The sequence below is a fragment of the Poecile atricapillus genome, chromosome Z, assembly GCF_030490865.1.
Source record: "Poecile atricapillus isolate bPoeAtr1 chromosome Z, bPoeAtr1.hap1, whole genome shotgun sequence".
Taxonomy (NCBI): Eukaryota; Metazoa; Chordata; class Aves; order Passeriformes; family Paridae; genus Poecile; species Poecile atricapillus.
In genome coordinates, this window is record NC_081289.1 from 12,981 (window position 1) to 288,379 (window position 275,399).

The 275,399-nt window shown below is 55.2% G+C and overlaps 16 protein-coding genes and 2 long non-coding RNA genes across 28 annotated transcripts in view; 6 read left to right on the forward strand and 12 right to left on the reverse strand.

The window, feature by feature from the left end:
* LOC131573391 (extracellular matrix organizing protein FRAS1-like) overlaps nt 1-5,134 on the reverse strand; it is an 11,801-nt gene extending 6,667 nt beyond the window's left edge. For 3 of the 4 annotated variants that reach the window (XM_058827318.1, XM_058827320.1, XM_058827319.1), the window contains exons 1-7: nt 3,652-3,994; nt 3,253-3,363; nt 1,314-1,464; nt 906-1,013; nt 580-739; nt 134-250; nt 1-40 (exon numbers count right to left, since the gene is read on the reverse strand). The exon at nt 1-40 is cut by the window's left edge and continues 626 nt beyond it. In XM_058827318.1, coding sequence (XP_058683301.1) covers nt 1-40; nt 134-250; nt 580-739; nt 906-1,013; nt 1,314-1,356 — 468 coding nt within the window. In that variant the 5' untranslated portion in view covers nt 1,357-1,464; nt 3,253-3,363; nt 3,652-3,994. The other variant, XM_058827317.1, reaches the window with a different exon arrangement.
* A 7,648-nt stretch (nt 5,135-12,782) lies between these two features.
* Nucleotides 12,783-18,929, reverse strand: LOC131572793 (uncharacterized). Its single transcript, XR_009276051.1, has 3 exons — nt 18,633-18,929; nt 12,904-15,369; nt 12,783-12,825 (listed from the first exon to the last, which is right to left on the reverse strand). It is a non-coding gene; the product is annotated as an uncharacterized LOC131572793 (long non-coding RNA).
* Nucleotides 18,930-24,937: 6,008 nt separating this feature from the next.
* LOC131592644 (protein Mis18-alpha-like) lies at nt 24,938-36,563 on the reverse strand. The gene is made up of 6 exons (XM_058864280.1): nt 36,508-36,563; nt 29,651-30,024; nt 29,495-29,561; nt 28,726-28,848; nt 26,765-26,858; nt 24,938-26,040 (listed from the first exon to the last, which is right to left on the reverse strand). Exons 1-6 carry the CDS (start codon nt 36,561-36,563, stop codon nt 25,960-25,962), a joined length of 795 nt encoding a protein of 264 aa, XP_058720263.1. The 3' UTR covers nt 24,938-25,959.
* Nucleotides 36,564-37,407: 844 nt separating this feature from the next.
* LOC131573732 (guanylyl cyclase-activating protein 1-like) lies at nt 37,408-50,799 on the reverse strand. The gene is made up of 5 exons (XM_058827955.1): nt 49,951-50,799; nt 47,540-47,743; nt 41,155-41,304; nt 39,332-39,422; nt 37,408-38,354 (listed from the first exon to the last, which is right to left on the reverse strand). Exons 2-5 carry the CDS (start codon nt 47,735-47,737, stop codon nt 38,227-38,229), a joined length of 567 nt encoding a protein of 188 aa, XP_058683938.1. The 5' UTR covers nt 47,738-47,743; nt 49,951-50,799; the 3' UTR covers nt 37,408-38,226.
* On the forward strand, nt 42,134-45,812 carry LOC131573731 (acrosin-like). Its single transcript, XM_058827954.1, has 5 exons — nt 42,134-42,827; nt 43,094-43,336; nt 43,526-43,785; nt 44,222-44,367; nt 44,958-45,812. Exons 1-5 carry the CDS (start codon nt 42,757-42,759, stop codon nt 45,390-45,392), a joined length of 1,155 nt encoding a protein of 384 aa, XP_058683937.1. The 5' UTR covers nt 42,134-42,756; the 3' UTR covers nt 45,393-45,812.
* Nucleotides 50,800-51,330: 531 nt separating the features above from the next.
* LOC131593019 (golgin subfamily B member 1-like) lies at nt 51,331-92,624 on the forward strand. Of its 3 annotated transcripts, XM_058865163.1 has the most exons (24): nt 51,331-51,447; nt 54,608-54,740; nt 57,080-57,176; nt 57,792-57,944; nt 59,728-59,880; nt 63,522-63,680; nt 64,626-64,748; nt 65,179-65,292; nt 66,987-67,398; nt 68,052-68,143; nt 68,450-68,546; nt 71,725-71,798; nt 73,448-73,535; nt 74,302-74,369; nt 75,290-80,148; nt 80,947-82,894; nt 84,335-84,513; nt 85,418-85,583; nt 86,686-86,817; nt 87,772-87,930; nt 88,066-88,163; nt 88,826-88,960; nt 90,488-90,593; nt 90,962-92,624. In XM_058865163.1, exons 3-24 carry the CDS (start codon nt 57,087-57,089, stop codon nt 91,094-91,096), a joined length of 9,540 nt encoding a protein of 3,179 aa, XP_058721146.1. In that variant the 5' UTR covers nt 51,331-51,447; nt 54,608-54,740; nt 57,080-57,086; the 3' UTR covers nt 91,097-92,624. The 3 variants fall into 3 exon arrangements, with proteins under 3 accessions (XP_058721146.1, XP_058721148.1, XP_058721147.1); XM_058865165.1 differs by lacking the exon at nt 59,728-59,880; XM_058865164.1 differs by lacking the exon at nt 57,080-57,176.
* LOC131593020 (uncharacterized) lies at nt 73,431-75,345 on the reverse strand. Its single transcript, XR_009280747.1, has 3 exons — nt 75,273-75,345; nt 73,947-74,078; nt 73,431-73,529 (listed from the first exon to the last, which is right to left on the reverse strand). It is a non-coding gene; the product is annotated as an uncharacterized LOC131593020 (long non-coding RNA).
* Nucleotides 92,625-94,439: 1,815 nt separating the features above from the next.
* On the forward strand, nt 94,440-111,512 carry LOC131573312 (hematopoietic lineage cell-specific protein-like). The gene is made up of 16 exons (XM_058827133.1): nt 94,440-94,557; nt 96,759-96,842; nt 97,989-98,062; nt 98,834-98,963; nt 100,143-100,253; nt 100,609-100,663; nt 101,980-102,090; nt 102,611-102,721; nt 103,333-103,388; nt 105,453-105,522; nt 105,770-105,861; nt 106,465-106,566; nt 107,023-107,332; nt 108,072-108,143; nt 108,908-109,766; nt 110,039-111,512. The coding sequence occupies exons 2-15, from the start codon at nt 96,759-96,761 to the stop codon at nt 109,042-109,044; spliced, it is 1,515 nt and encodes a 504-aa protein (XP_058683116.1). The 5' UTR covers nt 94,440-94,557; the 3' UTR covers nt 109,045-109,766; nt 110,039-111,512.
* A 2,217-nt stretch (nt 111,513-113,729) lies between these two features.
* Nucleotides 113,730-115,769, reverse strand: LOC131573311 (olfactory receptor 5V1-like). Its single transcript, XM_058827131.1, has one exon. The coding sequence runs from the start codon at nt 114,850-114,852 to the stop codon at nt 113,905-113,907; it is 948 nt and encodes a 315-aa protein (XP_058683114.1). The 5' UTR covers nt 114,853-115,769; the 3' UTR covers nt 113,730-113,904.
* A 10,780-nt stretch (nt 115,770-126,549) lies between these two features.
* On the reverse strand, nt 126,550-129,191 carry LOC131573578 (nucleoside diphosphate kinase 6-like). The gene is made up of 6 exons (XM_058827657.1): nt 129,043-129,191; nt 128,836-128,938; nt 128,704-128,743; nt 128,229-128,389; nt 127,848-128,024; nt 126,550-126,771 (listed from the first exon to the last, which is right to left on the reverse strand). The coding sequence occupies exons 1-5, from the start codon at nt 129,118-129,120 to the stop codon at nt 127,858-127,860; spliced, it is 549 nt and encodes a 182-aa protein (XP_058683640.1). The 5' UTR covers nt 129,121-129,191; the 3' UTR covers nt 126,550-126,771; nt 127,848-127,857.
* An 80-nt stretch (nt 129,192-129,271) lies between these two features.
* On the forward strand, nt 129,272-134,244 carry LOC131572895 (rab-like protein 2A). The gene is made up of 8 exons (XM_058826322.1): nt 129,272-129,462; nt 129,600-129,629; nt 129,742-129,821; nt 131,061-131,140; nt 131,865-131,976; nt 132,578-132,675; nt 132,912-132,995; nt 133,280-134,244. The coding sequence occupies exons 1-8, from the start codon at nt 129,323-129,325 to the stop codon at nt 133,358-133,360; spliced, it is 705 nt and encodes a 234-aa protein (XP_058682305.1). The 5' UTR covers nt 129,272-129,322; the 3' UTR covers nt 133,361-134,244.
* Nucleotides 134,245-134,585: 341 nt separating this feature from the next.
* LOC131572894 (acrosin-like) lies at nt 134,586-137,863 on the reverse strand. Its single transcript, XM_058826321.1, has 5 exons — nt 136,834-137,863; nt 136,453-136,695; nt 136,004-136,263; nt 135,422-135,567; nt 134,586-135,133 (listed from the first exon to the last, which is right to left on the reverse strand). Exons 1-5 carry the CDS (start codon nt 136,902-136,904, stop codon nt 134,699-134,701), a joined length of 1,155 nt encoding a protein of 384 aa, XP_058682304.1. The 5' UTR covers nt 136,905-137,863; the 3' UTR covers nt 134,586-134,698.
* Nucleotides 137,864-139,769: 1,906 nt separating this feature from the next.
* Nucleotides 139,770-141,351, reverse strand: LOC131572896 (V-type proton ATPase subunit F-like). Its single transcript, XM_058826323.1, has 2 exons — nt 141,162-141,351; nt 139,770-140,839 (listed from the first exon to the last, which is right to left on the reverse strand). The coding sequence occupies exons 1-2, from the start codon at nt 141,317-141,319 to the stop codon at nt 140,638-140,640; spliced, it is 360 nt and encodes a 119-aa protein (XP_058682306.1). The 5' UTR covers nt 141,320-141,351; the 3' UTR covers nt 139,770-140,637.
* Nucleotides 141,352-142,201: 850 nt separating this feature from the next.
* Nucleotides 142,202-172,595, reverse strand: LOC131592933 (filamin-C-like). 2 transcript variants are annotated; one of them, XM_058864874.1, is made up of 47 exons: nt 171,384-172,595; nt 169,381-169,629; nt 168,957-169,054; nt 168,428-168,578; nt 167,750-167,868; nt 167,550-167,627; nt 166,854-167,016; nt 166,079-166,279; nt 165,532-165,669; nt 165,041-165,167; nt 164,535-164,671; nt 163,773-163,966; nt 163,517-163,630; nt 162,810-162,953; nt 162,105-162,228; nt 161,557-161,717; nt 161,331-161,421; nt 161,050-161,219; nt 160,250-160,367; nt 159,418-159,680; nt 158,451-159,048; nt 157,618-157,791; nt 156,969-157,131; nt 156,113-156,273; nt 155,248-155,415; nt 154,654-154,777; nt 154,403-154,559; nt 153,838-154,027; nt 153,338-153,361; nt 152,992-153,239; nt 152,165-152,252; nt 151,936-152,076; nt 151,584-151,712; nt 151,282-151,455; nt 150,559-150,720; nt 150,039-150,242; nt 149,204-149,356; nt 148,981-149,103; nt 147,840-148,100; nt 146,090-146,359; nt 145,539-145,676; nt 145,136-145,251; nt 144,496-144,625; nt 143,971-144,147; nt 143,513-143,731; nt 142,782-142,991; nt 142,202-142,447 (listed from the first exon to the last, which is right to left on the reverse strand). In XM_058864874.1, the coding sequence occupies exons 1-47, from the start codon at nt 171,718-171,720 to the stop codon at nt 142,260-142,262; spliced, it is 8,067 nt and encodes a 2,688-aa protein (XP_058720857.1). In that variant the 5' UTR covers nt 171,721-172,595; the 3' UTR covers nt 142,202-142,259. The 2 variants fall into 2 exon arrangements, with proteins under 2 accessions (XP_058720857.1, XP_058720859.1); XM_058864876.1 differs by lacking the exon at nt 153,338-153,361.
* A 5,702-nt stretch (nt 172,596-178,297) lies between these two features.
* Nucleotides 178,298-181,182, forward strand: LOC131593021 (ultraviolet-sensitive opsin). The gene is made up of 5 exons (XM_058865166.1): nt 178,298-178,741; nt 179,324-179,492; nt 179,684-179,849; nt 180,203-180,442; nt 180,936-181,182. The coding sequence occupies exons 1-5, from the start codon at nt 178,399-178,401 to the stop codon at nt 181,056-181,058; spliced, it is 1,041 nt and encodes a 346-aa protein (XP_058721149.1). The 5' UTR covers nt 178,298-178,398; the 3' UTR covers nt 181,059-181,182.
* A 1,362-nt stretch (nt 181,183-182,544) lies between these two features.
* LOC131573365 (calumenin) lies at nt 182,545-200,865 on the reverse strand. The gene is made up of 7 exons (XM_058827264.1): nt 200,749-200,865; nt 194,056-194,286; nt 188,929-189,122; nt 185,527-185,693; nt 185,365-185,425; nt 184,884-185,083; nt 182,545-183,915 (listed from the first exon to the last, which is right to left on the reverse strand). The coding sequence occupies exons 2-7, from the start codon at nt 194,274-194,276 to the stop codon at nt 183,811-183,813; spliced, it is 948 nt and encodes a 315-aa protein (XP_058683247.1). The 5' UTR covers nt 194,277-194,286; nt 200,749-200,865; the 3' UTR covers nt 182,545-183,810.
* Nucleotides 200,866-214,229: 13,364 nt separating this feature from the next.
* On the forward strand, nt 214,230-219,862 carry LOC131572774 (interferon regulatory factor 5-like). Of its 3 annotated transcripts, none has more exons than XM_058826106.1 (10): nt 214,230-214,441; nt 215,452-215,625; nt 216,192-216,378; nt 216,650-216,702; nt 216,793-216,820; nt 216,898-217,176; nt 217,707-218,096; nt 218,406-218,524; nt 218,593-218,997; nt 219,200-219,862. In XM_058826106.1, exons 2-9 carry the CDS (start codon nt 215,455-215,457, stop codon nt 218,824-218,826), a joined length of 1,461 nt encoding a protein of 486 aa, XP_058682089.1. In that variant the 5' UTR covers nt 214,230-214,441; nt 215,452-215,454; the 3' UTR covers nt 218,827-218,997; nt 219,200-219,862. The 3 variants fall into 3 exon arrangements, with proteins under 3 accessions (XP_058682089.1, XP_058682087.1, XP_058682088.1); XM_058826104.1 differs by having other exon boundaries at nt 214,230-214,398; XM_058826105.1 differs by having other exon boundaries at nt 214,230-214,398; nt 218,593-218,838; nt 219,228-219,862.
* Nucleotides 219,813-250,014, reverse strand: LOC131572773 (transportin-3). 3 transcript variants are annotated; one of them, XM_058826102.1, is made up of 24 exons: nt 249,751-250,014; nt 242,346-242,546; nt 241,371-241,444; nt 240,064-240,220; nt 238,123-238,266; nt 235,803-235,978; nt 235,274-235,412; nt 233,373-233,519; nt 230,955-231,062; nt 230,534-230,625; nt 229,235-229,374; nt 228,791-228,829; nt 228,227-228,379; nt 226,133-226,224; nt 225,592-225,668; nt 225,330-225,390; nt 224,500-224,640; nt 223,634-223,750; nt 222,940-223,034; nt 222,679-222,835; nt 221,828-221,995; nt 221,399-221,511; nt 220,433-220,523; nt 219,813-220,355 (listed from the first exon to the last, which is right to left on the reverse strand). In XM_058826102.1, exons 1-23 carry the CDS (start codon nt 249,874-249,876, stop codon nt 220,463-220,465), a joined length of 2,778 nt encoding a protein of 925 aa, XP_058682085.1. In that variant the 5' UTR covers nt 249,877-250,014; the 3' UTR covers nt 219,813-220,355; nt 220,433-220,462. The 3 variants fall into 3 exon arrangements, with proteins under 3 accessions (XP_058682085.1, XP_058682086.1, XP_058682084.1); XM_058826103.1 differs by lacking the exon at nt 228,791-228,829 and adding an exon at nt 229,108-229,146; XM_058826101.1 differs by lacking the exon at nt 228,791-228,829 and having other exon boundaries at nt 228,227-228,418; nt 249,751-249,954.
* Nucleotides 250,015-275,399: the final 25,385 nt, after the last annotated feature.

A 275,399-nucleotide genomic window follows, 5' to 3' on the forward strand; every position in this document is an offset into this window, starting at 1 on the left:
TGGGCGGCTTGTCTGCTGGAAGGTGATCAGGATCAAAAACCTGCAATTGGGACAAGGAAGGAAACAAAGGGGAGATGAGGTCTGGACAGGTGTGCACCCCAAAGGGGCCGAGCCTGCCCTCCTGCCCTCTTACCGCTCGGGAGCGTGAGCCGTGCAGGGCAGGGGCTTGGCTCCAGGCTCTGCCCACGGCTGCGTGGGCTGCACCGTGCAGGGGATCAGGAACATGGTGTATTCTCCAGAGTAATCCTTCCTGGGAACAGACAGGAGACCCTGCAGCCACCAAGCAGAGCTCAAAGCTCTTCACCCAGGGCAGCACCTCTCCCTTGCCCCAGCAATGTCATCCGGCAGTCCCCGAGGGCCAAGTGTGACTCTGGGATCAGTCTATCCACAGGCTTCACCGCTGGAAAAATTCCTTTCCAAGAGGCTGAGCTGATTTTTCTCTCAGTACAGCAGTGCTCCAGCTCTAACCAAGCTCCTGAGCATTCCGTGCTATTGCTGGCGTGGCTGCTGGAGGGGTGCCAGGGAGAACGTGGTGCTGTGGGGGAAGCTGCTGGAGGGGACTGCACCCCCAGCCCTCACCTGTTGTAGGAGCTGGTTGCTCTCCAGAGCTGGTAGGGAGAATCAAAAGTCTGAGCACTCCACAGCAGCTGCAGGTCAAATTCGATGCCTCCCAGGTGCTCTGGAGTTCTCAAAGAGGACCTGACATCTGGCAGGCTGTGGTGCTCCGTGACAAACAGCGCTGGGGGAGGACAAGGAGGTGACGGGAGGCAGAGCGCGGAGAGGCCCCACCTCGCAGGGCCAGAGGGGCTCCCGGCAGGGACAGGGACTCGTTCCGCTGCCTGTGCCGTCAGAGCAGAGCTCTGTGTGACCCTGCTCTGTGTCCCTGCCAGGATCACTGCCCTCACCTCTGAACTTGGCCTGCGTCCTGAACTCGCTGACCAGCCGTCCGTCCTCGCGGATGTAGATGGGGATTATCTGCAGGCGGGCCGAGAGCACGCTGTCCGTCTGGATCCCTGCAAGGACAGCGCCACTGGGAGCCCACACAGCACCTTCGCTCTCCTCTGCTGGGCTCTGCCAGCCCCAGAAGCGTTTGGGACACCTCCACAAGGCAGGGTTCAGTTGGGATCACCCTCCAGTGAGCCAGCTGCACGCTCCCTCTGCCAGCCATCGGCTGCCTAAGCCCCCCGCAAGCACAGAGGAAGGCAATATTCCGAGTTCCCCGCTCCCTCAGGACTCTGGGGGCACTGCAGGAACTAAGGGGAAAACATGAAGGAAGCACTTCTTCCATAGCCCTTGGAGTGCCTCAGGCTCACCTGTCCTCCAGAGAACGGTGTCGTAGAAGAAGGAGAACTCCATCTCGGTGCGGTGCTCCAGGGAAGCCCAGCCCCTCGGTGCCGTCACACAGATGTAGGACACGGAGAGAGGGACGTGGACTGTCAGGAAGGACTGGGCAGAGTCCCTTACCTGGCAATAAAACCCCAAAAAGGGGGTTATGCACCTTCCAGTGAAGTCAGAGGTGACTCTGGACGTTCTTTACGTGCAGGCACCTCAGACAAACCTGCATTGTAATCCAGGGGCAGCGCTAAGGCTCCCTGGGACCACCGGACAAAGGAACTCTGGGCACAATTTCACCTCAAAACCCCCCTGATTTCCAAGGCTGTGAATTAAAAATGAGCAATTCTGCTTGCTCAGGCCTCCCAGAGCTCTCCATTTATTATCTGCAGAGTGCAGCTGTACTTTGTACGCCCTGGAGAATTCGGGGAGATGTTCCAGCCTGGCTGGGGCCAGGCTCCACATGCTCCACTGGGCAGTTTCTCCGGCCAAGCGGCTCCTCTGGGTTTGTGCAAACAATTGGAGCTAGAAAAGGAAACTTCATGAACAAGTTCCAGGCTGGCAGGAATTAAGAGAGATAATGCTGGTCCAAGCAATGTGGGCTGGGAATTTAATGGAAGAGGTTGGGGGAGACTGAGTGGTCTGCAGATGGATAATGCAGCCAGGAGAGGACAGTGAGATACCCCAAACAGGGAAAGCCATTCGTTTCTAGAGGAACATTTTTGGCTTTTGGTCTCTTAATTACGGAATGAGCTAAAATATCCTATGTTGTGGAGCATGGACTGAGCTGCCTCTGCTCTGTCCTCTGCTCATTTCTATTGGCCGAGAACACAGCCAAAATTATAAAAGAGAGCCCAGCTGAGAACGTTTTGTATTTCCAGTATGGCCCTACATTAAAAAAACCCGGTATTTTCCTGGCACTCTGAAGATTTAGAGAATAAAATAAATGGAAAACGAATGAAACGTCCACGTGGACGCCGAGGCTGGTGGCGGACACAGCTCTCCCCTCTCTTTACCCATATAATAAACTGCACATACCTGAACAGCTTGACCCTGGAGAATTCTCCCACCGCGAGCGAGCGTTTTACACAGCAATATCTAAGCAATGATTTCTAAACATTTATCCAAGCTTAAACAGCTTATTCCTAATTATCACCACCTTTATAACCAGCACTCGACTGCCCCTGCAATACACAGGCACAGGGAGGACACTGCAGTTATTGACACAACAGAACAAGTAACACACCAAATGAAACACCCAGCGCTACACCTCACTTCTGGAAACAAAACCTGGGCGCACACTTTAGTGTGCAAAACCCCTGTAAGAATAAAACCTGCTTTAAATATCTTAGGCATCGAGCCACACACACGCCTATGAAATTCAGCGCAGCAGTGACAAAAAAGGGAATTATTTCCTTAACCTGCGAATAATCACCTCTAAGATTCTGTGATGCAGTTGCCACTGCACACAGCCACAAGCGGCCTTTTTATGAACAGGCAAAAGAACAAAGGCAATCCCAATTTCTCCCTTCTTGTCTGCAAAGAAACAGAGAAGGGAGAGATGCTTCTCAGAGGAGCATGGTAAAAAGACACGTGGTGTAGAATATGGAACAGCTGATGGTTCAGCATCTCTTCCACTGCAAGATCTAGGGGATAGCTGATGATACCCTGGAGGCAGGAGTAGGAATATAAAGGAGCTCAAGGCTATCTGCTCTTAGGTTTTAGCACTGTGACCTTTACCTTAACTTACATTTAAGTGTTTCTTACAGTGTAAATCCCTTTTGTTTTGATTTTAACAGAGTACAAGAATTCAGTGAAGTAACAGTGGCATACAGCCTTTAATTTCCCCTGGTCTTCTCACCCAGCAATGAGGTCTCACAACAACAATACAACAATAAATAGTTATAGAAGGTAACTCACTGTGCTGAAGAGTTCTTCAGAAGGATGGGAGCCACAATTGAGGCAGATCCTTGGACAGACAAGCCAGAGGTGTTTAGGCCTTGTGTTTCCTTGTTACCCCAGAACCAGCCCCTAAAAGGGAACACAAAGTTCACACGCTTGTATTTGAAATGAACACCATATAAAGAACAAAACATCCTAAAAAAGCTACATATCATACAAATAATCCAGCTAGCTTCTTTATGCTGCTTTTCTGTGGAGCAACAACTTTACAGAAGTAGATCTTGCTCTATCAATACAATGTTTTATTATTGATGGGCTTGTTAAAATCAGAGTGAACTCCAAGCACCCAGATATTCACAGCAGGCAAACATCTCTCTGAATACAACTGAAAAGGCCAGAAGGGCTGCTCCATGTTACCTGTAATAGCCATGTTTGTCTCTGGAGTACATCAGGTGATCAATGCATGGCCTTTCATCTATTTTTTTTTCCCCCCTGTGTTCCTCCTTTCCATCCTTCTGCGTAGCCTTGTAGCAGATAAATCTGTTCAATAAAGGGCCCACCTGACTCTGAGCAGAAGGCAAAGCAGAGGATTTGTCAGCATGAAAACCCACACTGCAAAGATGAACGGGCATCAGTGGCAGTTAAAAATCTGCTAGAAATGCTAATATACTAATATACACTACCCTCTTCCCTGATTTCCATATAAAAAAGGAAAGGAAGTTGTGTGTGAGCCAGAAAAGCTAAAAGGCTCGGGCAATGTGCTCACCTGCCATCCCACACAGCTGGGTGTGACTTAATGCACCAAACACCAGGGAATCGTTGCCAGCTGGGCGATGGACACCACGAAGCACACAGGTTTTCAGTGCTGGCAGCAGCTGCAACGGGAGGATTGCCTCTGAGAAACTTACCAAAACAATGAAAATAATAAAAAAAAAAAAATTAACATCTATTTCCACAACATGTGTTTAAATTTATATACTATATTCATTTATATATAACACACAATATATAAAGTATCAAAATATATTATTTTAACATGTATACATATATTATTATATATTAAATATATTATATACATTTTAATTATATATATATTTATTATATATATAATACATCTATTAAATAAATATAATGTAGATATATAGATTAAACATAAACCTGTTTGTATATATTTGCATTACTTCTATTTCTTTACTTTTCTGGTTGCACATATCTCTATATCTTGATATATTTAATATACATTTCTATGTTTTTATTTTTGTAGTATTTATTTAAAAGCCCCAAAGCAAACCTAATAAAAACCAAACAGTCCCTTTATCTTAAACGGTATTTAAAAATCTTTTAATATATATTTTTTATCAGATTTATATACCTTGTTGATATACATAACACATAACATATCCTAAAATATATCATATTACCATCTATACGCACAGAAATCATATTATAGATTATAAATCAATATATATTTCTATTACTTATTTTTACTTATTTTTATGCCTACATATATATATATATATATATATTTCTCTATACCTTTACATATTCATTCTTGAAATATTTTATTTATTTTTTTCTTATTTATTTAAAAACCCTGCCTCTAACTAAATAAAAACCAAGCAGCCCGTTTATCTTCAATATTTTTTAATATCTATTTTGATCATCATTATACTTCCAGGTATATACTCGGTGGATAAACTCCCCCCGACCCGCCCGCACCTCTCACCGTTCCGGCACACAGAGCATCCCCTCCTCGGGCCGCTCTGGACCCAGCGCCGGGGAGCGACCGTTGGGAGCCGAAGCCATCGGGGGGTTCCTCCATTTCCCCGGGCCGGGGGGAGAGCACGGAGCGAGAGGAGCGGCGGGAAGGTACGGGTCGCCGCGAGGGCCAAACCCAAAAACGCGGCCGCGGCAAGGACCCCGTCAGAGAGAGGCGTCCTCACCGCTGCCTGTCGGAGCCCGGCTGGCTCGCGTCCGGCCCCGGTGCCGCTGAGCGTACAGCCCGTGTCGGCACGGCCGGAAAAGCCGCGGAAAATTGCGCCGGAGCGGCGTCGGCGTCGGGGTGTTTGTCAGGCAGTCGAGTAGACACCCACCGCCCGGGGTCCTTGCATTTTCCCGCCTTTTCGGCCGCCATGCTTGGAAGGTCAAAGCCAGCCGCGACTCAGCTGCCATCTTGTGAGGGGCGTGACGTCACTTCCGCCCTTCCTCGCCGCCATCTTTGTTGTGGCTGAAGCCACTTCCGGCCGAGCGGCCATCTTTGTTGTGGCACGATCGAGGCCCCCGCTGCTCTCAGCGCGTCTGTCTACCTTACTTGCCTGAACGAAAAACCCGACGAAGCCGGCCGACTCCGAGCACTCCGGCTGATTTTCCGCCGCCTTTCCCGGGGCGAGGACGGTGGCGGCGGGGCTCAGCGGCTCCGGAGCTGGGCGGCGGCTGCGCCTGCGGCGGCAGGCATTGGAGTCGACGCCTCTGCCGGGGTCCTACCGGCCGGCCGCAAACTTCAGTGTGGCAATCAGCCCGACCCGGCTCCTGCGGGGGGGGGGTCCCGGCTCGACACGGCACGCCTCGGTTCGGTTCGGCTCGGCTCGGCTCGGCTCGGTTCGGCTCGGTTCGGCTCCGCTCGACTCGGCTCGGTTCCGCTCGGCTCGGTTCGGCTCCGCTCGGCTCGGCCCCGCCCGCGCCGGGGCACAGCTGCAGTACCGCTCTGTGGCCACAAGGTGGCAGCACTGCCGCAGAGCTCAGCCCGGGGCTGGGCGGGGGTCGCCCCCGCACGTGCAAAGAAGCCCGGCAAGAAAGAACGTGTGCAACCCCCTTCCAAAAACCCTTCTCCAAGGAACGCCCCAAAAAAACCCCCATCGGAACTCAGCAAGCCCTGCCTCTAACCAAATAAAAAGCAAAAAGGCCCTTCATTTAAATATTTTTAATATCTATTTCTGTCATATTGAACTTCTTTATTTATACAAATAGATATAATACATAACAGATATTAAAATATATTCTATTAGCATAATAGATAATAGATATTAAAATTTATTATATAAACATCTATCCATATAGTTTTCATACTGAATATTAATCTACTTGTCTAGATTAAATTACTTGTATTTATTTCTTTTTTATGGCTATATATATTAATATATATATATGTACCACCCTATATTCATTTTTGGAGGATAGATGTGCATACTTTCCTTTCTATATTATTTATTCAAAAGCCCTGCTTGTAACAAAATAAAAAATAAAAAGACCCTTGATTTAAATAATTTTAATATCTATTTCTATCATATTGATCTTCTATATTTATACACATAGATATAATACATAACAGATATTAAAACATATTATATTAGCATCTATCCATATAGTTTGCATACTGAATATTAATATACTTGTCTAGATTTGGATTACATGTATTTATTTCTTTTTTATGGCTATATTTATATATGTATATGTATATATATACATATATATATATCTCCCTCTATTTATTTCTTTAGTATAGATGTGTATATTTTCATTTCTATATTATTCATTTAAGTGCCATGCCTCTAGCCAAATAATAAACAAAAAGTCCCTTGATTTAAATATTTTTAATATCTATTTCTATCATACTGATTTCTTTATTTATACATATAGATACAATGCATAACATGTATTAAAATACATTACCATCTATCCGTATATTTTTCATATTGAATATTAACCTGCTTTCCTAGATTTAGATAACTTGTATTTATTTCTTTCTTATGGCTATGTATATATCTATATCTATCTATCTATCTATCTATCTATCTATCTATCTATCTCCCTATATACATTTCTTTATTATAGATGTGTATATTTTCATTTCTATATTATTCATTTAAATGCCATGCCTCTAACCAAATAATAAACAAAAAGTCCCTTCCTTAAAATATTTTTAATATTTATTTCTATCATACTGATCTTCTATATTTATAGGCATAGATATGTTGCATAACAGATATTAAAATTTATTATATTAGCATCTATCCATATAGTTTTCATACTGAATATTAATCTACTTGTCTAGATATGGATTTCTTGTATTTATTTCTTTTTTATCTCTCTCTCTCTCTCTCTATATATATATATCTACCTAGCTCCCCTATATTTATTTTTACAGGTATATATTTCTCTTTCTGATGTTCTGCTTTTTGAAATTTGCATTGCTTTCTCTTTGAAACTCTACCCATTCATTCAGCTGACAGGTCAGAATGACAAAAATATAAAGCCCTGGTGAACCCCGAGTGCAGAACGCGCTCGTCACTATGGAACTTAGGCACAGAAATTTGTCTCGGTGCATTTTAGTACCTCATGGATGCACAGATGTGTTTTATACACTCACTTTTTACAGGGAAGTAAGAGGTGGAAAAACAAAAGCCACTTTCTTAACCCTAAGCCGTTCCTGACATAACAAAACCCTAAAGACGGCGTGCACAGAGAGGGGGTTTCTTTCCAAGGGAATTTAGAGAGATCCATTCCTGTTCCTTGCCAATGCCTACCGTAAAAAGCAGAACAGCTCCACAGGTTTTTGGATTCTGCATCCAGCCCTCCCAGGGAATTTCCTGGCAGCTCGGGGTCCCCTCTGGGCAAGGGTACCCGGCACGAGCCCTCCCCATTCCCCGCTCACCTTGCTCCTCCAGCGCAGCGCCTGCCTCCCTCTGCCGGGGACCTCGGCGTGCCCCAAGGGACACGGGAGCCCCCCAGTGCCCACCCCGTCCCCCTCAGCCTTTGCTCCTCACCCCCAAAGAAGGCACAGAACAACTCCAACTGCCCTGGACAGCAGCACCCTGCTTTATTGGAAGCCCTCCTAGGACTAGACCCCCTCCCAAAAAGGAGCTCTGCTGCAACAAGAAAAGGGGGGCAGGTGCCAGAAATACCTTCCTGGAATTTTGACCCCTGACCTTTTGACCCCAGACCCATGACCTCCTGACCCCCTGACCCCGACCTTTGACCCCGACCTTTGACATGTGACCTCATGACCTTTGAGCCCTGACCTTAGACCTTTGAAACCCCGACCTTTTACATTTGAACCCTGACCTTTGACCTTGAACCCCTGTGACCTTTGACTCTGTGAGCGTTGACCCCAAGACCTTTGACCCCATGACCTTCAACCTTTGACCTGTGACATATGTCCTCGTGACCTTTGACCTCGTGACCAGTGACCCTTTGACCTTTGACACTTGACCCCATGACCTTTGACTCTGTGACCTTTGACATTTGACCCAGTGACCTTTGACCCCATGACCTTTGACCTCGTGACCGGTGACCCTGTGACCTTCGATCCCATGGCTTTTGGCCTTTGACCTCTGTGACCTTTGACCCCTGACCTTTGATCCATGACCCCCCTGACCTTTGACCCGCTGCCCTTATTCATAACCCTGACCCCTGAAATGGTGGTGGTTGTGTTCTTCTGGTTCAGATATGGTGGTGTGAATTCATTTTTAGTTAACTATGGTGGTGCATGTGTATGTCTGGTTTGACATGGGGGTCTGCAGATGCATTTTGGGTTGAATATGGTGATGTGCATTTATTTGTGGTTAAAAATGGTTGTGCTCATGCATTTCTGGTCAAACGTGGCGCTGTGCATTTGTGTGGTTTTCGGATGCTGTGCCACGCGTGTTTTGGCGGGCGCGTGTGGTGTGGCTTTTTCGGATGGTTGTGTGGGTTGGTTAGTGGATGGTAGAAAAGTTTTGAATGGGGTTTTTTAAGACAGTAAATTTAAGTGGTTTTTTGTTTGGTTTAATTGGTTTGGGAAAAGATTTTTTTGGAGGAAAATTGAAAAAAAATGTTTATTTAATGAGTAAAGTATTTATAAGTATAAACAAATGAATAATAATAAATAATAAAATTTGTTGTTGTTTGAAGAGATGGTCAATTTAGAGAGTTCTTGTTGGGAAGTGTAGTTTTGATTGTTTAGTTACATATTAGTTTTTTTGGTGTTGGAAAGCGTTGAGGCCCAGACCCCTGAGGGCTGGATGTGTGAGTTTTTGGTGTTCGGGTTTTTAGTTTAGAGTACATTTGAATAGATTTAAGAGAAAGGAAAAATATATATAGTTTGGAGAATTTTTTTGGTTTAGTTTGTTGAAACTTAATTCAAAATAAGGGAGACTTTTGTTTTGTTGTAGATAATATCGTTTGGAGAAGGATGTGGGGGAATGAGTGTTGTTTTTGAAAATAACTTGTGTGGGGTGTTCTGTTTCTTCTGGAAATTAGTTATATATACACAGATAAGAGTAGTGATATTTAGTAAAAAGTGATGTTTATATGTATTTTTTATTTAATGATTAGATTTTTTTGAGGTATATATTTTTTGAGATATATATTGTGTTATTTTTTTGTTTTATTTATTATGTGTCATTTGGTTTTTGAGTAAAGACAATTTTATGGAATTTTTTCAATTTAAAGTGGAATTGATTTTAATTGCTTTTTCAAATACATTTTGATATTTGTTACTGGGATTTTGGTTTTGTTAATGATATGTCAGGGTTTAGATTGGGTAGGGTTAGTTTGCTTGGTGGAGGTTGGGGTGTTAATGAATTAGGTGGCTTTTGCTAGATGTTTTTTAATATTTGAAAGATTTTTTATTTAATGTTTTTAAGATGGTTTTTAATATTTTATTGTATTTTTTTATTTGTACTTGGTACACGGTAGGGGATACGGTATATTTACTGAATATAATGTTTTTTAGTTTAGGTGTTGATAAGGTTGTTTTTGAAATGAGTTTTATGGTTTGCTTTAATTTTTTAGGGGTATTATGTTGTTAAAGGACTTGTTTTTTAAGGTTTAGGATGATGTTTTGAGTAGCAGTGTGAGGTATAGGGTAGGTTTTTATTTATTTAGTGATTTTTTTTATTATTGTGAGTATGTAGTGTTTATTTTGGTGTGTTTGGGGTACAGTAATGTAGTTAATTTGTTAGGTTTTTTATATTTCTATTTAGATTATTGTGATAGGGAGTTTGATTGAAGTATATGTTTTAAACTTATCGATAATGTGAGAAATATTGTTTATGGCTAAATTTATTTTTTGGTTTTGTGTTTATTTGGAGGTGGTATTTTTATTTTGATGATTCGAGGTATTATGAGATTATTGAGTTAGGAACAATTTTGTTTTGTATGGTTAATTGCAGGTTTCTTTTGATCTTTTTATTTTTGTAGTTGCATGTACCTGTTTATTGCTTTGGCGGTTTTTATTAGTTGTATTTTTGGGGATATGAATATTTATATGATGGATTTTTACAGGGAGTTTGTTTTTGTAGTGATTTCTTATTTTTTAGTAGTTTAATCTTTTTTATTGTTAATGAGGTCTTCCATTATTCTTATAGAGCATTGATTATTATTTATGCATTAGAAGGTAGCAATTTGGTTAGGTTTTTTTTAGTAATGTTTAGGGCTCATTCAATGGTTTTGAGTTTAGTAAGTTGTTAAGTTTTTTTAAGTAGATTTGGTTGTGTTAAGTTGTATATATTTTTTTGTGTTTTGTTTTACTTTTAAGATGTGGTATGAATTATTAGTAAAAAGAGTGTAGTGGGTTTTTTTGCTGCTCTTCTTATAAACTAGGTATAATTACTAATACACTTTTAAAACCTGTTACTGGGATTGGGACGTAGGGGAGGACAAAGAAACTAAAAACTAAAGCTACTTGGTACAAGCGTCAGTACTTTCAAAAAGGTTTTATCAATCATTATTACTGAGCTTAGCATAACAGCTATTTTAATCTTTGCCCTTTTACTGTGAAAGTTATGTATTAGGGACAATATTGGAGTTATTTTTGGATAAGAAAATAAACTTTGGAACAAGAAAGGCATTAAAACTTGAAAAAAAGCTCCGAGACTAGAACTACATGATGGGCTCAACCCTGAGAGACATGAACTTAAGGAACACCATTACAAAGTCCTTTATCCCAACACACAGAAGTGCCAATATAACGTAATCAGTACAGGTTTTCCTTACTCTTTTGAACCGGACATTGGGCAGCAAATAATTAAATGCTTAGAAAGCTGAGACAAAAGTCAAAGTGCTGCAGGATAAGTTCACAGCTCCAGACATCTTGTGTCAATCTAGGAACACCCTCTAGACTCCAACTACACCCTACATGACAAATTTCAAATTACAGGGGCCTGGGACTCGGCCTTTTACACCTACACCCAGGCTGGGCAGCAGGACAGAGCAGCTCCGGGACAACTACACCCAGACACCCGTGACACACAAGACAACAGACGAGGGGACACAACGGGGAGACAAAACTCTGGGCCACAAGAACGGCCACAAGGACCGAGAGAACGCGGAATGAGATGAGCCGGGTGAGAATGAAGGCGAGCTGATGAAGCTCGCAGAACCCGGGAGGAAGAAGATGCTGATGGAATGACAAACTCCGGCAACTGCCAAGACGGATGCCCGAGAATCTGAGGGCCACAGCCCCCTACCAAACTTTGCGTTTCTTCAAGACCTAAGCCGCAGCAATGGATCCTCGCGGCGCACGGCTGTTGACACAGCACGGAACAAGACCTCTAAAAGACATCCGATCGGATGCTTTTAAAAGAGAGACGCGATTCCAAGGCCTCTGAGAGCTCCTGAGGCAAAGCTTCGATGGCATCGGGCTGAGGAGCCCAGAGATCAGAGATGCGAGGAGTGATGCCGGGGTTTCTGGCAAGCCCCCAGAAGAGATAAGGCGAGGCACGTACAACACGAGAGGCACAAAAGACACAGAAGGCACGATGGACAAGTGATACAACACGCCCTGGGGCTGCTCTGTCCTGCACACCTCAGCACTGTGAACAAATGTGAGGCTCTCCCTTCACGTGGCCTAAGGGACCACAGCCTGGACCTCCCCGTCCCCAAAGCTGACTCCATAATCCCAGGTCACGAGTCCCGACCCGGCACCCCGATTTCAGCCCCTCTGCAATTTGCAGCCTCCGACTCAGCTCTCGGATGCCCAGCGGGGAGGGTCCACATGGAGCACCAAGGAAGGCCGCCTCGCCATCTGGGAAGTTCCTGCCATCGCCAGGCTGCCGTCTCTCGGTCAGCTACAATAAATAAAACACAAAATCAGAGGCTGATCTCTGCAGGGCATCAGCCTAAACCCGACAATTCCGCTACTCACGGTCTCCTGTGAACGGCCACGTCCTGAGGCCGCGCGCTTCGGCCACGCCGGGAGCCGGACGCCGTCGTCACAGGGCGCGCCTGAGTTAAGAGAAGACAAAGTGATGCGGCATTGCTGAAACTTGAACAGGCCCTCGCTCCTCCTCCCGACATCCCCAACTCACGGCAACCCCTCGGCCCGTTCCTGAAGGCCACAAACACGACCCTTTATGTGGAAATGGCCAAGGCTTCATCAGACGGTCCCGTAACGCTTCCGTAGTGCTCACGGGAGAGGTGAAGCAGGCGGGCCGGCCGGTTGGCGAGGGGATCTCAGCAAAATGTGACTGGACCACCTAAAGCACGCAAACAAGAAGGGACGCTTGGCATTGCACCAGAAACTGAGAGCCCAGCAATTACAACAGCTTCCCTCCACTAATCAATGCTCACCTTGCCCACTTCACCTTGACTGCTGCTAGCTGGCTCTACTTCCTAAAAATAAAGACAAAGAGGAGACCTGTCACACAGTGACCGGTTCCAGTTGTCCTGCAAAGACAAACATTGACTTACCTTCTCACGGGAACCCCCTTACCCTGGATGGGGCGCTCTGCCACCGATTTCATCCGTCTGCATCTGAAAGAAAGCTGAGACAAAAGTCAAAGTGCTGCAGGGTAACTTCACAGTTCCAGACATCCTGTGTCAATCTAGGAACACCCGCTAGACTCCAACTACACCCTACATGACAAATTTCAAATTACAGGGGCCTGAGACTTGGCCTTTTACACCTACACCCAGGCTGGGCAGCAGGACAGAGCAGCTCCAGGACAACTACACCCAGACACCCGTGACACACAAGACAACAGACGAGGGGACACAATGGGGAGACAAAACTCTGGGCCACAAGAATGGCCGCAAGGACCGAGAGAACGTGGAACGAGATGAGCCGGGTGAGAATGAAGGCGAGCTGATGAAGCTCGCAGAACCCGGGAGGAAGAAGATGCTGATGGAATGACGAACTCCAGCAACTGCCAAGACGGATGCCCGAGAATTTTAGGGCCACAGTCCTCTACCTATCTTTGTGTTTCTTCAAGACCTAAGCCGCAGCAATGGATCCTCGCGGCGCACGGCTGTTGACACAGCTCGGAACAAGACCTCTAAAAGACATCCGATCGGATGCTTTTAAAAGAGAGACGCGATTCCAAGGCCTCTGAGAGCTCCTGAGGCAAAGCTTCGATGGCATCGGGCTGAGGAGCCCAGAGATCAGAGATGCTACGAGTGACACCGGGGTTTCTGGTAAGCCCCCAGAAGAGATAAGGCGAGGCACGTACAACACGAGAGGCACAAAAGACACAGAAGGCACGATGGACAAGTGATACAACACGCCCTGGGGCTGCTCCGTCCTGCACACCTCAGCACTGTGAACAAATGTCAGGCTCTCCCTTCACGTGGCCTAAGGGGCCACAGCCTGGACCTCCCCGTCCCCAAAGCTGACTCCATAATCCCAGGTCACAAGTCCCGACCCGGCACCCCGATTTCAGCCCCTCTGCAATTCGCAGCCTCCGACTCAGCTCTCGGATGCCCGGCGGGGAGGATCCACACGAGGACGCCCTGGAAGGCCGTTGCGCTATCCGGGAAGTTCCTGCCATCGCCAGGATGTCGTCTCCTGGTCAGCTACAATCTAGAAGACCAAATATCAATGCAGGATCTTAGCGGCATATCTGTGAAAACCCAGCACTTACCTTCTCTAGAGAATGCCCAGGTTCATGGGCTGCACACTTCACCCCACAGGGAGGCAGAGGCTTGCTTCACAGCAGTATTGGCTGACACAGCCAAATTACCACCACCTCAAGGAGGGGAGGAAGACTCTCCAGTCAGTGAGGGACAGGGAGCCCAGGGTACCCCAAGGATGGAAACCCCAGCTTATATGACAGCAGTAGGCCCTAGCACCCACTATCTCTTCCTGGCTGGCCCTAGCACCAGGGGTACTGCCTGCAGCTCTCGGGGGTTCTGGCACTCTGCTGCTTTAGGGTTCCTGCCTGCAGCTGCCTCAGGGAAACGGGAGCGCTGTTAGGGCTGCTGTTTAGGGTTTGAATAGTCCTGTACTCTACCTTATATCCCAACCTGTACCCCTTTTATTTTCACTGTTTGTCTCCAGCCCTCGACCTCTGAAGCCCTCCCTCAACCTCTCTGTGTCACTGCCAAGCTCCCCCGCTGAACCCTACAAACTTAGTTAGAACCCTACGCTTGCAACCGGGGATGCTCCTTATCCATAGGCCCCAAGAGATGTCCATTAGCCCGGACCAGGCAATCCACAGTTGCTCCCTACCCTACCTAAGTTTGGCCCTGAGACAGGGCAGAGGCTGACAGAGCCGAACTCTTTGCGGAGGCCAGGCACGAAGCCCTGCCAACCGCCGCCTCGAGGAGGGGTGGGAGCAATCCCCGGCTGCGGAGGGACCGAGAGCCCAGGGTGGGGCGGGGCGGGAAACCCCCTGTTTCCCCAACCCTACGGATCGTCCCCCCACTATCTCCTGGCTGGCCCTAGCACCAGGGAACTGCCTGCAGCTCTCGAGGGTTCTGGAACTCTCCTGCTTTAGGGTTCCTGCCTGCAGCTGTCTCAGGGAAATGGTGGCACTGTTAGGGCTGCTGTTTAGGGTTTGGGGTGGGGTACACCTGAACTCCACCTTACCTATACCCCTTCTTTTCACTGTTTCCTCAGCCTTTTTTTTTTTGGAATTCTTGTGACAGATTGAGGGCACCGGGGAGGGACTGCCAAGGTGAAATCAAAAGGGAAAAGGAGAAAGATCACCCCTGCAAATCCACAGTGGCTCAGCTGTTCAGGTGCTGCTTCCTGGCAAAAAGCTTTGTCCCTCACCATCTCCTTTAAGCGGTGCTCCGGGTCCAAGTGCATCCAGGTGCTCCCCCAGACCCTATGAGATGCTCTCACCATCACTCCATCAGATGCCACTGGGAGCCCACCAGAAACTCCTCTCCTCCGGCAGATCCCTGCCAACGTTGATTTGCCACTCGTATTTGACCCTGTAATAACAGCAAAATTGTTGCCCTCCGTCAGGTACGTGTTGTTAGACACAGGTTTTTCCATAGCCATCTTTTCAAGAACGGGGTGCCATCCCTGCTTGATTGCTAAATTATCAATAAATTCTGGAAAACCTAAATGAGAAAAAGAATCTAAAAGACTGAGGAGTTAATATGGGAACCTTTACATCATTAAAGTAGTATGTTTTGAAATAAAGTGAATTCTTTCAGTCCAACTGCAAAAATCCAATTCCTAAAAATAAAATAACCAAAAACCAAACAGCATCAAATTCCCACCAATATCATCAATAAAATCACAGAACCTCCACCAGCCAAGGGAAAAAAATCTTAACCTAGACAAAAATCCAAACCGCCTCAAAAAGTTTCAACACTGAAACAGAACTCATCCTAACACTTCAACTAACAATACTAAAATAAATTTTCAAAACAAATATTCCCTCTATGCACACCACCAATACCACATAAAACAAATAAAGTACTCTCATCACAGCACCCCCAAATCAAAAACCTAAATTGCCCTAAAATCTTTAAAACAATCACAAATTAACCCCAAAATAAAAACTTTAATCTAACAAAAAAAAGAAAACAACCCAAAACAGGTAACACCAACAAAACAAACACCATACAACCAACTACCAGCAAAAACAGATTCTATGCTCTTTCACTAACAGTTCTTATCACATCAGCAAAGTTAAACGTAAATAAAAAACAACCCTATTGAACTCCACAAAACAAATCACATCAACTATTAAAAAAAAATTAAACCAATGCACTGAACTCAAAACCATTCAATTAACCCTAAACATTAGTAAAAAAAACCCCAAAGCTCTACATTTATAGTAATACATAAATACTCACCAATACTCTATAAAAAAATTTAATAGCTAATTGAAAACATAAAAAACCAAACTACTAAAAAATTAAAAAGCATCACCCCCAAAAATACACCTATAAATATCCACCATATAAATGCCTGTGTCCCCAGAAATGAAACTAAGAAACACAACCGAAAGAAATCCAAACTTATCATCAACACCTAAACTAAAAAGCACAACGTTAAATAAATAGAACATATACATTATTATACACCAACTACAAACAAAATAAAATTATACCATCAACTACTAAAAATCACCTTAAAACCACTCAATAAAAAACTTTCAAAAATTGAAAACTGCATCTAACAAAAGCCACCTAATTAACACCCAAAACTCAGCTAACCAAACAAACCCTACCCAATCTGAACCCCTACATACAATAAACAAAACCCACTAATCGATATCAAAATCTATTTTAATTGATTCTATCTAAAATATAAACAAACCCATTCATAAAAATCATCTTTATTCAAAAACCAAATTTCACTTAGTATACAACACAAAAAAATCAAACAACACACTGTGTACCACCAAAAAAGTCTAATGTTGAATAAAAACCACATATAAATGCCTCTACTTACTAAACATTACTACCACTATTTATATTTACCTGTATCTGTATAAAAGCATCTCTAAAATTAAAAAACATTAATTTGACCATTAAGCCAAAGATACACAATTTTTAAAAAAATGTTCTAAAATTACATTATATTCTATCCCCATCATCTGCTTTATACCCAAACATAAACTCTATAACTTTAAAACTAAAAAAGAAAAAATTCTTTGAACATACAATCTATATACAGTACTAATACAGCCTCACCCAAATTCTCTCTCAACTCTATTGTTTAACACAACAAAAAATCAATTTTTTACTTTTTTAAAATAACTTCTCATTGATTAGTGAATACCAAATAATTGCCAGAACCATAACAACTTCTTCTAAAACTATTCAACTTTACTCCGATCCAAAAACCCAGGCTACCACCAAAACACCCCACGGCTCAAAAAGATCCACGCCACAGCCCAACTCCAAAAACATCCAAACCGCACGTGCAGAAAAACCCTTCTAAATCTCCTGCTCTTTTCTCCACAACAAAAGAAAAAAATATCTATCGTTATTCATCCTTTTTTTCCTCTTACCTATGCCCTACTTATTAAAATAAACTTTTTTTTTCACTTTTCCTCAAAAAAAATTTCCTTTAAAATCAATTAAAAAACTGAGTGAAACCTCCCCTCTATTAAGAAACACATTCACTTTAAAACATTTGCTCCCCATTGGTCTCAAACCTTTCCAAGGTTTGGATCCCGTTCCAGTGCACCAGAACCAAATCAACCTGCTCTGGCTCTGGAAACATCAGCGACACCAAACCCAGAGCACGAAGCACCTCGCCGCTCCTACCCCGCTGTCCCTCGGCCCTGCTCTCTCGCGTCCTACGCTGCAGAGCGCTGGGAGCCAGGTTCAGCCCCGAGAATTGTCACATCCATTTCCTCGGACATTCCAGCTTCCACGGGGATATTGCGGGGACCCCCTGCATTCCATCCCCTAGTACAGCAGCAAGACAAAGTTCTCCCCCAGCCCGCGTCTCCAGAAAATCGTGTACAAGCCTTAAACAAGCTCCGAGGTTTGAGAAATACGGTCTGCCCAACAAGCCCAACTCTGCATCCAGGGGAAATGAACATCACAAACAGATTCATGCACACCAGATGCACGGGACGCTGTCAGCTTGGACCTGCAATTAACTCGGCAATGGAAAAACCAGAGCTCGAAGCCCTCACGTGAGGGTGCAAAAGGTATTGGACGCAGTTTCTAGAAGGCGCCACATCGTTATTTAAAGGCGCGGCTCGGCTAAAGAGCAATACCGACAAAGCCCCGAGACAAAAAGGCCGGAAGGTCGGGCTTTTCCCCCTCCCCGCCTCCCAGCGGCTTTGCCCAGGGCACTCTGCAGCTGACGAGCCACAGGTGTCCCCCAGCGGCCCTCGCCGGGACTCGCTCCCGGGCTGGCGCCGCTCCAGGTGCGGGGGGGACCGGGGGAGCCACGCGAGCCCCGGCAGCGGCGGCACTCGGCACCCGGGGGCGGCCCCGCGCTCCCGGCCCCCGGACGGAGCGCGGCTCCCGGCAGGAAAGCGGCTCCTCCGGCGGGCGGGGGCGGCCCCGGCCCCGGGAGAGCCCGGCCCGAAGGGACCCCCGCGGTGCCCAAGCCCCGCGCCCGGAGCGGGCGGGATGGACACAGCTCCGCGCCGCGGCTCCCGCCTGCCGGCCCGGCAGAGCTCGCCTCGCCTCCGCACGGCTCTGTCACTCCCCGGCAAGAGGAAATGAAAAAGGAAAAGGAGAAAAGTCCCCCCTGCGAACCCACGCTGGCTCACCTGCTCAGATGCTGCTTCCAGACACAAAGCTTTGTCCCTCGGCACCTCCTTGAAGCAATGCTCCGTGTCCAGTTGCCGCAGCGACGGAAAGCCCGGAGCACCGCGACTTCTCCAGAGGCAGCCCTGAAAAGGACTGGGCCGAAGCGCGTGTGAGCAGCTTCAGACGGTCTCGAGTGATTTCAGCTCAGCGGTGGCGGGCAGGCGACACGGGAAGCACGGACGAGAAAGCTGGTCCAGCGTTTCGCTAAGTACAAACCTTTATTCAGGCAGAGCTTTGCTGAAGGGTGCCAGCAACAGCTAAACTACCGAAAAGGGGAAAACCCGGGATATTTACAGGAGAGGAGAGGGGCGGGGGGAAGCCCGAGATACCTGTATCGGGGTGGGACAGCAGGGGGGAACACCAATGGGGCACTGCAGTTTAACATATCTAACGCAAAGATCCCTGGCAGCGATACATTGTGTCTCTCTTACAGAGAAGTATCTTGTCTCTAGGGGAGAGCCGGGATCTCGGGCTCGCCAGGCTCCTCCGCACCCACAGCCAAGTGCATCCAGCTGCTCTCCCAGACCCTACAAGATGCTCCCGGTATCGTTCCATGAGACACCCCCGGGGAGCCCACCATAAACCCCTCTTCTCCAACTGCTCCGTGCCCAAGCGAACTGAGGGAAACCCTCCCCCTAAAACAGCCCCGGGCAGGACCCACCCGCTCCTCATCAACCTCACACCTGGGGCTGCTCTGAGCCCTCATCATCCTCAGTTCAGTTTGTGCTGTTCCCATCCTACGGGTGAGGGCAGGGGCAGAAGGAACTCGTTGCTCATTCCCTGGATAGCTCATTGTCTGCACCTGACACACGGGGGCACCAGGCTTTCCTTGCTATGGATGAGGACACCTCTCCTCCTCCAGGTGCCCAAGGCTGAAAATGGAATTCCACCTCCACAATTCCATGTGTTTGAGTTTCGTAATTCCCAATGTAATTCCCCATGGATCATAAGACATCACCTCTAATTTTTCCTCTAGAATCACTGCTGATGTGCCTTTCTGTGGAAGTGTTTGACACATCGATGCAGAGTTCAGGGGCTCGTTTATGGCTTATCCTGACGAGCACAAAGGAAATCCAAACACCCAGAATTACAGGGAAGTATGGATAAAGTTTATAAATACTCCTCTTCCCTGCAACTTCCTGGCAACCTCCCACTGACCTTTTACTCTTAACCTCTGAATTTTGACCTTTGACTCTTGACTTCTGCTCTCTGAAGTCTGATTCCCTGATAATTGACCTTGGACCACACAACTTTGGAAAATGAACCCATAACATTGGACCTTGGACCCTTTACTCTTGATCTTTGAACCCTGACCATTCACATGTGACCCTTGAAGTTTGAATCCCTGACTTTTCACTTTAACCACTGACCCCTGAGCTTTTGCCCTTGACCTCAGCCCTTTGACCCTGCCCCAACATCAATATCACTGACCTCCAGTGATTTCAGCATATGAATGCTACCATAGTTATCTCACCCAGCAGTGTCAATCCCACTATCAGTCTCTATCCCAGCCCCACAGTGATTATAGCTCCAGTCCTAGTGACCCCTTCCCTGGCCCAGTGATTTCAGCTCTTGGCCCTTTTTTAAAATAAAGCTTTTTTAAAGTGAAAGCTTTATTTCACAGACAGCTCTTTTCTTCCAGCTCCAGATGTGTGTTTCTCCAAGTCTGCTGGCTGAAAACTCTCCAGGTTCAAGGAGCAGGATCTTCCTCTTGGCTCCAGCTCTGCAACATTTCAGCTCCGGCCCTAGGGCCTCTAAGCCCACCCCACAGTCAATATCCCTGCCCCAGTGATTTCAGCTCTTGACTGACCCACAAGCTTTATTTCACGGCCAGCTCTCTTCTTCCAGCTCCACAACCGCTTCCTTTTCCCCTGCTCCGCTAGGTGAAGCTGCTCCAGGTTGAGACAAAAGGGTCTTTGTTTTGGTTCCAGCTCTGAGGTTTCACCTCCAGGCCAAGCAATGCCACTCCAACCCCATGCCAACCCCAAAGCAATCTTTACTGTATTTGCAGCCCATCCCATTGTGTACCATTCTATGGTTGCTTCCCACATCTACAGTCACTATCCCCTCAGAACAGCGTTTGCAGCTGCAGCACTGCAGTCCCCACCCCGGCCCCAGTGATTTCAGCTTCAGTCCCACAAGCTTTATTTGACTGCCGGCTCTTGTGCTGCGCTTCTGCCTCCACATCTTCCCAGCAGTGACACATCATGCTGCTTTGTGGTGCTCCAGGCAGGATCTCTGTTTTAGCTCTAGCCCTCTGTGGTTTGAGCTTAGCTCTTGAACCCACATTCCAGCCCAACCTGACCATCCTTACTGCAGGAACAGCTCTGCAAGGCCCTATCCCAGCCCTTACATTGATTTCAGCTCCTGCCACGCAGTTCACATCCCAGCTCCATATTCCTTATCCCAGCCCCACAACAGTTTTACCCTAAATCCTACCATATTTGTGTGCTCCAGCTCTGCTTCCTCAGTTCCAGCTCCTCAGCTTCCCACTGCCGGTGGCTAAAAGCTGCTCCTGCTTCTCACTGCAGCCCAGGGCTGTTGATAAGGCCACAAATCAGTTATCACCATCACATCAATGTCTCTAGGAGTTGTCCTACCCATCCCAATGGGAGCCCAACTTTGGGGCCACTTGAGGCCTCAAGCCCAACAGGTACCTTCCCCCTCCCCCTGCGTCTCAGCCCAGCACTTGCCCAAAGGCCCCCTCACCTCCCCCAGGCAGCACCAGGGGCTGGGAATAGCCATTGGGCCCCTGCTCCCCCATCCCAAAAGGTGCCCTTGGGCTGGTTCTCGGGCCCTGGAGCCCTCCCAGCCCCCAGCCCCTCAGCCTCTGCTTGGTACCAGCGGGCAGGGGCTGCTAAGCCCCCAGGCACCTCCTGCAGGCCCTGAGCTGCAGCTCCATCCCCTTCCCCCATGGCATTTATCCAGCTCCAGCCTCAGTATTTCCATTGCCCCACATTGGTTTAGGCCTGACTCCAGTGCCAAGATCTTTATTCCACACCCTGGGGCTTTATGTCTCCACTGGCCCCACAAGTGGTGTTTCAGCCCCAGCCCCACAATCTTTACTGAATTTACATCAGCTATCCAGCAAAAAAGCCCCTAAAGTAATCAATAAATAATATTTAATAATTATTTATTAATAATATTTAATTAATAGATTAATAAATCTAAACATAAAAATATATCTTATTAAAAGTAATGATCATTATTAATAATAATTTTATTACTTTAATAAAACGAGCAAATCAAAGTAATGTAATAAAGAAAATCGTTATTATTTTAAATAAAAGCAAAATACAATAATAAAAACGCAAAAAACCCAGCTTTGTTCCTGATATTTTAAACATTATCTTCAATCCAGAAACTACGAAACAGCTCCTATCCGTCTCGCAGAAGCAGCTGCCCCTGTGCCACTCCAGACCCCGCACCCGCCTCCGGCCGCCCAAACAGCCCAGGGCGTGGCAGAAAGAACTGGCCACGACCGGCCCCGCCGCCCCAGGACACCGCCGGCCCCCAGATGCTGGCCCTGGCAGACGCGGGCGTCGCGCCCGAGCTCACCGGCGCTCCCCGGATCGGCAGCTGTGGGGGTCCCGTCCTGGCGCTCCCCGGATCGGCAGCCGCAGCTCCCGCTGCCGCTCGCAGCCTCACCGCCCAACTAACGCCCGCACCCCTCCAGCACACGCTGTTTGTGCCCCAGGGCCGGCCAGCACAGCCGATCACAGCCCGAGGCAGCGCCGGGCCCGCCGATCCCAGCCCGCTCGTTCCCGCCGCACTCGCCTCCGCGACCCCCCGCTGTCCCCTCAGGCCCTGCTCCCCCGATCCCATCTGCTCCCCGCCTTCTCCCCTGGGAGAACCAATGTCCGGGACCTGAACGGGGAGCCCCCGCCCACCCTTCCCGGGACCCAACAGCACCTGCCGGGGCTGCGGCAGCACCGCTCCGCCGGATCCCAAAGCGACAGCGGCCGCAGCGGCGCCTCAGCAGAACGGGGGAGCGGGGCCGGGCTGAGGGGCCGGGCCGCGACTGAGCGGGCAGAGCTTGGCGGGACCGCGCCCGGATTCAAAGGGCGGCTGTGATTGGCCAGAGCGGAGCAAGGCGGGCCGGGATTGGCGGAAGCTTTGAGGCTGCAGCCCATGGGAGCGCGAGGCGCTCGGGTGGGCGGAGCCAGGGGCGCTCGCAGGGTCCACTGCTGTCATTGCACGGCACGGCACGGCACTGCACTGCGGCACTGCACGGCACTGCACGGCACGGCACGGCACGGCACTGCACAGCACTGCGGCACTGCACGGCACTGCGGCACTGCACTGCACTGCACGGCACGGCACGGCACGTCACTGCACAGCACTGCGGCACTGCACGGCAGCCGCTCCTTTTAGCGCCGTGCCCCCGCTCGAGCCCGGCCGTGTCACTTTACACCCTTAACTCTCTTTCCCCCCTCCCTGCTATTTACAGACACCGCCCCGCTCACTCCCTCCCCACGCGGAACTCCCGTAGCTCCCGCTGCCGCCCCCCCCCCGTCACCCAGCGGAGCGGGGCAGGGCCCCGGTCGGGGCACAGCGGCAGTACCGCTCTGTGCCCACAGGGCGGCAGCACTGCCGCAGAGCTCAGCATAGCAGAACTGAATCAAAGGAAGCTCACACGAGACGGGAAAGAGGAAAGAAAAAAACATCTGCGGAGCTCAAAAGCAGAAACTCTGTATCCGTGTGCACTAATGTCCATCATTTTTTACATTTCCATTTTTTCTTTACATTTGATTTCATTGTTGTTCCAGCGTAGGCAGAAAATTCTTTATGAGAAAACTCAGAACTCAAGGATACAGGATCTGAGGGGAGAGAAGAGATTCTGGTATAAATTCAAAACGCATTGGGAAAAATAAATCTATGGAACAGCTCATTTCCTCTCCCAGACTGGCTTCTGTGTGATTGTCTGTGACTGCAGCTGCTCCGATGAGGTTTTCAACCTGCGGGGTTATAATGACCTGCCAGGTGCTAAGCACGACAGAAAAGAAAGGGAAAACTCTCTGTATCAGGCAGTGGAGCCTCCCAGTAGTGTCACAAAGGTCTAGCAGGGATGGATGGAATTTGAGGGGTCCCAGCACAGCCCCTCTGTGTTGTTCCTCTGGAGCCGACACTTCCCAGCATCCCCGACCAGGCTTTGGGAGTCCCAGCTCAGGCCCCCTGGCACATCCCACTGCTTCTTCAAGTCTCCTTTAAGCAGGATTATTTTTTTGGGGGGGGTACGAGCACCCAAAGCCAGCAGAAGTGGCCTCAACCACTTTTGGTGGGATCTCTTCTTCACCAAACTCCCACTGTGAAAACCCAGCCTAAGGCTCAGCTCCCCATCCCCTCAATCTCTCCAAGGAACTGGGCTTGGATTTGCCAGTAGAGCTGGGCAGAAATGCTGTTGTCCTTATTGGCTATCCCAACTGCAGTGATTGCTGAAGAAACAATTGAAAGAAATTAAAGGAATGAGGAGAAATTAAATAAGAGCTGCCAGCTCCAACCAAGGGATGCTCAAACCCTTTATCAATGATTTGCTTTAATTAACCAACTCCAACAAAGTCATTAACTCCATATTGATATAGTAGGATTCTTTTTAATTGAGTTATAGATAAATATTGCAGAATGTAAAAACCTTTCTAAACCCAGAAACTCTTTTAAGAGATATACAGGGCACAACTGCAGAGAGAATCTGGGGATTCAAGGCTAAAATCCCAAAGTTTGCAGTCTTTAGCATCTTCCACTATTTCATCAGTGACTGTAAACACTGAGGCTTCAGCCTCAGGAAGACACAGTCAGATATCTTGGTCTCACCTCAGCCTTTCAGCAGGTACAGTCTTCAGGAAGAGAGAAGAAAATGGGTCGGAACGGACAGCCTACTTCCAGAAAATCAGCATAATTCATAAATCATTAAGCAGAGCTGTAAGAACTTCCCCAAAGGTTCGTTTCCCTGTGGGCTGAGGGCTCCAAGTTGAAGCACAGGCTGGACCTGCCATGGACAGACTACAGAAACCCCAGAAGTAAAAGCTACTCAGCCAATTCCATAAAACATTCCAAAATCAGGCTCCCGGGATGCAACCATCTCTTCTCTCACCTTCAGACATCCAGAATGAGGTCTATTGCTCTTAAGCAGCATTCAAAAACTTGTTAGAGCAGAAACTGCCCCACAAATGACACAGCAGTAATGGAAGCTCCTCTGGCAGGTCTGTCAATAACAAAATGTTTCAGTTACCTGTACAGAAAAGGAGGTAAGACCCATCACAACAGGCTGAACTGGAGCACTACTTCAAAACAGGGCAGTGAAGGTGGAGGGCAGAAGCTTTTCCAAGAGAAGCAGTGCCTACCAATGAGGTAGAATGAGGAAATTAATTCAGAGTTTTTGGAGAAAACTTTTTAAAGCTCACAGTAGTAAAGCCAAGTAGTGTTGGGTAACAAAGGAAAAAAAAAAAAACAAAACCAAAACCTGAACCACTTTTGGAGATTATTCTTGCTTTATACCACAACTGCTTGCTTTTATTGAAAAACACTAGGTGGAACACTCATACTGTATGAGAAACACTGACAATTAGTCAAATGCCCAGAAAACCAAACACAACTGAAATACCAGCATTAACACAACAGAACTCCTGAATTAATTGCTCAAATATATAGCAAGCCTTGCTTAAAGGAGTGTCGCCATCAGCCTGATTTAGTTTCCTCCCTTTGGAGCTGTAAAACAACTGACCTTCAACACCGGTGCAAAAAAAAGCCTTTTCTTACATATTTTAGCCCTGAACTTGCAACAAGCACCCACCAAACTAACAATTCACCACATACAGTTATTGAGTCATTCCTGTCTTTGAGCACAAATCAAGCTAAAGCTATGGAGACAAGAAAAAGAAAAGTGACTTCATGCTGTTCTTTTGGAAATTACAGAATCACAGGGAGGTTTTTGATTTGCTTAGGAAAATGCATACCCAGTTTAGTAGATACTGAATAGCAGGGAAGGCAGGAGATAAATGCTTTGGTTTCAGAGACAAAAATTTAAACAAACCTTTCTATTAAACCACAAGTCTACAGGACTGGTCAGAAGACTTTATTAAGAAGAAAACCCCTGGTGTATCATCTTCAGGGACAGAAGAGGATCTCCTTGGCTGGGACACAGCCTCGGTCAGCACTGCTCCCCCCAGGACAGGCCACCCACGGCTTTCAGCTCTCTCACAGCCTTTGAAATGTTCCCACAGATCCCAGAGGATTACAGAGCCAAGTTTCACGTTCGTCTTTCTCCCACAGTTCAAGATGTATTTCCTCTCAGACCTGCCTGTGCAGAGTAGCCACACGGGACTCAATCGTGGTCAGTCTTGTCTCCAGAGCATTCAGTATCATATCTACCTGCAAAAGAACCAGGGAAAGGCACTTGGTTACACACAGAATTTGACAACACAAAGAGCATGTGTGGACGTCAGAAAGGGCTCAAATCTGATCTCACATCACCAATTCTTTTCATATGATTCTTTCCCTGCTACTTTCATTCTGTGAAAGCTTACCCAGCTCTAACATTCACTGTCCACACAGTAACTTTTGCCAGACTTGGTAAGCATCAAAGTCACACACTCAGCGTTTGCTGGACAACCTTCAGCTTCCACAGTCAACTTCCTTACCCTATTTTGTCCCAACTCTTCCAACCTGCAGTCACTAGATTTTAGAAGAGCAAAACATCAACCTGATTTATGATGTAGTATTTCAAGACAAAATTGCAGCAAAAGCATTTAGTCCATTTCCATAAAAGGCAGAAGAAACATGACTAAAAGTGAACTGAAGATGTGGAGAAGTGAATCAGAACAAGCTAGAAACAATATATCAAATTACTGAGGCATAAATAGGAACCTAATGTTGTGGCTGATAAACAGAAAATGCTAATTACCATGAAAATTGAAGGAAAAGTTACTGAAAATCTTGTGTAACACAAGACACCAGTGACATGAAGCAGTCCAGGACATGTTACAATGCACTGAATTGCTATGGGCGAAATAAGCTGTTCTGCAGAAACTGTTGAAGCATATTAAGGTTTTACAGAGGTAATTTAAACAAAGAATGCTATAAGGTTAAATCTCACCTTTTGCAGCACCTCTTGCAAGACAGCTCGACTTTCAAGAGTAAGCGGTTCCTCGTGAAGATCAGCTTGCTTCTCTGGGCTTCCTAAAATATAGCTGAGATGCCACAGTTCAGATCATGCACTTCCCACAAAAATCCAAACATGGCACTCCTCCAGAACCCTGAGAGACAGCCATGGATTCTGGGGCTACAGGATACAGTGAAAAATTGCACAGACACCGAGAACACTGCAGTGCTGGCTGGGAGAAGCAGCATTACTCTCCAAGCAAGTGCTATAGGCTGCAACCAGGTTAGTGCTTTAGAGAATTTTACTACCATGGAAAAAACGAAGTATCATAGCTGTGGAATGAAGAAAAAACCCCCAAAACCACTGTCTAGAGTGTTGGAGTCTGGAATCCAGAGTGTGTGTCCTTGTTTCTGATACTTAGTTATAAGATCCAGAAAAACACCAAATTTCATATAATATGAAATTCATGAGCATGTTTTCATGGTGATACATGAAAACAAATGTTAAAGTTAGATGGAAAAAGCTAAAGGTGTGTGTAGATTAGAGAGTTTTCTTAAATCACTGGGTGGAAAAGTTAGTTTAGAGAACAGGAGACGAGATGGAGGATTTACGGTGCTGTCTCTTGTCCCTTCTTCTTTCTTCTTCATGTTCTTCTCATAGAGGTTTTTGGGTAGTAGTAAGTGATTGGATAGAGAATGCCACAGTGCAGCACAGAGGTGATGGGTCATTGGGTCATTAAGAAAAATAATATACATGTCTATTGTTAATTGGGTAAAAATAGGTATAAAGATAAAAGAACTGCGTATTTCGGGGCCATTTTGTGCATCAGACACGAAGTGTGCCACAAGGCTTTGTTTGTACCATCAGAAGAAAGAAATGTACCAGATTTCAAAGATTAACCTTGTGCAGCCAGCCTGGAGAGACCTGTCAAGTTTTGTGATTACCTTTTAATAAACACGAGAAATAAGATTCTAACGAGCTCGAGAATTTTCTTCAAATCACAAGAACTGAGATAAGCAGGGCTCCCCACGAGGGAGGATCCCAAAAGAATTCAGTCCAAAGGAGGCTGAGAAATCTGGGAAGACGGAAAAATACAGAAGTGATACAGCAGAAACAGAGAAACAGAAAAAAGAGTTTTTAAAGAAAAGTTACACAGAGTGCAAAGGTGAACATTCACAGCAATACAGCAAAATGAATGGGAACTTCAAAAAAAGACAGAAGACATTAAAAAAAAAGAGACATTAAAACTAGCCCAGATGAACAATCACTGTCTATTAGAACAATGCTTGCATAAAAGAACTCTGGCATGGGGCCTTAATTCAGGATATAGTTACTGAAGAATACTTTAAGACCACTTTAAAGTGCTATAAGCCAACTAAACCCAAGCACGCTTTCATTTTCTAGGCAGATTTAAAGACAGCTGAGTGAGAGTCTCAAGCACAGACTCAGTTCTCAGATTTGCCTTCGCCCACCTTAGCAGGGACAGAGCAGATGTGGCCAGTACAGGTCAGAGCCACGCCAAGTTCTGCCCGAGCCCCTCTGGCCACACTTCCTGCTGGTAATGCTGACTCCTAACTAACTAACTGCTAACTCCAAGTTCCAGGCCTACTTGGAACTTGGTTTCTCTGCTCTTCCGATCAAATGAGAAGGAATCCTCCTGTGCCCTGGACCCGGTGATATTTTCTTGGCTGGAATGCAATTTCTCATACAAAAGGCAGACCTGTTTGTTTTGTTTTGCTTTGCCTTTTTTTCCTAGGATTTGCCTTACACAGGTGATTTTCCTCACAAGTGAACACTATGATAACAACAGCAGCAATACAGAAAACCACTCTGGGACAGAGCAGCAGAAAAAAACTACCTCTAGACTTTGAGAGATATAACAGGAGCAGCCTGAGTGCGATGCCTGGCACATGAAGTGAAGCTGGCAGGCTGATCCATAAACATTCTGCATTTACCTTTCAATAGAGTCGACACTGAAACAAAACAAATCTCTTTTGTAGTCGAGATGCCTTGGGGTGCACCTGTAGATGCTGCCAAGCGTCCTCGAGCAGCCAGAGCAGAACAAGGTTTCTACCACGCTGTAAGTAAGAAATATCATTTCTTCAGAAGAAAATAAAAGGAAGCACCTCTCTCCATCCATTTTCTAAAAATAATCATGCATTACAATTTTTTAAAGCATTCATTCTTGCTTTGTGCAGTGTAAATTACAAGCATTCATCTTTCCGCCTGAGTTTGCAACAACCCCTCAGGCTGACTGACCTCAGCAAGACCATGAGAATCACTAAATTGTGGAAGGGACCTTAAAGCTCATCCCATTCCACCCCCTGCCATAGGCGGGAACACCTCCCACTGTCCCAGGGTCCTCCAAACCCTGTTCAACCCGGCCTTGGACACTGCCAGGGATCCAGGGGCAGCCAGAGCTTCTCTGGGCAACCTGTGCCAGGACCTCTGCACCCTCACAGGGAAGGATTTCTTCCTGATATTTCATCTAAACCCGCCTTCCTTCATCCTAAGGCCATTCCCCTTGTCTGTCACGACACGTCCTTGTGAGAAATCCCTCTCCCTTAGGCTATAAGCCGCTTGCACATTCCACCCCAAAGAAGAGTTCCAGGGGCTCTCGGGGGCACACGAGCACTCCGGGCCCTTTACCGGCCTTGTCCTCAGCGCCTTTCCCGGGAACCCCCGACTCCCCCGGGACTGTGCCCAGCCAGCACCGGCGCTCACCATCCGCACTCGCCGGGGAGTTTGGAGACCTTCCGCTCCGGGTCCACGGCGACGCTGCCGGCCGCACCTGCAGCGGGAGGGAGGGAGGGAGGGAAGGAGGGAGGGATGGCGGCAGTGACCGCGGGGACGCGCCGGGGTGGCAGGGCTGGCACTCACTGCGCAGCAGGATGCAGCCGCTCTCCTCGTCATTGACCACCCAGCTCGAGGTGTCGCCCACGGGCCGCCTGCAGCCGGAGCACATGAACACCATGGGCATGGGGGCCGCGCCCGCCCGCCGCTCTCGCTGCTGCTGCTCGGGCCGGCCGCCGCCCGGCTCCAGCAGCGACAGCGAGTTCTCCAGCTCCGGGCACAGCTCCATCGTGTCCCGCCTGCCTGACGAGGGACCGGCAGCGGCCCCCGACACCACCTTCGAATCGCCCGCCGAGGAAGCGGCAGTGACGACGGGACCGCCCCGGAACTGCTCCTGGGGCCCGCCCGCCCCGTCGAGGGCCGGCCCCGGAGGCGCCGCCGCGTGTCGAGGGCGTTTCGAGCTCGTAAGGTCGTGGAATCAATGCAAAGGGTGTGGTTATTCCAGTACATCCTTTTCATATGAAGCGTTTTATCAAGTCACGCCTAATTCAGAGAGCCTCCTGAGGCAGCAGGGACCCACAAGGATCATCCAGTGCAGCCCCTGGCCCTGCCCAGGCCCCTCAACAACCCCAGCCCTGCATCCCTGGAGCGCTGTCCAAAGGCTCACGGAGCTCCGGCAGCCTCGGGGCTGGGCCCATTCCCTGGGGAGCCTGGGCAGTGCCAGCACCCTGTGGGGAAGAGCCTTTCCCTGATCTCCGACATGAACACCCCCTGGCAGAGCTCCAGCCCTTCCCTGGGTGCTGTCCCTGTCCAGGGAACAGGGACCGGAGCTGCCTCTCGGGAGGAGCTGCAGCCCCCGTGAGCTCTTCCCTCAGTCTCCTCCAGGCTGATCAGGCCAAATGCCCTCAGCCACTCCTGGTGCGGCCCCTCCACACCCCGGCCCTTTCCATTCAGATCCATTCAGAAATGTTTTTCAGCCCAGCTGCGCTCAGGAGCTCCCGGGAACAGTGCGTTGCTCTGAGAGAAGGGTTTGTGACCCAGCTGGCACTTTGTCTACGCTGTCCCTGGGTTATGGGACACCCATCTCACTTGAAAGCACGCTGAGGAGTAACATGAGTGTCCGTCAATGTTATAAATTGTCGTGACGAAATAGAAGGGACGATTTATATAATAATTAATGAAAGCCAATTTTTATTAATTCAGCAAGCAGTAAAGCAACCAAAAACCCAGCTGGGGGCAAGCCGGAGGACACTTCCTATTAAGTGTCCCGCACACGGCGTGCGCCTTCGCTGAGGAGGTTCCCTTTTTTATACAGTCCCTGCATCTGGTCTTCCTAAGTGAAGATCGTTGCCTGCCTCGCTGATTATACATACATTCCCACTCCTTATGTTGCAGAGAATTTGTGTTTCATTCAAATAACTTTTCTTTAAAATAAACCCAAGCCTTAATAGTCTATTTCTTTTTAGTAAAGAAACAGCTGTTTTCTTTTGCCATATGAATCCTGAATATTTTGATTTGCTTCCATACATATTTTGATTGTTCTATACTGTTATTCTTTTTCACTGTGTCCTTGACAGATTGAATGTGACTGTTTAAATTGCATTTTGTGTATATACTTGTTCATCATCCTTTATTCGATTTTAACAATCTAAAATGCTGCTGGAAATTATTCTAGTTCTCATTTGTCCTAATTGCTGAACACAGCAATTGTGATGGGAGCTCCTGGAGACTATCTTGTGTGTTACAGCCTTATGGGAATGTGTGATGAATGGAGGTTTGCCCTTTTACAATACTTTCATTACTTTCTTTATTTTCCTCACTGTTGTTGATTCTTTACAAATGCTTAGCAGACCAAAAATGCCAAGTTTTAAAGCATTTAATTAGTGTTTGAGGCATGGGTACACGGAATAGGAAATCAAGGACCTGTTTGGGTGTATTTAAGCATGCATTTTCTTATAACCATCTCAAACCCCTTCAGTCCTTCTCGTATTTGCATATATGGAATAATAATTTTGTAATAGTGTCTCGACCATCTTTTCATTATCCGGGTCTGTAGAAAACTATGACTAATGGTTCTTATTCCTCTTACCATTCCTTAAAATGTTTCTGTACGTGTTGGGAAAAAAAATCTCTAAAGAACAGTCGTTCCCATTCTGCAAACTATCATTAATCACAGAATCATGGAATGGTTTGGGAAATCCTACTGAAGCAAAGCCACAAGAACTATCTGACTCCTTCTATTCCTTTGCACCATGCTCACAATGACTTGTGCAGTTTTTAGGGAGCAAATAGACACTGGGTGGACTGAATCCCACTGCACTGGTAAAGAGACTTTTCCTTCTGAAGAAGGGCTGCTCAGTATGTCTTTCCACACAGTGAAACCCCATATTTGTGTTCAGTCCTATAACATTTTCCAGGATGACATGCACATCATTCATGCACATCAAAACGGATGAAGAACTCTAAATATTACACTTAAATAAAGAGTACACACATATATGTTAAACCTTTAAAGAAATGTGGCTTTGTATAATAAAATAAAACACCAGTAAAAGTATTTAAACAACATAGTTTCCTTTTTTTATGTACTTTGTTCACAGAAACAACTATTAACGGCATATGACATCTGAGTTTATGAAGACCTTGACCTAGTATGTGTCAGTCGCTGCTCAGGGGAGAATGGTAGATTTTCATGATTACCCTAACCCTGCACCACCCAAAGAATCTTCTTCCCACTCCTGCATATTCTTGAATTTCCCAAATGAGGGACCTTCCTCTGTGTGAGTTTTCCCTCCCACTGTGACTCCAGTAACTGCAGAATGCAGTCACTTCCTCAGTGACTGCCTGGTTTTGTGAGAAGTGCTTTCTCCAACAGCCCCAGAGCATGAATTACAATTAAGGTCCAGTTGCATTCTTCCACCAGTACTCCCTCTCTCGTAGTGTACTGCTGTTATAATTTTAAAAAACAGACATTTTATCCTATTCTTTGTGGTCAGTTGCACCAGGATTTTAAAAAAATCAAGACATAAATATACCAAATTCAAATCTCCCGGGCTATAGAGCCATTGGCTGAGATCTCTCTCTCTGCCCAGCTTCCTTGCCAGTGGTGTACTTGCTTCTTATCTTGAATGGGGCTGGCCGAATCGGATTTGTGTTATGGTCAGGTTTACTTTGTCCAAATGTCAATCAATGTGAAACCACCACACCAGTCCAGGCCAGCTGTACTGTGACAATGCTGTGACAATCTCCCACGGCTGGGGGCTGGCAGAGCTCAGCACCTGCAGCCCCATGAACTGTGTCTGGAGCTGAGCCCTGGCACAGGTCACAGCCGGTGACTGCAGTGGGTGCTGAAGTGATGTGGCATTCCTGACCCATGATCTGCTGCAGGTTGTAATGCCTGACTCAGAAAACAGTACTCTGGGTAGGGATAGCAGTAAGACAAGGAGCTCCTTGTTTAAATTTGGCGTTGCTCCAGCTTTGGGGAAAAAAAAAAAAAAAAAAAAAAAAAAAAGCCATGCAAAGCAAAGTCAGAATCCCTCTCAATACATAGGATAAAATGGATGTCTCAGTTTGGAATACAGGTGTCTGCTAGGGAGGGCAGGAGCCTCCTTTGGAATGAAAAACATAAACCCCCTCCCTCCGAATGATTATAATTTTGAAATCAAGAGGCTCTCAGGTAAAAATATGGGGGTAGGAATAACAGTTCTTTACTAGTATGTATAACAAGGCAAACAATAATAACTACAGCATTAAAAACAAAACAGAACCAGGGACCCCGTGGCAGCTTTCTCGGCTGAGACGGGAAGGGATGGAGGAGAGGCTTTGCTACACAAACCCCCTCGGGCAGTGCCGGTGCTCCTGCAGGGCTCTGAGGAACACTCAGCTGGAACAGCAGGGATGAGCTGAGATCCCGGGATGGTGGAACAGCAGGGATGAGCTGAGATCCCGGGCTGGTGGAACAGCAGGGATGAGCTGAGATCCCGGGATGGTGGAACAGCAGGGATGAGCTGAGATCCCGGGATGGTGATTGAGGTGGAACAGCAGGGATGAGCTGAGATCCTGGGATGGTGATTGAGGTGGAACAGCAGGGATGAGCTGAGATCCTGGGATGGTGATTGAGGTGGAACAGCAGGGATGAGCTGAGATCCTGGGCTGGGGGCTGAGGTGGAACAGCAGGGATGAGCTGAGATCCTGGGATGGTGATTGAGGTGGAACAGCAGGAATGAGCTGAGATCCCGGGATGGTGATTGAGGTGGAACAGCAGGGATGAGCTGAGATCCTGGGATGGTGATTGAGGTGGAACAGCAGGGATGAGCTGAGATCCCGGGATGGTGATTGAGGTGGAACAGCAGGGATGAGCTGAGATCCTGGGCTGGTGGAACAGCAGGAATGAGCTGAGATCCTGGGATGGTGATTGAGGTGGAACAGCAGGAATGAGCTGAGATCCCGGGATGGTGGAACAGCAGGGATGAGCTGAGATCCCGGGATGGTGGAACAGCAGGAATGGGCTGGGATCCCGGGATGGTGGATGAGGTGGATCAGCAGGGATGAGCAGAGATCCCGGGATGGTGATTGAGGTGGAACAGCAGGGATGAGCTGAGATCCTGGGCTGGTGGATGAGGTGGAACAGCAGGGATGAGCAGAGATCCTGGGCTGGTGGCTGAGGTGGAACAGCAGGGATGAGCTGAGATCCTGGGCTGGTGGATGAGGTGGAGCAGCAGGGATGAGCTGAGATCCTGGGATGGTGATTGAGGTGGAACAGCAGGGATGAGCTGAGATCCTGGGCTGGTGGATGAGGTGGAGCAGCAGCTCCGCGGCGGTGCCTGGCACTGCCATGTCCCGGCAGAACAGGGGGAGAAGGGGGCCCACAGACGAAAAAGAAGCAAAAGAAGCAGCTCCGTCTGGGTTATGGCGAATTTCCTTTTTCAAGCCCCAACAGCTCCAAGAGAGTGTCTCGCTCTCTAGCTGAAGAAAGCAGCCAGCCCCCAGCTGCCCCTGCTCTCCCCTCCCCTGCCCCCCTGGGCCCAGCTGAACTCTTCGTGTTTCTCAAGTACCAGCAGTCAGGTTTCCCTTCAACTAATGGGCAAAAATTCCATAGGTGTGAAGGAACAAAAGGAAGGACACCCAACTTCCAACACCAGGCTCTGCTGAAATCCTTGCAGGGCAGCAATTTGATGGTACTTTGAAGCTGATTAACTGCATAGCAGCTGTGAGAGAGGAGATGTCTTGTTGCCAAGCCATCAACTGTGGCAAAATTGCTTTTCTTGGATGAACGTGGTTCATTATAGCTTAATTGTAATATTAATGCACACCTCCATCCCAACGTTATCTGCCTCCAAGGTACAACCACCTCTCACTGGGCATGAACTCTATATTTTTTTTACTGTATCTTTAGAGGTGAAATGAGAGAATTTTACACCAATCAGTAGCAAATATATGCATGACTAGTGTCACTCAAGCTTCACCTAAATGTAAAGAAATAGTAAAAAAGTAAGCCAAGAATGGAGAAAAAGTTAGGGAAGGCTCCATCATAACTGCTGGGAGCATTCAATGGGCTGAATCTATCTTCTGTCCCTTAGGAAGGCCTGTTGGGTTAGAAATGCACTCTGCCTGTTGGATAGTTCTGTTGGCGACCTCAGCTTGTCGGTATATTGCTTTGAATAAGTTTTTGCAGTCAAAAATACACAGATTGGCACCGACAGATACCATCATCAACAATCCCTGAAACTTAACCTGTCACAATTTTATATTTATAAAGAATATAATTCCATAATCTGTTCCATAAAATTCCAAAGAGTGACTCCTTCACGGATGCTAGCAGTTGCCAGCAGCAGGTCACACACTCATATAGGAAGTCCCACTGAAGAGTCATAAAGTGGGAAGACCTGCTGAGAGGTCTCCCTTGTGCTGTTGGCCTATTCCCTGAAAATCAGTCAAACTTTCCTCCAATCCAGGACTGCTCAACAAAGGGTCCCTGTAACAGGATGCTGACAGACTCGTCAGGCACAAGGGTCTCAGCTTTCCTGGGGCACTGTCAGACAAATTAAATACTAAGGGTCATGGAAATCTTCCCTTTTCACCTGACAGTTCTCCAACCACCAGGTTGTGTTTCCTTGCAGAAGCTCTAAGACTGCAGATGTGCACATGCCAGTAGGGCCTGGAGCATGAGCCTGCCTAGAAAACTGTTGGTGGCTACTCTAAACATGATCACTCACTCTCTCACAGTCAAATGACAGTACTTAGTAAATCTCCTTACTAAATCTTCCCTTCAGTGAAAGCCCAGATAGTGTATTCAGAATAATACTGTGCTGGGTGGACCCTGGCTGGATGGCAGGTGCCCACCAAAGCCTCTTTATCAATCGCTTCCCTCCTCAGCTGGATAAAATACAAAAAGGCTCATGAGCTGAGATAAGGACAGGGAGACATCACTGACTGATTACCATCACAGGGAAAAAAGAGAGAAATAAATTGAATTTATTACCAATGTCAGAGTAGGATAATGAAAAGTAAAACAAATCTTTAAAACACCTTTCCCACATCCCTTTCTCCTTCCCAGTATTTACTTTATTTCCCATTCTCTCCCTCCTCCCCACCAGCAGTGCAAGAAGATAAGAATGGAGGTTATGGTCAGTTCATGCCACTGCTTCCCCCTCAGGAAGAGGAGTCCTTGTGCTGCTGCAGCATGAGATCCCTCCTACAGGAGACAGTTCTCCATTAATTTCTCCAGCATGGGTCCTTCTAATGGGCTGTGGTTCTTCATGAGCTGTTCCAGTGTGAGGTGCCTTCTCTGGGGTCAGTCCTTCAGGAACTGCTCTAAAGTGGGTCCCCTGTGAGGTCACAAGTCTTACCAGGAACCTACTCTTCTCTCCTCAGGCCCACAGGTCCTTCCAGGACCTGCTCCAACACGGGGCTCTTCCACAGGCTGTGGGTGGATTTCTGCTTACCTCCTGCAGAGCTCCGTGTGCTCCAGGAGGACAGCCTGCTTCACTATGGGCTGCATCATAGGCTGCAGGAAAATCTCAGCTCCAGTACCTGAAACACCTCCTCCCCGTCCTTCTTAGCTGACTTTGGAGTCTTCAGAGCTATTTCTCTCACATATTCTCAGTCTTAACTTCTCGGGCTGAAATTGCTTCTGACTTTTCCTTCTTAAATGTGTTATCCCAGACATGTTACTAGCAAGGCTGGAGGTATTAGGCTTGGCCAGTGTCATCCTGGAGCCAGATGGCATTGTCTCTGCCAGACATGGGGGAAGCTTCCAGCAGCTTCTCAAAGAAGCCACTCCTGTAGCCTCCCTACTACCAAAACCTTGCCATGCAAACCAGTACATATTTGGACATCACAGAAGTCTAAATATAAGCAAGAATAAGTCCAGTCTAAAGTTTTGTTACAGGTCTGCAAGTTCTTATTCCTGAACAGGAAAAACTTGCCAACTATGGCATAGGCACTCCATCGAACATTTCCTGCATTCTTCTTTCCTTCTGCATCTCTTCCCAGATTCAAAGAAGCTTCTGATCATGACCTTATCTAATGAACAGTGAACAAGACACATTTTGCTGAGCTTCTATCCATGCTGCATTACTCTTCCCATCATGTCCAAAATCAGAGTCATTTCCTGATCTAGAGTATTAGCTTCACTCCAGCATTTACATGAACAGCACAATTCACAATTCACCTTGGTGAGCTGCTTCTTTCAACTAGATTGTCTTCTCAATAACAAGAATAAAGGATGTGTGAAGCAAAAATATTAGGGTCATCTTCAAATACTTCATTTCTCATACAGTCACAGAATGGATTGTGTAGAAAGGGACCTCAGAGACCACCTTGTTCCAGCCCCATGCCATGGGGTTAGATCAGGTTACTCCAAGCCTTGCTCAACATGGCCTTGAACATTCCCAGTGACTCAGTTGTATGAGAGGAGAATAAGTAGGACCATGAGTATATAAAAGATTTGATCTCTCAATTATTCTTCTACTTTGGGAAAATGAGTAGCATATTTTCTCTGGTTACAGAAGCTGCTCCAAACCATTGACCTGTTTGCTAGAGCTCTTTGATGACAGAAGGCTCAAATAGCTGCAGCAGATTTGTCACTATCAGACTGGTTTTTCTTTCAGTTCTTGTGATCTTATGACTAAAGCTGCTTCTTCAGAGACTACCAAATCCAAGCACATCTGGTATGGACAACCTGGCTGGTGTTTATGAACCAATACCATGACAAGAACAGTTCAAGTTACATTCTGTTGATAGTTCTCTACACTAATAACAACTTGAAACTCTTCTTTTGTACATCAGAATATTTCCTCCACACTCCACCACCCAGTTCTGCTAGTGCTCTTCCAAACTTGGCATTACTTTTCATCCGTTTCAAAGTGATAATCTGGGACACAGAATAAAAAGGAAATTTGTGCCCTGAAATTTGGCCTTTAAATTTTAGAAAGACAAGTCAAATACTGCCACCCAGATTGTTTTTTCTGAACCTGCCCTGCATTTATGTGGCTAAGCTTCAGTATTTGTACAGGAGCATGCACTCAGATACACAGCAGTGTCTTTCTGTTCCTACTTCCATATTCATGTTTATGGAAATTTTGTTTTGAAAAATGCTGTCTCTCCTTCCATGTGTTTCTACACCCTTCTGTCTGTTGGCACAGCCTTTTCTCCAGCTTGATTTATACACTATGCCGACGGTTGTTTATCATGGCCACAATGTGTGACAGGTCCAAACTCTTCATCATAACCTCCATGAACTCCTCATCTTTCCTTGCTCCCTCCACAAATTCATCCAGAGAAAGTTCACCTGTGTCAGACACAAATAAAAGGCATCACAATCCACATCTGACAGGAAAAGGAGTACAATAATCTAGCTTTAGAGACCACTTACTATATAGGCACTTTTCTAAGGCACTCTTCTAAAGACCTCAGAGAGTCTTCTTAAGCTTTTATGAAACATCCCCAGTATCTAGACAACACCTGCTTCCTTTTTTTTCCCCCATACAAGGGAAGAGGTAAATAAGAAAGAACAATAGAAGTGGGTAGCTAAGGAGTAGGGTCATAGCATCCTTTTTTTTCTCAACCTGTCGTAGTATTAACGTGCCCTATGCTTGCTGATTTTCAAGGATAAAGAAACTGACAGAAGGAGGCTGTGACAAGCAGAAACAATTTTTTCTGTCCTAGGCCAAAGAGCCCTTGTTGAGGGAAGCAGATCAGCAGAGTTATTCTGGAATAACAAAAGAGCCTGTCAGAAAGTAATAAGCACCTGAAGTAGCAAGGAAAGAGATACGTCTCGGGGACACACAGGTACCACAGTGACACTTGACTAACTTTTAATTGAGCACTTCATATTCTTGCTGTATTGCCTGCAGCAGATCCAGTGGAGAAACTCTTAACTTCAACATTAAATTCCAGTTCTTCCTTTCCATGCTAAAGTACTTAGGAGCAGCTGGGGCCATTTCTTAATATTTCCCACTTCTAACTGGCATGAGCTATACAATAACATACAGAAAGGAAAACAAAACACCATTCCAAAACCCCACTACCAAACTCTTGTGAACAGAACAAAGCTAAGACTCAGTAGAGGGAAAAAAATCCTGATTATTTATCATGCCAGGAGAAAAATCCTTTTTGGTCCATGGAGAGCGCATTACTGTCTGAGAATGCAAATAGAAAGAAAATATGAAGTGAAGAGGCCTAAAGTTCTACCAAGAAGGGAAAAATTGGATGTTACTCTGTAGAAAAGAGGCTGCCTGAGCTGGATGACAAAGGCAGGAACCTTACCATCGCCGTTCACATCAATCCTATCGAAGACTCGATTGGTGAACTCTTCTGCACTAGTTTCATGGTCAGCACCATTAATAGCACGAATAGCCTAAAATAAAAGAGCAAGAGTAAGAAACTGCCTGACAACTCCCAGACTGATTCTACATGTCAGCATAGATTCATAGTAAGACACTCGTGCCTGGTACCTTCCCCATACAAATGAACCAGCATCATAGGAAAACAAAGCATAAATCATCAGGCCTTGGGGATGGCACTGAAGAGTGTAAAGGGAGCATAGCTCTGGATCACAGAATGAGCAGAAAAATCCAGAGGATTTTCCTAGTTTTTCTTAGGTACAGTTTAGGTGCTGCAGAAATGGCAGAATCAGAATCCACCTAATTGATCCACTTTGGCTCACTCTGTGACCTTATGGTACACCAGGCCTCAGAAACACTGTCAAACACCCTCTGCACTTGACATTATGAAATTCCTTTGTTATATGTTGTGGTAATTTATTTCTATTCTTACTTTCACGATTTCTATTTATATATGGCTTCCTGTGTGTCTGGCTTCTCCCTAAAGCTCACTGGAAATTAATTTTCGTCTTTAAGCCTTATCCACTTCTCTTTGCTACAATCCTTATTCATAACTACATAGCTCAGGCTTCTCTTTTCTTTCAATGCTAATATTTCCTTTGTTTAAAGATGTCCATGAAATATGTGATTTCAGAGCCTTTATACTGATTCTAAGTATAGTTATATACTGATATATACTGATATATATTGAGATATACTGATATATACATATATATATCAGTATACTGATTCTAAGTACTATTCATTTTCTAGTTTTTACCCTTTGATATTTGGTAATTTTCTTCATTCTTTTTCAAATGCCATTTTACTGAAACTAATGCCATGTCAGCAATTTCCCAAGGTTACCAAAAAAGACAGTGAACTACACCCACAAAATACAAAGGGCAATACATTTCTTGACACCAGTTGTTGCCCACAGGACTTGTTTCTCAAGGGCTCTGTCTTAACTGTTGTTATCTGTTGCTTCACTGTAATGTCTGAATATTTCTATTTCAAGTTACTATTAGGAGGCTGTATGTTACTACAGGTATTGATTTTGGTCAGGTCTCTTTGATACCCAGCTCTAAAATTCTTATCCATATGAGAATGCATTAATAACATCTTATTAGTGCTTTATCAAATCAATTTTATGACATTTCGTATTCAAAAATGTAATTTATTTAGGGTCATTGAATCTTTCCAGCATCTTGGAGGAAATATTTTGCAGCTCCTGCAAAATAATCTCAATTTGCAGCGTAATTAATTCTGAGAAATTTATAGTGATCTTCATGCTCATAATTCTGACCCCACCCACAATAGTTATTTGCATACAATCCTTTCCATTCTCAGTCATTCTTCTTCAGGCTATTTGCCAGAGTCAGAAATGTTTTATGATGTTGATATTTAGGAGCTGATTCTAAAAAATAAACTGTGAGTAGCTCTCCAACTTCTCATGAGGAAAAGGACATATTAAAGACACATTGCAGAGATAGCAACTGACAGTCACAGGGTCTGAAACCTTGGAAAGTGCAATTTATGTCACAGTTAGCGAAAACAATTTTATGGTTATCTACGCTGTAACATAAGCTGTGGTGATATTCTGTCAAGTCTGCTTATTGCATTATATGGTGATGGGGAATTCTGCTCAGCGAAGGAAGGATGTTAAAGGTCTCATCCATGATCATCCATGTGGGAAACAGCAAAGGTCTTCCTTGTGTGATTTGTCTTTAAGGAAAGAGGCAAGAACACAGACCCCTGGAGATTCACCTTAATGATGTTGAGCAGTTCATGTCGATCAATGCAGCCATTGCCATCTACATCATAGAGCTTGAAATACCACCGCAATTTCTGCTCCATCTTCCCTCGGAGAACGAGGCTGAGGGCAGCCACATATTCCATGAAATCAATATATCCATCCTGTCACAAAAAAAAACAAAATTATGACAGGAATAAACTAAGGGATTGCATGCTCTTAAGTTGTTTCATCTTACTGGTCTTTAGATTCACAGCTGAATGAGAAAGGCCAACAGATGGCACAGAGACTTGGACTTAGGCAAAATCTTTAGTGCAGAGACATGTTATTTCTCTATCCACTAAATACCCAAGTTCCTAAAGTTATGATCTATTACATAGCGGCTCCTTTATGCACACCATCTGTAGTGAGGTAACCTGGCACTCCTCGTTGTCAGCATGAACAAAACCCCCTCTGTGCACCAAAGCTCACTGCCTTTGGCCTACTGGGAGAGAATATTGAGCCCAGCCCATGGGCTGCAGGTTTCCTGTACTAGTCTGCTCTGCCTTTGTGGGAAACTGCTGTTCCAGTAAGCCATAGATCTCTTCTCCATTCTGTGGAAAATAAAGTGACTGGGGATGTTTTGTGAAATACACAGAGCATGATTTAACCACTGGAAAAATGTTCAGTATTTAAGTTTTTAATATTTCATTTCTTGACTCTACAAACAAAGTAAAAAAATCTCTTGTTTCTTTTGCAAGAAAAATGCCAGTTAGTAAAGGTTCTTTAGCCCTAAATTTAAAGCTGACTAAAATTTTGAAGCGGTTAAAAACAAACTGCAAATAAAACACATATCTAGGTCAAAGTTTCTGGATAACCACAACAAATACCAGAGAAAAAAACCGAAACTTTCATTTCTTGAAGTATTTAATCAAAGTCAGATGCCTTTCTGAAATGGATGTAAATAAACATATGTAAAAGGTGAATGTAGGTGAACTAGCAGAGCAGTGCTGTTTTACAGTAAGGATCACCACATTTAAAATGTTCACTCAGGGTGGGAAGAAGGGCATGACAGGCTGAGAGAGCTACGGCTGCTCAGCCTGGAGAACAGCTGGTTCCAGGGAGACTTTGATGCCCTTTCCAGTACTTAAAGGAGCCTTAGAAGAAGGCTGGAGGGGTACTTTGGACAAGGGCATGGAATGATAGGACAAGAAAAATGGCCCTAAGCTGAAGGCGGGCAGATTTAGATTAGGTGTTGGGAAGGAATTTCTGACTGTGAGGGTGGGCAGGCCCTGGCACAGGTTGCCCTGAGAAGCTGTGTCTGCCCCTGGATCCCTGGCAGTGTCCAAGGCCAGGCTGGACGGAGCTTGGAGCAGCCTGGGACAGTGGAAGGTGGCCCTGCCCATGACGGGGACGGCACTGGGTGGTCATTAAAAGTCCCTTCCACCCAGACCATTCCATGTCTCTATGACTGTGCTGCCCCTCCCTGCCATGCCCAGCACACAGAACCAGCCCCTCTGTGACAGCGGCTCTGGGCCGGGGGCACTGTGAGCACCACAAAGGCTGTGGGTGCTGTGGCGGTGGCTGCACTGGAGGTGACACCTCGGTTCTGGCTGCTGCCACCTGCACTGGCACCAATGGCTTTTCTGTGGCTTCTCATCCTGCTGGCCCTGGCCTGGCCCGTGGGAGGCACCTGGGACACCTGCAGGTCGGTGGCCCCACTTAGGGGGCTCCCTTTAGGGGCCCCACATGTTCCCCACACCCACACCACAGTGTTCCAGCCTCACTCCCTGGCCAGTGCCCAGGTACTGGCACAACCTGTGTGCAGGGCTGCCACAGAACAGAAGGACAGATGTGCCCCTCAGGCATCCCAGATCTTTCTGCCACTCAGAACTGGGCTGGAAGGGATGACAGGGGACTTTCAGCCTGAGTAGAGCAGCCACTGAGCAGAACAGTGATGGCTTTGTGTTACAGAAGGACCTGTGGTCTCCGGCCCATGGCTTCTGACCACAGCTCTGCAGTTCTCGACTATGGCTCCGTGGCTTCTGCTGCTGGCACGTCCCATGTCATGGGTGGCACCAGTGTCCAGCCAGGGGCCTGGCCTGGCATTGTCAGCATCCAGGCCACCTGGGAGAACGGCACGTGGCACATGTGCACCGGTGTCCTCCTCAGCTCCCAGTGGGTCCTCACGGTCGCGCACTGCTTCGCCAGGGGCGGGTAAGAAACAGCAGGGACAGAGATGTCCCCAGAGCACAGCCAGGTGCCCAGGTGACAGCACCACGTGCCACTTTCATCCCGGCTCTTTCCTCTCTGCTTCCCTGCCCGCCTTGGGAAGCAGAAGGCAGGGAAATGCTGGGCCACTGCAGCCCGTGGCTCTGCTCCCTGTCACCCCTGTCCCCTCTCTAGGGACATCTCCACGTGGGAGGTGGTGTTGGGGGCCATAGATCTGACTCAGCTGGGCCCTGAGGCTGAGGTGAGACACATCCAGAGGCTCCTGGTACACCGGCACTACGTGCCTGCCACGGCGAGGAATGACATCGCCCTGCTGGAGCTGGAGCAGCCCGTGGAGTGCAGCGACTACATCCAGCTGGGCTGCGTGCCCGACGCCTCGCTCAGGGTCTCGGAGCTGAAATCCTGCTACATCGCCGGCTGGAACTTTGCCAGAGGTGAGTTCCCATGCAGGATGTGCGCCCTGAGGGAGAGCTGGGCATGCCAGGGACACAGGCTGGGCACCCTGGGGACGTGGAGTGGCCACAGACAGAGTCCAGCTGCGGGATGGCAGCAGGGCCGGGGCTCGGAGCAGCCCGGGCTGGGGGAGGGGGTCCATGCCTGGGGGGGCGGGGGGGATGCGGCGTGGTCATGGAACTGGATGAACTTTAAGGTCCTTTCCCACCCAAACAATTCCATGACTGTGAAGCTTCTGGAGAGATGGGTCTGGCCCCTTCCCCAGAGCCAACAGCTGGACACAGCTGGACGAGTCACTTGGAGGCAAAGGCAGTCCCAGGGAAGGGGCTGAGCCAGACCAAGGGAAGCAGTTCACCCCAGGCAGGGGAGGGGATGGGCACCGACCTGCTGGGGGCTCATTCCCTTCTGTGCCCACAGCTCAGGGAACAGGCATGGTGCTGCAGGAGTCCAAGGTCCACCTGATGGACACGGAGCTCTGCAACAGCAGCCGCTGGTATGCGGGGACCATCCACCCCCGCAACCTGTGTGCTGGGTACCCGCAGGGCAGCATCGACACCTGCCAGGTAGGAGTGTGTGATGAGTCCCTCAGCCCCCAGCAGAACAAGAACCCCTCATCCCCCAAACACAGCCCAGCACAAGCTGGGCCTGGCCTGGCACTCTGCCACCCTTGGGTCTCTACCACTGCCTGGGCTGCCCTTCCTTTCCCCATCTGTGCATCCCTGCCCTATATCCTGGGGCTGCCCTTCTCTTCTTCACCTGTTGGTCCCCTTGTCCCCAAAGCCCAGTCCTGTGCACAAAGCCCCTTCAGTGCCCCCAGAAAACCCAAAGTACGGATGTGACCCTGGAACATCTGTCCCCCGCACATCTGGGACCCACCTGCAGAGATGGGAGAGCCCCCGAGCTGCTCCCAGCCCAGGGCCTGGAGGCTCTGGACCCTGAGCTGAACCTTCCCAGGCTGGGAATGCAGAGCTGGCAGGGGCTGGGAGAGAGGAGCCAGCCCTGGGGATGCGAGAGAGGAGAAAACCTTGGGATGGGAGAGAGGAGCAAACCCTGGGGATGGGAGAGAGGAGCAAACCCTGGGGATGGGAGGGAGGAGGCAGCCCTGGGGATGGCAGCAGCCCACCACAGCCTCTGATCTTCTCTCCTGGCACAGGGGGACAGCGGGGGTCCCCTCGTCTGCAAGGACAACAGAGCCGACTACTTCTGGCTTGTGGGAGTGAGCAGCTGGGGAAAAGGCTGTGACAGAGCCAGGCACCCCGGGGTCTACACCTCCACTCAGCACTTCTACAACTGGATCCTGCTCCAGACGGGCCTGAGCCCAGCAGAAAGAGCCGGTCCAGCACCGGAGCCAGTTGTCACCTTGGCCCCTGAGCAGAGTCTGGAACCAGAGGAACCAGAAGAACCAGAGGAACCAGAGGAACCAGAGGAACCAGAGGAACACATCCGCTTGACCCCCGAGTACAGCCAGCGACCAGTGGTGACATCCTCGGGCACGTCACTGCCCGTGCTGTTCCCACACCAGATCCTGGTGCAATTCTGGAATCTGCTGCAGGAGTTCCTGCAGTTTCTGAAGGACAAAGAAGCTTGAGCAGCAACAGGATGAGCAGGACCCAGGGCTACAGTGGACCACAGCATTTCCTGCCAGGCCAAAGGTAGCCTTGGGCCAGAGGCTTCTCTGTCCTGCCCGTGCTGCTCCGCTGCGGCCACACCGATGCTGATGTGACTGAAGGGTTGAAGTAAAGTTTCTGCATTCATCATTAACCGTGTTTTCAGCCCTGCTCAGTGCACCCACAAGCTCAGAGAGTCCCTGCTCTGTCTGTCCGTCTGCTGTGCTGTTCACATTCATTCTTCAGCCCAGAGAGGGCTCCATGGAAATCTCAGTGCCCCTTCCAGTGCCTGAAGCAGGTTATAATAATGGGGGGAGTGGCTTTTTGCATGGGCAGGTTGCAACAGGACAAGGAGGAATGGTTTCAATCTAGAGGAGGGGAGATTTGGATGAGGTGTTGAGAAGGAGTTTTTACTCGGGGTGATGAGGCCCTGGCCCCTGAAATGTCCAAGGCCAGGTTGGATGGAGCTTGGAGCAACCTGACATAGTGGAAGGTGTCCCTGCCCATGGGAGGTAGTGGAATGAGATGGCCCTTAAGGTCCCTTCCAACCCAAACCATTCTATAATTCTACAATTGCAATTTATAAAATAAGAATATTGAAAATTTATCCTATTTGTCATCATCAAAGTTCTCAAAATCTGAAGGTCCAGAAGGCAGACAATCCCATCCATCATGTCTGTATTACGACAGGGTGGATTTTCCTCTGTTCCTTGTTCCTTGCCCTTGTTCATAAAAAGCGATTAAGTGAATAACTGTTAACAGACTAAGATTAACTGATGTAGATCCATTGCCACTAGTTGCCACACTCTTACTTCGTTCCTCTTGAGATCACTGTCACTTTTTTTAGATGATAGCTTTTAATCTTTTCTGACCAAGTTTGAATTTGTGAATCTTCTTGTAACATTGTTTACTGGATAACATAGGGCTCACAGGAAAAATCTGGAATGTACAACATCCTTGAATAAATTTTAAAGTCCTTAAACATCCCAAGAAGGGAGAAAGGTGAAGTGAAAGAAAGACTTGTGCAAAAGCTGTTAAGGTTTTGCTTTCACTTATGAAACTGCTTCTCATGACTCTTACTCTCCTAGTCACAGAGGACTTTGGGATGAGAGAAGATGTTCTTTGAGGTCTGCAGTCATTTCCAGTCATCTACCACAAGACCTCAGCTACCCTAAGGGGTCCTGCCTGCTCCTCTCTTTAAGAATTTTGTTATATTCCTAAGCATTCCTTAGCTCCTTATACTGTCTCACATGTCCAAAATAACATTCTTTGTTGGTCCCTAAGCTTTCATTCTTCAAGACTAACTCTGTGATTTCCTGCCTGGTTCTCATGGCTCTGTGACTGGATCCTCCTTGACTCCATTCCAGAGCCTTGGAGCAGAGAGTATATCTGAATTTTCCCAGGATGCTATAAACCCAGTTTTCTTTGTCATTAAGAATACAGGCTTTCAATCATAGGCTGAAATACATATGGATAAAAAGCAGGCAAGAGTGAGGGTCGTTGCATGCTTAAAGGAATTATGGGGGCTCCTGTTTTCTACCAGCAGTCACTCGTCACAATGAGGAACAATAGCCACCCCCTCACTCAAGCTTCAAGCTGCACCTTCCAGCACTGAGGAGAGCCACAGACATTGTCTGCCCATGTAGTGTTAATTTCAGCTGCCAAATACCTGGAAATTACTCCTCTGTGAATACTATAATGATTTCTATTGTGTCTGATTCCTGTGGTCTTCACAATTTCATACAGCTATGTTTTTGAATAATAAGAACATGTAAGAAGAATAGTGAAATTAGCATTTTGCTAGTTAAACAAGGCCATGTCAAATAATAGGCAGTAAGGAATTTTCAAAATTCAAAGATGAACTTGCATGAGGTAGTTAGATAATCAGGAGTACTGTTTATGTCATCTACGTTATTACCTGTACACATTAATTTGCTCCTTACATTTAGATACTTTACATCATCATCCCTTGGCATCTTTCCACACCAATGTTTGCAAGAGAAAAATGTTTCCAAGAGAATATTTATGTTCTTTATGTTTGCAAGAGAAAGACAAAGACCCTGAAAGTGCAGGAGTTGGATCACTTCTAAGCAGCACGAGACAGTTAATTCCTTGCCGGAGAACTCACCTTGTTCATATCAAACGTGCGGAACATCTGCTCAATGTACTTATTGGCCTCTGGATCCAGCCCTCGAAGCCCAAAGAACTGCTTAAATTCATGCTCTGTCAGCTGTCCAGAAGGACACTCTGTCATGAATTTCTTGTACCAGTGGTGGATCTCGACAGCCTGTAGATCATCCACAGTGGAGCTGCTGTTGTTTCCCATATGTACCTGTGGTCAGAAGGATGATGATACAGGAATGATCCTCTTTCTCCTGTGGCTCTCAGAGCACTGCCTGTTCGCTCCTGTCCATGCTCGACACTAATGTCACTTACGTGAGGGATCTGACTTTCCACAAACCAATTATAAATGTTAATCTTCTTGGAGGCTGATCCACAAACCAGAAACCTTCAATGATATAAACAGTCTTCTTAGAATGGAAAGGAGATGCAAGATAATCTAGCAAATCGCTTCTATTTTAGAAGCTAAAGCAGAAAGGGTGAGAAGGTTAATCAGACACTGGCACTGGGAGCTATACTGGTTTGGTAGACTACTCTATTTTTAACCTTGATATAATTATACATGAAGATAAGAGGAAATGCCCACAAGATGTGGGCTGTGAGGTTAAGTAAAGATCTGATCCTCTAAGTGGATTTGAGAGTCTGTTTTCTCAAATAGACATGTTGAGTAACAGAGTGTGTAGGGCCAGTAACTGTTACAGAAGTGGCCCAGTACAAGAGTGAGGTTATGTGGGAAAAAGCTCACCTCCATGCACACAAAGGAACACAGAGGAACAAGGCTGAGGGGGGGGGACGGACACAAATGTTCCCCTAGTTTGGCAAATCCAAGAACCACCATCGAAGTGCAGTCAACCCATGAAAGGCTCAACTGTACAGAGGGGAAGGGGCAAAGAGAGACAAGCACAGGCTGGGGAACACAAATCACCCAGTAAGAGAAATAAAGGCCCGCTCCCAGCTCTTTCTAAATACGTCTCAGGGGAGCTATCAGTCGCATGGGCCTAGAGGTGGCACCCATGATGAGTCAGTGGGAGAGGTTGTGGAGCACCCTACAAACTGAGTACTGACTAGGGGCACAGAAAACGCTGGGAGGTCCAGGGCAAGAGCATCTGGGGACAAGACTCACAACAGGATGTTTAGGGGAGGAACAGAAGGTGTGGAAAAGGATGGGTCTAGGTAGTTTGGGAATGAACAAACATAAGAAAATGGAGGCAAGGGAAATAGAAGGGGCTGGTTGCATGTAGAATGGTGCTAATCAGTATGAATGTCTATCTGTGTCTTCTGCCTGGTAATCACAGTCTTTCTGGTTTTCTAACACTTCTACCTCTCTTTTTTTTGTCCAGCTCCACAGTGCTGTGCTCTGGGCATATGTATGCATGCGGATTTATGTGCCCACAATGGGATCGAGTGAGACCATGTCAGTCTATGATCACTAGTAAATATCAAGCTAGACTAGCCAGCAAATAGGCCAAGTAGTTTGTGAAACAGGTGTGTGTATGTCTGTATTAGTGAGACCACTGGAGTAGTTGACTATTAGACTGAAGGTGGAGGGTTGAGGGTCTGTGTTTCTCTGTGCAGGAGACAGCTGCATCCTGGGCACCTCATCACATGTACTGGAGTGTACACAGTGTACACGTCTGTTTGTAGGTTGTTGTGTACAATGGAATCTGTACCAGTGGTGGGGTTGTGCACCTCAGAGGGTCTGGCATGTCCAAGGCATCGAGAGGCAGCTGCTGGGTAGGCTGAATGCCTAAGCGCACACACTGTGTGCTTCCCACTGATGGACCTTCACAGAATCACAGAATGGTTTTGGCTGCAAGAGTCCTTAAAGATCATCTACTTACACCTCTCTCTGTGGGCAGAAACACCTTCCCCTAAAGCAGGTAACTAGAGTCTAGGCTCCTTTGCCGGCTATGCTCCCTTTGATGGAGCCCAGGCTACAATCAGCTGTGAGTGCACATTGCTGGCCCATACTCAGTTTTTCATTCCCCAAGACCCCCAAGTCCTTCTCCACAGGACTGCTCTGGATTCACTTGTCACCCAGCCTGTACCCATGCTGGGGATTGCACTTGGCCTTGTTGAACTTCATGAGGTTGGCAAGGGCCGTTCTCTCTAGCCTGTCCAGATCCTTCTGGATGCCCTATCCCTTCCATATAGAGTATCAGTCACACCACTTTACATCCACATTTAAAGCCAAAACTTATTTTTAGTATAATAGAAATTTTAACAGTCTGACTTGAGAGTCATAATAACAACAGAATACATCTACATCTACACCCTACATCTAACAACAGAGAAGCAAAAAAAACCAATGTATTCAAGTACTTATATACAAGAAAAAAGCTGCACTAGTAGCAATAATACAATTAAAGCTGCAACACATGCACTTTGTTTCTGTGCTTTCTCTGGTGTTACACTGACCTGCCTGCTGCTCTTCTGGATATTAAGATCTGTGGTTCACTCAGATGTTTGCAGAGGAGGAGGGGAGAGTCATGGGAAGTTGTCAGCATCTGAGTCCTTCACTGGGAGGAATGTGATATTCTTGTGCATAGTTTCCTCATCCTCTTTTTTAATATTTTTTCCTTTCTTCTCTTTCCTTTCACTTAGTCACATAGGTATGTGTTAAGAGTTGTAAATATCTCATTCTACCAAGAATAACTGTTTGCTATTACTACCAATACAAGCCCATGGCTGTACCATGCAAAGATAGATAAGTAAAATAAATTAACCACAGATACCTGGAGAAATTGCTCTCACATCTAAAGTGAACAAAGGGAAGAGAACAAAGTGAACAAAGCTGCAGACAGGGTATGAAAAATGCAGAGCACACTTGGCAAGCCTTGGTTCTGAGGCCCTGTGAACAGGGACAGAGCCTGTGGCCACACTGGGGCAGCGCTCCTGGTGCCACCAGAAATAGGAATACAGCGCATCTGAGTGCACAGTGAGGGTGGCCAGGAGGCAAGGAAACTGTGCTGCTCAGGCTTCCTGAAATCCTCCCCTACATCTGGCTGGGGGCAATCTCTGGAATCAGACCGAGAAGTGAATGGATGAAAGGTTCTGAAAAGGAAAACGAAAAACTGGACAGGGGCTGGCAGTGTGCACATCCCCAGCAGCATGGGCAGCAGCTGAGGGGGAGAACTCTGTCCCTCTGTCCCACTCGGGTGACACCCCACTTGCAGAGCTTTCTCCAGTCCTGGGGCCCTCAGAACAAGACAGATTTGGAGCTGCTGAGGCAGTCCAGAGGAGGCCACAGAGCTGCTCCAAGGGCTGGAGAGCTGAGGGTGTTCAGCATGGAGGAGAAGGCGGCTCTGGAGAGACCTTACTGCAGCCTATCCGGATCCGGCAGCTCTCAAGGCCGGCTGGAACGGGGCTCCGAGCAACCCGTACCTATGGCAGGGGGGCGGGACTGGATCATCCTTAAAGGGCCGCTCGGACCAAGCCACTGGCCGCCACTTCGGGCGCTGCCCGGCCGTGAGAAAGCGGGACCCCCGGCCCCGCCGCCGCCCCCCGGCCCCGGCGCCGCCGCCCCCCGGCCCCGCCTCCCGCCGCCCACTCTCCAGTCCGAGCCTCCGCTTCACCAGCAGCGCCGCCCTGGCCCGAAACGCCGCAGCTGATTGGTCGCTGCGTTGTTATTGGGCGGGAGCCCAACACGTCCTCGGGATTGGTCACTTTGTGCCATGTTGCAGGACAACCATGGCGCCGAGGCAGCTGCTCCGTCGCGATTGCCTGGTCCTCACGTCTATCTTTCAGCCACCGCAGCTGATTGGTTCTTCTTCGCCGGGGGGCGGGCCTCGGCCGGAGGCGGAAGTGGCGGCGGCGCGTTCCGGTGCTGAGGTGGCGCGGTGGGAGCGGTTCGGCGGGGGTTCCTCGGCGGGTCAGAGTCGCCCCTCGGTATTGACCCCCCGCGCCGTGCTGCAGGTCAGTGCCTCCCCTGTCGTCGGTACTGTCAGCCCGCCCTGTGCGGACCGCGGACTCTGCCGCCCGGCTCTCGGTGGCGATCGCCGGCCGGGCTCCTTCCGTGGCCATGCGGGGCCGGATCGGGTTCGCAGCTCCCTGGGGCCCGGGCCGTAAGTGGCAGTGGGCCGGGGTGGGCCCACTTCTCGCTCCAGGCTCTGCGGCCCGACCTAGGTCCCCCCCGGGTACCGGGAGCGCAGCCGGGCCGGGGGAGTTCCGCGCTCTGCGGGGCTGCCGGGGCCGTGCGGTCCGGGAAACCTGCGGGGCTGCCGGGGCCGTGCGGTCCGGGAAACCTGCGGGGCTGCCGGGGCCGTGCGGTCCGGGAAACCTGCGGGGCTGCCGGGGCCGTGCGGTCCGGGAAACCTGCGGGGCTGCCGGGGCCGTGCGGTCCGGGAAACCTGCGGGGCTGCCGGGGCCGTGCGGTCCGGGAAACCTGCGGGGCTGCCGGGGCCCGGCGGCGCTGCCCGCCATCCCCGGGGCAGCAGGAGCCGCCGCTCCCGGAACCCAGCACGGTGCTCCCGCGCTCCCCGTCCCTCCTGGTTTCTCTTGGAACCCCTCTGCGCAGCGTTAGAAGTTTGGCCCAGGGCTTGTGTACAGCAGCAGTGCTTTTAATGCATGTTTGATTTTTAACGAAGGGAAATGCAAGGAATTAACTTAATTTATGTATACTAAACTTATAGTAGAATAAATTAGGGGAAAAACATTGTCAAGTCTTTCTTTGCTATGGCTGATACCTAGGGATAGAAATGCCCTGCTTGCTGCGGACTGTGCAGACTAGCAATGGACTTAGACTGTTTGGGTCAGGGATGTGTATTTCAGAGGAAAGTGGCCTCCTCTTTCAGATCGCTGCTGGTAATTCCAGTGTTCAAAGTAAAGTCTCCCCAGCGAAAGTTGATTAGTTACAGGAATGCTGAGCAAAGGTACGGGATGTAGAGGATCCTGGCTTACATCCTAAGCACTGCAAGGGTCCTTGCGTTCTGCTCTTCGTTACAGAGTGGGAATCCATATGCCAGTGTGAGCCTGGGAGAGCACCAGTCTTGTCTCTGAGAGCACTGTTTGCTTTATTGGGGTGAGGCAGTGGAACACAGCTGTCCTTTTGTGTTTGTGGGGAAACTGGTTGGCGTTGTATAACACCAGGATATTATTCCTGTCTCAAGTCCTTAAGGCTAATGCACAGGACAGCCACCGCCCTCTGTGCAGGCTGTTAGCTTTGGGGCAGAATTTATAGCCATGTTATGCTTGTTCCTGGATTTGTTCTCAGGGAGGGTTCAAAGAAAGCAGAGCCAGGCTCTTTACAGTGGTGTCTGGTGAAACGATGAGAGGTTGTGAGCAGGAACTGTGAGACACAGCCGATTACCTTGATCATCAGGCAATACCTCCTCACTCTGTGGCTTACTGAGCACTGGCACAGGTTGTCCAGAGAGGTTGTGAAGCCTCTGTCCTTGGAGATATTCAGATATGCCTGCACAACTTCTGTTTGAGCAGGGAGCTTAGACCAGATGGCCTCCTAACTTTAGCCAGTCTGTGGTTCTTTGGTAAGATTCTCCTTGAGCCTTTTATTTGTTGTTCTTCGCCAAATTTTGTCCAACTGTTTTCCACCTCTTGTTCTGGAGAGCCCAGAACTGGACTCATTATTCCAGATGTGGCCTCACCAGTGCCCAATGGAGAGCAAGGATCACCTTCCTCCTGACAACACTGCTAATGCAGCCCAGGATTGCTGCTGCTGGCCTTTGCCATAAGGGTGCATTGATGACTTAGGTCAGTTGTCCACTGCAATCCCCAGCCTCTCTCTGCAGTGCTGTGTTCCAGGGATGTGTTCTGAAGGATGCTATCCAGGGCAGAGGCCCACCTGGGCCTGTGTTTTCCCTGCTTCCTCTACAAAGAGAGCAAACCTGTTGCTGTTTATGGGATTGCAGAATCGTTTTTTGTTCCCCATTCACATCCCTTGCCATATTTGGCTGACCTGAGAATATATATTAAAAATTAATTCAAAAACATGAATCTCTAAGACTTGAGTTCAGGTTACTAAAGTCCACATCCGTGCAAATAGCTGCAGACAGTTTCTCTATTTGCATTTTTAAGGAGGCTGACTGTGAGCCAAACCCAACAAGGCTTATTAGCTTGAGTGCAGTGTCAGATTAATGTGGCCAATCTGGACAAAGGCCAAGGAAGATTTTCTCAATCCAGGTATGTATGCGTGAAATTGTAATGCCTGTAGCAATGCAGATGTGTGCTGAAGCCCATGCAGATGCCTGGATTCTGCTTCTTTTTTGTACTTCTAATACCGTTTTTAATAATTAATCTGTTGGTTCTCTCAGTCCCAGCCACATATTTTGCGTTTGTGACTTTGAGAAGCTGTAGTCTAATGCTCAGTTGGAAGATCAGATCCATCCTCTTCAAGTATTGGAGACAGTTAGAAAGAGGCATTCTTGTGCTTGGATGCCTGTTTTCTAAAATGCACCAATGCAAGACAGCAGGTTTGGTTCCTCATTGGGGCATTATGGGAGTGATGGTTTACAAAACTATAAATACTTTATTATTCTTATAATGGATTCCAGACATTCCAGGTCTCTAAATGAGCATCTCATATTACCACCTTGGTAGGCAGTTGATGTTATCTGAAGAAATCTCCCTAGCAGGAACTGTAAAGCTGTATTATTCTGGAATTCCATGCCTCAGTCTCGCCCAGGGCCAGCTGAGAAGTGAGCAAAGCACTCAGAGTGAAACACTTGTTTCACTGACTTTTGTGTTGTTGCAGAACATGAACAATCCTGGCATTCTGACTGTGCTTCTGGAGGAGTTGCATACCCTTGAGCTCTTTGCAGGAGCCTGTCTGAGGCTTGGCCTCTTGCTGTATGCCTTTTTGGTACACTACCTGCTGCTTGGGTATTTGATTCCATTGGCTGAATCAAATTGGCCATGCAGTGTGAGAAACCAAGGCATGTCTGCAAATCCATGTTCCCAAACAGAGCAGACTTGTCACTTCTCATGCTTATTGCAAATGACTGTCTAGCAGTCCTGGAGTGTATTATGTAGGATGAAGGATGGGCTTATTTCTTTATTGTTGGATAATTTATTTCCTCCTCCTTTTTTTGTTCTTTTTCACTTCTCTCTCCATCAAAAGTCTTATTTCATGCAATCCGTCAGTACTCAAGAGATTAAAAGGAATGGCAAGAAAGACCTGTGTGCGACTGCTCTAGCTTGGAAACCTTACAACTGAATCGTCAGACCCATGAGCTCCTTGGAGCACAAAGCAGGTCAGTATTCACATGTTCTTTTCTGTTATTGATGCTTTAATGTGCATTGTCATGTTTTCTACTTCTGCAAAATCAGGTGACTGCTACAGAAAAGTAATGCATTGCTCCTGTCCGCTGTCAATATTTTCACACATTTAAGTGGCAATCTACAACCAAAGATTTGCTTAATAAGACAAAAGAGGTCAGGTGTGGACCTGATTTCTCTGAGCCTGAGAGAATTACAGCCTGTCAGTGGCTGATCTGTTCCCAAGGGAAAAGTCTCTTGAGAGCTCTCTCGCTCAAGATCTATCTCTGTAAACAATTTCACTTTCTCAAAACAGTTCTGTACAATTGTAGATAGTGTGTTTTTCTCTTTTCCCGCCAATGGGACAAGAGGTGTTGTTCCCTTTACTGATCATGTTAAACCTGTAGCGTAAGACCCTACAAAAGCTGAAAAGTTTGGGGAATAAAGGCCTTTTCCTAGCAACTCGTTCTGGTGTGTGCTGTGAATAAATCCACGCTCCTACATCGTGTCCAACAGTGACAGTCAGGAATGAGTGGATCTGTGTAGCCAGCTTCAGGAGCCTGCTTCTAGTGAGGCAGAGACATCATATTAAAAGATTGCATTGGATGGAGATAATTTTAATGATGTAAACTTGATCTTACAACTAACGTGAGTTTGCCTAGTTTCAGCTTGCAATACTGCAGCTTCCTTTTTGCACTTGTAGGCATGGATAGTTGTGTGGCCTTTCTGTTCAGAGATGTCAAATGTCACATGTTCTTTTTATAGAACACTAGAATGATGATTCTGTGATTCTTAAGGGGCTTTGGGAGTTCAGTTGGTCAAATTCTTCGCTCTTAGCATGTCTAAATGAAAAATCAGATCAGTTTACTATGAGCCTAATACAGTACTTTACCATCTTTACCATCATTCTTTGTGCATTTTTTTCTCTGATTGAAATTGCTTATGCTTCAACTTGTGTCCTCTGCCTCTTGTGCATTTGATGTGGACCTTGTAAGAGGTGTGTGACTCCAGCTACATTATGTGTGGTTGTAGGGAGGACAGCAGTTGCATCCCACTCCTCACCTGCTGTTCTCAGGGCTGAGCAAGCCCAGCATTCTTACACTCTCCATATGCCTTGTAAACGCAAACCCCAGTCATCCTGGGGGCTCTCTGCTATACTTGATTCACTATTTTGAAAGTGGGCACTCTACTTCAAATGTAGCCTTGTAGGTGTGAATTGAGAGGGATAACTGCTTTCCTCAACCTGCTACCTGCAGTCCTACCAATACAGCTCAGTGTACACCTGACTTTTGCTGTGAGCGCACTGGTGACTTGTGCCAAGCTTGGCCACCAGCACTTGGAGCTTGTCTTCTGCCACACAGTTGTACAGCCAGTTGCTCCTCAGCCTGTACCACTCATGCTTTTCCCATTCTAGGCATAGGCTTCTACCTTTCCTGAACTTCATGGTGTTTCTATCCGTCTGTTTCTCCAGCCTGCTTTTATCCTCCTGGTTGGCATCTCTGTACTTTGGCTTATCAAAGGCTCATTTGAATTTGGTGAATTTAGTGAGGTAGAGTGCATCCCATCGTCTCAGTTAATAATGGAGAATTTAATTTTCTGCTCTCCCCAAAATTACAAGTTATATGTTGCTAGCTGGTACTGCTCCATGTTTTTAGGTTCTTCATTTCCACTTACTGGATTAGTTTGGCTCCTGCATTTCAAGGAAAGGAAAGAAGGTATGCTGAGCAGCAGCCAGGGAATATAGGTCCTCTCCAGACTACTGCTCTATGTTGAGGTCCTGTCCTGGATGTGACATACAGAGGTGTCATGATCTCTTCAATGTGACACGCTTGTATCTGTTTAGCAATCATCAAGGCTCAGTCCATTATTTCCACTACTTATTAACAGAAATATGATTTTATGTTACAGGCTATGTTTGGCCTGTAGAGAAATTACTTCATTTACCAATCACCCTTCTTTTCAGTAAACTGAACAGATCATGGTTCTGTTATGTCATTGTTAGTGACGTTACAAGAATGAACTATGAGGATGACTTAGCATCTGCTATAAAAATGTATTTTTCAATCATACATGTAGAGCAGTGAAGGAATCTTCGTGTGTCTTGACACCAGTATGTCCTCTGCCTTAATGTTCAGAGGGTCTGGCTGCTCTTGTTAACGTGACCATTTCTTTTTTCCTGAGGTTTTACTTTGGCTTTTCTCTCTTGGCAAAGGAGACAAATTCCCTACAAGCCTGGTCACCAGCTCCTGTAACATTAGAGATCAGCATAAGGGAGCTTACTCTTCATAGCAGTTTTGACTCTGGAACTTTATTCTGACTCTTGGTTTTGTTTTAGGCTCAAGATGCTGAGCCGTTTGTCAGATTTAGCAACTGCTGTTTTACAAGAGCGGTCTGGGGAGGATGGAGATGCAGTTACTGAACCATCTATTGCTGTAAGTACAGTGTTATCTAAAGACTTTCAGATCTTATTGACAATTAGTTTGGGGAGCATGTTTTATTAGACTGCAGTGACATCTGTCTCCTGCTTCATCCTTGCTGAGCACTAGACTGAGTTGTCATTCTACTCTGCTTTTCTTCAACTCCTCACCTCTTAAGTCAGCATTTCTTTTGCATAGACCATAATCTCCTCAGTTTTCACATCTGAAGGTGATCCTAGGAAAAAAAACTAGAATTAGGGTGAAGAAAGACTTTTAAGAGTACTAGTGATTGTGTGTAGCAGAAGGGGAAGCTCTGCATGGTTAGGTGACAGTGGGAGGCTTCACCTCTCTGCTGCCCTTCAGTATTGAGACAGTGGATAGTGTGTGACAGTGCCTCTCATTTCAGAATTGTTCATGTGGTGTTCAGCGAGTTACTCTTTGTGTGTTGGCTTACAAGTTCTCTGAGCTTTCCTCATGGTTCATCTAACTGTATATTTCTACAGGCTCCATGAAGTGCCTGCAGGCAGCAGAGTGCAACATTGAGGACTGGAGCTGAAGATGTCATGTGGATGCTCTGCTGCAGTCTGTTTATATTTTTTTTCCTTCAGAACACTCATTTTGTTGTTTCAGGTAGAAGCTGTGCAGTCAGAAGCAGAAAGCATGGAGGAGGCACCTGAAGAGCTGTTGGAGCGCCTAGCTCAAACAGAAAAGCTAGTTGTTCAGCTGAAGGATTTGATTCGAGAAAAGGATGCCCTGCTCCAGGAAAAAGAAACTGTACTCAAGGTACCATTTCTTTCCCTGGGGATCAAGAATAAAATGCTGCTTCAGTTTGCAGTGCAAACCAGTCTCTGGTTTTTTTTGAACGTGAGATACCTGCATGATGAATGGCATCAGTTCCAGAGAATTATTGGAATTTGAAGAATGGACCCTAGCCCAAGAGATGTAGGCTGTCTTCTGTTAGTTTGATTGGGTTAATTTAGCCTAGAGTAGATAATCCAAGTTGCACAGCATTTTGTCTCAGAGCTCTTTGAGGCCCATGCAGATTCCCTGTGGCTCTAATAAGTACTAATACCTGGTGTGAAGTTGTTCTTTCCCCGCTTCAGAGTGTTTGACACCAAGTGTCCTCGGCTTGGACAGGAGCACTCTGTGCTGGGTTAGGAACTGGCTGGATGGCCGGGCCCAGAGAGTGGTGATGAACAGTGCTGCATCCAGCTGGCAGCCACTCACCAGTGGTGTCCCTCAGCGGTCTGTACTGGGGCCAGTCCTGTTCAATATTTTTATTGATGTCATGGGTGAGGGTATTGAGTCCTTCATTAGTAAATTTGCTGATGACACTAAGCTGGGAGTGTGTGCTGGTCTGTTGAAAGGTAGGAGGGCTCTGCAGAGAGACCTGGAACGTTTAGATGAATGGGCAAAGCCCAGTGGGATGAAATTTAGTCAGTCCAAGTGCCGAGTCCCGCATTTTGGTCACAATAACCCCTTGCAACACTGCAGGCTGGGGACGGTGTGGCTGGACAGTGCCCAGCCAGAAAGGGACCTGGGGGTGCTGGTCGACAGCAGCTGAACATGAGCCAGCAGTGTGCCCTGGTGGCCAAGAAGGCCAATGGCATCCTGGCCTGTATCAAGAACAGTGCGGCCAGCAGGAGCAGGGAGGTCATTCTCCCCCTGTACTCAGCACTGGTGAGGCCACATCTGGAGTTGTGTGTCCAGTTCTGGGCCCCTCAGTTCAGGAAGGATGTTGAGACTCTTGAGCGTGTCCAGAGGAGAGCAACGAGGCTGGTGAGGGGCTTAGAACACAAGCCTTATGAAGAATGGCTGAGGGAGCTGGGGTTGTTCAGCCTGGAGAAAAGGAGACTCAGAGATGACCTTATCACTCTCAGTGGGGGTCTGTCTCATTCACCAGACAGCAACTGATAGAACGAGAGGACGCACTCTCAAGTTGCACCAAGGGAAATGTAGGTTGGATGTTAGGAAAAGGTTCTTCACGGAAAGAGTGATAAAATACTGGAATGATCTGCCTGGGGAGGTGGTGGAGTCACCATCCCTGAATGTGTTTGAAAAAAAAAAGACTGGATATGGCACTCAGTGCCATATTTTAGTTGAGGTATTAGGGCATCAGTTGGACTCGATCCTGAAGGTCTCTTCCAACCTAGTGATTCTGTGAGTAGCCTGTGCTGCACTCATCCACTAGTCCAGTGGTTTTATGACACATTCCCAACATGTTGCCTACCCTGAGGTATGGTGGGAGTGCAGTTACTTGCGATAGTTCTGAGGTACTGCATATAGCAGAGGAAGTCAAACTGAGTTTGTATTCACTGCTGGGTGAAGTCCCTGAGTGCTCTGTCCCTTGAAAGGAAGTGCTGGGGTAGAAGCTACAATTTTAGCATGTGTAGTGTTTCAGAACAAATTTGGTTTGCAGATGTGTTTTAAATAGTGCGGTTACTGGGGAGGCAGGGGTAAACAGACCATGGAAGACTGGCAAGCTGTGTAGCTTTTTCAGAGTGGTGCTTCTTGGGTAACAGCACTGGAATCTGAGGTGCAGTCAGTTTGTGTCCTTCTCTTACAGAAGGAGCGAGAGGCTGCGGATGCGAAGCTGATGAAACTTAAACTTCAAGCCAAAGCCAAGCTGGCTTCTCTGAACAAACGCATCGAGGAGCTGACAGAAAAAGGATCACCACAGCCTGTACAGGCCTTAGCAGAAGAGCTGGAGTATCCCAAGGTTGGGCAAACAGGGCTGTTTAAAAGATGTAGCTTGTACTGATAACCTGATACTGCCTGATGTTTCAGGTCACAGTGACCTAGCAGGGCCTATTTGTCTTATTGGCAGAATATTCATACTTCTGGCAAGCATGTCTATGCCTGTGCTGTAGCAAGCCTGTCTGTCCAGCCTCCTTGTACTGCAGATGCCCTTGGAGTGCTCAACTTGATCTCCTCAAGGGCATGGGCTAGTTTCCTTTTGCAAAACTTCAGTAATCCATTGTAGCCAAACTCTTTCCTGCAGAAACTGTGTGTCTACCTGAGCTATGAGTTTCAAAATGTTACCTGTCATGTCAGTACAGTAAAGGTTGGCTGGAGTACAAGAACAAAGAGCTAAGGTCATTGAAACTGGAAGGCAGTAACTTAAATATAAAAAAATAAATACCTATTTTTTCCAGTCATGTAGCTTCCTGAGCCATCATAACGTTTTAGGGTTGAGAAACCATAATTGTGTAATGCTAGGTAAAAACTGAGGGAAAGTGTCCTCCACGAAGACATTAAAGAAGCTGTTAGCTACTAACTGGAGGCTCAGATTGGAGCTGGTAATTTTTAAAAACTTGACTATGTGATCAGCAGAACAATGTTTTCTTTAAAAAGTTGGCATTATTATGGAAAAGAAATGGAATGGAAGTCCAGAATGGTTTCCAGACATCAGATGATGTTCATTAAACCAGAGAACATAAAGGTTATTTCAGACATTGAAAAAAATATTAAAATATTATAGGAAACAATAAAAGGTGCTTGTGAGAGCTGTCAGATGAGAGGTGACTAATAATGATGTGAAGATCAGTTCTATGACTTGTGTTAACTATTTTTGATTGAGCATCATAAAATCATAGAAATGTGCTTCTGTAATTCCCAATGCCAACCTGAGAATCTTCCTCAGTGCAAAGCACCATCTGGTTTCATACATGAAGAATTGGATGATCTCAAGGACTGACATAAAAGAAGAATAAAGCAAAATTTAACCAGTGCACGATCAAGCATTTCTGGTGTCATGACACTGCATACTGCAAGGTCATGACAGCATTCCCTGTCTGCAGAGGCAATGGAGACCATGGAGGCTGTTTGTGTTACTTGACATTGCTGTCCTGGTGCTGAGGCTCTTTTTTAGCTTATCTATATGCAGCATGTGTGTGTAACATCTGTGTGCTGTTGCATGACTTTGTGTAGACTTGCTGTTGAGGACTGGTGAGTGTCCTTGCTTCAAAATTCAAATTTATCAATTGAAGAAGGCAAAATGAGAGAAAGCTGGTCATCAGTTGATTGGTGCAGTATGGATTTTAAAAAGAGGCCTTATCTTTTTTACATACCATTTTAGCTGTTCTACTGAGAGGGGCAAGGCCTTGTGAGGAGTGTTGTCATGTTCTGCTCACTTGGAATCAGGAAAGATAAACTCTGAGAGCAGCCAGAGACTTTCTGTTCTCCCATCATGTTAGCAGCTGCTAACTTGGGAGTCACTCAAACAGCTTGGTTATTTAATCAACCAAAGTCATTTCTTTCTACAGTTGTATGAGGAAGGTGAGCGTCAAGAAAGTGGGCAAGCTGTTAAAGGATAATGCAGGTGAATGGATGAAAGTAAATTAGCCATTAAGAAAAATGGCCGCCTAATTAGAGGAATGCGGGCTTGAGACAGTCTCTGGTGGACATGGTATGGACCACAGCTGTATTTGGTTTGGGTTAGAACACAGTTTGAGTGAAATTATGGTAGGGCAGTTACCTGCAATATTATGTATTTGACCCAAAAAACACTAACTTTTTCTTGCAAGGTTAGACCTACTGAGAAGATACAGAGTCCTTTATTTACACTTATTTCCCCAAGTAGATGCTGTCTTGAGTAATGGGGGTATTTCCTAGACAGTTACCCAGCCATTTGAAGGTGAAAATTCTAGGCTAGAGTTGCGTGTTGTGCTGAAGTATTGAATATTAGCAAAGGGCTGGGTTTTTTTCTTCTCTATGATGTGGGCCCTGTGGGAAGGCTATATTTTAAATATCTAATTAGTACTATTATTTCCTGGGCTTTTAGCAGAGTGCCTTATTTTGAGAGTAGTGGAAGTACCAGCTTAGCTCTTTCTATCAAAGTTATTTGTGTACAGAGCAATTGAGGCCTCTCTCAAACTTTTGAAGTGGGTGAAGATAAATTATGTTCAGATATAAGAGCTTATTCATTTTGGAAAAACATAATATTTAAAAGCTTGAGCTCTTTGTGGCTGTGCTGCTGTCCTTAATTGTGGCACTCCGTGTAATGGTCAGTGTAAGAGGCTTTTCCAAATCAGACTGTAAATATCAATCCTGAAAGCTAATTACAAGTAAGCAAACTAATCCACCCGTCTTCCCCTCTAGCAACTCCTCTGCCCCAGTCTTATAAGTTATGTATATCCCTGGCTTCTTAGAGCTTCCTGCATTTCTGTTCTTTATTTTTCTGTCCTGTTCTATTTCTAAATTTAAGTGCAGTTGAAGCTTCCTTGTCTGTCTGTTCTGCCTCCTGCCAATGACCTTCTCTGTAGGTGAAACATCTTTTGAGGAACAGTAGCCTCTTATTCTTATTACACTGATTTATACGTACTTTTAAAAGCCTTCCTAGTATTTTCAGAATGAGTTTATAGATATAAATACTCTGTAGAATTCCTGTGTTATCGATGGTATTTGACCCAATACCTGCCACAAATGAAATGGAAGAGATGTGTTTTATATATGTTCAGTACAAAATAGCCAGCACTGAGTGCTTGCAGTGTCTGGAAGTGCTGAGATGAGAATGTAGAGCAGGTTTTGTCTGCTGAGGGGTGGGTGGTGAGGGACCTGTCCTTGCCCAGGAGCGAAGCACAGCTGTGAGTTCAGGGGCCTGCCCTCACCCAGCTGGGGAGACAGAGACAGGAGTGCAGATACAGCGTGCTGGGTTGTCTGACTGGACACAGCCTAAGCATGTTTTATGTGAAATATTGTTTATGTTTCTTGGTCATTAACAGAGGATGTAAGTGCTTCAGAGTGGAGTAGAACTGATCATTATTTGCCTGTTCCCTTTGTTTGTATCTAATAAGTTCATTGCTATTAATCCTGTAGTCTAAAGAGATTTCCATGGGTGTTTTCTGTCATCTGGAATGTCTACCTGTTTGTCACATAGAGAATATCCTTCCATAGCTAATTTAAAAATGTTTTTATTTCTGTTATTAGGAGAAGTTTGTGATGTTAAAAAACCTCATAGTAGTCATATAATAAGTAATGTATTTAAAATGTATAATATATAATATAATACTTATAAAATGTATTTAAAAATCTAATTTGCCTTAGTTTATATAGTGAACAGTCATGACTGTTAGCCCTTCCAAGTGCTTTGGCGCTTCCCAATTAAAGGCAGATTGTGTATATCTACACAGAAATAGGGAAAATAATTACTTAACATAGGATAACTTCATTTAAAGTAACAAAAGAAATGTAAAGTTAAGAAATGAAGCAATGTAGTAAAAATAAGCATCTAATTAGGAGTCAACAGTGAAGTAGCATTTTAGTGTATTTTTTAAAATTAATTAATTATTTTTTTAAACCAGTAATACAGATAAATTTACTTTCTTTTATTTCTCTTCTTCCCATTTTTTCCTCTTGCAGTGTCAGAAAAACGAAAATAGAAGTGAAGGGCACAGAGAGGAAGTGGAAGTATTGAAAGAGCAGCTCAGGGAGCGAGAGGAGACTGTTCAGGACCTGAAGAAACAGCTGGCTGTAGCCAAAGTGAATCTGAAAGATGCTGAAATCAAGTATGCAACACAGGTACAGAATTTTTTTTTCTCTGTTCATCAGTCTGTGTTTCCCACCTCACAGCTTAGACTAAGTATGATAGAATAGAACAATGCTTACACAGCTGGTCTTCAATTCCCTTACCTCAATTTTTTCAGTTTTGTTCCTCTTCAAATCACCTAGGTCCATAAATTTCACTGCCTTTGGCTCTTCCTCTAAACATTACGTTAGTCTTTCACAGTCCCCAGATTATCTTCTCCTGACCCCCATTCTTGCCCCCAGGCCAGAACCACCCTTGGTGCAAAAGGTGCCCTGCAGGTAAGGGATGGGATTCACCCTTGGACAATGGGACCAATGGCTCTCTGAGGAGGGGGGAATCAGTCCCTGGAAGGGCCTGGGTAGGGTGTCCCTTCCTCTGAGTAAGAATTTGGGTTCTTCCCTGTCTGCCCCTGCTGTTCTGTGATGGGCTTTGCTGGGGCAGAGTGTTCTCTCAGCTGCCAGGCCTGCCATTGCCCCTCTGTGTTCTGCTGTGGGTGTGCAGGACAGCTGCTTATCACACAATGTAACAGCTTTAATTTTACATTGTAGTCATTTGTGGAAGGTTTTTTTAATACTCTAAATTGCAGATTTAGCTTTTGAACTGTGAGTTGGGCTGCAATCCTATACATTAAAAGCCCAGAAGTTTTATAAACTGTTAATTATATAGTGATCATATATTTTATTATTCTGCATATTTGTATATTAAATTCTATGCTTTTTTGCTTTCTGGGACCTGAAATATTATCAGTTGTTATACACATATTAGTAGGATAAAGACACCAGGTAAAAATACCATTTGACCAAGATGATGTATAGGATTGTCAAGCTGAAAACTCCATCACAAGCACAATATGCTGGTGCATGTTGAAAGCAAGCCTGTGTGTCTGCCAGGTTCATAACCTTGTTGGCTTGTTTTTATTTTGTGGCTTATGTTTTCAGCTGAGTTCCCTGCAGGAAGTGATTCAGGAGAAGGAAGCTCTCCTGGAGGAGCATGTGCACCAGCATCAAGCTGAATTGCTCAAGATGGTGGTCCAGTCAGATATGGAAGTAGAGATGCAACAGGTATATTTGAGATAATAATCGTATCATGGGAGGAGGAAGGAAAAGGACTTTTACCAGAAGACACCCTGAAAGAACAGTTCTTGTTAAAGTAACTCAGAAGGGATAAGAAGAAAGATGCTTTGGTTGTTTGGAGTTTTTTGGAATGCTAGTTGGGACTTTGATTCCTAGCTTCAGTCTGCTGGTTTGCTATCAGTCAAAGAGAAAGAACAGTTGAAAAAAAGTGTTATATTATTGTGCTCCAGTTCCCTATTCATGAAGCAAAGTAAGTTCCTCCTACTGCACCAGGGCTCCAGAATAGGTGTCAACAAAAATGAATTAATTCAGGCTATCAAAGTAGCTGTGTTACAAAAATGGGGTGTATCGATGAAACCTGGGAATCTAAACTTATATTGGTCTCCCCAATGCTGGAATAGCCTTGTCTCTCTCACAGAACCTGCACACACTACAGAGAAAGCTTGAGGAGCAGGAAGCAGCTCTCTTAGGACGAACTCAGGTGGTGGAACTGCTGCAGCAGGAGTTACACGCTGCTGAAAAACAAAACCAGGTACCTGGTCTGCCTTTTATTGCTTCACTCTGTGTGTGTGTGTGTTTGTGTGTGGGGGGTGAATGGGGCCTTTGTCAGTAACTCAGAAGTTACCAGAGTAGTTTTTTTTGGCACCACTTTTCCATCATAAAATCAGCTGGGCCCACCCTCCCTGGTTCAGGTGTTAGACCTGCAGGTCTGTGTGCACTGCTTACAGCAGGTACAGCCAGACAGTGGGGTGCTGCAGCTGCCAGCTCTAGTGATCCAGGTTCTGGGCAGGTGGAGAGGGTCTGAATCTATCCATACCCATACTGCTGACTGTACCTGGAAAGCCAAATATACAAACCTTTGCCAAAAGCAGAAATGCCTAACACAGTGCTGCTGAAGCCTCAGTGTTTGTGAACTGCAGGGTCCAGGCCAGTCAGAGTAGAAGCACCTATTCTTTGGTATGTTATGCTGAGAACTTGCTTCTATGGTGACACAACTTGTGGAGTGGGATTGGCTCTCGCTTCATCAGTTTGGAAGGTGAAGAGGATGAGATCAAGTCCGTGCATATGTGACTATATAGATATGTGCTTCTTGAGACTTGAGGATTAAGAACACAACCTCTTAAAAGGTTGGTTTGCATATAGAGGATGAGTGTAATTTTTGTTTTTCCAGTATCTGAACTTCTGAAAATTTTCCATCCCTTTAAAAGAGATTTACACTGAATCAGTCTCGTATTTGTAGGTCACATGATCTCCAGCCAGTCTAATGCTGAACCTCACTTTGATAATTTTTACACACTTGTGCCCCACATATTTTCTTTTGTTCTGTGTCCCAGCCAGGCATAATGATGGGTGCTCTTACTACTGTGAAGAGGTAAAGAACCTCAGTGGGCTGACTTGTGCTCACTAGTGCTACTCACTGCATTGCCCAGCAGGGTGTGTCATGGAATGGTGGCATGGATATCTACATGACACGGTTGTTGGGCTCCCTTGGCTTCTCCTCAGTGTCTTTAACTTCCCTCATACGTTCGGTGGTCTGAAGGAGACCTGGTACAGGTACAAACTTGAGGCCATGTGGCAAAAGCCTACCCATAAAATAAAAGGAGCTCCTCATCAGATTCCTTCTGAAATTAGCTATGCAGACCATCCACAGTTCCAGGAGGAAGAAGTTTGACAACAGGAGTTTGGGCAAGTGTAAGGTCTGTTTCTGTCTCTTGGTCACCTTAAATCTCTGGTCAGTGTTGACCAGAGCCTTCTGAGATCTTTCTTAAAGCAGTGGGTACTGTGTGGAGCCCTCTGTTATCTCCAGATTCATATTTCAGCATTCTTCTTTCACATACACACTTTATATTTTTTTAATTCTGCTCTGCAATTGTTGAGTTCTCCCTCATTTGTTGTAACTCTTCCTCCCCTTTTTGAGAAGTTTACTTTCTTCTAAAAGAGTATTCCTGGCCACTCTTCTATTGCTTCTTTACTCTAAATTCCCCTTCTCTAAATCAAGACTTACCTTTTCTTTACCACAACAGCTAGCATTGCTTTCTTGCAATTTCCAAGTAGTGGGGCGGTTTCTTTCTAACAAATTTAAATTTCTGACGTGTGTTTCCTCCTTTCTGCTACTCAGGTATTTTTAGAGGATTTAATGTAAACCTTAAAATATAATTCAGTAATTTGTTTTGTCAGGGTTTTTAACTATTTGAGAGAGAAATGAATTTCTTTATCATTTTACAGACACTCATAGATCAGTGCCAGAAGATGGAAGTGGAACTAAGCTCCGTGAGGGATGCACTAGATGCGGAGAGACGAGGGTCTCGGGATCTCAGGGAGAAGATGGAGCTGGAACTAGCTGAGAGGAAGCTGTCTTCCCATCGCTTGCAGGAGGAGGTGCAGTGTCTCTCACAACAGCTGGAGGAGGCAAGAAGAGCACAAACCGAACTAGAGGTGAAGTATAAAGACCTGGAACAGGAACACAGGCTGGAGGTGGAAGAGAAAAACCGGCTGCTCAGTTGTCTTACGGTGGCTGAACAAGAGCTGCGGTGTGGCCATGCTGTCCTTGGAGCTGAGAAGGACCAGCTGAAACAGGACAGTGGCCAGCTCTTGGTGCCATCTGTGGTACATGGAGCTGCAGCACATGGACCCCTGGGTGAGCAAGCATGGCAGCTAGCTGGAGCAGGTTCTCAGGAGCCTGAGTATCACTGGGCTGCCTTCTTTTTGGCTTTGTTTTTTATAACAGCTCATAAGAATGGCTTGATGTAACAATTCCTAATTGCACAGGGACATAGGAGTGGTGGTGCTATCTCAAGCTAAGGGGGTCTAGTTTGATCCCACCATGCTGTTTTTGACAGCTGCAAGAGGAGCAGAAGTGTGGGACAGCATTATATGGTGCTTTGCTTGTGTACTGTCCCAGCCTCTTGTCTTTTGGGATTTAGGGATTTCTTGAGCTGGATGTATTTTTTTAGTTGGTTAGCTGGATTTTCTTCAGTCAGCTTATGTAAGTCCTTTTTAGATGTGCTATGTTCTTCACAGTCTGAATTTCTACTGAAATTATAAGTAAAACAACCAAGAAAAGCAAGAGGTGCCATTTTCCCCATAGACCTGTGTTAGAAATAATGATATTGATCTTGCCTCAAGCTCTTATTTCAAATTGATTTTCTTCCAGCTTCTTTATGGCCCAAAGCTGAAGCAGTGACTAAGAGATAAGATTTGGGAAACTATAGTGCATGAGTGCAAAATGGACTTAGTTTGGCAAAAAAGACAAGAACAGACCTTAACTCCCCTTTTTTTCCCCTCTGTCAGTTGAACTTCTGCAGAAATGTGAAGAATTTGTTTGCTGTCAGGATGAGCTGAAATCCCAGCCACAAGTGCAACTCTCTGAACTGGAGCAGCAGGTTTGGTATTTTCAAATTATTCTCATTAGTTTTTCTGGTATATTGAGGAACTGAAGCCAAATGAAATGTCTGAAATTCCTTTTTTTTATCATGGATTGCTTGAGAAAGGCTTTTATTCGTTCTCTCAGCTGATGGGCAGGCATTTTATGACTACAGAAACCTGGAAAGAAGTAGAAGTCAATTTGAGTAACTTAAAAGTTGTCAATTGATTTTTTTTTTTAAAAGTTAACCAAGTGATCAAAGACTAATTTGTATTTATAAATGGTATTAAAATTTATTTTTCTCCTCTCCATCCTGTTTAAACAGAATGAATCAGCTTCACAGGAAAAAATAGTAGATCAGGAAGACCAGAATGAGACTTCATTCCTACCCACAGAAAACTTGGAAAGACAGAAGGCAGAAGGTTGTATGATTACCTTTCCTATTTTAATATTCTTGATATACTTAAGAATCATTCTAGAAATAGTTTCTACAAAATAAGATATAGCTGAAGGGGTAGCTTTCCCCAGTACAAAATGCTGACAATCTGCAGGTGGTACTTTGGGGGGCAGGGGAGTATTTTTGATAACTTTTGCTGAAACAGTAAGGCATATGCCACATGTAAAAAACCCCAGACAATTACATTGGTTTTGAGTGTCTGGTCATGTAGACTGGTAGCAGCTCTGTCAGAATTATGCTATAAAACAATGGATTCCCTCACGTGTTTACTTTAGGGTCTGGTGCACTATGACAGTAGTCTGTCTTGATTTCTGAGAAACAGATTAGTTTTGCTTCCTGTCATTCAAAGATAGAACCTCTTTGTAAAAATCCTGGTGAGGGAATAATCATCAATAAACTAGGTTCCTACTGTCCTAGAACATCATCTTTCTGGTTTTTGTTCCAAGATCTCAGAGATGCAGGTCTTTAATGAACTTCAAGACATTGTTTAGAGTCACAGCATGGTTTGGGATGGAAGGAACTCATAAAGACCAGCTGGTCCCTCCCCCCTGCCATGAGCAGTGACATCCTTCAGCAGGTCAGGTTGCTGAGAGCCCCATCCAACTTGACCTTGAACACGTCCAGTATAGGGCAACTGATGGCTCTGGGCAATCCAGAGAGAAGCAGCCCTCTTGAAACTGCAATAAAGCCTTGAAGAAGCCTTTCTTTTCCAGGCTGAACAACCACAAGTCTCTCAGCCTCTCTTCATGGGAGATTTGTTCCAGTCCTCTGATCATTTTTGTGGTTTCTTCTGGACTCACTCCAGCAGATCCACATCTGTCTTGTACACAGGAACCCCAGAACAGGACAAAGTGCTCTAAGTGAGGTTTCACAAAAGCAGAGAAGTCTTGGAGAATTGTCTCCCTCAGCCTGCTGCCCACACCTCTTTTGGTGCAGCCCTGGATATGATTGGCTTTCTGGGCTGCAGGCACACGTTGTTGCCAGCTCCTGTCCAATTTTTAGATCACCAGAATCCCAAAGTCTTCCTCTGTAGCCTGTTTTCAATCCGTTCACCCCGCAGTCTGTGCTGGTACTGGGGATTGCACCAGCCCAGGTGTAGGGCCTTGCACTTGGCCTTATTAAGCCTTGCTCTGCAGAAGGGCTGAATGGCTGCATTCCTCAAGCTGGTCCAGGTCCCTCTGGATGGCATCACATCGCCCCAGCAAAATCAGCTGTGCAGCCAGGTGTCCTCCACAGGTGTGCCATGGGTGCAACCACCCAGCTGTCTCTGCTGGCAGCTAGGACACTACATAGTACCAGTCCCAGGAAGGATTTCTGCAGGACCTGGTTCCCACTTGGATGCTGAGCCATTGACTGCAATTCTTTGCACACTGCTGTGCAGCCAGTCCCTTGCCTCACCTGACAGCCCACCTGTCAAACCCATGTCTTGGCAATTTAGTAGCAAGGGTGTTGAGGAGACCTTATCAAAAGCCTGACAGAAATCCAGCTTTCAGCCTGGTTCCGTGCCCCAAGCTACAATTGAGTACATCCAAAATGCACCTGGAAAACTTTAATCAGCTTTCTTAAAAAGCAGCTCCTCCTTCTACTGAAAGGAATTCCACCTGAAAAATGCAGTGACTCCGAGCTTCGCTGTCATGTTATGTAAAACATCTTTCCCGATGCATGTTTAGCTGCATGTTAACTTCAAAACAAGCTTTTGTTGTTGTAATTCTGTTTCCAGTGGGTGTGTTGAACACTTGATTACTCACTTTTTTTTGGATCTTAAACCCTGGGAGATGTAATTTCTTTTTAAAAACTACCAAAATATTAAATGAAACATAAAAAAATGGTTTACATCTGCTATATAGTTTCTAAATACTTTGTTACTCCTTTTTGTACCATGAATTTGTCAGTCTTAATTAAAGTGGGATGCCTAAAACTGCCCACTGTAATCCATTCCTAACTTGGATAGAATGAATTAAGGATTTTTAGACAGTTAGGTTATATTTTGCAATTTCTGATGCTTTTCAAGCAGACCTCAACAAATTCCTTCAAATTCCAAGCTATTTGAAATATAAAGTCTCTTGAAATCCTTGTATAGTCTTCACTTCCATGGGTTTAACAGTGCATTAGACCAAAACCTCTGTAACTCTCTTTAGATCTGTATGGATTCCTTGAACTTGTCTTGAGGCAGCTCTTTGAGTGACTGAAGGTCTCTCCTCCTGCTGCGTGAGGGAACGTTGTATGAGGCTTTCCATAGTTCAGTTGGTGGAAAGACTACAGTATAGTGTGACTCAATATAGGAGAGCCATTATCACAGAAAACACAAAATGCCTTCCAGTTGTTAGAATTCACAAAACATTAATTTGAGCTTCCTCAACTTCCACAATACTTAGCAAGGATAGTTTTGTATAATCGTACATAGAAAGTGTTTCAAGGAGTACAGAAGAAAACTTTGTACTGTATGTTGATGGTATGTGTGTCCTCTCTGCATGCTCAGAAGTGAAAAGTACGGAATTCATACCCCTAAGAGAACTGTTTAACTTGGTCCTGAGTTTTATTTTATATATTTATTTATATTTATTTTATTATTTATGTATATGAACCTATTTTTCGTACCATCATTACTAGTTAACATGTTCACAAAATGGGGCCTGCTTTTTAATGCTTCTAAGTTGGTGTTTCTGGGGAAGACACAGTATTTGTTGCTTTACTGGCTCCTGCACTAAAAAGCTGAGGTATCACCTAATACATTAATTACAACTGAGATGAATTACAGAATGTATTTTTCTTGTACATTTATAACAATTTCTCATTTTATTTTTTCCAAATGAAGTTTGAAACAATTTGCTACAATAGTTCTTTTTTTCCTCTCCTTTATAAAAATGTTTCTTAACACTTGAATCTCTATTACCTTCTTTCAGTATGTTTGCATGACAAGAATTGTGCTTTTCTAAAAGCTGCTTAAAACAGCATGTTGGTTGTGTGGTTGCCTGTAAAGAAACCCAACCCACATTGTCCCATGACAGTGTTATGTATCTCCACTACATAAATTCTATTAACAGCCATGTGTCCTTTCTCGAAAGCTCTTGGAAGGATATCCTGTTGCTGTCTAAAGCAAAGTCTTAAGTTTCAAAAAAATTTTTTGTGTTTGAATGTTTCAGAAATGCCACATTTACGACTTGTTCTCCAGGAGTCTCAGCAAGAGGCTGTGTTGGTCACAGAAGATGCAGAACAGGTAATGATTAAGCAGCTGAAATAAGCTAAAACTAAAATAGGTCAAGGACTGGCCTTAGAACAGCTAAGCTGTCATCGTCTTTTTATCAATCCTCTTTTGAGGGTTATTATTAACTGGATTAATGGTGAAAGACAGAAATAGCTTCCAAATACAGCTTGCACTGTGTTTGTAACAAACTGTTTCCCTTTGCCGGCTGTGTGGATTTCTTGTGTCCTTCATCCACCCAATCCACATTTGTGCTATTTTCTGCCTGTTGTGAGTTAGATTTTCAGCAGAACTATGGGCTAATCTGAGACAGGTCTCTGGAAATAAAATTCCAAAGGCTCAGCTGTCATTATAGAAAAGATGCCTTTCAAACCAGCCCTGTCCATTCCCATGGCCCTGATGGGCACCTGGCTGACTGGGGGAGCTGTGTGCACCTTGAGAGGGATACAGGTGGGCACTGTCCTTGTGCTACTCCACTGTGTCCAGCTGCAGGTACAAGTGCAGTCAGGTTCTTGTTGAGAAGAATGCAGGATGAGGAAGCTGCTGCTTGGCTTTATGCTCAGCATGGTGAGGGAGATGACAGCCTCTGTGTATCTGTCCCGAGAGTTTGCTGTGGAACTGACTGTTAGCTTAGAGCAGGGTCTGGCTTTTTGCAGACTGCCCTACTGGCCCATCCTGTCCAAAGGGGGACAGTTAATGCTGTGTTTTATCTAATACATTCCTCTCTATTAGAGGGCTTGTATATCACTGTGAAGTATTAAGGTAAAAGTTGATAATTGGAACTGGAGAAACATTTTGAGTCATTCATCCTGCTTGACTCAGACCCTTACCTTCCAACCACCCGCGGTCGAGCTGTGAGCTGGTAGATCAGTGGGAACACACACACACCTGCATGCATAGTCTTTTCAAGGGCAGATACAAGCATTTGGACTATTTGCTACTGCCCCTTTATAGACAGTGGAATAAACAGGTTCTTTAGCACATGACTCACGTGGAACAAGGTGAGTGTTGAAAATGGGTCAATGAAAACAACCCTGGAATTGTCCATTTCAGTATCTTCATTATAAAAAGAGTCCAGCTAAATAGCTTACATCTGAGTTTTTACACTTGCACAGCTACCATTTCTGCACCTGGCCCATGGCTTTAGGCCAAGTAATGTAGTTACCCAAACCCAGGTTAAGGCATCTAGCAGTTCAAAGGTTCTTGTGGTGTTATTGGTTTGTTTGTGTGATAGTGCCTAGCATAACTTTATTGAGAAAACTCCAGATTTTTTTATCTGCTGGAGCAGTGAGGCATAGACTGACAGACACGTGACTTCTCAGCTTCCCTGCTTGGGTGGTCAGTGAAAGGTTATTATACTGTAGTTAATCCCTTTGAAATAGTGAAGATGGAAGAGAAATCATCTCAACATGGGGAGGAAGTTATTTGAATCCTTGCATTCATTGATGTGTTAATCTGCTGAGATAAGTCTTAGTCTATTGCTTAACATCAAAACCAATCTCTTTTTCATTACTTATTTATTTTCATTAGGCTTAAGAGTTGTGTCCAAACTTGGGACTGATAGGTTTTACTTAGAGCTTGGCAGAGCAGTAGACTGCTGAGAGAGCTGTCTTCTCATACCAGGATCCTGGCTCAAAGCTCAGTGTTGTTTCTTCAACCCACAGAATAAGAATATTGGTGCTGAGGCAAAATTGCAAGACTTGTGGACTGTGGAAGCTCCAGCCTCTTCTGTAGACTGCTTTTCTTCTGCAGGTGAGGACACAGAATAAGGCATGTGAGAAGAAAATTGTGGAAATTTGACAAGTTTCAGGGACAAATCTTAAGATGATTTAGAAGGAGGAACTCTGAGGTCAGAATATAAAGATGATAATCTGCAGAATGCAGGAAAGATTTACATAAGGTAGAGGAGAACATTCTAATGTGGGATGGGTAGGATACACTAGAAAAGAAGAAAAAAATGGTTGCTAAGGTTAGAAAGAGAGAAGGGGTTTGAAGGAGTGTGTTTGTAGATGCAAAGACTAATGTGTAAGGCACAGAAGAGAACTGAGATAAAATGAAGATCTGTATGTTTCTCTGCAAGCCACTAAATTTGTGTCTGGAATTAGTTCTCCCCTACATCCCACATGAAAAAAAAAAACCAAAACAGTCAAACCAATCTATTACCTGGTTCTCTTGTCTCTTTGCTCTTCATCCTTCTGCAGGGGTCAGAAGTTCTGTGTGCAGGTGGTGCCAGCATGCAGCAAACACAGGGAGTTGCACAGAGCCATATTGCAGCTTCAGGGTCTGAATTTCTGGCTGGGGTTAAACCACAGCAGAATTGTCTGTGCACTGTATAGTCTCAAACTCTGGGTTGTTTTCTTCTGTGCTTAGTTTGCTGCCTTTTTTTTTGTTGTTTTTTTTTTTATCTTTCCTCACCTTCTACAGAAGCTCCAGTCCTATTTATTGTCCCTTCACTTACCTACTGACTTTACCTGCAGGTTGTTACACTGATGGTGACAAGTGTACTTTTTCTTACTAGGTATGTCAGGAGAGCTGGTGAATTCTGAAATGCAGAAGCCTTTTGGTGATACTTTCGTGCTCTCTGAGGTACAAATGTAGTCTAAAATCCTTTTGGTCTCAGTATTGTATGCATTTGCATCTATGAAAACTTTAATTTTGTTTAGAAGCCCCCAAGACTTTATTTAACCTCCTGTGACTTAAAGTGGCTGTTTCATTATGACAGCAGTCTTTTTAAGAGCAGCTCTCCTATAATGATTCCTCATAAATTGTTTCTGCCCTCCAAACTGATGAACAGCTTTTACAGTGCAGCGTGTTGGCTTACTGGTGGGCTGTTGATCCAAGCTTACTGGGGAGGATTTGTGACTGCTTTTCTTTTGTAATCTCTTTTGGGGGATGGGAAGAAACCTTATGATAGTTATTTTGAAAAAGCTGAGTACTTTGTTCCAGGTACTTTGTCTAGTACTTTCACTTTGGACACAGATTGGAATATGGGCTTCTATCCTGCTTCTTTGTCATGTTAAATGGACAGATAGAATAGGGGACTAAACCTCCTTATTCAAAGACTATGAATAGGAAGCCACGGAAATGTGCCTGGTTAAGTACGCTAGAGGGCTTGTGAGAATGACAAGAGAATTTAAACAGTTCAGAGTCGTACTATCTTGTAATCATGAGAGAAGGGGGAAAAAAGGGAATAGGAAGTTGCCTGTATGGTCTGATCCTAAAGTCAGAATCTTTCATGCTGTAACTTCAGAAACTGAAATTAGCAGAAGTGATCTGGGAAGTCACAGAATCACTGAATAGCTGGGCTTGGAAGGGACTTCTGGACATCCCCTAGTCCACCCCCCACTGCCAAGACAGAGCTCCCCTATTATTAGCAAGGCTTCTGTTTATTGCAGAAGCCAGCTTGAGAAAGCTACGACAACTACAAAATGTGAAAAGCAGATACTTCCAAAAGTGGCCCTTTCACAAGATTCAAAGGAAAAATGATACCTGCTATTTTCTTTCAGGCAAGAACAGATGGCTTTACCAATGGAAGCAAGCAGTTCACTGAGGACAGTTACCCACCTGGAAATCTAGAAGATATTGCTGCAGAGAAACAGAAAGAGCTGTCAGTTTTGCTGCTGGAACTGAAAGAAGCCCAAGAAGAAATAACTTTTCTGAAAAGCCAGCTCAAGGGCCCCAGTGGCCAAACTTCTACAGTCAGCCAAACAGAAGCTAACCAGCTGGAAGAGAATTCACAGGTACAGTGTGGAATCAGTCTCCAAGAAGAGCCTCTGGGAAGCCCTGGCACCTCTCAATCTCAAGAACTGATTAAGTTACAAAACCAAATCACAGAATTGCAAATAATTCTGCAGAAATCAGAAGAATCCTTTAGGAAAGAACTAGGAGAAAAATGTGCAGAAATAAATAGGCTAAACCACTTGGTTGAGGAATACAGAAAAAAAAGAGAGGATCCCAACAGTACATTTTGTGTTTTGACTGAAGAACAAGATCAGCTCTTGTGTCAGGTGAAAGAATTTTCTACCATAACAGAACTGAAGGAGCAAGTGAAGCAACTGGAGGAAGAACTAGCTCTTTCAGAAAAACAGAGACTGTCAGACAGTCAAAACAGTCTTCTAAGAGAGCAAATCCAGAGCCTTAAAAATGAATTTAAATCCAAGGATATAAAAATTGAAGCTTTGCAAAGGGACTTGGATAAAGCACAGCTTCAGCTTTCTGACCAGGACATGCAACTAAAGGATCTGAGAAGCCAGGTTGAGACAAAGGAATGTGAAGTACTTGGTCTAGGACAGCTTTTGAGGAAGAGTACAGCAGAGATGGAAGAGCTTTCCCACAAGTTAGCCTTAAAGGGACACGAGGCAGGAAGCCTCGAACAGCTTGTTGCTGAGCACACCAGGTCTATAGAGAGCCTGCAACAAGCCTTGCTGGAAAAGGACCAACAGATGGCAGAGATCAGTGTCAGCATGTCTGAGAAAATAGTCCTGCTGAATGAAGAGAAATTTTCTCTAGGAAATGAGCTGAAGAGTCTTAAGGAGCAGACAAGTCTGTTATTAAAAGCCCAGGAAGAAAAAGAACAGAACATTGGAGCAAAAGATACATGTCTGAAATGTGAGGCATCCGAACAGCAGAATGAGACGGAAGCAGTGAGTAAAGAAAATGAGGAATTAGTAAATCAAGTTGAACTTCTGAGAAAAGAAAATGAGCAAGTAAAGCGGAAGCTGCAAGCAGCCCTTGTGAACAGGAAGGAGCTTCTGAAGAAGGTAACCAGATTGGAGAATGAATTAGAACAGCTGAGTAGAGAACAAAAGTCAGAAGCCTCAGTGGGTCAGGCAGCTGCAGGGGAAGAAAACGTGAGAAGCATGATCACCAAAGAAATGAGTCTTGAGAACCAGCCCAACGAGGACTATCTAATTCAGCTGCTTTCCGAAAAGGAATCTGAGTTGCAGAGCATCCGTAAAGATAAAGAAACCACTGAAGCACGACTGCAGGCAGTGATTGAGGAAATGAGGCAAAGCTTGCAATGTAAGGCAAACACTGTTTCAATTAAAGATGAAATCATGGAGCATCAGACAATTCCTGACAAAGTAGCTGAAACCAATGAAAGCCCAGATGATGATGAAGAAAATGAAGAACATAGTTCAGCAGGTACAAATCTGGAAGAAAAACAAAAGTCTGCTCTTAAAGAAAGGATTTCAGTTCTTGAACAAGAAAAAGAGCAACTTCAAAAAAAACTTCAAGAAGCTCTGGTATCTCGCAAAGACTCTATAAAAAAGGCTCAGGAAAAAGACAGGCATCACAGAGAACAACTGAAACAGCAGAAAGATGATTACAACATCCTGCAAGAACAATTTGATCAGCAAAGCAAAGAGAAGGACAGCATCCAGGCTCAGCTCAGGCAACTCCAAGAACAGAAAGGATCAGCAGAGAGTGTTTTTGGGAGTCAAGGTAGGTTGGATTCTTCATGTATGGAAGCAGAAGATACCACAAATAACAAGCTTGTACAAATTTCAGCTGTTTCTGAGGAAGGGTTGAAAAAACACCTTGACAAATTACAGACAGAGAAAGAGAAATTGGATTGTAATGTCAGCCATATGCAAAGGGAACTTGCTCACAAATCAGAATTAATCATTGGTTTGCAACAGCACATAGCACAGTTGTCTGTAGAGATAGAAGAGCTAAAGAGAACCTCTGACCAAGCTGAAGCTAAGGGAGCAAGTCTTCAGACAGAATTGGAGGAGAGTCAAGGAAAAATTTCTGGAGTGGACAGTCTGGAAGACTTGAAAATCCTTGTGCATCAAAAGGATGAAGAAATTGAATATCTTAACCAGCAGTTAAAGGAGAAAAGTGAAGCTCTCAATAATGTGCAGGCACAGTTGCTGGAAAAAGAGGACTCGGTCAAAAGACTGCGTAGTCAGTTGGAAGCTCAGGCTCAGGTGCATGAGGAACAAAGCAAGCGGCTACAAACAGAGATGCTTGAAATTCAGGAGAAGCAAGAGAACAGTGCAGAAGCAGCTAAACAGAAGAATCAAATGCAGAGAAAGTTGCAAGCTGCACTTATCTCTAGAAAAGAGGCACTAAAGGAGAGCAAATCTCTAAAAGAAGAGCTGGCTAATGCTAAAACTACTATTGACAATCTTTCCGTCAAACTGACAAATATGGAAAGCCAAATATGTGGCCATGTTAAAGAAACAGATACCTTAACAGAAAACTTAGCGTGCCTCACTGGAGAGCGAGAAAAACTTACTGCAGAAATTGATCAACTACTTAGAGAAAATCAGAGTCTTGATGGATGCAATAAAAACCTTACACTTACTTTGGACAGAGTTGTTCTAGAGAAGGAGAAGCTGGAGAATGAGGTGGAATCATTGAAGAGCTTTCAAGCCACTGAGAGTTCTGAGTGGCAGGAAAAGTACAAGGAACTTCAGGGAGAATATGAAACTCTGCTGCAGTCATATGAGAATGTGAGTAATGAGGCTGAGCGAATTCAGCGTGTGTTGGAAACTGTTAGGCAGGAAAAGCAGGAGGTTTGCATTCAGCTAAAAAGGGCTGAAGCAAAAAAAGAGGAAACAGATAAGCAGCTACAGGAAGCTGGACGGGAAATTGATGAAATGAAGGAGAAAATGAGGAAATTTGCAAAATCAAAGCAACAAAAGATCCTGGAACTAGAAGAGGAGAATGAGAAGCTTAGAACAGAGATGCATTTTACAGATGAAGAGCTACACAGGACTGGAGAGAGCTTTACAAACACTAGCCTGAAAGAAGATCTGGAATGCTCTAGGAGGGAGTGCCAGTCTCTTTCTACTGAGCTTGAGACAGTAATGGCTGAAAAGGAGTCTCTTAATCAAGAGATCGTGGACTTGAAGTGCCTTTTGCAGTTAACAGAATCTAAGCTGAAGGAAAGCAGAGAACTTGTAGACAAGTATGTCGCTCAGCAGACAATGGGGGGAGAAACGAATGAGGCAGCTGCCACACCATCAGCAATGGAAAGGTGTGAAAATCAAGTGGATGTAACTGTTAGAGCAGAGCCTCCTGCTGCAGAACTGGAACAAGAGGCATTTGAAAGCGATAGACCTTGTGAGGATCCTGGGATCTACAGACAGCAAATAGCTGAGCTCACCAAACGAATCACAGAGCTAGAAGATAATAGAAGGGCTTCAGAGCAGCAGCTGGGTGACATCCGCAGGTGCGTCGAGACTTTAGCAGGTGAAAAAAGGATTTTGGAGCACCAAATGGAAGAGAAAGACCATGAAGTGAATGATCTGCAGGCTACAGTAGCAAAGATGGAGCAAATGGTCCAAAAAGCCAAAGATGACCTGGTCAGAATGACAGCACTGAAGGATGCTCTAGAGGCTGAAAAGGATGACTTGGAAGAAAGGCTCATGAATCAGCTGGCAGAACTTAATGGAAGCATTGGAAACTATCAGCAAGATGCAACAGACTTCCAAATCAAAAACGATCAACTGAAACATGAGCTTCAGAGTTTGCAGAGAATGATGCATGAACTAGAGGAGGAGAAAAGTCAGATGGCAAAGGAGAAAAGGCAAGCAAGTTCAGAAAAGCAAAAGGAGTTTGTAGAAAAGCTAAAATACAATTGGAGAGGAGAAAGCAGCACACATATAAAGGAGCTTCAAGAACTGCTGAAACAGAAACAGCAGGAGATTAAGCAGCTGCAGAAGGACTGTATTAAAAGCCAGGAAAAGAACAGTAGTTTAGAAAGAACTGTTAAAGCTCTGGAATTTCTGCAGAGTGAGACTCAGAAAGAGGTAGAAGCAGCCAAAGAAACTTCAGCTAAGGCAGTTGAAGACACCAAGAAAGCCCAGGCAGAGCTTGCTCTCTGCAGAGTCGTGTTGGATGACACTCAGAGTGAGGCAGCAAGGGTTCTAGCTGAGAGTATCAAAGTCAAAGAAGAGTTGCAAGCAAACAAAGAGAAAATTAAAATTCAAATGAAGAAAAAGGATGAGGACTTTGAGAGAAGACTGGAACAGGAAAAAGACAAGCACTCAAAGGAGATCAAAAACATGGAAGAAAAGCTGGCAACATTGCAGAGGGAGAAAGACCATATTGAAACAACAGTTGGTGATCTGCAAGACTCCTTGAAGACAAAGGATCAAGAAGCCAAGCAACTGGAAGGCAGTCTAAACAAAACACTAGCCCAGCTTGCAGCCTTCACCAGGAGCATGTCTTCCCTTCAGGACGATAGGGATAGAGTGATAGATGAATCAAAAACATGGGAGAAGAAATTCACTGAAACTATTCAAAAGAAGGAAGAAGAAATACGTTCAAAAGAGGAAGCTTGTGCTGCACTAAAGGACCAGATGAAACACTTGACTATGCGTGTGGAAGAGCTCCAGACTCATATATCCAGGTAAATAAGCTGTGGCAGGGCAGGTTTATCAGGAAAAGGTTACTCTGTTATCTGCACAAGGATACAGGTGATCACTCTAGAATAGTGCTTCTTCATGTCATTGGGATACCTGTGTTAAATCTGTTCTCTGTGACAAGCACTCACCATCTGATTACTGTCCAGAGTCTTTCAAGTTTCAGATTAATTAAAGTTTCTTTTGCATGGAATTTTTTGCACTGAGAGGTCAGGAGAGCATTGGGATACAGAGTTCCATCCCCAAAAAAATTTTATGGGGAAGATGGAGCTATGGAAACCTATCAAAATGCGTATACATCTGTGTGTTTCCAAGATTCAAAACTAAACCATTCTTACATGAGTAAAATTGTTTTATCAAGTTTCTATGCTGTATCTTTGCATGCTGAAGCATGAAATGGACATCAAAGGTATCAGAACAGCAATTTCATTGTGGGGTGGCAAGGGGCTGTTTTTATTGTTAGCTACAATGGATGAGAGAAGTAATGTAATGACAAGGAGATGATAACATTTGGTGTTTAAGTGCCTTAATTTCTTTCAGTGTTGACATGAACAACTTTAAAAGAATATATTCCCCTGGAACCACCCCTTTCAGGCACACCTTGTACAGTCAGAACTTTAAAACATATCTTGAATTTTAAATTGAGAGATATTTCCAACTTGCTTTCTTTAAGTAAAATAAACTCTGTGGCTTTTCTAAATTAATATAAGAACAGTGTTAGTGGGGGTTCAGATACTGAGATACTTTTGTGGATATTTGATCAACTTTATCTTTTCTGTTTTCAGGCTGGAATGCAACAAGAAGGACTGGGAGGCTGACTGCAGGAAGGAGATTCAGCATCATCAAAAGACATGTGAAATGTTGCAGGAGGAAAAAAGAAAGCTTTTGACTCAGCTTGAGGGGTCTCAGGAACTGTACAGCAAGTCTCAGAATGAACAGCAGGAACTGGAGTCAGTGATCAGCAGCCTGAGAGACCAGCTTGCTGACTTACAGAATTCCTTCACCAAATGTGAGCTGGCCAGGGAAGAGCTGGGGACTGTGGTCAAGCAACAAGAGACCAGTATCCAGAACTTTAAACTCAACTGTCAACAGCTTGAAGCTGATCTGCAGGCTTCCAAGGATCTGACAAATAAGCTGCATGAAGAAACCAGTGCCAAAGATCAAAAGATCATGAGTTTGCTGTCTGCCAAAGAAGATGCAGTGATGTCTGCTCTAGCTGAATTACAGCAGCAGCATTCTGAAGAGATAAAAGAGTTGGAGTGTAGGCTAAGTAAGGAGGAAGAAGATAGAAAAGCCTTGGAAAATGAGAAGAACAAATTTCTTGACAAACTCAATCATCTCACTGAAAAGATGAAGATAAACACAGAAGAAAGTAAGCAGCAGAAGGCACAACTGGACTCCTTCACCAAGTCCATGTCATCTCTGCAGGACGACCGAGACCGCATACTGAGGGACTACAAGCAGCTTGAGGAACACCATCTTGTTATAATCTTGGAAAAAGACCAGCTAATTCAAGAGGCTGCTGCTGAAAACAACAAGCTCAAGGAAGAAATGAGAAGTTTCCATAGCCAGATGGATGACCTTAACTCTGATAATGCCAAGCTGAATGCAGAGTTGGTGCGGTACAGAGAAGACCTTAACCAAGTGATTTCAATAAAAGACTCCCAACAGAAGCAACTTTTCAAAGTACAGCTTCAGCGGATCCAAACTCTGGAAAATGAGAAGGCAACCATAGAAACACTGCTGAAAGAGTCTGAGCGTACTCAGGACGATCTCAGGAAGGGCATGGAAGCCTTAAGAGAGGATAAAGCCACTATGTCTCAAGAGATTGAAACTCTTATGTCCTCTCTGTCCCAGGTGCAGAGTGAGATGGCAGCATTACATGAAGGGAGTCCCATTGTGGAGTGTCGAGCAGAACTGAAGACTCGAGAGGAAGAGATACAAAAACTGAGTCGTGAGCTTTCCCTCTCCCAGCAAAGAATAATGGAACTTGAGGGGGAGCTAGAATGTGTTCAAAGGGATGCAGTCAAGAGAGTGGGAGAGGCTGAGGACAGGCTTCGGAAGGAATTGAAGCACCTGCATCATGATGCAGGGATAATGAGGAATGAAACCGAGACAGCCGAAGAGAGAGTAGCAGAGTTGGCACGGGACTTGATGGAAATGGAACAGAAATTGCTTGCAGTCACAGATGAAAACAAAGATCTCAGAGCTCAAATTCAGTCTTTTGGGAGGTCCATGAGCTCTCTTCAGGGTAGCCGAGACCAGGCCAATGAAGAGCTTCATGTTTTGAAACAGAAATATTCTGCAGACTTACAGGAACAAAAGAGTCTAGTGCAGAATCTTCAGAAACAGATGGCTCAGCTACAAGAGGAGAAATGTTCCACTGCCAGGGACCGAGATACAGTGAGGTCTGAGCTGGCAGAACTGCAGAAAGCTGTTAATGAAAGAGGTCTCTTGGCCCAGATTGAGAAACTTAATCAGCAGCTCAGAGCTAAAGATGATGAGCTTCTCCGCTTGTCTTTGGAATTGGAAGGCTCTTCCAACCAAGTCAAATCTTTCTCCAAGGCTATGGCAAGCCTGCAGAATGACCGAGACCGTCTGCTGAATGAATTGGACAAAACACGTAAGATTGAAGAAGTGAAACAAGCAGAAGGGAACGCTTCCATCTCTTCTTCAGAAGTGCAGAGTCTGAAGAAGGCACTGGCCTCCTTGCAGAGTGACAGAGACAGAGTAGTAAGTCCATATTCTCTCTTCCTTGTCTTACTTAAAGCACCACAGAAGGTTTGGATCTTCAAGTCTTAAAATTCAGCACACTTAGATCTGGTAATTGCAGTGTGACACATAGATCATTGTCTTCACAAAATCACAGAACAGTTGAGATTCAAAGGATCTTCTGGAGATCTTCTAGAGATCCTCTAGTTGAACCCCCCTGTACAAACAATGCTTGTTGGGATAGGTTGCTCTGTACAATGTCCTGTTGGATTTTGAATATCTCCATTGGTAAATATTCCACAGCTTCTCTGGCCAACCTGTTTTTTTTCATGTATCTGGAAGTGATTTCTAGAATTAGTTGCTCCCTCACTTTCCCGGGGATGGAGATGAGGCTGACCAGACTGCAGGTTCACAGTTCTTCTTTCTTGCCCTTCTTGTAGGTAGGGATGACATTTGCTTTCTTCTAGTCTTCAGGAACCTCTTGGGTCACCATGACCTTTCAAAGGTAACGGAGTTGCCTCCTAATGACCTTAGCATTTGTGGGCATGCTCCAGCAGACCCCGTGGATCTGGTATGGGCCATCTATATTATTTTCTCTGGCACGGAGGCTGTGATTTCATTGTTAACTTCCTGGGGTGGTTTCTCTGTCAGCTTTGTTTAAAATATGAAATCATGGAAATAAGGTCCCTGGTAACTTGCTGAGTTCACATCTGTGTCAGTTCATTTGATTTACCGTGGATTTCTAAAAGAGACTAAAACAAAGGCTTGAGTTTCTTCCTCCTCTTGGCAGCTAGAGTTCAAGGCAGGTACAAGATATTGCAGATTCCTTTTGACATCCTGGCCTGCACACTGAATGTGTCTGTTTGTATAGTCTCTGGCACAGTCCAGCCCAGCCAGGTCAGGAGTTCTCATTGCTGGCCAGAAGACAGACTTTGACAGTTATGTCTCACTGCCACTCATTAAGCACTGTCCCGTGTCCAGAGTCAGCTGTGTCTTCAAAAACAATTGCAGTGATGCATGGATAGCAACAACTTATTTCTAATTACAGCCTGACTGGAATTGGAGAGCCAAAAATATTTTACTTAGCAGTTTCCTGGTTTACAGTAAATACCAACTTCAGGACTTATGCTTAACCAGCTTCTTCTGTGTCACTTAGTTTTCCTCTGAATAAGATAATTAATATTGTGGCCTGGAGTCTTTTTGTTAATGTATGTCACATCCTCATGGGAGGGCTCAAAACTCACTGCCCTCATTAACAATAGAATCGTCTGAGGGAGTGTTTTTCTGAGCAGTTTTTAGTACACTGCTGTATTTGATGATTCAGTTTCTAGTTCCTCTGTCATCTGAGTGTGACCTTTTTTCCCTCCAGAAAGCACAATGAGAAGTGTTCTCAAACAGTTCTAAGTAATAAACCTGATGCTTGATCAGCTGTCACACACTGATGCTTCTCTTTAATTCCAGGTAAGAGAGCTGGAGAATCTGCAGCAGCAATACATCCTGGTTGGGGTGGAAGCTGCTGAGAATTCTCGCTTAAAAGCGCAACTCCAGCAGTGGGAGCAAGAGGTGGACAAACAGGTCCGTCTGCAAGAACAACTGAAGCAAGAAGGAGCTGTGTACCAGCAGGAGCTCCAGCAGCTCAGGTGAACTGTCTGTCTGCTCCCTGCCTTGGCGAGGTTGCAAATGTTTGTTTCTCTCCAAGAGCAGTTGGGGGCAGAGGTGGAGGGAATGCTGAGAACCTCAGCCTGGACTGTGCCAGGTGACACTGAGGCACTCCTCCTGATCAGGAGAGGGCACATATTTCTCTTGTCCAGCTTCTGCCTCAGAATTACAGATCAGCAGCTTGGAGGTCAATGCCTGTGTGGAATAGATCAATGACCTTTTAGTTTTTATTTCCTTCATCCAGTGATGGTCAGTGTCATCTGTTGGAGAGGAAACTGAGGCTTTGTATTGGAGCCTATGTGTATGTTCACAGTACTCTCCATTCCAGGCTGCTGCTGAATACCCTTTATTATCCCACTGATATTATAGTTCAGAACGTACTAATTTTGTATGATGTCTAATCCTTTATTTCACTTGCTTTATGTCTTCCAGGTTTTTTTTAAACTCTGTAATTCAAGTCTAGTAAAATTGTCTTCTCCAACTGTACTAAAAGTAGTCAGAAAAATATTCTGTGTTCTGAAAGTGGGGGGGTGAGCATGCAGAGAAATTATTATGGGGACAAGTGGCATTTCCAGTGACTTCCTTGACAAAACTCTGTACAGTGAGATCAAAACAATGTCCAGGAATACAAGAAGTGTGAAAAAGTCACCCTAGGACAGCATGGAAAAATCCAAAGGGTTCAACAAAATACAGAGAACTTCCTTAAACCTCTTTTTAAGGTTCCTGTACTTAAGTGGGTGGTTTTGACTTGGCTTGCTTATAAAACTTCATGTCTAGCATGAGGTGATGATTGAATCATCCTTAGCTCATTCTTAGCTGGATACCTGGACATCATAAGTGATACTAGTAACTTCCTTGTAATTTCCCTTGTTTTATGCTGGGCAGACAGGAGAAGACCACCTGGGAAAAGCAGAGCAGTAGCATGAAGGAGCAGTACCTGATGGCCATAGCAGAGAAGGATAAGCAGCTGAGCCATTTACAAAGGATCACACAGGAAATCAGGCTGCCATTCAGCAAGTCTCAAACCGTAGAGGAACAGCACCAAAGCAAGGTGGGTGGAAAGATAAAGATTCTTGACTGGAAATGTGAAGATTGAAACTCAGCCAGAAGAGCGTGTGTTGCCTGTATCCAGCTCCTACAGACTGCAGTGTTGGATATGCTTGTGAGGCCTCTCAAGATAATGCCAACAGTCTAACTTGCATCACTGGAAGTTGTAGAAATTGTGGCATACCCTTAAGTGTTCTTCCTTAAGTTCCTGATTTCCAATGTTTCAAGAAAAAGGGTAAAAGAGAGAGGGCTTCCTAAGCACCTTTGGAGCAGCATGGAACTTCTCAGGTGTGTCTTCTGGCTGTTTTAGAATTGACCTCTTGCACTGTCTTTGAAGCTAAGATTTTCTGTCTTAGTTCTCATTTTAATGTCGCATCTTCATTTTTAAGTTTTCTATTGAATTTTTCTTACTGCTTTTACTGTAACAGGGCTCTACAATTCTGGTTCAAGCCCAGAGAGGCTGAGGCTTGAACACTGCACCTTCTCTCTTATTCCCCCTGTATATAGTCCTAAAAGTGGAGTGGAATATGTTCAGTATTTTGCTTATCTAGGAAAGGCTGCATGCACAGTGTGGTGCATCAGAGCCAAGGGAGAACTCTCCCACCCATATCTGCAATGTTCCAGTGGTTTATGTCAGTGGAGGGGGTATCAAATCTCCCTCATCCCTGTGATAAATCTGTGCATATATGCAAAGAAAAAGCTTGAACAATGTTTGTGTGATGCTTTCCAGGAGGATTCTTCAGTGCTGGCCTTTTGGTCTTTGTTGATTAGAGCAGTGTGGACGTTGCTTTAGGTTTTTGTTTGTTTTTTCTTTTCTCATTCATGTGCCTTTTTTACTTCTTCCTGTGTTGTAAACAGCTTTAAGACAACTTTTGAGCAGGACCCATCATATGTGCAAGTTTGGTTATTTTTCCTAACTGTCTGTATTTTCAGATGGCTTTTGGGATATCTCTGTTTATTCCCCATTTGCTTTTTTGCCTGAGCAGATCAAGTTCCAGGTCTAGGAATAATGTTGGATTTGACCTTGGAATACTGAAAAGAGCTGACAAACATAAGAGTGAGTTGTCACATGTGCAGTGTATTTTTCATTGCTCTTTCCTTGGCAGATTTCTCCAGAAGTCCTGAAAGGGGACCTTTCAAGTCTAGAAACAGAGATGAAACACCTCCAGGCCCAGCTAAGTGACAGTCTGAAAGAACTGCACCAGAAGGAGCTCAGAATTCAGCAGTTAAACAGCAAGGTACTGATCCATGTCTTATACTTCCTTGCAGTCAGGGACGAGGAATGTGGGGAGGGTTAGGCTGGAATAGGGCTCAGGAAGCAGGAATTAATCTGTCCTTGCGGGCATTCAATGAAGTAGCACAAAATCTGAAATACATCTCTCAAAAAAGGAGTGTTAGAATCCCCCTGATGGAATCAGTGCTGCTGAACAGGGCTTGCACAGCACCAGAGCCCATCCTCCATGTCCCACACTGCTCTCCCTCCGTGAGCAGCTGGGGTCAGAGCATTGGAGGGAGAAGCCATGAGTGGGACAGCTGCTCTCTTGGACCAGAAGGATCTCCAGGTCCCATGCAGATCCCATCCAGCAGGTTCAGTGCTGAATCAGCAGCTTTTCTGCCACTGCAGTTTAGTGCCCTTTCTCCCAGGTGACCAAAGGGAGAAAGGGGGAGGGAAGAGGGCAGGGGAGGAAAGAAAGAGGTGAGAGAAGGGAAGGAGGGGGGAGGGAAGATAGATGGAGGGGACAGTGGGGGAAAGAAGTTGGATGGGGAGAGATGAAGACCAGACAAAGGGACCAGAGAGTGAGAGCATATGAAGAAAGTTGTTTACAGGTTCCATGTCTATTGCTGAGAGCACTTTCTAACCTGCTTTCCCGGGAGTTTATTGATCTTCAGAAGGAGAGTTGTGTTCAAGGAGAAAGTGAGAATATAAAATCATAATTAACGGATGATATTTCTGAAAGGTTTAGGTCAATATCAGCCCTTTAAAAATCTTGTTCTGGACATGTAGTATTCTGTACATCTCTTTGATGTTTTGAGACTTTTGTTCCAGAAGTCTTTGCCACAAGCTATTCTTGGAGAGTGTCACTGGTCTTTGGACCTTAGTGATTTTCAAGAGAATTCTTATCCTCAGACAGAGAACAATTTTGCTTTCACAAAACCAATTTCTTTGCTTGCCAGTTGTGTTCTTTTCTCAGTTATCTCAGGTCTTTGAGGAGAAAAATGCCCTCTCCCTCCAGCTCCGTGGGAGCAGTCGGAGCATCTGCGAGAGCCATCAGCACTACAGTGAGGTCCTGAACCGCTGCCTGGCGCTCGAGAGGCAGCTCCAGGAGCTGCAGGCTGCAGATAAGAGTGTGGTAAGGGGCTTTGGGCCTGGTGCACAGCAGGGAAAAGCTCATTTCAAGTGGCTCTGCAAACTGTCCAGCATTGTAGCGGCTCTGAGTTCTCTTCAGTGGAAGTGCAGTCTGCAATGCATTCCTGTGTTCTTTCAGGAGCTGTATGCGACAGATGCTGCTCCAGGTGCACCCCAAGAAAAGAATGAACTGCAGAGAGGCACTTACACACCTGAACTGCAGGAGCTGCAGCTGAGGTAAAGAAAATCTGAGAAAACAGGGGCGAGGATGTTGGTCCTGATGAAGGCCTCGAGGGTGGTGATGAGCCTGTTGCTTTTACTCTATACCAGTGTGTTGGGAAAACTCAGTCCCACTAGGATCTTGTGGTCTTGGAGGAATGTTTGTATGCACTTAGTAGCTGTCATTAATTATCTCTTTGGATTACGGAGTCAAAAACACACAAGGACAACGTGCAGCAGCAATGCCAGCCAGACCAGCATCTTGGATCTGGTGGGCTGCATCCTCAGTAGCTGCTGAAAGGTCTGGTCCAATGGTCCTGGTCTCAAGGTTGTAGCCTGAGAGTGTGTCTGGAATTGAGATGTAGCACAGGATTCCTTGTAACCTTCCGAAACTAAGATCTAGCACATGATTCCTCAAACCCTTTCAAAATAATTTTCAGATGGTAGAGCCATGGTGACAGAGCCGAGGAACTCCTTCTTGATGTGAAACAGAAGCTTCAAGAGATTTATCTTCTCTCATGTTCTCCAAATAGTTTAAACATAGTAAAGATGACTAAGCCTCCTGTGTGAGTTGGGAGGTAATTTGTGTCTGTTCACACACTACATCAGTGAATACAATAGAAACACAATAGTCCATGAATGAGGCTTTTTTTAGCATATACTTTGTTATTTTCTGACAGGTTGTCTGAAACAGAACATTTACATAGCAGCACAAAGCAGGATATGAAGTATTTGGAGGACCAGCTGGAGGAGGAACGGGACCGTCGTCTTGCTGCAGAGGAGGAGCTTTTTGCAGCACAGGATCAGATCAGGAGGTGAGGCAGCCTGAGCAAACAAACACTGTCACCATAGAAGTGTGGTGGTTCTAGCTCTGTTTCTCATTTGCACTTCATCACATCCTTCTGTCAAATGGCACTGGGGGCACAGAGACAGCTGCCGTGTCTGTCACAAAATCACAGAAAGGTTGATGTTGGAAGGGGCTTCCAAAGACCATCTGGCCTAACCCTGTGCTCAGCCTAGACCCAGTTGCCCAGGACCATGTTCAGATGGCTGTTGATTATCTCCAAGGAGAAAGACTCCACAACCTCTCTGGGCAGCTGGCATGGTGCTCAGTCACTCTTATTGTAAAAAAAGTGTTTCCTGGAGTTCAGGAAATGCAGTTCCTTCAATTGTAGGCAGATAGAATGAGACAAATTATTAGACATGAAGAGAAGTTCTGTCTAGAAATTAGATGCCAACTTTCTCAATTTGTTAAATGAACTACTGGAAAATATAATTTGGACACTGAGAATTGGGTGCAAGCCAAAGAGGATCTTCCAGGGGATTTGTCTCCTCAGTCAGCACCGGTCTGTCATACATGAAACAGTTTTGACTTGAAGAATGTCACTCATTTTTAATGTATTGCCAATTAACATAAACTTTTCATTAATTTGGTTATTGAGAAGCAATTAAATACTTAAATGAAATACTTGCATCCACCTTTCCCAGGCTTACCTTCAGCCTAGACCTCTCTCCTGTCGTGTCCCCAGTATCCAGCACTGGGGTCTGCACTGCACAGGAGTTTGCGTCTCGCAGGGCACTGCACAGAGCAAAGGCAGCTGACCTGGACTAGATGTTGGGGCTGGGATTAGTCTGCAGTGAGCAGCAGGTTCCAAATGCTTGATTCTCTTCATTGACTATGGAGGGGGTTTTAGCATGTGACCTGATTATAGGCACTGGTGCTGTGCATTTCCTGGTGGTTAAAAAACTGGAGTTATGGACTAGTGAAGTCTTTTACATGAAAACAGTGCCTTTCTTCTGACACACTTGCTGATTCAGCCAAAAAATAATGGTCTGTTTAGAAGAATTCTGGATGAAGTTCCCTGGTAATTGCTACACAATTTGGACAACTGTAGCTCCTTCTGGCATTAAAGTCTATAAAAGCCTCCTGCAGCTGATCTCACTAATGAATGGGAGCCCCAGGATGTGACTGCAGCCTCTGTCACTAAAAAATAGGAAGAACCAGCCCTATTGCAGCCAGAGCTGACTTCCAAACTAATTTAACAGAATTTGAAACATACAGGTGTATCATCTGCCCTGGCTTCTTTTAAGTCACACTACAAAATTTCACTTGAAAGGAGTAAGAACTCCTGCTAGTTGGGTCACCCTGTTCTTTTCTCAGTGTGAGCTCAGGAGGCATGACACCTATACAAATGGAACCAGCTCTTGGCAAGTGAAGCCAGGGTTTGCTTGCAGGGGCTGATTCCTTATTTGAGAAGTACCATCTTTCCTAAGCTTAATTACAGTGTTGATTTGGGCATCATAATAAGAAACTGATTTTAATTTCACATTTGTTGTGGCAGGTTGCAGTCGAGTGAGTGGACATCTTCCTTAAGTGCCAGCATTGATATGACTCCAGGTTATGAGCAGTCCTTGCTGATTGACTCCATGGATAATAATTCCAGCAGAGTAAGAATTTAACATTCACAGCAGTCAATTATGTGAGCCTCACTTGATTTGAGAAACTGTGAACCTACAGCAGTTAAATTCCTCTGTAGACACACATAAATTGGTTGGGGACTGTGTAGTTTTTCTGCTTTTGCCATGCTGAAAATAAAATTGGATGGGGCTGGTTCCTGGACAACCTGCAGAGAGCAAGGGAAGGAGAATATTTCATAAGGATTGCCCTAGTGTTAGGATCTGCCAGTGGAATGGTTTGGGGAAGGTTTATGCTCGTTAGCTTAAACAAATTTATCTCCATAGTCTGGAGAGCTGTGGATGAAGGCAGCTGGGGACAGCCATGCCTTGTGGTGACTGCTCTCTCTTTACTCTTTCAGACTCGGAGTACTCTTGGACTGCGACGCCTGTTACGCTCTCTCTTCCGCTCCCGGACCCACTTGCCTCTGCTGGTGGCCATGTATCTGCTTGCTCTCCATGTCCTGCTCTTCCTGTGCTTTACAGGCCACCTGTGACCAGGAGTGACAGCCTTTTCTTGAGCCTCAGCCCTGTGCATGCCAAGGGCCTGCATGCCCTCATAGAAGGGCAGCACTTGTCCCAGCTGCAGCCTTTCCCAAGCCAACCCTGAAGCAGCAGCTGTGCCCAGCACCTGGGTGCTGCTGTCAGGGTCAGTGCTGGTGCTGGGGAGCTGCTCCCAGGAAATCTGCCCTTCCCTCAGCACTTCTACTTGAGTGGTTCATTTTCTGAGCCAGGGTTGTGCTGCAAGCCTCAGGGACAGCATCTGTTCCTGTACCTGGAAGGAGTACCGCTCATTTTAGATAGTACTGTGCTGCAGTAGGAATAAGAAAAATACTCTTGAGTTGCTGCAGTACTTCAGCTCTTCTAAAACTGCACAATCTTCCCCCTCTTAGGCTGAATCCATGAATGGGGTTGGGGAAACACTGTAGCTGGATGTAAAATAATTGTCTTCCCTTTCTTCCACCCCTTAGATTTGCTCCACGGCTTAGAGCTGTCTGAAATACATATCCTAAAGAAGTTACGGGCACTTTAAGGAATGTGAATCTTAAAATCATGTTTCCTGCTCAGTTACATCTCCTGTTGAAGAAGGGCCAAACTTAGTATATCTGGCCTTGGTGAGCATTCCATTTAAAATCAATCATATGTCTGCCCTGACAAGCCTGTAAAATAAGGCCAGTAATTTAGTTATTTAAAATGAATAGGAAACATGAAGCTTTTTAGCTCTTAAGTTAAAAACCCTCCTATTTATAGCATTTGTGCACCTTTCATGATGGAAGGTGCTGCCTTACCTCTAGAAATTATAGCAGCCCTGCTTCTTCCTTCTCATCCACTAAACACTCATCATGAGACTGAACCTGCACAGGCTGTGTTGAAGAGGTCCATAATGTGCTGTGTGGGCCCAAAGCAAAGGCAGAAACTCCAGAAATAAACTCTCTCCCCTATGCTGAGGAAGGAGCCAGAGTTCTGAAACCTTCTGGTGTAGAATGCTGGTGCTGGTGTTTGGCCATATTTGGACCCAAATCAAATTATGCAAATGGACTGGATCTTTTAGGATATATGGAAATACGGATATATTTCCATCTGTTTTCTAAAAACCTCCTGAATTTGAGACAGCCCTCTTCCAAAAGGAGAATGTTGAATGCAAAGGAAGTTCCAGTTGTGTTCGCTGTCAGATCCCGAGTGGTCATTTCATCCAGAGTACTGGCCAGGAGAATCATATCTGCCTCTTAGTAGAGCATTAACAGTCACATTTTTCCCATGGGAAAGAGGTAAAGCTTGTAAACTAAGCTGCTCTATCCAGTGCAGAAAGCCTGGTTGAAGATGGATTCATTTCACTGGTAGCTAAAGCAGCTGGATCTCTGGCAGGTCCAGAGCACTAGCACTACATATCCTCTACTGCACTGTCCACGATGAGCAGTGGGAACTTCCTCTAACTATGTCAAATTCAGTGACCAAATAGTTTGTCTATAGCTTTCTGGGGTATGAGCTCCTGTGTGTATAATAAAGTTTATTTTTCAGATGGAATTTGTGTGATTTTCATGTAAGTGTCCAAGTGAAGAATGTAGTGCTGCTGCATCACCACACCTTGTGTGGGACACGGTGGGACTGCAGGTCTCTTGTGTGTGCTGCCTCGTGTGATGGTGGCAGAAGCTCTGTTTCTTTATACAATGTGAATGCCTAGGTGATGACCTTTTTTCCCTGTCTCACCTCTTGCTCAGCCTTTTTCAGCTGACAAAATAAGGAAATAGCACTTGAATAGGCAATGTCCCATGGTAGGGGTGTGTGGAACTAATGATTTTAAGGTCCCTTCCAACCCAAACTATTGCATGCATTGTGAAAGCAATTCCCGTAAAACAGTATACACTAGGGTTTACTTTTCCACATTTGCCTGAACACTGCACCCTGTTAAGAGTTGTGCAATTCCAGGAGAGATACAGAAGTTGGCAACAGTGAGCTGGAACGTGCTGATAATTCCCATGGGACAGATAAACTGTCCCCTTCCAACTTTCTGCAGCCTAAATCAGGTACCCTTGTTCACAGTCACTACTACAGTCCCCCATCACCACTGGAACAAAAGCCAGAATTGGGGTGTTGTAAGGTTGTAGGTGATGTTTCCACTGTGTTTAAAAGGAGCAAGGATTATAAGCAAAGCATGTTTCCCTAAAGCCTGTGCATTTTTTCCTGAACTGAAGAAAGACATGATTCTAAAGCCTCAGATACCTTTAAATGCTTTACACCTGCAGATAGAACATTTATAGCTTAGATTAAATAGAGGAATAAAACCTCAAAAGGAACTCCTGCTCTGACTGAACAGCTTTGTGGTTTGACATGATGAAAGACGGGGCCTTTTAGCTGGTGTTTCCTGTCGCAAACATTTCAACGTTTTGTTTCTTCTCCAGTGGCCCTGCCCTGCCTTGATTTTTGATGTGTCTTCAATAGAGCCTGAGAAGGAGGTCAGCCAATGAAGTTGTGCTCTGTCATCCCTGGCACACTCGTGCCAATTCAGCACCACCACTGAGGCTGGGCCAGGGTCTGGTTTTGTGCCAGGAGGAAGGCAACATCAGGGGTAGGGAGGAGTGGGTGCAAGTTACTGCATGGAGCTCTAAGGGGAACCCTCCTGATCCTCTCAGCTCCCCTTACAGGACAGGTGTGAGGATCTGGGAATGGCAGACAAAGCACACGAGGAGGTGCAAGGAGCCTGTGCAGGTGGCCTCACCGAGGGCAGCTCAACCCACCTCTCATGATGAGAGCTGCAGTGAGGCCAGTGCAGAGGAGAAACGAGAGAAAGGTGCAGTCACAGGTGAGTTGTGCCTGAGCACAATGAAAGGACCCCTGTGCTGGACTCTTCAGGAGTGCTCACTGCCTCCCAGGACCCTGAGAGAGGCATGTCACAGACCACTGGTGTAAGTTCAGTGCAGCCTTTGGACTGTGCCTACTCTGGTTCTTTCTTGTGGGTACTGCTGCTGTTGCAACAAGAAGTCCAAGCTTGATCAAAGGAGTTTTCAGCGCCCTGGGCAGAATGGGAAAAGGTTCAGGAGCACAGTTAGTGTTCTCCTCAATTCTCCAAGTAATGGGGAGAGATACTGAAAGTAAAAGACATTCTCAAGACCTGGCTCCAGGATTTGTGCCTCCACCAGAACCTTGTTTTTAATACCCATGTAAGAGTCTTCTTTAAAACACAAGGTGTGCTGGGAGCTGATGGAATCCAGTGTGCTGGTGGGGAAGCTCTGGGTCTGCTCTGTGTTGGTGTCTCAGAGGCAGCCTGCAGGGGAACTGCAGCACTAGGGCCAGTTCAACTCATGACTTGAGCAGAGCTGGGGGCTGGGATGCAGGAAGTGAAAAGGGCTGAAGTTAAAACAGGAACTCGGAGCAGACACTGGCCCAAAGCTGTTGCTGGAAGCAGGTGCCTGAGCAAAAAGCAGCGAGTTTGCCAGCAGGAACTGGTGAGCCTTTAAAGGTAAGAAAACTTGAGGGGCTTTTGGGAGTGGAAAGTGAGAAATGACTACAAAAAAGAGTAGTGTTTAGTGGGCAGAGAACTCCTTCCTGACCAAACATGTTTAGGTGGACAGTGCTTGGCATTGGCTTCTCAGGCTGTTGTCCTTTCATCACTGTGGTTCTTATGTTTGAGGGTCTAAAGAACCACATTTCCAAATCTACCAACACAACTGTGCTGTGTGTTAGCCCTGTATTTGTGCTGCAGTGGATGTTTTCCACAGGAAAATGGGACAAAAAAAGGGCTGAGATGCTACCCTGGCTGATATTTCTCTTATAGACAGTGTCCAGAGCCTCAAGATGCGATCACAGCCTGTGCTTTGTCACGGTTCCCATTATGCATGGTGGGTAGCTTTGGAGAATGGGTGGTCAGGAACCATTTACAGCAGCGTTTAAAACCTTAAACCATCTTATTTGAGCTCACATCAGCTGTCCTGATGACGAGCAGTCCTGTGATAGCTGGTTATTACTGCTGGTTTATGCTTTACAAAAATGAGCAACAAACTTAAAATCTTTGGCATGAGAGATGCCAATAAAGGAGGGAGGGAAAAAGGAGAAAGGTGGTGTTAGATGGGGCTGTGCTGTCTACATGAGCCTTTCTGCTTCCCCTGCTTCTAATTCCAATTAGCTGCATTCAGTTTGGCACTGGATTGCTGCCAGTGGGGAATGTCAGACCAGCTATGGTCCTGAGGCACCTGGAGAAGGCCTAAAACCAGGTCTTTGCTGTATATCGGCCTTAGCCCTTGACCTTCTCTCTTAGCTGACTAGCTTGGCCTCTGTTTAACAAAAGAAATAATAATCTCTGCTGTGCTCATTTGGTTGCTGTTCTCACCACTCCCTGGTCTTACAGTGCTGGTTCTCCAGAAAGAACAACCTGAAACTCAGCTGGAAAGGACAGCTTAAAACTGAGCAGTGCACTGCACTAAACCATAAGGTTATTCACTTAAGCACTTATTCCCACTTTTGATGTGGAACAGTTCATTACTTAGCATAAACAGAGAACTACTTTATTACTCAGCATAAACATTTTGCTTTCAAAGACAGCAACTGCCCCAGGTGCTCGGGGCTGTCTGAGGCTTCCATAGAGCCATGGGAGTGAGGGGCAGCACAGGGTAAAAGCTGCTGTTAACTGAAGATCCAGCACACAAGAGGTCTCTTTCTTCCTGTTGATTGGTCACAGTTTGGTGTGATGGAGAACAGGGCTCAGCTCAGTCTTTCCTGCACATTCTCTTCCATCTTTCTCTATGCTGCACAAAAAATCTGCTTTGGGTGACACAGAGAACTTGCGGTTCCTCAACACTGCAGGCAGTAAAAGGGGCAGGATAGGAAGGGATGGGGCTCTGGGTGATTGCTCTGGGGTGTAGGGGCAACCAACTTATCTTTTCTCTCTCTCTCTCATTTTGTAAAAACTCAGTTTTTTGGGGGGGAAGGGGAAAGGGAGCTTTTTCATCACAGTTTTTTCATGGTCACCTTGAAAATGAAACACAGGGGGTTTAGATTTCGCATTACTTTTAATTTCCTCTTCCTGGGCCTGTCACTTCCTCCAGGCCTGCGGAAGCGGTTCCACCACAGTCTCAGCCAGTTTAGCCCTACAGTGCTTTTAGCCCCATTTCCCATTTTCTCCACGTGACACACATGAACACCACGCAGCACCAGCCCTGTCACACCACTGTCCAGCCTTGCTCTAACCCTTCTCTAGGCTATTGGGCAGGGATTAAAAGGTTTTAAAGCAGACAAGAGGCTTGAGGAGTCCACCTGAGTTCCAGCAGCAGTGTCACGGTGCTGGAGCACGCCATGGTATTGTGTGTGACCGTGCTAATAGGGGGAGTAATGCAGGCAAAGCCTCCCACAGCACAGAAAATTAATATGTGTTGGAAAAGCAGAATCTGGTAATTGGATGCAGCGTTCATTTACATTATCATAAGGTGTGTGTTCCTGCTGCAGTCAGGGTGCATGAAGGCTGCGGTTTACACCTACACTCTCTGTGTGTGTTTTGCTGGAAGAAGTGCTAGGGCTCAGGAGCAGCTATTTTGGAGTGCCCTGTGCTTTTTGAGGGACAGATGTGTGAGGACAGGCGGCCTGTAAGGGCCCCTCACAGCCCAAGTTCTGCTGTGACTGAGCCGTGTGTGGCCACCCCGGGTGCGACACCGTGTCCTTGTTGTGCAGATGTGGAAAGCAGCTGTGGGACACGACGTGTCAGTGAAAGTGGAGGCTCAGGGAGACGACTGGGACACAGACCCTGATTTCGTGGTGAGTGTCTGGTGTAGCAACTTTTGTACTGGTGGTGTGAAGAGCTCCTGGCCCTGGGCACTTGCTCAGGGCTCGGTACAGCTGCAGCACCACTGGCAGGGCAGGATCAACCAAGTGCCATCAGCTCCTCACAGGTACTGGCAGGTCACCTGTCTGAGCACCTGATGCATCCAGGTTTAGTCTCCAGAACTTCCTACATCATTGCACACCTCATGTCTGACCACAAGTAATGAAGGAGTACAGAATATGCAGGGTTTCTTAAACCTGCTCCCTGGTAACTTCCCTTGTCTTCTCCACAACGTGTGTTACCAGACACAGCAAACACATTTTCTCTGTCCCACATGGTTTGTAACTGTACAGAATCCAGGATTTCCCTTGTTCATCTTTTTTCCAGATGAAAAATCCTACTCTGTTAACAGTCAACTTGTGCAGGTTGACTGATCAAGGTTGTCACAGATGAAGCTCTGTGCCTCTTACACTCTTGTTTTCTACCTAGTTTGAGTGAACTGGTGAGAGAGCAGACGGGTTTGGCCTGGGGAACCCCCTGCATTCATACAGGGTCATGATCATCATTTTCCATTTGGTTCTGTTACTTTCCTAACAAACCTCTCCAGTTGGACATGAGTCCTTTGTTTTCGAGGTTCAGTCTTGCCTAAGTATTTCCACTAAGAAATTCTAGTTCAGGGCAAAAATCAAATTCCTTTATCACAGTTTCAAGTTATTAATGTTTCAGGAAAAATCTACACTGTCCAATTTTTTTTGCTTACTTAATTTCTTCTATTTGTGAAAGCATTCAAACTGAGCATGAACAGAAAAAGACTTTGTAGTGATTTTTTCATTCTATTTCATATATACATATTTGCAGCTTTCTTGTATATTAGAAAATATTTTATTGATGCTTCATTTTACCGAATATATGTTCAGACCTTCCAAAAAGCAACTAGACAAGGCTGTGACAGCCAGGCCTGAGGTCACTGCGGTTTCTGGAGTATTTTCCTGAGCAGTGAACTCCGCACATTTCGGGTGTCACCTCGGCTCTGCGGAGCGGGTCGGAGCCCCCGGCCCGGCCCTGCCCGGCGGGGATGGGGTCGGACGGAGCGCACCGAGCCCGTGCGGGCCGGGGCTGAGCCGCGCTTGGTCCCGCAGAACGACATCAGCGAGCGGGAGCAGCGCTGGGGAGCCAAATCCATCCAGGGCTCCGGCCGCGCCGAGCACATCGAGTGAGTGCGGGACCGGGAGCGGGACCGGGGGCGTGGGGGAGCGGGACCGGGACCGGGGGGCGTGGGGGAGCGGGACCGGGGGGCGTGGGGGAGCGGGACCGGGGACAGAACGAGCCCAGCCGTGGTGGGGACCGGCCCTGCTGGGGAGAGCGGGGCGGCTCCGCGGGCACAGCCGGGCCGGCTTGCGGCGGGCCGGGAGCGCTCCCCGGAGCCCCGCTCTGCGGCTCCCTGCACGGGGAACCTGCAGGAACCTGTGCGAACACCTGCACATGGAACTTGTGTGAACACCTGCACAGGGAACCCGCAGGAACCTGTGCGAACACCTGCACAGGGAACCTGCAGGAACCTGTGTGAACACCTGCACGGGGAACCCGCAGGAACCTGTGTGAACACCTGCACAGGGAACCCGCAGGAAACTGTGTGAACACCTGCACAGGGCGCTGCCCCGGTGCAAAGGCTGCCCGCTCCTTCCCTGCCTCGGGACAGCCCGCTCGGCTCTCGGAAAAAGGAAGGTGTGGGCTCCCGAGGAGGTCGGGGTGTAGCCCTGAACAGGGCTGCAGGAGAGGGGCTGGATGTCCCCCTGAGCCCAGACCCCGGGGTGCCCTCTCACAGCTCTGCGTGTGTGGCTGGCACCCAGGGGAGCCCTGCGCAGGCAGCTGGTCCTTCGTGTGTGTCCTGCTGGGTTTTGGATGGTGCAGGGGCAAGGGATGCTCCAGAGAGCTGCATGGCTCTGCAAAATCCCACACTCACCTGCCCTGTTTCTGTGGCCAGCATCCATCAGCTGAGGAACAAGGTATCAGAGGAACATGAGGTCATCAAGAAGAAGGAGCTGGAAACCGGCCCCAAGGCATCCTATGGCTACGGGGGCAAATTTGGAACAGAGCGAGACCGGATGGATAAGGTAACAGCTGTGAAAGGCTTCCTTGAGCCTCAGTGGAAAAGTGCTTTTCTCATAAAGGGAAGAGGCATCCCTGTTTTCTGGCCTGACCCTGAAGGGAGAGAATGGAGAGTTTGCATGGCTGCACAGATTCACACATGTTCAGCTAACCCATAATCTGTCTCCAGGGTCTGTTTGATTTCATTTTTGTAACTTGTCTTTAGAACTTATTTGCAATGCTCCCTTTAGCTGTGAAGGATGTTCTGTGGCTGCTCAAGCCTGCTGCATAACAGTTAAATCTGGTGCTTCCCTACTTGGAGAACTAATCTATAGTAATTCCCTCCTCTCCTCATATTTCTGCATTACAGACCTCATATCTCCCCAAAATATGGCCCTATACATCAGATCTGGTCTATGTTTTGTGGTAATCATTACCACACTTCTTCCTGCACCTTTCAGCTTTTAATGCTTCTTTCTCAGAAGTGAGATTATTAGATTGCAGTAGAGTTCCATAGGTGTGGTCACTGTGGGATTGAACAATGCCAGGATGGCAGGGTGAGAAAGACTGTCCTCAAAAATTCCCTTCTCTCCCTGCCAGAGCCGTTGTAGTCAGGAACTGCACACGGTCCTCAGGGGAAGGGGCAGAAGCTGAACACTTGCAGCATCCTCGTGGAACTGGACAAAGGCCAGTTGCTCAACAAAAGCACCCTCACTGTGGTCCAGCAGAGTGTGAGCACAGCTCTTCCATTTTGGCATAGGGTGTCTGTGGTTCCTGGCCACAGCACCTCCAGCAGGGAGAGCAGGATCCTGGCCTGGCCTGTGGCCAGGTTTGCTGGCCCTGGCTGTCAGATCAGAACAGGGAATGGGTGCCAGACCTCTTCCTGCAGTTCTCGGCTGTCTGTGTGTGCCTATCTGCACTTTTCTCTTGTCTCCCTTGTGATTATCCACCGGGCAACTCCACCAGCACTCGGGAGCAGCTGGCTTTTGGCATCCTACACTTTGCTTAATGAGCTGGCAGTGGGCATTGTTTGTGAGATGACAGCCCTTGAGAGCAGAGCTGCTGCTGGCAAAGGCCACGTGGAGAGCACGGGTCAGCTTGGACCTGTTACCCTGTGGCTGCGAGCGTGTCAGCAGCATGTGGAAGCAGCTGTGGTGTCTCTGCCTGTCCCCCATGGATGCTCATGTCACTGTCTCTTCTCTCAGTGTGCAGTAGGACACGAATACATTGCTGATGTCAAGAAGCACTCCTCCCAGACAGATGCAGCCCAGGGCTTTGGTGGCAAGTTTGGAGTCCAGCGGGACCGAGCCGACAAGGTGTGTTGGACAGTACTGAAATACGTACCTGTGGCCTGTGCTGCCCCTGGAGCACTGCTGCATGCCACTCTGTGGCTGTTTTCACAGCTTGGAGCATGCAGGGTGTGCCCTGTGCCGTGGTGATGCTGAAGCACAGCTCACCTGTACAGTGACACAGTGGAGGGAGCTGCTGTGCATTGCTGTGCTGGGCCTGATCCAGGCACAACACTGTTTGTTTGTCCAGGGGCTGTGGTGTTTGCCCCTGCATGCTGCAGCACAGGACAGGGAGCCAGTAATAGCCTGGCCCCAGGGGAAGGGAGGCTGAGATCCATCTTGGCCTTCAGGATGATTGACAGTCCTCCCCTTCTTGTTCCAGTCTGCACTGGGCTTTGAATACAAGGGCGAGGTGGAGAAACACTCGTCCCAGAAAGGCAAGTCCATGGGCATATGTGGCCCCTTGAGCCTTTGCCCAGCTTCTCCTCTGCTGCCAGCATCCCATGACAGTCTCCTGTCCCTTGTTTCAGATTCCCGTTTCCAGTCCATCACCCTTGTGGCCCCATTCACTGCTGTCCTGTCACTGTACATCCTGCTTGTCTCTGTGCTTTGCTTTGGTGGAAACCCTGTCCTGGCTGAGCAGAGGAGACACCCCACCCTGAGATGGATGGCTGGTTCTCCCTCTCCTCTCAAAGCCCTTCGTAGAACCGCTCCAGAGGAAGCCTGAGCACTGTCGCACTTGAGAAGTGGTTGCTGGAAAATCAGCCCTGTAAGGAAAGGCACAGCAATGGATATGAAAGCAAAACCCTACAAAGCATCCAATTTTCATCACATATTTCTCTAGATCACAGCCTCCGTGGATTGGTAAAGATGAAGTTGTCAAAGAAGCCTCAACTTAGTCCCATGAAATGCAGACCTGTGAGAACAGCATTAGGGAAAGGGAGAGGTGACTCCGGTTTACTCCTGAAGGGCAGAGTTTAGAGACTGAGCAGGCAGGTGTCTGAAAAGAGGAGTCTGTACAGCCAGGAATCAGGATGGAGGCTGAAATATCTCAGGAATCAGCCACTAATAACCAGGCTGTCCTTAGAAAACAGCTGAACATGGTTGAAGTCATCAATGGATCACTGGTTTCAGTTTGGAAAAAGCAGAGGCAGAAGGTGCTGTGCTCTCACACAATGGCCAGTGTGCCAGGGAGAAGAGTGGGAGCAAGTCTGCAGAAAGGGGGGTTCAGCCTCGGTGGCAATCCCCAGGCTCAGGTGCACCTTTGTGGAAGCTGAGATTCCACTACAGCAAATGTCAGCCCTTCTGCCATTCCCGAGGCTCAGTGTCTTACTCACAGCCCTTTTCTGAGGCTGGCAGAACACAGGCTGAAATCCTGGCTCTGGAGGTGGGTGAGGGACTGATGCACTGGCTGTCAGTGCCCAAGTCCTGCTTTGCTTTGCCTTCGTGGGTGACAGAGCTCCCAGTGTCCTTGGCATGTCAGTTTTCTTCCTTTCTTCCTGGCCTGCTGTGTCTCCTGGTGCCCTGACCCGCATTTGCCTTGTGACCCCATTCCTCTGGGCTCTCATCTGTGGTGCTCCCTGCCATCCACTCTGTCCCCTCCAACCCTTCACTTTCTATGGTGAATAAATCCATAATTTCCTAATCTCTGCTGCTGTCCCTTTTCCCTGGTGGCACTTTTCAGTGCTGCTCCCTATCTTGTCCTCACCAGCCCCATGCTGGGGGCAGCATTTGACTCCATATACCTCTTCAGATTACTCCAAGGGCTTTGGTGGCCGTTACGGAGTGGAAAGGGATAAGGTGGACAAAGCAGCTCTGGGATTTGACTACAAGAGCCAGGCAGAGAAGCACGAGTCTCAGAAAGGTGAGCCATGGCAACTGGGTGAGGTGGGGGAATCTGAGGGGGCTGGGGGAGGCAGCTGAGGTGGGAGCAGACAGTGGGGACTGTGCCTGCTGGGACGAAGGGGCTCTGTGCAGGACATTTGCAATCTGCTGCAAGAATGGTAGAAGAGCTACAGGGAGCGGTTGGGAACGGGCCAGGTGAGGAAAGCCATTGCATAGTGCATGACTGCTGAAAAGAGTTCAGGCTAAAGGAAGAGAAGCAGAAGAGTTCTGTGGACACAGGGATCTCTTGGACAGCATGTCAAAGGAAGGGTGAAGGGGAAGCCCAGGCAGGTGCTAATAGCAGGTGACATCTCTCAGGGATGAGGGAGGGCTGTTGCTGCAGCACCAGTGGGGAAATCTGGCCTTGATCTATGCCTTCCTCTAAGTCCCGGGCATGGAAAACCTGTGAGAACAGCCTGAACTCACACTGCTGCCACTCATCTCCTTCTCTCCCTTGTGTATTCTCTTCCATGCCCCAATCTGGATCCCCGTGGCTGAAGACTATTCCGTGGGCTTTGGTGGGAAGTTTGGGGTCCAGAGGGACCGTCAAGACAAGAACGCCCTCGGCTGGGACCATCAGGAAGAAGTGCAACCCCACGCATCCCAGAGAGGTTGGGAAATGTTGCCAGAGGTGGTAGCAGTTTCCTTGGAGCACACACAGACACAGACACAAGTCTGGAGCTTGTGGTTCATAGTAAGAGATCCAGCACGTGGCAGAGCAGCTGAGACAAGAGTGAACCCCAAAGCACAGGGGCAGAGTAGGTGGGACCTTGGGTTAGTGGGGGACACAGAATGTGAGTCCCTCAATTCGGACTCCCACACTCTGCAGTGCTTTCTCTGTGAGGGATGTTCCTGACCAGAAGCTCATTGTGAGGGTGAGCACAGAGGAATGAGGCAGAGCAGATCCCAGGACTGCCTTGTGTGCAGCGTTTGACCTCACTGAGCAGGGCCACGCTCCACTCAGCTGGGGTGACCGCCCTCTCCCTGGTGCCTTGGGCTCGGGTTTGGCATCTACAGCTCTGCACCCTCCACCCTCAGCTGAAAGGAGGGAGGGATTGGTCCTAAAAGCTACTGTCCAGAGCTCTTAGCTTTATCTGTATCTCATCACATATGGAACTAACTAGAGATGGCACGTGCAAAGTCATTTCATTGGTCACAGCATACTGAAGTCAGAGGTGCATGAAAAATACAAAATACTACAAAATAGCATTTTTCCATACAGACTATGCCAAGGGGTTTGGAGGCCGTTATGGTGTCCAGAAGGATAGAGTGGATAAGGTAAGACTGCTGCAGCCAGCAATTGCTTGCTCCTAACCACTGCTTTTTGCCCAGCTGAAAGAGAAGAGGTTCCCCCAGTGGAGGTGCACAGCTCCCAGTGAGATCCCCGTGCACAGCTGTGGCAAGAAGAAACTGGCTGAGAGTGAAATACCAGAGGGTGCAGAGGGATGCAGCCTGGGGAGACTAATGCAGGGAATTCCTCGTGGCACTCTCTGTCGCTCCTCACTTCTCTGCTGTTTGTGACCCTCTGCAGGTTTTTCACTCCTATCAAGGAGTGAGTGCCTCACGGTCTGTTCAGGTGCTAAATCTTCCTGCACACCTTGATAAACTCCAGCAGGGATGGGATTGGCATAGATCAATCTGCTGTGCATGAGAAGAGCTCACCAAGTTGCTGGTTCAGGTTTTCTGTTTGGGCTGACCCCAGACAAAGCCTCCTCTGCAGCCCCATCCCAGAGTGAGGCTCAATTCTGTGCTTGGCAGACTGCCCTGAAGGCTTGGTCCCCACAGGGGGTCCTGCCAGTGGCTGGTGATCTGCGTGGATGTGGATAGCCTAAAAGATGCAAATCTTGGGGCATTTGGAAGAGGCAGTGCCCTCCCTGAAAGCTCCTTCCCCTGCTGGGGGCACGGTGCTGTGCCTGGTACAGCACCAACATTGCTGTCCTTGGGAGCCTGAGGAGGCAGGGGAGGATACAAACACAGCCAAACACCCTGCATGGTCCTGTCTGTGCTGTCTGTCTACACTGGGCCAGCAACAGAGAGGGAATATTGTCCTGCCCTCAGGAGAGATCTGTGCTATCTGTGAATTTAACAGCAGCAAATGGAGGGGCACTGACAAAAGGCAAATCTTGTATGTGGTCAGAAACAATATGCAAAAGCAGATGAGGACTTGGTAAAAGGGCTGTGGGTCCTTTGGGAAGACGGATGCAGAAAGGAGATAAGCAGTTCTTGTTGGACTCAAAGTGAACATGAATATGTGCATTTTGAGAGTACTGAAGCATAAACAGACATGTTAAAAATAAGGATTTTTTTGGCAGGTAACTAAGTTTCAGATTGCCTGGTCCTCAGGAGTGGAGAAATGCTGAATTCGCGGCACCAGAGCAGAGTATAACAAACCCTCAGGCAGCCTGATCTCCCCTGTGGTAGAGTTCTGGACACTGAGTATCAGACTGAGGCTCACACAAAATACAAATGCTGTCATGTACACAGCAGGTCCAGGCCTCTGCTGTGACCTGTGGACAGCTGGTTCTGAGCCTGCAGGCTGGTTTGCCTGCTCAGCTGTGTTTTCTGTGGGAAGAGCAGAGCTGCTGTCGGGGCTCCCTGGCTGCAGTGGGTCACCAGCCTATTGTGACACCTGCAGGCAGCACCTGGTGTGAAGTGTCAGGCTGAAAAGTGGCTCCTACCCGCTTGTTTCTTTTTGCATGAGGTAGTTTTCTCATGAGAGCAGATAAATCCTTAAGCCTTCTCTATCTCACTTTGGTTTTCCTGCCCCCTCCCCACCGATGCTATTCCCAGTTCAGCCTCTTTCCATAGCTCCTGAAGCCAGGGATGCCAGCAGTGTTGACACACAGGTGCTGGTTTCCAGCCTGTGCCAGTGCACACACAGCAGGAGAGGCAGCTCTGCACCCAGCAGGGAAGTGTTTTCAGGCCTCATGCCATGGGAGTGCAGGGATGGACACATTCCCTGGGCCTGGGGAAGAGGCAGAGGCCAGGGATCCTGCCAGGCGTTCTGCAGCTCCTTGCCATGGTACAGGGAGTGCCCCCAGCCCTGCTGTCCTGTGCCACTGCTCAGCCTCCCCCGCTGGGCTCCACAGCTCCTTTCCAGCTCTCAGTGCCACCTCTTGGGCAGGGACACCTGTGTCCTTGGCTGGGGGACAGCAGGCACATCCCTAGGACAGGGAGGTGTTACAAGTGGGGACTGCAGCCAGCAGGGTCCCCTGGGCCAGAGCAGGTGTACAGGTGAGGACAAACACACCTGGGAACAAAGCTTGCCATCACCAGTAGCCAAAGCCAGCACTGGCAGGCATTGCCCAACAAGTTGAGCAATTCTTTCACTTCCTCTTGCAGAGTGCTGCTGGCTTTGATGAGATGGCAGCTCCCACCTCCTCCTATGAGAAAACAAGACCCCTGGAGGCAGGTGAGACCCGAGTGCCAGCCCTGGGCTTAGGAAGCCGTGGGCCTCACAGTCCCTCCATGGCAGGATGCTGGCAGGTGTGTGCTGGGCTGGGCTGGGCTGGGCTGGACATTTAACCTGGGCTGGAGGGCAGGAGAAGGTGGCTGAACTACAAGTTTCTCTGGAAGAGGCAGAGGTCTGGGTTTCTCCTGGATGTTTGGGGTGGTGGAAAGAAGATGTAGGGCTGAGTCAATCAGCTCTCTCCTCACAGGAGCTTCCAGTGGCACCAGCAGCCTGCGGTCACGGTTTGAACACATGGCCAAGTCAGCAGAGGAAGAGAGCAGAAGGCAGGCCCGGCAGCAGGTGAGCCAGGGCTGTCTTGCTGTGTCCTCCAAGACTCATGATGACACAGACTTCCTCAGAGCTTTTCAGATCCATATCCTTCTATGTAGTCTCTTGAGGGTAACCTCCTGCCTAAATTGCTTCCCTGCATCTGCCAAGAATGGCCACCAAGCCTCACAGTTGTCACTGGACTTTCCTTTCCAGCACACCAAACACTCATATAAGGGCATACCTGCACCCAACCATGGTGCCTGTACTCTGACCCCAGCTTCTTTTGCCTCTGGTGCTTGGCACACAATGTGGTTACTGCTCCCCAGCACTGCTATCCCAGCAGTCTGTATGTGGGATGCATCCCAGCAAACTGGAGATGGCAGCCAGGCCCTGTGCTTACCTGCCTCACCGTTTGGTACTGTTCCTGCACTCAGAGGACAGAGGGGTGTCCCAGTGAAGCTGTCCCCCCACCACAATGGTCCTCTTTGGGACTGCTCCACTGTTGTCACCAGCCTGTGAGTGCCCAGGCCCAGAGCAGGTTTGTAGGTGAAGGAAAATGTTCTGAATTGCTCTGTTGGGAATGTGAACAGCCGTTGTTCAAAGGGACTGAGTGGTCTGATGGCTTTTCTTTAGCAGGAAATCCCTCCAAGAGAGAAGGAGCACACTGGGGCAGCCCCTCCAGCCGTGCCAGCCAGGAGCACTGCTGGGGACCAGCCCGTGCCACCAGGAGAACAGGTGCCAAGGCAGCCTGGGAGAGCTGGGGAGGGGATTGCACCTGAGAGGGGCTGTGCTTTATGTGCCAGAAGATGTGGAGCACAGCCACAGGGTGGGAGAAGCTTTGGAAGGGTAAGGGGAGCACTGGGATGGGGATGGGACATGGCTGCACAGCACCTGACCCCATGGGACGAGCTCTGGGTGTGGGTCAGTGTGGTGGGCTACAGTGGGCTGTAGTGAAGTATGAACAGAGTTCAAACACGTGAATCCTGAGGGTCTCCAGAGCAATCCCAGCTGCTGGCTCAGGAAGGCTGGAATAGCTCAGCTGTTTCCCTGGTGTGCAGGGAATGATGCTCCATTTGTGCCCTGGCAACAGGAAAGGGGCTGCCTTGTGTCACGTCCTAGGAGTCAGGGAAGAACTGCCTGCAGTGAGTGCTGTGCAGGTGACTTTCCTGTCACTTTCCCACCTCATAGCAGGAGGCCAAAAGGGAGGATGAAGAAGTACCACCCTCTTTGCCACCAAGGCCAGCAGATCTGGATGCAGACCAGTGCAAGGTCCCCAGCCAGGGTCAGCCCACCTACAGTATAAGTCTGGATGTTGATGGAGGCTATGAGGAGCTGCCAGAATCCTCTGACTACTGTGACATTACCAGTGGAGGTGCTGACTATGAGGAGCTGCCAGCCCCGCTGGGAAAGCTGGATGCTGCCTATGACTTTGGAGGAGATGGAGGTGAAGACTATGAGGTGATCCTTCCTCAGGAGCCCAGACAGAGCCAGCCCCACCTGGGTGAGTACTGATGGAAAAGTCCATGTCTTGGGGAGCTTGTACCTGTCCACTGACCTCACTGGATGTGTGGGACAAAGCCCAGAGGAATTTTTATCCTGAAGTCCACTGTGGTCAGGATAGCAGCTTCTGATGATCAAGACTTGGTTGTGTCCCACTCCCCTGCCCAGCTCTAAAGGGCAGATGAGCTGCATGGGATGCTGGACCGGACAGCAGGAATCTGCTGGGTCGGGGTCTGGGCAGGAGGCTGCCACAGGCCCAGGAGAAGCTGGATGTGGACCGATGCTCTTGCTGCAGTTTCCTGACAAGTGGCTACCAGTGCTGCAATGGGGCCTGGGGGTGCCTCTGGTTCTGCCCATTCTTCACATGGCTGGTGTTCCTGAGACCTGGTCTGGTGGAGTCTCCTGGTGTGAGGAGTGCAGGCAGCCTTTGTCCGAGCACAGCAGCAAACTGCATGGGCCACTGTCAGTGCTTCCATCACAGCTTTGCTGGATGGTACTGGAGATGTCAGGTGAAGAGGTTGGAGTTATTCCCAGCCTTTTTCTTGGGAGAGGAGGGTGAAAGATCAGGACCCAACTGTCTCCTTGAAGAAAGTGAGGGAAGTCACACCTTGCTTTGGGCTGTGGTGCGCCTCTCCTTGCTGACAGGGTTTGGATGTGCTTCCCCAGAGCTGGAGGGTGGCACTGACCAGCACTGTGTGTCTGCTTCAGCCTGTCTCATCTGTCTCTCTGGTGTTCTGCAGGGAGCATGGACAGTGCTTACGAGGGGCAGAGCCCCGGGCTCTGTGCAGTGGCTCTCTACGATTACCAAGGAGGTGGGTCTGCCCTCGGGGCTCGGGGGAAGGCGCTGTGCCCTGGCAGGGCTGTGCAAGGGGGGCACGGGGGTTCACCACATCAGCACTGGGGAAAAGACTGGGACTTGGTGGTTTAAATTTCTGCCACTGGGAAGTAGAATGAGACCTGACTTGGGAACTGTCATCGTGTAGGAATGATATTCTCCAATTTAGTACTCCCAGTAAAAAAAAACTGCATCACTTCTCCTTTCCAATTGGAGGCACAAAAAGGCAAAGATCACAGGCTGAGATAACAACAATGTACTGGAAACAGCAATAAGAAAGGAAACAGTAACAGCAACAATGTTAATAACCAAAGGTATAAGAAAATAAATTATTCACACAGAAAAACACCCAGCAATAGGCAATATTTTCTCAACCAGAAGAAACCCGTCTTCCTTGGAATGGAGTGTCCCTTTCCCCCACCCCTGGCAATGGCATGAGGTGGTATAGAATAACCTCCATATCTTGATCGTGGCCCCTCCCAGCTGCTGCAAAAAATTAGCCTTGTCCTGGCCCAAAGCAGGATAGGAACAGAGAAACTTCATCTTCCATCTGTGAGGTCTTGTTCCTTCTCTGCTTTATCTGTGCTGTTGGGTGGGGTTTGGGTGAGGTAAACTCTTGGGGGTTATCAGAGCACTTGTTCTGTCTTCTGCCTGGGGGAAGGTGGGAGGAAGAATGCAAACCAGCTCTCTCTGGGGTTCTCTTTGCAGAGAGTGACTGTCTTTTCTTGACAATTTTTGCAGATGGAGATGATGAGATTTCTTTTGATCCTGATGACACAATCACACACATTGAGATGGTGGATGAAGGCTGGTGGCAGGGACAGTGCCATGGCAGAGTCGGCCTCTTCCCAGCAAATTATGTGAAGCTTCTGCAATGAAGTGCAAGCTGCTTCCTTACAAACTTTTGCCTCTATTGTGATTTGACACTGGCCAAATGCCAGGCACCCACAAAAGTCACTCACTCACCCTCCCCTGCCACAGCTGGGCAGAGGAGGGAAAAATTTAATGAAGGCTTTGTGAACTAAGGGCCAGGAGAAAACACTCCAAGGCCAAAACAGGCTTGACTTAGAGGTACAAAATGAATTTATTCCTAACAGAGTCAGAGGAGGATAATGAGAAATAAAATAAGCCATTTTTTCCCCCTAACCCCTCTCCCCTTCCCACCAACAGTGCAGGGAGACAGGGCATGGGGGGTTTTGGTCAGTTTATCACTAAAATTTTCTTCCACTGCTGTGGGAGAGGAGTCCTTCCTCTGTGAGACCATGGGGTCCCTCCCATGGGAGACAGTTCTCCATGAACTTCTCTGATGCTGCTCTCATGAGCAGCAGTCCTTCCAAAACTGCCGTGGCACAGGTCTCTCTTCCACAGGGTGCAGTCCTCCAAGGACAAGCGGCTCCAGCCTGGAAGCAGGGTCCTCTCTCTCCACTGGCTCTTCCACAAGCATCCACCTGCTCCAGCGTGGGCACCTCTGCCATGGGCTGTGGGTGGATCTGCATCCCTGTGGATCCCCAGGGGCTGTGGGTGGATCTCTGCATTCCCCATGGATCCCCATGGGCTGTGGGTGGATCTCTGCATCCCTGTGGATCCCCACAGGCTGTGGGTGGATCTCTGCATCCCCCTGGATCCCCACAGGCTGTGGGTGGATCTCTGCATCCCTGTGGATCCCCACAGGCTGTGGGTGGATCTCTGCATCCCTGTGGATCCCCAGGGGCTGTGGGTGGATCTCTGCATCCCTGTGGATCCCCAGGGGCTGTGGGTGGATCTCTGCATCCCTGTGGATCCCCAGGGGCTGTGGGTGGATCTCTGCATCCCTGTGGATCCCCAGGGGCTGTGGGTGGATCTGGATCCCCTGTGGATCCCCATGGGCTGCAGGGGCACAGCTGCTTCACCATGGTCATCACCATGGCCTGCAGACAAATCTCAGCTTGGGCACCTGGAGCACCTCCTGCCCCTCCTTCCCCACTGGCCTTGGTGTCTCCGTGTTGTTTCCCTCACGTTTTCACCTCCTCCTCTTCTCTAGCTGGAATTAAAATTGCTCCTCACTTTGTTTTGACTTCGGTGTGTAATCTGATATCAGAGGTGTTACCATCACCTCTAACTGGCCCAGCCTTGGCCAGCAGCACGTTCCATCTTCAGAGCCATCAGGGATTGGTTCTGCTGGACATGGTGGAAGCTTCCAGCAGCTTCTCACAGGTGCCACCTCTGGGGCCCACCTTGCTACCATATCCAGGCTGTGCAAAAGCAACACATTCCATCTCTTGCCTCTGTGAATAATGCATTTAAGAAGAAAATCAAAACAAAGTGGGCACAGTTTTGGTTTTTTCCTAGTCAGGGAAGAGGTGGAGGTGAGAACATGTGAGGGAAACAACACAGAGACGCCAAGGTCAGTGGAGAAGGAGGGGCGGGAAGTGCTCAGCGCCGGAGCCAAGATTCCTCTGCAGGCCATGGTGAAGACCATGGTGTGAAGTGTTTTCTCAGTCCTTATCTCAACTCATGAACCCTTCATTTAATTTTTTTTCCCTCCTCTGCCCAGCTGTGGCAGGGGAGGGTTGGTGAGTGACTTCTGTGGGTGCTTGGCATTTGGCCAGTGTCAAATCATGGCAGCCTCTCTCTGCTTCAGCCTTTCCCATGTTATCAGCTTCATTTGGCTCAGCTTGGTGTATCTACACAGCAAGGAACAAACTGCCAATGCCAGGGGGAATGTTTTGTCTTATGCCCAAGAAGATTTTGATTCCCCTCCACTTCCAGGTGGGAAAGGTGGGGTGGTTTAAGAGCATATGAGTGCAATATAAGGTCTCTTCTATCTGCCCCACCTGTCAGCCAGCAGGTCTGCAGGATTGTGTCCTGTTCCCAGTGGGGCAATTCCCAGAGCAGAAATACCAAATCTAGTCCAGGCAAAGCAGAAGGGGCATGAGCCCTGGGACTTTGGGCAGTTGCTGTGGCCCTGGATCTCATCCTAGTCAGGGGGCAGGGAAAAGAGCACTTGGAAAGCCAAGTTGTGTTTATTCCAAGGAAGGGTTTCCATTTTTAGGAAACATTTTTATGTTTGCAACATGGACCAGAAAAACATGAACATGGTCTGTGTGCCCCTTTTGGGCACAGGTGTGTCTGTCCCTTGGGGCTGTGCCCTCCCTCACAGCTTCTGCTCTGGCCTGGCTCAAATTGTGTCCCGATGGTTCTGTGACAGCTCCTATCCCCTGTGCCTGCTGGAGACTCCTGAAAAAGCCCCCTGACTTTTCATCACAGATGTGGGGAAAAGGCTGGGCAAGTGGGAGGAAAGACAGGAGGAAACATTTTATTGCTAATGTTTAAAACAGTTTTCAGAAATGCAAAGTAAAGCACTCCCTCAAACCACTACCTCTTAGTAATTAGAATTATTCCTCTGTGGGATGCAGGTACCATCACAGCAGGAATAAACTGCTCAGGGATATCTACTCAGGGATAGCTGAGTAGAACAGCACCTGAGGGGCTGTGGGAACACATGAGGGGCTGTGGAAGCACCTGAGGGGCTGTGGGAGCACCTGGGGGGCTGTGGGAACACTTGGGGGGCTGTGGGAACACCTGAGGGGCTGTGGGAACACTTGGGGGGCTGTGGGAACACTTGGGGGGCTGTGGGAGCACCTGAGGGGCTGTGGGAACACCTGAGGGGCTGTGGGAACACTTGAGGGGCTGTGGGAACACTTGGGGGGCTGTGGGAACACCTGAGGGGCTGTGGGAGCACCTGAGGGGCTGTGGGAACACTTGGGGGGCTGTGGGAGCACCTGAGGGGCTGTGGGAACACTTGAGGGGCTGTGGGAACACTTGGGGGGCTGTGGGAACACTTGGGGGGCTGTGGGAAGACTTGGGGGGCTGTGGGAACACCTGAGGGGCTGTGGGAGCACCTGAGGGGCTGTGGGAACACTTGGGGGGCTGTGGGAACACTTGGGGGGCTGTGGGAACACCTGAGGGGCTGTGGGAACACATGAGGGGTTGTGGGAGCACCTGAGGGGCTGTGGGAACACCTGAGGGGCTGTGGGAACACCTGAGGGGCTGTGGGAACACTTGGGGGGCTGTGGGAACACACCCCAGTCACTGCCACTGCCAGCAATGTGTGCAGGGGGTCCCACTGTGACACTAAAGCTTTAGAGCTCAGTGTGGTTCGCAGGTGAGTTCTGGACCCCCACCAGTTGACCAAGCCTGTACTATCCGGGCAGGAGTGTGGCATTCCTGCTCAGTGTTTGATCCCAGAAAACCCAAAGGTTGTGTCTGTCACAGGAAGGGTGCATTGGCGTCCAGGTTAAAAATTATCAATTTTAATGTAATTTTCCAGAGGTTTCTTGTTTGGATTTCTGGTTGGTTGGCTTTGGGGTTTTCGTTTGCAGTGCTTTGGATTTTTTGTTTCTCTGAGGTAACTTCCCCAGTCTTTTTCCTTGTGTAGTTTCTGCTGTGTTCCCTGCTGCCCCTTTCCAGGGGCTCTTCAGAAAGGGGTTCATTGGTCAGACTCTGAAGTGCCCAGTGACACTGGACTGAGGGTGTTTCTAGGACATTTTAGAATCCAGAACAGCATATAGCACAGAGGGCTGAGGGGCTCACAACCCGTCTGGATAGGAGCAAGAGCCCAACCCAATGGATGGGTTACAGAAACATTTCTTTCCCTGAAGAGTAAAATCAGCATGTGTTGTGCATTCAGAAATGGCAAACTGCTCCCAACAAGGCTGTGTGCCTCCTAAGTCCCAGTTCCAACTCTCCAGTGGGTTTTTTTTGGAGCAGATTAAATATTGTTGGCTATCTCTTGGTAACTGAGCTACAGATGAGCATGTTTGGGTCCAGCTGACATCGGTTGTGTGACTGCAGGTGTGCCCTGCCTGTGCCATCTCCCTTGCCCCAGTGAGCCCCTGCTCCTGGCTCTGGCACAGTGCTGGACACTGCTGTGCCCCCTGTACGCAGCTGTAGATTTGGCCACTGCCCCCACACCCACAGAACCATTTGAGGCTGCACCCAGCTGCAGACCCCCAGCTGGAAGAGGGGACTGAGGCAGCCCCACATCCCCAGCCAGTCCTCAGCCCCCATCACCCAGGGCCACACCACATGCAACAGCTGCAGAGGGAAATTTTACTGGCCATAAACAAAGCATTTCTGGTGAGTTCAGTGCCACTAGCTCTCAGCTCTGTGCTGAGACCTCTGTGTCTGACTGCAGCACTGAGGCCATGGGTGGCCTGTGCAAGCCACTGTGCTCATGTACAAAGTGCTGCAGAGCCTCCCTGGCAGCCTGGGGAAACCCAGCAGACACCAGATGTGAAGCCAAGGCACGTGGGAACGCTGGATGGTGGGACAGCCCCTCTTGCCCAGGCCAGGTTTTGCAGTCCAAGGCACTGTCCTTGTTCTGCACAGGGCAGAGACTCAAGACTTTGGGCAGCCCTGAGGCACAGCTCGTGGCCATGCCCAGGGCCAGCACATCTGGCACCACATGAATCAGCTTTTTGCAGGGTTCCCTGGCCGTAGAGCAGCTGCTGCAGGTCCTGTGCTGAGCTCAGCACGTGGTGTCTGAAAAATAAAGACAGAATCCTGGACCTGTAGCCTTGTTCCTGACTTTATTTTGCCATTCTGCTATCAGTGATGCACTGAGGGTGACGAGTGACAGCAGTGTGCCACGTGCTTAGGCTGGGAGCCCCAGGCTCCCTGTGCTGTCACAGATGTCCCACAGATGGACACTGCAGTGCCAGCGCCGTGTGGGCAGCCTGTGGCAGCCCTGGCACCGGTCAGGCATCGTTGCCTGCGGAGCCTGGTGTGCCAGCCACCCGCACAACCTTCCGCAGGGCCCCCCACACCTCCTGGTTGCGAAGGCTGTAGATGAGGGGGTTGAGCATGGGGGTGACGATGCAGTACAGCACGGAGACCAGAACGTCAGCTGCTGGGGAGTAACCCGAGCTGGGCCGGTTGTAGTTCAGGTTGGCTGTCATGAAGTACAGGGTGACCACGAGCAGGTGTGCAGAGCAGGTGGAGAAGGCCTTGCGCCGGCTGGTGGCCAGCGGCATCCCGAGGATGGTGGCCAGGATGCAAAGGTAGGAGATTACAACAAACAGGAAGGGACTGAGTCCCACGAAGATGCTGGACACGTGGAGGGCCAGCTCATTGGGGCGGGTGTTGCTGCAGGTGGCCCCCAGCAGCGGCGGCACGTCGCAGAAGATGTGCTGGAGCTGGGCAGCCCCGCAGAACGAGAGCCGGCTCGCCAGGAGGGTGTGCACGGCCGAGTCCAGCAGCCCCCAGAGCCAGCAGGCAGCAGCAGCTGCTGCACAGGTGCTGTGGCTCAGGGCCTGGGCGTAGTGCAGGGGCTGGCACACGGCAGCGTAGCGGTCGTAGGCCATGACAGCGAGCAGCGCGCACTCGGCCCCCGCGCACCACATCAGGAGGAACATCTGCACCAGGCACCCAACGTAGGAGATGGTTGCCTGTGGGCGCAGAGTGTTTGCCAGGATCTTGGGCACCGTCACTGATGAGTAGCAAAGGTCTAAGCAGGACAGGTGACTAAGGAAAAAGTACATGGGGCTGTGGAGATGGCGATCGAGGGACACGAGGGAAAGTATTGCAGAGTTCCCCAGCAGCGTGGCCAGGTAAATGGTCAGGAAAAGAGCAAAGAAGAAAGGCCGGCTGTGGGGAAAGCCCAAGAGCACAAATTCCATCACCTGTGTCTGGTTCATACCTGCCATGGGGCAAGCTGGATCAGTCTTTGGGCAGAAATGAGCCCTGAGGAGGTGGGGGGGACTGTGAGGCAGGGGACTAAAGCACAGCCTCCCATGAGGCAAGGACGTCACTAGTGGAATGGCTCTGGTCCCGTCTCTGTAGTTGTTGAAAATTTCCCAAGTTCAGATTTCACAGACACTTGAATTTTGGAGTCCAAAGAGCTGTCATCCAGTGTTGGGTACCTGACTGCAGAAGAAGCACACGGAAAAACCCAAGAGCAGGGGGCATTCACCCACACCTCTTGGAGTTCTTTGCCTACCCAGCCCCTAGTCCTGATGACTATTCCAAGCATGTGTCTCTCCCCCTCCTGAATGTATTTATGGTGAGTAGATGTTTCCCTGTCCCTGGACAGGTTGCAGCATTCCCTAGATGCCACATCCACTAAGCTTGCTCTTCTCCAGCCCTGGGCTGGGAATATGCCATCACCCTGCGCCGGTTAAAAACTCTTTATTTCTTTATCCTGTTTTCTGCTCTGTAATAACCAGCTCTCACAAAGCAAGCATTCCACTTACAAAAGTAAGGTTCCAGCAAAGAACAACTCATCACACGGGGTTTGTTTGAGCCACAGGAAAATTTAAGCCATCAGGGATCTCCTGGCCTGAAACTCCCAACCTTTTTTCCATCATCCTATTTCAATTTTCACCCTGACACAATAGTTTAGCTCACTTTCACATGGAGCTGTGATCATCATGCCCAAGAGATGGAGGAGGCACAAGGAAGCATTTACAGTTCAGAACTTCAGCCAAGAGCTGATGGAGATGGTGTGTGCTGGGTGCTTATGGCCAGGGCTGCTGCTGCCCACCCTGCCCATGCCATGGACTCCATGGGTGGGGCCAAGGTGCTTCAGTGGGCAAAGACCAAAAAAAGAAAAAAGAAAGAAAAAAGAAAGAAAAAAGAAAGAAAAAAGAAAGCATCCCCCTTCCTCCTTATAAAAGTACTTTTAGCAACAGAAGTCAATTGTCATGTCTGTTCAGGAGATGAAACAATCTAATTTAGTTTCAAGGTTCCCTTGCTTTAGACCCATTAGTCTGGTTTTAATTTCCCTGACCAAAGCCTGGATCTATGCATCAGTCATGCATTTATAACATGAAGTGCTGGAGAATTCACTGGTGGGAGTTTGTTTCTTGTAGCTGCTTACCACAGGAAATTGTCAAAGCACTGTTAAAATTGTGCATGTTTTCTGTTGGAATTGCTCCATTGTCACTTCTGTCTCATTCATAATTTTCAGGTCCTGCAGCTGAAGATTATCCTGTTCTGAGGGTGTTTTCTCCCTGTGCACTGGGAGCAGTACCAGGGCTTGCTAAGCAGAAGCAGAATTAAGTTCTGATTCATTTCTCTTTCACTTGTTAGTTTTTCAACTTTTTTAAAAAAAAAAAAAAAACTTTGAGAGGAAAATGCTCAATCGGAAGATGAGTTCTTCCTTGCCTGGCACAGTGACATCCTAACTTATCACTCCATTCAGGATGCACCAGGCTGGGAAACCTCTGCATGGGCAAGTTCTCAGGTAGCTGCACAGATCAACATATTCTTTATCTACTCATTCTGCACACTTTGGGCTTTCTAAAATTACTAATTCTGCACATATTGGAGAGGGACACAAGGACTGTATCATCCAGTGGTCTGTAAATCTCAGACCATTGCTCTTCCTCCAGCTCCAGCCTGAGCCAAGAACATTTTGATGAAGGAATAGCCCAGCCTGCCTGTCTGGGAGAGGGTCCTGGGGGGTGAAGGCATGGTGCAACTCCCCAGGAATTGCCTCCTGCCTCCCACTGCCCCTGCTGCAGTGCCACACGTGCATGTGGATCTGTGTACACTGGGAATTCAGGCTGTGTGAGCTGTCACAGCAGTCAGGCAGCTGGTTGGTGAGGACATGGGTACCCTCTTGTGTGGGGGGAGAGGGGAAGGCTCTGTCCAGGACCTGCCTGGATGCTGCTCCTGCTGACCTGTTCATCAGAGGCAGGAGGCTGCTGACAGGTGAACCTGGCACTGCCAAAAGTGAGTGCCTGCCACCACAGGAGGGACAGCAGGGGCTGGAGAGCTCATCGGGTGCCCTCCCCAGGCTGACAAATCCAGGCTGGATGGAACATGGAACTCCAGGGCTGTGGAGCAACCACAGGAATGTGCAGAGGAATGACACTGGCTTTCACCCTGGTGTGGAGTGATGCAGCAAACACAGCCATAGTTTGGAGATGCCAGATTTAATCCATTTGTCTTCAGACATCCTGCACACTAAGGAATAGGAAGATATGGGAGGAGAATCTCCCTGGCCCCCTTGAACTGCAGAGGAATGAGCCTGGAAAGAGCCTCCATCTTGCTTGACCCTTTTCCTCCCTCTGTCACCTGCACTGAAGGGGATTTCTCATGCTAACTACAGACTGAGCAGGTGTTACCCTGTGCACAGGGTACAGAGCAGGTACACACACCTCTGCCCAGGCAGACAAGGCCAGAAAGGCTGGAAGGGGAGCAGAGAGGAAACACAGATGCCACCAGTGCCAGTCAGGCTCCTGTCCTTCCCTCGGGAGATGGGAGGGACCCTTGTGGTGGTGACATACGAGGCAGCCAGAGACCCAGCTCTGCTCATGCAGGAGCTCAGATGTGCTCCGTACCCAGCCGGGGAAGCTGCTCCTGCTTCTCCTCACCAAGGCACTGCATCCATACTCCCTCAGGTGAGCAGAGCAGGTGGCCTGGAGCATTTAGCCCTGGGATGTGGGGTCCTGAGCACTGGGCACAGCCAAGGCCCAGTGTGAGGGGATGGCTGAACTGAGGGAGCAGGTAACAACACAGGATTCATTTATCTTGGAAAGATCTGGATGCCTCTATTGGAGGCAGCAGAGCAGCCACAGCCTGCCCAGACCATCCAGGAGCCCTGGGGGTCAGCAGCAGGTTCCCCCTGCAGCAGTGCAGGACAGGGACCAGGTGAAGCCCTGCCCTCTCACCCCTCACCTGCACAGCCAAGAGCAGAGACTGGATGGCACCTGGGTCCTTTAGTAAGCTGTCCCCAGATGCTGTCCTATGTTCCATGTCTCAGCCATGCCCCAGGTGCTGCCTGGTTTGTCTTACCTGCGTGACGAGAAGCCCGTGTGTCCTCGATGCTGGAAGCGCAGCAGAAGCTTTTAACCCTGCAGGGGCCCTGGGGAGAGGCTGTTCAGTGACAGAGGGAGGAGCAGCACTCACAAGCCTGCACCAGTGGGATCTGAGCCCATGGGACCAAACCCTTCTGACACAGGACCCACGCTGACCTTCTGCCTAGCTGTGCCAGGTGCAGACTCCGCTCCAGCCTTGCAGTTCTTAGGCACCTGGCCATGGGAGGAGGCTGCTGGAGGGGATGGGAGCTGCAGTTCCTGGGCCCCAAGTCCTTCCTACACCCCATTTTACCTATTGCAGGGCTATGAGGTCCCTGCACACACCACTGTCAGCAGAGAGGAGCAGTGATGGGGGCTGGCCTTTGGCTGTAGGGGCACAGCATGAGGTGGCTGCATGGCACCCACACTCCCTGTTCTCTCACCACCTGTACTAACCGTGCCCACTCAGCCCAGTGCACAGCTCTCTGGAGGAGAGGATGTGCTCCAGAGGCCTGGGAGAGGACTTGGACAGCTGGGACAGAGCCCTGGCAGTGGCACTGACTGGACACAGAAGGCACCAAGCAGTGCCCAGTGTGTTTGAAGGTCTCAGCAATGAGGTTGCTCCAGCTCAGGCTGGGTGAACACTGCCTGCTCAGAGCCTGCAGCTATTCCTGCTAGAAGGAGTAAGTTTAGCTGGAGTTCACTGTGTAGTGCCATGGAAATGTAAAGTGGGAACCCCAGGAAACAAGGACTGCCACGGGGAGTGAATCTAGAGGTTGAAACAGTGATGTTTCTGCAGCAGGGAAGCTGTATTGCTTCACTTTGGTGTTCTTCAGCTTCTGCTCTTGGTGATAGGGCAGTAGGAGATGGTCCAAGCATAAGCTGTGGATCTGGAATGCCAAGAGATGTGAGGCTGAACAGTAACAGCATCTGGGAAGTAGGGAAAGTGTAGGCTACAACCCTAGATGGGGATGAATGCCCTGTGTGGAAATCCAACACAGATACCATGGGAAGGGCAGCCTCTGTCAGAGGAAACGTGGGTCAGAGGGTGTCAGGAGCTGAAAAAGATGAGCAGCAAGTGGTAAAACGAGCAGCTGTGACTGGCTGTGTGTGTGTGTAGCTGTAAATCTGTGTCCTGTGTGTACACACAACAGTGACTCTGGGCTCTGCCTGTTTTGAGCAGCTCTCAGGCAGGGCATCAGCTGGCAGGAGACAGGGGCCAAGATAAGTGGACTTTTTCACTCATCTGCTTGGAGTTTACAAAATTACACCTTTTTCTTGTGGCAATGATGAGCATTTCCTTATTTCAAACAAAAACTTGGTGCCATGGCATTCCAATACAACCTGGCCACTCTCCCAAGGTTTTAGGGAAGGCACATGCTGGCAGGACTAGGAGAAACCCCCTCTCACTTTGATATTTGAAAAGGGACTTTTCTGAGACCACCAATACTTGGCATAAATATTAAAATATACTGAAATCTCCCAGATTCAGAAATCTTCCAGAAACTTCAGTTCTGTTAGTCTATGTCTTCAGAACAGCCTTTTAGGATAAGAAATATCACTGTGTCCCTCTCTGGTCTCCTGATGGATATCAAACCTGGCCAGTGGTGTCCAGCAGTAAATAAAATCTCCATGAACTTGTGAAATGTTAGGAAGTTGTTTTTTAAACCAAGTACCTCAAATTGGTGGTGCAGCCTTCAGGATTGGGCCCAGATCCCATAAATACTTGTCACTTCTGAAAATCAGGTCCTTAACTTACCTTCTCCAAGCATGTGCTGTACCTCCCATACCCAAGTGCACTGTTTTAACATCAGGAACTTCTCCCTGCTTGCATTAAGGGATGCACCCTCCTACTCAAGAATTCTTTCTCCAGCAGAAACCACTACCACTCCTATCACAGCTCCCTGCAGCAGCACTGCCAGCTGGTCCTGGACTCCACATGGGTACAAATGCTTCCTTTGAGGATGGGGACAAGAAAATGGTGGATTTTGTCTGGATTTTGCCTGCCACTCCTCCTCCTCCCTCCATGTCCCACTGTAATGAGTGTGGCACTGGTTTGGGGATAACCTCCCTATAGGGACTGGCAAACGGCTGCTTGGTGTTTTTAATTTTCCCAGTTCCTTCTGGCTCCATTTCCAGTCTGTCCATGTCCTTCTGGCCTTACCCTGGAGCACTGGTCCCCTTGACTTGTGTCACTCACAACCCTGGCAGGAGAACACTGTTCCCTCTTTCCTGCAGCTGATGAGGATGTTCCACAGGACATGTGCCAAGGCAGATACTGGTGACACTCCACTTGTCCCTGCCCTCTAGGTAGAGCGTGACCTCTTCACACCATCCTCTGAACCTGGTGGTCCAGGCAAGTGCTGCTTTCCCTGACATTGCTGCTGGTCTGGCCTGTGCCCACTGAGCGCCTCCCTTGCCCTCATCCCTGCTCTCCCTGCTGCTGCCCAGGCAGCCTCTGGGCCCAGGATCCCGCAGCCACACCTGGCTCAGGAGCTCTGTGGGTTGTTAATAGCCACGATTCTCCCTGATGCTGCAAGACTTTCATGCTCAGGTTCTTCCCCTCAGAGCTTCCAGCTGCTTCAGAGTCAGTTCTGAGGGCACCAAAGCCGTCCTGCCCTGCAGGTGTCACCCAGACTGCAGTTCCAACAGACTTCAAACAACCTACATCTTGTGCTTTTGTGTTCTTTTCTCCTCAGGCTGGGCTTCCCCATCCCTGGAAGTGTCCAAGACCAGGCTGGATGGGGCTTGAAGCCACCTGGTCTAGTGGAAGATCTCTGCCCATGGCAGGGGGTGGAACTGGAGGAGCTTTAAGGTTCCTCTCAACCCAAATGAATCTGACACTTTTTGGCTTCTAGCACCACTCTCCATGGGCACTCTTCTGTAGGATTTTCTCCTAAGTCCCACTGTTGGAGAGAGGAAAAGGATGCCCTGAGCACAGTCAGCAGTTACAGCCTCGTGTTACTGGGGAGAGGTGATGGGTACAGACTCTCCTCACAACTGCATGGTGACCAGAGAGGCAACTTGGACAAGCTGGAACAGGAGATATCCTCACTGGATCTCAGGGAAAAACCCTTTTGGGCACTGGATAAAGGCCCTGAGAGACCCTGGACTCTGACCTTGGAGATTCTCAGCACTCACCTGGCCACAGATGAGCAGACTCACAGCCTGAGCCACCTCTGCTCCAGGGCCTGCTCAGAGCATGGCTTGGACCAGCAGCCCCTGTCCACCAACACAGTCTAATGCTGGAATCAAACTCTCACCAGGCTTTCCAAAAAGAGTATTTCAGGGGTTTCTCCCAATGACTTCCTCGGGATTCCTTCAGGATTTTGAAAATTATTTTTAGCTAAATTGTCAGGGCCACCTGTTACCAGAACCAGGCAAGGAATAAGAATAAGCTAAATTTGGCATTTCCACTTTGGCCTATCCAAGACAGGACAACAGCCACACCTCACATCTTGTGGGAGAGGCTGTAGATTCCTGCCAGACTCCTCTCCCAACACCTGACAAGGAGATTTTTGTCTGAAGAGAACTGTACTGTTTCAAGCTTTTTTCCAGTGTAATTTGTACTTGTTTTTAAGAAGAGTGGGAAGGAAGGGTTGCAATGTTATGGTCTAACCATTAACTGGCCAAAGCTGACTGGATTTACATGTACTTGTAGTGTGCTGATGTTTGCAGAAGCCCAAACACTGCACTCACAACACATGAAGTGAGTGACCTGTTTCCCTGAGGTCCAACACCTGCAGCAGCCTGGAAGTGGAAAGTGTTCTCCCGGCCACTTGTGCTGAGCCCTGGGGTCACTGGCTCTTCCTGGCCAACTTGTGCTCAGAAAGCACCAAGGAAAGTCTCTCCTGTCCCCACTGGGAAGCACCTTTGCCTCCCAGTTGCTCATGGTCCTTCCTGGGCAGTTGTGGCACCTGCTGCCTCTCTCCTTCTTGCCTCAGCTCTGTCCCCAGCTGCAAGAGCCAGCCCTGAGGTCTCCAGTTCAGCTGTGGGCACCAGCTCTGCCCCTGAGGCCAATTAGTGCACTTCCAGCAGGAGGCTGAAGCTGGAGAGAGAAGTTCCTGTGTTCCCAGTTTGCCCCCTTGGTCCCATTCCCCACAGACTCCGATCTGTGAGGAACAGGCTGCAGGAGCTCCAGTGCCAATTACAAAAGCCCAGAGCACTTCATTTGCTCATCTGGCATGTTTGTGAACGTGTAAACAAGGCCCACAGTGGGCTGGAAAAAGTTCTGTGCTGGGAAAAGTTAAAGGCAGCCACTTTATCCACAGCTGCTGGAATCATCCAGCATCCGAGAGGCACTTGGAGTGAGAAGGCCCAAGACTGCACAGACACACCACCTTTGAAATATCTGTGGACAGGATGCACATGTGAAACTGTTGAAGTAAAATAAAAAGAGAAAACAGTAAGTAATTGGCCAGTGCTTTGACAGGCTCTGGGAAATATTTGGGTGACAGGAAACATTTTGAAAACATCTATTTTTGCAACAAAAAATACACTGTTGAGATTCTAGGACTATTTGCAACCCTGGTTGTACCTCCTGCCCAAATTCTTGCTGTGCCCAAGCCACGCTAGCTATATCCCACAGTAGGTAGGAGCAGATATTGCACCATTGCAAACCTCATACGTAACTTGTGTCATTCTGGTGCCTCTTGGTCCTTGGCTGAGACACCTCTGATTCATAACTTCCAAAGTTACTAACTTTTTACTAACCAATTTACAATTGATTACTAACCAATTTAACACAAATGATCTCATTTTTCTCTCCTTGCTGCCCCTTTCCCATCCCTGATCTGTGAGTACAGACCAAGCTGAAACCAGAGACCTGGGCCTTGCCTCAGGCTTACTCTGCCACAGATTTTTGGTTGCTTTATTTGACCTCCAAACTTTGTGTTGCAAAATAACAAAGACAATTTTCTGAATGCTGCTTCAGCTTAGTTTTGTGATAGATGATGCTGCCACAATCTCACATCTGTAGTTTTTCTGTTGTTCTCCTTCTGTCCAATGCTTAAACTTCTCCTGCCTGTTCTCCCTGTGCAGGGAGCCAGTACCCAGGGATCAGACTGGAAAATACTGAACCACAGCTGCTGCCTCATGCAGAACTGCTCCAGGATTGCACAGACACCCCAACACTGCTGTTAGCATAACTCATCCCTCCCACTGCTTCCAGAACTCTCCTTGCACTCTGGGAAGGGTGGATTTCTAAAGAGCTTCCATAGAACATATATATGTCCTCTGGACCTTTCCACAACACAGCCCCACGTTAAATTTAAATATTCAGCTCCAGCAGCAGCAGCTTTGCACTGATGGATTTTAACTTTCCCTGGGTGCTGTGGGAGATCCAGAAACCATGTTGTGTTTAATCTGTAACATTTTACCTGGAAGGCAGGGGAGCATTAATGAAGCAATCTGGCTGACAAAAGTACTCCATGTCGTGTGTGAATGGAGGGGCCAATCAAGCCCTGGATATGTTGATAATTGGGATCAGGATTTGATGGAGAGATGAAAACTGGTTCTTCCTGGAGTCTGCCAGGGCTTTGCAGTGTATCACACAGATGCAGCTGTCTGGACAGTGTGGATGGTTTGTCTGTGTAGACAGGAGTATGGTCTGTCATGGGGTTTTCCTGGTCTGAGTCACCACATCAAGCTCAAAGTTACATTTAGTCAGTGTCCAGATCCAGCCCAGGCTTGGCCTGTCTGGGGCCTGAGGTGGGAGAGTGTTTATTTTCTGTGCTAGGGAGAAAACAGTCCAAATCTATGGGGATTTTTTCTGCAGTTTGGTGTTTCTCTCACTCCTTGTCCCTCCGGCTTTGTACAGCAGCCCTGTGGGAAAACTGTGGACTACAGGATTGTGAGCCCCAAATCAGAAATGACTGCTTATTCCTCGGCACTTTCAGTGTGGAGATGGATTGGATTTCTGTGGCACATCCATCCCTGAACACCATTACTTCTGTTTGCCTGGGATTTGATTCTGTGGCTGTTTTCCCAGGCTCCTTGTCTTCTCTGTGTGAAAACCCACAGCCTGATACAAAATCAAATCAAAAAAATCTTTGGCCACCTGCAACACCCTTGTCTCTAGCTCTGTACAGTGAGATGCAGCTTTAGCAGAGACAAGTGCAGTCAGCACTGAAGATGCAAATTTGACTTTATTTCCATTATATCCATTTTTCCTCATCTCCAGACCTGGGAAAAGCAGGACAGAGGCTGTTGGGAAAAGGGCAGATCAGCTGCAGAGGGAAATACTGGACACCAACAGAGTCCCCCAGGTGGGGCTGGTACAAATTGTGGCCATGCTGGAGGAAGGATAAGCCTCACCTGATGCCCAGGTGCCCACGTGGGCAGTGTGGCATGTGCCCAGTGGCAGGGGATGCCCCTATGCAGCAACACCCCAGGGTCCACACCTGTGGCCCAGGAGCACAGAAAGGAGCTCTGGAGCATGTTGAGCCCAAAGCCCTGCCTTGGCAAAAGGGCTCCTGACCTTATTTTATAAAAATATAAATATTGTAGTATATAATATTGTAGTATAAAAATAATAAGAGGGTTTTTTATGTCTCAGTGAAATTGATAGTATTTCAGGTTGTTTCCATTGCCTTGTGCTCATTCCTGGGACACCTAAGGCTCCCTTCACTGCTCTCACCTGGGATTTCTGCCCATCGATAAAACCCACTGAGCTCCCAAGCCAGCACAGTCCCAGCCCTCAGCCTCTCCTCACCTGTCAGGTTCTCAGATTTCCTACTCAGTCCATGCTGGACTCCAGCTCTGATCAGGCTATCTTGCACAGGGGAGCCTGGAACTGGTGCCAGGGCTCCGATGTGGCCTTACCTGTGCCCCAGGGAGGGGATGGGGTCTCCCTCACCTGTGGGCAACTGCTCTGGCTCCCACAGCTGAGGATGCTCTCAGACCATGGAGGTGCACTGCTGACTCAGGGGTGGCTCATGGCCCATCAGGACACCCAGCTGCTTCTCTGGTCTCTCACGTGAGCCTTGGCAGATGGAAACATCCCTGCCCAGGTGCAGGACACGGCGTTTTCCTCTGCAAACTCAGTGAAATTCCCATTGGCTCATTTCTCCCTGAAGGGACCAGCCCAGGGAGGGACCATGGTAGAGCAGGTACACACCTGAGGAACTGAAGCCTATGGGTGTGCCCTGAGTGAGTAAACAAGGAAAGAGGAAGAAACAAAAAGCAGAAAAGCAAAGCCCGGCCCAGCTCCAGCCCCCTGTGCCATGTCACCTCCCCCAGCGACTGGTAGGAACTGGACAGAAGCTGCATGGAAAGAGGGGAGAAAAGATACTGGACTGAACCTGGGAAGGTAGAGGAAAGCTGTTTCCCCAGGTGTTTCTTTAATAGTTTTCTTGGGTTTTCTGCAGTATCTGAATCAGTAACTAAATGTTTTTATAGCAATAAATGAAATTAAATTCCTCAAGCTGAGAGGGTTCTGCCCGTGGTGGCAGGGACTGAGGCCAGGCCTGGGCTGGGATCAGCAGCCTGGGCTGGGATCAGCACTGATTTCCCTCTGAAGCCTTTCCTTCCCTTCTTCCCAGACCAAGCCAGGTTGTTCCCTCCAGTGCTGACACAAACCTGACCAATTCCTCCAAGAGTAGATCAGCTTTAGGCCCAAAGTTCACATGTCCCTGTGAGACACCCTGGCCCAGCTCCACACCTGAGCTGTCCCTGCAGGTGCCTGGGCTGGACCTCGTGGCCCCAGGCAGTGCTTTTGCAGCAGCAGCTGGGGTGGAACCTGCTGCACACCCAGCTGTGACCAGCCCTGTGCACAGAACCCCACAGGTGGGGCAGGACCTGCAGCTTCTAGGAAAAAACAGGGATCTCAAACTGCCCTTCACACCTTACTGAGGTGCCACATTGTCTTGGTTTGAGACAAACTGGGAGACTGATTTATTGCTGTAACACACACCCATCAGTAAGGAATGGCTTGGGCTGGGAGGGACCATAAAGCTCATCCAGCTCCATGTCCCTGCCATGAACAGAGATGTCACCCACTACACCAGGCTGCTCCAGGCCCATCCAGCTCAGCCAAGGAAACTGCCAGGGATGGGGCAAGCACCTTTGGAAAAGCAAAAAATCACTTACTGGGTATTTACAAGGAAGAGAAATAGAATAAAAAACCCAAAACAAACCCACTTTGATAAGAGCCCTCAGAGTTACCTGTGATATTCCGTAAGACTTCCTCGGAGACCAAAAATCAGTTCTGACACTGTCTTCTGCATCAAACACCAAGTGTTTCAATCTCAGGTCTCTGATAAAATTTGCTGGACAGCTTTAGATTCACACAATAAATCCTCTGTCTCCTCAGTGGGCTGCCCAGTCTGAGCACCTGTGCTCAGGTACAGCCTCGGGACCACCTCAGGGTGACACTCAGCAGGAACCTGAATCATGGTGGCTGTGAGGTGATGTCACTCTGTGACAATCCTACTGTCAGAGTTCTCTGCACTGGCAATGTTCAAAGGGACAAATATAACCATTGCAAGTGAATAGGAGAAAACACCAAAGCTTCAAAAATGGCAAGTGTGAGCCAGGCATAATCAGCTAATGAAATTCCCAAGGAATATCCAAAAAGGAAAGTGCAGCATAAAAGAAGAAAAGTGAAAAATAGTAAAGTTTAATAGTTACAAGAAAAACACACAGCTCTAAGCAAATCCTCCAATAATCAATGAAACAACTGATAAAGCATCAATAAAATATCAACAGCACGGGGGACAGCAGCTCTCAGACCTGTGTGAAGACACACAGGATCCTGAGCAGATCCACTCGACACTGCTGAGGACAGGGACAGCAGTGATGCCCCGCAAATCCCTGGATCTGTACCTGGAACAGAACAATGACCATTTGATCCCAGAAAGGAGGAGGCACCACAAACGCAGATGAGTTTAACCACGGCAGCTGAGGGCAGTGCTTTCTGCCACAGAGCATTGTCAGTCACTGCCCAACAGCTCACAGAGCTCAGGGAGCACCTGGAGAGTCCCTGCCTTGGCTCTGTGAGGTGCCAGGGCACTGGTGAATCTCAGCTCAGTTTTCCTGCCCCAAGCACAGCACACCTTCCCCAGCCTGAGCATTTGGGACTGCCCAAAGGGAATTCCCTCAGTACAAGGCACTGTAACTAAAATGGCAGTACTGTAAAGAGCCTGTAGGGAGACAGCATAAACAGACTGAAACCCCATCCAGGAACACACCTCACACAGCATCACAGAGAGAAACACGTATCAGCCTGCCAGGACTTGGCTCTGTACCTCCCAACTGAGTCCTCCTGCACCACCCTGTCATCATTCCATCACACATCTGGGTAATTCAGTGGCCTTGTCCATCCCATTTCCCAAGGACATGGAATTGTCCTGGTGCTGTCAGGCCATGGTCACTGAGGGCTTCAAGTGGTCTCACATGAAGAGCTATTGGCAAAGATGCTCATTTCCCAGCCCAGCTGAAGGTGAGTACAGACAGGACAGTTCATCTTGCCCTGCTGATACCTTTCTTCCTGCTCTTTTTCCTTCTTTTCTCCCTAAGCACTGTGGGAAGAGCCAGCAGGGAGAACCCAAGGCTTCCCATCAGCAAACTCAGGCCAATCCCATCTGGCACAACCAACCCATCCTTCAGCTGGCCCTTGAGCAACTCACCTGTCCTGTTCACACCCAAACAAACTCAGGGGCCCAGTGAGCTGCATGGCCAGACTGTCAGCATGAGCACTGCTGGGGGAATTCTTCCTACAGCGCCCCAGCATCCACCTGTTACCCCAATAATCTGATCCCAGGTGGCACAACCTCATCCCAGGCAGCACAACATGCGTGAGGCTTTCCTTTCCCACAGTCCCTGAAACACGGCACAGCTCTGTGTCTGGTGCCCCAAGAGAATGCCCACAGGTGCTGCCAGGCCAGCAAACCAAACCCTACCAGGGGTAACTCAGGTCACGTCTGCCTCCTGTGCCCTGAGCACACGGTGCACGCGCTCCTCGGGGCTGTAGAACAGCTGCCCGCGGCGGAGCCGGGGCTCGTCCTGCTCGTACCAGCGCCGCTCATCGAACTCAGGGAAGAAAAAGGCAATTTCTCTGCTGGCTGAGGCAGGTGAATCTGTCAAAAGACAGGGAAAGGCAATGAGAGATGCCAGTCTGCCACCATAAACACATGCTGGACTTCAAAAGCACCTGGCGAGGTGTGTGTGGGGTCTGCAGAAGGGAACAAATCATTCAGTTGGAGCCCCAGAAATAAAGCAAAGGCACACAAAGCACCATCATCCCGGCCTCCCCAAGAACCACCCAAGAACTGCAGACCTACCTGAGCCATGGGTCGTGTTCCTGGTGTCTGTGAGGCCATAGGCACCTCGGATGGAGTCTGGGTCGCTGTGTCGGGCTCGGAACACTTTAGTGGGTCCCATCAGGGATCTCCAGAGAGGGACAGCATTCTCGTGGGCCAGGATGTAAGCCCACATGGGGCCACTGCGGCAAGGGCCCAGAAACAGCAGGAGAAATTATGAAGAGCTCGTTACAAACAGGTTATTCGTCCTTACAAACCCGCACAGTCCAGCTGCCGTGGGCTGTCGCGCCAGACCCTGCCCGTGGGGAGGGGCACGGTCCTGCCCCGGCAGCGCGGCACGGCCTTGGCACCGGTGACCCACTGCAAATGATGCCCTCCAGCACCCTCGCAGGGGGCACCCATCAGGTACCGCTGCTGCCAGAGCGGGCTGTGACCCCCGCACTCCGCCCGGCTCCGCACGCTCCAGCGAGCCCCGGCACACACCCGCGCCCGGTACCTGGCCATGAACTCCACCAGCCGCTGGTAGAAGAACCGCCCTGCGGAGAGACACGGAGCGAGTCGGCACCGGCCCAGGGGCACCGGCCCGGCTCAGCACCCCGCTCCGGCAGGCCCTGGGCCCCGCTCGTACCGGCGTGCTCCCGGTAGAAGCGGCGGCTCTGCTCCGGGCCGCAGCGCAGCTCCTTGGCGCGGACGATGAGGAACCGGTGACGGAGGATGGCGGCGTGCACGGCCTGCGGGAAGAGGCGGCGCTGGGAGGGGCGGGACGCGGCGAGGCCTGCTCTGCGGTGCCCTGCCCGGCCCGGTCCCTCCCGCTCCGGTCCTGCCCGGCTCTCACCTCGCTCACGAGCGGATGGGCCACCGCGTCCGGCTTGAGCAGCGCCAGCGTCAGCTGCAGGCGCCGCGGGGCCGCCATGGCCGGGGCAGGGACGGCAGGGCCGGGCCGGGAACAGAGCGGGGCCGGGACCGGAACAGAGCGGGGCCGGGGCAGGGACGGCAGGGGAGCGGAACAGGGCGGGGCCGGGGCGGGGCCGGGGCGGAGGCGGGGCCGGGGCGGGGGCGGGGCGGGGGCGGGGCCTGCAGGCGTCGCGCGGCAGCGGGCACGCGCAGTCGCTGCCATGGCGACGGCGGCGGAGGAGCAGGGTCGGGCCCGGGCCCGGGAGGAAGGCCCGGATGGGGCCCGGGATGAGGCCGCAGCCGGCGCTGAGGAGACGGTGAAGATTATCTGCCTGGGCGACAGCGCCGTGGGGAAGTCCAAGTGCGTGGGGCGCAGGGGTCCCGCGGGTTCGGGCGGAGGACTCCCCGGGTTCGGGAGGGTCCCGCGGGTTCGGGGCAGGGGTCCCGCGGGGTCGGGAGGGTCCCGCGGGCTCACGGCAGCACGGGCTCTCTCCGCAGGCTGCTGGAGCGGTTCCTGCTCGATGGCTTGTATCCTTGGGAGCGGGGGAGCGGGGGAGCGGTGCGGGACGCGGTGCTGGCCGGGCCCGGTGGCGGCGGAGCGGGGTTTGCGTTTCTCCGTCGGTTCCTTAACGCCCCGCAGCCGCCCCCAGCAGCTCTCCACGTTCGCCCTGACGCTGTACCAGCACCGCGCCCGGCTGGGCGGGCAGGAGATCCGCGTGGGTGAGTGGAGCCAGCCCGGGGGGCTCGGGGTGTTCGCGGGGACAGGCGGTGCCGGGACAGGGAACAGCTGGGAAGGGGAGATCCCCTCGGTCTGGGTCTCGGTTACGTGTTTTGATAAACAACATCGGGACAAATCTGGTGCCCTTCTGTGAAGGGGCTGCGGCATTGGTGGAGGGGACAAAGTGACTGCCGTCATCCCCCGGGGCTTGGTGAAGTGTAGGGCACTGTCACCACGATGTCCTGGGCTCTGAACTGGAGAGACGGGGGTTGGATGGATGGTGGACAGTCAGAGGATAAAGAATGGTCTGGATGACCACATGGAGTCACTGGTCAAGGCTCGTTGGGGTTGACGCTGTTCAACATCTTTGTTGTGACACGGACAGTGAATGCAAATGTGGCCTGGTTGGGACATGTCTGTGTTTGGGAAGTTTAAGAAAGTCACTGTCCAGCATGGCTGAAACAGAGTCCAGTCAGACACAGCATCAGTGCAAAGGAATCCCTAGGGAAACTGGCTGATTTGGCTTTGAGTACAGCGCCACACTTGGGTCCGGCTGACAAGAGGTGTGACTTCATTGAGGTGCTTAACTGAAGCTGTGCCAATTTATACAGCAAGCTAGACTCAGATGTGAGCCTACAAACCAGAGTTGGGGAATCTCCACCTGAGCTGCACCAACAGCAAAAAGCATGGTGGTGTCCAGGCTTGCCCCATGATATCTGATGTACACAGAACTTCATGAACTGGGACCTCTTTGCCTCTGGTTGATTTACCTTCAGCACTTCAAAGTGACTCCTGCCCCTGGGAGAGCAGTCAGATGTCTGCAAGAGAAACTGGAGCATTTCCCACGGCAGGGCCCCAGCTGACCCTCACTGGGTTAGAAATCAGCAGTACCCAGCAGTTCCTGGAATTTTAGGTAGTTTCCCATTCTCATCCCTAGTGACAGAGTGCCAGACATTGCTACTGCTCTTTGCACTTCTGCCTGTCTTGGTCCTGCTGTCCCGTACAACTCGTGTCACTGGTGTCTTCTCCTTTGTTGATGGCTACTGCCAGCACAGCCCACAGCTGAGCCCAGTAAGGAAAGGTTTGGCACAATTTCGTAACCCTGGAGTGTTTCAGATTGGTGAGGTGAAACTCAGTTTGTGTCCCGGAGCAGATGGGCTGGGCTTTGCCTCCTGGGTGTAAGTTGTGAGAAGAACAGAGCTCAGTGAGATTTGTCATTCTGAGCTGGTTTTGCATTACAGACTTCTGGGACACGGCGGGCCAGGAGCGGTTCCGGAGCATGCACGCCTCCTACTACCACCAGGCCCATGCCTGCATCATGGTGAGGGGGTCTCAGCTGGGACCCATGGGATATGGGCTCAGAATGGTCTCAGTGACACTTGGCTTTTGTGTTACTTTTATGGTTACACTGCCATGTGCTCCTTGTCTCTTCCAGTGGTTTAAAAAACTTTCCTAGATTGTTCTTTCTTCTCTCACCAGATAAACCCCTGTAGATGGACCTGGTTAGCTCTGGTCTGTCTCTCCTGGTAACACTTTCCTCTATCCCCTGGCTCTGCTGTCTTCTCAATGCCCTCATGTTTGCCCCTGTTCCCAGTTTCATTGGCTCCTCTCCTGCTCAGATCTCCTGGTTTGTCCTGTCACTCTCACTTTCCACTGTTCCTCATCACCTGGGAGCACCAGTGATTTTCACTGGTGGTTTAGTTGTCAGAACAGAAGAGGCCACATCTGATCCTGCTTGGCACAAACTGTTCCCACTGCCAGCTCCCTGTGTGGGTGGCAGGGACTTACACAGGACACCGTGACAGTGTAAAAGACATCAAGGGGCTGTTTCCTGCTGTCTGGGCATGGGGATAGTGTCCCTTTCTCTTTCACCCTTTCTAATAACACCCAGTTCCCTTTCTCTTGTCTTCCTGGGAACATTATGGATGTTGTCCTTGTATTGGTCGGAGCTGTCGCGGGTTGGCCCCACAGACTGGTCTGAGCTGTCCTGGGTCAGTCAGAGCTGTGCCAGGCTGGCACCAGGATAGGTGATTCTCTCTTGGAAGGTGTTTGATGTACAGCGGAAGGTCACCTACAAGAACCTGAACAACTGGTACAAGGAGCTGAGGGAATTCCGCCCAGAGATTCCATGCATTGTAGTGGCCAACAAGATTGATGGTGAGTGTACCTTCTCCTCCCAACCTGCCAGGGTCGGGGTGGGATTTGCTCCTGTCTTGACTGAGAATGAATGTCCCTTGTCTGTTGGATCCAGAGGATTTCCTCAGTCCCCCAGGGCTGGGTCCTGTGCTGACGTCAGCTGCTGTCTTACAGGTGCTTGTCCTGTGTCACCAGCAATTAAAAGTGCAAAGTTGATCCATTTCAGTTTTATTCAAATGTTCTTCCAGTTCTGCCATTATCACACTGCCTCTTCTATTCATCAAGAACCCAAAAGTGATTTGAGTAGCACCTGGTCAAAAATGGCAGCAAAAGGAGGCAAAAGCTGTTCTGTGGCTTCCCTGGATCAGTCCAGGATGGCCTTGGTGCTGCTCCTTCAGCGTGCACAGTGTCTCAATGTACAGGCTGACAAAACTGTTCCCCTGGCTCTGCAGGGGGCTGGGAGGGTCCCTCCCACGGGGAATGCCAGCCAGCCCTTCCTGATTGCTGGCACTGTGCTGTGGCTTGTCTGGGTCAGCAGGGGCTGCCGTGTCACACAGAAGACACCCACCTTTCTGGACCTCCTGCCGTGTCTTACTGACCATGTCTTCTTTGTCTGCCTCAGCGGATATGAAGGTGACCCAAAAAAGCTTCAATTTTGCCCGGAAGTTCAGTTTGCCCTTTTACTTCGTGTCTGCTGCCGATGGCACCAACGTGGTGAAGGTGAGATGGGCGTTTGCTGGACTTGGTGTCCATGAGGCCCCTTGGCAGCCCAGGGACACGGGGGCTGCTGTGGGCCCAGAGAGCAGGAAACAGCCCAGCACTGTAGCTCCAGGTGGCTGTGGAGAGCTGCAGAGGGTCTTTTTCCCCTTGGGATGTGGAACAGTGTCCATCTGCTTCAGAAACCCAATGCCCACGTGCCCCATCCTGTGAGTGACGGGCCTTGTCCTTCCTACCAGCTCTTCAACGACGCCATCAGACTGGCTGTGGCTTACAAACAGCACTCGGGAGACTTCATGGATGAGGTCCTGCGGGAGCTGGAGGTAGGGAGGGCTCTGTCCCTGCTCAGTCCTGAGTCCTGTCAGATGAGCAGTTCTGCCCTTTTTCCCCTGTGGCAGAGGGGGGAAGCTGCAGCACAGGAGGCTTTGCCCTCTGCTAGTGATCCTGGGGGCTTTGTGTGCTGCTCACATCTGGGCTGGGAGGAGGGGAGGTGGGAACCATCACAAGAGCTCTCACTGCCCTAGGAGGAGTCTAAAAGAGCCACAGCAGATACAGTTGTTGCAGTCTCTGTCATTTCTCAGCAGTTCCTTGTCCTGTTCCTTTCCAGAGTTTTGATCTACAGAACACAAGCAAGGATTTGTCAGATAAAGGGAAGAGCTGCACTGAAGAGGAGCCCTCATCTGCCTAGGCCTGGACCCTGAGCCTGGTTTTCCCTTGGCTCTGGACTTCTGGGGCCTGCACAGAGCACGGTGATGTTTCTCGTGCTCTAGAGCTGTGGTGCTCTGGGCAGCTGGGTCTCGTCCCTCCTTGTGGGAGCCTACCTGGGCAGGATCTTCCTTGGCTCAGCCCTCACTGCTGCACATTTCGCTCAGGAGAGGGATGGGAGAATCCACATGATTCTACATGGATGGTTGCTCATTCCTAGTGCTCCTTTAGGACAGAGCTGGCCAGGAGAACTGAGCCATCTTGCACCTGCAGGAAGGATCCTGCCCAGATGCTGTAGTGGTAGCTGCTGCAGAAAGCAAACACTAAAGGAGTTTTTCTACAAGGCTATGATATGGCATCTTCCCAGCATTGCTGCTGTAAGGAGACAGGTCCCAGGTGGCATAAGGCCACGGCCCAGCCCAGCCTGCTGCCAGCTGAGCCGCTACTGCCTCGGTCCACCCATGGCTTCTGCTGCAACATCCCTGGGCTCCCGTTCCCATTCTGCCCTACAACAGCCAGATCCCATGGGCTGCTGAGCACAGGGGGTTTCTTCTCCCAGGTCCAGATGGCTGACACAGGCGGGCCCACACCCTCGGGCTGGTTCTGTCCCAGCTGGTTGGATGTGGCCATGGCTCGTGTCTTTGTGTGCATGATGCTGCATTCCAGAGAGCTGGATACACACACATACAGTCACGGAATCACAGAATGGTTTGGTTTGAAAAGGACCTTAAAGTTCATCTCATACCACCCCCTGCCATGGGCCAGGACACCTTCCACTATCTCAGATTGCTCCAAGCCCCATCCAGCCTGGCCTTGGACACTTCCAGGGATCTAGGGGCAGCCAAACCTTCCCTGGGCACCCTGTGCCAGGGCCTCATCACCCCCTGAATAAAAACTCCTTCTCAACACCTCATCCAAATCTCCCCTCCTCTAGATTGAAACCATTCCTCCTTGTCCTGTTGCAACCTGCCCATGCAAAAAGCCACTCCCCCCATTATTATAACCTGCTTCAGGCACTGGAAGGGGCACTGAGATTTCCATGGAGCCCTCTCTGGGCTGAAGAATGAATGTGAACAGCACAGCAGACTGACAGACAGAGCAGGGACTCTCTGAGCTTGTGGGTGCACTGAGCAGGGCTGAAAACACGGTTAATGATGAATGCAGAAACTTTACTTCAACCCTTCAGTCACATCAGCATCGGTGTGGCCACAGCAGAGCAGCACGGGCAGGACAGAGAAGCCCCTGGCCCAAGGCTACCTTTGGCCTGGCAGGAAATGCTGTGGTCCACTGTAGCCCTGGGTCCTGCTCATCCTGTTGCTGCTCAAGCTTCTTTGTCCTTCAGAAACTGCAGGAACTCCTGCAGCAGATTCCAGAATTGCACCAGGATCTGGTGTGGGAACAGCACGGGCAGTGACGTGCCCGAGGATGTCACCACTGGTCGCTGGCTGTACTCGGGGGTCAAGCGGATGTGTTCCTCTGGTTCCTCTGGTTCCTCTGGTTCCTCTGGTTCTTCTGGTTCCTCTGGTTCCAGACTCTGCTCAGGGGCCAAGGTGACAACTGGCTCCGGTGCTGGACCGGCTCTTTCTGCTGGGCTCAGGCCCGTCTGGAGCAGGATCCAGTTGTAGAAGTGCTGAGTGGAGGTGTAGACCCCGGGGTGCCTGGCTCTGTCACAGCCTTTTCCCCAGCTGTTCATTCCCACAAGCCAGAAGTAGTCAGCTCTGTTGTCCTTGCAGACGAGGGGACCCCCGCTGTCCCCCTGTGCCAGGAGAGAAGATCAGAGGCTGTGGTGGGCTGCTGCCATCCCCAGGGTTTGCTCTTCTCTCCCATCCCAAGGTTTTCTCCTCTCTCCCATCCCCAGGGCTGGCTCCTCTCTCCCAGCCCCTGCCAGCTCTGCATTCCCAGCCTGGGAAGGTTCAGCTCAGGGTTCAGAGCTCTCCTATCTCTGCACGTGGGTCCCAGATGTGCGGGGGACAGATGTTCTGGGGTCACATCTGTACTTTGGGGCTCACATGGGACAGGCTGGGCTGTGTGTGGGGGCTCCTACCTGGCAGGTGTCGATGCCACCCTGCGGGTACCCAGCACACAGGTTGTCAGCATGAACGGCCCCCGCGTACCATGGGCTGCTGTTGCAGAGCTCTGTGTCCATCAGGTGGACCTTGGACTCCTGCAGCACCATGCCTGTTCCCTGAGCTGTGGGCACAGAAGGGAATGAGCCCCCAGCAGGTCGGTGCCCATCCCCTCCCCTGCCTGGGGTGAACTGCTTCCCCTGGTCTGGCTCAACCCCTTCCCTGGGACTGCCTTTGCCTCCAAGTGACTCGTCCAGCTGTGTCCAGCTGTTGGCTCTGGGGAAGGGGCCAGACCCATCTCTCCAGAAGCTTCACAGTCATGGAATTGTTTGGGTGGGAAAGGACCTTAAAGTTCATCCAGTTCCATGACCACGCCGCATCCCCCCCGCCCCCCCAGGCATGGACCCCCTCCCCCAGCCCGGGCTGCTCCGAGCCCCGGCCCTGCTGCCATCCCGCAGCTGGACTCTGTCTGTGGCCACTCCACGTCCCCAGGGTGCCCAGCCTGTGTCCCTGGCATGCCCAGCTCTCCCTCAGGGCGCACATCCTGCATGGGAACTCACCTCTGGCAAAGTTCCAGCCGGCGATGTAGCAGGATTTCAGCTCCGAGACCCTGAGCGAGGCGTCGGGCACGCAGCCCAGCTGGATGTAGTCGCTGCACTCCACGGGCTGCTCCAGCTCCAGCAGGGCGATGTCATTCCTCGCCGTGGCAGGCACGTAGTGCCGGTGTACCAGGAGCCTCTGGATGTGTCTCACCTCAGCCTCAGGGCCCAGCTGAGTCAGATCTATGGCCCCCAACACCACCTCCCACGTGGAGATGTCCCTAGAGAGGGGACAGGGGTGACAGGGAGCAGAGCCACGGGCTGCAGTGGCCCAGCATTTCCCTGCCTTCTGCTTCCCAAGGCGGGCAGGGAAGCAGAGAGGAAAGAGCCGGGATGAAAGTGGCACGTGGTGCTGTCACCTGGGCACCTGGCTGTGCTCTGGGGACATCTCTGTCCCTGCTGTTTCTTACCCGCCCCTGGCGAAGCAGTGCGCGACCGTGAGGACCCACTGGGAGCTGAGGAGGACACCGGTGCACATGTGCCACGTGCCGTTCTCCCAGGTGGCCTGGATGCTGACAATGCCAGGCCAGGCCCCTGGCTGGACACTGGTGCCACCCATGACATGGGACGTGCCAGCAGCAGAAGCCACGGAGCCATAGTCGAGAACTGCAGAGCTGTGGTCAGAAGCCATGGGCCGGAGCCCACAGGTCCCGCTGGAAGCACAAAGCCATCACTGTTCTGCTCAGGGACAGCAGGGCCAGAGAGCCCCGAAGGGTCTCTGTCCCCTGAGTTATGCCAGGGAAGTCCCCAAGTGTTCCTCCAGCCCCCTCACAGAGCCTGGGGCCACTGACCTGCAGGTGTCCCAGGTGCCTCCCACGGGCCAGGCCAGGGCCAGCAGGATGAGAAGCCACAGAAAAGCCATTGGTGCCAGTGCAGGTGGCAGCAGCCAGAACCGAGGTGTCACCTCCAGTGCAGCCACCGCCACAGCACCCACAGCCTTTGTGGTGCTCACAGTGCCCCCGGCCCAGAGCCGCTGTCACAGAGGGGCTGGTTCTGTGTGCTGGGCATGGCAGGGAGGGGCAGCACAGTCATAGAGACATGGAATGGTCTGGGTGGAAGGGACTTTTAATGACCACCCAGTGCCGTCCCCGTCATGGGCAGGGCCACCTTCCACTGTCCCAGGCTGCTCCAAGCTCCATCCAGCCTGGCCTTGGACACTGCCAGGGATCCAGGGGCAGACACAGCTTCTCAGGGCAACCTGTGCCAGGGCCTGCCCACCCTCACAGTCAGAAATTCCTTCCCAACACCTAATCTAAATCTGCCTGCCTTCAGCTTAGGGCCATTTTTCTTGTCCTATCACTCCATGCCTTTGTCCAAAGTACCCCTCCAGCCTTCTTCTAAGGCTCCTTTAAGTACTGGAAAGGGCACCAAAGTCTCCCTGGAACCAGCTGTTCTCCAGGCTGAGCAGCCGTAACTCTCTCAGCCTGCCATGCCCTTCTTCCCACCCTGAGTGAACATTTTAAATGTGGTGATCCTTACTGTAAAACAGCACTCCTCTGCTAGTTCACCTACATTTTTCCCTCACACAACAATCCAAGAGAATTTCCTGCTGCCCATGCTATGGGATGAACGCAGGACAGGGGGATTCTGGGCTGGGTTGTGTCCAGCACCCCCAATTCCTTCTCCCAGAGCTCCTCCATCTGCTCATCCCAAGTCTGGACTGATTCCAAAGGTTGCCCCAGGCGCAGCATCTGCACTTGGCCTTGTTAAACCTCATGAGGTTCCCATGGGCCACCACTTGAGCCTGTCCAGATCCCTCAGGGAGAGACCTGCCCCACTCATCTTGGTGTGACCTGCAAACCTGCTGAGGGTGCCCTCCATCCCTTCATCTTGTCATTATCAAAAACATTAAATTCTTCCTGCAGATATGTGATCCCAGGTTCTCCCTTCTCCTCTGGATGGGACATCACAGGGGTGTTGGATGGAGTGTGGCCAGCAGGTCAGGGGGGTGATCCTGCCCCTCTGTCCTGCCCAGGTGAGGTCATACCTGAACTGCTGTATTCAGTTCTGGGCTCCACAGCTCAGTCAGGAAAGACAAGGAGCTGCTGGAGAGGGTCAAGCAGGCCACAAAGATGATTCAGGGTCTGGAGAATGTCTGTGATGAGGAGAGACTGCAGGAGCTTGGCCTGCTTAGTCTGGAGAAGGCTTTCATGCAGTTCATTTCTCTCCTGGATGGAAGGGTGCAACTCCACCAGTCTATTTCTGCTTTGCACTCCCTGATAATCCTCAGCCTCTCCACCTCCTCTTTAAGATCCTCCACCTGTTTACACCACATGCAGTGTTGTTTCCACTCTCCTCCAGTAGTAACTGTAGGGTCAGACACTCCCTGCAGGCAGAGACCTGACAGCTGCATGTTTCTTGTGGAGCTCTGTCTGGGTCTCCATGCTCCTGCCAGCAATGGCTTTTGTCAGTGTGTAAACTACTGCTGGCTCTAATCAAGTTGGACAAGTGAAAAAAACAATCTCCACCTGAGGTGAGCTCACCTCCAGAGTCAGGAGGGTTGCTGTGCTCTCCTACACACCCTGCTGAACTGCCACGCTGTGCCCTGCTGCTGCTCTATGTCCCATTTCTGGGTCACCTGCTCTGTCTGGAGCCATTCTGATCTCCCACTCTGCTCCTGGCAATGCCCCCTCTGTGCCTGACTGGCTGCCAGAGCTCCTGGGTCCCTGTGCAGCTTTGGACTGCTGCTCACGTGTCCCCACAAAGCTCTCACCTGAGGGGATTGCACCAATCCATACAAATATCTGAAGGGGGATCCCAATCCTCACAAATCTCCCACCAATCCCCACAATCTCCCCAGGGTATGAGGACACTGCCGGTGGTGCCTAGTGAGACAGGACAAGGAGTCAGGCCTTGAGCTCAGCATGAGGCAGAAATTCCCTCCATCATGGAAGGGGTAAGCCCTGGGACAGCTGCCTGGGGAGGGTGCACGGTGTCCCTCCATGGAGACATCCCAACCCCCCTGAGCAAGTGTCATCTGCTCCAGCTCACCCTGCATGGGCAGGGGTTAGGCTGGATCATCACTAGAGGGCTCCTGGCACTCAGACTGTTCTGGGATTCTGTGTGTGATAAATGTGTGAGTGTGTGTGTGTGTGGTATTGAGACTGAGGGTCTAGAGGGTTTAGGATTTAATTGATTAAAGATATAGTTAACCTAAAAATGTATACTTGTTTTTAGAACGTTAGGCACAGTAGAAATCACATACTGTGTCTGTAGCTGTGTGTGACACCAGTGTGACACTTGTGTATGTGACATCTGTTACAACTGTGTCCACCTGTGCCCACCCTTGCCCACCCACCACTGCAAGTCCCGAGCACAGCCATCACCCAGGCCCCCCAGAGATGTGGGCTCCTTCTCAACCCTCCCCAAGCTTTGGGGACCCCCCAAGGTGTTACCCCTGTCCGCAGGGGCACAGCAGGGGCTGCTGAGAAGGTGTGGTGGGCCATGGGGACATGGAGGGTGGGAGCAAACATGGGGGCAGGGCTGGGCAGATGGGGCCCCCAGACCCCCAGACCATTGCCCCTCAGGCCCTGGGGATCACTGTGGGGGGGCAGGAGCTCATCCCTGCTGTGGGTGGGGATTATGGGGGGTCTCAGGGTGCTCCTGAGCCTTCCACGTCTCTGTAGCCTGAGCCCCACTGTATGTCCCTGTGCCACATCCCCACGTCGCCCCATATTTCTGTCCCTCCCACACCCCCATCCCCCACAGAGCAGAGCAGAGCAGACAATGAGTGGTGTCAGCACATGTTGGGGACACTGTCAGGGAGAAACACGGGGGACACGAGTGACACATGGGCACTGGGGGACAACAATAAATAACATTCCCCACAGGTTCTGCTGGGGTGAGGAGGCTGGGGAGGAGCTGGGGCAATGGTGACAAGGTCACAGTGACAACTCCCAGTGTCCTTGGGGTGCTCCTTTGCCCCCCCCTCCCCAGCTGTCCCTCCCTGCCTGCAGGCAGGATCTGGCAGGATTCAGCAGGATACGGTACTGCCACTTCCCCATGGTGGGACACGGCTGAGACATAGTCACGGGTCACGCACAAGGCTCCCGTGGCTGCCCCAGGCACCCGCAGAGTTCCCGGTGTCACCCTCAGACCCACGGGGCACCCACAGCTCCCCAGCACCCAGAGAACACCCTGGGAACCCTAGGGACGCCCCAGCAGCGCTCTGGGATGGGGACTTCTTGGAGTGAGGACCCCCAGGCATAGGGCACAACTGCCCCAGGTGGGCTGGGGGCCCCTGCGTGGGTTTCCCTGGGGTGGAGACTCCCAGGCCTGGCTTGGGACCCCACGGGGCCCCAGGGGCTGTTCTGGGGTACCAGGGAGGGCTATCACAGGTTGTCAAGTGTGAAGAAGTCAGGGGAATGGTGGGCAACTGTTTGAGGGTGCTGGGAAGGTACCGGGGAGTGTTTGGGATTCCCTGCTGCCCGTCACCCGTGGCTGGGTGCAAAGAGGCCACGGGCACAGGGTGAAGGGGACAGTTTGGGGGTGCTGAGGAGGTTTGCACATACTGGGGGTACCGGGGGAACTGTTTGGGGGAGCTTAGAGAGAGATTTGGGGGAGTGTCGGGAGGGGTTGGGGTATCCCGGGGGGCTCTATCGCAGCTCATCCGGTGCGAAGAGCCCCCGGGCGCGGCGCAGCACCGAGTCCCGGGCCGGGTCGTAGGGGTGGTCCTTGGAGGGGATCTCGAGCACCGCGGGCAGCGCCCGGGCATGGGCGGCGACTGCCGGCCGGATCTGCTCCGCCAGGGCCTGCGAGATCAGGATCATGCCCACGTCCTCCCGCGCCAGGAAACCCCTGCGAGCAGGGAGAAAGGGACAGTGAGGGGACACAGAGGGGACACCAGCGAGGTGGGACGCGCTCCTCGGGACCCCCTGGATCCCCTGAACACTCCTGGCACCCTGACCCGGGACTCCTGCGAGCTCTCTCTCCCCTCCAGGAACTCTGTGACCCTCCCGAGATCCCAAAACCTGCCTGGATCCTCCTCAGAGAGCCCACTAGGGACTCACAGGACCACCACAGACACCTCCCTTACCTTTCTGACCCCTCTGAGACACCCCCAGACCCCTCCTCAGACCGCCCCGTGCCCTCCCGGGCCGCCGTCTCCCCCCACACACACCGGAACGTCTCCTCGATCTCAGCCAGGCTTGTTTCCTTCTCCACCACCAGGAAGTTGGGCCGCCGGTGCTTGTCCAGCTCCCCGATGCCGCCCAGAAGAAACCCGGTCACCGTGTCCTCGTCGCCCATCACCGCGATCAGCTTCCCGCGGCCCGCCATGCCCGGGGGCCGCTGGGTACGGAATCTACTGGGATGGCGGCCCCGGGGCCGCTGCCGGGACCCGGCGGGATCGGGACGCGCCGCCGGCAGCGGCTGACGGGATCAGGAGTGATCAGGAACGAGCGGGACCCACCGCCGCCTCCGGGCTCCGGCTCCGCCGCCGCCTCAGGGCTCCTCCGCCGCTTCCGGGCTCCCGAGCGGCCCCGCCCACCGCTGCCCCGGCAACGCCGAGAGGCCCCGCCCACCGCGGGTCCCCGCCCACCGCCTCGAGGCCCCGCCCACCACCCGAGGTCCCGCCCACCGCCTCGATGCCCCGCCCATCTCCGTGGGAGGAGCCGCGCCCAGCGCCGGCCCCGCCCCTCACGCCGGCCCCGCCCCGCGATCGCGAGCATGCGCAGTGGGACGTGCCCTTGAGGGGACGCGGGGCGCTCCCGCACACAGCGCCCCCTAGCGGGCGGCGCGGGCCTCGCAGGGCAGGCCGGACCGCACTGTTCGGGACCCCTGAACGCCCCCGGGCCCCCCACAGCACCTGCCGCTCTCCTGCCATGGAATCCCCCTTGGACCCCCGCACGACCTGGCCATTCCACCCCAGACCCTCCCAAGCCACCTCCAGTGTCCTGTTTCAGACCCCACCATCTCAGACCAGGACCTCCTAATCCCATCCTGCAGCCCCCGGAATCCCCCCCGCCTCCCCCAGGACCAGGATATCCTGCTCTGGACCGCCATCATCCTGTCCCGGATCCCCAGAACCGCCCCCTGACACCCCGGAATTCCGCTGTCCTGCTCAGGATGGCCCTACACGTGGTGTCCTTCCCCGGAGTCCCCTTGGCACCCTCCCAGCCCCACTCTGCGATATTTCCCCTGTCATCACTTGGACCACTCTTCCTCTCCCAGTGCTTTATTGATAGGCCTGGGACCCCCAGGGATCCCCGGGGGGGTCTCAGGCCGCAGTGACACGGAAGGGGCTCCCTGGGACGTCACGGTCCCCCCAGCGCAGCAGCAGCACGTACTCGCCACGCTCCCGCACGCTGTAGGTCACCGTGTAGACACGGTTCCCCTCGTGCTTCACGTGCACCTCCTCACACGGGGCCTTGGGGCCGTGCACCCCCACCAGCAGCATGTTTGTGCCTGATGGAGAGACACAGGCAGGGTGAACCCTGAGCTTGAGACCGCAGCTTCACCCCAAACTTCCTCCCCTGCATCCCAGACCCTCCATCAGACTCCCCCACTTACCCACCCCATCCCCTCCCAGGACCCACAGGCCCCATTTTCACCTACCCCATCCTTTCTCAATGCTCCCCCAAATTCTCTGAACACCCCACAGACCCACAGACTCTCCTCCAAGTCCTCAAAGGACTCCCATGGGAGTCCCTGGACTGCCCTGCTGAGCCCCCATCTGCCCTTCCGAGCCCGTGACTCCCCCCAGCCACCCCAAGCCCCCAGGACCCCCCGGGCCCCTCACCGGCCTTGCTGCAGTCCACAGTGAAGTGGTTCTTGTGGCCCAGGCGGGCGGCTGCCAGCCCTGGCCCCCGGGCCACCACCTGCCCAGCATCCGATGGGGCTTTGGTGACACCCCCAAAGGCGGGGGGGCCCCGCGACCCTGCCCTCACCACCGGCTCCACCAGCACTGTCGAGGTCTCGTGCAGACTGTGTCCCCCTGACAGCCGTGGGCCTGGGGAATACCGGGGAACATGGTCAGCCCCCACCATGGGGACACCCCCATCACACCTTGCTGGGGGGATATGAGGACACTTTTCGGGGACAATCCCTCCTCCCTCTGGGACCCCCATCATGTCATCCTGGGGCTTCTACACCACATCACCCCCAGGATCCCTTGTCACCACCCTAGGCGCCCCCCAACTCATGGCACCCTGAGGGACCTCCAGGATGACCCTCCTGCAACCCTCCCCCCCCATACCCATCATTGACCCCTTGTCACCCCACACTGGGGACCCCCACATTCTCCTGCCCCAATCTCCCTTATCCATGCCCCCCATACCCGTGTCTACCCCCACCCCACCTGTACCAGTGACCTTGGCCTTGAAGAGGCTGCCCGTGATGTGGTGGGGGTCCCGGGATCCCCACTTCCCCCTCAGTTCCCCTGTCCCCACTAGTTCCCATGTTCCTCTTTGTCCCCATGTCCCTCCCCACACCCATGTCCCTTCCCATCTTCAGGTCCCCCCCCATTCATACCAGTGACCTTGGCTTTGAAGGGGCTCCCCACGATGTGATGGGGGCCCCCATACTTGATGGAGATGAGGTAGTTGCCAGGGGCCATTGGGGTGTAGGTGACACGGTGGCCCTCGGGGACCTCAGTACAGTCCAGCTCCACTTTGGAGGGTCCATCAATGGTGACAGCCAGTGCTCCTGCCCCTGCATTGGCTGTCTTCACCAGGAACTCTGAGGGCACCCCTGGGACACAGACATGGGGATGGCATCACGGAGGGAACACCAGGACACCATTGTGGTCACATATGGTCACCCATGGCCACATTCCCATTATGGCAGCTCCCTTGGCCACATCTCCATCGTGGCTCTGTCCCCATCACCGTTTCATGGTCATGTCTCTCCTGCCACCACCACATCTGTTCCTCCATCCCCACCCTCCTCCCACAGCCATGTCCCTGTCCCTGTCTCCACAGCAGTGTCACCTGTGCGGCCACCCTCGAGGCCCGGCCCAAAGGCAGTGACGAGCCCAGGGTCCCCGGCCTGGCTCTGCTCGCCCACGCGGATGTTGAAGGGGCTCCCGGGCACGTGGCGCCCGTTGAAGCGCAGGTCGATGGAGTGGACTCCGTTCTCACGTGGCAGGAACCCCAGCGCGTACCGGTCTGGGGGGACACAGACATGTCACCGTGTCCTCGTGTCCCCATGTCCCCACAGCTCTGTTCTTGCCCAGCAGGAACCCCAGTGCATACCAGGGGGACACAGACATGTCCCCATATCCCTGTGTCCCCATGTCCCCACACCCCCGTGTCCCCACACCCCACACAAGAACCCCAGTGTGTACTAGTCTGGGGGATGTCCTGTGTCACTCTGTCCCCATGTCCTGTGTCCCCATGTGCTCAATCCCCATGTCCCCACATCAGATGTCCCCATGTCCTGTGCCCCGTGCCCACAACCCCACATCCGCAGACCCGCTGTCCCAGTGTCCCCGCGGTGTCCCCATGTGCCCTCACCGCTGTCCAGCTCGGACACGTAACACTCCTCCACCACCCCTGCAGGCGTGTGCACTTTGGCATCGATGACGCCACGCGCCCCGTTCAGCTGCACGGCAAAGGACGCCGGCTGGTTCACTGCCACCGTCTCCTGTGGGGACACCACGGTGGCATCAGGGACATGGGGGGCAGGAGACATCATGAATGAGGCCAGCTGGTACACCCCAGGGAATGGGGGGACATGAGGGGGGTGGAGGACACAGTGGGGGGGGCAGGGGGACACCATGGGGCCCAAGGGTGACACAGGTGTGCAAGGTGGCCCAGGATAAACACAAGGGACACAGGGGTGGCACCAAGGAGGGTGCCAATGGTAACAGGCGGGAGAGGTGGCTCCAGGGAATCCCAAGGGTGACAAAGGGGCGACACAGTGGTCCCAAAGGTGACATGAGGGAGGGAGAAAGAGGTGGCCCCAAGAATGACTAAGAGGGAGGGAGGGAGGGAGGGAGGGAGGGGTGCCCCAGAGGGTCCAAGGGTGCCACACACAGTGGGCATCTCAAGCTTGCAATAGGGGCTCAGAGCGGTCCAGTTGTGACCTGAGGACCCAGGGGCCATCTGTGAGCCCAGGGGCTCCCCAGGGTTTCACAGGGAGTGTCCCCAGTACCTGCAGGCTGGTGACAGTGAGCCGTCGCGCGTCATCGGAGTGGGAGGCAACAGGGACAATAAAGGGGCTGTCAGGGATGTGCTCCTCGTTGAACTTGATGGACACCTCGTAGTCACCTGGGGGACATGGGACAGTCACGTGGGGAGCCCCCACATGGGGACAGCTTCCCTTGGAAACACTCGCGTGCGGGGACACCCATGCACGGGGACACCACTCACAGAGACACCCTCCCCTGGGGACAGCTGTGCAGAGAGACACCTTTATCTGGGGACACCCTCCCTGGAGGACACCCTTAACCGGGACACCTTTGCATGTGGGTCCCTCCTCACGTGAGGCTGAGCACCCTGAGGGACATTAGGGGTGGTTGGGGGGGTTGAGGGTGTAGGGGCACAGCCCCCCTCACCTGGCTCCTGCACCAGGTAGGAGACACCACAGGAGCCGTCCTTGCGGTCCTCAAAGGAGATCTCGGCCTTGCTGGGCCCCTCAACAGCAATGGAGAGTCCCCCCGCGCCAGCCTCACGCGTCCAGATGCTGAACTCAGCTGGGGGGATCACCAGGGTCACCCTGGCCCTCAGTGGCACCCCAGGATGGTGACACCCAGCACAGACCTGCACCCACGTCCCCAGAGCACCCAGACTCCCCAACAGCACCCACATCCCGCCCATGGCACGCAGACCACTCGTAACATTGCCCATTGCCCATTGCCCCCACACCCAGCTGTACCCAAATCCCATCACAGCACCCAGAGCTCCCAAATTTCACCAGCACCCCCCACACACGTAGCACCTACCCCCCCATTGCTGCCCACACCCCCACAGCACCCAGAGCCCCCCACATCCCCCCAAGAGCATCCACCCTGCATTGCCCTCACACCCCCATCACACCCACACCCCCCCAGTCACCCCAGAGCCCCCAGGCCCCCGTCATCCCCCATTCCTGGCAGAGCCCCCGTACCTGGCGTCCCGGCCACGGCACGCTGCAGCCCGGTGCCCCCTGCGCGCACCTTGTGGGCACCACCCTCGCCCAGGGGCCCCACGGTGAACTGGAAGGGGCTCCCGGGCACGTGCTGCCCCCGGAACTTGACGCTGACAGTGTGGGCGCCCGTCTCCTGGGGCACGAAGCGCACGCTGTACACCCCCGCGCCCCCCGGCACCACCTCGGCCTCGCGCCGCTGCCCCGATGGGCTCAGCACCTGCGCCGACAGCTCCTGTGCTGATGCCTCGCCTGCAGGCACACACCGCGTCACCGTGGGCACCCCAACACCCCATCGGCACCCCAATGTCACCCCAACACCGTATCGCTAGGGCATCCCAGCTCCTGCACCATCACCTCACCTGCAGGCACACACCATGTCACCCTGCAGGCACCTGGGAACCCCAACATCACCCCACTGTCACCCCAGCACTGTGCCACCATGGCACCGCAGCACCCCATCACTATATGGCACACTGTCATCCTGTCACCGGGGCACCTTGTCACCACATCACTCCACCATCCTATAACCTATAATCACCACCCTACACACCAGCCCCTCTGCACCCCATTTCCTTATCACCGTGTCACTATGGCACCCCAGCACCTGTCACCGGGGCACTCTGTCACCCTGTCACCAGGGCAGTGTCATCCTGTCACCGCAGCATCCTGTCACTCTGATAACAGGGCACTGGGGTACCCCTTTGCCCCATCACCTTCTCACCATCATCCCAAGGGCTCCCTGGCACACTAGCACCCTGCTACCCCACCACCAGGACACCCTTGTCACTGTCATCCCACCACCCTGCAGCCAGTGCGCCCTGATGCCCAAACACCCACCAGAGCACACACTGGGTGCACCCCACCCTGCGAGCGTGCCCCTCACACACGGGACACGTGCACTTGGCAGCGTGCACATGCACACATTCACACACACGTGTGCACACACATGCACCCGTGAGACTGCACGCTCACGCTGAGCGCAGCCACGGCCCTTTGGGCTGAGCACACACCCCTGTAAGCAGGTGTGCAACTGCTCGTGCAAGGAGCCAGCATTGCCCCCCACCTCCACACACATCCCCGTGGGAAGGGCACCCCCCGTCATCACAGCAGCCCCCACACGTGTGCCAGGGCGTCTGTCCCAGGTGTGTCCTGAGCACACACAGGTGGGCCTTGGTGAGAGCACACCCAGCCCTGAACAAGGGCACTCCTGTGGCAAGTGTGCCCAGCTCTCACGCAAGCCCACTTCCCTGCACCCCCAGCCCTTGTGCCAGCACGGTGCCCTGCCCACACACCTCATGCACCCCCAGCCCTCGTGCAAGCACAGCTCTGTGCAAACACACATTGCTACTCCAGAGCACCCAGTCCTTGAGCAAACACTTCCCTCATGCACACCCAGCCCTGGTGCAAACCCGGTGCCCGGCCCCAGAACACCCAGCCCTGGTGCAAACCCGGTGCCTGGCCCCAGGACACCCAGCCCTGGTGCAAACCCGGTGCCCGGCCCCAGAACACCCAGCCCTGGTGCAAACCCGGTGCTCGGCCCCAGAACACCCAGCCCTGGTGCAAACAGCCCCCATGTGCCAGTGCACCACCCGCTCGTGCAAGCACAGTGCCCTGCACACCCAGCCCTCGCGCACACTTGCCCCTCGTGCACACCCAGGTCTTGTGCAATCCCCCTTTGCTGCACACCCCCCTGCACACCCCCCTGCACACCCCCCGCTGCAGGACGCACCCTCGTGTGCGCGCGCAGGGGCTGCGAAGGCGCCGATGCCCTCGCGGGTCCCGAAGGCCCCGAAGGCACCGAAGGGCTCCGGGGGCGCACGGGGGAAGGCGCCGCCCACGCGGGTCGATTCTTCCACGTGCACCTCACGCGTGGTCTCGCCGCCACGCGTCTTGCTGATCTCCGTGCGCTCCGTGCGCGTGTACGTGTGGCTGCTGCGCGTGAACGTGCGCGTCAGCCGCTCCTGCGCCGACACCATCTGGAACCAGTTCCCTGGGGAACGCCCCACGGGGACACAGAGGGACAGTGCAGACACATGGGGACACGTGGGGACAACAGGGTGCGGGCACAGGTTGGGGGAACAAAAAGGGGCGCAGAGGGGTGATGGGGACACAGGAGGATACGGACAGACATGGGGATGAATGGGCACAGGGATGGATGCAGTGATGGGGAGGAGACGTGGATGGGTGCAGACACGGAGGGATGGAGACAAGGATGGACACAGGGATGTGTGTGAATCGTGATGGGTGGAGACATGGGTAGTCACAGGGTTGGAAGTAGAGGATGGTGCAGGGAGGGGTGGACACAGGGATGGATGTGGCAATGGTTGCAGGGATTGATGGAGCCAAGGGTGGATGAAGCCAGAAATGGACACGTGGACAGATGTGTGAATGGACACACGGACGGACATGTGGACGGAGGTATCAGTGGGTGGTAGCATGCACAGAGGGATGCATGGACACAGGCACACACACAGAGGGACACAGACATGGACACAGATGCACAGAGGGGAGAGAAAGAAGGAAGGAGAAATCAGACTGGAGTGGCTGAGATGTGTCTCCATCCCCATGGCCCACAGAGCAGAAGGAGTAAGAGGATTAGGATGGAGAAGGGGGAAGAAGAGGAGGAAAAGGGGAGGATGAAGAGGAGGAAGAGGGGAGGATGAAGAGGAGGAAGAGGGGAGGATGAAGAGGAGGAAGAGGGGAGGATGAAGAGGAGGATGATGGAGGATGAAATATGGAGAAGGAAGAGGAAGAGGAGGAAAAGAGAAGGAGGAGGGAGGGTAGGAGGAGGAGGAGGAGAAGGAGGTGAGAGGAGAAGGAGAAGGAGGAGGTGGGAGGAGGAGCAGAAGGAGGAGGAAGGCCAACCCTACCTGGGATCTTAAGGTTGAGGTCACAAGTGCTGCCAACAGTGGCGATGGAGGGTGCCTGTCGCCGGCGTGTGATGCTCTCCTTTATCCGCCCCTCACCAGTCACCTTCACCGTGAAGGGGCTCCCTGTGGGACACAGTTACCTCAGGGACCTGTCACCCCCTGGGGGTCCTAGCACCCCTCTCCACCACAGCCCTCTGTCCCCCCATGTTTCTCCAGGCCCCACCTGGGACATGTTTGTCAGCAAACTTGATGTTGATGATGTAGTTTCCGGGCTCGGTGGGGCAGTAGGTGACTTTGCAGGTGCCATCCTCCATGTCCTCACAGTTAATGTCCACCTTGCTGGGGCCCTCAATGGACAGGCCCAGCCCGCCGTAACCTGGGGGGCCATGGGGACATGATCAGAGGTGTCTCATGGAGGCTGCCCCTGTCCTGCCCATGGTCACACCAAGGCCACAAGCCCAAACTGTCCATGGTCACCATCCAATCCCAGCCATCAGCCCCATCGTGGCCATGGCCATGCCATGGTAACCACGGTGTCACCCTCTTGGCTGCACCATGGGACATGGCCACCACTCTATCCTGGCAATGGTCACACCATGCCCATAATCATGGGCACCACCCCATCCTGTGTTTGCCACAGCCATGGCATGGCCTTAGCCACCTTCCACCTGGGCATTGGCTGTGCCATTACCATGGTCACCATCCCTTTCAGATGATGGTCACACCATAGCCACCACCTCATCCTGTGCTGGCAGCAGCTTTAGCATGGCCATGGTCCTCAAATCATCCTGCCTACGGCCACACCACCACCACAGCCACCATCCAACCCCAGCCACAGGGACCATCCTGCCTTGGCCATGACCATCAGCACCCTGCCTTCCTGGCCACATGTAGCCTTGGCCACCATCACGTGTGGCCATTGTACACCACAGCAATAACCATGGCCACCACCTCATCCTTGGGTGGCTATGACCAACACATGGTCATGGCCATCACCCTATCCTGCCCTTAGCCATGGCTACCACCTCCCCCGTGGCCATCCCCCACCATGGCCTCACCAGCACTGCGTGTGTCCACGATGAACTCAGCCACCTCAAAGGTGTGGCCCTCCAGAAGCCCCTGGCCCCACACCTTGACCCGGCCGGCATCACCAATCTCTGACTGTCCCACCAGGATCTTGAAAGGGCTGTTGGTGACATGCTGCCCGCTCTTCCTCACACTCACCACGTGCTCGCCCACCTCCTTGGGTGTGAATGAGATGCCTGGGGAGGACAGAGTGGTCACACACCACCACCAGACTTGGCCACTACCCATGTACCATCCCCATCCCCTAGCCACCACAACCAGCCCCTGGCCACCTCCATCAGCCCCTGGTCACCATCCAAGTCCCCTAACCATGGCCACCAACCCCCTGCTGACCCAATGCCACAAGGCCACCCATCTCTGTGACCCCATAGCTCCACTGTTTCCTGTCCCAACAAGTCCCCAGGTCCCACATCCTTCTCTCATGTGCCCGTTCTCCTGTGCCCACATCTGCATGTCCCTGTGTCCCCATAGCGTCCCCGTGTCCCTGCACACCGATGTGGCGGTTGGGCAGCCTCTTGAGCAAGCATGGCTCCTCGTTGCCCGACGGTGCACGGATGGTAGCCGCCAACAGGCTCAGGTCTGTCTCTGCGATCTTCAGTGACACATCAGTTGAGGTGCCCACATTGAGCTGGGACGTGCGCATGGAGTCATCCCCTGCAGAGATGCCATCAGCAGGGACATCAGCTCAAGGTGGATGACAAGATGGATAGGATCCCAATGGTGATGGAACGATATTCCCAAAGCCCCACAAGGTCCCAATGGGCATATGGAGAGGGTCCCCAGAATCAGGGGTCACCCAAAGATGTGTGAATAGTGTCCTCAAAGCCATGGTTAGAGTCCCCACATGGTCTGCATGGTCTTGTGATGGGGTGCTCAAAGCTCCACGACATCCCCATGGCCGTGGGTTGGGGTCTCCAAGGCTTCAGAGTGTCCCCAAGGCCATGGGAGGGGGAATCCTGGTGGCCAGGGTTGGACAAGAGACACGACAGCTGTCCCAGCGGCCATGGGGCAAGTATGCCAATTAGCCCACAGGTGTCCCCATGAGCCACCAGTGCCCCCATGGTCACACAAGTGCCCCCACAGCCTCCCAGGTGCCTTCACGGCCATGACTCCGCAGATGTCTCCATGGCCAACCAGGTGCCCCCATGGTCATGTGGAGATCCCAAAATCCCCCAGAACTTCCCCAGACCCCACTGTGCCCCCAGCCCATCTCACCAGTGATCTTGGCAGTGAAGGGGCTGCCCGGGATGTGTTTGTCATCAAAGCGCACAATGATGCTGTAGTCGCCAGGGGCTGTGGGCAGGTAGGACACGGTGCATGTCCCATCTTTGTTGTCCTGGCAAGTGATCTCCGCCTTGGAGGGACCTTCGACCGCTAGCGACAGCCCACCTGTAGGCACAGGGGCTGTCAGAAGGCACCGGACAAGGGGCATCATGAGGCACCAGGGGTCTCCAGTCCCTCCTGGTGGCACTGGGGGGGTCCCCATGACCTCCCAGCCCCCTTTGGCCATCACTCACCCTCGCCAGCATCCTTGGTGACAATGGTGAATGTGCATGGCTTGTTGACCATCCCATGGCTCAGCCCAGGCCCATAGGCACTGACATGGCGTGGGTTGATGGCATCCACATAGAACTGAAGGGGACTCCCTGAGAACACAAGGGACAGTGGTCAGAGACCCATGGGGACACCCCAACCTAAGGGTGACCAACCACAGACCCCACAGAGACAGTCCACAGGAACATTCCACACCATGGTGCATGCCTGACCCACTGGAGTCTAACCGGGGCAGAGTTGTATCGGCCTTCCTCAGCCACCTCCCAGTGGCTCCCAGTGCCTCCCTGTGGTCCCCAGTGCCCCACAGTGGCTTACCAGGGATGTGGTTGCCATCATAGCGAATGTCCATCTCATGCAGCCCCTTCTCAGAGGGGGCGTAGTGCACTGTCACCGTCCCGTCCTTGTTGTCCGTGATGTTGGGCCGCGCTGTCTTCCCCGAGGGCATTCGCACCTCACCTGGGGGTATTTTGTCAGTGGAGGCACCAAGGGGGGGGGGGTTGGTGCCTGAAGGGGTGATCCCTGTCCCCACAACCCTGCACTGTACCTGTGATCTCACCCTTCTGCACCGTGAAGGGGATGACGAGGTTAAAGGGCCGGAGGTTCTCAGTGGTGGCTGGGGGCTCCTCCGTGGCCTGATCATGGGGAAGAGAGGGAGGGTGAGAACCTCATGATGGGCCCCCAGTCCCAACATGGCCATAGAGGGGACATGAGAACCCCCATGGTGGCCTCCCGGCCCTGTGATGACCCTCATGACCTCCAAACCCCATCATGTCCACCATGATCCCAACCTCCAACACCACAACCCTGGCCCCATGGTGCCCACCATGGTCATCCAGCCCCACAGGGCCCACCATGGTCTCCCACCTCTCTCAGCTCCACGATGGACACCACTGTCCTGACACTGCCCCACCATGGTCCCCCAGTTCTGTAACTCCCATCATGGTCACCCAACCCTGCAGTGCCCATTGTGCTCTCCATGCTGACGCTACTCTCTGTCCCTTGGTGTCCACCATGGCCCCACTCCTCTGTCTGTTGGTGCCTACCATGATGTTCCAACCCCGCCATGGTTTCCCGACCCCACGGTGTCAACCTGGTGTTCAAAATCTGTCCCATGGTGTCCATTGTTCCCTCGACTCTTTGCCCCTTGGATCCAACAGTTTCCCAATCCCACAGCCCCGCCTCTCTGCCTCACAGCACCCACCATGATCATCTGACCCCACGGTTCCCATCACTGTCCCAACTCTCTGTCTCATGGCACCCACTATGGTCTCCCAGTTCCATGCTTCCCACACCATGGTCTCCCAAAGTCTGATCCATGGTGCTCATCACAACCCCCCAGACTCACAGTGCCCGCCCCAGTGCCCCACCCACCATGACATGGAAGGGGCTGTTAGGGACGTGCTCCCCGCCAAAGCGGATGGTGATGACGTATTTGCCGGGCTCAGGTGCAGTGTAGAAGATGTCAAAAGTGCCATCGTGGTTTTCCACCACATCCACGTCCAGCTCAGCACCATCAGGCGTCGACACCTTGCAGGTGACCTTGCCCTGTCCCGCTGCCTTTGCATCCACAGTGATCACGGTCTCCTCCCCAATCTGGATCGTGGGGCCCAGACAGGCACCTGCAGGGGAGGGTGGGGTCAGGACCATGGGGGGACTCCAAACCTATCCCCCAACTGCCCCCTCCCAGCCCCCCAACTGCCCCCCTGGCACCACTTACCCAGTCCATGGCCCCCAATGGATACTGCAAGAAAGACCAGGGAGAGCGGTGAGAAGGGGTTGGGGGGCTGGCTGGGGGGCCGGGGGCGCCGAGGGGGCCAGGGGGCTCCGGGGGGGCCGGCACATCCTGTCCTGGGGGCACCCGCTCATCCCCACTGTGCCATGGGGCAGGTCTGGGGGCAGTGGGAGAGGTGCTGAGGGGCAGCAGTGGGGCAGTGGGTGTGCTGGGGGGCAGCCACGGGGTGCTGGGGGTGAGGCAGGGGTGTCTGGGGTGGGTGCTGTGGGACAGCAAAGGGACACTGTGGCTCAGCATATGGATGTTGTGGGGTAGGAGGGGATGCCATGGGGCAGGAGGGTCACTGTGGGGCAGGGAGGAGTGGGGTGGGGCAGCGAGGGGACATCGTGGGGCAGTGAGGGGGTGCTGTGGGTCAGCAAGGGAATGCCATGGGCCAGCAAGGGAATGCCATAGGTCAGCATAAGGACACTGGGGGGCAGCCCCACCTGTGACGAGGCACTTGCTGGCATCGCCAGAGGGCACGGCGAGGACACGGAAGGGCGATGCAGGGATCTCGTCACCCCCATACTTGACAGTGCTGGTGTAGCGCCCGGGCACATCGGGCACGTAGGACACTGTGTAGGTGCCGTCCCCATTGTCCCGGATTGACGCCTTCTTGGGCTGCCCCTCGGGGTCCTGCAGGCAACCCCCATCAGTGCCCTGTGCTGGGGGCACCCTGTGGGGCTCAGCACCCCAGGATGTGGGGGAAAGGACACCACGTGGGGCTCAGCACCCCAGGATGTGGGGGAAAGGACACCACGTGGGGCTCAGCACCCCAGGATGTGGGGGAAAGGTCACCCTGTGGGGCTCAGCACCCCAGGATGTGGGGGAAAGGACACCACGTGGGGCTCAGCACCCCAGGATGTGGGGGAAAGGACACCCTGTGGGGCTCAGCACCCCATGACTCCCCCCTGCACTAACCAGGATCTGGAGTGTGAGCAGCCCTTCACCCATCCTCAGTGTGTCCCCCCACAACCCTCACACCACCACGTTTCCCCCTCACGCACTGACCAGAATCTGCACCGTGAGCAATCCCTCGCCAGCGTCACGAGCGTCAATGGTGAATTCGACGGGGAGGCTGGCAGGGATCCCTCCCGCACTCAGCCCGGGGCCACTTGCCCGCACCTTGCTGGCATCGTGGGTGGGCAGCGCCGTCACTTTGAAGGGGCTGGGGGAAGCAGGGAGTCAGGAGAGTGCCGTGGTCTCCAGGCTGTGTGGGGACCCTGTGTCCCCCCTCTACCCACCCGAGGTAGGGGTCTCACCTGCGTGGCACCTCCTGCCCCCCGTACTTGACAGACACGGTGTAGGGCCCATCAGTGGCTGGCGTGTAGGTGACCTTGTGGGTGCCATCACCATTGTCTCGGATCTCCACTGGCTCCGGCAGCCCTGTGGGGCAGTGGGACATGTGGGGCGGGGACATGTGAGGCAGGGGAACATGTGGGACAGGAGGACATGGAGGGTATAGAGCAGTATGTAGGGCACAACCTCCCTGGGCAGGGAACTCCATGGAGGACACCCTGTGGGTCTGAGCACCCATGGGGAGGGCACTCCATGAAGTTGGACACCCTATGAAGAAGGGGATCCATGGGGCTGGAAGTCCTGTGGGGTAGGACACCCTATGGAGCAGGACATCCATAGGTAGGACACCCTATATAACAGGGGAGGACACTCGATGGAACAGGGCATCCATGGTGCTGGACAAGCCATGAGGCAGGACATCCCAGGGGGCAGGACTCTACAGACCATGGGATCCAAGGGGCAGGACATCCCATTATGAAATAGGACATTTATAAGGCAGGACACCCCAGAGGTCAGGACACACCACAAGACACAGGCCCTGCTGTGTCCCCTCTTACCAGTGGGCCCCAGCAGCATCACCTCAAGGGCTGCATGTCCTGCGGCACTCACGTCCACGGTGAAGCTCTGGGGCAACCGCGCTCGGACACTGGGACCCAGCCCTGGCCCTGAGCACGTCACCTTTGAGGCATCCACAGCATCCCGCACTCGCACCCGGAATGGGCTCCCTGTGTGCAGAAGGGGTCAGTGCGTGATGGGGCAGGGATGGGCGCAGTGTGGCCACTGCCAATGTGAGCGCGGGGTCATCGTGGGAATGGGGTCAGTGTGGGGATGGGGTCAGCATGAGGACAAGGTCAGCATGGTCATGAGGTCAGCAGGGGCACAGGGACAGCATGGCCATAGAGTTGGCATGTCCATCATGTGCATGGGCACTCTGTCGGGCCAGTGTGCTCATAAGGTCAGTGTGGCCATGGGGCCAACACATCCATGGGATCAGCATGGCTATGGGTTCAAAATGGGCATGGGGACAACATGATCATGAGGTCAACATGGTCATGGGGTCTTGTGAGCCATGAGGACAGCATGACTGCATGGCCAAAGGGTCAGTGTGGGGAAAGGCTCAATATGGGCATGAGCACAGTGTAGGGTCACCATTGTCATGGGGTCCACATGTCCACACAGTCAGCATTGGAACAAGGACAGCGCGGTCATGGAATAGTTTGGGCAAAGGCTCCGCATGGGGTCAAGGTGGCCATGGGTCAGTGTCACCACGGGGGTACCAAAGCCATGGCCATGGGGACAGCACAGGCAGGGGACAGCTTGGCTGTGGGGCCACCATGGGTGGCGTCACCGCAAGGAAGTCCTGTGACCTACAGGTGACAATCAGGACACCTCCCCGCACCCCATCCTTGTGTCCCCTCTCACCAGGGATGGGGTGGCCGCCGAAGGTGATGTTGACATCGTAGTCACCAGGCGTGAAGGGGACATACTCCACTGCACAGCTCCCGTCCTTGTTGTCCTTGCAGGACATCTTTGCCTCCGAGGGACCCTCAATGGCCAGGCCCAGTCCCCCAGTGCCTGCACCCCTGGAGATATGCCACCACTCAGAGAAGTGACACAGGCATGGTGGGGCCAGGGGGAACAACAGCCATAGTGGGGAGACAGAGGTGGCACCTCCATGGCAAGGGGACAGATGCCATCCTCATGACATGGGATGGGGACAGCACTTTGATGGCAGGGGGTGGAGATGCTGTTTGGTGACATGGGATGGGGGTGGTACATCCATGGGAAAGGACACGGGTGGTAGAGGATGCGAGAAGTTGGACACGGGACCTCTGGCAGAACACGGAGATGCCAGAGTGGTGGCACCGGATGGAGGTGGCGGGTTGGTGACATGGGATAGAGGTGGGACACGCACATAAAGGGCACAGGTGCAAGAGGATAATGGTGGCACTTCTATGATCAGGGATGGAGATGGTGGGCTGGGGGCTTGGGATAGAAGTGATATCTTTGATCCATGGTGCTCATCACAACCCCCCCAGACTCACAGTGCCCCCCCCGCCATGGTGGGCACTGTGGGAATGGGTGTGGGAATGGAGGGACTCAGGGTTTGTGTCCATCTGCTCTCCACACTGAAGCAGGGGGCTGTGCCCACCCCAAAGCCCCAATATGGACAGCATGAGGGGTCGGTGCGTGTGGAACAGGGCTAGGGCAGGGGATCTGGAGGTGTTGGGGGTCTTTGGGGAGCAAGGTTGGATTGGGGTAGGGGGTCAGTGCCCACCTGGTCTCCACAGTGAAGTGGTTGGCCGTGCCCACCAGGCCGCCCTCCAGGCCAGGGCCGTGCGCCCGAACGCGTGTGGGGTCGCAGCCCTCGGCCACCCCCACACGGAATGGGCTCTTGGGGACTGCCACGTCATCATAGGTCACCTCCACCAGATGCAGCCCTGTGACAGGGACACCATCACACACTGCCCAAGGAGGGGGCACAAGGGATCTGTGGGATGGGGATTCTCAGGGAATTTTGGGGGTCCCTGGGTGGGGTTTTAGGGCAAGGCTGGGAGTCCCTGGTTGGGATTTGGGGGTGTCTCAGGGGGACTTAGGGGTTTCTGGTTCTGGAGAATCAGGGGGAATTGAAGGGGGTCCCCACTTGGATGTGGTATGAGAAGGTCCCTCTCTGAGGGTCCCTCATGAGGGATGGAGGATGCCTGGCCAGGACCTGGGGTCCCAGGGGAATGTTGGAGTCCGGTGGGGGAGCAGAGTCCCTGGGAGAGCTCATGGTCCCTGGAGGTTCCTGGGGTGTGTTGGTGTTCCCTGGGGGCTGGGGGTCCCTAGGGGTTTGGGAGTCCCCTGGGTATGTCTGTGTTCTCTAGGAGGGTCTGGGGGTCCCCAGGGGTGTTGGAGTTCCCAGGGGGGTTGTGGGGGTCCCTCACCCTCCTCGAAGGGTGTGTACTCCACGCGGTAGGTGCCATCGCCAAGGTCAGTGACGAAGGTGTCGATGGGGGTCCCGGAGGGGTTCAGCACCCGTGCACGGATGTGGGGTCCCCCGGTGGGGGCCAGCGCCCGCGCGTCTACCGTGAACTCAGTGCCCACCTCCCGCAGCACCCCTGAGGGGTACAGGGGGGTCAAGGGGACCCAGAGCTCACCTGGGAGTCCCTTGCAGCAGCCTTTGAGAGCCCATGGCCCCCTTGGCACACACAGGGGCTTCAAGGGGGAACTGGCACAGCCTTGGGGTCCCACCCCACACCCCCTGCACCCCCAGAACTTCCCCCCAGGAATGAGAGGAAAACCACAGGGACCCCTGAGTAGTGGTGGGGGCAAGGGGGACAGGGGGAAGAGAGATGACTGGGGTGCCCAGGAGAGCCCCCATTAGAGGGAATTCCCATGGGGAGGAGATGTTGGTGAGCATGGGAGAGTCCGTGGCCTCGGGGTCATCCATGCAAGTGGGAGGTGCCCATGGAGGGATGTCCACAGGATGCCCAGAGACCCTCCACATGGGAAGGGCTGTCCATGGGGTGTCCATGGGGAGGGGATGCCCATGGAGTTGGAATGTCTGTGAGTGGGGATGTCCATAGAGAGGGGGTACCCACAGGGATGGGGTGCCCATGGGGATGCTCATAGAGGGGAGATGCCTGTGGTGGTGTCCACAGGGGTACCCAGGAGGAAGAGATGCCCACAGGGATGGGACGCCCCCGGGGAGAAGGAGATCCCCACCCAAGGGAAGGAGGTGCCTTGGTGAGCAGCCCCTGCACGGCCACTCCCTCACCTCGCGGCTCCACGCCCTTGCCGTAGACCTTGACGCTGCTGGTGTCAATGGCCGGGTCAACAGTGACGCGCACGGGGCAGTTGGGGACCGGGAGGCCGCCGTAGTTGATGGTGATGGTGTAGGCGCCGGCACAGGCCGGAGTGTAGGTGATGGCATAGGTGCCGTCACGATTGTTCTGCACCAGCACCTCAGCCTTGACGCCGGCCTCGGAGCGGATCTCGATGGTGAGCTCGGCCTCTCCGGCCTGCGAGCAGTCCACGGAGAAGGCAGCCGCCTCACCCGCACGGCCGCGCTCCAGCCCCGGCCCCGACGCCGTCACTTTGGCCGGGTCGAAGGGCGCCGTGACCGCAGCCGTGAAGGGGCTGCCCGGGATGTGGTGCCCGGCGAAGAGGATGTTGATGTGGTACTCTCCAGGTGCCATGGGCAGGTAGGACACAGCACAGGAGCCATCCCCGTTGTCCTGGCACTCAATCTTGGCCTCGCAGGGCCCCTCCACTGTCAGCCCCAGCCCCCCACTGCCCGCACCTTGCGTGGCAATGGAGAAGGGCGCTGGGACCCCGACACGGCCGCCCTTCAGCCCTGGCCCTGAGGCCACCACCTGCAGGCACAGTGACACATGGGGGTCAGGGGGAACACAGGGACGGGTGGAGATCAAGAGTGACACAGGGACAGCTAGGGGTCAGGGGACACAGGGACACGTGGGGGGCAAGGGGGATGTGTGGCCATCAGTGGACTCCCGTGTGACTGCCCTGTAGCCCCACCCCAAGGCCACCACCTGTTCACAGGGCAGGACAGGGACACAGGGGTCAGGGTGACACGCAGGGGTTATGGGGGCACAGGCACACGTGGGGCTTGTGAGCAGCACATGGGGCGCAGGAGGGACACACAGGGATTGGGACACACAGGGATTGGGACACACAGGGATTGGGACACACATGTCCCTGTTGCACACATGTGCCACGCTCACCTTGGAGGGGTCAGGGGGCAGCAGAGCCTCCACAGGGAAGGGGCTGCCTGAAACCGGGTGCCCATCGTAGGTGACCTCGACACGGTGGGGCCCCTCCTCGGGGGGCGTGAAGGTGACAGGGTGGGGGCCTCCGGGGGGTGCAGGCCCCACTGTGCAGGGCACGGGGCGCCGCGAGGGGCCCGTCACCTTCACCTCCAGTTGCCCCTGGCCTCCTGCACCCTGTGCCTCCACCTGGAACTCCTGCACCTGCCCCACTTCCGCCTCTGCAGGGGAGAGGGGGGTCAGAGGGGCACCTCACACCCTGAGGTGTCCCTAGACTGATGGAGAATCCGGGGGGGATGTCTGTCCCAGGGTGTGTCACCTCCACCCAAGGCTGTCCCCCACGTCCAGGGTATTGTTTCCCCACAGGGTGTGTGTTCCCCCATTCCCCCCCATACCCGTCCCTCATACCCTGTTTGCTCCCCTACAGGAGTGGTCCCAAACCTCTCCTACAAGGGTGCCCCCCGACCCACCCTTGGGGCCCCAAGCTGCACCCCACAACCAGGCTGGGTATCCCCCTACACACCCTACACAGTGTCCATGCCCTCATGTGTTCTCACCCCATGCTGAACCCCACACCCAAGAATGCCCCCCCCAGAGCGCCCCCACATTTAGAGTGTCCCCCCAAGGGAGGCTGATCCCCTCACCCAGGTGTCCCCTCCAAGGTCACTTCCCCCAGGGTGCTCCCAATGCTCCAGTGTCCCTGCCAGGGCCTGCCCCCCACCCCACACCACATGCAGGGTGCTCCCCTCCCTCGGGGTCCCCCCAGCATCGCCCCAGTGCTGCCACTCACTGCTGTTGAGCCCCTGCACTTTGACCTTGCCCAGCTGCAGGGGGGGAGCCACAGTGACGGGGAAGGGGCTCTTGGGGATGGGGTCCCCTCCATAGGTGACCACCACAGACAGGGGGCCCTGCAGGAACAACTCGACTTCAGGGTGGTGCCAGGGGACCCCCACACAATGCCCGGTCACGGGGCAGAGGGTGGACACCCACGGGACAGCGCTGGGGGATTCGAAGGGGCTACCAGGGGACACACAGCCATAAGGGCTGGGGGCTTGGGGGGTCACCCACGGCTGCTGGGGTGGGTGAAGTGCCAGGGATGGGGGGAACCCGTGGATCTGGGGGCACCCTGGGTAGACAGATACACACGTTGGGCTGAAGCTGCCCCAAGGGGTGCCACAGAGGTGGGGTGTCCACGGTGATGGGGGGATGTTCATAGGGGTGGGGTGCCAGGAGCTGGGAGTACCTATGGGAAGGGGGTGCTCATGGGGGTGCCCCTATACACTCAGCTGTATGGGTGGATGTCCTTGGGGGAGCCCAGGGAATGGGGTGTCAATGAGAGGGCCCCTCTTGGGTACCCCACGGGCTGGGGAGCCCCTGAATGTTTGGGATCCCCTCGTGGGTTGAGCCTGTGGGTTGGGGTGCCCAGAATGGATGTTCCTGTGGGTCAGGGTGCCCAGAATGGATGTTCCCGTGGGTCAGGGTGCCCAGAATGGATGTTCCCCTGGGTCAGGGTGCCCAGAATGGATGTTCCCGTGGGTCAGGGTGCCCAGAATGGATGTTCCCGTGGGTCAGGGTGCCCCCAGCACGCACCTGCTGCAGCGGGGTGTACTTGACAGTGTAGGAGTAGTCATGATTGTCGATGACCTCAAAGTCAGCCACAGCTGGGCCAGGCCCCGTCCCCACGAACCGCACGTCCAGGGGGGCCTTCCCCGCCCCCCGCGTCTGCACGCGGAAGTGGGTGGGGGTCCCCACCTCCACCCCTGCACCACAGGATCGAGTCACTGCAGGACCCACGGCACTCGCAGTCCCCGCCCCACAGCATCCACCACTCCCACCCCAGGTCCCCCATCCCCACCCCACTGGCCCCTCACCTGTCCGGCTGAGCCCAGGTCCCTCGGCTTTGACCTTGGTGGCGTCATGGGATGGGTCCACCTTGATGCGGAAGGGGCTGGAGGGGATCTCCTGGGGATCAAAACCGGGGCACAGTGACACGGGGGCACCACAGAGTTAAAGCCCCAGCCCCACCTGGCCGCTGGGGACACCCCACAGAGCAGGGGATGGACCCCTGGGGACGTGGGGCAGTCCCAGAACCCTGACCTGGTTGGCAAAGAGCACCATGATGGTGTAGAGCCCTGCGCCCGGCGCTGTGTACTTGACCGTGAAGGTGTCATTGTCATTCTTAATGATGTCAAAGTCGATGTCGGCCTCGAGCGGCCCCACCACTCCTGGGGCGCACTTGATGCCAATGCTGACGTCACCTGTGGGGGTGGCTGGGTCAGTGGCCCCCATTCCCCAGGGCTACACTGAGGAGTGGCACATGGGGCAGGGGGCTGGATAAGGACTGGAGATGATGGACAGGATCAGGGCTGATGGACCAAGATCAGAGATAATGGACCAGGGATGGGATGCAGGAATAGGGATGCAGGCCCAGGAATCCTGGACCAGGAGCAGGGATGCAGGATCAGGGATGCTGGACCAGGGATTAAGACCAGGACCAGAACTGATGGGCCCAGAATGAAAGACCCTTGATCCAGGGCCGATGAGCAGGACTGGTGGTAATGGCCCAGGCCCAGGGGTGCAGGAGCAGGGGTGATGGCCCAGGGACACAGAGGAGTTCCCAGGGTGCCCCCCACCACAGCACCCACCCTGTCCAGCCTCACTGCAGTCCACGGTGAAGTAGGTGGGCTCGTTGGCCTTCAGCCCTGTCTTCTCCACACCTGGCCCATGCACCTTCACCCTGCTGGGGTGGCTGCCCTCGCCCACGTTCACCTGTGGGCCCACAGTGTCACATGGGGCAGGGGCACGGACCCCTCTTTCCCCGGCACCCCATGGGACTGGGACCTCCAACCCTGCCACTGGCACCCCGCCTCCACCCAACCGCTCCAAAGACTCCCATCCCCAGCACTTCATGGGACCCCCAACCCTACCCCAGCACCCTATAGGTCTGGGACCCCCATGTCCACATCCAGCACCCCATGGGACCCCCATCTCCCTCCACATCACCCCATGGGCCCCACATCTCCCTCCACATCACCCCATGGGCCCCACATCTCCCTCCACATCACCCCATGGGACCCCCATCTCCCTCCACATCACCCCATGGGACCCCCATCTCCCTCCACATCACCCCATGGGCCCCACATCTCCCTCCACATCACCCCATGGGCCCCACATCTCCCTCCACATCACCCCATGGGCCCCCAGCCCCACCTGGGCCCCCATCCCCATGGGACTCCCATGCCCCACATCTGTCTTCTTAACACCCTCCATGATTTAACACCCCCTCCCTGCACCTCCTGGGACTTCCCCACGGCCACCCCAGCACCCCATGGGCCCCCTGTGACACCCACACGGAAGGGGCTGTTGGGGGTGTTGACACCCCCCCAGGCGACGATGACCGTGTGCTTCATGGCTTTGGTGGGGACGTAGACACAGTGGAAGGTGCCATCACCATTGTCCTTCACCTTAATGTCGATGGGGAAGCCCTCGGCGTCCTGTGAGCAGCAGAGGGAGGTGAGGGAGCCCAACGGCACTCAGTGCTGGCCAATGGCACCCAACAGCACCCAGTGGCACTCAGTGCTGGCCAATGGCACCCAACAGCACCCAGTGGCACTAAGTGTTGGCCAATGGCACCCAACAGCACCCAGTGGCACTAAGTGTTGGCCAGTGGCACCCAGTGGCACTCAGTGCTGGCCAATGGCACCCAATGGCACTCAGTGTTGGCCAGTGGCACCCAGTGGCACTCAGTGCTGGCCAATGGCACCCAATGGCACTCAGTGTTGGCCAGTGGCACCCAGTGGCACTCAGTGCTGGCCAATGGCACCCAGTGGCACTCAGTGCTGGCCAATGGCACCCAATGGCACTCAGTGTTGGCCAGTGGCACCCAACAGTGCCCAACAGTGCCCAGCAGCACCCAGCAGTGCTCAAGGGCAGCCAGTGGTGCCCAACAACACTAAATGGAGCCCAGCAGTGTTTGACTGCACTCAAAGGTGCTCAGCACCACCCAAGGTCACTCACCAGCCCCCAGCACCACCCAACAGCCCCCAACAGTTCCCACCTGTGCATAGAGCTTGAGGGGCCCCTTGCCGGCACCACGGGCGTCGATGGTGAACTCGGCCGGGCGATCCACGATGCAGCCAGTGGGCTCCAGCCCTGGCCCAAACGCCTTCACCTGTGGAGAGGCGGGGTTAGAAGGATACAATGGGGTGCTGGCACCCCCAGCACCCCCAGGTGGGACACGATGGGGTGTAATGGGGCACAGCAGGGCACTATGGAGCACAACAGGATCTGTGGGTTGTCGTGGGTCACAGCACCTTGTCGGGCCAGGAGTCCGGGGGAGCGGGGCGGATATCAGCCATGAAAGGGCTGTCCCGGATGTCCTCATCATCACAGACCACGTGCACGGCGTAGAGCCCCGGCTCGGTGGGCCAGTACCGCACATCGCACGAGCCGTCGCCCTTGTCATCGCACTCGATGCGCGCCTGGGATGGGCCCTCGATGGAGAACCCTGGGGGCACCGCAGCCACCATTACCCTGTGCCTGGACCCCCAGATCTTGTCCTTGCCCCCCGCTCTGTGCCCATGACCCCAGCAGGGTGACACCTAACATGTCTTTATGTCCCCCCCAGAAAGGCATCCAGACCATTGTCCCCATCTCTGTGACCACGTTTCCAGGCTGGCACCACCCATGCCCCCCCACCCCACCCCACTGTGGCCACCCCCAACCCGCCCCATGTCCCCACTCTGCGTGCCCGTGTCACCACAGCAGTGGGGGACCCCAGCATGGTGCCCATCCTCCAGCCGGTCCCCATGTCCCCAGGGGCGTTTCACATACTCTGTGCGCTGGTCTCCACCACACTGACATCCCTCACAGTGCCACACTGCCCCATGGTGCCCCCCATTCCATCCCCATGCCCTCAAGAGGGTGTCACCCACTCATGCCCTTGTCCCCACCACACAGCTCCCCACCCTGTTCCCACAACACAACCCCCAACCCTGTCCCCATGTCCCCCCCCTTCAGGGCTCACCCAGTGTCCCCACCACAGTGTCCCACCCCTCCATGTCCCCCCAACTCACCAAGGGTCCCCACTTCAGTGCCAACGGCCTCAACCACGAAGTCTGCAGGGCGCCCCACGACCCCACCCTCGAGCCCCGGCCCCCAGGCCCGGACCTTCTGTGCCCCGGGCTGGGGGGACACCTGCACCTCAAACGGGCTGGGAGAGGACAGGCAGGTGTGAGGGGGGGCTGTAGCACACCTGCACAACCCCACCCCTCACACATCTCCACCTTGAACGGGCTGGGGGGAATGGGGGGCAGGGGGCTGTACTACACCTGCACCCCCAGTCCCCTCAAACATCTCCCGCCCCTGGGGGGACACCTGCACCTCAAACTGGCAGGAGGGGATGATGTGTACCCCACACACCCCCCCACATTCCCCAAATCCCCCACCCCCAAGGGCACACCTGCATCTCAGACAGGCTGGGGAGGGTGGGGGGCAGTGAGGGGTGGGGTTCGTACATCATTCCCCTGCTGCCCCCCGCCCCGCACAGACCCACCCCCCTCACTCCCCCCTTGCCACTGACCTGCGGGGGATGGCGTAGCCGCCCCAGGTGATGGACACCTGGTAGGTGCCGGGCACGCGGGGCACGTACTCGCACTCGTAAACGCCGTCACCAACGTCCCTCACTGTCACTGGCTCCTCCGTGCCCCCTGGGGGAGGGGGTCAGATGGGGCACCCACCCCAGGGGCACCCCCCAACCATGCACCTCCCACGGAGCCCCCCAACCCATGGCCAACCCCAGGATGCCCCCCAACCCTCCAACCTCCACGGACAACCTCACGGGACCCCCATCCATGCACCCACATCCCCATGGCCAATCCCATGGTGTCCCCCAACCCCAGACCCCCCCATGGGTTCCCCATCGATATCCATCCCTCCATGGGGAACCCCCACCCACACACTCACCCCACGGGCCCCCCGGTGGGACCCTGCCCACAGACCTCAACATCCAGCCCCACGGTGCCCCCCAGCCTGTCAGCCCCACCATGCTCCCACACGGTGACTGGCACGTACCTGGTCCCCGCAGTGTCACCCGCAGGTCCCCGCTGCCCGCACCCCGCGTCAGGACCTTGAAGTCAGCCACGTCCTGCACTCGGACGCCCCGTGGCTGCAGCCCCCGGCCCGTGGCCCGGACCGCCGAGGGGGTGCAGGCTGCAAACTCCCATTAGCACCCACCAGCACCCACCAGGCACCAGGGGAACCTTGGGGAACCCCCAGGAAAAGGAAGTGGGGGTGTCCCAGGGCTGGCAGGGGCACATGGGGATGCCTTGGGGATGCCCTGGGGATAGGGGAGTGCCATGGCATCCTCAGGGGCACAAGGAACCAAACCCTGGGGACACCTTGGGGACAGGGGTGCCAGAGGGACACCCAGGGGAGTGTGAGGGGACCATGGGTTCACCCATGGTCACTTATTGGTGTCACGGAGCACCGTGGTCACCACTGGGTGCCTTGGGGCAACTGTGGTGACATCTGGGTGACACGGAGCCACTGACAGTTGTCACTGGCTACAGTGGTCACAAATGTTGTGGAGCCACCGTGGGGACCTGGGAGGGAGCCTCACCTTCAGCCACATTGACAGTGAAGGGGCTCCTGGGGACCTGGGTGCCAGCGTAGGTGACACAGATGGTGTGTGGCCCCTCGAGGACGGGCCGGTAGGTGCAGCGGAACACGTTGTCTCCCTTGTCCTCCAGCATCACCTCCACCGTGTCCCGCCGGCCCTGGGGGTCTGTGATCACCACCCCCACATCGCCCGAGCCAGCCCCTGTCATCACCAGGACACAGGCTCAGTGCCATGGCCAGCCTACCATGAGGACATGTCCCCAGAGCCACCCAGCCGTGCCATGGCCCTGTCACCCTGATGACACGGCCCCACAGCCACCAGAGCATCCCATGGCCATGGCACAGGAAGGACACAGTCTTGGTGCCACTTGCCACACCATGGCCCTGCCACCATGGCCATGTCACCATGAAGGCGTGGCCCCAGAGCCACTAAATCGTGCTATGTCAGGGCCACCTTGAGGACATGCCCCAGAGCCACCTGGCCATGCCATGGCCCTGGAATGAGAAGGACATGTCCCCAAGCCACCATGAGATCATGCCATGGACATGCCACGGCTCTGCCACTCCCAGGACACATCCCCAGAGCCACCAGGCCACCCCATGTCACCAGGAGAACGTAACTTCAGTGCCAGCAAGTCACGTCACAGCCACAGCACCACAAGGATGTCTCAAAGTCCCTGGGTCACACCGTGGTCACGCCACCACGAAGGCATGTCCCCAGTCACCTGGCCGTGCCATGGCAACCCCAGAGACCCCCAACCCCGCTGTGCCCCCACCTGCAGTGTAGATGTCGAAGTAGGTGGTTTTGTTGGCCACGTTGCCCACGGGCTCCAGGCCGGGGCCGCGTGCCGTCACCTTGCTGGCGTCACCCAGGGCCATGCCCACATTCACCCCAAAGGGGCTCCCGTCAATGTTCTGCCCCGCGAAGAGCACTGTCACCTGGAGGGCACAGGGACATCAAGGGTGTCAGGGGACTGCACCACACCTCAGGAACAACCCCCCAAAGGACCCCCACGGAGAGAGCACGTGTGACATCCCGGGGACACCCCTTAGAGTGACAACCTGAAGAGTCCCCCCCAGCAGTGACTGTCCCCATGGACTCCCTGTTGTCCCCTCCAGACACCCTAAAGCACAGGACACCCAGGAATCCCAACGGGACACCCCAGGCTCCCCCCAGTACAACACCTCCCCCCACAGACTTCAGCGTGGCACCCCAGGCACCCTACAGGGCACCCCAGGGCCACCCTGTGCCATCCCTGGAGACCCCAAGGGGACCCCTCCAGGCACCCTCTGGGACCCCCAAGCCCCACGGTGCCAGCTGTCCCCCATTCCCCTTGGGGGGAGGCGTGGGGGGACAGCCACCACTCTGAGGTGTGGGGGGTGTCAGGGGTGGGGGTGTCCCCAGGAGCATCACAGGGGGTGTGTTGTGGGGGGTACTGTGGGGGGCATTGCAGGGTCACCAGGGGGCTCACCTTGTGCAGCCCCCCGACCTTGGGGACGTAAGTGACGCTGTACGTTCTCTTCTTGTCGTTGTTGGGGACCACCTTGGCCTGGGGTGGGAAGAGACCCCAAAACCGGGGAAAGGGGGTGACACAGAGCTGGGGCACTGGGGGGAATCTCCCAGAGAGGGAGATGGGGAGGATCTGCCAGGGGGGGACCAGGGCCCCTGTACCTCCTCAGTGTGTCCCTCGGGGTCCTCAACATAGACAAGGACCTCACCCATCCCCGCCTCGAGGGTCTCCACTGTGAACTGGGCAGGGCGCAGCACCACGTTCCCCTGGGGCTCAATGCCTGCAGGGTAGAGGGAGTCAGGGGGGGCCCTGGCACCCCACAACCCCCCAGAACCTGGGGCCTCCAGGTTTTCCTTGGTGGTGGCAGGGGGGTCCGGGGTGTCAGTGGTGTGTCCCGAGTATGGGTGGGTGAGCCTGACAGGACTTTGAGGGGTCCCTGTGCATAGGGGGACTCTTGGGGAGCCCTGGGTGGGGAGTGCAGACCCTGGGGCTTCCCTCAGGTGTCCCTGGGTACAGGTGACACACCAGGATTGGAGAGGAGTCCCTGGGCTTGGGGGGGCCTGGTTTACTCCCATGCCCTGACAGGCAGAGCCCCCAGGGACTCTCTTGTGCCGGGTTCCAAAGCACCCCATGTCCCCCACCCAGCACCCTCCCCGTGTGCCCCCTGCGCCAGTCCCCGTGTGCTCCTGAGCTCCCCCTGGGTGGGGTCCGTGCCTCTCGTGTCCCATGTCCCACCTGGGCCAGATCCCCAGCCCCTGCTGTCCCCACAAAGCTCCACACCCCCTGTCCTGGGACCCCAGCCGCCCCACGGCCCCCCGATCCCTCTCAGCCCCCCGTACCGGGCCCATAGGCGCGCGCACGGCCGGGCTGGGGGGGACGGGGGCGCAGGGGGGCCCCTGGCCGGAGTTTGGCCTTGGGGAACTGGGACAGGTACGTCATCACCGAGTGCTCATCCACGTTGGGGTCCACGATCTCCTCGGGGGCAATCACCTGGGGGGGAACCCCAACACCTGTCAGACCCTCCGGGCACCCCCTGCTGGGAAACACCCCCACCATGCACCCCACTACCAGGAGGGGCCCCCTGACACCTCCCGATCCTCCTGGGACCCCCGACATCCATCGGACCCTCCTCACCCTCTGGGGAACCCTCCCACACCCCCACCCCTACCACACCCACAGGTGCCCAGGTGCTCCAAATGCCCGGGGACCCTGTGGATCCCCAAGGACACCCCCCAGACACGCCCTCGCACCCCCCGTGTCCTCTCCCAGTGCCCCCCTGTTCCTGCCCTGTGCCCCCACCCGGGAGAGTGCCAGTGTCCCCCCCACGCCCTGTCCCCGCAGAGACCCCACATCCCCTCATGCCCGTACCTGGGGGACTCCCAGCCAGTCGTCTGCCTGCTGCATGGCCTCCCGAGCGTTCTGCACCGGCTTGTTGGGGTCCCACTTCTCCCAGTCCGGGCACAGACCTGGGGGGGCCAGAAGGGTCAGAGGCGCACCCCTGTCCTGACCCCCGTCCTGCAGCTCCCCCTTTCTGTGCCTGGTGCCCCCCAGCATCTCCATCGGACCCCGTCCCTCCCCGTACCCCTGCCAGCCACCACCTGTCCCACCCCCTGCCCCAGCACCCCCCGCCCCAGCACCCCCTGCCCTGCACCCCCCGCCCCAGCACCCCCTGCCCCAGCACCCCCTGCCCCAGCACCCCCTGCCCCAGCACCCCCTCACCCCGGCCGCAGTTCTCGCCCCCCGTGTCCCCCCCATGTCCCCCGCGCCCCCTCGGTCCCCCCGCGCTCCTCACCCGGGGCGCAGTTGTCCACCAGCGCTCCCAGCGCTTTCCCGTCGCGCCAGTCGCGATTGAAGTTGGTGATGGGCAGCTGCGGCACCTTGTGCTGGATCCAGCCCAGCAGCCGCTGCTTGGGGGTCTGGTGGCGGCCTTCCTCGTCCTCCTCCTCCTCCCACATCGGCATGGAGATGGAATAGTGCAGGATGAGGGTCCAGATCAGCCCCAGGATCAGCTTCAGGTTCCCGTCCACGATGGCCTTGCTGTCTGTGGGGGAGAAACGGGGGGGGCTGAATGCCGAGATCCCTCGGGACCCCCCCGGGACACCCCGAAATGCTGCGGGACCCGCCGGAGGGATCCCCGCACCCTGACAGCCCCGGTCTGGGATCAGCTTCAGGGTCCCGTCCCATCCGGCTGCCTGCGGAATGGGGGCAGAACGGGAGGAGCCGCCTGGGGCACCCCAAAACCCCAGAGCACCGCCACAGGGACCCCCGACACCCCGACATCCCCCGGCACAACGGGGCGGGCTCCAGCAGCCGTCTCGGGACATCCCGACGGGACCCCGCACCCCGACACCTGCCTGGGGACACGCCGGGGCACAGAAGCGAGGGCTGAACCCCACGACACCGCCCCCTGCCCACCCCGAGCACCCACACCCTGCAGAGGGACCCCAGCAGCCCCCCGGGAAGCGCCGGGTGGGGGCACAACCCTGGCAGAATGGAGAAACTGAGGCAGGGGACGGCTGGGGGGGGGGGGAGGGGGGCCCGAGGCATCCCGGTCCCTCCCCCACCGCCCTGCGGAGCGGACCCTCCCCCCTTCCCTTCCCCCGCCACTTCCCCCCACGAGCGATCGCGTTTCAGGGAGGAAATGGGGGAGATGTGGGAGCGGGAGGGACAAACCCGGGGGGGCAGCACCTGGGAGGTCCCCAAAACTTGGGGGTCACATCTGGAAGGGGTCCCGGGAGCGGGCAGGGACACGCGTGGGGAGGGGACACCGCGGGGGGGGGGGTCTGGCACCCCCCGGTCCGGGCGGGCGAGGGGGGCCGTGCAGGACCCTGAGTGCGGGGGGGCCGCAAAGCCTCCCCGAGCCGGGGGGGTCACCCTGCAGCTGTCGGGTGGGGGTGGGCGCTGGGGCCCGGACAGGGGTGGGTGGGTGTGCGGGGCCCCCCCGCGCGTGAGCTCAGCGCCCCGGCCCCGAGCCAAGCGTGAGCTCAGCCCCCCCCGCACGGGCCGGACCCCCCCGCTCCGCACGGCCCGCCCGGGGTCAGGACCGCGCTGCCCTTGCACGCCCACCCCTCGCACACTCGCCCGCAGCCCCACCGCTGCCTCCAGCCCTGCACATTCACCCCATTCCCCTTCCTCCACCGCTCTCGAACGCTCATCCCGCTCCTGTTTCTCCCTCACCCCTCCCCTTGCACATTCATCCCCATTCTCATCTGCCCATCCGCCTCACTCTTGCACGCTCATCCTCCATTCCCATTCATCCATCACCCTGCTCTTGCACACGCACCTACGGGCCCATCCTCGTTTGTCCGTCATGTCCCTTGCACACTCATCCTTCACGCCTCATCCACCCAACTTGCACTCTCAGCCTATTCACACTCACCCACCTCCTCCCTTTACACACTCATCCAGATCCCCACTTGTCCACCCCTGCCTTCAAACAGTCATGTTCAATTTCCCATCCCTCCATCACGCCACCCTTGCACGCTCATTCCTCATTCTCATTTGTGTATTGGCCTTGCCTTTGCACGCTCATCGCCAGCGCCATCCTCACTCTTCTGTACTCACAGTAACCCCATTCCCACTCCAGCACCCCTGCCCTTGCACACTCACCGTTCCCACTCCTCACTCCTCTGTACTCACAGTAACCCCATTCCCACTCCAGCACCCCTGCCCTTGCACACTCACCGTTCCCACTCCCCTCCCAGCCTCCAGCACACTCGCCCTTTCCCCCCTCCCGTGCCCCTTGCACACCCACCCATGGACACTGTTCCCCTCCCGTGCCCCTTGCACACCCACCAATGGACACGAGCTTGATGTGCTCCCGCTCCAGGAACTCGAGGGCCACCGAGACGTTCTCCAGCTTCATCTGGCGGAAGTTGGGGCGCGGGTGGTGCTTGCGCCCCATCTTCTTCTGGCTGAGCACCTCGAGCAGCGCGATGAGGCGCAGCCCGTCGCTCAGGTCGCGCTGCAGGTCCACGATGCGCTTCTGCACACACTTGAGGTGCTCATTGCACCAGCGTGTGAACGTGTTCTGCTGGATCTTCTTCCAGGGCGCGTCCTCTGCAAGGTCCTTCTCGGTGGCCGGGAGCTCCTCGGGGTCCTCACCCGGTGCTGCCTCGTAGGTAGAGTTCATCCTGGAGGGGTTGGGGGGCTCCTCGACGGGCAGGGGGTTGCTGGGTGGTGTGGAGGGTCCTGAGTGGGGGGCGGGGGGAGGGGAGGAGTCCTGGGTCACTTCTGGTGCTGTGTGGGGGTCCTGGGTCAGTCCCAGCGTCCTGAAGGGATCCTGGTACTGTGGGTGTGGGTCCCAAATCAGCGCCGGTGTCCTGTGGGGGCCCCGGGTCACTGTGGGTGCCGGGGGAGGGGGTTCTGGGTCCCGGTGGCAAAGCTGGTGCTGGGGGACGTTGTCCTGGGTCGGGGATGGTGTCCTGGGTCAGAGCCGGTGTCCCGGGTGGGGGCCCTGGGTGGGTGAAGGTGCCCGCTCTGGGGTCCCGGTGCTGGGCGATGGCGTCCTGGGTCAGTCCCGGTTCCTGGGCGGGGGTCCGGGTGGGTTCCTGTGTCCTGGATGGGGTCCCAGTTCCCGGCAATGGGGGACGGTGTCCTCGGTCAGTCCCGGTGCTCAGGGAGGGTCCCGGTTCCCGGGGTCAGTACGGGTGTCTGGGGATGGGGTCCCAGTCCCGGTGTCCCGGGAGGGGCTCGCTGCTCGGTACCGGTGTCCTGGGTAGGGGCCTCTATTCCCGGAGTCGGGGGCTGCTGTCCTGGGTCCGTCCCAGTGCAAGTTCCCGGTGGCGGGGCTGGTTCCCGGTGGCGGGGCTGGTTCCCGGTGGCGGGGCTGGTTCCCGGAGGGTTCCCGGAGCGGAGCGGCGGCTCCCGGAGGGCTGGCGGATCCCGTAGGTTCCCGGGCCGGTTTCCGATTGTTCCCGGAGCGTTTCGCGGTGGGTCCCGTGTGCTCGCGGTGCGTCCCAGGAGCGTTCCTGGGCCGGGGGCGAAGGCGGCAAGTGGCGGGGCCGGGGGCGGCGGCGGCTTTAAGCGCTGCCCCGGCCCGGCCCGCCCCGTCCCGGGGAGGGACCGGCCAGGAGGGACGGAAAGACCGCCCGACCGGCCGGGGGGTGGGGGGCCCGGCCCTTGCTATTTAAAGTCCCGGCCTCACTCCCGGACCCCCGAACTTGGGCACCCCTCAAATCCCTCACTCCGGCACCCTCAAACCCCCGAATCCGGCACCTCCCGAGAGCCGGGATCCCAGCACGCCTCGGACCCTCCGATTTCGGCACTCCCGGCCCAAGGCTCCCCCAAACCCGGCATCCCCGAAACCCCCAAAGCCAGGCAGTTCCGAACACGCACAGATACCAGCACCCCTAAATCTCCGACATGCCTAAAACCTCAGTGAACTCAAACTCCGGCACACCCAAACACCGACACTCACAAATAAAAACACCCCAAACACTGCCACCCACAAACTCCCAAACACTGGCACCCCAACACCCCAAAACTCCCCAAATTCCCTAAAGTCCAATGCCACAAACTCTGGCAGCTCAGAACCCCCTGACCCCAGATATTGGCACCTCCAGCTTTGGCACACCGAACCACTGGCACGCCTAAACTTTGGCACCCTCAAACCTCAGCACCACCAAACCTCGGCCCAAGAACCCCAGCCTCCCTACACTGAAACCCGGGTACCCCAAATCCTGGCACGCAGACGCCCCCGAAACTCTGGCATCCCAAAATCTAAGCACCCCCAAACTCCAGAATCCACCCCCAATAATCCCAAATACCTGCAACCTCGACACCCCCAAACCTCAGCCCCCTATAGCCCAGGCACCCCAACACCCTGTTATCCTGCTACACCTGTACCTCGATACCCCAACACCGCAGGCACCCCAATACCGCAGGCCCCCAGCAGCACAACGCACCCCAAAACCCCCACAAAGACACCCTGCAAACTCCGAACCCCCTCACTCATCCCTTCCCACTTGGGAACCCCCGAAAAACCCACATAAGAACTCCCCCCCAGCCCCGAGGGGCACCACTGAGATCCCACAAACCCTCTCAGGATCCCCCTCCTGGAAACCCCACCGGGATTCCCCCTCCAGAACCACCCCGGCCGTGGAACCCCCACCCTGTCCCCCCCCGGCTGCGCCCCACTTCCCCCCCGCTGATTCCAGCCGTGCCTCAGTTTCCCCATGGTAGTGGCACATGCCTGGGGAGGGGGCTCGGTCATGTTTGGGGGTTAGCCCTGAACCCCGCTGCCCCCCGAATCTCTCCTGTGTCCCCCCCCACCCCGGACGCCCGAGGCCTCCTGGACACCCTCGGGAGGGGCGGGGGGGACACTCGTGTGACCCACATTGGGTCCTCATGGTGGGGGTGATTTGGGGGGTATCGTGTTCCCCCTGTTCCGGTGCCTGCCCTGGAAGCTTCCAGCGGGGGAGGGGGGGGCGGTACGGGTGCACCCCGAGGTGACAGCGGGTGACAGGGGGTGACGTGGGGGGGTGACGTGCTGGGGGGTGACGCGGTGGCGCCTGCGCCAGCACCTAAAAATAACCTGCCGAGTCAGAGCCACGCAGCGGGACCCAAAATACCCGGGGGGCAGGCGGGGGGGGGCACCCCCAACACACCGGCACCCAAAACACCCCAGGACAAGGGGCTGGGGGCGAAAGGCGGCAGCGTCCCCCAGCAGGACCCCCAGAGCCAGGCAGGGGTGGGAACGGGAGCGAGCGGATTGTTGGGGGGCTCAGGGTGGTCCGGGAGGGGGGGGGTCAGGATGTTTGTGGGGATCCAGGGTGGTCCAGGGGTGTCTGAGCAGTCGGGGCACTCCGGGGGGATCAGTGTAGGCCGGGGTGGGGGTTCAGGATGCTCCAGGGGGAGCCGGGGGGATCGGGTGCTCCACAGGGATCCCAGTGCCCCCCGGAGTCTCGGCTCTGCCACAGCCAGGGAGGAAGGGCAGAGGAAGATGATGGTGGAGGCCACGACGAAGGGACAAAGGCCCTGACCCCCCGCCAGTGTCTCCGAGGGAGGGGACGTAGGGTAGAGCCACTGCCCCCTGTGGTGACACCCTGAGTCCAGTGTCCCCTCACTCTGCCCCTGGCTTTGGGTTTCCCGCATTTCTCTGTTTCTTTCTGCATTTTCTGGGGTTGGAAACACCCGGGGTCCTCGGGGAGGGTGACATGGGGAGGGGAGCACCGGCAGCGTGGGGGCACAGGGAGGGGAACAGGGGGACACTGAGGCCATGGGGACAAGGGGGACACTGAGGCCATGGGGACAAGGGGGACACTGAGGCCATGGGGACAAGGGGGACACTGAGGCCATGGGGACAAGGGGGCCAGGGCTGGGGTGCATGGGGGAGAGGGGAGCGAGGGGAACGAGGACAGTGGGACACAGGGAACGTGGCCCTGGGGACAGCAGGGACCTGTGTGGGGACACATCCAGGAGGGCACAAGAGCAGCAACTTGGAGGTCCTGGGAGTCCCGTGGGGGCCCTGGGGCTGTAGACAGAGCGCTGGGGGGCCGTGGGTCCCGTATGGGGTGGTTCTGCCGGTACCAGTGGGCACCGGGGCTTGCTGGTGCCTGTGCTGGGGGGTGCTGGGGGTCCTGGCAGGGCTGGCGGTGCTGGGGGTCCTGGCAGGGCTGGCGGTGCCGGGGGTCCTGGCAGGGCTGGCGGTGCCGGGGGTCCTGGCAGGGCTGGCGGTGCCGGGGCCCCGGAGCTCCACGCTCGGCACCTCCTGCTGCAGCCACGGGGGGAGCGGCTCCTCAGCAGCATCCCCGGAGCCCCCAGCCCCTTCCCCACTCTGTGGCCACCGTTCCAGAGCCACGGAATCCCTGAGGCTGGAAAAGCCCTCCCAGGCCAGCGAGCCCAAGCTGTGCCCCCACCTCGTCCCAGAGCCCTGAGTGCCACATCCCGGCCTTCCTGGGACACCTCCAAGGACGGGGACTCCAAACCTCCCTGGGCAGCCCCACCAAGGCCTGACTGTGCCCCACTGTGCCCCACTGTGCCCCAGCTGTGCCCCACTGTGCCCCACTGTGCCCCACTGTGCCCCGGCTGTGCCCCAGCTGTGCCCCAGCTGTGCCCCACTGTGCCCCAGCTGTGCCCCACTGTGCCCCACTGTGCCCCAGCTGTGCCCCACTGTGCCCCACTGTGCCCCAGCTGTGCCCCACTGTGCCCCACTGTGCCCCAGCTGAGCCCCACTGTGCCCCACTGTGCCCCACTGTGCCCCAGCTGTGCCCCACTGTGCCCCACTGTGCCCCACTGTGCCCCACTGTGCCCCGGCTGTGCCCCACTGTGCCCCAGATGTGCCCCACTGTGCCCCACTGTGCCCCAGCTGTGCCCCACTGTGCCCCACTGTGCCCCACTGTGCCCCACTGTGCCCCGGCTGTGCCCCACTGTGCCCCAGATGTGCCCCACTGTGCCCCACTGTGCCCCAGCTGTGCCCCACTGTGCCCCACTGTGCCCCACTGTGCCCCACTGTGCCCCGGCTGTGCCCCACTGTGTCCCAGCTGTGCCCCGGCTGTGCCCCACTGTGTCCCAGCTGTGCCCCACTGTGCCCCACTGTGCCCCGGCTGTGCCCCAGCTGTGCCCCACTGTGCCCCACTGTGCCCCACTGTGCCCCGGCTGTGCCCCACTGTGTCCCACTGTGCCCCACTGTGCCCCACTGTGTCCCACTGTGCCCCACTGTGCCCCAGCTGTGCCCCACTGTGCCCCACTGTGCCCCGGCTGTGCCCCACTGTGCCCCAGCTGTGCCCCACTGTGCCCCACTGTGCCACAGCTCCCACCCCCCCTGCGCTGTGTCCCCCCCTCTGCAGCCCTGCAGTGACTGCAGTGACCGCAGTGACCGCAGTGACCAGAGTGACCAGAGTGACCACAGTGACCACAGTGACCAGAGTGACCACAGTGACCACAGTGACCAGAGTGACCGCAGTGGCCGCAGTGACCAGAGTGACCTGCAGTGACCACAGTGACCACAGTGACCAGAGTGACCGCAGTGACTGCAGTGACCACAGTGACCACAGTGACCGCAGTGACCACAGTGAGCCGGTGTGCAGTGACCACAGTGACCACAGTGACCAGAGTGACCGCAGTGACCACAGTGGCCGCAGTGACCGCAGTGACCGCAGTGACCACAGTGACCACAGTGACCGCAGTGACCGCAGTGACCGCAGTGGCCACAGTGACCGCAGTGACCACAGTGACCGCAGTGACCGCAGTGGCTGCAGTGACCGCAGTGACCACAGTGACCGCAGTGACCGCAGTGACCGCAGTGGCCACAGTGACCACAGTGACCGCAGTGGCCGCAGTGGCCACAGTGACCACAGTGACCGCAGTGACCAGAGTGACCACAGTGACCGCAGTGACCGCAGCTCCCCAGGGGAATGGTGAGGGAAGGGAGGGACATGGGGCACCCTCTGTGGGGTGTCTGTCCCCTGCATCACCACCCTGTGGCCCCCATTTGGGGGGTGCCCAGTACAGCTGCAGCAGAACTGACCTGATCCAGTATGGCCCAGTCCAGCCCAGTACACCCTGGTACCGTGTGACCAGACCCAGTACAACCCAACAGGACACAGTACAATCGTGAGACAACACAGTGCAGTACAGCCCGGTGTAGTCCAGTAACCCCAGTACAAACCAGTACAGCCCAGTACTGCCCAGTAAAACACGGGCTCGGTGTTCAGCCTACCCAATCCCCCCGTTCCTCCCCTGGCCCACCCCTGAGCCCCCCTGGCCTCATCTCTGCCCCAGAGCTGGACAGAACCCCAGGGGTGCCCCAGGGTGGGCGCCCCACCCACACTTCCCAGGGCACAGCTTCCCCTGGAGGTGTCACCCCCTGCCCCAGCTCCCCCTTCCCTGGGGGTCCCAGAGCGCAGTCCCTGCTCTGGCTTTTATAGACACCCCCAGCCCGGGGGGGGCAGCGCCTGTAATCCCCCCCTAAGCAGCTTCTGCTCATCCTTCCTGTTCCCCGGGGGTCCCGCAGGCTGGGGGAGGGAAAGAGGGGTGAGGGAGGGCAGGAAACGCTGGGAGTCTGATGGAACTTGAGTCCCAGCAGTGCACCCCCAAAGTGACCCTCTATCCCTGACCCCCCAGCACTGCACCCCCAAAATGAACGCTCCTTCTCACACACCCCACCTCAAACAGTGCCCCCCCCGTCTTCTCCCCCAGCCCCTGATACCCCCAGACTGCCCCCATCTCTTGGGGTCTCCCCAGCACAGGGATCCCCCTAAGCCCAGAACTGGGGACAGTCGCTTTGGACAGGGGGGACACCGGGGGGGCACCCTGGGGTGCTGGGGTGGGGAGCAGGGGTGACCTCAGGAGGGAAACTCCAAGTTCTTCCCAAGGCATCCAGAGCTGGGCCATCCTGGGGGAGCGGGTTGGAGACGTGTGGGGACCCCTGGGGACACCTGGGGACACCTGGTCATACAGGGGGGACCAGGACAGAGCTTGGGGACCCCTGGGGCACGCTGAGGACCCTGATGGGACCAGGACTAAGTCTGGGGACCTCTGGCTGTTGTCGTGTGACCAAGAAAACATGGGCTTGGAAACATCTGGGGACACCCGAACACCCCAGAAGGAGCAGGGTCAAGCTTTGAGACCTCTGGGGACCCTCCCCATACCGAGGTGTTGGGGGGAGCCCTTCTGCCCCCCCCCCAAATCCCCCAGAGCCCCGGTAATCGGCTCGACCCGGCTCAGGGGGCCGATTAGGCGCTGAGCCCGGTTTAGCCCACCCTAATCCCCAAGTTTGGCCGGGCTGAGCCCTGATCCCCATTAAGCAGCTTTGGGGGCGCAGGGTATATCAGGGGGGTGGGCGTCCCCCCCCCCCACCACCGCCACCATGGACGAGGAGGAGTTCTACCTGTTCAAGAACCAGTCGTCGGTGGGGCCCTGGGATGGGCCCCAGTACCACATCGCGCCCATGTGGGCCTTCTACCTGCAGACCATCTTCATGGGGCTGGTGTTCGTGGCGGGCACCCCCCTGAACGCCATCGTCCTCATCGTCACCATCAAGTACAAGAAGCTGCGGCAGCCGCTCAACTACATCCTGGTGAACATCTCCGTCAGCGGCCTCATGTGCTGCGTCTTCTGCATCTTCACCGTCTTCGTCTCCAGCTCCCAGGGGTACTTTGTCTTCGGGAAGCACATGTGTGCCTTTGAGGGCTTTGCAGGGGCCACCGGAGGTACGAGGGGACCACGGGGGTACTGGGGCTGCTGGGGCCAGGGATGATGGAGTGACCACTGAGGGCTGCTAGGGCCAGAGGTGGCCACAGTGATCTCCTGGGGCTGTGGGAGTTGGGGTGACCACCATGGTCTGGTAGGGCTCGGGGTACTGTTGACCACCAAATTCTGCAAAGGCGTTGGGAGCTGGGGTGGCCACCGCAGGCTGCTGGGGTGATGGCATTGGGGTGACCTGGACCCTGAGGAGATGACCACTGTAGTCTGGTGGGACTGTAGGAGTTGGGGTGACCTCTGGGGTCTGGAAGTGGGGGTGGCCATTATGTTCTGGGGCTGGGAGAGTTGGGGTGATCACCGTGGTCTGGTGGGGCTGAAGGTGGCAAAATGGGCAGGGTTGAGCCCTGTGATCTGCCCTGGTGGCTGGAGGAGCTGGGGTGACCACCAAGGCCGGAAGGTGGGGGTGAGTCCTACGTTCTACTGAGGTCACAGGATATGGGGTGACCCAGTGGCCTGGGGGGCCATGGGAATTGAGGTGACCTGGAGCTGTGGTGGCCATGGGCGGAACAAGAGCGGCCTCGTTCCCCCAGGGCTGGTGACAGGGTGGTCCTTGGCCTTCCTGGCCTTTGAGCGCTACATCGTCATCTGCAAACCCTTCGGCAACTTCCGCTTCAACTCCCGCCACGCCTTGCTGGTCGTGGCGGCCACCTGGATCATCGGCGTCGGCGTCGCCGTCCCCCCCTTCTTCGGCTGGAGCAGGTGGGGACACGGTGGGCACGGGGGGCAGGGGGTGGGACGGCTCCGGGAGTGGCAAGGGGGGGGTCATGGGGGTGCCACGGGGGTGCCACGGGGGTGCCAGGTGAGTGCTTGAGGCACCAGGGGTGCCCTGGGGTGCTGTGGGGGCACCGGGGGGTGCCACATGGCGCAGAGGCTGAGCACAGGTGCTGCAGGTACGTCCCCGAGGGGCTGCAGTGCTCCTGCGGCCCTGACTGGTACACAGTGGGCACCAAGTACAAGAGCGAGTACTACACCTGGTTCCTCTTCATCTTCTGCTTCATCGTCCCTCTCTCCCTCATCATCTTCTCCTACTCGCAGCTGCTCAGCGCTCTGCGGGCCGTGAGTGCCGGGGGCACGGGGGGCACAGGGGACACGGGGGGCACTGGCGTCAGGCACGGCCGGGAGCGAGGGATGGAGAGCGGAGCGGGGCTGGGGGCAGAAGGGAGGAAGGGAGGGAACGAGAGATGGAGAAGTGACCGGGAGCAGGGAGGGAGAGAGGGCAGGATGGGGAGCAAGAGGGAGGGAGAGGGGACTGGAGGGATGCAGGAAGGGAGGGGAGGTCACTTGGACACGAGCACAGGCAGGAGGGTGGGCAGGGACCAGACAGGGCAGGGGGGTCAGGGGGCTGCACAGGGGACTGGGCGGGGGCCAGCAGCCCGGGCAGTCCCAAGGTGTCCCTGTCCCCGGCACAGGTGGCAGCGCAGCAGCAGGAGTCGGCCACGACACAGAAGGCAGAGCGGGAGGTGTCACGCATGGTCGTGGTCATGGTCGGGTCCTTCTGCCTGTGCTACGTCCCCTACGCGGCCCTGGCCATGTACATGGTGAACAACCGCGAACACGGCATCGACCTGCGCCTCGTCACCGTCCCTGCCTTCTTCTCCAAGAGCTCCTGCGTCTACAACCCCATCATCTACTGCTTCATGAACAAACAGGTGACATCAGCGGCACCGGGACACCCACACAGACACGGAAGAGGGGCCCGTGGGATGGGGGGACACCCAAGGACAGCTGGTGACAGGGGCATCCAAGGGTGCCCAAGGATATCTGAGGAGCAGGGAGACCCAACATGGGGAACGCCCAGGGGTACCCGCGTGAGGAGACACCTCAGGACACCCCGATGAGAGGAATACTTTGGCAAGGGGGACACAGAGAAGATGGGGACACCCCAGGACATTGGGGCAACGGGGACATGCAGGGGCACCCAAGGACATCGGGGGAACAGGGACACCTGGGGGTGGCACATGTGGGGTGTAAGGGGCATCCAGGGACACCCGCACGGCACCATAACCCCAGGGACAGGAGATGGGGCCACCGTGGCATCTGAGGGTGGGAGGACAGTGCCAGGGCTGGACACAGGACCAGCGAGACCCCCAGACTGAGCCACCCCCTCTCTGTGACCCCGTGTCACCTGTCTGCACCCCGCAGTTCCGCGCCTGCATCATGGAGACGGTGTGCGGGCGGCCCATGTCAGACGACTCCGACGTGTCCAGCTCGGCCCAGCGCACCGAGGTCTCCTCTGTGTCCTCCAGCCAGGTCGGCCCCAGCTGAGGGGCTCTGGCACCGCCCCAGCCCTCGGGACCCCCGGCTGCCCCCACAGCGGGGCCGGCACTGCCCCGGGGGCCCCGGCCAGCCTAGGATGTAGCGCGGGTGGGACAATAAACCACGGCCGCGGTCTGAGCGCAACGGGGACCCGCTGAGCACCTGGGACCTGAGGGACAGGGGACCCACAGCATGGGCATCCTAGGGGCAGCTGTGCCCCACGGCCGGCTGGGAATGGGGGAGCCCGGGGCTGGCTGTGCCCATGGTGGGGTGGGATGGGGGTCTCGGTGGGGCTGTGCCCCATGGTGGGGTGGGATGGGGGTCTCGGTGGGGCTGTGCCCCATGGTGGGGTGGGATGGGGGTCTCAGTGGGGCTGTGCTCCATGGTGGGGTGGGATGGGGGTCTCAGTGGGGCTGTGCCCCATGGCGGGGTGGGATGGGGGTCTCAGTGGGGCTGTGCCCCATGGCGGGGTGGGATGGGGGTCTCGGTGGGGCTGTGCCCCATGGTGGGGTGGGATGGGGGTCTCAGTGGTGCCTGTGCCCATGGCAGGCTGAGATGGAGGTCTCAGTGGGGCCGTGCCCCATGGTGGGGTGGGATGGGGGTCTCAGTGAGGCTGTGCCCCATGGTGGGGTGGGATGGGGGTCTCAGTGGGGCTGTGCCCCATGGCGGGGTGGGACAGGGGTCTCGGTGTTGGCTGTGCCCATGGTGGGGTGGGATGGGGGTCTCGGTGGGGCTGTGCCCATGGTGGGGTGGGATGGAGGTCTCAGTGGTGGCTGTGCCCCATGGTGGGGTGGGATGGGGGTCTCGGTGGGGCTGTGCCCATGGCGGGGTGGGATGGGGGTCTCGGTGGGGCTGTGCCCCATGGTGGGGTGGGATGGAGGTCTCGGTGGGGCTGTGCCCCATGGTGGGGTGGGACAGGGGTCTCAGTGGGGCTGTTCCCCATGGCGGGGTGGGACGGGGGTCCCGGCAGTAGCCGTGCCCCACTGCAGAGAGAGGACAGGTGACAGGAGTGGCTTTGCCCCATGGCAGGGACAGAGGGTGGCTCCCAGGGGGAGCTGTGCCCCACAGCGGGGCAGGGTGGGGGCCTGGAGGTGGCTGTGCCCCACGGTGATGCCATGGCAGGACTCTGCTCCCTCGTCCCCCTCACAGGCAGGGAGGGCAGGGAGGGGGTGCTGCTCTTCATCTGTGGGGCTGGGGTGGGGCCAAAGGCCCCCCATCCATGGGGCTGAGCTCCTCACCCATGGGGCTGGGGCTGGGCCCCCCATCTGTGCAGACAGGGTGGGACTGAGCCCCCCATCCATGGAACCGGATTCCTTCTGTGGGGCTGAGCCCCCCAAGCCCCCGGGGCAGGACTCCCACGGGCCTCATGTCCCCCCACACCTCCCACACCCCCACCCAGTTCCCCCCACTCACTCCCCTCCTCAGGGGAACCCTTCTGGCCCAGCCCAGGGGGGCTCCCCCAGATCCCGCTTTAGGGGGAAACAGGGAACTGAGCTCCGTCCCCCTCGGCCCATCGGGGGCTGAACAGGTTTATTGAGTTCCAACCAATCCGGATCCCTTCAATCAGCCCGAGGAGAAAACCGAGGAATAAACCCGGAGGAGGCGAAAAATCCATGTCCAGAATTGTCACAGGGCCCCAGATCCCCCTGGATGGGGGGATGCTAGGAGAGGGGCTGCTGCTGGGCTGGGTGTCTGCACCAGAGGCTTTCCCAGGGTTCCAAAAAACACTTCTGCTGTCCCAAATCATCCCTGGTGTCCCAAACCGACCCCGACGTTCCCACATCACCCCCGGCACCCCCCAAGCCCTGCACGGGGCCACATTCCCGACCCCCTCACCACTGGGGTTAGGGAGGGGAGGAAAAGGAGGAGTAGAAAGAGGAGGAGGAGAAGGAAATGGGAGGATCCAGTCAGCCCTTGGAAACCTTTGGGAAAGGATTTAAAGGAAAACTTGGGAATTTGGAGATGGCTGGGCCCAATTCCACGCAGCTCTGGTGGCTGCAGGGGGACAAACAACACAGAAGAGAGAAAACCCTGGGGATTGTCCCAGAGCGGGCTGGGATGGTGGGATGAGGCCCTCCCCCAGAGGTCTGGGGGGTTCAAGGCACTTGGAGCGGGGCTGGGGGGAAGGGTCTTGCCCAGATCCCACGGGGCAGCGACAGGGGAGGAGGCTCCAACCTCCCTGGGGTCACCTCCGAGTCACCCTCTGAGTCCTGCTGCTGCTCTGACAGTTCTGAGGGTTTTCTTGGGTTTGAATTTTCATTTCAATGTTCACTTTTTATTCCAATTTCACATCAGTGTTTCCATTTAATTCAATTTCACTTCTTTGGTTCTAATTCCGTTTCAATTTCAATTTTCGATTTTGATTTCAATGTTTAATTCCAATTCCATTTTTAATTCAAGTTTCAATCCAATTCAAATTCCAATTTCAATTTCAACTTTAATTCCAATTCCAATTCTAATTTTTATTCCAACTGCAATTCCAATCCCAGTCCCTCTGTGAATTTCCCACTCCCCCCCGGGCCCCGCAGCCCTGGGCAGCCCCGTCGCTGCCCCCGCGCCAGGGGAGCTGTTCCCACATGTGGTAAAACCAAAACATACAAAAATAACCCAAAAGTCATTAAAATCCGGGGAAAACCCACGAGACGAGCCCCAAGTGCCTGGGGAGTGTGGCTTTCCCGAGCCCCGGGAGCCGGGATGGGGCTTCTCCGGCAGAGCGGCCTCGGCGAGGGACGGAGCCCACGAACAGGCGTCGGCGTTGAGCCTAGAACTCGTCGTGCCGCACCAGCGCCTCCCCGAAGTCCGTGGCCTGGCTGCCCACGAACAGGTCTGACTTGTCCACGATCTCCTCCCGCGTCAGCTTCCCATCCTGCAGGGAATGCCACATCCCGCTATTCCCCATCCCGCTATTCCCCATCCTGCAGGGAATGCCACATCCCGCTATTCCCCCATCCTGCTATTCCCCCATCCTGCTATTCCCCCACTCCTCCCATCCCGCTATTTATTTCCCCATCCCGCTATTCCCCATCCCGCTATTCCCCATCCCGCTATTCCCCATCCTGCTATTCCCCATCCCGCTATTCCCCATCCTGCAGGGAATGCCACATCCCGCTATTCCCCATCCCGCTATTCCCCCATCCTGCTATTCCATCCCTCTATTCCCCATCCCGCTATTCCCCATCCTGCTATTCCCCCATCCTGCTATTCCCCATCCCACTATTCCCCCACCCCGCTATTCCCCATCCCGCTATTCCCCATCCCGCTATTCCCCATCCTGCTATTCCCACACTCCCCCCATCCCACTATTCCCCCATCCCGCGATTCCCCATCCTGCTCTTTATTTCCCCATCCCGCTATTCCCCCATCCCGCGATTCCCCATCCCGCTATTCCCCATCCCGCTATTCCCCCACTCCTCCCATCCCACTATTCCCCATCCCGCTATTCCCCATCCCGCTATTCCCCCACTCCTCCCATCCCGCTATTCCCCATCCCGCTATTTATTCCCCATCCCGCTATTCCCCCATCCCGCTATTCCCCATCCCGCTATTCCCCCACTCCCCCCATCCTGCTATTCCCCCACTCCTCCCATCCCGCTATTCCCCATCCCGCTATTCCCCCATCCCGCTATTCCCCCATCCCGCTATTCCCCCATCCCGCTATTCCCCCATCCCGCTATTCCCCATCCTGCTATTCCCCATCCCTCTATTCCCCCATCCCGCTATTCCCCATCCCGCTATTCCCCATCCCGCTATTCCCCCATCCCGCTATTCCCCATCCTGCTATTCCCCCACTCCTCCCATCCCTCTCCCAAACTCCCCCCAGAGCTGCTGGCCCACCTTGTCCTGGTCAGACTCATAGACGAGGTGCCGGGCCTCAGCCTCGGCGTGGTCGTAGTCCGAGGGCAGAATCCAATCCTTGGTCTCCTCCTTGTCCATCTTCCCATCCCGGTTCTTGTCCCGGAATTCCACAAACTGTTCCCGCTCCGTCTTCACCCACTCGGGCTCATCGGCGTCGCCATCCTGGCTGTACATGTCACCTGGGGGAGAGCAGAGTCACAGCCCCATCCCAAGGATTGACCCAAAACCCTGAGTTCCCTAAATCCATCCCCAAAATCCCAAAGCACCACCTGGGTCATGATTTCACCCGAAAATCCTGGATGGAGTGGGGGCAGGTGGGAGTTTGAGAGAGAGAAGAATGCTCTGGGAGGGGAGGGCTGGGAAGGACATGGTGGCAGTGGCTCCCCCTGGACGGGGACACTGTGGGATATGGCCAGGACACGGAGCAGCAGCAGCAGCAGCAGCAGCAGCAGCGTCTCACCAATGTACTCCTCCAGGTCAATGAAACCATCGCCGTTCTTGTCAATGTCCTCCATGGTTTCCTGCAAGAAGATGCGGGTGTGAGCCGGGCCCGGAGCAATTCCTGCCCCTCGGTGACCACCGGCATCCAGAGCTTCCCAAAACGCCTCTGTGCTGGCCCCACCTGCACAACGATGTCCTTCATGTAGTCATACTCCTCGGGGTGCAGGAAGGCTGTGAACTCCTCCTTGGTGGCCGCCAGGTCCCCATCCTTGTCTGCCATCTTGAAGCGCCGCTCGTCCCGCACCATCATCTGTTTGTAGTTGAAGCCATCGTCGGGGTCTGGATCGTCTGCGAGGGAGCACAGGGAGCACTTGGGTCAGCTCCGGCAGGGCAAGGACCGCGGCAACCACCAACACAACCTCAACCCAACTCAACATTCTCAATTCAACCTCAGCTCAAACTCAACATCCTCTGCTGAACCTCAGCTTCAACCTCAAGACAACCTCAATCTCCCTCAACCCAACCTCAGCCTCCTCCACGAAACCTCCTGAACACAACCTTCTCATCCTCAACTTCCTCAACACGACCTCAACCTCCTCCTCTAAACCTCCTGAACACAACCTTCTCATCCTCAACTTCCTCAACCCAACCTCAACCTCCTCCTCTAAACCTCCTGAACACAGCCTTCTCATCCTCAACTTCCTCAACACGACCTCAACATCGTCCCAACCTCAAATTTCTCCATTTCCTCCCTCTCAGCACAATCTCCCAACGCTTTGCCAACAAAAGCTCAGTTGCAGCCAGCACTTCTCTCCCGTGCCCACTCCCAGGAGGAGCTGCAGAAGCCCTGGGATCATGACATTCCCAGGGCTCAGGGGTTTGGCCGGCACGGCCAGAGGCTCAACCTGAACTATTTTGGGAGGGGAATGTGTAAGGGGATCTCACTCGCTGCCGGGGCGGTGGCAGGGCCAGGGTGGGGCACGTGTGGCCACTTGGCACAGCCCAGCAGCAGCAGGAGTGCCAGGACACGGGGCCAGCAGTGGCCAGCAGCCCATGGAGAGCGTGGATCCTGCGGGGCACTGCTCTGCTGAAGTTAAACCAGAGGCTCCCTGGGTCCCTGGTCTGTTCCCGGGACAAAAGGCAGGCATTCCGGAGCCCTGATCAAGGGGCTTGGGATCAAGGAGCTCTGGAACATCCATTAAATATCCAAAGATTTTGACTTTAAGGCAGCTCTAGGGCAGAATGAACCCCAAATTCCCCATTCTGTTCCCAAGGTTTTGCCTTGAGAAGCAGCACAGCCTCAAACAAGGAAACCTTCGGGACTCATTAACAGACAATTTCTTAATTGCTGTTGGGCTAATTAATGGGTTTGATGGGGGAGTGGTGGCGGGGCCAAGTGGATTAAAAAGGGTTAAACCCTCCCAAAGCTCCCAAAGTCAGTTCCAGTCTTGGTCCCTGGGCTGGGAGAGCTCTGGGGGAGCAGAGGGACGGGAAGGAGACCGAGCCAGGGCATTGCTCAGAGCATGGCAACAAAGCCACAAACTCAACCCAACATCTTGTCTCCTGGGACAGGCATTCCTGGTCTGGGGTCCCACCGTGGGACTGAGCAATTAACAAAAACAGGAGTGATGATGATGATGATGATGATGATGATAATCTGATTTTGAAGAGAGTTTCAAAGGAATTTCCAGTCTCAGATGAAGCTCTTGGACATTTTTCACTTGACATTCCCTGCTTCCCAGGACTCCCCCCAGCAGAACCCCACTCTGCTCCACGACACTTCTGGGGTCCACCCTGTGACTCATCCTGCTTTTGTAATTAATTAATTAACAAAAGCACTCCCAGCACCTTGTTTTGCTGACACAACACCACATTCTGGACCCCCCAGAGCAGCGCAGGGCGATGCCTGTGCATCCCTTGGCCATGGGCCAACACACAGGAGACACCTCCAGAGGCACTCCAGCCCCACTCTGGCCAGGGACGGGAGCAAGGAGAAGCCAGGGGAACATTTCAGCAGCAAGGAGCTGTGAAGAAGCAATTCCTGCCGAGAGGAGCCAGAGGCAGAGCGTGAGGCAGGATCCTCCCGGCACTCCGTAAGGATCCAAGTATGTGGGAGCAGCACGAGTCGAGGCTCCAGTGGGGCCTGCCAAGGGCACTCGGCCCCCAGCGCCGCTCCAGCTTTGGAATCGGCCGTGCCGGGGGCTGGGCATTCCCCACACGGAACTCCTCCTTCAGCTCATTAAGGAAGTCCCATTAATTCGGGGTTTTCTCATTAAAGCTCTCCCTCATGAACGTTCGTATTTTGCCTTATCCAACACCTGCAGGTCCTAAATGCCGCCCCAGGCTCCTCAAACAGTGCTCAAACCCTTCCCAGGACCCCTCTGTCCCCTTCCAGGCTGGATCTACACAGGCAATTAGCCCAGAGCCCAGAAATCCATGGCAAAGGGAGGTTTGGGAGGTGCTGTCCCAGCCCGGGGGTGTCACAGGGACTCCCCCGGCCACCAGCACAGCAAATCCAGATCCTCCCCGATCCCGAGGGAGATGGATGAGCCTCCCGTGCAGCGGCTCCCCCTCTGCACATCCCGCCGAGCAGTTTGACTATTTTTGGCAATATTTAGGAAATTAGAGTGGATTCAACGCCCCGGAGCTGCAGCTCCTCCACCCGGGCCAGTCTGCAGTGCTGGAGGCCAGAGCTGGCACAGTGCTTGAGGGTTTAAGGTTTTAACCCCAAAAGAGCTGTTGCCTCCCTCACTCCCAGGGATGTCTGAAGCCATGGAACAGTGCTGGCCCAGCATGTGCCCCAAAATCCCCAAGTTCTGGGGTCTAACACTGCTCCCAGGACAAGGGAAAGTGATTGAAATCTCTGCTAACCTCTGTTCTGTGGCTTTAGGCACGCAGCGGTGCCAGGGTGGCTCCACAGCTGCACATCAGTGGGTTCCACCTGCAGGTCCCAAATTCCCCCACAAGCCAGGAATGCCAAAGGACAGGAAACCCCCACTCCCACATGCCACTGATCCCCAAATCACCTGGATTCAGCCCAGAGCTGCATCTGTCACCACGGACATTAATAATGCCCAAGTGTGACTGCGGAGGGGAAAAGAGGGATGTGGGGTGTGTAAATGTCCCCATGGGGAGATTTCCACGCATTTTGGGTTCTTTTCCTTGGATTTCTCTTTGTTAATGCCACCAGGAGGTCAATCTGGAGAGTTGTGGAGATTTTCAAGTGTAACATTAAAGGGACATTTCCTCCAGCTGGCCCCAGGTATAGCAAGGCCATGTCCTACACCACACTCCTGTGCTTGTCCCAGGGCACAAATCCATCTCGGCTCAGCCCAACGCCAGCCCTGCCACCGCTCCACACTCTCAGCCATGGACTCCTCAATCCAGCCCCAAACTCCCCCTCCACCACAGCCCCATCCGGAGCCGTGTCCATCCCGCTGACCGTCACCCCGCAAGCCCGGAGTGACCACCCACTGACCGCCGTGCCACGAGCCCGTCCTGACCCGCCTCGGGGACCCAAAGCAGAGCAGGACACCTCAGCTGCTGCCTCCAAGAAAGGCTCATCCCAAGAGCCAGGACCTACCCAGGATATATCCATAGGTGGCATTTTTATACTCCTCCCAGGAAACAAGCCCGTCCTCGTTGAGGTCATGGCCCTTCCACTGGCGCTCCACATCCTCGTAAATCCAGCGCTTTTGGGCAAACTTGATCCAGGCCTTGAGCTCCTCCACTGTCACAAACCCATCTCCATCCTCGTCTATCTTCCCTACAATCTTCCTGTAGGAAACACAGAGAAACCCAGCAAAGGTTAAAAAGCAGGGAGGGAATGGAAGGGGCAGAGGGGGCAAGTCGAGGTCATCATAGAATTTGGGAATTCAACCATTTGGAGAGTTTATCCTTAAAACCAACATGTGGTTCAGCTGCCAGAACTTTGGCTCAGACATGAAAATCACCGGCTCAGCCACTTTTGGACCACTCAGGTTTTGGTTTCAGGGTTAATTAAGGGTTTCAGGGGGAAAACTTCCTTTTAAGCCCGTGGGAAATACCCATCCATGCACCCTTGGACCAAGACAGTGCTCATCAGGTGATGAGCATGGACCCATATTTATATTAAAAATGGGAATATCGGCTCTACCTCTCCTGGTGACACCAGGAGAAAGCTGAGGTGGCTCTGGAATTTGCCAATTCAACCATTTGAAGAGTTTATCTTTAAAACCAACATTTGGGTTAGCAAAACATTCAGAAACATTTGGAAAAAAGCGAGCTCAGCTGCCAAAACTCTCTCAGACACAGAAAACACCGGCTCAGACACGGAAATCAAGAGCTTGGCCACTCTTGAACCACTCAGGTTTTGGTTCCTTCAGGAATTACGAATTTTAGGGGGGAAATCTTCGCTGTTAAATCTTAGGAAAGCTCCATCTGCGTGTCCTCCACACGTTTCTGCTGGAGCGGGGGCGTTTGGCCGTGCCGGGGGCAGCGGAGCCGCGCGAGGCCAGCGGGGCCGGGCCGGCGCTGCCCGCGGAGCAACCGGAGCCGCGGCCCCAGCGCCGCGTGCCTCCGTTATTTTTAGCAGCAGCTGCAGGAAAGGCCGGCAGGAATGCAGGATCCAGGGGCAGATGGAGCCGGGGGGTGGGGGCCGTTTGATCCGCGCCGCTCTGCGCCGGGAAGGTTTGGGGCTCCTCGGATGAAAATCAGGGATAACGGTCCCAAAATCTTTTGTCTGGTGGAGCGGGATCCTGGCTTTTTCACTTTAAGGTGAAGGTTTAACGGAAAACAGTCGAGGAATCCTGAGCTCCGGCCCAGGTATTTGAGGAATTTTAGAAGACAGGTGGAAAATATGGAATTTTTAAATTTTAGATCACTAGGGCTATTAATTCCAAAAATATTGACGCAAAGGGAAACCCGGACACTGAAGCCACCTGTGCTCAGAGCCAGGTTTCTGTGTTTCAGAACTGCCTTGGTCTAGGAAAATCAGGAATTCCTCTGTGGCACAAAGGATGTTCCTGGCAATGAGAAGCTGGAGAGAGACTGGAAGAAAAAGAGGAAAAATGTGGAATTTAGTTCTGACAGTGAGGTGCCAGAGTGGGGGCAGTGGGCAGGGCCTGGAGACCTGAGTGATTTTATAGAGAAAAGTATTTTTAAAATATAATAGAAACATTTCAGAACTTTTTGTATCAATGTGCAGAGTGTCCCTCCCAATATTCCTGATCAAACACAGAAATATGCAAAATGTCACATAACTATTCAGAATTTTTCATATAAATATATAACAAGTCTATCAATACTATAAATTCTGCATAATGTAAAGTATCACGTGAATATTAAACATTTGCCCATGAAAATATATAAACCACAAATAAATCTGTCAAATCCTTCCTATTTCAAGGAAAAAAACCGATTGTTTCCCTCTCCCAAGAAGGTACATCACCAGCAAAGGGATTTTTTAGGGAAAATCCCTGGAATGGAGGAGCAGAGCTGGCAGGGGTTGATGGCCAAGGCATCCAGGTTTTTCCAGGGCAGTTTCTAAGGGGTTAATTAGGGAACAGCTTCCCAGGGAAGTCAAACCCTGTCCAGCCCAGCCGGGCACTCAGGAAGCTCCCAAACCTCCTCCCCACCCTGGGCTGGCACCAGCTGCTCCCGGCTGCTTTCCCAGGGCAGGAGCCACCAAAGCCTCACATTTTCCCAAAGCCCCGCTCTGCCCCGCTGCAGGGGAGGGCAGCAGATGTTGGGGAAGGGCCGGCAGCTGCCGCCGTTCCCGGCTCCAAGGGGCTGCTGCCAGTTCCCTGCTCCCATTCCCGGCTCCAAGGGGCTGCTGCCAGTTCCCTGCTCCCATTCCTGGCTCCAAGGGGCTGCTGCCAGTTCCCTGCTCCCATTCCCGGCTCCAAGGGGCTGCTGCCAGTTCCCTGCTCCCAGGCACGGTGCCCGCGGCTCCCCAAGCGCGGGGAGGGAGAGGAGGCACTGGGAGAGCCCCGAGCCGGAGCTCTGGCACAACCAGAGACCCTTCCCTTCGCCCCCTACAGCCCGGAGCTGCTGGAATCGGAGCGTGATCCGGAGTTCCTGGCAGTGGTTCCAGCTCGGGAAGGCAGGGCTCGGCCCCTGCGGATAAAAGCGGGGCTGTGCTGTGCGGAGCGCGTCAAATCTGCCATGGCCCGGCCGCCGTTCCGGCCACAACTCGGCACAACAATGGCATTGAGCCGTGACTGAGCCTGGGATCAGAGCCCTGGGATCAGAGCCCTGGGATCGGAACCCTGGGATCGGAGCTCTGGGATCAGAGCCCTGGGATCGGAACCCTGGGATCAGAGCTCTGGGATCGGAGCCCTGGGATCAGAGCCCTGGGATCAGAGCCCTGGGATCAGAGCCCTGGGATTGGAACCCTGGGATCGGAACCCTGGGATCGGAACCCTGGGATCGCAGCCCTGGGATCAGAACCCTGGGATCAGAGCTCTGGGATCAGAGCCCTGGGATCGGAACCCTGGGATCAGAGCTCTGGGATCAGAGCCCTGGGATCGGAACCCTGGGATCAGAGCTCTGGGATCGGAGCTCTGGGATCAGAGCCCTGGGATCAGAACCCTGGGATCGCAGCCCTGGGATCGGAACCCTGGGATCGGAACTCTGGGATCGGAACTCTGGGATCGAAGCTCTGGGATCAGAACCCTGGGATCGGAACCCTGGGATCGGAACCCTGGGATCGGAACCCTGGGATCGCAGCCCTGGGATCATCGGGACAGAGCCCAGGGCAGGCCGGGGCCCAGCTGCCCTCAGAGTCTGATGCTGCTCCAGGGGCATGGAGACATTCGCTCTGATCCTGCCAGGACTCAAAAAAGCCTCCTGGATCCTGTATTGTGGAGCTTATGGAGCCACCAGGGCCTAGATCCAAGGGATCAAGGGGTTTTCCGGTTTAAATTGTCCCCGGAGGGAGGAAATTCCCTTGGGTCCAGGAGGTGCTGGGGGAGAGGCCAGCACCCCCCTGCCACTGGGGTCTGGATGATCCCCAGGGATGGATGGAACCGGGCACCCCCTGCCCTGCACATCCCGCTGTGTCTGGGGAAGTTTCCCCAGCACCCACGTGGTTGAGCTTTTCTTTCCCATCAGGGAGCACCATTCCCACAAAACAGCCCAAAATTCACCGTGGGCCGTGGCAGGTGCTGCTCCAGCAGCAGCAAGGTTGGGATTCTAGGCTGAAAAAATCGGGTCTGACTAAAGAAAGGAGAGATTGAGGTGGGATATTGGGAAGGAATTCCTCCCTGGGAGGGTGGGCAGGGGGGCACTGCGGGGGCTCGGGGGTCCCTTCCCACCCAACCATTCCATGAAAACCCAGCCCAAGGCACCCGGTTGGAAGGTGACTGGAGCACAGCACCCTGAGAAGGGTCCCCAGCTCCCCTGGGAGCCTCCGTCCCCCTGGCCCTGCTGGAGGCTGCAGTTCCCAGGCTGGAGCCTCCTGGAGCCCCTGAACAACTGCGGCAGCAGCTGCTGCGGGGGCAGCCGGCACCACACTGGCCCCACACTGCTCCCGGGAACAATCCCAGCACAGGCTGGGAACACGGATCCTGGGGAAATACGGATCCCAGGGGAAACATGGATCCGAGGGGAAACATGGATCCTGGGGAAACATGGATCCCCGGGGAAACAGAGATCCCTGGGGAAACAGAGATCCCAGGGGAAACACGGATCCCAGGGGAAACAGAGATCCTGGGGAAACATGGATCCAGGGGGAACACGGATCCTGGGGAAACAGAGATCTCAGGGGAAACATGGATCCCAGGGGAAACAGAGATCCCTGGGGAAACAGAGATCCCTGGGGGAACACAGATCCTGGGGAAACAGAGATCCCAGGGGAAACAGAGATCCCAGGGGAAACAGAGATCCCAGGGGAAACACGGATCCTGGGGAAACAGAGATCCCAGGGGTAACAGAGATCCCAGGGGAAACACGGATCCTGGGGAAACATGGATCCAGGGGAAACATGGATCCAGGGGAAACACGGATGCTGGGGAAACACAGATCCCAGGGGAAACAGAGATCCCTGGGGAAACACGGATCCGAGAGGAAACAGAGATCCCAGGGGGAACACGGACCCCAATGGAGACACGGATCCCAATGGAGACACGGATCCCAATGGAGACACGGATCCCAGGGGGAACATGGATCCCAATGGAGACACGGATCCCAGGGGGAACACAGATCCCAGGGGAAACACGGATCCGAGGGGAAACACAGATTCCAGGGGGAACACAGATTCCAGGGCGAACATGGATCCCAGGGAAACACGGATCCCAGTGGAGACACGGATCCCAGGGGAGGCACAGCTGGATCCCAGGGGATGCACAGCCGGATCCCAGGGGATGCACAGCTGGATCCCAGGGGATGCACAGCACATCCTGGGGTCCCAGCAGACACTGGAGGAGGAATCTCCATGCAGGCTCAGTTTTCCCAACTCCCAACCAAGTCCTTCCAACCGAGAAATACCAGTGAGAAATACAGGGGCTGCAGCGGCACCCAGAGAACACGGAGCCAGCTCAGCTCAGCACAGCTCAGCACAGCACAGCACAGCTTCCCCCGTCTGCTCTGGAGTTCTGGGGAATGCCTGGCACTGGAAATGGCTCCGGGTGAGTTTTTGGGGAATGCCTGGTGCTGGGCAGTGAATTCCTGGGCTGCACTGGGGGTGGTCACTGCGTTCCCACTCCGGGAAGGGTTGGGGGTCTGTCCTTACCCCAGGCGCTCCTTGCTCTCCTCTGGTGTGAGCTGGTCGAAGCTCTTGGCCTCGTCGGCACCCAGGAAGGCGTCGTGGTCGTAGTCGAAGCTCTGGGCGTCGTCGTGCTCGCGGGCGCTGAGCGGAGCCTCCCGCACCACCCGCTCCTTGCGCTCCGTGGGCTTCGCGGAGCCGCACAGCGCCCACACAGCCAGGCACAGCAGGAGCCGCGGGAAGCGCATCGTGCCGGGCCTGCGGGGACAGGGACAGCGATGTGGGACAGGGGGACAGGGACAGGGACACAGGTGTGAGACAGGGGGACAGGGACAGGGACACGGCTGTGGGACAGGGACACAGCTGTGGGACAGGGGGACAGGGACACGGCTGTGGGACAGGGACACAGCTGTGGGACAGGGGACAGGGACACCACTGTGGGACAGGGACACCACTGTGGGACAGGGGGACAGGGACAAGGACACAACTGTGGGACAGGGACACCACTGTGGGACAGGGGGACAGGGACAGGGACACAGCTCTGGGACAGGGACACGGCTGTGGGACAGGGACAGCGATGTGGGACAGGGGACAGGGGGACAGCTGTGGGACAGGGACAGCGCTGTGGGACAGGGGGACAGGGACACAGCTGTGGGACAGGGGGACAGGGACAGGGACACCATTGTGGGACAGGGATAGCGCTGTGGGACAGGGGGACAGGGACACAGCTGTGGGACAGGGGGACAGGGACACCACTGTGGGACAGGGACACCACTGTGGGACAGGGGGACAGGGACAAGGACACAACTGTGGGACAGGGACACCACTGTGGGACAGGGGGACAGGGACAGGGACACAGCTCTGGGACAGGGACACCACTGTGGGACAGGGGGACAGGGACAGGGACACAGCTGTGGGACAGGGACACCACTGTGGGACAGGGGGACAGGGACAGGGACACAGCTCTGGGACAGGGACAGCGCTGTGGGACAGGGGGACAGGGACAGCACTGTGGGACAGGGACACCATTGTGGGACAGGGATAGCGCTGTGGGACAGGGGGACAGGGACAGGGGGACAGCTGTGGGACAGGGACAGCGATGTGGGACAGGGGACAGGGGGACAGCTGTGGGACAGGGACAGCGCTGTGGGACAGGGGGACAGGGACAGGGACAGCGCTGTGGGACAGGGACAGCGCTGTGGGACAGGGGGACAGGGACACCACTATGGGACAGGGACACCATTGTGGGACAGGGACACCATTGTGGGACAGGGACACCACTATGGGACAGGGACAGCAGAACAGGGACAGTGGGACAGGGACACGCCTGTGGGACAGGGACACCACTATGGGACAGGGACAGTGGGACAGGGACAGCGGGACAGGGACAGTGGGACAGGGACAGTGGGCAGTGCCAGGGTTGGAATGGGAAGGGACAGGACTAGGGCATGCTGTCAAGGATAAATGGGGATTAGGGCAGGTTTTCTGGGAAAAATGGGGATTAGGGCAGGTTGTCTGGGAAGAACAGGGGTTATCTAGAAAAAAATGGGGATTAGGGCAAATTATGTGGGAAAAATGGGGACTAGAGCATGTTATTGGGGAAAAAACAGATTAATAATAATACAGATGATGGGAGCAAAGATTATTAATTAATCCAGATTATCTGAATAAAACAATAAATACAGATTGGGCAAAAGTGATGAACTAATGCAGATTGTCCAGGAAAAATGGAGATTTACTGCACATGGAGTAAATGGAGACTTAGTGCAGATTATGTCGGCACAAATTACTAATAAATGCAAATTATCTGGGAAAATGATGAATTCCTGCATATTCTCAGGGCAAATTGATTAACTGATCCCAATTATCAGGGCACTATAATGATATGGGTTATCTGGGGAAAAGTGAATCACTGATGTGGATTATCAAGGCACAGGGATTAATTAACACAGATTATCAGGGCACAGGGATTAATTGACACAGATTATCAGGGCACAGGGATTAATTAACACAGGTTATCAAGGCACAGGGATTAACACAGATTATCAGGGCACAGGGATTAATTGACACAGATTATCAGGGCACAGGGATTAATTGACACAGATTATCAGGGTGCAGGGATTAATTAACACAGATTATCAGGGCACAGGGATTAATTAACACAGATTATCAGGGCACAGGGATTAATTGACACAGATTATCAGGGTGCAGGGATTAACTGACACAGATTATCAGGGCATAGGGATTAATTAACACAGATTATCAGGGTGCAGGGATTAATTAACACAGATTATCAGGGCACAGGGATTAATTAACACAGATTATCAGGGCACAGGGATTAATTAACACAGATTATCAGGGCACAGGGATTAATTGACACAGATTATCAGGGTGCAGGGATTAACTGACACAGATTATCAGGGCATAGGGATTAATTAACACAGATTATCAGGGTGCAGGGATTAATTAACACAGATTATCAGGGCATAGGGATTAATTAACACAGATTATCAAGGCACAAGGATTAATTAACACAGATTATCAGGGCACAGGGATTAATTAACACAGATTATCAGGGCACAAGGATTAATTAACACAGGTTATCAGGGCACAAGGATTAATTAACACAGATTATCAGGGCACAGAGAGTTTCAAGGCCCGCTCCATGTGAGCAATGTCCCGTTTCCCCCGGAGCTGCTCCTGAGCCCATCCCAGAGCTCCTCAGAGCAGCAGCTGGGGCTGGGGAGGGATCTGGGGGTGGGGAGAGGGGTCCTGGAGGGAAGGAAGGAGGGAAGGAAGTGGATCCAGATGGGAGGAATGTGAAAGACAATGTGCAGCACACTCTGCTCTCCCTCCTCACAACATTCCCTCTCCAGACCTGCTGTGGGTGGAATCCTCCCCACCAAACCGATCCCCCCGGACTGGGACCCACCTGATCAAACCACCCAAACGCACCCGGGGTCAATGGCAGCTCTGGAAGGATTCCAGAGGCTGAGCCCTTTAAATCCCAACAGAAGCTCAGGTGTTCCCCACGCTCGTCACTGAGATCCCGACTTAGATCCAGGTGTTCCCCACCCTGATCTCTTTAAATTTCAGTCCAGGTATTCATCACCCCGATCTATTTAGCCTTAAATTTTAACCAAGATATTTGTGGGGTTTAACTCTTTCACTCTAAATTTAATCCAGATATTCACCATCCAGAGCTCTTCAATGCAAATTTAATTCAATATATTCCTCATCCTTATTGCTTTAATCTAAATTTAAACTCATCTTAAGATATTCCCCATCCTTACCCTTTCAAATTTACATCCAGGTCTTCCCCATCCAGAGCTCTTAAACATAAAGGTAAACCCAAGTGTTCCCATTCCTTAGCTCTCTAAATCTGTGGTGTAAAATTCAGGTATTCCCCTTTAACCTGAACTCACACCAGGAATTCTGCCCTGGGAGTGACCCAGGAATGACCAGGAGTGACCTGGGACTGGTCCCACGTCAAACCAAGACACTGGAGGCAGGACATGGGAGAAAGGACACGGAAAAGCCCTTTCCTTCCTTTCTTTTTTTTTTTTTGAATGGGGATTTATCAGACCATTCAGAAAATCCACAAATTTCAGTTCCTTGGAAGGGGGGGAGGAGAGGGCATGGTGAGGAGATTTGGGTAATAAAGAGTAAAAGTCACTTTTTTAGTGTTTCTGGGGAGGAAAACCATTCCAGGAGGGAAAGGCAGTTCCAGCTGTGAGTGGAGCTCTGGATTTCCCTGTCCTGAGGAGCTGCTGCTCCCTCTGGGCACATCCCAGTGGCCAGAGCCTGGCCAGCGTCACGCTGGCCCCAGGATCTGCCCAGCCTGGAGCACACAGTGACCTGCAGTGGGTCAAACAACCCGATTTTATCTCCCAGTGTCCACACAGAGCCCATTTGGAAGTGATTAAAGAGGGACAATCCAACCTCCAGCCGGATCCAGGCAGTGCCAGGCGCTGGGAGGTGCTGCTGGGAAGGTGCTCAGAGAGACCAAAACCCACAAACCAAGAGTTATCCATAAACAATTATCCATAAAAACCTGGCAGCACCAGCAGCTCCTGCTGACCAACGGGATGGGCCCCTGGGTTTTCTGTGGAGATCCCAAAGCAGAGCCCCTCTCCTCCCAACACAGGCCACTGGCAGCACATCCCTTTTCCCCTCAATAAAGGGATTTGATGGGGCAGCACATCCCTTCTCCCCCAATAAAGGGATTTGATGGGGGGCACATCCCTTCTCCCCCAATAAAGGGATTTGATGGGGGGCACATCCCTTCTCCCTCAATAAAGGGATCTGATGGGGCAGCACATCCCTTCTCCCCCCAATAAAGGGATTTGATGGGGGAGCACATCCCTTCTCCCCCAATAAAGGGATCTCATGGGGGGCACATCCCTTCTCCCTCAATAAAGGGATTTGATGGGGGAACACATCCCTTTTCCCCCAATAAAGGGATCTGATGGGGGAACACATCCCTTCTCCCCCAATAAAGGGATCTGATGGGGGAACACATCCCTTCTCCCCCAATAAAGGGATCTGATGGGGGAACACATCCCTTCTCCCCCAATAAAGGGATCTGATGGGGGAACACATCCCTTTTCCCCCAATAAAGGGATCTGATGGGGGAGCACATCCCTCTTCCCCTCAATAAAGGGATCTGATGGGGGAGCACATCCCTCTTCCCCTCAATAAAGGGATCTGATGGGGGAGCACATCCCTTCTCCCCACAATAAAGGGATCTGATGGGGGAACACATCCCTTCTCCCCCCAATAAAGGGATCTGATGGGGGAACACATCCCTTCTCCCCCCAATAAAGGGATTTGATGGGGGAACACATCCCTTTTCCCCCAATAAAGGGATCTGATGGGGCAGCACATCCCTCTTCCCCTCAATAAAGGGATTTGATGGGGGAGCACATCCCTTCTCCCCTCAATAAAGGGATTTGATGGGGGAGCACATCCCTTCTCCCCTCAATAAAGGGATCTGATGGGGGAGCACATCCCTTTTCCCCCAATAAAGGGATTTGATGGGGGAACTGCAGGGAACCGGGAACAGGAACCAGCGGAGGGAAGATGTGGGGTCAGAATGGGGCTCCAGACCTTCAGCTGGGGAGGAACTCAGGATTCCAGCAGGGCTAGGAGGGACACTGATGGAGGACCTTGGGATTCTAAGGATGCTGACAGAGGAATTTGGGATTTCAGACGGGTTTGATGGGCTGTTGATGGAGGAACTTTAGATTCCAGGTGGGTTTGCTGTAATATTGACTGAGAAACCCGGAATTGCCATTGTTTGCTAGGATACTGACAGAGGAACTCGGAATCCTGCACTGGGCCTGGGACTGTGGTGACATTTAGAGGAAAGTGATGGGAAGAAGCCCCTCTGGACACACATTTCCCATGTGGGAGGCCAACAGGATCCCATAAAAAACCCATAGACAAGACAATTTGCTCGGGTTTGGGAATCAGCCTCTGTTTTTACGGGATTGATCCCATTGGAGCAGCCAGGGAACAATTAACTGGGACTCCATGGTGCCAGGGCGAGGGTGCAGGTGTGGGAAATGCTGCCCATGATAAAGAGGATAAAGATGATAAAGATGTGAGGATGTGGGGGAGACACCGGGAGCTGAAACCCGGGGTAGAACCGGGCTGGTCCTGCCCCAAAGCAGCCACAGAGTTTTGGGGTCACTGATACGGGAGAGGAACACGAGTTTGGGGTGACACCTCCTCTGCCCACAGTCCCCACGCAGGGCGGCGCCGATGGTCCCACAGCCCGGTGTCCCGGTGATCCCGGTGTCCCCACAGCCCGGTGTCCCCACAGCCCGGTGTCCCGGTGATCCCGGTGTCCCCACAGCCCGGTGTCCCGGTGATCCCAGTGTCCCCACAGCCCGGTGTCCCAGTGTCCCAGGGCACCCACAGCCCGGTGTCCCGGTGATCCCGTTATCCCGGTGTCCCGCTGGTCCCACAGCCCGTTATCCCGGGGGACCCACAGCTCGGTGTCCCGGTGATCCCGGTGTCCCGGAGCTCCTACAGCCCGGTGTCCCGGTATCCCCACAGCCCGGTGACCCAATGGTCCCGGTGTCCCGGTGATCCTGGTGTCCCGAGGGTCCCACAGCCTGTTATCCCGGTGTCCCGGGGGTTCCAAAGCCCGGTGTCCCGGGGGTCCCACAGCCCGTTATCCCGGTGTCCCGGGTGTCCCACAGCCCGTTATCCCGGTGTCCCGATGGTCTCACAGCCCGGTGTCCCGATGGTCTCACAGCCCGTTATCCCGGTGTCCCGATGGTCCCACAGCCCGTTATCCCGGTGTCCCGATGGTCCCACAGCCCGTTATCCCGGTGTCCCGGGGGTCCCACAGCCCGTTATCCCGGTGTCCCTCCCGGGGGACCCGCAGCCCGGTGTCCCGTTATCCCGGGATCGGTGATTCCCGCGGGCCGGTCCCGCCCGAGTCGCTCCATCCGCGGGCCCGGTGGTCCCGACCGGCCCAGCCCACCCGCCCTGGGCCCGGTGCGCGGGAGGCCCTGGGGCTCAGCAGCACCGAGCCGCGCAGCGGGACGGGCCGCAGGACTCCCGCCCGTTCCCATGGAGACCGGGCCCGGCGCTGCCGCCGCCGCGTTACCGCCACAGCGGCCCCGCAGAGCCGCTCCCACCGCTCCTTCTGGCCCCGAGCCCCGGCCCCGACCCCGGTGCCCATCCCGGTCCCCTGCCGTCCCTCACCGTCCCCACCGCCGCCGCCGCTGCCGCCGCCGCTCCGCGCACCGGAAGTCGGCGCCGCGCCACGCCGCACGGCCCCCCGCGCGCCCGCCGCGCCCACCAATCACGGGAAGGCCACGCCCCCTCCTCGGCGCCGCTCCGCATTCCGATTGGTCGCTTCTGCCGCCACTCCGCCCCTTTGCCCGCCCCCGCCCCGCGCTCCGCCCCCCTCGCCCTCCCCCGGCCACGCTCCCTCCGGCCCCGCCCACCCCGCCGGGGACGCGGGCGCTGATTGGCTGGAAAGCGCCACGTCCTCAGGCGCGCGCCGGCCGCCGGCCACACCCACCGGGGCGCCCCGCGCCGCACTGCGCACGCGCGTGAGGGACGGGTAGAGTCACGTGGGTGAAAAAGGCGGGAAAAGGGGAAAGAGGCCACGGGTCCCTCCCGGTCACTCCTGGTCACTCCCGGTCACTCCTGGTGACTCCTGGTCACTCTCTGGTCACTCCCGGTCACTGTCTGGTCACTCCTGGTCACTCCCGGTCATTCCCGGTCACTCCTGGTCACTCCCGGTCACTGTCTGGTCACTCCTGGTCACTCTCGGTCACTCCTGGTCACTGTCTGGTCACTCCTGGTCACTCTCGGGTCACTCCCAGTCACTCCTGGTCACTCCCTGGTTACTCCCTGGTCACTCTCAGTCACTCTCGGTCACTCCCAGTCACTCCCAGTCACTCTCTGGTCACTCCCTGTCACTCCCGGTCACTCCCTGGTCACTCCTGGTCACTCCCGGTCACTCCTGGTGACTCCTGGTCACTCTCTGGTCATTCCCGGTCACTCCTGGTCATTCCCGGTCACTCCTGGTCACTCCCTGGTCATTCCTGGTCACTCCCGGTCACTCTCTGGCCACTCTCTGGTCACTCCCGGTCACTGGTCATTTCTGGTCACTCCCGGTCACTCCTGGTCACTCCCGGTCACTCCTGGTTATTCCCGGTCACTCCCGGTCATTCCTGGTCACTCTCTGGTCATTCCCGGTCACTCCTGGTCACTCCTGGTCATTCCCGGTCACTCTCTGGTCATTCTCGGTCACTCCCTGGTCACTCCCGGTCACTCCCGGTCACTTCTGGTCACTCCCGATCACTCCCGGTCACTCCCGGTCACTTCTGGTCACTCCCGGTCACTCCCAGTCACTCCCGGTCACTCTCTGGTCACTCCCGGTCACTCCCTGGTCACTCCCGGTCACTCCCGGTCACTTCTGGTCACTCCCGATCACTCCCGGTCACTCCCGGTCACTTCTGGTCACTCCCGGTCACTCCCAGTCACTCCCGGTCACTCCTGGTCACTCCCGGTCATTCCCGGTCACTCCCGGTCACTCCCTGGTCACTCCTGGTCACTCCCGGTCACTCCCGGTCACTCCCAGCTGTTTGCTGTGTCCCAGCTGAGGGCTGGGCTGCCATGGAGCCACAGTCAGTTACTCGTGCCCACTCAACGTGCCCTGGACCGGCCCCGCAGGGATCTCAGTTCCAGCCCCTGGCCCTACACAGAGCCCTGAACACACAGAAAACCCCGCTGTGAGCAGCCGTGTGCACAGAGGAGACCCAGAGCCCTTCATCTTCACTCGAGTGAAGGGAGAGCAGCCAGGGCCACACGCCCACGGGATTTTCTCTCTCGAGGTTTTGGAGGGCACAGCCTCCTCTCGTCCCAAACTCCCGTTGTTCCTCTTCCTTTCCCCATCAGCTGAGGTACCGAGAGGGTGGAACCTTCCACACCTTCCCCTTGAACCTGGCATCTTACCCCAAACTTCACAAGTTGAGGCTTGGGCAGACCTTGTCTGTTCCAGGAGTCAAAGCTGGCTGTACCAAACCCGTGCCTTAGAGCTGGTACAGACATGAAGAGCCATTTCAAAGATGTTAACAGCCGTGCCCTCACCCATAGAATTGTTTGTAAAGACATTAGCACACACCTTTGATATCACAAACAATCCCAGCCTGGGCATCCCTGGGATCCGAGCTCCGGCAGCCTGGGGACCGCGACCATTCCCAGTGCCCAGCACCCTCTGGGGGAGAACCCTGCCCTGACCTCCAGCCCCACCCTGCCCTGGCACAGCTCCAGTCCTTCCCTTCATCCCGAGGGGTTTATCTGAGTGGGCTGGGCACTTTGTCCAGAAAGATCTGGAGACAGATAGAACTGAAATACCTCAAACTTCAAGAAAGACATTAAGGGTCTGGAGCCCCAAGAAGAGCTCTGGGAGCTGGGAAGGTTCTGGAGCCCCAGGAAGAGCTCTGGGAGCTGGGAAGGTTCTGGAGCCCCAGGAAGAGCTCTGGGAGCTGGGAAGGGGCTGGAGCCCCAGGAAGAGCTCTGGGAGCTGGGAAGGTTCTGGAGCCCCAGGAAGAGCTCTGGGAGCTGGGAAGGGGCTCAGCCTGGAGCAAAGGGGGATCAGGGGGACCTTGTGGCTCTGCACAAGTCCCTGGCAGGAGGGGACAGCCGGGGGGTCGGGCTCTGCTGCCAGGGAACAGGGACAGGAGGAGAGGGAACGGCCTCAGGATGGGCCAGGACAGGCTCAGGATGGGCCAGGACAGGCTCAGGATGGGCCAGGACAGGCTCAGGGTGGGCCAGGACAGGCTCAGGGTGGGCCAGGACAGGCTCAGGGTGGGCCAGGACAGGCTCAGGATGGGCCAGGACAGGCTCAGGATGGGCACCATCAGGAATTTCCCCATGGAAAGGGGGTCAGGCCCTGGAAGTGCCCAGGGAGGTTTGCAGTGCCCATCCCTGGAGGTGTCCAGGGAATTCCTGGAGGTGGCACACGGGGCTCTGGGCTGGGGACAATGTCAGGATCAGGCACAGTTTGGACTTGGTGGTCTTGGGCTTTTCTAAGCTCAATGATTCTGAGATTATGGAAAAAACTTTACTGAGATCCAAAATTATTTTTTTTCTGGCTTTCCATGGATCAGCTCAGGAGAGCCTTGTGGCTCAAGGTAAAGAGGTTTAGCAACCAGGACGTTCTCTGGTGACTCTGTGGCCTCAGCCTTCCCAATAACTGCCAGAGGAATCTGGGACAGGGCCCCAGAGGGATACCAACAGTCCTGGGGCTTGCAGGTTGTGCCTCTGGCCCATCTTGAAAACTGGGATAACTTTTGCCAGCTTCCAGTTGATTTTGGTTGGAAAAGTCTCCATGACCATTGAGTTTCACCAGCACTGCCAAGGCCACCACTGGCCCTGTCCCCAAGTGACACTTCCACACGCCTCTGAAATCCCTGCAGGGATGGGGACCCCACCCCTGCCCTGGGCAGCAGTGCCAGGGCTGCACAGCCCTTTCCAGGAGAGAATTCCCAAAAATCCACCTGAGCCTGTCCTGGCCCATCCTGAGCCTGTCCTGGCCCATCCTGAGCCTGTCCTGGCCCATCCTGAGCCTGTCCTGATCCACCCTGAGCCTGTCCTGGCCCATCCTGAGCCTGTCCTGGCCCATCCTGAGCCTGTCCTGGCCCATCCTGAGCCTGTCCTGATCCACCCTGAGCCTGTCCTGGCCCATCCTGAGCCTGTCCTGGCCCACCCTGAGCCTGTCCTGATCCACCCTGAGCCTGTCCTGGCCCATCCTGAGCCTGTCCTGGCCCATCCTGAGCCTGTCCTGGCCCATCCTGAGCCTGTCCTGGCCCATCCTGAGCCTGTCCTGATCCACCCTGAGCCTGTCCTGGCCCATCCTGAGCCTGTCCTGGCCCATCCTGAGCCTGTCCTGGCCCATCCTGAGCCTGTCCTGATCCACCCTGAGCCTGTCCTGGCCCATCCTGAGCCTGTCCTGGCCCACCCTGAGCCTGTCCTGATCCACCCTGAGCCTGTCCTGGCCCATCCTGAGCCTGTCCTGGCCCATCCTGAGCCTGTCCTGGCCCATCCTGAGCCTGTCCTGGCCCACCCTGAGCCTGTCCTGATCCACCCTGAGCCTGTCCTGGCCCATCCTGAGCCTGTCCTGGCCCATCCTGAGGCCGTTCCCTCTCCTCCTGTCCCTGTTCCTGCCAGCACAGCCCGACCCCCCGGCTGTCCCCTCCTGCCAGGGACTTGTGCAGAGCCACAAGGTCCCCCTGATCCCCCTTTGCTCCAGGCTGAGCCCCTTCCCAGCTCCCAGAGCTCTTCCTGGGGCTCCAGAACCTTCCCAGCTCCCAGAGCTCTTCCTGGGGCTCCAGAACCTTCCCAGCTCCCAGAGCTCTTCCTGGGGCTCCAGAACCTTCCCAGCTCCCAGAGCTCTTCCTGGGGCTCCAGAACCTTCCCAGCTCCCAGAGCTCTTCCTGGGGCTCCAGAACCTTCCCAGCTCCCAGAGCTCTTCCTGGGGCTCCCAGAGCTGTTCCTGGGGCTCCCAGAGCTGTTCCTGGATACCTCCAGACCATTCCCAGCTCTATCCCCCTGTCCATGCAGGTCCCAGCCACACTCCAGACGTGCCCCAAGCCGTGACCACATCTATCCCAAAATAGCCGCAGGGCTCCGCGTCCGAAGTGACGGCCCGGCTATAAATACTCCTCGCTCTGCTGTCCAAGGCTCCCTGGCACAAGGTGTGATCCCATCAGCAGGGAATGTCTCCCAGGACCCAAATCCCGCTTTACGGGCTCCTGGCAGCGTCAGGTTCTATTTAACCTCTGTGCCGTGGCTCATCCTCCAGCGCCACGGGCTGAGCTCAGCGCCCATCCCCTGATGATCCCTGTGGAGCCACATCATCCCACGGAGTCACCGCGGAGGAACCGGGGCCTCCAGGGCCGTGATTCATCCCATCCCGCAGAAATGCCTAAATTAGGGCAGCAGGAGCATCCCGGGGCTGCAGCTCTCAGTGTGAGGGAGCTGAGCCGGGGCAGAGGCTCCTGCAGATATTTCCAGTCAGTGAGATAATTCCCAGCCTCGGCCTCGCTGGGAGCTGTGCCAGCACCGACACTCGGACACGGCCCCACGGTGAAGTCACAGGCTGAAAAAGCTCAGCCCAGAATTCCTTGGAAAACCTCCCACCATGTTTTTCCCCTCGTTAAATCTCCCTTGGTGCTGGAATCGCACAGTCTTGAGGAAAGAATGAGCCCAGATATGGGGAACAGGCACTGAAAGCACGAGTTTTTTTTAAATCTTATTAATAAAGTATGTCTCGGGGCTTGAGATAGTTTCTTGGACAAAAGGTGGCTCAGGAAGATTGAAATGTTTAATTTTTTATTGAAATGTAAGTTAAGGGAGTTCAGATGGGTTTTTAAAGTTAAAAAAATGGTTTGAGGGTCATTTGGGGTTTTTTAAAATAAAAAATCCTCAGGAGGATGAAATGTGAGGGTTTTTTTAAATAAAAAATCCTTAGGAGGCTGAAAGGTGAGGGGTTTTTCTAAATAAAAAATCCTCAGGAGGATGAAATGTGAGGGTTTTTTTTAAATAAAAAATCCTTAGGAGTCTGAAAGGTGAGGGGTTTTTCTAAATAAAAAATCCTCAGGAGGATGAAATGTGAGGGTTTGTTGTTTTTTTTTTTTAAATAAAAAATCCTCAGGAGGATGAAATGGGAGGGGGTTTTTTTGCATAAAACCCAGTTTGGAGTTGAGCACCAGGAGGCTCTGGGGGTGGACACTGGTGCCCAATCCCAGGGACACGAAGCAGCTCCTGGCCCAGTCCTGGCCATGGTCCAACAATGCCCACCAAAACCAGCAGGACTGAGGGGAATTTGTCTTTCTGTGCTTTCCCCGTGGCAGGGGATGATTCATCTCTTCCCCCACAGCCTGCTCTGACCATTCCCAGGCCAATCCCATTTGATCCATCACCTTTTTACCCCACAGCTGCCTTTGCTCATGTTAACTGAGCCCGGACGCTCTCCCCGGCTCTGGGAGTGATTTATTGCATTTCCTTACGGAAGTGCACATGGAAATCCCTTTTTCTCTCCTTTTGGAGGAGCTGAAGACCTCCAAGAGCCAAATCCTTCACAATCCCTCTTTTTCCCACACCTCAGACCATTCCTATTGTTTCTTTTTTCAGTTCTTCCAGTTTCTCAGTCCTTTAAAGCCATTGACACATTGCAGCTGGGTTTTCTCTCTCAGGTGTTTAGCATAAGGCAAAACCCACTCCTGATCCCTGTTTTCCTGTTTTGACCTCCCCAATCCCTCAATCCCACTGGCTTTGCCCAAAGTGTGGACATTTAGGGGTTTCTCTGCTCAGACAGCATTGACAGACACTTCCCTTCCCCAGGGGTCTTCTCCCCCTCCCAATTGTCAGTGAGAGCAATCCCAAACTGGGTAAAAATTCTCATTTTCACACACTTCTCAGCTGGATATTTATTAATGGAACCTTCAGACACTTCCAAATCCCAGAATTTAGGAAAGCATGTTATTTATTAACCCGCTTTTTGGCTACATCCATGTTTGCCTCATTGTCACGCACCCTGGCCAGCAAAGCTCCAGGGAGGATGGCCTTGGGATTTGGGCAAAGGAGAGGGAATTTTATTGGTCTGTGGGCATTATCGATCCCTCCCAGCCACCACAGGGCCCTGGACACAGATTCCATGCTGGCTTTACCTCTGAATTCCCTGAGAAACCCCAGGAGGAAAAGCCGGAATGGTCTGAGACAGAACACAAGGGATATGAGAACAGCCCCCAGAGGACCCAGAGCACTGTCTGTGAGGAGAGGAAGGGAAATCTGCTCTTGAAATGTGGGGAAAAGAGGATCTATGGAACTGTTTCAGCAATCTGGGAGCCAGGCAGAGCCGTCTGGGCATGTCTGTGTGGAGGATGAGGGTGTGGATGGTCCAGGTCCAGCACATGGACCTGCAGTGGGAGAATTTGGATGGAAGAAAATGAGGGATGGAGAACCCAGGATGCAGAACCTCCATCAGGAGCTGTATCCCCATGGGAAAGGCTGGCTCATGCTCTGTTCCAGTTCACCTCAGCCCGTGGGAAGGAAGCTGGTGTCAGGAAACCAAACCACTGAGCCATTCCCAGCTTCTTCCAGTGGCACAATCCCTGTCAATCCCAATGCTCTTGTACCTCAGTGTGACCCTCTGTGGGATCTGCTGGGGGAAAGGCAGGGGATTCCTTCACAGCCTCAGTCCCACATTCCAGAGCAGAGCCCCACGGCTGGGCACGGCACAACCTCACAGAACCCAGAGACAGACCTGAAATAACCCCACAGAACCCAGAGCCAGACCTGAAATAACCCCACAGAACCCAGAGCCAGGTCTGGAACCAACCCCACAGAACCCAGAGCCAGACCTGAACCAACCCCACAGAACCCAGAGCCAGGCCTGGAGCCCCACAGAGCCCAGAGCCGGACCTGGAACCAACCCCACAGAACCCAGAGCCAGACCTGAACCAACCCCACAGAACCCAGAGCCGGGCCCGGAGCCCACAGAACCCAGAGCCAGACCTGGAGCCCACAGAACCCAGAGCCGGGCCCGGAGCCCCACACGGCGCTCCCCGGGCACTGTCCCCGGGCTGGCTCCGCCGTGACCCCTCGGGACGGGCAGTGGCTCTGAACCGCCTCACGCTCCGCTCCACCAGCGGGGCCGGGGCGTCACCGGGAAAAGCCCAAACGCCGCTGCCAAATACAGGAGGAACAAACCCAGCCGGGCTCGGGTGGCTGTGGATGCCCCCGTGGTGGTTTGAAGGGCGGCGTGAGGGAGGAGGAGGAGGAATCCCGAGGCCGGGGGAGCTCAGGAGAGAGGCGGCTGTGGGAGGATGGACGGCCCGAGGAATGCCCCGGCTAATCCTCCTGCCCGCCGCCGGCTATTTAGGGAAGAACCAAGGAGCCCGCGCTCGGCTCCTGGCTGCCCTCCCGGTCCAGCTGGCTGAACCCGGGCCGTGCCCCCTCCTCCCGCTGCTGCGGGCCCGCCTCGGCTGCGCTGCCCCGGGCGGGGGGCCCGTCCCGCAGGCCCCGCAGGCCCCGCGGGCACAGCGCTCCCGGCCCCGCTGGAGCGGCACCGGGCCCGGAGAGGCGAATCGCGGCTGCTCGGGCCGGGCTGGGAGCCGGGATGGGAGCCGTGATCTCAGGGAGCAGCAATGCGGAGCGCTGCCAGCCCAGAAATGTCCTTGTCCCGGCACGGCGCTGCCCCTGGCCGGAGCTCGGGCCAGCCGCCCCCGGGACACCGCCGGGCCCGGTGCAGCGGTACCTGGGCGCGGCCGGAGCGGCTCCGGGCACGCTCGGCTGTGTTTTTAGGAAGAAAAGAGGGTTTTGTTCCTGGTGAGGCGGCGGCCCTGCCCTCCCGCTCCCCGTTTTGCACCCCAGATCCCCTGTGTTTCTCTGAGCCGCACACCGCTGGCTCCACAAGCCGAACCCCGAGCGGCTGCCCCGGGCTGGCTCCACAAACCGAACCCCGAGCGGCTGTTCCGCCGGGTTGGAACCGCGGTGGGATGCGGCTGCCCCCAGCGAGGGCTCCGGGCTCTTCCCCGCCCTCCTGTCCCGCTGCAGGATGATGGATGGAGGTCAAAGATGACACCATCAGCCTCTCCTCATCACGGGCGTGCAATTCTCCCAGCTCTCTCCATCTACCGGGCCTGTGATTAGGAGAGCTTGAGCCAAAAAGGAGAAATTGTACTGGGGAATTCCTGGTTCCGGAGCAGCTGGATTTAATTTAAACCACTTCAGTCATTAAAGTGATTCACCAGTTAAATCAAAGGAATGAGAAACCTCCCATCAGTTCTGCCCCTCCCTCCTCGGGTTTGCTTCCTCAGGGAACGGCCACGGGAACACTGGTCAGGCCAGGCCCGCAGCCCAGCAGGGGTGGTGGAAGTACCCAGGGACAATCGTGTGTGTCCCCAGTGTCCCATGTGTGGGTACCCAGGGACAGTCGTGTGTCCCCAGTGTCCCATGTGTGGGTACCCAGGGACAATCGTGTGTCCCCAGTGTCCCATGTGTGGGTACCCAGGGACAGTCGTGGGTACCCAGGGACAATCGTGTGTCCCCAGTGTCCCACGTGTGGGTACCCAGGGACAGTCGTGTGTCCCCAGTGTCCCACGTGTGGGTACCCAGGGACAGTCGTGTGTCCCCAGTGTCCCACGTGTGGGTACCCAGGGACAGTCGTGGGTACCCAGGGACAGTCATGTGTCCCCAGTGTCCCATGTGTGGGTACCCAGGGACAATCGTGTGTCCCCAGTGTCCCATGTGTGGGTACCCAGGGACAATCGTGTGTCCCCAGTGTCCCATGTGTGGGTACCCAGGGACAATCGTGTGTCCCCAGTGTCCCATGTGTGGGTACCCAGGGACAATCGTGTGTCCCCAGTGTCCCATGTGTGGGTACCCAGGGACAGTTGTGTGTCCCCAGTGTCCCACGTGTGGCTGTCCTGACACGGTGCCTTTGCTGCAGGATGTCCTGGATTCCATCCCAGTGCCCGGCTCCTGTCTGTGTCCGTGTGCAGCCCTGTCCCAGAGAGCCAGGCTGCTTCCCTCTGCCCGGCAGCCTGCAGTGCTCATTCCTGCACTGCCCTTCGGTCACCTGAGCCCCGAGAACTCCTCTGTGCTGGCTCCCAGCTCCCGGCCCCTCGCAGCGCCCGAGGGAACATCCCGTCACGGCTCCGTGAACTCAGCACCCCCCAAATAGCCCGGCCAGTCTGGCCCCCAGCAGGAGCGCTCCGGCCCCGGCCCGCGGATGATCTTACAGCCCGGGAAGCTCCAAACATGCTGCTCCTGCCCATAAAAAGCAAAGGGCTTTGGGCATGGAATCATCGGGAACACAGGGATTGCGCCAGTCAGGAGAGACGCTCCTGGGAGGCGGCATTGTTGGAAAGGCGAAAGGGCAGAGGGAGCTGAGGCTGGGGACAGGGGGAGCCCCAAAACACAGCTCAGTCCTGGCCCTGATGCCTCCAAGGGTTTGTAAAACACACCCAGAGCTTTGGTGCCGCTGTCTGGCTCCTTGGCCGCCTCATCCCGATGGGAATATGTGACCCAAATCATGCACCAGAAGTGGTTATTCCGTCATATTGTGATCCCTATTTTTCAAATCCCCAAATCCCAGTCTCTCCCATCCTGCTGGCTCTGGAGACCATCCCAAAGTGCTGGGGAGCTGGCAGAAGCCTTCCCCTCCCGGCAGTGCTCGAGGCACGGGCCCCAGCCACCACCACAGCAGCGGAGCCCATCTGGCTGCAAGAGACTGCACAGGGAAGTCCTTCTCTGTGAGAAGCTCAGTTTTCCAGGCGGGAAGAGGAAAAACACCTCACTGGAGCAACGGTCCAATGGATAAAATTGAGTTTAATTAAGTTAAGGAGATATTTGCCAAACTAGAACATCCAACCCCCCCAGCACACCGTGTGCTGTCCCCTGCCCGGACACACAGGGAGACAACGGTGCCTCCGGAGCCTCCTGGACCACAACCAGCCCCACTCTTCCACAATTCCCAGCAATTCTTCTGCCTTATCTTATCTGGCCACCCACAGCCTGCCCTCACCCGCCGCCGTCGCCAGGGCCAGCCCGCAGGTCGGGGCGCAGGCGGATCTCCACCAGCCGGACGGCGCGGAGCAGCACGGCCAGCTGGGAGCACACCCGGGCCACCACGTCCAGCACAGGATCCGTCAGGTCCCGCACGCCGCCCAGCACCTTCAGCAGGAAGAGCAGCAGCGGCTGCAGGAGGCTGTGAAACGCCGCTGCCAGGAAGGGCTTCAGGACATGGTCGCCGATGGCTGTCAGGACACCGACCACCAACGCCTGGATTTGGGATGAAATCCTGTGTTTGAGGGATTTGCCAGCAGGAGTCACCAAAAACGGGCTGGGACACAAAAATTCTACTGTGGGAGAGGAATTGTGCGACAGTGGAAATGGAAGTTCCTTCTCCCGATACTGAAGGACTTTGACACATCCTCAGCAGCCGCTCTGGCCGTGGCTCTGCGGGAACGGGGCGGCTCACCTGGACCACGGCCTCGCCGAGGAAGCGGATCAGCTCCACCAGGAAGAGGCTGAACACGCTGACCAGGCACCGCGGGATGGCAAAGAACTCCCGCAGCCTCCGCTGGATCGTCCACTCGGAGCTGCCATGGAGAAAAAGGAACCTCAGAGCCAGAGAGCCGAGCTGCTGAGGGGATGGATCTCCATCGTGGAGCAGATCCGGCATCCCAGGCTGCTCCCTGGCAGCAAACCCCAGCTCCACAGCCGTTCAATGAAGGATGAGAAAGCGCTGGAGCTGCATTTCCACAGGTCTCCTCATACAGCCCAAACCTGCCTGAAATAACCCATGGGTCCATCAGGAGGTACCCAGAGTAACCCAAGGGTCCATGGGGAGGTACCCAGAGTAACCCATGGGTCCATCAGGATGCACCCAGAGCAGCCCCAAGGGTCCATGGGGAGGTACCCAGAGGAACCCAAGGGTCCATCAGGAGGCACCCAGAGCAGTGCCTGGCTGAGAGCCCGGGAAGCACCAGCCCAGCTCCAGGGAATCCCATCCAACAGCAGGCCGGGAAGGAGCAGCTCCAGTGTGGGCAGTACTGAGGCTCCCTCTCATGGCCACCGCCACGAGGTGATCCGGGAGATTCACTCCGGTTTCTCTTTCCAGAAAAATACAAAGTGAAGAGAGTGAACTGTGCCAGCCTGGGAGGAAACCCCAAGCCACTGGAGCACCAGCGTGCCCAGGAATGCAGCGGCAGCAGGTTCGGGGAGGAAGGAGCGACAGCAGGACAACCCAAACCCTGAGGTTTTCACCCATTTTGTCACTGTGACGAAATCTCCCATTTCCCAGAGTCCCAGCCGAGAAAAGCTCAATGTTGGCACTCACCCACCCAGGATCCCACTCTGGAGAAATCCCCAGCGAGGCCTGAGAAGACTCCAGGGTGGGATCCTGGGGGAAATATCCCTTCAGCATCTGATAACTGGTGGCTTTCCCCGCCTGGGACCAGGCCCTGGCCTGTGGCCAGACTCACACAGGCTGCAGCTGTTCCTTGGGATCAGCTGGGATCCCGGGAAAAGCATGGACGGGGCAAGAGCAGGCAGAGCGGCGGGATAAGCTGCAGAGCACTCAGTGATCCAGCTGGGAATCCACCCGCTCCTTCCCTCGGGGATCCCCCGGCCTCTGCTCGAACCCCCCCGCCCTTCACAGGGACCGGAGCCTCTTTCCCCGGGACTCCACCGCGGGTTCTCCTCCCGGGAATCCCCTGGGCTCGACTGCCCCCGCTCCACCCTGAATCCAGCGGGATCCGCTCCTCTCCCGAACGATCCCCGCCATCTGCGCTCCCCTCGAGAAAGCCCCGCTCCCGTTCCCAGCGCTCCCACCGGGATCGGAGCGAACAATAACATTAAACCCCTGAAATGTGAAGGATAACGGGGGCGAGACCGGCCCAAACCCTCCGGGATCCCCGAGTCCCCTCCGTCCCCCCGGGGACATCCCGAGCCCGGCAAGGCCGGGGACACATCCGCACCCCCGCCCCACGTGGCAGCACTGCAGGGAGTCCCGGTACCTCCTTCGGTTCTTCCTCCCGGGGCGGGGCGGGGGCACCGGGGGGGCGCGGGGGGGACCGGGGGGTCCCGGCGTGCGGCGGGGCGCGCCCGGCGCCATGGGAGCAGCCCCGCCCCGCGACAGCCCCGCCCCCCGCGATAGGTCCCGCCCCCCGCGATAGGTCCCGCCCCCGCGATAGGTCCCGCCCCCCGCGACAGGACCCGCCCCCTGCGACAGGCCCAGCCCCCCGCGACAGGCCCCGCCCCCGCGATAGGCCCCGCCCCGCGACAGGTCCCGCCCCGCGACAGCCCCGCCCCGCGACAGCCCCGCCCCCGCGATAGGTCCCGCCCCCGCGACAGCCCCGCCCCCCGCGACAGGTCCCGCCCCCGTTACAGCCCCGCCCCAGAGCCATGGGAGCAGCCCGGGCCCGCAATAGCCCCGCCCCGCGACAGGCTCCGCCCCCGCAATAGCCCCGCCCCCGCAATAGCCCCGCCCCCAGAGCAAAGGGAGCAGCCCCGCCCCCGCGATAGCCCCGCCCCATCTCCCTTGGCCACGCCCCTGGCCACGCCCCCCACGGCCGCGCCCGTTGATTGACAGACAGCGGCCCTGGGGGCGGGGCAGCGGGCGCGCTCGCAGATGAGTGACATCGAATGCAGCCAATCAAAGCCCGCGATCGCCCTCCGGTGTTCCCGCCCACCGCGGAGATCCCCGCGCGTCACGTGGAGCGGGAAATGGGCAGCGTGTATGCAAATATATCCAAATCGTATGCTAATGAGGGGCCGCCGGCAGCGCGGGGTGACAGCCAGGGACATGGGGCGGGGTCCGGGAGGGGACACGAGGGTGGCGACACGGGCAGGACACTGGGGGACAAGGAGGGGGAGCCGGGGGGGCCACAGGGGGAGGATGGGCACGGAGGGGCACGGGAGGGGTGACACGAGGGGAGGGGTCCCGTGGGGACACGAGAGGGGTGACACGAGTGGAGGGGGTCCCGTGGGGACACGAGAGGGGTGACACGAGTGGAGGGGGTCCCGTGGGGACACGAGAGGGGTGACACGAGGGGAGGGGATCCCGTGGGGACACGGGAGGGGTGACACGAGGGGAGGGGGTCCCGTGGGGACACGAGAGGGGTGACACGAGGGGAGGGGGTCCCGTGGGGACACGGGAGGGGTGACACGAGGGGAGGGGGTCCCGTGGGGACACGGGGGCCCGGCCCACGGCCGAGGCGTGGCGGTCCCGGGGCGGTCCCGGCCGGTCTCGCCCCACGCCCACGCCCGGCCCCGCGTGCGGAAGCTCCGGGCCAGACGCGGCGGCTCCGGGACCGGCCCCGAGCGCAGGTGGGAGCCGGGGCCGCTCCCGGTGGGCGCGGGGAGTCCGCGGGTGGGTCCCGTGGGATGGGACCCCGTGGGGAGGGTCCCGTGGGGAGGGTCCCGTGGGGAGGGGCCCGTGGGGAGGGGCCCGTGGGGAGGGGCCGCGGGAGTGGGCGCTGTGGCGGGGCGATGCTGAGATGACCGGGAAGAGCCTCGGGGACACGCGGGGACAGTGCCCGGTCCGTGAGTGGGGACGGCAGCCCGGGCCACCCGCGGCTGCCCCGGACACGCCGTGGGCCGAGGACCGGCCCGTCCGTGCGACACTCGTGGGCCGAGGACCGGCCCGTCCCTGCGACACTCGTGGGCGCTGCCCCTCCATGGGGGGACAGGCGGGGACACACTCGAGGGGAGCGGGGGTGGCTCCCCTCGCCCGACATCTGTGACTGCACAGGGACCACGGCCGGGACTTCCCGTGTCCCCGTGTCCCCCATGTGCCCTCCGTGTCCCCCATGTGCCCTCCGTGTCCCCCATCCCCGTGTTCTGCCCTGTCTCTGTGTCCCCCGTCCCCCTCATGCTGTGGCCGTGTCCTCCCCATCCCCTGTCCCGTCTCTTCACGTCACCCCCGTGTTCCTCCTCCCTTCTCCATTTACCCTGTCCTTCCACGTCCTCGTGTCCTCACCGTGTCCCCCCATGTCGCTACATGTGTCCCCATCCCCCGTGTGTCCCCTGTCCTTGTCCAGTCCGTGTCCCCCGTCCTGTGTCGCTCAGGTCCCCTGTTCCCTGTCCCCCCCGTCCTCCCCACATCCCTCATTCCCCGTGTCCCACTCTCGCCCCTGTCCCTCGTGTCCCCCGTGTCCCCTCCCCTTTCCTTTCCCTGAAGCCACCGCAGCTTCTGCTTTCGGGGTGCGGGTGACGCCCCCCAACACCCACGGGGGAGACGGAGCTCGGGGGGGCCTCCCCCACCCTCCCGGCCCTGAAAGCGGAACCGGGGCCCCGCACGGCCCCTCTGGGGGGTCCCGGTTCCTCTTTCCGGGCCGAGGGCGGCCCGCGGGGTCACTGGGTGCCCGCTGGTGTCCCCAGGCCATGGACCCCCCCCGGCGGGTGCGCCTCAAGCCCTGGCTGGTGGCCCAGGTCAGCAGCCGCCGCTTCCCGGGGCTCCACTGGCTCGACCCCGAGCGCCGCCGCTTCGTCATCCCCTGGGGACACGCCACCAGGAACCCCCCGGGACCCCAGGACCACGACACCATCTTCAAGGTGACACCGGGGGACACGGGGTGCGAGTGACGGAGAGGACGTGGCGTGGGGACACTGCGGACACGGGGGACACGGGATGGGGGTGATGTGTGAGAGGGGGACACGGCGTGGGGACAGTGGGGATATGGGGGACAAGGGACAGGAGTGACGGGGTGATGGTGACGAGGGACACGGTGGGGGTGAGGAGGGTGATGGGGGGACACAGGGTGGGGGTGAGGAGGATGATGGGGGGACACAGGGTGGGGGTGAGGAGGATGAGGGGGGGACACAGGGTGGGGGTGAGGAGGGTGATGGGGGGACACAGGGTGGGGGTGAGGAGGGTGATGGGGGGACACAGGGTGGGGGTGAGGAGGATGAGGGGGGGACACAGGGTGGGGGTGAGGAGGGTGATGGGGGGACACAGGGTGGGGGTGAGGAGGGTGATGGGGGGACACAGGGTGGGGGTGAGGAGGGTGATGGGGGGACACGGGGCGGGTGGCGGTGGCGAGGCGGAGCTGGCCCGGGGGGATGGTGGATGGAGGGAGCCCAGCGCAGGCCGGGGGTGCCGGGCGCTGACCCCTCCCCAGGCGTGGGCGCAGGAGACGGGCCGGTTCCGGGCCGGGGACCCCCCGGACCCCCCCCGCTGGAAGGCCACCCTGCGCTGCGCCCTCAACAAGAGCCGCGAGTTCCGGCTGCTGCTGGACGGGCCCCGCGGGTCCCCGGCCCGGCCCTTCCGCGTCTACGAGCTCTGCGAGGAGCCCCCCGGGGCCGCAGGTACGGGGGGGCTTTGGGGAGGGCCCCAAGTCCCGGCACCTCACAGGGACCTGACGTCCCACGAGTCCCCCACTCCCACAAAGCCCCGGCAGCCCTGGAGGTCTGAGCCCCCCAGCAGCCCCCCGAACCCCACAAAGACCCCGTGGCCCCAGAGACCTGGCCCCACACAAGGGGCCACCCCATGGGAAGCCTCAATGCCCCTCGGGTCCCCAGTACCCCTCAATATCCACCCCAGCACCCCCAGTTCCCTCTGCCCCTCTCTCCCTTGCAGATGGGGGGGACGAGGATGACAATGGCTGCAGCGGGGAGGAAGATGTCAGCCAGGTATCTGGAGGGGCTCGGGGTGGGGGATCCCCAAACCGGGGACACCTCGGGGGTCCGGGGGGCCCCTGTGACGCCCACTCTGCCCTGCAGCTCAACATGACATCCCTGAGCATCGATGGTGAGTGGGGGGCACCGGGTGGGTGGGGGCGCCGGGGGGGTCGGGCTGCACCCTCTGACCCCCCCTCTCTGCTCCAGACACGCAGCACGGGGGGGACCTGCTGCCCCCCTACTCCTGGGCCAAGGAGGAGCCCCCCTTTGCCAGCTGCTGCCCCCCGGGGGGCCCCTTCGGGCCTCCCCCCCCGGCGCTGCTCCAGGGGGAGGCGGGGGGCACCCACGGGGTCCCTGAGCTGCTCCCGGGCCCCCTCGCTGAGACGGGGCCCCCCCTGGGCCCCCCGGGGCCCCCGTCCACCTGCCCGGTGGCACCGACGGAGCAGCTGATCCCGGACCTGCTCGTCAGCCCCCACATGCTGCCACGTGAGGAGTGGGGGGCCGGGGGGCACTGGGTGGGGCCGTCACGGGTGCAGCTGGAGGGATTGGGGTGACCATGGGGTGACCGTGGGGTGACTGTGGGGTGACCGTGGGGTGCTGGGACAGAGGTGGCCATGGATGTGGGGTAGCCATGGGACAGATGGGGTGGCCATGGGGTGGCCATGGGGTGGTGGGACAGAGGTGGCCATGGATGTGGGGTAGCCATGGGACAGATGGGGTGGCCATGGGGTGGTGGGACAGAGGTGGCCATGGATGTGGGGTAGCCATGGGACAGATGGGGTGGCCATGGGGTGGCCATGGGGTGGTGGGACAGAGGTGGCCATGGATGTGGGGTGGCCATGGGACGGATGGGGTGGCCACGGGGTGATCGTGGGGTGGCTGGATTGGGGTGACCGTGGACACAGAGTGGCTGTGGGATGGATGAGGGTGGCCAGGGGCTGGGGGGGCTTGGCCAGCTGCCCTGGAGCGGCCCTGGGGTGCTCCCTGGCCCCGCTGACCCTGCGGCCCTCCGGCAGTGACTGACCTGGAGCTGAAGTTCCAGTACCGGGGCCGCCAGGTCTGTGCCCTGACCGTCAGCAACCCCCACGGCTGCCGGCTGTTCCACAGCAGCCTGGAGCCCACGCGGGAGCAGGAGGAGCTCTTCGGGCCCCTGACGCTGGAGCAGGTGCCCTTCCCTGCTCCCGACGCCATTCCCAACGAGAAGCAGCGCTTCTACACCCACCAGCTGCTGGACGTGCTGGACCGAGGGCTCATCCTGGAGCTCCAGGGCCAGGATCTCTTCGCCCTCCGGCTCTGCCAGTGCAAGGTCTTCTGGACGGGGCCCTGTGCCGCTCCCCGGCCCGGCCCCAACCCCATCCAGAGGGAGAGGAGGACCAAGCTCTTCAGCCTCGAGGGCTTCCTCAACGGTCAGAGGGGAACGGGGAGTGGCCCTGTGTCCCTTGAGGGCGCTGGGTTGGGATGGAGAGGTCAGCTGGGGTGGGGGGACACCGGACACGTGGGCACTTGGTGGCACCAGGGGGACGAAGGCAGGATGGAGACATCAGCGGGGACAGTGAGGACACCAGGTGTGGGGGGAGACAGCAGGTGGCACATGGGAACTGGGAGGGATGGGGGACCAGAGCTGGGATGGGGGTCACCAGGGGCTGCCTTCAGTTGTGCTGGGTGGGCTGGTGGTGGCCCCGTCCTGTCCCTCACCTCGGCCGTGGGCCCCGCAGGCCTCATCCAGTTCCAGAAGGGGCAGACCCCCACCCCGCCCCCCTTTGAGATCTTCCTCTGCTTCGGCGAGGAGTGGCCGGACCAGAAGCCCAAGGAGAAGAAGCTGATCACGGTGCAGGTGAGGGGCCGGGGTCCCGGGGGTCCCGGGGGGTCCCTGCCCGCGGTGACGGCCCGCGGCTCCCGCAGGTGGTGCCAGTGGCGGCGCGGCTGCTGCTGGAGATGTTCTCCGGGGAGCTCTCCTGGTCGGCCGACAGCATCCCGCTGCACATCTCGCACCCCGACCTCAAGGACAGGATGGTGGAGCAGTTCAAGGAGCTGCACCAGCTCTGGCAGAGCCACCAGCGGCTGCCGCCGGCGCAGCCCCTGCCCGGCCCCTCCGCGGGGCCCTGGGCGCTGCCAGCCGGGCCCCTGCCCCACTGAGGGGACACGGGGACACCCATGGCACTGCCACCAGGGCCCTGCCCCACTGAGGGGACACGGGGACACCCATGGCACTGCCACCTGAGCCCCTGCCCCACTGAGGGGACACGGGGACACCCATGGCACTGCCACCAGGGCCCTGCCCCACTGAGGGGACATGGTGACACCCGCGTCCCTGCCCCACTGAGGGGACACGGGGACACCAGTGGCACTGCCACCAGGGCCCCTGCCCCACTGAGGGGACACCGTGACACCCGTGGCACTGCCACCAGGGCCCCTGCCCCACTGAGGGGACACAGTGACACCCGTGGCACTGCCACCAGGGCCCTGCCCCACTGAGGGGACACCGTGACACCAGTGGCACTGCCACCAGGGCCCTGCCCCACTGAGGGGACACGGGCACACTGCCAGCCGGGCCCCTGCCCCACTGAGGGGACACGGGGACACTGCCAGCCGGGCCCCTGCCCCACTGAGGGGACACGGGGACACCCATGGCACTGCCCCACTGAGGGGACACGGTGACACCCATGGCACTGCCAGCTGGGGTAAGTCACTCCGTGGCCCCGTCCCCATCCCTGTCCCCCTGTCCCCAGGCCCGTGTCCCCAGGGGGGCTCTGCAGGGGACGGGGATGTGCCCTCGAGCGGGGGCAGTGGAGAAGCCGGAGCTGGAGCCCCCTCCCTGCATTCAGGGGGAAGCAGCAGGAAAACGGGAGCTGGAGCCCCCAGGGATGGGGGGCACAAAGCAGCCTCAGCCCTGAGAAGAACCAAAGGAACCTTGGGAGGTTTTAATTTATTTTTTCAGTTTTTTGATGTTTTTTATTGTCTCGAGATGGCTACACACCCCCGGAGGGAACCGCATGCGCCCGCCCGCCCTGCCCGCGCTCGAGCCACCGCCTCCTACCCCAAATCAAACCAAAGAAAACCCCAAAAAAGGGAAAAAGAAAAAAAAACCAAACAAGAAAACAAACTAAAAAAGCAGAAGAAAATAAAATATAAATCTCTATTTGCAGAGTCCGTCCCGCCTGTGTCGTCTCTGGGAGTCAGCAGCAGGCAGGCCACGGTGGGCTCAGGGGGGCGGCGCCCCAGGACCCCCAGCCTGACCCCCCATCTTCCTAAACAATTCCTACTGTTTGTTTTTCGTTTGTTTCTTTTCCTTCTCTTTTGTCTCCGTTTCACAGGAAGTTTTTCTACTTCTTTTTCTGCCGGGCGAATCCGAGTGGACGCGCCTGGCTCCGGTGCCTGGTGGGGTTGCAGTTGGGTTGGGGGCTGTTCCCGGGGGTGTTCCCGGGGGTGTTCCCGGGGGCTGTTGTTCCCGGGGGTGTTCCCGGGGGGGCTGTTCTGTTCCCGGGGGGTGTTCCCGGGGGCTGGTGGCCGAGCTCCGGGCCGTGAGGCCGCCGGGCAGGCGGGATCCCCGAGCCGTCCTCCCGCGGCTCCGGACTCCGGGATGCGCTGGAGCGGGCGAGAGCCCTCGGCTGATTGTGGGACACATTCTTGGGTTGCTGTTTCCTGTCTTCTCCTTCAAGACATTCCTGGCAGGAGCAGGGGAGCCTCAGCCCTTTGTCCCTTTGTCCCCGTGTCCTGGGGGGCTGCAGGGCCGGGCCCTTACCTGGGAGACAGGAGCCGCGTGGAGCCGGAGCTATCGGAACAGGCGGGTGAAGTCCCTCAGAGCCCAGCACACTTGTTTACATTCCTCAGCACTGCAAGACAAGGGGTGACATCAGCGCTGACCCCCAGGGGACGTTTGGGACCCGGGGAAGGTGTCCTGCTGAGGGATGGGAGCGTGGCAGCTGGGCTCCCAGGTGCTGGGGGACACGAAGGGACAATCATCAGGGCAGAAGGAGGCCAGGACTGTCCCTGGAGGAGAGCCGTGTGCCAGCAGGGTGGCAGCTGGGCTCCAAGGGACGAAGGGACACATGAAGGGACAATCATCAGGGCAGAAGGAGGCCAGGACTGTCCCTGGAGGAGAGCAGTGTGCCACCAGGGTGGCAGCTGGCTGGGAGGAAGCTGCTGCCCCGGGCACTCGGCCTGTGGGACAGCCGGAGTCAGGCACAGGAGCCACAGGAGCCACAGGAGCCACAGGAGCCACAGGAGCCACAGGAGCCACAGGAGCCGATGTTCCCAGAGCAGCCGGGACGGGACGGGCCCGGGCAGGGCCTGGCTGCTGGAGCCAGTGACTCACAGGGATGAGGAGGTGGCTCGGGAAGGGCTGGAGGCTCTGCAGGGATCGGGCCAGGCAGAAAAACCCGTTGGGTGACAGCAAAGGCACCGTGTGACCCCCAGGGCTCTGTGTGACCCCCAGGGCTCCGTGTGACCCCCAGGGCTCCGTGTGACCCCCAGGGCTCTGTGTGACCCCCAGGGCTCTGTGTGACCCCCAGGGCTCTGTGTGACCCCCCAGGGCTCTGTGTGACCCCCAGGGCTCTGTGTGGTCCCCAGGGCTCCGTGTGGCCCCCAGGGCTCTGTGTGCTGGCACAGCCCAGCAGGATGAACGGCACGGGCAGCGCTGGGGCTGCTGGAAGCCAGCCCAGCCTGCAGGAGGGAGCTGGTGCCGGCTGGAGACCCCGGTGCTGCTCACCTGGTCACCTGCTTGTGGAAGTCGGTGAGCTGTTTGTGTGTCACCTGGATGGCTCCGCCCGTGGTTTCCTTTGGCAGCCCCTTCAGCGAGTTCTCCAGCCAGCGGCAGAATGTCTGTGCCAGGGGAAGGGAGGAGCTCGGAATGTGGAGCCCAGCTCGGCTCCCGGGCCCTGCCTTGGCACAGCTCCGGGTCCCACGGGTCCATCCTACCCCTGGGGGTCCCTCCTGTCCCCTGGGGGTCCCTCCTGTCCCCTGGGGTCCCTCCTGTCCCTCTGAGGGTTCCTCCTGTCCCTCTGAGGGTTCCTCCTGTCCCTCTGGGGGTCCCTCCCATCCCCTGGGGTCCCTCCTGTCCCTCTGGGGGTCCCTCCCATCCCCTGGGGGTCCCTCCCATCCCCTGGGGTCCCTCCTGTCCCGGGGGTCCCTCCCTCACCGGGCGGTCGATCTGCATGATCTCCCAGAGCACCTCGGCGACGTCGGGCAGGGTGTAGGGTGGGAGGCAGAAGCAGCAGGTCTGCAGGAGCTGGTTCACGAGCTGCTGCCCCAGCTGGGTCATCACCTGGTTGATGAGCTCCTTCCGCACCTCAAAGTCCTCCTCGTGCTGGGGGGGGAAGGAGAAGGGGGTGGGCAGGGCCTGGGGACAGGGACACCCTGCTCCTGGGGACATTGACAGCCTGCTCCTGGGGACAGGGACACCCTGCTCCTGGGGACAGGGACAGCCTGCTCCTGGGGACACTGACACCCTGCTCCTGGGGACATTGACAGCCTGCTCCTGGGGACAGGGACACGCTGCTCCTGGGGACAGGGACAGCCTGCTCCTGGGGACAGGGACACCCTGCTCCTGGGGACATTGACACCCTACTCCTGGGGACAGGGACAGCCTGCTCCTGGGGACATTGACAGCCTGCTCCTGGGGACAGGGACAGCCAGCTCCTGGGGACAGGGACACCCTGCTCCTGGGGACAGGGACACCCTGCTCCTGGGGACATTGACACCCTGCTCCTGGGGACAGGGACAAGCTCCTCACTCTGCAGGCAGCTCCCAGAGCTTCTCCATCAGCAGTGGTGGAGAAACCCGGGGGGCTTGTGGGGACAACAGGACGGAGCTGATGAGGATGATGGGGCTGAGAGGGTTTGGAGCAGCCTGGGACAGTGGAAGGTGGCCCTGCCCATGGCAGGGGGTGGAACCAGACGGGCTTTGAGGTCCCATCCCACCCAAACCATCCCACGGTGACATCCCCAGGCAGGAGGAGCCTCCTGAGGAGCGTCCCCAGGCGTCACTCACGTCGTTGGCCACACCAGTGTGGATCAGATCCCGCAGGAATTTCATGACGCTGCAGTTGGCGTCCCGGTGGTCCAGGGTGGTGGCAGCGATGGCCCACTGCAGGATGGGGATCATCACCTGGCTGCGCAGGAGGGTGACGGGGCTGCGCTGGATGAACCTGCCCAGGGGACAGACGGACGTCAGGGGCAGCTCCTGCCTCCTCCTCCCCGCTCCCCTGGGCGAGAGGGGCCGCGTGTCCCGCGGGCAGGAGCGCGGTGGCACCTGGCTGCCAGGCGGAACAGGTCATCCACGGTGTCTGGGTGGTTCTGGAGGCCGTTGGGCTGCTCGAGGAGCTGGAAGGTGGGGATGCAGAGAGCCTGGGGAGAACAGGGATCCATCAGCACCTGCCTGGGATCACTCCTCAAGCTGCCCTTCCCCACGTGCAACAGGCCAGGGCTGCCCCATCCCTGGAGGTGTCCAAGGACAAGCTGGAGGGGGCCTGGGACAACCTGGGATAGTGAAAGCTGTCCCTGCCCACGGATGGGCTTCAAGGTCCCTTCTCACCCCAGGCAGTTTGGGATTCTGCACAGATTGGGTATCAGGGAAATTCCTCCTGGCCAGGGCTGTCCAGCCTGGGCACAGCTGCCCAGGACAGCGCTGGAGTCCCCACCCCAGAGGGATTTAGCAGCTGTGTGCATGTGGCACTTGGGGACAGGGTCAGTGGTGGCCCTGGCAGCGCTGGAGTCCCCACCCCAGAGGGATTTAGCAGCTGTGTGCATGTGGCACTTGGGGACAGGGTCAGTGGTGGCCCTGGCAGCGCTGGAGTCCCCACCCCAGAGGGATTTAGCAGCTGTGTGCATGTGGCACTTGGGGACAGGGTCAGAGGTGGCCCTGGCAGTGCTGGAGTCCCCACCCCAGAGGGATTTAGCAGCTGTGTGCATGTGGCACTTGGGGACAGGGTCAGGGGTGGCCCCACCTGCAGCATGTCGAGCAGGCCCTGCCTGCAGCCCTCCTCCATGCCGTACTCATCCACCAGGATGCTGCCCAGGTAGAGGAAACAGGAGTGCTGGTGTTCCCGGTACACATTCACCATCTGGGGAGACAGGAACGCTGCACGGCCACCGCCTGACACCACAACCCTGCCAGCCTGAGCCAGGGGCAGGAACAGCCCAAAGGAACAGCCCAAAGGAACAGCCCAAAGGAACAGCCCAAAGGAACAGCCCAAAGGAGCAGCCCAAAGGAGCAGCCCAAAGGAACAGCCCAAAGGAACAGCCCAAAGGAACAGCCCAAAGGAACAGCCCAAAGGAACAGCCCAAAGGAACAGCCCATCTCCGTGCTGAGGCTCCCTGCGCCAGCATCACCTCCCCGTGGAACCTTCCCCCCTGAGCTGGCAGTGAGCAGGGAACAGCAGCTCTGGGATTCAGGGATCCTCCCTCAGGCTGGGTCAGCTCTGCAGGGAGCGGCAGCACGGCCACACAGCTCACAGATCACACACACACACAGACAGACAGACAGGTGTTACACACTCACACACACACAGACAGGTGTTATACACACACCCCCAGGTGTTATACACACACACACACACACAAACACACACAGGTGTCACACACACACTCTCACACACACACACTCACACTCACTCACACTGTCACACGGAGCTCCGCACCCTTCCAGCACGCCCCACCTGTCCCAAAGCCTCTCTCCTCCCCAGGGGTTTATGCTGGAATTCCCGAGACTGCCAGGATTCACTTCCCAGTGCCCACAGCCCCCCCGTAACCCGAGTGAGCCCCTGAGGGCCAGCAGTGTCCCCTGAGGGCCAGCAGTGTCCCCTGAGCCCACCTGGGTGACGAGGGGCTGCAGCAGTGCAGCTGAGCCCTTGCCCACGCAGCGCACGGCGAAGCGCAGGCAGCGGCAGCAGCGCTCCACGATCCGGTTGTCGGCACTGTGCTTGTTCAGGGTCTCCGACAGCACCGGCCAGATCTGGGCAGGATGGGTGACACACACACACACCCCTGAGCCTGGGACAGCCCTCATGAGCCCCAGGACACCCAGATCCCAGCGTGGGGGTGTCACACACACACACACACCTGAGCCTGGGACACCCCGATCCCAGTGTGGGGGTGACACACACACACACACCTGAGCCTGGGACACCCCGATCCCTCCCAAGCCCCAGGACACCCAGATCCCAGCACAGGGGTGTCACATACACACACACACACCTGAGCCTGGGACACCCCGAGCCCCAGGACACCCAGATCCCAGCACAGGGGTGTCACATACACACACACACACCTGAGCCTGGGACACCCCGAGCCCCAGGACACCCAGATCCCAGGGTGGGGGGCAGATGAGGGGGAAAAGCTTTCTGGAGGAGCCTGGAGCAGCTCACCCCTTCCATGGCAAACGGGACACGGGCAGGGAAACCAAACACGTGGGACACTCCCAGAGCCAGGGCCCCTTCCCGAGGGTTGAAGCCTCAAATTGCCCCTGGACACCCCAATCCCCGCTTCCAGGAGGGACAGGAGTGTGCTGCACAGCTCCCCTCCCGTGCAGCCCTGGGCAGCCAGGGACTGCCACTGTCCCACTCCCCAGGGACCCCCAGAGCTGGGAACCCCCACACCCTCCCAGCAGAACCCCCTCCCCAGATCCCAGCCCTTCCCACGCACCTCCTGAATGACTTTTTGGCACGGGTGGACCTGGCCGTTCTCGACAATGGGGTTGGTGTGTCTGTGGGGACAGCCAGGGTTTAGGGGGTCTGGGACTAAAGCCAAGGAAAAGGGTTGGAGCTGTGGGAAGTGGCTTGGGGGCACCTCGGGAGCTGGAACCCAGGGAAGCAGAGATTCCAGCCCATTCCCCAAGGGCTGGGAAGAAGGAGGAGGTGCAGATTGAGGATCCAGGGGAGCAGCAGTGCCCCGGCTCCCTCCTCACCTGAAGATGACGGCGAGTCGATCCAGGGGCACTGTGGGGTCTGAGGAGAGGCCATTGCTGGGCTCCTGGGAGAGCAGCTGGAAAATGAAGGACAGGATTTCAGGAGCACAGGTGGTGCTGGACACCAGCCCCACCTCCTCAGGTGGGACCCAGGGCAGGGCTCGGTCCTGGCCGTGTCCAGTGGGCTCTGCCCCCGTGGAACCAGTGACAGGATGAGAGGGAACGGCCCCAGGCTGTGCCAGGGGAGGCTCAGGGTGGACACTGGGGAAATTCCTCCTGGCCCTGCCCAGGAGCCTGGAGGGATTTAAAAGCCGTGTGGCTGTGGCCCTTGGGGACAGGGGCAGTGGTGGCCCTGGCAGCGCTGGGGAACAGTTGGACTCAAGGGGCTCCAGGGGCTCCTCCAACCCAAACAATTCCATTACTCTGGGATACACCCCTGGCTCTGAGGACACAGCTGCTGCAGCAGGGCTGGGGCCTGGCCACTGTCCCCACTGTCCCCACTGTCCCCAGTGTCCCCAGGGTCCCCTCCACCCAGACACACCTTCTTGAGTGCCAGCACCTGCACGGCACAGAGCTCGCTCAGGCACTCCGAGATCTTCTCCAGGGGCAGCCGGGCCAGCACCAGCGCCGTCCCTGCGGGGACACACACGGCTCAGGAGGGCAGTGACATTCCCAGATGGAATGGCTGTGGGACAAGGGCAGGGCCTGGGAGAGTCTGCACACAGCTCTGCTTGAACCAGACACCAAAGTGTCCCAGCAGGGAGCAATGCTGGCATGAGGGACAGGCCAATGGATGCCACAAGCACTGTGTGTCCCCAGTGTCCCTGTCCCCGTCCAGCGGCACCAGGAGATCCTGGGAAGCTCCAGTGAAGGCACTTCAGGGTTCCCAGCCATGGAGCACGAGGAGTGTTGAGCTGCTCCCACTCCCACGGCCCAGCCCTGGCACAGCCCAGCCCTGGCACAGCCCTGGCACAGCCCAGCTCTGGCACAGCCCAGCCTGGCACAGCCCAGCCCTGGCTCTGGCACTGCCCAGCCCTGGCACAGCCCAGCCCTGGCACAGCCCAGCCTGGCACAGCCCAGCCTGGAACAGCCCAGCCCTGGCACAGCCCAGCTCTGGCACAGCCCAGCTCTGGCACAGCTCTGGCACTGCCCAGCCCTGGCACTGCCCAGCCCTGGCACTGCCCAGCCCTGGCACAGCCCAGCTCTGGCACAGCCCAGCTCTGGCACAGCCCAGCTCTGGCACAGCCCAGCTCTGGCTCTGGCACAGCCCAGCCTGGCACAGCCCAGCTCTGGCACAGCCCAGCTCTGGCTCTGGCACAGCCCAGCCCTGGCTCTGGCACAGCCCAGCTCTGGCACAGCTCTGGCACAGCCCAGCTCTGGCTCTGGCACTGCCCAGCCCTGGCACAGCCCAGCTCTGGCACTGCCCAGCTCTGGCACAGCCCAGCTCTGGCACTGCCCAGCTCTGGCACAGCCCAGCTCTGGCTCTGGCACAGCTCTGGCACAGCTCTGGCACAGCCCAGCTCTGGCACAGCTCTGGCACAGCCCAGCCCTGGCTGTGGTGCCAACCCCCCCTGGGTAAACCCTCCCTGCCTTGCTGCCCCAATTCCTGGCTTGTTCTAAAGGAGGGGGAGAAAACCCTTGACAGGAACAGGAGCAGCTCAGCCGGTGCTGGGGCATCCAGCAGAGCCAGGGGAGCTCTGTCCCCCAGGGCAGCACACGACTGCAGGGAATCCCTGGCTCTGGAACTCACTGGGAATCTTTAAGGCACATCCCTGTGGCTGAAGAGATTCATGCTGCCAAACAGTCCAGTGAGGTACCAACACTCCAAGTGTAAACTGGAGTTAAAAATCTCTGCTCTTGAGCCCAAACTCTCTAAAATGACCAATACTGACAAATTTCCACCCTCTGTGTCCAGCAGGTGATTGCCAGAGTTTGGATGGAGCAGTGACCCACTGCCAGCCTGGCTCTCAACATTTCCCACGTGTTCTTCCCACCCACATCCAGCCCGGGACAACCCCTGAGCTGTCCCAGGGATGGGGACAGGCACCACCCCAGGATCTATTTCTGCCTCCAGCCCCAAGAGAACTCCTGAGGACACTCTGCACGTGGAATGGACTCAGGGCTGGGACAAACCCCGTGAGAATGGGGCTCAGCACCCTGGGGAGCTACTCCCACGGACACCCCAGCAGTTCCCATAGATACCCCCGTGGTTTCCATGGATGCCCTGGCAGATCCCACAGATCAGACCCCACAGATCAGATCCCACAAATCAGATCCCACAGACACCCCCAGACCCCACGGATACCCCAGCAGTTCCCATAGTGGTTTCCATGGATGCCCTGGCAGATCCCACAGATCAGATCAGACCCCACAGACAGCCCCCAGACCCTACAGACACCCCCCAGACCCCAGGGATCCCCCCCAGACCCCAGGGATCCCCCCCAGACCCCACAGACACCCCACAGACACCCCCCAGACACCCCCAGACCCCAGGGATCCCCCCCAGACCCCCCAGATACCCCACAGACCCCAGGGATCCCCCCCAGACCCCACAGATACCCCCCAGACACCCCCCAGACCCCAGGGATCCCCCCCAGACACCCCCCAGACACCCCCCAGACCCCAGGATCCCCACCCTTGAGCAGCCCCACGGCGGCCTCGGGGGACAGCGCGAAGGAGTCGAGGGCGCGGGCGATCTCCAGCAGCCCCGAGAAGTGCTGGGCCATGTGGTCCCGGCACACCGAGCAGATGTTGTGGATGGCCTTGGCTGCCGCCGACGCCAGGCGCCGGTCACAGAGCCCCTTCATCAGATAGCCCAGCACGGGGTCTGTGGGGACACAGGGGACAGGGGGGACAGGGGTCACAGAGCCCCTTCATCAGATAGCCCAGCACGGGGTCTGTGGGGACAGGAGGGGACACAGGGGGGTCACAGAGAGCCCCTTCATCAGGTAACCAAGAACAGGGTCTGTGGGGACAGGGACACAGGGGACAGGGGTCACAGAGCCCCTTCATCAGGTAACCCAGCACAGGGTCTGTGGGGACACAGGGGACACAGGGGGGTCACAGAGCCCCTTCATCAGATAGCCCAGCACAGGGTCTGTGGGGACACAGGGGACACAGGGGACAGGGGGGTCACAGAGCCCCTTCATCAGATAGCCCAGCACGGGGTCTGTGGGGACACAGGGGACACAGGGGACAGGGTCACAGAGCCCCTTCATCAGGTAACCAAGAACAGGGTCTGTGGGGACACAGGGGACACAGGGGACAGGGGGGTCACAGAGCCCCTTCATCAGATAGCCCAGCACGGGGTCTGTGGGGACAGGGACACAGGGGGGTCACAGAGCCCCTTCATCAGATAGCCCAGCACAGGGTCTGTGGGGACAGGGGGGACAGGGGTCACAGAGCCCCTTCATCAGGTAACCCAGCACAGGGTCTGTGGGGACACAGGGGACAGGGGTCACAGAGCCCCTTCATCAGATAGCCCAGCACGGGGTCTGTGGGGACACAGGGGACAGGGGTCACAGAGCCCCTTCATCAGGTACCCGAGAACAGGGTCTGTGGGGACAGGAGGGGACACAGGAGGGGACAGGGTCACAGGGGGTCACAGGGGGGTCACAGAGGGTCACAGGGCTGTGGGACTCACCCAGGAACTGCGGGTTCCTGTCCACCACCTCGCTCATCTCGCCCACCAGCTCGATGCTGGTGTAGCGCACGGCCGTGTGCACCGACTCGGGCAGCCGCACCACGCCCTCCAGCACCTCCACCAGCGTCGGGTTATTCTCCCTGCAGGACAGGCTGGGCTCAGCCCCACAGCACCCTGCTCGGGGCTGCTGGGGCTGGGAGCTGGATCCACCACCCAACAGGACAGGGATGAGACAGGAGTCCCTGTGAGGAGGGAGCTCAGTCCCATGGACAGGACAGGAATGAGACAGGAGTCCCTGTGAGGAGGGGGCTCAGCCCCACAGACAGGACAGGGATGAGACAGGAGTCCCTGTGAGGAGGGGGCTCAGCCCCACAGACAGGACAGGAATGAGACAGGAGTCCCTGTGAGGAGGGGGCTCAGCCCCACAGACAGCAGAGCCATGGCAGGGAGCAGACAGGGGACACTGAACACCTCCAGGGACAGCCCCACCGCTACTGGGGGACACCAGAACCGGGGGGTTCCTCGTCTGGAACCGCCTGCTCTGGGGTGGGAGGGCGTGATGGGTGATCCCAGGCTGGAGCTCCCGGGATGGGCTGGTGGGGACAGAGCTCCCAGAGCTTCCAGCCAGCGCTCCTGGGAACAGGACACTGGGAAAAGGAGCAGGAGCAGCCTCACCACAGACACCAGGAGCTGGTGAGTGTGAGGGGACTGAGGTGACTCCTCCAGGCACCTGGGAGCAGGGGGATGGGATTCCCAGCCTCACAGGGAGGGAGGGGAGGGATGGTGTTAGAGGGTGTCACCAGCCTCCCTGGGAAAAGGAGTGACGGCAATCACAGCCTCCCAGAGAAAACAGGGACCAGGATCACAGTGTCCCAGGGGTGGGAGGGACAGCATTCCAAGGCCAGGGAAGGTCAGCTGGGCTGTCCCACTGCTGGCAGTGCACAGGACTCACTGTGGGCTCACCACCCTGGATGTCACCTGTCCATGTCTCCACTGTCACTAAGATAGGAGGAAACACTTCCAGTGACTTAACCTTCCCTAAAGATACCCAGGAGAACTCCACCTGGATGTGGAAGGATCCCCAGGGCATGGTTTGGGTGAGAACTGACCTCAAAGCCCCTCCAGTGCCACCCCTGCCATGGGCAGGGACACCTCCCATGTCCCAGGTTGTTCCAAGCCTGGTCCAACCTGGCCTTGGGCACTTCCAGGGATGGGAATGTCCTTGGGATATTGGTGGTGTTTGTGTCACACAGGAGCAGCCCTGGCCCCCCAGGTCCCCTGGACACGGGCAGCACTCACTGGTCGACGCTCTTGGCGATGGAGGCCATGATGAAGAGCACGGCTTCCGTCACCTCCCAGGGCGGGTTCCCATCCTTGAGTGTTGCGTAGAGCTGCAGGACAGGACGGTCACCGAGGGGCCACCGTCACCAACCCTGCCCCCAAGGGCCTGTTCCTGACACCTCCCACCCCCAAACTCCCACTCCTCACCCATCTCACCCCCAAACTCCTGCCCCAGCTGGGGTCTGCAGGAAGCCCACACTCCACAGGCCACCCTGACACTGTGGGACCACAGCAGCTTTCCCCAAAATGTCACAAACCTCCTGATGTCCCCTCTTGTGCTGCTCCCACCACACCAGGTGTGTGTGACCTCCTCCAGTCCCAAAGGCCAGCAGGGCTGGGTGACCTCCCCTGGCTCCTCACGGCACTCCCACAAACCCACCTGAGCAAAGCACTCCACGGAGCCCACCAGGAAGATCAGGTCCTTCACCAGGTCCGAGACGCGCATCCGGAACTCCCCGAAGTCGTCGGTCTCCTCCGGGACTCCCTCCTGAGGGGCAGCAGGGACAGCACAAGGGCAGCACAGGGGAATTCAGGTCCCATTCAGGCACAGCCAGGGGGGGAACAGTGACTCTGTTTTGGGATCCAGCATTCCTGCCTCCTGCCCCAGAGCAGGCTGCTGCAGGGACTGGAGAGCTGCTCCCAGGGACGAGTGACCAGCCTGAGCACACACCCCTGCCCAAGGGAGTGAAGGAAGGCAGGGGAAGGGAGGGGATGAGGAGGGGAGGAGAGAATAAAAATCCCAGACTGCATGGAAAGAACAGGAAAAAACTGCCTCCAGCAGGGACAACACAGCTGTTCTATAGGGACACACATCCCAGTGCATACACACACACATCCCAGAGCACAGCTGTTCTATAGGGACACACACCCCAGTGCAGAGCTGTTCTATAGGGACACACACACCCCAGAGCACAGCTGTTCTATAGGGACACACACACCCCAGTGCACAGCTGTTCTATAGGGACACACACATCCCAGAGCACAGCTGTTCTATAGGGACACACACACCCCAGAGCACAGCTGTTCTATAGGGACACACACACCCCAGAGCACAGCTGTTCTATAGGGACACACACACCCCAGAGCACAGCTGTTCTATAGGGACACACACCCCAGTGCACAGCTGTTCTATAGGGACACACACACATCCCAGAGCACAGCTGTTCTATAGGGACACACACCCCCCAGTGCACAGCTGTTCTATAGGGACACACACACCCCAGAGCACAGCTGTTCTACACGGACACACACACATCCCAGTGCACAGCTGTTCTATAGGGACACACACATCCCAGAGCACAGCTGTTCTATAGGGACACACACATCCCAGAGCACAGCTGTTCTATAGGGACACACACACCCCAGAGCACAGCTGTTCTATAGGGACACACACACACCCCAGAGCACAGCTGTTCTATACAGACACACACACATCCCAGAGCACAGCTGTTCTATAGGGACACACATCCCAGTGCAGAGCTGTTCTATAGGGACACACACCCCAATGCAGAGCTGTTCTATAGGGACACACACATCCCAGAGCACAGCTGTTCTATAGGGACACACACACATCCCAGAGCACAGCTGTTCTATAGGGACACACACACCCCAGAGCACAGCTGTTCTATAGGGACACACACACCCCAGTGCACAGCTGTTCTATAGGGACACACACACCCCAGTGCACAGCTGTTCTATAGGGACACACACACACCCCAGAGCACAGCTGTTCTATAGGGACACACACACCCCAGAGCACAGCTGTTCTATAGGGACACACACATCCCAGAGCACAGCTGTTCTATAGGGACACACACACCCCAGTGCACAGCTGTTCTATACAGACACACACCCCAGAGCACAGCTGTTCTATAGGGACACACACCCCAGTGCACAGCTGTTCTATAGGGACACACACACCAGAGCACAGCTGTTCTATAGGGACACACACACCCCAGAGCACAGCTGTTCTATAGGGACACACACACCCCAGAGCACAGCTGTTCTATAGGGACACACACACCCCAGTGCACAGCTGTTCTATACAGACACACACCCCAGAGCACAGCTGTTCTATAGGGACACACACCCCAGAGCACAGCTGTTCTATAGGGACACACACACCAGAGCACAGCTGTTCTATAGGGACACACACACACCCCAGTGCCCTGGCAATTCCACAGGGACACACATCCCATAGCACACACACACCCCAGTGCCCTGGCAGCTCCACAGGGACACACATCCCATAGCATACACACATCCCAGTGCACACACACACACACCAGTTCACAGCAGTTCCACAGGGACACACACCCCAGTGCACACACACACCCCAGTGCACACACACACATCCCAGTGCCCTGGCAGCTCCACAGGGACACAGACACACCCCAGTGCACACACACACACACCAGTTCACAGCAGTTCTATAGGCACACACATTCCAGTGCCCTGGCAGCTCCACAGGGACACACACATCCCAGTTCACAGCAGTTCCATAGGGACACACACCCCAGTGCACACACACATCCCAGTGCCCAGGCTGTTCTATATGGACACACACATCCCAGTGCACACACACACACAGTGCACACACACACACATCCCAGTGCACACACACACATCCCAGAGCACAGCTGTTCTATAGGGACACACATCCCAGTGCCCTGGGAGCTCCACAGGGACACACATCCCAGTGCCCTGGCAGTTCCATAGGGACACACACCCCAGTGCACACACACACCCCAGTGCACACACACACCCCAGTGCCCTGGCAGCTCCACAGGGACCTTACATGGTCGGAGTCCAGCTGGCAGTGCCGGGCCAGCGCGTGCAGCAGGCGCTGGATGTAGGCTTTGAAGATGCTGTGGATCACAGCATCGTCCGTCTTGTACAGGTGCTCTCCCAGTCTGTACCAGAAGTTAAAGGAAATTTCTACCACCTGTTGGGGAAGGAAAATCCAGCATTTTGTTACCAGCCAAACATTTTTTGCCCAGTCTCTCCGTGAAGACCCAATGAAGCCCTCCCTGGGTGCCAGCACTGCAGATCTGTGTCACAGCTGCTGTGTCACACAGCGGTGACACGGGGACTGGCTCCCCCAGATCCACGGATTTCTCTGCCTGTCACTTAATAAAGCGCTTGGGACCCCCCAGTGACCCTCAAGATCTTCCCCAGCCCTTGGTAGCCAAAGCCTCTCTGGCCCAGAACAAGCCCAAAGTGGGGCCTGTGGCTCTGGGAGCAGCTCAGGATGGAGGTGGATGCAGCCCCTTTGTGGTGGGTTCTTTGATCTATTGTGTGGTTATTGCACAAAAACCACGAGTGCAGATTTGGTCAGGAGCAGAGCTGCAGGTCCCCTCGGCACTGATGGCACAGGATGAAGTCATGGCCAAGGAAAACTGGGCTGAACAGACCTGGGAAGGGAGGAAAAGGCTCCCAGGGACCCTGGGGAGTGCTTGGGGCCTGCTGGAGCACAGACACTCTGCACCTCCCACAGCAAACCAGCCAGGCAGGGATCAGCTTCTGGCACTTAATTATTAACGGTTTGGGAAAAGGACAAGGAATAAAGGATAAAAAGAGACCACAACAATGACAAGTTTTGCTCCCAAGGCCGCTGGGTGGGAGCTTTGATGGAACCAGCATTTCAGTCACTCACAGGGCAAAATTCCCAGGAGCCACAAATCCCCTCTGAGCTGGATTTTCACACGTGGGGAAGTGTTGGAGTCTGAGATCCAGAGTGTGTGCCCTTGTTTCTAATATTTAGTTCTAGGATTCAAGGAAACACTGAATTTCATATAATATGAAATTCATGAGCATGTTTTCATGGTGATACATGAGAACAAATCGTAAAGTTAGATAGGAAAAATGTAAATGTGTAGATTAGAAAGTTTCTTAAATCACTGGGTGAAAAAGTAGTTTAGAGAAGAAGAGACAAGATGGAGGATTTAGGGTGTTGTCTCTTGTGCTTCTTCTTTCTTCTTCATGTTCTTCTCCTAGGGGTTTTTGGGTAGTAATGAGTGATTGGGTAGAAAATGTCACAGTGCAGCACACAGGTGTTGGGTCATTGGGTCACTAAGAAAAATAGCTTGGTTGGCATCTGTTAATTGGGTAAATGGACATATAAAAGACCCTGAAAAAGATCTTTGTTAGCCATTTTACCCCTTTTCTATCTTAGTGCACACAGCTCCTTGTACCTTGTAATGCTGATAAGGAAAAATAAACAACTGAGACCAAAACTGCCTCCCTCTGGTCAATCTTCAGTTCAAAGGGAAAAAGAACCCAAATCCAAAAGTCCTTAATGAGACAGGGAAGCACTAACGGGGGTTCTGGAGCTGTGCTGGCAATCCCAGACTCCCAGGAAGGAAACACAAAGGCAGAGCCCTGGCCAGGAGCGCAGAGAGGAGCTGCAGGGGCAGCAGCTCGGGGCTGTGTGGCACAGCTGCCCTGCACAGGTGAGCAGCAGCTCAGGGCTGTGTGGCACAGCTGCCCTGCACAGGTGAGCAGCAGCTCAGGGCTGTGTGGCACAGCTGCCCTGCTCATGAGCAGCAGCTCAGGGCTGTGTGGCACAGCTGCCCTGCACAGATGAGCAGCAGCTCAGGGCTGTGTGGCACAGGTGAGCAGCAGCTCAGGGCTGTGGGGCACAGCTGCCCCCCTCATGAGCAGCAGCTCAGGGCTGTGGGGCACAGCTGCCCCCCTCACCTCGTACTGGGGGTGCCCTGCACAGATGAGCAGCAGCTCCAGCGTGCGCAGGTCCCCCAGGCCCTGGCCCGGCGTGCACACGATCTTGTCCAGGAAGGTCTCGCACAGCTCGGTGAACACACGGCAGTAGTTGAGCACCCTGCAGAGGGACAAGAGTCGGATCAGCCTCACGGGTTTTACCCCAGTGAGGGGCAGGGCAGGGCCAAAACGTGCCCAGAGCCTCGGGCAGAGCGAGAAACCCCAACTTCTGCTTTGGCAGCAGCTGGGAGACGCCTCAGCAGCGGAAGTGGGTGCAAACACTGGGTTCCAACAAACAAATCTGCTGAAATACCCATCTCAAACTTCTCCAAAAGCCCAGAGCCAGATGTGAGGGCACTGCTCCAGCCCAGCCCCCAGGATTTGGGTGTGACCCCGCGGGTGCCCAGCCCCAGTGCCCCCCTGATGCTCCTGGCACTGGTGTCTCAGTTTGGAGGCTGACGAGGCACCAGCTCCGTCCTCCCTGGCCACAGGGCAGGTCCCTGTCCCTCACTTGTCCAGGTCCTCCCGTGCCACAGCCATGTGATAGGCACTCTCGAGGGTGAGCACGCCCTGGAAGAGCTGCAGGGCCAGGGGCAGGTTGGTCTCCACGTTCTCGATGGCGTACAGGGCCGAGCACACGCAGTCCGACGCAGCCTCGTGCAGGTTGGACGAGGTCTTGTCCTGTTGCTGCAAGGCACAAAATCCCAGCAATTATCAAAGAATCACAGAATCTCCTGAGCTGGAAAGGACCACAGGGATGGTGGATCCAGCTCCTGGCCCTGCACACACCCCCAGCAATCCCAGCCTGGGCATCCCTGGGAGCTCCTGGAGCCCCCACAGCCTCGGGGCTGTGCCCATTCCTGGGGAGCCTGGGCAGTGCCAGCACCCTCTGGGGCAGAACCTTTCCTGCTGTCCAACCCAACCCTGCCTGGCACAGCTCCACGGTTCCCTGGCTGCTGTCCCTGCTCACCTGAGCACAGACAGGAGCTGCCCCTCTGCTGCCCCAACTACACCATGCAATCTGACAGTAATGAAACCACCAGGCTTTTGTTCTTGTTCCCACAACGGTTGGATTTGATCTTGGAAATCTACTCCAACCCAAAGAATTCTGTGGAAACGCTTTGTAGAGGTCCTGCACAGCCACAGCCCCCACTACCCCCCACCAGCCTCGTAACCTGCTTCCCTGGACACTCCAGGGCAAACTGAGCCTTCCCCAAGGGACCCTGGCAAGCACAGGAGGGAAATTCCAGCTGGAATCCAGGGCAGCTGGGAAGGAAGGAAGGAAGGAAAGCACCAGGCTGCTCATCACCTGGCTGGACTGAGAGTCCCTGCTCCCCCTGGCAGGAGAGCTGGGGAGTCCCTGGTGGGGATGGATGTGAGGATGTGTGGAATATTGAGCAGGGATGGTCTGGGGGTCAGTGGGAGATGCTGACCAGGGGAATTGGGGTCAGTGAATTCCATGGATGGTGACTGAGTCAGGGGGATTTACAGGGAAGGATGTACAGAGAACCCAGAGAGAGCAAGCAGGGAGGAAACAAAGGAGCAGAGACTCTGTGGGTCCTACCTGTCAACCCAAAAAATAACCCTTCTGATTTTGTTTTCCATAGTTTCAGACACTTTCCCAGGAAAGTAACCATAAACACAGATGTTTATACATCCCTTCTAACAAACATCTCTTGATGGACGTTTTGCATGACCAGTGTGATTAGGAAGATAAAAACTTAATTATCCATCCCTGGTCATTGTCAAGAACCTATAAATACTGGAATTGGGAAAATAAAGCTCACTTTTTTCTGTCACACCACTGAGATTGTTTGTGTGAATCATTCTGCTGAACAACATCTCAATCAATGGATTTGGGAAACAATTCCTGGTGCCAGGGGAGGGAGAAGGGGAGGAAGGAAGAGATTCCCATCCAAAGTGCCATTCACACTGAACAGGCTGCTGAGCCCCACAGCCTGCCCAGGGAGCAGCTCCACTTGAAGCAGGATCCCATGTGGATATTCAGGATCCTGCATGGATACCTTTCCTTGGGAGCCCTCATCTGCATTCGTCATTGATTGAATCATGCAATGAGGGATCCCTGGGAGAGAGGGAGGAGGGACAGACAATCCCTGCAGCAGAAACCTCCCTCCTCCAGGAATTCCTCCCTCTGGCTCCACTCCCTGCCTGCCCTGGCTCAGTGGCACAGGAATCTCCACACCTCCAGCCCTCCCACACTCAGCTGGACAAACACCCCAACACCTCCAGGAGGTGACTCTCCAAGGAGAAAGTGGCAGAAAAGGAATACTGCCTTATTGACAACCTGGGAAAGAGCCAAAATAACCTCAATCTCCCTGATTTGACCATCAAATCCCAACAGAGGCGTCCGATGCCCAGATGTGAGGATGACAAACCTCACTGGGCATCCCTGGCTGTGACAAACCTCACTGGGCACCCCTGGGGGTGACAAACCTCACTGGGCACCCCTGGGGGTGACAAACCTCACTGGGCACCCCAGGGTGTGACAAACCTCACCCAACCCCCCCTGGGTGTGACAAACCTCACTGGGCACCCCTGGGGGTGACAAACCTCACCCAGCCCCCCCTGGGAGTGACAAACCTCACTGGGCACCCCTGGGGGTGACAAACCTCACTGGGCACCCCTGGGGGTGACAAACCTCACTGGGCACCCCTGGGGGTGACAAACCTCACCCAGCACCCCTGGGGGTGACAAACCTCACTGGGCACCCCTGGGGGTGACAAACCTCACTGGGCAGTGGTAACATCAGCCCTGCTGGGATTCCCCGCTGCCCCCACCCTGGAACCCCCTTTTTCCTGGGGAACACTCACCAGCACCTCGAAGAGGAGGGACAGCAGCTTGCTGTTGGCCATGAAGGTGCTGTCCAGGACACCCAGGTTGAACCAGCTGCCCAGGCACCGGAAGATTTTGATGAGCATCTTCTCCTCATTGCCCGCCTTCTCCACACACGTCACCTGCGGGGACACGGGGGAGCCCGTCAGGATCTGACTGCAGGAGAAATAACCAGAAACATCCTCTGGAGTGTGGATGCTAACTCTGAAACAGAGAGCATGTGGAAATTGCAGGCCACAGAACTTTCTCAGTCTTGCCTGAGAAAGTGGCCTGGGAATTCATGAGGAGGAATTAAAACAATCCTCAGAGATAGAGAACAGCCTTGCAGGTGCTGTTTGTCTGTTCCTGGTTTTCTTGCAGGAGAAGGTCAAGGGGTGGTCAGCCCCACTGACCAATGATGGTGATGAGTTAGTTTGCTAACCAATAAGAGTTTCCTTTCTGTACTTTCCACGTATCAGTCTATAAAACAGACCTGAAGCAATAAACTGAGAGAAATTCTCCTGATTGACTCCCAAGAGAGTCTGTGTTGTTCATCCAGCCGTTCCTAATAGAGTGACACTGGAGTCCACATGAGAACATTCCAGAAGCTGGCTGCTCCCAACAGCCCTGGACTCAGTGAGAGGGGGGATGGAGCCCAGAGCCTCTCTGTGAGCTCCAGCTGCTGCCACAGGAGCAGGAGGAGCAGCTGGAGCTCCCCCATTCCCGCTCCTGCAGGATCCGTGTGGGGCCAGCAGCCACCAGGAGTGTTCACACCTGACAAACCCCAGTTTAATCCTTCTCCCCACAAACCACCTCTGCAGGGAAGCTGCTGCTGGGAGCCAGGCCTGTCCTGAGGGACATTCCAAACATGGCATCCTGGTGTCATTCCCAGCACTGGCCAACACTCAGCCCAGCACCCAGCAGAGCCCGTCCCAAAGCCTCGACAGGCACAGGGAAAGGGGGGACAGGTGGACAGGCAGGACATGGAGACACATCCAAGACCCCCTGGACTGGCCCAGGAATCCTGGCACAAGAGTTTCCAGAGATCCTCTCCTCACTTGGCACTTCACTGTCCTAAAGGCAGAACGCTGGACCTCATCACAGCCCCTGGAATGCTGCTTTAACCCCCATTTTGTGACTGAAAATGGGAATTTGGCATTCAATCCCACACAGGAAATAAGAATTTGGCTTTTCAGGCAGGTGGTGGGAATGGCCACGCTGGCACTGGCAGGGAAAGCTCCAGGCAGGAGCAGAGGGAGCAGGAACGTGCAGGGACAGGGCCAGCCCTCAGTGATCCTGTGTCAGCTCCCAGCAGGCGTGAGCACCAGAGAGAGGTGACACTGCCTGTGTCCCCAGAGTGCCAGCCAGCACCTCCAGGTGTCCCTGGAAGAGCTGGGGCTGGCTGGGCAGGGTGGCACTGGGTGGGACTGGAGGAAGATGAAGGAATTTCAGTGAGTGAGGAGTTGCTGAGACAACAGATCCCAGGAACAGGTGGAGCTGGGCTGGCCTGACAGCTGCAGTGGCTCTGACAGGGAATTGTGCTGGGATAAACACGGAATGGGGATCTGTCCTCAACTCCAGCAACACCTGAGCTGTGAGCAGAGGTGATATCCTGGTACAGGATAAGGGGAAGCAGCCTCGAGGTGTGCCAGGGGAGGCTCAGCTCGGATACTGGAAGAATTCCCTCCTGGAAAGGGCTGTCCACCCCTGGCACAGCTGCCCAGGGCATGGGTGAAGTCCCCACCCCTGGAAGGATTCCAAAGCCACGTGGACGTGGCACTTGGGGACGCGGCCAGCGCCGGCCTGGGCAGTGCTGGGGGATGGTTGGACACGCGGGCTCTGGGGGCTTTTCCAACCCCAACAGCCCCAGGAGCCGGGCTGGGCGCTGTGGGCAGGGGCAGCTGCAGCTGCAGGCGCTGCCCAGGCCTGGCCCCGCTCACCAGCAGTGACACCACGGTGCTGGAGTAGTAGGCCAGGTCCTCGATGATCTCGGTGCGGCGGTTGGCCCCGATGCGCAGCGAGCGGCTGTGCACCTCCTCCGGCAGCACCGTCAGGATCTCCAGCAGGAACGGCAGCGACGTCACGTCAGTGCTGTACCTGCAGCGAGCCACGAGGGACAGGGGGACACCTCAGTGCTGGGGAACAGCACAGACAGAGCTGGCAGGGCATCCCAGAGCTGGCAGAGCATCCCAGAGCTGGCAGGGTATCCCAGACCATGGCAGGGCATCCCAGAGCTGGCAGGGTATCCCAGAATCCCAGACCACAGCAGAGCATCCCAGACCACAGCAGGGCATCCCAGACCACAGCAGGGCATCCCAGACCACAGCAGAGCATCCCAGACCATGGCAGGGCATCCCAGACCACAGCAGGGCATCCCAGACCACAGCAGGGCATCCCAGACCACAGCAGGGCATCCCAGACCACAGCAGAGCATCCCAGACCACAGCAGAGCATCCCAGACCATGGCAGGGCATCCCAGACCATGGCAGGGCATCCCAGACCACAGCAGGGTATCCCAGACCATGGCAGGGCATCCCAGAGCTGGCAGGGCATCCCAGACCATGGCAGGGCATCCCAGACCACAGCAGAGCATCCCAGACCACAGCAGGGCATCCCAGACCATGGCAGGGCATCCCAGACCATGGCAGGGCATCCCAGACCACAGCAGGGCGTGGGACTGATGGGCTTTAGGGTCCCTTCCCAGCCCCAGCATCCCGTGATTCCATATTCCATGGATCTGGGAACAGCCCTGCCTCGAGGACAGGCAGTGTCCAGCCACAGCCAGGACAGCTCAGCCCAGGGATTTCCAACAGAGCAGTGCCAGAAGCTTTCCCAGCCCGTGAGCTCTGGAGCCTGGTGCCACTGCCCCACAAACCCCATCCCCTCCTGCTGCCAATGGACACAGGGCCACCCCAGTGTGGTGGCAGTCCCAGGGGCTGCTGCTGTCACTGTGCAGCAGAGTGTGGCACCCCGTGGGGACACCTGGGGACACACAACAGTGCCCAGCTCCAGCCTCGCTGCTCCACTCCACAGCACAGACCCAGCTGAGGGAAGAGGGATCATCCCGAACAAAAGAGGGATGAGGAAAAGCGCTGAGTGCTGGGCTGTGAGCAGGGAAGCGTGCAGGGCAGACAGCCCCTCCTGCCACCAGCCAGGGCACCTGAAACCAGCGACCACGAGAGAAAAACTTCCCTTTCCTGCAGCACACGGGACCACCCATAGCCCAGGGCCAGGAACAGGCACTCACTTCTCCACCAGGGTCTGCACGCAGCCCTTCCAGGAAGCCATCTGCAGGGCGAGGTCAGCTATGGCCAGAGCGAGCTGGAAGGGAGGGGAGAACACAGCCATCAGTGTGGGGAGAGCTGGGATGTGCCCAGGACACGGGGCTGGCAGGGAGCTCAGCCATCAGTGTGGGGAGAGCTGGGATGTGCCCAGGACACAGGGCTGGCAGGCAGCTCAGCTGGGATGTGCCCAGGACACAGGGCTGGCAGGGAGCTCAGCCATCAGTGTGGGGAGAGCTGGGATGTGCCCAGGACACAGGGCTGGCAGGCAGCTCAGCTGGGATGTGCCCAGGACACAGGGCTGGCAGGCAGCTCAGCTGGGATGTGCCCAGGACACAGGGCTGGCAGGCAGCTCAGCTGGGATGTGCCCAGGACACAGGGCTGGCAGGCAGCTCAGCTGGGATGTGCCCAGGACACAGGGCTGGCAGGCAGCTCTGGAATCCAGCCCAGCATCCCTGCCAGCAGCTAACTCAGGAATCATCACCCACGGGCAGGAACTCGGGATCCATCTCCTCCATCCCTGCCTGTGTGCAATCCCTGTGGAGAGCTGCGAACACCGGCTGCCCCCAGGGGGGACATTCCCTGCCAGAGCTTCCAGGGGCTGCAGGAGCATCCTGGCCTCAGCCTGGCCTCAGCCTGGGGGTGTCAGGCCCCCCAGTGCCACAGGAACGTACGGATACTGGGAATGAAGGGTGCACAGAAATCCCCCTGAACACCCAGGGCACTGCCAGGTTTGGGCTCCATGGCAGAGCACAGGGAAAAGCCCTGCTCCTCCTCTCCAAACAGCAAACGAGGATGAAAGGAGGGAAAACAATCCTGTGCCAGGCTGGGAGCAGGGAGCAGCATTCCCTGTTTTCCAGCCCAGGGACAGGGGTCCCCGAGTGACTGCCAGGAGCAGGAGGTGGAGGGAGCAGCTCCATCCCTCCCCTGCCAGCACCCACCTGTGTGACAATGACCGGGGACAGGTCCTTCAAGTTCTGGATGTGGGACAGCAAAGAGTCCCGGAGTGAGGCGTGGGAATCCGTGGGGAGTTCATAGAATGAAGTTTGGATCTTCATCTTCATGGTCTGCGCCGCGAAGTAGCAGGACTCCACATCCTGGTGGATCTGCAGCAGCTGGTCTGAGATCTCCCAAGCATGGACCTGGGGGAAGATCACGGTGGTCTGGGTGGTCCCGAGCATGGACCTGTGGTCAGTGGGCAGGGCTGGGCTGGGCCGGCACTGAGGGGTCAGGGGGGTCAGGGACTGCAGCCAGTCCAAATTCCCCACTGGAAACACAACCCTGTCCTGCTGGAGAGAGCCCAGAGGAGACCCCAGAGCTGCTCCCAGAGCTGCTCCCAGAGCCCCTCAGCTCCCAGGGATCCAGCCTGGGAGAGCTGGGAATGTTCCCCTGGAGAGGAGAAGGATCCAGGGAGAGCTTCCAGAACATTGCAGGGCCTGAAGGGGCTCCAGGAGAGCTGGGAATGTTCCCCTGGAGAGGAGAAGGATCCAGGGAGAGCTGAGAGCCCCTGCAGGGCCTGAAGGGGCTCCAGGAGAGCTGGGAATGTTCCCCTGGAGAGGAGAAGGCTCCAGGGAGAGCTGAGAGCCCCTGCAGGGCCTGAAGGGGCTCCAGGAGAGCTGGGAATGTTCCCCTGGAGAGGAGAAGGATCCAGGGAGAGCTGAGAGCCCCTGCAGGGCCTGAAGGGGCTCCAGGAGAGCTGCAGAGGGACTGGGACAGGGCTGCAGGGCCAGGAGCCAGGGAATGGCTGCCAGTGCCAGAGGCCAGGGCTGGATGTTGGGATGTTGGGAATTGGGAATTGCTGGCTGGGCTGGAATTGCCAGAGCAGCTGGGGCTGCCCCTGGATCCCTGGCAGTGGCCAAGGGCAGGCTGGAGCCTGGGGCTGGGAGCAGCCTGGGCCAGTGGGAGGTGTCCCTGCCATGGCAGGGGGGCACTGGGGGGGTTTGGGGGTCCCTTCCCTCCCAAACCATTCCAGGACTCCCCGAACACCCCTGACTGCAGAGCCCACACTCTGCTGCCATCCCAGCTCGGGCTGGGGGCTGGGAAGGTGCTGGCACTGGGACAGCCACCCGAGGAGCCCCAGGGACAGAGCAGCTTCACAACAGAGCTTGCAGGGGCCCCACAGCCCCTTTGGGAGAGCAGATCCCACAGGGATCCGGTGCCCCACCCTCGCAGGAAAGGGCACTCAGAGGCTGTGGAGTCTCACATGGGAACAAACACAGGGAGAGCCCAGCAAGGGAAGGGTGGCAGGAGGGAGCTGGTAAAGGAATCCCCATACTGAAATCACCAAATGGAATCCCAGGACTGAGGACACCAGGCCCATCTGAGGGCCCACAGCAGGACTCCAGAGCAGAACATGGATGTGCCAAGAGCTGGAGGAGAGGCAGGCAGGAGCCCCCGGCCTCGGGGCAGCTCCAGCCGCTGTCAGGGGGCTCTGACCCCAAAGGCTCGGTCCCGAGGGTGGGACTGGGGCACTGGTGAGCCAGGGAACACCAGGCAGAGTCCAGAGCCTCCTGGCTGGGCTATGGGGACAGACTGGCACTGAATCCCAGAGTCACTGAGGCTGGGAAAGACCTGCAAAACCATCGAGTCCAACCTGTGACCCATCCCCAGCCTGTTCCCAGCCCAGAGCACCGAGTGCCTCATCCAGTCCTTCCCTGGACACCTCCAGGGATGGGAACCCCAAACCTCCCTGGGCAGCACGGTTAAAAATCCCAATTCCAGCTGATGTGGAAACCTGGGAGCAAAACTTGAGCCAATCCCATGAGCTTCACAGCCCTTTGGGCCACAGGACTCCCCTGAGCTCAATCCAGAGTGAAATAAAACCTCTGCATCCCTAAAACCCATCTCTGGTCCCCATTCCAGCCTCCCTAATGAAGGCAATTCCATCCTTGGCCAGTCACTCCAGCAGCCAAACAGCTTTTTGTTATAAACCACTGCCTGCCCAGCCCCACTCCCAGCTGCATCCCACCCTGGAAGGAAAATTAATCCCCTTTCCAATCTCTCCCCCAGGCAGGGCAGTGGTGCCCAGAGGCTCCATCCCACAGTGCTCCAGACCCTGGCCAGGGCTCCCAGGGCTCCCAGGGCTCCCCAGCAGCACACAGGGGAACAAGAGACCAACGCCAGGCAGGACCAGCACGATCCAGGCTGGCTCCCAGGAAAACCCATGGAAAAGGAAAATGTTAGAGTTGGCAACAGCCCTTAGATCATCATGGCTTAGTTCCTGATCCCACTCCCAGGATTTCTGCTCGCAGCTCTTTCCACAGCCACTGCAGCCTGGAATGCGGCTGGAGCCAACTGCAGAGCCCCAAGGGCCCTGAGAAGCTGGGGAGGGTGGGACCCTCAGCACCCCCTGTGCTCCCTGTCCTCTCCCTTCCTCCTCTGCACAGAATCCACTGTCTCCAGGCTCTGATCCTCCTTTCCCAGCTGCCTCCGTGACAGGAGCTGCTCCATGGTCAGCAGCTCCAGCATCTCCAGCTACTCCTGGGGTAAAACTCGCCTGGAATGACTCCAACAGGGAGTGAGAAAATTGCTTTCACAAATGTCCCCCCTGGATTTATTTATCCTCACAGGAAATTCCCAATCCAGGAATAAACAAAAGGTTAAACTCAACACCTACAACAGCCAGAATCCCTCTCATTAAACTCTCTCCCCTCAATTAACAGGCTGGTAATTCCCAGTTTGGATGGACAGGGTGGCAGGCACGGGAGATCCTCCCAAGCCCAGGAAACACGGATAATCCATGTGGGAGCCAGACTCAGCAGAGAGCACAATTATTAATGGGCTGTGAGCACCAATGACTACAAGAAGCTGTTTCTGTGCCTGAAACTCCTAATGGCACATCAGGAATTCCATAAAGCCAGAGGAAAGCACTTCCTGAAGCCCCAGTAAAACCCAGAGCAGCCTGCAGTGAGTCCTCAGCAAAGCCCCAGTGCTCAGCTCACAGCCATGGATGGTTCTCCCAGGGCTCTGCTCCAGACTCTGGGGATGCAGAGCAGCTCAGAGAGCCGGGACAATCCCCAGTGCTCAGCTCACAGCCATGGAAGGTTCTCCCAGGGCTCTGCTCCAGACTCTGGGGATGCAGAGCAGCTCAGAGAGCCGGGACAATCCCCAGTGCTCAGCTCACAGCCATGGAAGGTTCTCCCAGGGCTCTGCTCCAGACTCTGGGGATGCAGAGCAGCTCAGAGAGCCAGGACAATCCCCACACACTTTCCCACGGCTCCTCTGCCTCAGGAAACCCCTGGAATCTGCCCTCACACAGCTCCCAGCACACGGCTGCCTGAAGGATCCTCAAATTCTGGGATTTAGGTCAGCTTGCACCTTCAGCTGAGCTCTCCAGTGCTGTGCAAGCTCAGAGCTGCTGCACCATGTCCAGCCCCATTTCCCAGGAATAACCAGCAGGAAAGGGGAGAACGAGGCTGCCAGGGGAGCTGATGGACCAACCTGAGCTCTCAGTGTCCTCCAGACCCAAACCTGAACCCCAGGTCCTGCCTGAGGTCCCACAGATGGGAACTGTGGGGATCTCACCCAGGCTGGGGGTCCCCAGTGCCAAACCTGAACCCCCCCAGAGTGGCCCAAGCACCCAAACTCAGCTTTGGGCTTTGTCTTCTCATCCCCACGATGGCTCTGAGCACCTGGCAAACAGGGGGAGCTCAGCACAACATCCCTGGCAGTGCCCAAGGCCAGGCTGGACACTGGGGCTGGACACTGGGAGCTGTCCCTGCCCCGGCAGGGGGGCACTGGAGGGGCTTTGAGGTCCCTTCCCACCCAAACCATCCCAGAACTCTGTGACTGCAGTCCCAGGAAGGAAAAAACAGCAGGAAGCCAGCGCTGAGATCCCAGCAGAGGCAGAGGGGACAGAACTGAGCAGGGCTGAGCGCTCTGGAAGGGGCACAGACTGCCCAGGGCTGGCACAGCTGGCACTGCAGGGACAGGGACAGGGTTTGGCACAGAAGAGGATCCAAGCAAACACCCTGGAGAGTTAATCCCAGTGCCTGGATGCAGACCAGGGCAGGGGGAGGCCTGAGGGACAAACCCTGAGTGCCAGGGCCACCAATGCCACAGCGACTGCCAGGCTGTGGCCTGTCCCACCAGGGCTCCCTAACCCCTGACCCCTGACCCCTAACCCTGACCCCTAACCCTAACCCCTGACCCTAACCCTAACCCTGTCCCACCAGGGTTCCCTGACCCCTAACCCTGACCCCTGACCCTGACCCCTGATCCCTGACCCCTAACCCCAACCCCTGACCCCTAACCCTGACCCCTGACCCTGTCCCACCAGGGCTCCCTAACCCTAACCCTAACCCTAACCCTAACCCTAACCCTAACCCTAACCCCAACCCTAACCCCTGATCCCTGACCCTAACCCTGTCTCACCAGGGCTCCCTGACCCCTAACCCTAACCCTAACCCCTAACCCTAACCCTAACCCTGACCCCTGACCCTAACCCTGTCCCACCAGGGCTCCCTGACCCCTAACCCTAACCCTAACCCCTAACCCTAACCCTAACCCTGATCCCTGACCCTAACCCTGTCTCACCAGGGCTCCCTGACCCCTAACCCTGACCCCTAACCATGACCCCTAACCCCAACCCTGTCCCACCAGGGTTCCCTGACCCCTAACCCCAACCCTGTCCCACCAGGGTTCCCTGACCCCTAACCCCAACCCTGTCTCACCAGGGCTCCCTGACCCCTAACCCTAACCCCTAACCCTAACCCTGACCCCTGACCCTAACCCTGTCCCACCAGGGCTCCCTGACCCCTAACCCTGACCCCTAACCATGACCCCTAACCCCAACCCTGTCCCACCAGGGTTCCCTGACCCCTAACCCCAACCCTGTCCCACCAGGGCTCCCTAACCCCTGACCCCTAACCCCTGACCCCTAACCCCTGATCCCTGACCCCTAACCCCAACCCCTGACCCCTAACCCCAACCCCTGACCCCTAACCCTGACCCCTGACCCTGTCCCACCAGGGCTCCCTAACCCCTGATCCCTGACCCCTAACCCTAACCCTGTCTCACCAGGGCTCCCTAACCCCTGACCCTAACCCTAACCCCTGATCCCTGACCCCTAACCCCTAACCCTAACCCTGTCCCACCAGGGTTCCCTAACCCCTGACCCTTAACCCCTGATCCCTGACCCCTAACCCTGACCCCAACCCTGTCCCACCAGGGCTCCCTAACCCCTGACCCCTAACTCCTCATCCCTGACCCCTAACCCTGTCCCACCAGGGCTCCCTAACCCTGACCCCTAACCCCTGACCCCTGACCCCTAACCCCAACCCTAACCCCTGACCCCTGATCCCTAACCCCTGACCCCGTCCCACCAGGGCTCCCTAACCCTGACCCTAAACCCAACCCTGACCCTGACCCCTGACCCTGACCCCAACCCTGACCCTAACCCCTGACCCCTAACCCTGTCCCACCAGGGTTCCCTAACCTTGACCCTGTTGGGGTTAGGGGTTGGGGTTAGGGGTTGGGGTTATGGTTAGGGGTTGGGGTTAGGGGTTAGGGTTAGGGGTCAGGGGTTATGGTTAGGGGTTAAGGTCAGGGGTTAGGGACAGGGAGGGGATGCTGGAGCAGGGAGGGGATGCTGGAGCAGGGAGGGGATGCTGGAGCAGGGAGGGGATGCTGGAGCAGGGAGGGGATGCTCAGAGCAGGGAGGGGATGATTGGAGCAGGGAGGGGATGATGGAGCAGGGAGGGGATGCTGGAGCAGGGAGGGGATGCTCGGAGCAGGGAGGGGATGCTGGAGCAGGAGTGGAGATGCTGGAGCAGGGAGGGGATGATGGAGCAGGGAGGGGATGCTGGAGCAGGGAGGGGATGATTGGAGCAGGGAGGGGATGCTGGAGCAGGGAGGGGATGCTGGAGCAGGGAGGGGATGCTGGAGCAGGGAGGGGATGCTGGAGCAGGGAGGGGATGCTGGAGCAGGGAGGGGATGATGGAGCAGGGAGGGGATGATGGAGCAGGGAGGGGATGATGGAGCAGGGAGGGGATGCTGGAGCAGGGAGGGGATGATGGAGCAGGGAGGGGATGCTGGAGCAGGGAGGGGATGTTCAGAGCAGGGAGGGGATGCTCGGAGCAGGGAGGGGATGCTCGGAGCAGGGAGGGGATGATGGAGCAGGGAGGGGATGCTGGAGCAGGGAGGGGATGATGGAGCAGGGAGGGGATGATGGAGCAGGGAGGGGATGCTGGAGCAGGGAGGGGATGTTCAGAGCAGGGAGGGGATGATTGGAGCAGGGAGGGGATGATGGAGCAGGGAGGGGATGATGGAGCAGGGAGGGGATGCTGGAGCAGGGAGGGGATGTTCAGAGCAGGGAGGGGATGCTGGAGCAGGGAGGGGATGATGGAGCAGGGAGGGGATGCTGGAGCAGGGAGGGGATGCTGGAGCAGGGAGGGGATGCTGGAGCAGGGAGGGGATGATGGAGCAGGGAGGGGATGATGGAGCAGGGAGGGGATGATGGAGCAGGAGTGGAGATGCTCGAGCAGGGAGGGGCCGGACACGGCTCCTCCCGTCCCAGAGAGGGAATTTTCTCCCTCGGCTCCTGGGAGGGGCTGGGAAAAGGGGGGGAAGAACGAGAGGAGCCCCAAGGGCGGCACAGAGGGGTCACTGCCCACCCCCGGGGGGGACAAAGCGGCTCCAGCGGGACCAGGTGAGGCCACCAAACCCTGACAAACAGCGCAGAGCCGGGGCAGGAGCCGGGGCAGGAGCCGGGGCAGGAACCGGGCCAGGAGCCGGGGCAGGAACCGGGGCTGTGTCTGAGGGCTCCGGGGAGCGGAACGAGGCCGTGGCTCCGTTCCCCCGCGGGTGCCGGCACAGGCCCAGAGAGAGCCCGAATTTCCCTCCGGGAGCCGATTCCTCCTTCCCAGCTCCCTCAGGGCCGTGCCAAACGTCCCGGCCCCCTGTTCCTGCCGTTAATCACGGAACCCGGGAATGGTTTGGGATGGGAAGAGACCCCCGAGCCCCCCCAGTGCCCCCCACACCTCCCACCGGCCCAGGCTGCTCCCAGCCCCAGGCTCCAGCCTGCCCTTGGCCACTGCCAGGGATCCAGGGCTGCTCTGGGCACCCTGTGCCACCCTGCCCACCCTCCCAGCCTGGAATCCGTTCCCGAAATTCCGTTTATCGCGGTCCTCGGGCACCGGGAGCCGTTCCCTGGCTCTGTCCCTGCAGGCCGTGCCCGAAGTGTCTCTGCAGAGCACTCCCAGGGACGGGGCAGCCCCAGCGGCAGCTGCGGGGCGGAGGCTCCCGGGGCCGCCGCGGGGCCGCCGTTCCCCGGCCCGCCCCACCCCGGATGGGGCCCGAGGCCTCCCCGCGAGCCCGGGCCCGGTTCCCGTCGCCCGCGGCTCTCACCGAACGCTGCAGCTCGCCCAGCCAGCAGCTGGCCCGCTCCTTGCCGCTGGGGTCGGGGTCGTGGTAGAGCGCCTGCACGGCCTGCTGGACGAGCTGCAGGCTGGGCCGGCCCGGCCCGCGCTCCATGGCCGGTCCCTCAGCGCCGCCCGCCCGCCGCCATCGCCGCTCCGCCGCCGCGGGCCGGCCCCCGGAAACGCGCCCGCGCGCCTTCCGTTCCGCGTCCTTCCGTTCCGCCGGCCTCTCTCGCCGCCGCCCGCTCCGCCCGGTTCCGCCCGGTTCCGCCCCGTTCCGCCTCTCCCACCTGATCTCATCCCGTCCCGTTCCGCCGCGTCCCATCCCGTCCTCTCCCATCCCGCCCCGGTTTGTCCCGCCGCCCCCCGCCCTCCACGCCCTGCCCGGAACGCGTTTCCGGCGGTGCGGCGGTCAAATGTGTCCGGGCGCACGCGGGGCGGCGGGAAGGGTCCGTGACCCCTCAGAGCGGAGCGCGGGGTCCCGGGACCCCCGGTACAGCCGGTACAGCCGGTACAGCCGGTACAGCCAGCCCCCGGGATCCCCGGTACAGCCGGTACAGCCAGTACAGCCAGCCCCCGGGATCCCCGGTACAGCCGGTACAGCCGGTACAGCCAGCCCCCGGGACCCCCGGGACCCCCGGTACAGCCAGCCCCCGGGACCCCCGGTACAGCCGGTACAGCCGGTACAGCCGGTACAGCCCGTACACACAGCCCCCGGGACCCCCGGGACCCCCCAGGACTCCCGGTTCCCTCCAGGACCCCCGGTACCCCCGGTTCCCCCAGCCCCGGTGACCCGGCCCGGGGGGCTCCACACCCCCAGAGCCGATGGCCCCGCTCCGTGTGTTCCAGATACATTTTATATTATAGACACATTTCATATTATAAATACATTTATTATAGATCCATTTCATATTATAGACACATTTATTATAGATCCATTTCATATTATAGATCCATTTCATATTATAGACACATTTCATATTATAGATCCATTTCATATTATAGATCCATTTCATATTATAGATCCATTTCATATTATAAATACATCTCATATTATAGATCCATTTCATATTATAGACACATTTCATATTATAGATCCATTTCATATTATAGATCCATTTCATATTATAGATCCATTTCATATTATAGATCCATTTCATATTATAGACACATTTCATATTATAGATCCATTTCATATTATAGATCCATTTCATATTATAGATCCATTTCATATTATAGATCCATTTCATATTATAGACACATTTCATATTATAGATCCATTTCATATTATAGATCCATTTCATATTGCTGGCTTTTGGCAAATATTCAATGAATGTTATGTGTATGAGAATGAGAAATTTTGTTGTGTTAATATCGTTTTCTTTATTCCTGTTATTGATGAAACTCAGAAATAGTGCTATAATACAGATATGTTAGGCCATGGCATAGTATTAAAATAAAAACTCCTTTTGTTTGAATAACCCAAATCCTGAAAAAGATAACTGGAGACATTTTCTTTTTCCTTTTGTAAACTCTCTTATCCAGGTGAAGACAGCAGTGCCCAGAACTCTGGGGGAGGAATTTATTGCATTTCTGGTATCAGGGAATGGAAATCTCGATGGCACCAAGAGGATTGATCTATTGGGAAGGGGGCAAGAGAAAACTGAACAGAAGAACCCCAAAGATCCTCAGAAGAATGTGTGAATATGTGTGAGAATTTATGGATATGAATGAGAATTTATGGATATGTGTGAGAATTGATGGATCTGATTGAGAATTTATGGATATGTGTGAGGATTTCTGGATATGTGTGAGATTTTATGGATCTGATTGAGAATTTATGGATATGAATGAGAATTTCTGGATATATGTGAGAATTTATGGATCTGTGTGAGAATTTATGGATTTGATTGAGAATTTATGGATATGGATGAGAATTTCTGGATATGGATGAGAATTTATGGATATGTTTGAGAATTTATGGATCTGTGTGAGAATTTATGGATATGTGTGAGATTTTATGGATCTGATTGAGAATTTATGGATCTGATTGAGAATTTATGGATCTGATTGAGAATTTATGGATATGTGTGAGATTTTATGGATATGTGTGAGAATTTCTGGATATGATTGAGAATTTCTGGATATGTGTGAGAATTTCTGGATATGGATGAGAATTTACGGATCTAATTGAGAATTTATGGATCTGATTGAGAATTTATGGATATGTGTGAGAATTTCTGGATATGATTGAGAATTTCTGGATATGATTGAGAATTTCTGGATCTGTAGCAGGGTTCTGTTTTTAAGGCACAATCCTTTGTCAGTGAGGTGAATGCAGAGACACCCGGCCAGATCTGTACACTTCACTTTATTTTTTTCTCCTAATTGTTTTTTTATTAAACTTTTGAATTCTATAACAATGATGTGAAGATCGTTTTTCACACGCCCCTCCCAGCCCCGCATGGCAGCCTGGCCTGGGGTCCCTTCACTCCTGGGGTCCCCTTCACTCCTGGGGTCCCTTCACTGCTGGGGTTCCCATTGTTCCTGGGGTCCCTTCACTGCTGGGGTCCCTTCACTCCTGGGGTCCCCATTGTTCCTGGGGTCCCCATTGTTCCTGGGGTCCCTTCACTGCTGGGGTCCTCTTCACTGCTGGGGGTCCCTTCACTCCCGGGGTTCCCTTCACTCCTGGGGTCCCCATCATTCCTGGGGTTCCCTTCACTCCTGGGGTCCTCTTCACTGCTGGGGTCCCCATCGTTCCTGGGGTCCCCATTGTTCCTGGGGTTCCTTCACTCCTGGGGTTCCCTTCACTGCTGGGGTTCCCATTGTTCCTGGGGTTCCCTTCACTCCTGGGGTCCCTTCACTGCTGGGGTTCCCATTGTTCCTGGGGTTCCCTTCAGTCCTCTTCACTCCTGGGGTCCCTTCACTCCTGGGGTCCCCATTGTTCCTGGGGTTCCCTTCACTCCTGGGGTCCCTTCACTGCTGGGGTCCCCATCGTTCCTGGGGTTCCCTTCACTGCTGGGGTCCCCATCGTTCCTGGGGTCCCCTTCACTCCTCTTCACTCCCCGGTTCCCCTTCACTCCCGGGGTCCCCCCAGCCCCACCCTGGGTGTTTGGGGCTCTCCTGTGGGACCAGGGCCGGGCCCAGCTCCAGGACACGCCCAATTGTTATGGAATAAAAATCATTAATCACAGACACGATTGAACCCCAGCCCACGGGGGGAGCTCAGGTCCCAGAGCCCACGGTCCCCCCAATAAACCCTGAGCAGAGGGCTCTGAAAACACAGGGACGAGCTGGCCCGAGAGACAGCTCCATCCAGAGTGGAGAGTGATGGAAATATCACCAAACTCCTCTGTGTGTGTGCAATTCTCACCAAACTCCTCTGTGTGTGTGTGTGCAATTCTCACCAAACTCCTCTGTGTGTGTGTGCAATTCTCACCAAACTCCTCTGTGTGTGTGCAATTCTCACCCCAAACTCCTCTGTGTGTGCAATTCTCACCCCAAACTCCTCTGTGTGTGTGTGCAATTCTCACCAAACTCCTCTGTGTGTGTGTGTGCAATTCTCACCAAACTCCTCTGTGTGTGTGCAATTCTCACCCCAAACTCCTCTGTGTGTGCAATTCTCACCCCAAACTCCTCTGTGTGTGTGTGCAATTCTCACCAAACTCCTCTGTGTGTGTGTGCAATTCTCACCAAACTCCTCTGTGTGTGTGTGCAATTCTCACCAAACTCCTCTGTGTGTGTGTGCAATTCTCACCAAACTCCTCTGTGTGTGCAATTCTCACCAAACTCCTCTGTGTGTGTGCAATTCTCACCAAACTCCTCTGTGTGTGTGCAATTCTCACCAAACTCCTCTGTGTGTGCAATTCTCACCCCAAACTCCTCTGTGTGTGTGTGTGCAATTCTCACCAAACTCCTCTGTGTGTGTGCAATTCTCACCAAACTCCTCTGTGTGTGCAATTCTCACCCCAAACTCCTCTGTGTGTGTGTGTGCAATTCTCACCAAACTCCTCTGTGTGTGTGTGTGCAATTCTCACCAAACTCCTCTGTGTGTGCAATTCTCACCAAACTCCTCTGTGTGTGTGTGTGCAATTCTCACCAAACTCCTCTGTGTGTGCAATTCTCACCCCAAACTCCTCTGTGTGTGCAATTCTCACCAAACTCCTCCTCTGTGTGTGTGTGCAATTCTCACCAAACTCCTCTGTGTGTGTGTGTGCAATTCTCACCAAACTCCTCCTCTGTGTGTGTGTGCAATTCTCACCAAACTCCTCTGTGTGTGCAATTCTCACCAAACTCCTCTGTGTGTGCAATTCTCACCAAACTCCTCTGTGTGTGTGTGCAATTCTCACCAAACTCCTCTGTGTGTGTGCAATTCTCACCAAACTCCTCTGTGTGTGCAATTCTCACCCCAAACTCCTCTGTGTGTGTGTGTGCAATTCTCACCAAACTCCTCTGTGTGTGTGTGCAATTCTCACCAAACTCCTCTGTGTGTGCAATTCTCACCAAACTCCTCTGTGTGTGTGTGCAATTCTCACCAAACTCCTCTGTGTGTGTGCAATTCTCACCCCAAACTCCTCTGTGTGTGTGTGTGCAATTCTCACCAAACTCCTCTGTGTGTGCAATTCTCACCAAACTCCTCTGTGTGCAATTCTCACCAAACTCCTCTGTGTGTGTGCAATTCTCACCAAACTCCTCTGTGTGTGTGTGTGCAATTCTCACCAAACTCCTCTGTGTGTGCAATTCTCACCAAACTCCTCTGTGTGTGTGCAATTCTCACCAAACTCCTCTGTGTGTGTGTGCAATTCTCACCCCAAACTCCTCTGTGTGTGCAATTTTCACCAAACTCCTCTGTGTGTGTGTGTGCAATTCTCACCAAACTCCTCCTCTGTGTGTGCAATTCTCACCAAACTCCTCTGTGTGTGCAATTCTCTCCAAACTCCTCTGTGTGTGCAATTCTCACCAAACTCCTCTGTGTGTGTGCAATTCTCACCAAACTCCTCCTCTGTGTGTGTGCAATTCTCACCAAACTCCTCTGTGTGTGCAATTCTCACCAAACTCCTCTGTGTGTGTGTGTGCAATTCTCACCAAACTCCTCTGTGTGTGTGTGCAATTCTCACCCCAAACTCCTCTGTGTGTGCAATTCTCAGGGTGCTGCCCATGGCCACATCCCCAGGTTTGGCTCCGATGCGGCTCCAGCACCACCCGAGGGGCTCCGGCTGCTCCCCAAACTCCGGCTGAGGTTGTGATGTGGTTTGGGGATGGGAGCTTTTCCCTGGAGCCTCGAGCCCAGCTTGGTCTCATCTCAGTCTTGTTCTCACCTCGATCTTGTTCTCATCTCAGTGTTGTTCTCATCTCCAGCTTGTTCTCATCTCATCTCCATCCTGTTCTCATCTCAGTTCTTGTTCTCATCTCCATCTTGTTCTCATCTCCATCCTGTTCTCATCTCAATTCTTGTTCTCATCTCCAGCTTGTTCTCATCTCATCTCCATCCTGTTCTCACCTCACTCTTGTTCTCATCTCCATCCTGTTCTCATCTCCAGCTTGTTCTCATCTCAGTCTTGTTCTCATCTCCATCCTGTTCTCATCTCATCTCCATCTTGTTCTCATCTCAATTCTTGTTCTCATCTCAGTCTTGTTCTCATCTCCAGCTTGTTCTTGATCTTGTTCTCATCTCAGTCTTGTTCTCATCTCCATCCTGTTCTCATCTCAATCTTGTTCTCATCTCAGTCTTGTTCTCATCTCCATCCTGTTCTCATCTCAATCTTGTTCTCACCTCAGTCTTGTTCTCATCTCCAGCTTGTTCTCATCTCCAGCTTGTTCTCATCCCGATCTTGTTCTCATCTTAATCTTGTTCTCATCTCAGTCTTGTTCTCATCTCAGTCTTGTTCTCATCTCAGTCTTGTTCTCATCTCCATCCTGTTCTCATCTCAGTCTTGTTCTCATCTCGATCTTGTTCTCATCTCGATCTTGTTCTCACCTCAGTCTTGTTCTCATCTCACTCTTGTTCTCATCTCACTCTTGTTCTCATCTCCATCCTGTTCTCATCTCCAGCTTGTTCTCATCTCACTCTTGTTCTCATCCCGATCTTGTTCTCATCTTAATCTTGTTCTCATCTTAATCTTGTTCTCATCTCAGTCTTGTTCTCATCTCCATCCTGTTTTCATCTCCATCCTGTTCTCACCTCAGTCTTGTTCTCATCTCGATTTGTTTGGTGACGAGCCTGGAGTCAAACCCACCGTGTCGTCAGGCACTGGATCGAGAGGGATCTGGGGGGAAACTCCTCTGATTTCCCTTCCCTCGGGATCATTGTTGAGTAATGATGAGGTGGCCTCAAGGCCAGTGGTGCTCGTTCCCCCTGCCCAGGGCTGGGACAGCCACTGTGTCACCTCGTGGTGGTCCGTGGCAGGTGACAAGGTCACCTCCTGGCCTTTTCCAGCTCAGAGCAGTCTGAGATTCCACTATTCCCCGGTCAGTCCCTCTGCAGCCGTGGTTTCACTGGTGGGTGACAGGTCAGCTCACGGGGTGGCTTCACCACGGTTGGGTGCTGAATTTGGGTGCTCTGCAGAAGGAGCCCCCAGAGCCTGCTGGTGTCAGCCTCACTTGGGGTGATCGCTGCTCAGATCCCAGGTTATGGACATTGGGAAGGGTTTGGATGCTCCAGGGCACGGCTTCCAGCGGCAGGGAAGGAGCCGCGGTAATTAACGCCCGGTAATTAACGCCCGGTAATTAACGCCCGGCCTCGTAATCACACCCAGTTCCCACGGCACAAACAAAGAATTCATCCCCAGTCAGAAATGGAAAAGGTGTTTTTGACAGCCTGGAGCTCTGGCCCCTGATTCTGAGTGTGAATGACAGGAATTGTCCCAGGTGCAGGAATGGAATTGTCTCTGTCAGTGTGTCCTGGTCAGTGTGTCCTGGTCAGTGTGTCCTGACTGATGTGTCCTGGTCAGTGTGTCCTGACTGGTGTGTCCTGGTCAGTGTGTCCTGGTCAGTGTGTCCTGGTCAGTGTGATCTGGTCAGTGTGATCTGGTCAGTGTGTCCTGGTCAGTGTCCTGGTCAGTTTGTCCTGGTCAGTGTGTCCTGGTCAGTGTGACCTGGTCAGTGTGTCCTGGTCAGTGTGACCTGGTCAGTGTGTCCTGGTCAGTGTGTCCTGATCAGTTTGACCTGGTCAGTGTGTCCTGGTCAGTGTGACCTGGTCAGTTTGTCCCGGTCTGTGTGTCCCGGTCAGTTTGTCCCGGTCAGTTTTTCCCGGTCAGTTTGTCCCGGTCAGTTTGTCCTGCTCCATGTGTCTCTATCAGTGCCACCTGTTGGTTTCCCACTAAGGAACCCAAACAAACGGGAGTTGTGTCTGTGCCCGTCTCAGGCCGGGTGCAGGCGCTGCCCCCAGGCCTGGGCAATCCCGGCACAATCCCGGGCCAGGCCAGGGACGGGGGCAGAGCCCTGGGACGGGGCCCCAGAGGCCCGAACCTGCTCCAGAGGGGATTGCTCCCAGCGGCAGCAGCTGCTCCGACACCGGAGCCAGAGCCAGAGCCAGTACCGGAGGCAGAGCCGGTACCGGAGGCAGAGCCGGCACCGGAGCCAGAGCCAGAGCCAGAGCCAGAGCCAGAGCCAGAGCTGGAACCAGAGCCAGAGCCGGAGCCGGAACCAGTGCCAGAGCCAGAACTGGAGCCAGAGCCGGTACCGGAGCCAGTGCCAGAGCCAGAGCCGGCCCCGGAGGCAGAGCCGGCCCCGGAGGCAGACGCGGCCCTGGAGCCCGAGGAGCCGGTGCCGACACGGGAAGCGGACCGGCTCCTGCTCATCTCGGTGCCGTACCAGAGCCTGCTGAAGTTCTGTGAGCTGCTGAGGAATTTCCTGCGGTTCCTGAGGGAGCAGCTGGGCTGAGCCGGAGGATGAGCAGAGCCGCCTGTGGCTGCTCCGAGCCGGAGCCGCGCCCGCGGGGTCCGGGGCAGCCGCAGCGCCCGGGGCCGCTCCGGCGCCCCCCGCCCTCCCCCGCGCCCACCCCAGGCCGGAGCTGAGTTTGTTGTTGGAATAACGCTGCTCGTGCTCGTGTTCACCGCGGTCTCGGCGCGATTCGGCCTCCCGGGCAGGGCAGGGAGGGCCCGGGCCGGGAGCCGGGAGGGGAACGAGCGGGGAACGTGCGAGGAGACGAGCGCGGAGCCGGGGAGGAGCGGGGAAAGCGCTTTAATGCCCGAGCGGCCCGGGAGCGGAGCGGCTCCAGCCGGGAGCCCCGAGGGACGCGGAGGTGCGGGAGGTGCCACCCTGAGCTGGGTGTCACCCAGGGGCCACCCGGGGCCGTCCCCTCTGCCCGCAGCTCCGGCCTCGGGGGCTGCCGGGACCCCCATCCCGTTCCCCCGTGCGCATTTGGGACCCCGGCCCCCGGGACATTCCCTCTGCTCCGGCGGGGTCGCTGCTCCAAAGAGCTGTCCTGGCTCGGGACGAGGCGCTGCAGCCCCGGGGCACCCCCGGGATGGCTCCGGGACCCCATCAGGAGCTTCACCCGCAATGTCCCACCCGGAGCACAGGGCCCTGCCCACACCCCGCCAGGGCTGGGGTCCCCCCGACCCCCGTTCGTTCCCCAGCACCCCGAGGTGCAGCTGTGGGGCAGCTCCGAGGCTGAGCTCGGTCAGTTGCGATCGGGTGGGTTTGGGATGTCAGGGTGTCGCTTCCCAGCCACCTGGGACAGGAGCGGGCAGAGACTCCGGCGAGGCGTCACAGGAGCCGTTCCCGTCCCCTCCCCGGAGCTCTGCCCCTTCCCCGGGGCTCTGTCCCTTCCCCGGGCCCGGCTCTGCCCCTTCCCCACGGAGCGATGCTGTCCAGCTGTGTCCCAGCTGTTGGTCCCGGGAGGAACCGGACCCATCTCTGCAGAGGCTTCTCGGGGCCAGCAGGAATTGTTTGGCTGAGAAGGAACCTCCCAGCTCATCCCAGCCTCCCCCCAGCCCGGGCTGCTCCGAGCCCCGGCCCTGCTGCCATCCCGCAGCTGGACTCTGTCTGTGGCCACTCCACGTCCCCAGGGTGCCCAGCCTGTGTCCCTGGCATGCCCAGCTCTCCCTCAGGGCGCACATCCTGCATGGGAACTCACCTCTGGCAAAGTTCCAGCCGGCGATGTAGCAGGATTTCAGCTCCGAGACCCTGAGCGAGGCGTCGGGCACGCAGCCCAGCTGGATGTAGTCGCTGCACTCCACGGGCTGCTCCAGCTCCAGCAGGGCCATGTCCCCAACCCTGTCCCTGAGACCAGGTGTCCCCAGCGCTGTCCCCAGCCCAGGTGTCCCCAGCGCTGTCCCCAGACCGGGTGTTCCCAGCGCTGTCCCTGTGGCTGACCAGGGATGAAATCCCAAGCCAGCCCCGGGAGTGCAGCCCCAGCTTTGGGGCCTGGGGGTCCCTGCTGGGCCCTGGAACACACAGGGAACAGTGCACACCTGTACACACCTGTACACACAGGGAACAGTGCACACCTGTACACACCTGTACACACCTGTACACACCTGTACACACCTGTACACACAGGGAACAGTGCACACCTGTACACACCTGTACACACAGGGAACAGTGCACACCTGTACACACACACACACACAGGTGTCACACACACACACACACACAGGTGTCTCACACACACACACACACAGGTGTCACACACACAGGTGTCACACACACACACACACACAGGTGTCACACACACACACACACAGGTGTCACACACACACACACACAGGTGTCACACACACACACAGGTGTCACACACACACACACACACACACAGGTGTCACACACACACAGGTGTCACACACACACACACACAGGTGTCACACACACACAGGTGTCACACACACACACACACAGGTGTCACACACACACACACACACAGGTGTCACACACACACACAGGTGTCACACACACACACACACACAGGTGTCACACACACAGGTGTCACACACACACAGGTGTCACACACACACAGGTGTCACACACACACACACACAGGTGTCACACACACACACACACACACAGGTGTCACACACACACACACACAGGTGTCACACACACACACACACACAGGTGTCACACACACACAGGTGTCACACACACACACACACAGGTGTCACACACACACACACACACACACAGGTGTCACACACACACACACACACACACACAGGTGTCACACACACACACACACAGGTGTCACACACACACACACACACACACACACACACAGGTGTCACACACACACAGGTGTCACACACACACAGGTGTCACACACACACACACACAGGTGTCACACACACACACACAGGTGTCACACACACACACACACACACACAGGTGTCACACACACACACACACACACACACAGGTGTCACACACACAGGTGTCACACACACACACACACACACACAGGTGTCACACACACACACACACACACACAGGTGTCACACACACACACACAAGTGTCACACACACACACAGGTGTCACACACACACAGGTGTCACACACACACACAGGTGTCACACACACACACACAGGTGTCACACACACACACACACACACACAGGTGTCACACACACACACACACACACACAGGTGTCACACACACAGGTGTCACACACACACACACACAGGTGTCACACACACACAGGTGTCACACACACACACACACAGGTGTCACACACACACAGGTGTCACACACACACACACACAGGTGTCACACACACACACACACACACACAGGTGTCACACACACACACACAAGTGTCACACACACACACAGGTGTCACACACACACAGGTGTCACACACACACACAGGTGTCACACACACAGGTGTCACACACACACAGGTGTCACACACACACAGGTGTCACACACACACACACACACAGGTGTCACACACACACACACAGGTGTCACACACACACACACACACACACAGGTGTCACACACACACACACAAGTGTCACACACACACACAGGTGTCACACACACACAGGTGTCACACACACACACAGGTGTCACACACACAGGTGTCACACACACACAGGTGTCACACACACACAGGTGTCACACACACACACACAGGTGTCACACACACACACACACACACACAGGTGTCACACACACACACACAAGTGTCACACACACAGGTGTCACACACACACACACACAGGTGTCACACACACACACACACACACACAGGTGTCACACACACACACACACACACAGGTGTGACACACACAGGTGTCACACACACACACAGGTGTCACACACACCTGCACACACACTCTCTCCTCATTTTCACACCTGTCCCCGCCCCCCTTGGTGGCCCCCGTGTCGCTTCCCCTCCCCCAGCTCATCCTCTTTGTCCCCAAAGCCGATTATGGCGCCGGCTCAGCGGGGACAGCGGGACAGGCCACACCCCCTGACACGGCGACACAGGTGTGTACGGGGTGTGACAGACTGTTCCAGGTGTGTACAGGGTGTGACAGACTGTCCCAGGTGTGTAGGGGTGTGACAGACTGTTCCAGGTGTGTACGGGGTGTGACAGACTGTCCCAGGTGTGTAGGGGTGTGACACCGTGTCCCAGGTGTGCACGGGGTGTGACAGACTGTTCCAGGTGTGCACGGGGTGTGACACCGTGTCCCAGGTGTGCACGGGGTGTGACACCGTGTCCCAGGTGTGCACGGGGTGTCACACCCTGTCCCAGGTGTGTACGGGGTGTGACACCCTGTCCCAGGTGTGTACGGGGTGTGACAGACTGTTCCAGGTGTGTACGGGGTGTCACACCATGTCACAGGTGTGCAGGGACACTCCAGGTGTATCAGGGACACCCCAGGTGTGCAGGGACACTCCAGGTGTGCAGGGACACTCCAGGTGTATCAGGGACACCCCAGGTGTGCAGGGACACTCCAGGTGTGCAGGGACAGAGGTGTGCAGGGACACTCCGGGTGTATCAGGGACACCCCAGGTGTATCAGGGACACCCCAGGTGTGCAGGGACACCCCAGGTGTGCAGGGACACTCCAGGTGTATCAGGGACACCCCAGGTGTGCAGGGACACTCCAGGTGTGCAGGTACAGAGGTGTGCAGGGACACCCCAGGTGTGCAGGGACACCCCAGGTGTATCAGGGACACCCCAGGTGTGCAGGGACACTCCAGGTGTATCAGGGACACCCCAGGTGTGCAGGGACACTCCAGGTGTGCAGGGACACTCCAGGTGTGCAGGGACACTCCAGGTGTGCAGGGACACCCCAGGTGTATCAGGGACACTCCAGGTGTGCAGGGACACTCCAGGTGTGCAGGGACACTCCAGGTGTGCAGGGGTGTCCCAGGTGTATCAAGGACACTCCAGGTGTGCAGGGACACCCCAGGTGTATCAGGGACACTCCAGGTGTGCAGGGATGTTCCAGGTGTGCAGGGGTGTCCCAGGTGTATCAAGGACACTCCAGGTGTATCAGGGACACCCCAGGTGTATCAGGGACACTCCAGGTGTGCAGGGACACCCCAGGTGTGCAGGGACACTCCAGGTGTGCAGGGACACCCCAGGTGTGCAGGGACACACCTCGGGCAGGCAACAGAGGTGCTGCAGGCGGTGCCAGGTGACGCTCACAGGTGACACAGACAGGTGACATCTCCTGAGGTGCAGCAGGGCAGGAGGTGACCCCCGGGCACGGCAGGTGGGGCAGGTGATGGGAATGGAGGTGCAAGGGGGTGGGCCCAGGTGATCGCCCGGGCGATGCCCAGGTAATGCCCAGGTGATGCCCAGGTGATGCCCAGGTGATACCCAGGTGATGCCCAGACGATGCCCAGGTGATGCCCAGGTGATGCCCAGGTGATGCCCAGGTGATGCCCAGGTGATACCCAGGTGATCACCCGGGCGATGCCCAGGTGATGCCCAGGTGATACCCAGGTGATGCCCAGACGATGCCCAGGTGATGCCCAGGTGATGCCCGGGTGATACCCAGGTGATCACCCGGGCGATGCCCAGGTGATGCCCAGGTGATACCCAGGTGATGCCCAGACGATGCCCAGGTGATGCCCAGGTGATACCCAGGTGATGCCCAGACGATGCCCAGGTGATACCCAGGTGATGCCCAGGTGATACCCAGGTGATCACCCGGGCGATGCCCAGGTGATGCCCAGGTGATACCCAGGTGATGCCCAGACGATGCCCAGGTGATGCCCAGGTGATACCCAGGGGATGCCCAGGTGATACAGGTGATACCCAGCTAATGCCCAGGTAATACCCAGGTAATGCCCAGGTGATGCCCAGGTAATACCGAGGTGATGCCCAGGTGACACCCAGGTGATGTCCAGGTGCCACCCCAGCCGGGCAGGACTCAGGGCCCAGGTGATACCCAGATGATGCTCAGGTGATACAGGTGATGCCCAGATGGTACCCAGGTGACACCCAGGTGACACCCAGGTGACACCCAGGTGATGCCCAGGTACCGCCCCGGCTGGTCAGGACTCAGCCCCGGTCACAGGTCCCGGGTCAGCCCCGCCCCCTCCCCGGCCCCGCCCCCTCCCCCCCCGTCCGGCCCCCCCCGTCCGGCCGGGCCGGGGCAGCAGCGCCGGGGGCGGCGGCGCCGGGCAGGTACGGGGGGGGGGGGCGGGGGCCGGGGGGGCCCGAGGGGGCCGGGGAGGGTCTGGGGGGGGCCCGGGGGGGGCCCGGGGCTGTGGGGCGGCCGGGGGTGACGGGGGGAGGGGACTGTGGGGGGCCGCGATCCCGGGGAGGGGGTCCCGCACACCGGGGTCCTCTGGGCCGGGGGTGACGCCGGGGAGCGCAGGGTGGGAACGGGGGGACCCCCGACCCCTCCTCTGCCCCCCCCAGCGGGGAGGGGGTCCCGGGGGAGCAGCGTGGGGGATCCCCGGTGCCGGGGCCGGGGGTGGTTGGGGTGGCAGATGGGGAGCGCCCCCCCTTCCCCTGCCCTAATTAGCTGCCGTTAATTGGGGGAGCCGCCATATGGCTCCCACTGCCGGGCGCGGGGAGGGCTGAGGGTCCCCCCTGCAGACCCCCAGGGCAGGGGGAGCCGCACAGCGCGGGGCGTGAGGGGAACACGAGTGGGATGAGTGAGGGGGACGCGGGGAGAGGTCCTGGGGGACACGAGGGGGACGCGGGGGGGTGACACGAGTGGGACACGGAGTGGGACACGGCTGTCCCACCGGGAGCGGCGCCTGCCGGTCAGACCCTCGGCCGGGGCCAGGGACACCCTGGGGACACGCTCGGGGTCGGGGACAGCACCCTGGGGTCCCGGGGAGCGGTGACAGCGCTGGGGGTCCCAGGGGAGCTGGCAGGGGGACAGGGATGAGGACACGGGGACCCAGGAAAGGGGACCCCGGGGTGGTGACAGCGCTGTCACCGGGGCTGTCCGGCCGGGGGACATTGCGGAGGGGGCTGGGGACAGCGCCCCGGGCCCGGGGGTGGCAGCCCCCGCTCCTCCCTCCCCCGCCACAGGCGCCCCCCGAGGTCCCCATGGCGGCCGCGTCCTGCCCGGCGCTCCTGGCCACCTGCCTGGCGCTGCACCTGGCCACAGGTGAGCACCTGGGGCGACAGGGGACACTGAGGGGACACCGGGGCTGGGACGGACACCGTGGGGGTCTGCTGGGGACCCCGGGAGTGGAAATTAGGGGTGGTGGGGACCCAAGGGGTGAGGTCACCGGGGAATGGGGACTTGGGGACATGGGAAAGGGACCCCAGGGCATGGGGACACAGAGGACCCCGGGGGGGACCCCAAGATGTCCCCCGAGTGCGGGACCCCTGGGGGGGGATAGCCCACAGGTCTCGGGGGGACGGAGGCTTGGGGGTGAGGACCAAGGGCTGGGGGACACACGAGTGACCCTGCCGGGGGTCCGGGAGGTGGCACTGGGGTGGGGGGGACACGGGGGGGCCTGGGGGGAGAGGTGGGAGTGAGGATGGAGTTGTGGGTCTGGGAATACACGAGAGACCCTGGGGGTCCGCAGGGAGGGACCTGGAGAGGGGGTCCGGGGATGGGAGGGACCTGGGGAGGGGGTCCGGGGGTGGGAGGTGGGCTGGGGAGGGGGTCCGGGGGTGGGAGGTGGGCTGGGGAGGGGGTCCGGGGGTGGGAGGTGGGCTGGGGGCGCTCGGGGCCGGACCCCCACGGACACCCGTGTGCGCACCCCCGGCGCGGCGATGGCAGCTCGGGGCGACGGCTGCAGCGGCTTCGGGAACCTGTTCACGGAGATCGCGGAGAACAGCGCCCACGGGAGCCTGGTGGCGCGGCTGCCCCCGCCGGGGGACGCGGGGGGCGCGGGGGGTCTCCAGCTCTGCCTGGTGGGTGCAGACGCCGCCTGGTTCTACCTGGACGGGCGCAGTGTCCGGCTCAACGTCTCGGCCGGGCGGGCGCTGGACCGTGAGGTGACACCGCCGCGACACCCCCGGTCCCCTGGCCTGCTCCTGCCGTCCTGTGTCCATTGGGTGTCCGTCCGTGTCCATCCTCCATCCATCCCACATGTGTCCACTGTGTGTCCTGAAACCACTGTGTCCATCCTGTGTCCACCCGTGTCCATCCTCCATCCATCCCGTGTCCACCCATGTCTGTCCTGAACCCACCCGTGTCCATCCTGTGTCCACCCGTGTCCATCCTGTGTCCACCCGTGTCCATCCTCCATCCATCTCGTGTCCATCCTGTGTCCACCTGTGTCCATCCTCCATCCATCCCACATGTGTCCACTGTCCGTCCTGAAACCACCCGTGTCCATCCTGTGTCCATCCCATGTCCACTGTCCATCCTGAACCCATCTGTGTCCATCCTGTGTCCATCCTGTGTCCACCCGTGTCCATCCTCCATCCATCCCGTGTCCACTGTCTGTCCTGAACCCACCCGTGTCCATCCTGTGTCCATCCTGTGTCCATCCCACACCCACCTGTGTCCATCCTGTATCTGTCATCCATACTCCATCTATCCCGCATCCACCATCACCTGTCCATGTTCCATTCATCCTCCATCTGCTGTTCTGTGTCCATCCTGTGTCCACCCTGTGTCCACCCTGTGTCCATCCTCCATCCATCCCATGTCCACCCATGTACATCCTGTGTCCATCCTGTGTCCATCCTGTGTCCACCCTGTGTCCATCCTGTGTCCATCCTGTGTCCCTCCTGTGTCCATCCCGTGTCCACCTTGTGTCCACCTTGTGTCCACCCCGTGTCCACCCTGTGTCCATCCTGTGTCCATCCTCCATCCATCCCGTGTCCATCCTGTGTCCACCCTGTGTCCACCCTGTGTCCACCCTGTGTCCATCCCGTGTCCACCCTGTGTCCATCCTGTGTCCATCCTGTGTCCATCCTGTGTCCATCCCGTGTCCACCCTGTGTCCACCCTGTGTCCATCCTGTGTCCACCCTGTGTCCATCCCGTGTCCATCCTGTGTCCATCCTCCATCCACCCTGTGTCCATCCTGTGTCCACCCTGTGTCCATCCTGTGTCCACCGTGTCCATCCTGTGTCCATCCCATGTCCATCCTATGTCCATCCTCCATCCATCCTGTGTCCATCCCGTGTCCACCCTGTGTCCATCCTGTGTCCATCCTGTGTCCATCCTGTGTCCATCCTCCATCCATCCCGTGTCCATCCCGTGTCCACCCTGTGTCCACCCTGTGTCCACCCTGTGTCCATCCTGTGTCCACCTGTGTCCATCCTGTGTCCATCCTCCATCCATCCCATGTCCACCCGTGTCCACCCTTGTCCATCCTGTGTCCATCCTGTGTCCACCTGTGTCCATCCTGTGTCCATCCCGTGTCCATCCTGTGTCCATCCTCCATCCATCCCGTGTCCATCCCGTGTCCATCCCGTGTCCATCCCGTGTCCATCCCATGTCCATCCCGTGTCCATCCCGTGTCCATCCGTTCACACTCCCTCCATCCCAGACCATCCTGCTCCCCCCTCATCCCTCTGGGCCCCTCCTGCGTGTCCCCCCTGTCACCCCATGTCCCAGTGCCCCGTCCCTTGTCCCCTGCAGGAACTGGAGTCCCCGGTGCTGATGGTGGCCCTGACCTGTGCCGAGGACGGCTCCTCCCCGGTACGGCCACGCACGGTGGGACCCCGGGGGGCTCCGGGGGGGCCCCGGTCCCAGCCTGGTCACTCCCCGTGTCCCCCCCGCCCGGTCCTGGCAGGTCGAGTTCCGGATCATCGTCCAGGTCCTCAACGAGAACGACAACCGGCCCCACTTCCAGGGGGCCACTGTCCTCACCCACAACGTCAGCGAGGTGACAGCGGCACTGCTGGGGACAGGGGTGGCGCCGTGTCCCCAACACGGGGGTGGCGGTGGGGCAGGGATGGGGACAGGGGGGGCGGGGGTCGTGGGCACAGTGATGGGCACGGGCGAGGGGCAGCGTTTGGGCTCGGGGGGGTGACAGAAGGGATGGGGACACCCCAAAGTAGGAGTGGGGGGATATTGGGGGTGTTTGGGAATGCGGGGAGTGTCGGGGGACCCCATGGGGCAGCTCAGGGATGTTTGGGAACCCCGGTGTGTTATGGGGTGTGGGGTGTGTTCGGGTACCCCGGAGTGTGCTCGGGGACCCCCGCTGACCCCCGGTGCAGCTGGCCCCGGTGCACTCGGTGGTGTTCAGCGCCCAGGCGGAGGACGCGGACGGGGACACGCTCATGTACGTGATCGACACGGCCTCGGTGAGCCGGGGCGGGGGCGGGGGGCGCGGGGGGGCCGGGGCCATCTGCCGGCCTGACCGACCCCCCCCCAGCCCGACGCCCGCTTCTTCCGCATCGACCTCCCGAACAGCGGCCGCGTGGTGCTGGCCCGGGCCCTGGACTTCGAGAGCCGGCGGCACCTGGAGGTGGTCGTGACCGCCGTGGTGAGACCCCCGCCCGCCCCCGTGTCCCCCGTCTCTCCCCGTGTGCGTCCGTGGGACCCTCGCCCCGGGAGCTCTGACACGGGACCCCCATCTGTGAGCCCCCCGCTTGTGGGACCCCGATCCGGGACCCCCGCCTGTGGGACCCCCGCCCACCCTCGTGAGTGGGGAGCTGGCACCCACCCCTGGCCCCGGGGAGGACCCCAGACCCGGCCCCCCCCCACGGAACCCCCCCCCTCCCCCTCCCCTCCCCCTCCCCGCGGGTCTGGGGTCCCCGTGCCCGCCGCACCTCCTCGGGGTCACGGCCGTGACACGGGGGGATGACACGGGGGGGTGACACGGGGGGGTGACACGGGGGGGTGACACGGGGGGGTCCCCCCCAGCCCTGCCGCCCCCCCGTCCCCGCCGTCCCCGCCGGCCCCGCTAATTGGGGGTGACGTGATCCGGTCACCTGCCCTCAATCCCCCTCATTTCCTTAATGGGCCACCTGCGCCCCCTCCCCCTCCAGCGCCCCGCCCCCACCCCGCCACCCTCCGGCTCCCCCCGACCCCCCCATGGCCCTGGGCTGCGACCCCCACTCCTGCCTGGGGCTGAGGGCTCCGCTCCCTCGAGGTCCCCTTTATGTGGGGGTCCCTGTCCCTGGAACTCCCCATCCCTTGGGGGTCCCCATCCCGTGAGGGTCCCTGGTCCCATGGGGGTCCCCATCCCGTGGGGGTCCCCATCCCGTGAGGGTCCCTGGTCCCGTGGGGGTCCCCGTCCCGTGGGGGTCCCCATCCCGTGAGGGTCCCTGGTCCCGTGGGGGTCCCCATCCCGTGGGGGTCCCGGTTCCGTGGGGGTCCCCGTGCCTATGGGGTCACCATTCAGTGGGGTCCCGGTTCCCTGGGGGTCCCCATCCCGTGGGGGTCCCGGTTCCCTGGGGGTCCCCAGGACACCCGGGGTGTCCCCACGCCGTGAGGGTCCCTGTCCCGTGGGGGTCCCCAGGACACCCGGGGTGTCCCCACACCGCGAGGGTCCCCGCACCTCTCTGTGCCCCCCCAGCCGCTTTTGGGGCGTCCCGCGCCCCGTTTTTCCCGGCAGGAGATGAACACCCGGGAGCGCTTCAACGCCTCGGCGCGGGTGCGGGTCAATGTCCTGGACGGGGATGATCAGTACCCCCAATTCCTGCCCTGCACCCCCCGCGCCCCCCACGGACCCCCGGTCTGCACCAGCCCCGTCTACACCGCCAACGTCACCGAGGGGCAGCTCCAGGTGGGACACGGCACCCTGGGGACACCGCGGGGACACCGCGGGGACACCCGCGGGGCTCAGCCGGACACCTCCGTGTCCCCTCCTTGTCCCCAGGGGGGTCCCCTGAGCTTCAGCCCCGGCGCCGTCTATGCCGAGGATGGGGACAGGGGGCTGCGGGCGGCCATCACCTACTCCCTGCTGGCAGGTGACAGGGGACACGGGGGGACACTGGGGGACACGGGGGGACACTGGGGGACACTGGGGACATGGGGGGACACGGGGGGACACGGGGGACACGGGGGGACTCGGGGGGACCCGGGAGGGCCCGGGGGGACTCGGAGGGACACAAGGCTCAGGGGCGCGGGAGGCGGTGACACACAGACCCAGGAGGGCAGGGAGGTGGGGACACGGGGACACGGGGAGGCGCAGACGTGTGGCCAGGGGCACGGGGACACCACCCTACGGACACGGGGACAGGGATGTGGCGGGAGGGGATGTGGGTAGGCAGAGGTGGCCATGGTGGCCGGGGGGGTTCCCAGGGCCGCCCTGTGCCCCCCAATCCCCGGCAGTGCCGGGGGACGCGGTGTGGGGTGTCCCCGTGCTGGGGGTGTCCCCATGCTGGGGGTGTCCCCACGCTGAGGGGTGTCCCCGTGCTGGGGGGTGTCCCCGTGCTGGGGGGTGTCCCCGTGCTGGGGGGTGTCCCCACGCTGAGGGGTGTCCCCGTGCTGGGGGGTGTCCCCACGCTGAGGGGTGTCCCCACGCTGGGGGGTGTCCCCACGCTGGGGGGTGTCCCCTGTGCCGGGGGTCCGAGTCAGAACGTTCCAGTTGGGGTAAATTGAATAAAGGGATTGGGCTGGGGGGCCCTGATCCCCCCCTCCGGCGCGGGGGGGCTGCAGGGTGCGGGGTGGGGGTCAGCCCCTGCTGCACCCAAGGGAGCTCCAGCACCAGAGGGGTTAAACCCCTCCCATTCTGGAGTTCAAAGGGTTAATAACGCCCTCCCCCTTCAAAATAAGGGGGGTCCTCCCTGCCATGGGGGTCCAGGAATGGGTGGGGGGACATCAGGGACCTCCCACGGGGGTGGCCCGGGGGGAGTTTCCCACAGAGCCCCGGGGCAGGAGTCGGGGGGGGGTCCAGGGCGGGGTGGGGGGGTCTCGGGGGGTCTCGGGGGGTCCCCATCTCTGTGCCCCCCCCAGGTCAGGAGAGCAGCCGGTTCCACATCGATAACGTGACCGGGGCCATCACGCTGCTGCGGGCGGTGGAGAGCAGCCGGCAGACCCCCGAGATCTGCCTCAGCGTCATGGTGGGCGGGGGTCCAGGGGGGATGGGGGGATCGGGGGGTCCCAGGGGGATGGGGGGGGCCCGGAGGGATGGGGGGGCATGGGGAGATGGGGGGGCATGGGGAGATGGGGGGGGCCCAGGGGGATGGGGAGCCCGGGGGGCCCAGGGGGATCGGGGGCATGGGGAGATGGGGGTCCCAGGGGGATGGGGGGTCCCAGGGGGATGGGGGTCCCCGGGTTGGGGTCCCTGGGTTGGGGTCCCAGGGGGATGGGGGTCTCCGGGTTGGGGTCCCTGGATTGGGGTCCCTGCCTGGGGGACTCCGGGGAGCCCCGATGGGCGCAGGGAGCTGCTGGCAGTGGGTGAGTCCTGGGTGTCCCGTGTGTCCCTCCACACCCCACGCCCCCCGTGTCCCCCCCTTGTCCCCCCGTGTCCCCCCCGTGTTCCCCGGTGTCCCTCCCGTGTCCCCCCGTGTTCCCGGTGTCCCCTCCATGTCTCCCCATGCCCCCCCGTGTCCCCCCCGTGTCCCCCCCCCGTTCCCGGTGTCCCCCCCGTGTCCCCCCCGTGTCCCCCGGTGTCCCTCCCGTGTCCCCCCCGTGTCCCCCCGTGTCCCCCCGTGTCCCCGGTGTCCCCCCGTGTCCCCGCAGGCCTCGCAGGTGAATGACCCCTCCAAGTACGCGGTGGCTCGGGCCGTGGTTCGGGTCCTGGCCCCGAACCGGCACCCGCCGCGCTTCCCCCGGGCCCGGTACCGAGCGTTCGTGGCCGCGGCCCCGCGCCGGGCAGCGCTGCTGCTCACGTTCGGCGGGCAGGTGCTCACCCTGCGGGCACACGACCCCGACTTCCCCGAGGTGAGCGGGACACGGGGACACACGGGGTGGGAGGGGGGACAGACAGACAGGTGGGGACAGGGGGACAGACAGGGTGTGAACAGGAGGGGATAGACAGACAGGTGGGGACAGGGGACAGGTGGGGACAGACAGGGTGTGAACAGGTGGGGACAGACAGGATGTGAACTGGGGGGACAGGGTGTGAACAGGGGGACAGACAGACAGGGTGTGAACAGGGGGGACAGACAGGGTGTGAACAGGGGACAGACAGACATTGTGTGAACAGGGGGACAGACAGACAGGGTGTGAACAGGGGGGACAGACAGACAGGGTGTGAACAGGGGGGGACAGACACATTATGTGAACAGGGGGGACAGACAGACAGGGTGTGAACAGGTGGGGACAGACAGACAGGGTGTGAACAGGGGGACAGACAGGGTGTGAACAGGGGACAGACAGGGTGTGAACAGGGGACAGACAGACATTGTGTGAACAGGGGACAGACAGGGTGTGAACAGGGGGGACAGACAGGGTGTGAACAGGGGGGGGACAAGGTGTGAACAGGGGGGGACAGACAGACATTGTGTGAACAGGGGGGACAGACAGACATTGTGTGAACAGGGGGGGGACAAGGTGTGAACAGGGGGGGACAGACAGACATTGTGTGAACAGGGGGGACAGACAGACATTGTGTGAACAGGGGGGGGACAAGGTGTGAACAGGGGGGGACAGACAGACATTGTGTGAACAGGGGGACAGACAGACATTGTGTGAACAGGGGGGACAGACAGGGTGTGAACAGGGGGGACAGACAGGGTGTGAACAGGGGACAGACAGGGTGTGAACAGGGGGACAGACAGACATTGTGTGAACAGGGGACAGACAGACATTGTGTGAACAGGGGGGACAGACAGGGTGTGAACAGGGGGGACAGACAGGGTGTGAACAGGGGGACAGACAGACAGGGTGTGAACAGGTGGGGACAGACAGACAGGGTGTGAACAGGGGACAGACAGGGTGTGAACAGGGGGACAGACAGGGTGTGAACAGGGGACAGACAGGGTGTGAACAGGGGGACAGACAGACATTGTGTGAACAGGGGGGACAGACAGGGTGTGAACAGGGGGACAGACAGACATTGTGTGAACAGGGGGACAGACAGACATTGTGTGAACAGGGGGGACAGACAGGGTGTGAACAGGGGGGACAGACAGACAGGGTGTGAACAGGGGGACAGACAGACAGGGTGTGAACAGGAGGGGACAGACAGACAGGGTGTGAACAGGGGGACAGACAGACAGGGTGTGAACAGGAGGGGACAGACAGACATTGTGTGAACAGGGGGGACAGACAGGGTGTGAACAGGGGGACAGACAGACATTGTGTGAACAGGGGGACAGACAGACATTGTGTGAACAGGGGACAGACAGGGTGTGAACAGGGGACAGACAGGGTGTGAACAGGGGGACAGACAGACATTGTGTGAACAGGGGGACAGACAGGGTGTGAACAGGGGGACAGACAGACAGGGTGTGAACAGGGGGGACAGACAGACATTGTGTGAACAGGGGGGACAGACAAGGTGTGAACAGGGGGACAGACAGACATTGTGTGAACAGGACAGGGGGACAGACAAGGTGTGAACTGGGGGGGCGGGCAGGGGGGACAGGGGGCGGGGAGCGGTGCAGGTAGAGGCAGGAAGGGGGGTGGGAAGTGGTACAGGTGAGGAGGAAGGTGGGATGAAGGTGGGATGAAGGTGGGATGAAGGTGGAATGAAGGTGGGATGCAGGTGGGATGAAGATGAGGATGAAGATGAGGATGAAGGTGAGGATGGAGCTGGGATGCAGGTGGGATGCCGATACAGAGCACAGGTAGGGGATGCAGGTGAGGATGAAGATGAAGATGAAGGTGAGGATTCAGGTGGGATGCAGGTACAGAGCACAGGTAGGGGATGCAGGTGGGATGGAGCTGGGATGAAGGTGAGGATGCAGGTGGGATGGAGCTGGGATGAAGGTGAAGATGAAGATGGGATGGAGTTGGGATGCAGGTGGGATGAAGATGAAGATGAAGGTGAGGATGCAGGTGGGATGAAGGTACAGAACACAGGTAGGGGATGCAGGTGAGGATGAAGGTGGGATGGAGCTGCGATGCAGGTACCCAGCACAGGTAGGGGATGCAGGTGGGATGCAGGTGAGGATGAAGGTGGGATGAAGGTGGGATGCAGGTGAGGATGAAGATGGGATGCAGGTGGGATGAAGGTGAAGATGAAGGTGGGATGGAGCTGGGATGCAGGTACCCAGCACAGGTAGGGGATGCAGGTGGGATGAAGATGGGATGCAGGTGGGATGAAGGTGGGATGCAGGTGGGGTGAAGGTGAAGATGAAGGTGGGATGGAGCTGGGATGCAGGTACAGAACACAGGTAGGGGATGCAGGTGGGATGAAGGTGAAGATGAAGGTGGGATGGAGCTGGGATGCAGGTACCCAGCACAGGTAGGGGATGCAGGTGGAGGTGTGTGCAGCGATGCAGGGAGCAGCTGAGGGTGGGTGCTGGGTGCTGGCAGGAGCTGAGCCCCCCACCCCACAGGGGGTGAATCCTCAGGTGCGCTACACCCTGAGCCAGGGCGGCAACCAGAGCCAGCAGCTGTTCCAGGTGATGCCCAACGGGCTCCTGGTGGCCCAGGCGGACCAGCTGCGGCCCGGGCAGAGCTACCGCCTGCAGGTGGGCAGGGCTGGGGACATGGGGGGGACATCGGGGACACACGGGGGGGCATTGGGGACACGCGGGGGGGACATCGGGGACACGCGGGGGACATTGGGGACACGCGGGGGACATTGGGGACACACGGGGGGGCATTGGGGACACGCGGTGGGCCGGGGACACGGGGGGGCTCGGGAGGATTGAGGGGCGCTGGGTGGGCACGGGGGGGCTGGAGGCTGTGGGCACCTCGAGGTGGTCGTGGCCGCCGTGCTGAGACCCCCGCCCACCCGCGGGACCCCGCTGCGGGCCCCCCCCTGTCCCCCGTGTCCCCCGTGTCCGTGGGACCCTCACCTCGTGACTCTGCCACGGGACTCCCATCTGTGAGCCCCCCACTTGTGCCCCGCAGGGGGACACCAAGGCCTGGGTGGCACCGGGGAGGTGACACGGGAGGGGGGGACAGAGAGGACACTGAGGCTTGGGGGCACCTCCATGTCCCCTTGTGTGTCCCCCCGGTGCCACAGCCGTGTCCCCGCGTGTCCCCTGTCCTCACCGCGTCCCCCGTGTCCCCTCGCTGTCCCCTCCCTCTCCCCTCGCTGTCCCCTCCCTCTCCCCTCGCTGTCCCCTCGCTGTCCCCTCGCTGTCCCTTCCCGCTCAGGTGAGGGCTCGGGATGAGGAATCGGGCGAGAGCTCCAACGCCACGGTGGAGCTGGAGGTGCTGTGGCCGGGACAGGCGGGTACGGAGGACGGGGACCCCCCCCAGCAACCCCCCAGGGACCCCTCTGTGACCCTCCCCATCCCCGCGGCACCGGGACACCCCCCCAGAAACCCCCCAGGGACCCCTCCGTGACCCTCCCCATCCCCACGGCCCCTGGACCCCCCCCAGGGACCCTTTGCGGGGTCCCCCCTGCCCCGTGGCACCGGGGAGCCCTCGGAAGCGCCCAGGGACCCCCGCCCCCAGCGCTGGGGTCTCCCCCGGGGCCCGACCCCTGAAGAGGAGCCCCCCAACATCGCGTCCCCCCCGGGACGGAATTTCCCCAAGCTCCCCACGGTGACGGGGGGGGGGATGTGCGTGAGGGGGTCCCGTCCCACCCCCGGGGTGTGATGTGATTCCCCGGGACCCCTGGGAGCCCCCCGGGATGTGATGTGATCCCCCCGCCCCCCGGGACCCCTGGGAGCCCCCCGGGATGTGATCCCCCCGCCCCCCGGGACCCCTCGGAGCCCCCCCGGGATGTGATGTGATCCCCCCGCCCCCCGGGACCCCTGGGAGTCCCCCGGGATGTGATGTGATCCCCCCGGGACCCCTCGGAGCCCCCCCGGGATGTGATGTGATCCCCCCGACCCCCGGGACCCCTCGGAGCCCCCCGGGATGTGCCGGGTCCCGTCCCCGCCCGCTCCCCCGTCCCCGTCCCCCCTCTGACGCGTCCCCTGTGTCGCGCAGCCCCGCGGGACCCCTCGGAGCCGCCCCCCGGTCGGGGGGTGCCGGTGGGGGTCGTGGCGGGGGTCTCGGGGTCGCTGCTGCTGCTCGGGGCCGTTCTCCTGCTGGCGGTTCTGGCGCTGCGGGCGCGGCGGCGGCGGCGGCGGCAGCAGCGCACGGCGGACCGGGCAGCGCTCGCCATCGAGAAGCACCCCAACGTGGTAGGGGCCCCCCAACCCCCGGGGACCCCCCCCCAACCCCCGGGAACCCCCCCCAGCCCCTGGGCACCCCCAGAACCCGGGAACCCCCCCAGCCCCCGGGAACCCCCCAGACCCCGGGCCCGCTCCCCCAGAGCCCCCCTGTGCCCCTGCAGCCCCCGC

What these genes read in the sequence shown, in the direction of transcription:
- LOC131593019 (XM_058865163.1), top strand. Translation starts at nt 57,087, where the DNA reads ATGCTGAGCCGTTTGTCAGATTTAGCAACTGCTGTTTTACAAGAGCGG. An exon ending in TTCAGCAGTTAAACAGCAAG is followed by an intron (nt 86,818 to 87,771) that starts GTACTGATCCAT and finishes TTCTTTTCTCAG; the next exon opens with TTATCTCAGGTCTTTGAGGA. An exon ending in GCACAGGATCAGATCAGGAG is followed by an intron (nt 88,961 to 90,487) that starts GTGAGGCAGCCT and finishes TTGTTGTGGCAG; the next exon opens with GTTGCAGTCGAGTGAGTGGA.
- LOC131593021 (XM_058865166.1), top strand. Translation starts at nt 178,399, where the DNA reads ATGGACGAGGAGGAGTTCTACCTGTTCAAGAACCAGTCGTCGGTGGGG. An exon ending in CTTTGCAGGGGCCACCGGAG is followed by an intron (nt 178,742 to 179,323) that starts GTACGAGGGGAC and finishes TCGTTCCCCCAG; the next exon opens with GGCTGGTGACAGGGTGGTCC. An exon ending in ACTGCTTCATGAACAAACAG is followed by an intron (nt 180,443 to 180,935) that starts GTGACATCAGCG and finishes TGCACCCCGCAG; the next exon opens with TTCCGCGCCTGCATCATGGA.
- LOC131592644 (XM_058864280.1), bottom strand. Translation starts at nt 36,563, where the DNA reads ATGCAGCCCATAGTGAAGCAGGCTGTCCTCCTGGAGCACACGGAGCTC. An exon ending in CACACGGAGCTCTGCAGGAG is followed by an intron (nt 30,025 to 36,507) that starts GTAAGCAGAAAT and finishes CGACCTTACGAG; the next exon opens with CTCGAAACGCCCTCGACACG. An exon ending in CTCCCCGGCGAGTGCGGATG is followed by an intron (nt 28,849 to 29,494) that starts GTGAGCGCCGGT and finishes TCTTACTTACAG; the next exon opens with CGTGGTAGAAACCTTGTTCT.
- LOC131572894 (XM_058826321.1), bottom strand. Translation starts at nt 136,904, where the DNA reads ATGGCTTTTCTGTGGCTTCTCATCCTGCTGGCCCTGGCCTGGCCCGTG. An exon ending in GGCACCTGGGACACCTGCAG is followed by an intron (nt 136,696 to 136,833) that starts GTCAGTGGCCCC and finishes TTGTGCTTCCAG; the next exon opens with CGGGACCTGTGGGCTCCGGC. An exon ending in GTGGCATCGACACCTGCCAG is followed by an intron (nt 135,134 to 135,421) that starts GTAGGAGCCCCC and finishes CTCCTGGCACAG; the next exon opens with GGGGACAGCGGGGGTCCCCT.
- LOC131573732 (XM_058827955.1), bottom strand. Translation starts at nt 47,737, where the DNA reads ATGGGAAACAACAGCAGCTCCACTGTGGATGATCTACAGGCTGTCGAG. An exon ending in GCACGTTTGATATGAACAAG is followed by an intron (nt 41,305 to 47,539) that starts GTGAGTTCTCCG and finishes TTTTTGTGACAG; the next exon opens with GATGGATATATTGATTTCAT. An exon ending in GATTGATGTGAACGGCGATG is followed by an intron (nt 38,355 to 39,331) that starts GTAAGGTTCCTG and finishes TGTCTGACACAG; the next exon opens with GTGAACTTTCTCTGGATGAA.
- LOC131573578 (XM_058827657.1), bottom strand. Translation starts at nt 129,120, where the DNA reads ATGGCGGCCCCGCGGCGCCTGCAGCTGACGCTGGCGCTGCTCAAGCCG. An exon ending in CTGGTGGAGTTCATGGCCAG is followed by an intron (nt 128,390 to 128,703) that starts GTACCGGGCGCG and finishes CCCTTGCCGCAG; the next exon opens with TGGCCCCATGTGGGCTTACA. An exon ending in GAACACGACCCATGGCTCAG is followed by an intron (nt 128,025 to 128,228) that starts GTAGGTCTGCAG and finishes GTCTTTTGACAG; the next exon opens with ATTCACCTGCCTCAGCCAGC.
- LOC131572773 (XM_058826102.1), bottom strand. Translation starts at nt 249,876, where the DNA reads ATGGAGCGCGGGCCGGGCCGGCCCAGCCTGCAGCTCGTCCAGCAGGCC. An exon ending in CCCCGGTCATTGTCACACAG is followed by an intron (nt 241,445 to 242,345) that starts GTGGGTGCTGGC and finishes CCTCCCTTCCAG; the next exon opens with CTCGCTCTGGCCATAGCTGA. An exon ending in CGACTCGCCGTCATCTTCAG is followed by an intron (nt 225,391 to 225,591) that starts GTGAGGAGGGAG and finishes CTGTCCCCACAG; the next exon opens with ACACACCAACCCCATTGTCG.
- LOC131572895 (XM_058826322.1), top strand. Translation starts at nt 129,323, where the DNA reads ATGGCGACGGCGGCGGAGGAGCAGGGTCGGGCCCGGGCCCGGGAGGAA. An exon ending in AGTGGCCAACAAGATTGATG is followed by an intron (nt 131,977 to 132,577) that starts GTGAGTGTACCT and finishes TGTCTGCCTCAG; the next exon opens with CGGATATGAAGGTGACCCAA. An exon ending in AGGTCCTGCGGGAGCTGGAG is followed by an intron (nt 132,996 to 133,279) that starts GTAGGGAGGGCT and finishes GTTCCTTTCCAG; the next exon opens with AGTTTTGATCTACAGAACAC.
- LOC131572774 (XM_058826106.1), top strand. Translation starts at nt 215,455, where the DNA reads ATGGACCCCCCCCGGCGGGTGCGCCTCAAGCCCTGGCTGGTGGCCCAG. An exon ending in GGAGCCCCCCGGGGCCGCAG is followed by an intron (nt 216,379 to 216,649) that starts GTACGGGGGGGC and finishes TCTCCCTTGCAG; the next exon opens with ATGGGGGGGACGAGGATGAC. An exon ending in CCTCGAGGGCTTCCTCAACG is followed by an intron (nt 218,097 to 218,405) that starts GTCAGAGGGGAA and finishes TGGGCCCCGCAG; the next exon opens with GCCTCATCCAGTTCCAGAAG.
- LOC131573731 (XM_058827954.1), top strand. Translation starts at nt 42,757, where the DNA reads ATGGCTTTTCTGTGGCTTCTCATCCTGCTGGCCCTGGCCTGGCCCGTG. An exon ending in CACTGCTTCGCCAGGGGCGG is followed by an intron (nt 43,337 to 43,525) that starts GTAAGAAACAGC and finishes TCCCCTCTCTAG; the next exon opens with GGACATCTCCACGTGGGAGG. An exon ending in GCAGCATCGACACCTGCCAG is followed by an intron (nt 44,368 to 44,957) that starts GTAGGAGTGTGT and finishes CTCCTGGCACAG; the next exon opens with GGGGACAGCGGGGGTCCCCT.
- LOC131592933 (XM_058864874.1), bottom strand. Translation starts at nt 171,720, where the DNA reads ATGAACTCTACCTACGAGGCAGCACCGGGTGAGGACCCCGAGGAGCTC. An exon ending in CTGCAGTGAGGCTGGACAGG is followed by an intron (nt 161,718 to 162,104) that starts GTGGGTGCTGTG and finishes CCACCCCCACAG; the next exon opens with GTGACGTCAGCATTGGCATC. An exon ending in CCCTGCGCGCGCACACGAGG is followed by an intron (nt 146,360 to 147,839) that starts GTGCGTCCTGCA and finishes GTGTGCCTGCAG; the next exon opens with GCGAGGCATCAGCACAGGAG.
- LOC131573311 (XM_058827131.1), bottom strand. Translation starts at nt 114,852, where the DNA reads ATGGCAGGTATGAACCAGACACAGGTGATGGAATTTGTGCTCTTGGGC.
- LOC131573312 (XM_058827133.1), top strand. Translation starts at nt 96,759, where the DNA reads ATGTGGAAAGCAGCTGTGGGACACGACGTGTCAGTGAAAGTGGAGGCT. An exon ending in GAAGCACGAGTCTCAGAAAG is followed by an intron (nt 102,091 to 102,610) that starts GTGAGCCATGGC and finishes CCGTGGCTGAAG; the next exon opens with ACTATTCCGTGGGCTTTGGT. An exon ending in ACCCCACGCATCCCAGAGAG is followed by an intron (nt 102,722 to 103,332) that starts GTTGGGAAATGT and finishes TTTTCCATACAG; the next exon opens with ACTATGCCAAGGGGTTTGGA.
- LOC131573365 (XM_058827264.1), bottom strand. Translation starts at nt 194,276, where the DNA reads ATGCGCTTCCCGCGGCTCCTGCTGTGCCTGGCTGTGTGGGCGCTGTGC. An exon ending in TGACCTGGAGGAGTACATTG is followed by an intron (nt 185,084 to 185,364) that starts GTGAGACGCTGC and finishes GCTCTCCCCCAG; the next exon opens with GTGACATGTACAGCCAGGAT. An exon ending in ATGAGTCTGACCAGGACAAG is followed by an intron (nt 183,916 to 184,883) that starts GTGGGCCAGCAG and finishes CATTCCCTGCAG; the next exon opens with GATGGGAAGCTGACGCGGGA.
- LOC131572896 (XM_058826323.1), bottom strand. Translation starts at nt 141,319, where the DNA reads ATGGCGGGCCGCGGGAAGCTGATCGCGGTGATGGGCGACGAGGACACG. An exon ending in GAGATCGAGGAGACGTTCCG is followed by an intron (nt 140,840 to 141,161) that starts GTGTGTGTGGGG and finishes CCCTGCTCGCAG; the next exon opens with GGGTTTCCTGGCGCGGGAGG.